General features: G+C 40.2%; 26 protein-coding genes, 4 long non-coding RNA genes and 7 pseudogenes across 32 annotated transcripts; 20 read left to right on the top strand and 17 right to left on the bottom strand.

The window, feature by feature from the left end:
• Positions 1 to 1,167: 1,167 nt before the first annotated feature.
• Positions 1,168 to 4,332, top strand: LOC110044569 (uncharacterized). Its single transcript, XM_020750139.2, has one exon. The coding sequence runs from the start codon at positions 1,306 to 1,308 to the stop codon at positions 2,926 to 2,928; it is 1,623 nt and encodes a 540-aa protein (XP_020605798.2). The 5' UTR covers positions 1,168 to 1,305; the 3' UTR covers positions 2,929 to 4,332.
• Positions 4,333 to 11,260: 6,928 nt separating this feature from the next.
• Positions 11,261 to 15,148, top strand: LOC149112130 (uncharacterized). Its single transcript, XM_089289294.1, has 2 exons — positions 11,261 to 14,785; positions 15,020 to 15,148. Exons 1-2 carry the CDS (start codon positions 11,261 to 11,263, stop codon positions 15,146 to 15,148), a joined length of 3,654 nt encoding a protein of 1,217 aa, XP_089145420.1.
• A 2,841-nt stretch (positions 15,149 to 17,989) lies between these two features.
• Positions 17,990 to 18,699, bottom strand: LOC149112129 (uncharacterized). Its single transcript, XM_089290110.1, has one exon. It carries the CDS (start codon positions 18,688 to 18,690, stop codon positions 18,106 to 18,108), a length of 585 nt encoding a protein of 194 aa, XP_089146236.1. The 5' UTR covers positions 18,691 to 18,699; the 3' UTR covers positions 17,990 to 18,105.
• Positions 18,700 to 19,321: 622 nt separating this feature from the next.
• Positions 19,322 to 20,767, bottom strand: LOC149112128 (uncharacterized; annotated as a pseudogene).
• A 1,464-nt stretch (positions 20,768 to 22,231) lies between these two features.
• On the bottom strand, positions 22,232 to 23,881 carry LOC149112127 (uncharacterized; annotated as a pseudogene).
• A 21,209-nt stretch (positions 23,882 to 45,090) lies between these two features.
• Positions 45,091 to 52,859, bottom strand: LOC149112125 (uncharacterized). Its single transcript, XR_016207283.1, has 3 exons — positions 52,244 to 52,859; positions 50,603 to 50,698; positions 45,091 to 45,314 (listed from the first exon to the last, which is right to left on the bottom strand). It is a non-coding gene; the product is annotated as an uncharacterized LOC149112125 (long non-coding RNA).
• Positions 46,329 to 48,142, top strand: LOC149112126 (uncharacterized). Its single transcript, XM_089288794.1, has 4 exons — positions 46,329 to 46,484; positions 46,904 to 47,128; positions 47,495 to 47,516; positions 47,772 to 48,142. The coding sequence occupies exons 1-4, from the start codon at positions 46,329 to 46,331 to the stop codon at positions 48,140 to 48,142; spliced, it is 774 nt and encodes a 257-aa protein (XP_089144920.1).
• Positions 52,860 to 55,476: 2,617 nt separating the features above from the next.
• LOC110063999 (uncharacterized) lies at positions 55,477 to 57,500 on the top strand. Its single transcript, XM_089289259.1, has one exon. The coding sequence runs from the start codon at positions 55,483 to 55,485 to the stop codon at positions 57,103 to 57,105; it is 1,623 nt and encodes a 540-aa protein (XP_089145385.1). The 5' UTR covers positions 55,477 to 55,482; the 3' UTR covers positions 57,106 to 57,500.
• A 9,266-nt stretch (positions 57,501 to 66,766) lies between these two features.
• Positions 66,767 to 86,542, bottom strand: LOC149112123 (uncharacterized). Its single transcript, XR_016207282.1, has 5 exons — positions 84,979 to 86,542; positions 84,383 to 84,454; positions 84,131 to 84,216; positions 82,115 to 82,227; positions 66,767 to 67,012 (listed from the first exon to the last, which is right to left on the bottom strand). It is a non-coding gene; the product is annotated as an uncharacterized LOC149112123 (long non-coding RNA).
• Positions 70,338 to 76,118, top strand: LOC110063848 (uncharacterized; annotated as a pseudogene).
• On the top strand, positions 78,332 to 82,116 carry LOC149112124 (uncharacterized). The gene has a single exon (XM_089289861.1). The coding sequence runs from the start codon at positions 79,042 to 79,044 to the stop codon at positions 80,662 to 80,664; it is 1,623 nt and encodes a 540-aa protein (XP_089145987.1). The 5' UTR covers positions 78,332 to 79,041; the 3' UTR covers positions 80,665 to 82,116.
• Positions 86,543 to 86,562: 20 nt separating the features above from the next.
• LOC149112122 (uncharacterized) lies at positions 86,563 to 88,493 on the top strand. Its single transcript, XR_016207284.1, has 2 exons — positions 86,563 to 86,605; positions 87,436 to 88,493. It is a non-coding gene; the product is annotated as an uncharacterized LOC149112122 (long non-coding RNA).
• A 2,283-nt stretch (positions 88,494 to 90,776) lies between these two features.
• On the bottom strand, positions 90,777 to 119,965 carry LOC110044591 (protein ecdysoneless homolog). The gene is made up of 17 exons (XM_089289858.1): positions 119,732 to 119,965; positions 118,750 to 118,867; positions 117,358 to 117,445; positions 116,944 to 117,119; positions 116,676 to 116,817; positions 115,645 to 115,695; positions 115,405 to 115,533; positions 114,401 to 114,457; positions 113,324 to 113,395; positions 113,071 to 113,156; positions 108,173 to 108,264; positions 98,681 to 98,796; positions 96,759 to 96,847; positions 96,189 to 96,256; positions 95,147 to 95,242; positions 92,578 to 92,687; positions 90,777 to 91,521 (listed from the first exon to the last, which is right to left on the bottom strand). The coding sequence occupies exons 1-17, from the start codon at positions 119,898 to 119,900 to the stop codon at positions 91,297 to 91,299; spliced, it is 1,884 nt and encodes a 627-aa protein (XP_089145984.1). The 5' UTR covers positions 119,901 to 119,965; the 3' UTR covers positions 90,777 to 91,296.
• On the top strand, positions 101,321 to 103,513 carry LOC149112121 (uncharacterized). The gene has a single exon (XM_089289860.1). It carries the CDS (start codon positions 101,440 to 101,442, stop codon positions 103,060 to 103,062), a length of 1,623 nt encoding a protein of 540 aa, XP_089145986.1. The 5' UTR covers positions 101,321 to 101,439; the 3' UTR covers positions 103,063 to 103,513.
• LOC149112120 (uncharacterized) lies at positions 105,033 to 106,708 on the top strand (annotated as a pseudogene).
• A 2,027-nt stretch (positions 119,966 to 121,992) lies between the features above and the next one.
• LOC110044398 (uncharacterized) lies at positions 121,993 to 130,982 on the bottom strand. The gene is made up of 2 exons (XM_020749944.2): positions 130,456 to 130,982; positions 121,993 to 122,732 (listed from the first exon to the last, which is right to left on the bottom strand). Exons 1-2 carry the CDS (start codon positions 130,523 to 130,525, stop codon positions 122,314 to 122,316), a joined length of 489 nt encoding a protein of 162 aa, XP_020605603.1. The 5' UTR covers positions 130,526 to 130,982; the 3' UTR covers positions 121,993 to 122,313.
• A 2,859-nt stretch (positions 130,983 to 133,841) lies between these two features.
• Positions 133,842 to 140,672, bottom strand: LOC110044600 (uncharacterized). The gene is made up of 2 exons (XM_089289856.1): positions 140,563 to 140,672; positions 133,842 to 138,087 (listed from the first exon to the last, which is right to left on the bottom strand). The coding sequence occupies exons 1-2, from the start codon at positions 140,630 to 140,632 to the stop codon at positions 134,321 to 134,323; spliced, it is 3,837 nt and encodes a 1,278-aa protein (XP_089145982.1). The 5' UTR covers positions 140,633 to 140,672; the 3' UTR covers positions 133,842 to 134,320.
• Positions 140,673 to 143,488: 2,816 nt separating this feature from the next.
• LOC149112119 (QRFP-like peptide receptor) lies at positions 143,489 to 145,002 on the top strand. The gene has a single exon (XM_089289865.1). It carries the CDS (start codon positions 143,816 to 143,818, stop codon positions 144,959 to 144,961), a length of 1,146 nt encoding a protein of 381 aa, XP_089145991.1. The 5' UTR covers positions 143,489 to 143,815; the 3' UTR covers positions 144,962 to 145,002.
• A 2,268-nt stretch (positions 145,003 to 147,270) lies between these two features.
• LOC149112118 (QRFP-like peptide receptor) lies at positions 147,271 to 149,121 on the top strand. The gene has a single exon (XM_089290018.1). It carries the CDS (start codon positions 147,271 to 147,273, stop codon positions 148,411 to 148,413), a length of 1,143 nt encoding a protein of 380 aa, XP_089146144.1. The 3' UTR covers positions 148,414 to 149,121.
• Positions 149,122 to 149,608: 487 nt separating this feature from the next.
• Positions 149,609 to 152,407, bottom strand: LOC149112117 (uncharacterized). The gene has a single exon (XM_089289292.1). It carries the CDS (start codon positions 152,405 to 152,407, stop codon positions 149,609 to 149,611), a length of 2,799 nt encoding a protein of 932 aa, XP_089145418.1.
• A 304-nt stretch (positions 152,408 to 152,711) lies between these two features.
• On the top strand, positions 152,712 to 153,104 carry LOC149112116 (protein CFDP2-like). Its single transcript, XM_089289291.1, has one exon. It carries the CDS (start codon positions 152,712 to 152,714, stop codon positions 153,102 to 153,104), a length of 393 nt encoding a protein of 130 aa, XP_089145417.1.
• Positions 153,105 to 154,128: 1,024 nt separating this feature from the next.
• LOC149112115 (QRFP-like peptide receptor) lies at positions 154,129 to 155,892 on the top strand (annotated as a pseudogene).
• Positions 155,893 to 157,620: 1,728 nt separating this feature from the next.
• On the top strand, positions 157,621 to 159,825 carry LOC149112114 (QRFP-like peptide receptor; annotated as a pseudogene).
• Positions 159,826 to 159,905: 80 nt separating this feature from the next.
• Positions 159,906 to 163,630, top strand: LOC149112113 (allatostatin-A receptor-like). Its single transcript, XM_089290152.1, has one exon. The coding sequence runs from the start codon at positions 160,716 to 160,718 to the stop codon at positions 161,883 to 161,885; it is 1,170 nt and encodes a 389-aa protein (XP_089146278.1). The 5' UTR covers positions 159,906 to 160,715; the 3' UTR covers positions 161,886 to 163,630.
• A 422-nt stretch (positions 163,631 to 164,052) lies between these two features.
• Positions 164,053 to 167,426, top strand: LOC149112112 (QRFP-like peptide receptor; annotated as a pseudogene).
• Positions 167,427 to 168,017: 591 nt separating this feature from the next.
• On the top strand, positions 168,018 to 170,936 carry LOC110044748 (allatostatin-A receptor-like). Its single transcript, XM_020750324.2, has one exon. It carries the CDS (start codon positions 168,124 to 168,126, stop codon positions 169,078 to 169,080), a length of 957 nt encoding a protein of 318 aa, XP_020605983.1. The 5' UTR covers positions 168,018 to 168,123; the 3' UTR covers positions 169,081 to 170,936.
• A 2,925-nt stretch (positions 170,937 to 173,861) lies between these two features.
• On the bottom strand, positions 173,862 to 176,123 carry LOC110044726 (uncharacterized). The gene has a single exon (XM_020750302.2). It carries the CDS (start codon positions 175,904 to 175,906, stop codon positions 174,944 to 174,946), a length of 963 nt encoding a protein of 320 aa, XP_020605961.1. The 5' UTR covers positions 175,907 to 176,123; the 3' UTR covers positions 173,862 to 174,943.
• A 208-nt stretch (positions 176,124 to 176,331) lies between these two features.
• On the bottom strand, positions 176,332 to 185,041 carry LOC110044738 (uncharacterized). The gene is made up of 2 exons (XM_020750312.2): positions 184,474 to 185,041; positions 176,332 to 181,271 (listed from the first exon to the last, which is right to left on the bottom strand). Exons 1-2 carry the CDS (start codon positions 184,829 to 184,831, stop codon positions 180,478 to 180,480), a joined length of 1,152 nt encoding a protein of 383 aa, XP_020605971.2. The 5' UTR covers positions 184,832 to 185,041; the 3' UTR covers positions 176,332 to 180,477.
• Positions 185,042 to 186,483: 1,442 nt separating this feature from the next.
• Positions 186,484 to 191,037, bottom strand: LOC149112111 (cytosolic beta-glucosidase-like). The gene is made up of 4 exons (XM_089289848.1): positions 190,323 to 191,037; positions 188,947 to 189,217; positions 188,298 to 188,473; positions 186,484 to 187,813 (listed from the first exon to the last, which is right to left on the bottom strand). Exons 1-4 carry the CDS (start codon positions 190,978 to 190,980, stop codon positions 187,389 to 187,391), a joined length of 1,530 nt encoding a protein of 509 aa, XP_089145974.1. The 5' UTR covers positions 190,981 to 191,037; the 3' UTR covers positions 186,484 to 187,388.
• A 61-nt stretch (positions 191,038 to 191,098) lies between these two features.
• Positions 191,099 to 193,450, top strand: LOC149112110 (uncharacterized). The gene is made up of 3 exons (XR_016207279.1): positions 191,099 to 191,556; positions 192,362 to 192,456; positions 192,983 to 193,450. It is a non-coding gene; the product is annotated as an uncharacterized LOC149112110 (long non-coding RNA).
• Positions 193,451 to 195,079: 1,629 nt separating this feature from the next.
• LOC110044611 (cytosolic beta-glucosidase-like) lies at positions 195,080 to 208,175 on the bottom strand. Its single transcript, XM_089289849.1, has 4 exons — positions 207,518 to 208,175; positions 198,703 to 198,973; positions 196,938 to 197,113; positions 195,080 to 196,452 (listed from the first exon to the last, which is right to left on the bottom strand). The coding sequence occupies exons 1-4, from the start codon at positions 208,173 to 208,175 to the stop codon at positions 196,028 to 196,030; spliced, it is 1,530 nt and encodes a 509-aa protein (XP_089145975.1). The 3' UTR covers positions 195,080 to 196,027.
• A 71-nt stretch (positions 208,176 to 208,246) lies between these two features.
• Positions 208,247 to 215,795, top strand: LOC110044682 (cytosolic beta-glucosidase-like). Its single transcript, XM_020750253.2, has 5 exons — positions 208,247 to 209,964; positions 210,160 to 210,769; positions 212,351 to 212,621; positions 213,124 to 213,305; positions 213,877 to 215,795. Exons 1-5 carry the CDS (start codon positions 209,884 to 209,886, stop codon positions 214,272 to 214,274), a joined length of 1,542 nt encoding a protein of 513 aa, XP_020605912.2. The 5' UTR covers positions 208,247 to 209,883; the 3' UTR covers positions 214,275 to 215,795.
• Positions 215,796 to 215,959: 164 nt separating this feature from the next.
• Positions 215,960 to 216,944, bottom strand: LOC110044689 (uncharacterized). Its single transcript, XM_089289850.1, has one exon. It carries the CDS (start codon positions 216,680 to 216,682, stop codon positions 216,095 to 216,097), a length of 588 nt encoding a protein of 195 aa, XP_089145976.1. The 5' UTR covers positions 216,683 to 216,944; the 3' UTR covers positions 215,960 to 216,094.
• A 986-nt stretch (positions 216,945 to 217,930) lies between these two features.
• On the bottom strand, positions 217,931 to 220,460 carry LOC110044117 (uncharacterized). The gene has a single exon (XM_089289851.1). The coding sequence runs from the start codon at positions 220,111 to 220,113 to the stop codon at positions 219,571 to 219,573; it is 543 nt and encodes a 180-aa protein (XP_089145977.1). The 5' UTR covers positions 220,114 to 220,460; the 3' UTR covers positions 217,931 to 219,570.
• Positions 220,461 to 221,845: 1,385 nt separating this feature from the next.
• Positions 221,846 to 226,133, bottom strand: LOC110044464 (uncharacterized). Its single transcript, XM_020750017.2, has 3 exons — positions 224,249 to 226,133; positions 222,969 to 223,604; positions 221,846 to 222,408 (listed from the first exon to the last, which is right to left on the bottom strand). The coding sequence occupies exons 1-2, from the start codon at positions 225,888 to 225,890 to the stop codon at positions 222,997 to 222,999; spliced, it is 2,250 nt and encodes a 749-aa protein (XP_020605676.1). The 5' UTR covers positions 225,891 to 226,133; the 3' UTR covers positions 221,846 to 222,408; positions 222,969 to 222,996.
• A 917-nt stretch (positions 226,134 to 227,050) lies between these two features.
• On the bottom strand, positions 227,051 to 228,951 carry LOC110044482 (uncharacterized). Of its 2 annotated transcripts, XM_020750039.2 has the most exons (3): positions 228,164 to 228,951; positions 227,738 to 227,940; positions 227,051 to 227,456 (listed from the first exon to the last, which is right to left on the bottom strand). In XM_020750039.2, the coding sequence occupies exons 1-3, from the start codon at positions 228,914 to 228,916 to the stop codon at positions 227,453 to 227,455; spliced, it is 960 nt and encodes a 319-aa protein (XP_020605698.2). In that variant the 5' UTR covers positions 228,917 to 228,951; the 3' UTR covers positions 227,051 to 227,452. The 2 variants fall into 2 exon arrangements, with proteins under 2 accessions (XP_020605698.2, XP_089145973.1); XM_089289847.1 differs by lacking the exon at positions 227,051 to 227,456 and having other exon boundaries at positions 227,734 to 227,940.
• A 74-nt stretch (positions 228,952 to 229,025) lies between these two features.
• LOC110044473 (uncharacterized) lies at positions 229,026 to 242,401 on the top strand. Of its 2 annotated transcripts, XM_020750029.2 has the most exons (10): positions 229,026 to 229,362; positions 230,460 to 230,521; positions 231,211 to 231,256; positions 232,409 to 233,613; positions 234,368 to 234,561; positions 235,114 to 235,191; positions 235,741 to 235,788; positions 236,135 to 236,216; positions 237,782 to 237,864; positions 238,471 to 242,401. In XM_020750029.2, the coding sequence occupies exons 1-10, from the start codon at positions 229,124 to 229,126 to the stop codon at positions 238,516 to 238,518; spliced, it is 2,085 nt and encodes a 694-aa protein (XP_020605688.2). In that variant the 5' UTR covers positions 229,026 to 229,123; the 3' UTR covers positions 238,519 to 242,401. The 2 variants fall into 2 exon arrangements, with proteins under 2 accessions (XP_020605688.2, XP_089145972.1); XM_089289846.1 differs by lacking the exon at positions 238,471 to 242,401 and having other exon boundaries at positions 237,782 to 237,933.
• The last annotated feature ends 6,258 nt before the right edge of the window (positions 242,402 to 248,659 follow it).

Below are 248,659 nucleotides of genomic sequence, written 5' to 3'. Positions count from 1 at the left end.
TTTTCCTTTCTGATAGCCATATATTTCTTGTAACATTATTTCTGAGAATTTAGTGATTATCGCAGTTGATGATTACTTGCCTGCTTGACAATATATTGACGTTGTCAGGGGAATTTAGATTATGATATATCTTGGAAAGTTAAAAGTTGTAGCAGTAAAAGACTGTTGGAAAGTGAAATTCTCCCACCTTTGCTTTCTTTCAAACGCGCGGACAGCGAGTTCCTTCACATGACCAATAACAGAGCTATACATGAACTATGATTGCTAGAACATTTGTTTGCACCTATAGAAAGTGAAAACGTAACAAATTAACAGATATTTAAACTTATTTAGCTATTCTGACATATTCAAATGATTTTTCAGCTTCCCCTTCACATCTTGAAACCAAGCAGAAACTTTAGTGTATGTACGTGACTGGAGAGTTGGTTTCAGAGATAGTCTACAGGTAGATGTTGAGCTAAACGTCACCAAAGGCTGTTGTAACATGATTTATCAACACAAATAAGTAGCTGTAACCTGAAAGAGGAAGTAAAAAGCATTATTACAGGGCTAGGTCCGCGAGCGCGTAAGAAAAACCAAATCCTGCGCTGTGATTGGCTAACCAAGTGGGCAGGATAAGGCCATTTTGACGGTTCGAGATTAACTGCTGCGATACCCAAGAAAAATGTGTTCTTTAAGCCACGCAATAAATCCATTATTGACAAAACTTGTACGGTCAAGATGGCTGGATATCAAACATGATCATTTTTAATGTGTTTAAGGACATCGACCGCGTCTTGCTCCTTAAACACGCATAAAAGAGCCTGGCCAATATCCAGCCATCTTGACGTCGCGCTTGGTCAAAAACCCACATTTATTGATCAGAAATTCCTCTCGAAACTATGTTATCGGCTCTAAGAAGAAATTGCGTTCTTGCTAAAAGTTAGTCTCTTTCGCAATCGTTGACCACTTAGTTCGTGCTTATTCCTAAAATAGCAAACGGCCTTAGCTAGCGTTTACAAGGCGCTATCGACTCAAGAAAAACCCTGCTCAAACGTTTCCTAGACAGTAAAGATATTTCTCACCTAGATTTCTAACGCAAGACTCATGTTTGGTTCGAAACAAAGTTGAAGTTAATATTTCAAGGTTCGTAAACAAGAAGATCTAAATTATCGTGTTACAATTGATGAAAAAGACCTTTTTGCAGCACGCAATACCATACAACACCACATGTTCTTAAACTCTGGAACTCATCGTTAATATCACAATTTAGTTTTTTTTTTTTTCAGGAAAGCCAAAACTATTTATTACAATCTCCACGCAATAATGAGTGGCAGTGCACTGATAGAGGTGTTTGGTCATATCGTGTTCAGTTTTACACGAGGAGTCACAGAGCACTACAACCCACAAGAACCTGAATACATGGCAGAATCTTTTGGCTACGATCCTCTACAAAGCACAGGTCGAGAATGGTATTATCATCCTGTTGATGAGCTTATTTATCAAGAATACAGCGACAGAGAAGCCACAAGCTTGGACTATCTAGCGTCTAACCACGCTGATATAAGGGTTATAAACGCGTGTTCGCCAGAGGAAAACGAAGAAACACAGGAAGATCAACAAGATGAAGATAGAGCAATGGCTTGGAAGCGACTCAGACCATGCGCTCTCCGAACGGTTTGTAAATCAATGTACATTGGAGCTTCAATTTCACTACTAACGGCCATCATCATCGGTTCAGTATACATGTTGATCTCATACTTATGTATTAAGACTGTAAACAACTGTGAATTTCATCCAAAGAAGTCCATACCATTAAATGTACAATGGATGAGATCAATTTCTCTTGTGATAAGTTACTCTATTTCACACTTTTCGTCCTTTGTGACCATGCTATTTCTTTTTCGTCCATATCAGTTAATGGGCGTGAAAAGGAAAGTCTTCTTGGTTTGCTACTTTGGATATTGTTTGGAAACATTTTATATCATAACTCTACAAAGCCTGGGAATATCTCATTCTAAGCCATCTTCTTTACAACTTATTCCAAACAACGTTATCATTGTCATTAGTCTATGTTTGCAAGTTTATTTTGTTACGAATCACTTCTGTATACGGCGGCCAAGGAGAAGTCACGTCAATTTTTTTTTTCAAATGACAGCTTCCCCCATTTCTCTTGTATTTCTTGCAGTTCTTGTGGCTCAAATTATTTACCCAGCGTATAACAAACATGGCAAAGATGGTAAACTTGTTATCGCTCTTTTCTCTCCTCTCATTGGAGTCCTTCTCAAAGTAATCTCGCGAATTTGTGGTCAGCGATTATGCTCGAAATGTATTCATCCGGGATATTGCTATGTCTTGCTCACACCGCTGTATTGTTGCTCAGCGGTTCTTTTTCGAGTTCTACAAGCGGATCTTGGCAGTTTACAATCTGTTGCTGTTCTTGGGATAATTCACGGCGCTGCAGAAGTCATAGAACGAAGTACCATGGTTGTCACTGATCACATTTGTCACGTGATTTGGAAAAGAACATCAGCTCCTTGGGGAAGTTTTCGTTCTCCTCGTCGCGAGAGACTAATGGCTGATATCGCTATCGCGAGCATGTTGTATGAATCAACTGCTATAGTGTCTGTTAACGGATTATTGTACTTGTATCAATATGTACACTTAAAAGACGATTCCCTTTCAGAGCTGCTACAGTCTTTTGCTATCACAACTTCAGTTCAACTGGTGATCGAGTGGTTTTTTACCAGCGTCTCTCTAGCGATCGAGACTCGCTATCAGAATATAGCTGTCATGGCTGTTTGGCGAACACGATGGAAAAGACACTTTTTAATAGTAACTATAAGTTCTGCTTTTCTAGCGATATGGAGTACCAAATACCTTCTACCAATTGTACATGATCGCTTTACCAAGTTCTCAAATCAGACTTGTAAAATGCCTTTTACTTGAAGTTAGCAAAACGCTCGAACAAAACCTCAGTACAGCGCTGCATAATACAATACAATACAATACAATACAATACAAAACAATACAATACAATACAATACAATACAATACAATACAATACAATACACTTGAGTTAATTCTTATCTGAAACACTTCAATTTCATCTGACCACTTAATTGATGCCGAAATTAATTTCGCGTCTTAAAAATTGCCTGCCTTAAATACGGGAAGGCCTTCCCCGTTGAAACATTTTATAAAAATAAAAAGGTGAAGAAAAAAATACTGAGGTCAGCCAGCATCAGATGAACATCAAGGCTCTAAAACAATGTAGTGACATCAAATACAAAACAACTACAACAGTCTGGGTTAGTTTAAAATCGCAATAAATGTTATTTTTCTTTACGACCAGATGTGGGAGGCGCGGTGGCCCAGTGGTGAGTGGGCTGGACTCTGAATCCAGCAGTCTGGGTTCTAGCCCTTACCGGGATCTTAATGTTATGTTCTTGGGCAAGACACTACTCTCACAGTGCCTTCCTCCACCCAGGTGTATAAATAGGTGCCGGCGAATTTAATGCTGGAGGGAGAGTGACCCTACGATGGACTAGTTTCCCGTCCAGAGGGGAGGGAGGGTACACAGATCTACTTCCAGTCGCTTAAAGCTAAATTGTTTGCACACAAGTAATACTTAAAAACACTTTATATAGCAACGTTATGTTTCTTCGTGACCAGGTCTGGAGTTTGACGCTCAGTGCCAAAACGTAAACGAAATCTCACAAACGTCGATAGAAATGTTTTAGAACAATAAAGTTCAAATGTGTCAACAAATACTTTCATCCTCCCTCGAGCAAAACTAAAGATTTTACACCTTATTAATTCAGTAAAAAGAGCACAGTCCAAGGGTTTGTTCAAGCTAATATCAGATTTTAGTCTTACCAAGGACGAGGCTAGCAAAGTGTTGACATCGAGAACATCAGTTGTTAGTGAAACATTTGCACAGTGATTGATGATATTCTGTGTTTGAATTCCCGATTAGCGCAAATAGGTGTGATTCAAAATGAGTTTTGCACGTTCTGTCAGGCCTCCCCTGTCATTGTGCTTATTCTTTATCTTTTTCATATTACTTAGAAAACTACTGGTTAAAAATAACTAAAAAACAGAGGACGCTTGAATATAAAACTATCATATTTGGAATATTAGATGAGAAATCTGATCTCCTCAACTATTGTATTATATTACATTATAACTTCCTCAATATAGAGTAATTCAGTAATTGTATTTTTTGCAAGTAATGTATTTAAATGTAAGGAGAGTATTGTATTGTTAGCAGTGTAAGTAAACCATATAGTAAGTAATGTAAGTACTGTTCTGTAAGGAGAGTCCATTCCATTAAATGTAGAAAGGATGAGATCAATTTCGACTGTCATCAGTTATTCTGTTACACTTTTAGTCCTTTGCGATTATGCTATTTCTTTTTCGTCCATATAAGTTAATGGGCGTGAAAACGAAAGTCTTCTTGGTCTCCTGCTTTGGATCTTGTTTGGAAGCGTTTTATATCATAGCTCTATAAACCTTACGAGCATCTCATTCCAAGCCATCTTCTTTACAATTGATTCCAGTCAACATTTTTGCTGTTACAAGTCTATGTTTGCAAGTTTATTTTGTAACGAATCACTTCTGTATACGACGGACAAGGAGAAGTCAGGTCAGGTGTTTCTTTCAAATGACAGCTTCCCCATTTTCTGTAATAGTTCTTGCAGTTTCCGTGGCTGAAATTATTTACTCAGCGTATAACAAACAAGGCAAGGATGGCAAACTTCTAATCGCACTTTTCTCTTCCCTCATTAGCGTCTTTCTCAAAGTACTCCAGCGAATTTGTGTTCAGCGGTTATACTCGAAATGTAGTTATCCGGTATATTTGTCTTACTAACACCGCTGTATTGTTGCTCATGTGTCGACTTTTACAAGCGGATCTTGGCACTTTACAATCTATTGCTGTTCTTGGAATAATTCACGGCGCTACAGAAGTCATAGAACGAAGCACCATGGTTGTCATGGATCACATTTGTCACGTGATTTGCAAAAGAACATCAGCTCCTTGGGGAAGTTTTCGTACTCCTCGCCTTGAGAAACTAATGGCTGATATCGCTATCATGAGCATGTTGTATGAATCAACTGCAATAGTGTCTGTTAACGGCTTTTTCTACTTGTATCAATTATGTACTTAAAAGACCATTCACTTTTAGAGCTGCTACAGTATTTTGACTCTCTTCTGCTATCACAACCTCAGTTCAACTGGTGATCGAGTGGTCTTTCACCAGCATCTCTCTAGCGATCGAGACTCGCTATCAGAATAATATAGCTGTCATGGCTGTTTGGCGAACAGGATGGAAAAGACACTTTTTAATAGCAACTATAACTTCTGCTTTAGTAGCGTTATGGAGTATCAAATACCTTTTACCAATTGAACACGATCGCTTTGACAAGTTCTCAAATCAGGCTTGTAAAATGCCTTTTACATGAAGTTAGTAAACCGTTCGAACAAAAACCTTAGTACGGTGCAGCACTTAACATTTCACTTAACTCATGCCTGGAAAACGTAAATTTCACCTGAATTTTACATATGGATGGGCCTTCTCGTCTGAAACATTTCATTTCAGTGGAAATGACAATATGGCTTGTTTAAACGCTCCATCATCAGATGAACGTCATCACTGATTGCAACATCGCGCAAACGTTACTGGCCAAAACACAATAAAACTTCAGGTATTCTGTTGATAAGGAGAAAGAAGTCGACTACTTAGCGAACGCTACATTAAAGGAGAAGGTCACTCCAAAAACTGTGTATTTTTTTCCATCACCAATAAAAAGTTCACATTGAGTTGAGTTACTCACCGTTGTTTTAGCTTCTGAAGTGGATGCGATCATAATGAAAAAGAAGTGAAAAGTTCGACACCGGGAGCCGCCATTTTGAAAGGGTCTTGAAGGCCAGGCCGCATATCCGTGACGTAATTCCGTCCGAATTGGCGCGAAGCTCAAAGACTAAAGCTCTCCTCTTCTGTTCTAAATTCGTTTATTCAGTTGTGAGCTAAAATGTTGGGCCCCGGGCTGTAAAACCCGAACCGAAAAGTATAGGGAAAGAGGAGTGACTTTCCTTAATTTGCCTGCAAAGAACAAAAAATTGCCAAAGAAGTGGTTCGAACAGCTACGTCGGGATGAGAGATTCATGCCAAACTCGAATTTCAAGAAAAAACCGTGGGGCCACCTGGCCCCTAAGTTTTCAGGTTTGGTCACCAGCACAAGTATTTTAGTCACCAAAAATTTTCAACCCTTCAGGCTTAATATATTTTCACGAAAAGATGCTAAAACGGCGTGAATCACGGGTTTTGCATGTATATATCAGTTTGCCGCTCTTTTTCTAAAATAACAGGGAAAATGGCTGAATGAAATTCTATTCTTCATTTACCAGTCTTATCAGTATTTATAAAAAAGCTCCCATGTTGCAAGCTTTGATTCATTGTTTTTCGTAGACTGGCGCAAGGTTTTTCTTGTATTCGTGTTCATTGATGCATAGCGACTATACGCATTTTTTTGGATGAATTTATTAAATTTCTTAGGTTACCGTGGGAACTTCAAATGCCCTGCAGATTTCTTTAAAATTACATGTCAGACTAACCCGCTTCGGTTTTCTTTTATCAAAAAAGCATTTTTTCGATTTATAAATCTTTTGTGTGAGCCGAAAACTCAGAGCGTGTTTAATAATCGGCCTGGACAGCCAGGGATGAGTTGAAATACTTACAAATTTTAAATGCTGTGTAATTTGATTTGAAATACATCGGAAGAGGTAGTTAATTGTACATCAGTCCTATCTATATATCGACAATTACCGATAACAAGTCCTGCTATAGGGAAATCCCATATCCGCATGTAAATAATAATTTGTCTGAAATGTGTTGCAATTTGTTTTCAATTTTATCAACACAATTCATCAGTAATTAAGGACGTTTTTTTTTTTTTTCATTCACATTATTTTTGGGAATTACAGTTGCTAATGAAAGCACTGCTACGGTAAAAAATGAAGCTGCAATCTTATTGCATGCTTTGTCAAGTAACGATGCCAGTAAACACGACACATGCATGCGATACGAAAAACACACTTGCAGAGTCAATTTTCCTTCCGCTAGTTTACGTATGTACAAGTTGTATGTAGACCCTTTTCATAAATGGCCGCCAATTTAAAATTCTTTTGTATGCATTTGAATTAACCTCACTAAACTCGTTTGGGAGTAAAAATTCTTTTGAATTAGCAACTCAAAAAGAATTTATAATTGGCAGCCATTTATGAAAAGGGTCTACACTTTTTTTTTCTTCTATCCAAAATTTATTACATATGCTTAGCTTTCCAACAATACAAATTACAATTCTCACAAAAAATCGTAGGTACTGATAAGGAATGTCGTCAATTTCACATTTCACGTCAAAGACGTCGATTTCACTTCGCATCTTACATGTAAAGTCACTGCGTATTCACAAGAGTCCACGTAGTCCATAAGTGTAAAGAAACCTAGGCAAACACGTACGAGCACGAGCAAAAAGTATCCAAATCTTATGAGTAAAAACACAGACTTGTGAGGTGGAAAGCATCCGCCCGATTTAAACACACCATTGAAAACTTGTCAGTTTCTGTGATACCAGAACTCCCTCCGCATTGGATGTTACTAAAACTGGAACGAGGAACGGGGAACGGGGAACGGGGAACCGGGAACGGGAGTCTGGGAACGAGTGTGCAGCGCTAACTCACATGAGAATTCAAAATGGCGGACAAAGGAAAAGAAAAGGGAACAATTTGGGGAAATGTGGGGAAGTGAAACGTGAGTTTCTACCGGCTATGCCCCAGATGACCAGTTCGTTCTTGTTAGAGCAGATTCCGATTGGTATTGGACAAACAAAGCATGAAATAGCGCTTTCAGAGAAAATCGAATCGGTATTATCATATGCTACCCCAATTGGTCACTACAAAATGCAGACTGTACACCGCAGACCGGGTACAAAATGCAGACTGCAGACTACAGACTAGGTACAAAACGCAAACTGAGAATAAAGTCGGTTTACTGTATTTTGCGAAACGAACGAAACGAAACGAAAGGAATAAATCTGTACTGAAATGAACATATCAAGTATCACAACAGTCAGATTCCTCCGTGCGATAACCTAAACAAGGAATAAAACAGCGGAAGTGTAAAATTTGTAAACTCGAAGATCTGTATTTTGTACAACGAGCTCTTCGAAGACTGACGATATGTAACTTATTTCTTCCGATTCTTTAACACTTTTCGTAGATACAACTCGATGCAGTGATGATGTTAAAACAGCAAATTAAAGCCGAAAGGTCAGAAGTGCCCCGTTTCGCAAATTTGCGAAATACGTGACTGACATTTGCATGACTACCTTACTTCTTTCGTTACCAAGGTGATAAGTAACCTCAGCAGTAACAAGAGTAACCTCAAACGGGTTGTATAGTAAACCAAACTCAAAGTCTTTGTTCAAAAATCATCACTGTATCGAGTTGTATCAACGAAAAGTGTTAAAGAATCGGAAGAAATAAGTTACATATCGTTACAGTCTTCGAAGAACTTGTTTCGCAAAACACAGATCTGTAATTTGCGAAACGGGGCACTTCTGACCTTTTGGCTCAAACTCTTTTGTTTAAAAATTATTACTGCATCGAGTTGTAGGATCGGAAGAAGTAAGTTACACATCGTCGCGGTCTTCGAAGAGCTCGTTTCGCAAAATACAGATCCTCGAATGTACAAATTCTACACTTCGCTGTTTTATTCCTTGTTTAGGTTATCGCACGGAGGAATGTGACTGTTGTGATACTTAATATGTACATTTCAGTACACGTTTATTCCTTTCGTTTCGATTTGTTTCTTAAAATACGGTAAGCCGTAAAGACTGACTGTTTCTCGTCTGACACGTGACAACATGTCGTCTAAAAACATACTTTTCCGCTATTCCGCGGTCATCTTTCACCAACATTAGCATTATTGTGGAATATTCCATGCTCGTTTCTTCATATATTTTGTCTTTAACAGGCCAGGCCACAGGTTATTAACCTGCTGCTTACCAGATTTGCCATCTGAATTACTGCTCTCTGAAGGGCCGCTATGCTGCCGAATGCGAACGGAGCAGACGACTCACGTTCAAAGATGGTCATGTGTTATGTCACTTGTCTTCGATATCATGTTGCTATTTTTAACGACTGTGGTCTGACCGATTGGGGTAGCATGTGATAAAACCGATTCGATTTTCTCCTCAGGCGCCATTCCATGCTTGTGTGTTATTTCTTATAAAGCTACGATGGCCAAAAAAAAAAAGAATATTTACGATATTGTTTATCCCAGTATTAGTCGGACTCTGCTCTAACAAGAACGTACTGGTCACATGATCTAGGGGCACAGCCGGTTGAAACTCACATTTACAACCTTAACACTTCTCCCAAATTGTCCCCCTTTTCTTTCCCTTTGTCCGCCAATTTGAATTCTCAGGTGGGTTACCGCTGTACACTCGTTCCCAGACTCCTGTTCCCGGTTCCCGGTTCCCCGTTCCTCGTTTCCCGTTCCTCGTTCCCCGTTACCACTTTTAGTAACATCCCACCGCATTGAACCGCCAGTAACAAAAATGAAGACAAATCAGATCAAAAGCACAAAACTGGGGATTTATTCAAGCCATCAGTTCAATTCTGAGAGCAATTTACAATTAAAAATAAACCTCCTCTTTCACTAACTGCGTCCATTGCAATTGTACTGCAAAATGTACCTTCCATCTCGGTGACCTAATCCGGCTGTTCTCGGCAACAAACACATTCTCTTTGCGTCGGTATGGTTGCACATCTCTCAAAAGTACACCACAGAGCATTTTCCAACCGATCATTTAATTCAACTTCATTATTATCTCCCGCGGAATCACTAGCACGTTCTGGCTTCAAGAGCAGCCACACTAAAGCTCAAAAGAACAAACACACTCTCGGACGGAATGACGTCACGGATATGCGGCCTGGCCTTCAAGATCCTTTCAAAATGGCGGCTCCCAATGTCGAACTTTTCACTTCTTTTTCACTGGGATCGCATCCACTTCAGAAGCTAAAAAACGGTGAGTAACTCAACTCAATGTGAACTTTTTGTTGGTGATGTAAAAAAATTCACGGTTTTTGGAGTGACCTTCTCCTAATTAATATCTATGATCAACGGTTTCTAATTTTTCTACAGGAAATGTATTGAACAAGTAAGGAAAGCTCCAATGAACGGTAATAGAAGTTCTATTTGAAATAATGATGAAACATGGTATTTCACGTGTTTGTTCATAAGTAACAAAGGATAGGAAGCCTAGCAACCTTTAAAGGAACAAACAAATTTACAATTTGCTCATTTGCATACGGAAGGAAACATGTCCGATATGAATTGACTCCAGGCAGCTAAAGCCGGAGCTAGTGAAACTCAACACATGATGAAATTTTTAGCTCTTTGGGTGTAACATTCAAGGAGATATTGGTTTTCAAAAACTGCAAATTTCTGGGTAACAAAAGCGCTAATGACTTCATACATTCTTTGTAAAATTTTGAGTTTGGAAACCCGTGTTGCACAAAAAGTGTCCAATACATCAGGCTCATATTCATTGGCAGAGTTGATCGTACTATGAGCTTTCAATATTCAGAAATGATTTATTTGTAGCTCCATCAGAAACTGAATTGCTTATGCTAGTGAGGCAAATATTGTAAACAAGGATTCCCCTATATAGTTTACATTTGTTTGTTTTGGAGGCAGCGTGGCCTTGTGGTTAGGGCGCTGGATTTGTAATCCGAAGGTCTCGGGTCCAAATCCTCCTCTCTGCCACTGAATGGATTTGAGTTTAATGGTCCCAGATTCAACTCTTCCACGCTTTGTAAATAGCCAACTGGTCAGCCTTCCGTCAGTTAAACACACATATATAATGAGGGTTCTGGCGCAGCACTCACGCACTCCTCATCTGAAGATTCGGAGTAGCGTTGCGCTTGCACTGTGTGCGTTCGCTTGCGCCCAGAACCCTCACTATATATGTGTGTGTAACAAGAACAGCAGTTGTCGAAAAAGCACTTTCGACAACTAATTTTCGACAAGGACACAGTGTTGCGTGAGTGCTGCGCCAGAATCGTGTGTGTGTAATGCAACAGCACAGCCGTAAAATTTGGCGAAATAGTGGGTCCAGCGAAGCTGCAACGTCCGTAATCAATATGCGCGGATGTGCCCTTCACTACTATATACAAAAGTGCGCCATAATTTTTTTCCTATTGGAGAGTTATATGCACAGTGTATACGCCGACATGGCTGCCGCAAGATATTCGTCCGATGTTCTGCAAATGTTCTACGGCCCAATACCGAGGGAGGAAAAAATAAACCTTCCCGAACCGTTAGAACAAGATTTTACCGCATTATACGACGGGTTCCAAATATCCCAAAACGATTTCCAAGAATGGCTTCGTGTGTGGAGAATGGATATATCCGAAAGGAACCCAAACAATAAAGATCTTTTGAAGTTCGCAAGAGAAAACAAAGAAAAGATCACCGATTTGGTTGGACAAGAAACCCAAAGGTTAAATAGCGTTAAAGTAAGTTTCGGGTTACAAGTAAAGTTCTCAATAGAAAGAAACGGTGAAACGCAATTCATGGAGCATTATTTCAAAGACGATGAACCGCACGTTTTCAAAAGGAATGATGAGGACCTGATAAAACAAAAATTTGATGAATTCATTGAAAACGCAAAAGGAGAAATAGAACACTGGTCTGAGAAGGGATCAGGATGGGTGGTTGAAAGGATACAAATCGCGTATGTGAATGTTGCACGCTATCAGCCACTTCGTGGAGGGACCTATTTGCCTCTTCCAGCCAAACTGGCGAAAAAGAAGGCAATAATCAACGTGAAAAACAGGGATAACGAATGTTTGAAATGGTCACTCAGCGCGGCTTTATTCCCTCCGAAAAACGGTAAAGACCCGCAAAGACCAAGCAAATATCCGGTCAATGACGGTATCAGCTACGTAGGCATCGATTTCCCAACACCGGTAAAACAGATAGAAAAGCTCGAGGCACAAAACCCAAAACTCGCAATAAACGTATTTGGCTGGGAAAACGATAGTGTGATCGTGCACCAGATAAGCAAAAAACAAGCGAATGCGCCGCGGATAAACCTGATGTTAATCGAGTCAGGGGAAATTCAGCACTACTGTTACGTAAAAAGAGAAAGCGCTGTACTGTTCGATCAGAGCAAGAACAGAAACGCAAAACACTATTGTATGCTGTGTTTGACCGGTTTCTCAAGTGCAGACTTGCTCGTGAGTCACAAAAAATATTGCAACGGTGTGAATGGCAGGCCGACAAGGATTGTGATGCCAGAAGAGGGGGAAAACATCCTTTCCTTCCGAAACTTCAAAAAACAGATGAAGATGCCTTTCATTATTTACGCAGACTTTGAGGCAATTATCAGAAAGATTCTGGGCTGTGAGCGTGAGAGAATGCAAACAAGCTACACAGAGAAGACCGAAAGGCACGAGGCATGCGGTTACTCTTACCTTGTTGTGAGAAGCGATGGTAAAGTGGTAGGTTCGAACACTTACAGAGGCGAAAACGCGGTGGGGAAGTTTTTAAGTGACGTTCTGCGGGAAGAGGAGAAAATAAGAGAGAGTTTGGCCACCCCGGAACCGATTGTTATGACGTGGAAGGACTGGGAAAATTTCAAAAAAGCAACTGATTGCCACATTTGCAACAAAACTCTGATAAAAGACGAATTCATGGATTCTTTGCCTGTCTGGAACGTTGAAGAAGCGGGTGAAGAAGATGAAGGTGAAAAATGGAGTTATTGGGGCCAAGGACACAAAAAATGTTTTTACGAAGCACAGAAAGAGAAGGAGAAATGGGGCGTTCAAAGGCTGAAAAGACTGGAAGACGAAAAGGACCAGTTGGAAGCGAAATCGCAGAAAAACTGTAAGTACTGTGGAGACCCTTTACTTCAGAAAAACTTCAGAGACACGGTAAAGGACCATTGCCACATAACTGGCAGGTTTTGCGGAGCCGCGCACAGCGAATGTAACAAGAAATTGCGAATTAACCCCAAGACGGACCCAATACCAGTCGTATTTCACAACCTGAGGGGCTACGACGCGCACCACTTGATGCAAGCGATGTCGCAGCTGGAGAAAGAGGTGAAATGCGTCACCAACAACATGGAGAAATACATCACATTTTCGGTCGGAGGTCTGCGTTTCATCGACAGCTTGAACTTTTTGCAAGGAAGCCTCGATTCACTTGTAAGCGCAACACCGAAAGAGGCATTGAAAATAACATCAAAGATTTCGAAAGGCAGCGACCTGCTTTTCAAGAAAGGGATCTACCCTTACGAGTACATGGACTCAAGGGAAAGATTTGGCGAGACGAGGCTTCCTGACAAAGAGAAGTTTTACAGCAAGCTGAACGACGAGCATATAACAGACGAAGAGTACGCACACGCGCAGGCTGTCTGGGAGTATTTTGAATGCAAAACGCTGGGAGATTACCACGATCTTTACGTGAAAACGGACATCGCGCTGCTGGCGGATGTTTTTGAGAACTTCCGAAACCTGTGCCTTGAGAAGTACGGATTGGATCCGGCGCATTATTACAGGTCGCCAGGCCTATCATGGGACGCGCTCTTGAAAAAGACGGGAGTCGAGCTTGAGCTATTCACAGACTACGAAATGCATCTATTCGTGGAAAGGGGAATGCGGGGTGGAATCTCCATGGTGAGCAACAGGTACGCTAAGGCAAACAACCCGCTAGTACCGGGATACGACCCCAGCAAGCCAAAAAAATTCATCATCTATCTCGACGCAAACAACCTTTATGGATGGGCAATGTGCAAGCCACTCCCGATAAGAGATTTTAAATGGAAGCGTGACATGCCCACATTGGAGGATATCTTGAATAAGAAAGAGAACGATAAACATGGGTGGATTCTCGAGGTCGATCTTGAATACCCGCAAGAACTTCACGAGGAGCACAACAGCTATCCCCTGGCGCCGGAGAAAAAAGCCGTAAAAAACGAGTGGATGTCGGACTACCAAAAGGCGTTGATGAAAGACCTGGATTTGAAACCCCCGGACAGCAAGAAGCTGCTGCTAACGCTTCAAGACAAAAAGAACTATGTCGTGCATTACAGAAACTTGCAGTTTTATCTGAAGCAGGGCATGAAACTGAAGCGTGTGCACAGGGTGCTGCAGTTCGAACAAGAACGCTGGATGGAGCCTTACGTCCGGATGAACACAGAATTCAGGAAGAAAGCGAAGAGCGACTTCGAAAAGAACTTTTACAAGCTCATGAACAACTCAGTTTTCGGTAAAACCATGGAAAACCTGCGTAACCGCGTTGACATAAAAATAGTGCGCAGCAACGAGACGGACAAAATAAGGAAATTGATCGCCAGCCCTTTGTACTCAAGGCATGTTTTATTTTCAAACGACATGGCAGGAATCGACATGCGAAAAAACAAGCTGCTTCTCAACAAGCCTGTCTACACGGGGATGACGATCCTTGACAATAGCAAGATCCTGATGTACGACTTCTTTTACAACGAGCTTACAAAGCAGTACGGCTCGAAGTGCGAGCTCTTGTACACGGACACCGACAGCCTTCTGATTCTGATCGAAACAGAAGACGTCTACGAAGACATGAAAAACAACATGGACCTTTACGACACGAGCGACTACCCGAAGGAGCATCCACTCCACTCAAACACAAACAAAAAGGTCTTGGGCAAGATGAAAGACGAATGTGCAGGAACCCCCATCGCAGAGTATGTTGGTCTGAGACCGAAAATGTACTCCATCTTGAAGGCGGACGAAAAAAATATCAAAAAAGCGAAGGGCGTGAAAAAGAGCGTTGTCAAGAAACAAATAACGCATGAACAGTACAAGGAAACGCTTTTCGGTTCGAAGCAGCAATGGCATGGAATGAACATTCTTCGAAGCGAGGGACATGAGATCTACGGCATGCATCTTAACAAAATTTCGCTTTCGCCATTTGATTCAAAGCGATGGATAGGTGACGATGGTATCCGTACAAAAGCTTACGGGTACACCAACATGGATATATTGTCAACATTAACAGATGATGAACTTAGAGGGTTGGAAGCCGAAGTTTCAAAGTTTCTCTGGGGGTAACTGTGTGTTCGGAGGAACAACCAGCAGCTCTTCACGCACGAGGCCGCGCTTGGGCCCGCCGGGCAGATAGTAGAGAACGGATTGATCCGGTTTGGAAAAAGATCTTTCAATGCCGAAAACTTTCAAAGACCAGATTGGGTCTGTGGCTCTTTTCACGCCCCCTTCAAGCTCGCCGGGCTGGTAGAGATAACGAACTTGGACAAGAGAGGGGAGGATTTTTTCGCTTTTTCCAACAGGCCTCGAATAAGGCGTCGATGGCCTCGCATAAACAGATTTTTCTTTGATGGCGACGGCGGGTTTCTTGCCGATAAGGCTTGTGACCTCGTTGTTCAAAGCCGAAACAACTTCTGGCAGTCTTTTCACCCAGGCGGTGGACCGCTTGCCCTCAGGGAGAAGCATTTCCACGGCGTACTGGTGCCCGAACAATCGCTCCGCCAGTGTGCGGTTGAAACGTTCGACAATGGCCTGGTCGCGGTGAATGTCAACGCGCCCGCGCCGGATGAAGGTTTTGTGCTTGTTCATCTCTTTTGTGACAGCGCCCATGAATTCGCGCCCGGGGTCAACCTGCAGCATTTCAGGCCATTTGAGAGGCCCGCGCTTGTAAATCTTCTGAAAGGCCTGGGCAACCTCATCAGAATTTTTAGAAGTCAGGGGTTCGGCCTCTTTGTAGCGGCTGGCCACGTCGGCAATGGTCAGCGCGTATTTGAAAACTTTGCGGCCGCGAGGGAGCTTGTCGTGCGGCAGAAAAACAAGGTCCGCCTGATGGACCTTGTTGGGCGTTGGAACGTCGAATTTCGGCCGAGGAATCCGCATCGGCGCGGGGAGGAATATCTGCCAGAGCGCTTGCCTGATCAGCCACTTTTTTGCGGTTTCTTCAGGTACCTTGGCGGCCTCGGCCAATTTTTTGATCGCGGCGATTCCTTTCCAATAGCCCCCGGGGCCGTAGTAAATCTTTGCGAGTTTGGCGTCCATATAAGTAAGGCGTAAAAAAGTTTAAAGGAACCGGAAAGCCGCGTAGCCCAGAGCGAGAGCCCCGACGCCCACGAACGCGAGTTCACCCTTTTTCTGCTGCTCGCTTGGCTGATAGAAATCTGAGAACTTGGGCTCTTTGGGGGGCACCATTTGTTCGTCGGGATGCGCCTGGTTGTAGAGTTTGAAGGCGTAGTCCGTGTTGGTGAAGTTCTGCTTGGCCTGCTCCTTTGTTTGCGCGTTGGTCGCGATCCAGTCGAGAAGTTGTGTTCGGTCGCGCGTATATTTGGCATAAGCCGCTTGATAATCTTCGAGAGCTTTGTCGTGGCGCTTTTTTTCTTCAAGCGCAGCCTTGTCGCCCCCGCCAAGCGCCCTCGCCAGATAATTACCACCGATAAAAGCCGTGGCGTTCAACACAGCCCCGCCAATCATGATCGCGATGCTCGCCATAGTTATATATTATCGGAAGCTTTTTTCAAATCATAACTCATTCCTGTTTTTCTTGAATAGTACAAAGTTGTTCGCAATACAGTTGAGAAGGCCATCGGGATTGTTCTTGAATTTTTCTTTGGCATTTTGATACGCCTCGGCGGCTCGCTGCTGACAATCTTTCAAAAGCTCCTCATCTTCTTTTTTATTCACGTTTGCCACGATCCAGGCTTGGTTGAGAACTGTATTCTCGAAAAGCTCAAGAAACTCCTTGAGTGCTTCGTAGTAGCTCTTTCCATCTTCTATCGCGGATCTCGAAACAGCCTCGTGAACGTCGACTCTTGCAATGCTTGCCATTGCGCAATATAATAGACTTCTATTTCTTCAAACGCTGTCGGGGAGAATTTTCTGGTCCTCGAGGTACTTTTTGAGCGCAATGCTGCCAGCCATGACGGCGGTGAACTTCACGTAGTTCATAAAACTGCTGCTGGGATTAGGAGTGAAATCCTCTTTCACAACCTTTTTTGCGGCCCAGCCGATGCCCGCGGCTAATCCCGTGAGAGTTCCGGCCTCAATGACGGTCTTGACAAGCTTGTTGTCGGACATGGTGCGTTCGATATAAGGAAAGAACGAAAGTTTAAAACAAAATTAATCTGTCCTCCCCGCGGCTTCAGCTATTCTTCTTCTTCTATTCTTTTATAAAATTCTTCTTCTTCTGCCATTTCTCTTCTTACTTCTTGTTCTATTTCTCTTCGTCTTTTTCTTTCTTCTGCCCCCTTATCAGCAAATATTTCTTTGGAAAGTTGCGCCACCTTGATGATAGCTTCTCTGGTAAATTCGAGCCATAATACCGTAATTCCGCCAATTGCGGCTGTAGAGATGAGAAGATGCGCAACGGATGGGTTCGACATCGTGATATACTTTACACGCAAATGTTCAAAGCATTTTTCTTAATCCTTTTCACTGTGTCGCGCGAGTAGGTTCTGGCTCGACACTAGCGGGCTCAGGCTTGGGCTCCGGCGTTTTGAATTTGTCGAACGCGGGCTTGGCCATTGCCTTGAGCTCTTCACGTTTGTAATAGATCCCGAGCAGTGAAACGCCTATGCCGCCAATAGCAATCCATTGGTTGGCGCTGAGGCCGCCGCTCTTTGGGATTTCGCTCTTTGGGCTTTCACCTTCTGTAGTCGGGGCTGGCTCAGGGGTCTCTGTGGCGGCTTTCGCCTTGTTTTCCGCGTGATAAGCCTCGGCCGCTTTCTTCTGTTCTTCCCGGGCCAGCCGCGTTCTTTCAGCAACCATTTTCCCAGCAGCCACGCGCTTTGGATTTTTTTACGCGCTGCGTGGTTGCAGTCGGAGTTGTCGCTTGCTGTGTGATATCGCCGGCAGGTGCTGCCCGGGTTTCGACCTGAGGCGCCGTGACGGCAGGCGGACTTTGTCCAGGTGCGCTCTCGGATTGTTCGGTTGACATTCCGAAGCGAACCGTATGCTAAGCAAATGAAAAAAGTTTAATTGTTAACACTTTGACAGCAAGCCCTCAGCAGTTGTTGATGATTGCTGCCCAGTTATTTTGCAGTTGCCGATCCGGGTACTTTATCAACGCCCTCAAGCGGATAGCCGTGTTCATCACGAGAAGGGTGGATCTTCTCCGGCAACTGTGGACTATAATCAACATGTTTAGTGGTGATGAACACCGCATTGGCCGCAGCAAGAAACCGGCCGCACTTCAAAGCAAGGTTGCCGGCCAGATTGGAGAGTTCTTTGTTCAAGATGTAGTCGTTTCTGAGCTCTTTCTGATAAGCGTCGATGTCTTTGATTTTGACGGTCATTCCGACCATTTTGGTTGCAAGAAAAATAAAGCTGTCGATCAGGCTTTCCGTTGTCTTTGAGCCCACGTACGTCTCGCAGCGTTTGGTGAATTTCTCGACCTCTTTGTCGCTCAGGCGCTTCACCTGCTCGTGGGTTAGCTGCACTCCGATGGCCTCTTTGGCTTTGCCTGTGGACACTAACACGGCCAGCTGCTCGCGAAGAGCAGGAATGTCAGGTCCGGGGGCGGTTGGAGCAAGGCCGCCTGCTGTACCACTCGACGGCTCGGGCTCCGTTTGAAGAAGGTTCATAACTTCTGCTAACGCGACATCTTCTCCAGCCATTTCTATATACAACTTTCATTTTTTTATTCAAATAACTTTACCCTGTAGGGGTGGCGAAGCGAGAACACAAGATAAGAGAACTTTCGCTCTTTCAGCTTTGAAACCAGACCTTTGGACCCATCCGGGGAGAGCTCGCCGGCATAATCATCGAAGATGGCTTTCGTGGTCCTGGCCGAGGGGGTGTAAAAGAGGACGATCGCCGCCACGTTCTCCCGGAAGGAAGATGTTATGCCGGTCAACTTCTGGGTCAGCACCCAAACGCTGATGCCCATATGCCGGGCAGAAAAGGCGAGATTCACCAGCTCGCCTGTACGCCCTTTCACGTCTTTGGAGGCTGCGCAGTCGTCGAGGATTATGAGCGTGTTGGTGCCCTCGGAAAGCCATCTCACGAGCTTCAACCACTTTTCCACGGCGTGCTGATCGCAGACTATCACATCCATTCTTGGATCGTTTTCACCAAGCCGGTGGTAGGTCTTGTTGAGCGTGAACGTCGGGCAGATGAGAACGATGTAGTCGAACTTTCCGCGGAACGGGCCGTACAGCTGGTCCACCACGAACCTCGATTTGCCAGAATTAGTCGGCCCCACAATGAGAGCGTTGAAGGGTATCTTGCCGGGGTCCATGTTCATATTCAATACTGCACATCTTCTAGCTGTCTGTCCATAAGGTTGAACTGGAAGTCGGCGATGACGAATACGTGGCATTTCACGTCGCCTGAGCCTTCGGTTTTCCGCTCAATTTCCAGCTGGACACCATCCGTACTGTTCACAATGCGCGTGCCGCTGCCGTGCATGTTTTGGTTAACAATGGTGCGCATATCAATCACAAGCCCGAACTTATCACCGGTGTAAAACTTTGTCATATCCATGTGCTCCGTTTTATTTTTTCTTTCACGAACAAGTTGCGGGCCTCTTCTTACATGTCCTTGCCTTCGATGCCGCCGTTGTAAAGCATGTTGGGCGAGCCGTTGACCGTGACGCTGACTTTCGTCAGATCGGGGAAGATGAATTTTTCTGAATCTCTGTTGCCCGCAGTATACGGCTCTACAACCAGGAGGAGGAGGGCTTTCAGTGACCTTCTTTGGGCGTTGACTTTGATGGTCAGCCTCGGGTCAACATCTTTTTTGAAGGCAACCTCTTTGTCATGCATCACGTGGTCGTAAAGTAACTCTTTGCCGCTGGAGTAAACGCACCGCGCCTCGTCTGCCGGAGTCTTGCTGCGGATCATTTTGTACTCGAGCTATATATTTTTTAGCTTGTATTTCAGCTGGGTTGTGTCGGAGCCTTTGACCACGTGTATAGCTTCGGCAAGTTTTACGTCGAACTTGAGGTCGTTGTAAAGGGCCTGGGGGTAGAAAACGCCGTGGTCGGTTAAGATCTGATGGTCCAGCGTGATCCGGTACTTTTTTCCGTAAACCTCGTTCAGCTTGTTTTCAGCGTCGACGCCCGAGGTTTTCTTGTCTCCCGCGTCTGAGTGGATTTTGCACAGATCCTCGCTCTGAATCCCTTCGAGAATCCTGTTGTCTCGCTCTTCCTGCGAAAGGAAAAGGTCTTCGAAAGTTTTGTAGATGTCGCACCCAACCGTGTCTTGCAGGGTTCTTTCCGCAAACGACACGACCAGCCTGTCAATGAGCGCCCGCGTGACGTTCTGGACGAGGAAGTTGTTGGCGTGCCCTCCAGAAAGGTGGATGTCAAAGACAAGCGTTAGCGAGCCCGGCACCAGAACCTCGTTCTCGTTCAGCTTGGACACGTAAACGTACAGTGTATTGCCGGGGTTGGCTTCAGAGGGGTTAAAGGTGATTCGTTTGACCGCGCGCTCGGCCTTCATGGCGTGTACGGTCTTTTCGCTGTACGTTGGGCGAACGTTCTCTGGCACCACTGACATTGTGTATAAAACACCGGCGATTATTTCTAATTTGAAAAATAACTTGCTTGAAATATATCGCTATGGCGGAAGGCGGTGGCGATTTTGCTTACAGACCCAGACCTTGACAAAAAGCTTGACCACGATGATGATGTCGGACAAGAGGTCAACACAACCGAACCTTTTGACCCAGACGCGGCGTCCACTCCCTACCAAGGGGGCGAACAAACGGAAATGCGTACTATGCTGCACGAGAAGTCCGGCCTGCCTGACACTTCCTATACCGAGACGTCATTTATGGGGGAAGAAACCCCTTTGTTAGGCGTGAAAGGTGAACAGCAAAGATCATGGGACAGTTTAACGAGAGTTTTTCCGAAAGAGAGCGCGATTGATCTTGAAACTAAATACGAAAAGGGCCAACTGTATGTCAAAAGGCAGGGCTTTGGAAAAAACTTTATAAACTCTTCACCAAAGAAAAGAGTACAGGCAAGCAACATCTAAACCCACAACTTTCAAAAGAGATCAAAGACTCTCTTGGCCCGATGGCACAAGAAGTTATTGATCAAGAAAATGAGGCCCTAAGAACCCTCCGGCAAAATTTGAAAGACGCTGAAAAACAATTAAAAGAGGCAGAAACGCTCGCCGCGGAAAGGGAAAAAGCCTCACAAGAGGCGCAGGAGCTTAGGCAACGAATAGAGAGAAACCAAACAAAGATTGATGCATATCATGATGAGTACGGTTCCAATGTTGAAAGTGAAGCAGAACTGCGCAGGCTGAAGCAACTGCAAAAGAATTTACGAACAGATTTAGAAAACGCAAAAAAAGAGATGGCCGCGCTTGAAAAACAAGCAAAAAACAAAGAAGAAGAACAAGCAAGGGTCGACAGACTTAGAGCCAGCCTCGCGGCAAAAGAAAGCGAAAGAAACAACGTCGAAGAAAGGCTAAACCAAACAAAACCGTTGGACGACCTGAAAGAGCAGAAAGCGAGCTGCAGCGCCAAAACGAGGAAGACCAGGCGATCATCCGAGATGAGAATGCCTCTCCCTCTGAAAAAGAAGCCGCAGAAGACAGAGTGGCAGAAAGAAATGAGGAGATCGCGCGTTTGCAAACTCAGATCGCGGAAAGGGAAAGGGGGCGGCCTCTCTTGGAAAGGGTAAAAGAGATCTTCAAAAAACATGGCGTGACCTTGACCGCTATTCTTATCGCCGCCGTTACCACAATCGGAGCTGTCATCGGGGTCCTCACCAGAGGTTTGAAAGCCACCGGTAAAGCTTTGGAAAATGGTCTCAAAGATATTGCCGCGAAACTTGGTTCTCTGCTGCCCGGGCTGATTGGCTCGATTGTGAGCTTCCTTTTCAAAGCTGCCGGCCAAGTCGTTGGGTTTCTGGCCGAGCACACCTGGCTGCTAATTCTTGCCGTGGTGGCCTTTTTGTTCGAAGAATATTTTAAGAAGCAGCGTTAACTTACCGCCATGCCATTAACAGCAAAGCCGATAAACCAACTACACCGACAATGACAGCCATTTTGGTAATTTCGTGTTGCGGTGTTTTATCTGGAGCCGTGGGCTCTATTTTTTGCGCCGGTGGCTGCGCTTGTTGAGTTTCGGACGAAGCTGGTTTCCTTGATTCGGCTGTTGCGGCTTTGTGTATCGGGTTGGACGGGTGGCTGTTGGGAGGGTTAATCTTTGACGGGCCGCCTGCCATTAGTTTGAGCCCAGCTTTTTTGTCCCCGGGTTTACCTCATTGTTCACCCCAAGTTTCATCCCGGAGACCGCCTGTTTCAGCTTGTTGTTGTAACCGATCGTGCTTGCGGTGTTTATTATCATCTGCGCGGGCATGAGCCAGGCCATGGGGGCAACAGCGAGATTGAGCCTGACCTTTGCTTGATCCACCGCGAGCTGGTACCTTTGCACGCTCTTGGCGAAGTCGGGCTGTCTGATCGCGTCTTCCATCAGCACCAGGAACTCGCTTTGGGCTTCTTTCGCCCGGCCACCAGAGCCGAGAATGCTGCTGCGGACGTTGACTTGCGCGCCTAGGACACACGAAAGCCTCGATTGACTGGTTGATTCTCGACAAGCCCGCCTGCGTCAAACCGTTCGCGGTGTTGGGTGCAAACCAGTCGAACTGCCGATCTCCAAAAACATCGGGCCGTATAAACTCAATAAGGTCCCCCTTAATCAGTTTTCCACCTTCGTCGCTAAACTTGTTCCAATCAGGATACTTATAATCTGTTTTTGTTGGCGATTGCCCCCAATGCTTAACATACAACACCCCCAAACCACTATTTGCACCCGAAGTAAACCTAAAGTCGCTTGATGAGTCTATTCCGAATTCGCCGCATATCCTTTTGTACGAAGCAACGTCATAATGATTATTCATTTGGTCGAACGTCGGGTCTCCGGGCAAAGCGCTTATGCTCTGAACACCTCCTAGCTGGAACAAAATGCGCCTGACCGTGAAATACACGTGGAATTTGTAGAAAGCTCTTATCTGCGGCGGGAGATTCATCCCGCTGTCAAAGATTTCGCGAGAAACTCCGCACCCCTGTGTCGCGCAGAAAACCGCGAAGTTGAGCTGTTGCGGCCAATATTTCATGTCAGGCCCTCCTAACCAGTGTTTTGATTCGGTTCCAGACGTGTGTTTGAGTTTGGTGTCTTGAAATATTTCTCGGAATTTTGTCGTGAAATATTGGTCAGGCGTGACGTAGATTTGGATTGCATCGTCGAATATTTTCTTCAAGCTTGGCGCTTTGCCGTCGAAAGGTACCGCAGGGATGGCCAAAGAAACTTTTGAACCAAGTGGCCCCAATTGGTAAGGAAACCCCCCGCTGTCTCCCAAACCAAGCGCTTCTTTCATTTCGGCGCTCCAATATTTCCTGTCTGAGCCGAAGACGCTTTGAAACGAGTCTTCGCTTTTTTTGAAAAACACCTCCACGGTCACGTTATTTTTCTCGTCGACGCTTCCTTGCGAAACGAACCGGCTTTTGTCCGCTTTGGGGAAGCGGTTTAAAAAGTTTGTCCACGCCTTTTTCTTCGCTGCCTCTGCTTTTTTTAACGCAGGATCATTCCACAAATTGGCCATATTATTTGAACACAATTTTATTTGTTGAATATAAAAATGGTTGTTCTCACTATTGTCACGCAACAGAACGGAGGGACAATATATTTTGAAAAACCGATACCGAAAGTGCATTTCATGAAACTCATATCTTGCAGTTTGTACAACAGCTGGGACACTTTGAAAAAGAAGGTTCGGCCTCCTTGGGAGATAAAAACAAAGATAAAGCTTTGTCAGTTAGTAAATTACCCCCAGGGCATTATAATTTAGAAAGAATGTCAAAACAAATAGACGGTCTGTTCGACAAATATCATTATAGACAGTTGGAAACAGAAACAAACCAACCTCTTGGCCAGCTTGTAATCAAAAATTTTGGGGCAAAACCGATTGAACTTGATCGCGATTTAGCCAATTTGCTTGGTATTGGGCGAAAGTTGGATCTTATAACTTTCGTAAAAAGGCTAACAGCTCCAACGACATATTTTATTCATTGTAATTTGATCGACACAGAAAGGAATCTGTTCAATGGCAAAAAGTCAGATGTATTAGCCCTGTTTGATGTGAAAGGGAATCCTTATGAAAAGGTGAGCTACCAGGCTTCTCCGCAACAGGTTTTGCGAGACTGCTCTACAGACGAGTTCATAAATAGCATCACCATTAGCGTGAAAGATGAAAATGGCGAACTCTTTGATTTCAAGGGCCTGCCGCTTCTTTTTGAATTAGAGTTAAATTAAATTTCTATATATACGCAATGTCTTCGGCAAATCTGTTGCCACCAAGTGCGCCGCCCGACGAGTGTCTCTATCCAGTGGTGGCGGAGCCTTCTCAAAATTTCCGCTTGCAGAAGGTAAACGAGATTTCCAACGCTTTGGGCGGTGAGGTCCACCAATATCGCCTCGTTGCCGAAAAATACAAACGCGCGAGAAAGTTCGTTAATTGGGGTGCTGCCAGCTCCAGCGTTCTCTCCGCAGCGTTTTCCAGCGCGAGTTTTGGCTCCGCTCTGTGTGTGGTTGGCCTACCGGCAGCGGTTCCTCTCGGCGGCGCTGGTGGATGCTTCGCTCTCGTTTCGTCGGGGCTGATAATCGCCAGCAAAAAACTCGACTCGAAAATAAAGAAGCATAAAGAGATCACCACGCTCTCAAACGCTTTGAACAACAACGAAGTGTCTTCCCACGAGTTTGACACCATCCTTTCCGAGTTTCAGCCATATAACTTTCTGAAAGATCAGGTCCGAGCAAGGATGCTTCGCCAGCCATCGAAGAGAGGGCTTACCGAGGTTGATGTCCAGAAACTGGAGAAAGGCATCCGCGACAGAGTTGAAGCGGAAATGATAAAAAAATAACGAACCCTCCCGCTTCGAACTGACTTTTAGAAACAGACGGTTTTGTTTGCATGTAATAAGAACATGATTGTCTGCTTCCACTTGGTCGCGTTTCTCGCCCACGAGTATTTCACTCCTGAGTGGCAAAAAGAGGCTCGTGATATTACGCGCGAGGTCGTTGCTGCGATGGTTGAGGCGGGTGAGGTATTTTAATAATAACGCTCCCCGCCAAAAAGGAACCACTCGTGCCAATCGTAACCGTTCCACGAACATATTTACAAAAAATTCCTGTAATTTGGGTCGGCTTCTATGAGAATATTTGGATCCGGCCTTATCGAGGTATTATGAACTGTTCCTTCATTTTCGAAACAGGGAAAACAACAACCCTCGAAATAACAGTTAGCATAATTAAAACAAATCACCATTCGCACAACTCGCTGATTGAATTCGCAGAACGGAAGTTTTAAGATACTCTCGTGAACCTTGCCCCACCCCATTTCCTTTTTTTCCTTAATTTTTATCGTGATGTACTCCTTCAGAATCATCTCGCGAAGCTCTGGAGGGAGGCTTTGAATTGCCTCGGAAAGTCCGCAGCTTTCTTTCCGGCCCCGCATCAGCCACCCGCACTTGTTTGGCGCTCGTGTCATCCCGGCTCGGGCGGTATAACAGCGGGCTCGCTTGTTTCTAATTGGTGTCACTCGTTGTTGTAAGTAGTAAATAGGGGATTAACCAAATACTGTTTCAAAGAGGGAGCTGAATTTCACCGTTTCGCAGCTCCCAGGTTAACCGGCCCGAGCTTGTGAGGGCCGGACTTGATGGTGGGGGCTGCGATAAGGTGAAATAAAGCTCCCTCTGCGAAACGGTATTTGGTTAATCCCCTTTATACTACTGTTAGGGTTTTTAACAAGTTTCTGTTTACTTTACAATATTTGTTAGCTTGTTTCAGTGTCTACGATTAATACAGCAGTGCTAAACACTTCGACTTTTGAACAAAGTGATTTATTTCATTTTCAGTTTTTGTTGCCCCATTAATCATAAAAAATTGAATATTAAATGGCAGGAGAGAAATAAAAATTTAAAAGTATAGTCAATGAAATTTTTCTTACCATCTTCATGGAGTAGTTTTTCGTCTTTCATCTTTTCCACATCTATTTTAGCATCTTTCAGCCACGTAGGGGCCAAACCACCCACCTAATGTTTCATGAAGGCTATATTTGCTTGGTTTATATATCTCTGAACCAAGTTTGGCAGATAACCTTTCTTTGTTCTCCAGTTTATTTTAATTTGGAAGTTGTGACAAAATGTCAGATTATGACGTCATAATTGATGACGTCACCGAAACGTGCTATAATTTTTTTTAAAATCTGATGTAAAGATTATGTCGCTGGAAAGGCCTTGACTTGAGGAGTAAAATGCCGGAAACCGTTTTTTGCTACGATGATTATGTTTTGAGATATGGTAAATTGAATATTTTTTTGTCGTCCCCCGCGGAATTTGCTTAACCATACTGTCCTTCTTAAGTCAATCTCTCTGGTTTATTTTTTTTCAGGTTTATTCTAGGAAGGCTAATAATCGAGAAAAATAGAAAGCTTGATGTTGTCAAAAATCGTATGGTTTTAGAAATTTGATTTTCGGCTTTGTTAGGGTGGTATTAACAGTAAAAAAAACGGGTGACGTCACAGGTCATGACGTAACAAAACTAATTTTAACGCAATAACACTAGAGGGATAATTTTTTATTCGATTTTCTTCTTTATTTTTGCTTCAGACATCTGGCACATCACATGTGCAACATAGCTTCATTTGCTGGAACGAAATTACGGCTCCAATCTGGGGATTTTTCTCAAGGGGGGGACCCCATATTTTGCAGAGTTATTTTTCATATTTAAAAATGCCATATTTCATTTCATTTTTGTGATATGGACAAAATTTTTTCAGGTTTCAACTCCCCTTGATGTGCTCTTTCGAACACATTGTAAAAAATATGCATATTAAAAAATTCAAAAGTGACAAAAAACTTGACGTCATCACTGTGACGTCACAACTTTGACATTTACTGATATTTTTCACGTAAATATAATTGGCAATAGGTCTCCTGCTCATCTGCCAAGTTTGGTGTAGAAAGAGTCAATACTTTTTAAGCAATGCGAAATAATGTGAAATACCCAAGAACTGACGAAATATTTGGGGGGTGGTTTGGCCCCTACGTGAGCATCGTCAAAATAATCAGTCCTGGATCAGACCTGAAGTTACATAAACAACAACTTGAAGCAAACAGAATTAAAACAGCGTTTCATGTTTTGTTTAAGCAAGCAAGTCCAGACAAAAGCACTGAAGCGTTAGGGTTGTTAATGTACAGTAGAACCTCCGGTTGCAACCACCTCTCCTCAGCGACCAGGTGTCCAAAATACCAAACGATTCCAAGTCAAATCACTATATTTGGAACCTCTTGTAAGCGACCACCTCTCGCAGGCGAGCGCGATCACTTTCAGAGCTAAAAGTTTGCAATTTTCTTTTGCTTTCTTAAAAGCAAAAGAAAATACAATAATGTTACAACACCTTATTATCCAATTTCCGCTCTATTATCTGCCAAGCGGTCGCTTACGGGAGGTTAACCTCCCGTAAGCGACCGCTTGGGAGGTAATAGAGCGGAAATTGGATAATAAGGTGTTGTAACATTATCGTATTCCTGGGTAGTACAAGAGACGGAAATTTCTCAATGGGAAGAACCGGATTTTTTTTTTCTCGAAATTGATCATGACTTTTCACATGAATAAAACATTGACACTGTTGGCCAAGAAGACACTGTGATAACATTCGATCTTGCGATTTACGTGAAAGCGAAGCAGCTGCAATGGAGGTTCCCCAATGAAATTTCAGATCTTGTCATTCGTATGGGCGATTTCCATATTGCGTTAAACTACCTGGAACTCCTTGGGAAGAAGTACGCAAGTTCTGGGCTTGACGATCTGCTTGTTGAGTCAGAAGTATACGCAGCTGACACAGCATCGGCTTTGATGAAAGGCAAGTCGTGTAATCGAGGTGTTGGGACTCACAAAATTGCAATGGGAGCGCTCTTCCGTTTGAAGTGGCGTGCATTTCTTCTCTAGTACCAGAGCAATTATGGCGGGCAGATAACCCTAGACGAAGAACATCTTGTGAAAAGGATTAAAGAGTGTGTTGCTGTCTTTGAGAAGAAGAAAGATGTGGGTAAGTGTGTCCATCAGCTTGGAGATGATCTCTCTGAGGACTTGGCCCAGTTAGAAGAGTAGAGGTAGCACACCCACGCGTTCACCAGGAATTTATATCCGGTGGGCATGCTGTTAGTCGCTCAAGTCAATCTTTTGCGCAAGTATGGACAGACATGGCATTACAACAATCTATAAATACTGACTCTAAGTCAAAGGGAGGCATCATTGGCACATCTCAGAGCCCGGCAGCCCTAAGCACATGGTTCCTGAGAGTTCACGAGCGTGCAAGCATCACCGCAGCGCTGAAGCAGATGTATGACCTACAAACCAGTGATCACAACACCCACAAGGGAGCGGCAACGAAGAGAGTGAAACGAGACGAGCACGACGTCCAGAGGCTCCTGACATGTTTCACGAGTGGTTTGATGGCAGATCCCTTCTCCTCGGATATGACAGATCCTCTTAACTTCGCTACTGTTGTCGTTTTGCCTAGTGACTTAACCGATGCTTCGGTTGCATCCACCACGAAAGGAAGAGGGCAAATGTAAACCTTTATCGAGAAACGTGTCAACAGCAATACAATCAGCTCCTGGGATCCTGTTACTAGTCTTAAAGTGAAGACCTTTGAGACAACATCCCGGAAAGTTCGCCTGAAAGCAGCCAATGAAAAGCTGATCACGGTGAAAGCTGACAGAGAGTTATTCGGGAGGTCTCTTATCGCAGCCAACGCACGGCAGATTAATCTTAGAGAAGTCCTATTCTATGAGTTATCTCCAGTTCCGTACTGACTATTCCATCAAGATGGTAGCCTAAGGAAGACTACGAAGAGTGTCATGACATTTATTGTGGAAGACGGAATCACTACTCCACCGAGACTTCCAGTTGAGCCAAAATACGTAGTGTATATCTTCGATGGCATAGCCGTAATCCAGATGCACAAGTCTAGCGGAGCAAGTACATTTGGCGAGCTATCCTCCAAGTACTTCATCATTATAACAGCGCCACTTAACACCACCAATTGCGTGGCTGTCCACCCCGTGTTCGATCAGTATTGGCCAACTTCAATTAAAGCTGGAAATCATTCAAGATGAGGAGCGTCCGCTGCTCTTGAAGTGCAGTTAACCCGCCCTTCCACGCCAATACCCAAGCAATGGACAAAGTACATCCAGAACCCCAAAAACAAAATCAACCTATGTGGTTTCTTGACGTCATCATTTTGCAAGCTTGGGTAAGAAAGGCTGCCACAGGGAAAGCAACTGATCATTAGAGGAGGATTTGTAAATGGCGAAAAGGCAGTCAGCATCACTCGGTCATGTCCCATTGAAGCTGTTGAGAATCTAAAGTCGAATCACGAGGAGGCGGATACACGGATGATCTTGCATGCTGCCCTTACTGTGCAACAGTCGCCTGCCGCAATAATAGTGGTACAGTCACCTGATACAGACGTCCTCATTCTCTGTATAGCCCACTTTACCAATATCGCTTGTGAAGAATCATGGTTCCGCAAAGGTGTCAGAGACCTTCAACGTTATATCCCAGTGCACACTATCCAACGAAGCCTAGGAGATAGAATCTGTCAGTCTCTGCCAGCATTCCATGCCCTCACTGGGTGTGACTCAACGAGCAGCATAGCCGGAATCGGAAAGAAAAAAGCTTGGAAGGTCCTTAAACAAAGCACTGCGCACCAGAAGACTCTTGGTTTGTTTGGTTGGCAGCAAGACTTGAATGAGATGACGGTAACTAGTACCGAAGCTTTCATTTGTCACCTATATCCTGTTACAAGAAGGAGCACCAGCACCACAGATGAGTTACGATACTTGATGTTCTGCCAGCGAAACACCAATAACGAAATGCTGCCACCAACGTCAGACTGCTTAAAGCTGCACCTGAATCGATCATGCCACGTGGTATACAGCTAGAGAAGCTAGCTCGTTGGAATGCAGGATTTGGAGAGTCCCGAAGAGCACGGGTGGGAACTAGAAGACGGATCCTTGAGAGTTGTGTACATGACGAAGGAGCTTGCGCCGAGGAGCCTTGTGGAGCTAACTACCTGCAAGTGCGAGAAATCTTACTGTCGAGGTAACTGCTCCTGTTCAAGTACAGGCCTCTCCTGCACTGAAGCATGCTCGTGCAAGGCGGACGAATCATGTTGCAACCCGTATGCTGCAGCTGTGCAACTCCCGAGTGACTCAGAGAATGACTCAGAAGATGACTTGGAAGGTGGTGATGTAGATTGAATAATGTTCACTTCACTAAGCAGGTCAGCGTAAAAGCAACGCAAATGTATCAAAGCATACTTAACTATATCAACTCTTCTATATCCTTCAGTGTATCAATGTATTATTGTTTTTCTTTCACTTTCTTAGTGCAACAGAAATGAACGGCAAAGATGAATTCTGTTTAAAGCTGTGTTACCGTACTGTCGCCGTGAAGAAAAACCGACAGGAAAGTTGTGATAATTGAAGGTCCTGCGCTCCCTTAGCGAGAAAGAGAACTTTTAAGTTAAAACAGTTATCCCTTACACATTTTGATTATCTTGTAAACATTCTTGTAATTTTGATCAGTGACTAATCCCATATAGCAAATGTTCCCAGCCAAAGTCATATCATATCTAACAAATATTTAGGAGCGTAAATCCGAAAATATCGAGAATCGGCCGACAGAAGCGAAATAACGAATTTTTTCTTATTTGGCCAAAAGAACCCTTTTGGCTAACTATTTTCGGAAATGACATCAAAAGGTTCGATTTCCTTTTCTTTTCTTCGAAATTTGCAAAACTTGAAAATTCGGCCACGGGGCCTTTAGCGGCGGCCATGAGGCTTGAAATTTGGCACATGTTCAACATGCTGGTATGGACGTACCAAACGTTGTCTTAACATGTCCTTTACACAGTTTGCGGGGCATCTCTTAAAATTTACTCCGGACTAAATTTTGTTTAAAAATGTTGTTTTTTACAAAATAGTTAACCCTCGGAAGCTGAACCATTTACGGACCTAAAGTGATAAGGCTAATATTAGCAAACTTTGAACTTGTCAAATGCTGTCTGTTATATTTCAGTCAAGTAAATAAATATAACCAAATAAAAGCAGGTTGTTTATTTTATTTGCCGGGAAAAAAATTACAGGTGGCCCGTAAAAACTGTTCCGTTGGGAGAGTTTTCCGTAAGACCACTTTGACGCATATCTCACTTTTAATTTTTTAAAGCGCAATTGCTATCATTTCCGACTTTTTTGATTTTATACATTCCCAGTAAATCCTTTAAGGTAAAGAATTGAAATAAATCCAAGATAAAAAGTTCAAACAAGTTTTTACAACTCAGCTTATCAATAGACCAATTCAATCTCTTTAATGGTTTTTCAATAGCACTGGTACTTTATCCTGAGTCACGCAATCTATTTCACACGGTAGCGAACGTGACCAGCTGCAGCTGGTTGAAAAAAAAAGGCAAAAATATATATGGCTAGATTGATCCTTTTTGTCACGGATTGCAGTGTGACTAAGGGGTCTGTCTTCTTTCCGTCTAGAAAATAACACTAGTGGCCCGTAAAAGTAGTTCCGTTCTGAGAATTTTTCCGTAAGGCTCCTTTACAGCGCATCGTTTCAGAGTTCACTTACTTAAATAAATCTCCCAGTTGCGATAATAAAACGGAATTAAAATAAAATTAAACATGGAAAGAACTTAGCTGAAAGGTTTCTGAGGGTGAGTTAGTATTTCCATCTATATTCTGCCTTTAAAGGTTTACTATTAAACGGTTACTGTTTCGCTCAAAGTTGTTTGCTTTACTTTACTTTACTTTATAAATATTTGTTTGTCTTTGATCATATTCCCGATCACATTGATCATATAATTGGCTAGTGTGATCTATGTTCTGGTAACACAACGTATTTATTTACGGCTTCACAGCTTTACACAGGACTTCGTTCTCACGACTTTCGACATGCATCGTTTTACAACTTTTGCAAAGAAGCACGAAGGAACAACGCGAGTCACGCGACGCTACAAATACTATTGCGGGGTACCCACGGGCTACCATCACAAGTCAAGTCTGTTTGGTTTCTTACTTAGTCTACCCGTGCGGGTGTAACGGGCTGTAACAATCTAATCTACCCACAATTCAGCAGATTGCTTATAGGATGTACTTATGTCGTTTCCAGCTTTCCCATATTAAATTGTCGGCGATACGGAATTACTTTAACATCGCATGGACCTGTACTGGAATGTAAGCATTCGTGTAGATGTTTACTTAGGTCTCTTTATTGACAGTCAGTAACGTTTAAGCGACAACCAAACTTTAACTCGATAAATATTTACTACTTTGAGTGGCGTACTCAGTTGTAAACTTGATGCGTTCAACCCTGATTTGCTTTTAGTGTGTGTAACACTTCCTTTGCGTACTGCTACTTTTCTACTGAAATTGATGAGCCTATTGTAGATCTAAAACCGACATAAACGACGATTCTCATTTGAAGACGGTTTAGCTTGCTAAGTAAAGTTCTGTATTCTACAAAGCTAATGCAAAAAGGTCAACCTGTATTGTGAACCGTTAAACAGTTTTGCCATTTCAGGGTTGTTGCGTGACAATAGACACGCACGTATACTCATCAACGACAGGAGACTGATAAAAGAAAAATTTGAAATTGAGAGGCACTAAAGCATCACTACCTAACTTATTTCCTTCGTCCTTTCTCCTAACAGATTTTTGAGGTCACGCAAAGCAAGAGTGCTCTGTAACACAGCACACTATTTTCTCAATACCGACGCCGTATCCTCACAAAAAACAAATATAGCGGAAAGCGGCAGACTGCCGGTTAAAGGAAGGATTGAAAGAATATAAAAAATTGGCATCTAATAGAACAGGCCTCGTAATATTTTAAGAGAGGCAATGACATCTCAGGCAAATCAATTGCTGATCACACTGTCACGCAACACAATTTAGGGGTGTGATTGAGGAACAAGTATTTTCACTGGCCTGAAAATCGTATCTTCATCAAGGTAAACTTTATGAAAAAAGTAGCAATGCGATGAAGATCCAAAGTGACCAGCGTATTGAGAATTCCAAAGCTAGGAATGAATCTGTTAATTTACGTTTTCAAGGATTTCCGTTTAATTTAATAATGTCTACTCAGTTTATTCCGAAGCTCGAGTGAAATATTTAATCATAAAGTAAGAAACATAAATAACGTCTTACTAATATACACTGATTCTGGAATATACCATATCTCAAACTTTTTCGTGAATTGAAATTTTGCATATGAAAATACTACAGCAGAGCAGGCAAGTGTTTACTAGTGGTAGTGATACTGTAAAGTTTAACGCGACGTTCCTCGTTTAATTACTCGGGCTTTCCGAAGGAAACGCCCGAGGTAAAAATTCCGCTCCTTTTTTTTTTTTCTTTTTTTTGCGTTCAGTCACAAAACGCAGTTCAACTACAGCGCATGCGTGAAGTGTACGCGCATGCGTAGAATGAACCCTAGAGACCATGGTCTAAAGCAACGGCCGCCTTCGTGGAACAACAACAATAACTTTATTAATGTGTCAAATACATTCTAGCCGAGGATAAAAAAAACCTTCAATTTACGAGCGATCCTTTACGAGTGAACCTTCTATCGAGAAATATCAAGCGAAACCGGCTATATCAAACGAGCTATCTCATATTATGTTTACATATAAACACAACCGTGTATTTAGACGTGATCGAGAACCCAGCAGAATACCAGAAGCTACTCTGAAACGTCTCCGTAGAAAGGGCAGGAGACTGTAGGAATTTGTTTATGAGCGTATTCGTCTAAGCATACCGAAGTCCTCTTGGCTACGTCGTTATGTGAAGGTTAGAAGAGTTACAAAGAATGTTTGTAAGCTTCATACGAAGAGGGTAAGATTAAATAAAGTTGCACAACATGAGAAGAAGTATTTGTTGAATTGTTCTGTGAGGGTATATCAAAGGATAGTTAAATTGAAGTATAGAGCAAGTCGGTATTTATCAATGTTTTCTTGTAATAGACCCATGTGTCTTTATAAGAGTCAGACACACGTATCAAACTATTGTAAATTTCAACTGAGTTCAGATATAGAGAAAAACCCTGGTCCTACTCCAATGTACATTGACACTCGCAAAACAATAACGGCACCATATAGCCAAGCTAATGAGTTGGTATTTGGACAAAGTTCGGGACAACAATGTGTTGCAATGAGTTTATGCTCTTTGATTTACAATAACAGACAAGGAATCAATTCTGCTAATGATCTGGTGTCAATAATGAATATTGGAAATCAGTTGTATTCAAGTTTGTCTCAGTTAACCAGACAATCATTTTTAATGCAGACCGAATTACCCACACTTTTAAATGTGTTTGAGACTGACTATGAACTTCAATACAGTGAAACCTACACTGGTACTATTCATCAAGAAGCTACAATAGAAGGATATCAGTACTGTACCTCCTTAAATAGAGCCTTCCAATCAGTTATATCCGAAAATTTCAACAATTTTGTCTTGACAATAGGCTGCACTGCAGTGGCTATCTATTGTAATGGCAATATGGGCTTGAAAATATTTGATTCTCGTGCAAGGGATATTTATGGTAGAAGCCATCCTCAAGGTACATGTGTGCTGCTTGAAGTATCATCAATGAATAGCTCAGTACATTATTTTAAGAGTATACATAACAATGATATATTTGAGTTGAAAGGGGTTAAAATTGATAAAGTTCAAAATAATACCCTTTTGACAACTTTGCTGTCGAATATGACGACAATTTCACAGTACTATCTGTCATCCTACAAAAGAACAAGATCGAATGAAGAGACAAATCACCGCCAACATGAACATTTCCCTTGGCGACAATGATAATATATACCAATATAGGTGTACTTTTGTTTTACGTGGGTTACATTCTGTAACTGCAAAAATGTTAATCAAAATATAAACAAGAACAGATCATCCAAGAAACTGAACAAAGAACATTGAACCTCATGTTATAACTTGTGAATTGTTCCTCCGTTAGACTTATTTGTTGCTGTTTCCGGTCAATACACAGGAAAACAACACAGCATTGATAACAAATATTGAGACATTTCCATCGTTTTGTTACAGTTTTGTTATATATAATTCCCAAAATTTATGCTCTGCCAAGAGCACTCACTCTAGCTATATAATGTTGCAGTGGTTTCAGGGATTTTTATATTAAAAACAATAATTATGAGCTATTGAACAGTACTATTGCTTTAATCTATTGATTTCTGACAACTCCCCTTGGGTCAACATTTAGCAACAAACTATGACTCAACACCAATAATAGATAAAAAAATTGCCTTCTCCTTGCAATTTAAGGCAAATATATTACCTACTCAGGGTTTGTAAAAGCCTTGAAAGTCCTTTAAGATGCTTGAATTTAAAAATAAAAAAATTCAAGGCCTTGAAAGTACTTGAATTTGAAGACTAGGGCTTGATTTTAGCAATGCTTTTCCTTAAGCAATTTTCAAGTTGAAAATTACAGTACTTTCATGGAAAAGCTGAGAAATAATATTAAATAATTATAAAATTGCTTATGCAAACCATTCCAAAAGCGGTCCTTCAATTTTCTAAAACTTGGCCTTCAAAGTAATTGAAAAGTCCTTGAATTACAACCTTTGGCATTTGTAGGAACCTACTCCTATATGGTAATATATTATTTTGATTCAGTTTTCTAGTACCATAACAACATTCATTACACTCAGCAGACAAAAATAAACACAAGAAAAATTATTCAGGAACTAGCAATAACGAAATTGCATGACAACAGTGACAATGGCAATATGGCAGTCCCCTAAAGATAACTCCAGATGTGCGATATTGAAAGCCCGAGTTCACGCAGCCATGCGTCTTGTTTAATTATAGTTGTTGTCTATGTTTTAAAGATATCCCTTTCACGTTTCACGAATTTTGTATTTCCATTGCTTGAGTGGCCATCTGTACTCGTTAAAACAAAAGTATTAGCTATATTACATAAGATCCATGTCAAAAAGGATCCATCGAAGCCATAGTCAAGTTCGCTACCGTGTGAAATGGTTTGCGTGGCTCTTGATAAAGTACTAGTGCTATTGAAAAAACAAACAGATTGGTCTATTGATAAGCTGAGATGTAACAACTTGTTTCAACTTCTTTACCTTAAAAGATTTAGTGGAAATGTATGATAAAATGAAAAAATAGCTGGAACAATAGCAATTGCGCAATAATTAACAATTGAATAATTAAGTCAGATATGCGTCAAAGTGACGTCACGGAAAATTCTCTCAACGGAACAGTTTTTACTGGCCACCTGAATTTTTTCCAGGCGAGAAGAATAAAGAACCTGCTTTTATTTGGTAATATTTATTTACTTGACTGTAATATAACAGATAGCATTTGACAAGTTCAAAGTTTGCTAATATTAGCCTTATCACTTTAGGTCCGTAAATGGTTCAGCTTCCGAGGGTTAACTTTTTTGTAAAAAACAACATTCTTAAACAAAATTTAGTCCCGAGTAAAGTTTAAGAGATGCCCCACAAACTGTGTAAAGGACATGTTAAGACAACGTTTGGTACGCCTCTACGAGCATGTTAAACATGTGCCAAATTTCAAGCCTCATGGTCGCTGCTGAAGGCCCTGTGGCCGAATTTTCAAGTTTTGCAAATTTCGAAGGAAAGAAAAGGAAATCAAACCTTTTGATGTCATTTCCGAAAATAGTTAGCCAAATGGGTTCGTTTGGTCAAATAAGAGAAAATTCGTTATTTCGCTTCTGTCGGCCGATTCTCGATATTTTCGGATTTACGCTCTTAAGTAGCTCAGAAAGTTAACGCCAAAACTGGGACGTAAATATGGTGTATTTGCTATTTCACGGAAGACCACCAATATATTGAGACGTGCGCAGAAGGCGTGTTACAAGTTTAACACATCACTCCAGTATTACATTTAATAAGTAAGAGCAAACATTTACAAGTATGGAATGTTTTCTGTGCTTTTGGCAGGTGACTAAAATATCGTCCATAAAGGAACATTTAAGAGATTATAATATCCTAACATATATCACTATACCACAATTTGGCTTTACTAAATACCAGGTATTATTCAAGGAATTCAGTATCAAACCCTTTCTAATCAGTAGGTTGAGCCAAACCAGCATCTGCTGCCAGACTAAGTAAATACTATTAATTAAATAGGACGGGAAGAGGTGTCACCACGGTGTATTTATCTCCTGAAGTAAGGAAATTTGGATAAAACATCTTCGTGAAAGAAAATATATAAAAAGGATGAAATTATATTTAGAAAGGAAAAAATTTAGAACTCACACAGAATATAAGATCGGGACGGGAAAGGGAAAGAGGACGGCGTATTCAAAACAGGAAATGTAAATCTTGGAATAAATCAGAATACTGAGTAATAATCCAAAGGTAGGGATGTGGAAACCAATTATATTCTCAGAATATAGCTCAATCCAATAGGTATTTGCTTTCTTTAACCTCTTTTCCCACACGAAGTTTCATTAGCATTGATACACTGGAACACTTTTAAATTTGTCGATGAAGTAGGCGCTCGAACCGACGAAAACGCTGCGTTACAAAATCCCGATGTAAACAAAATTATGCTAAAATATTTAGATCTATGTGTGTAACATTCCTTCGTGATCTATACATTTCGTCGACGCATATTTTAAATAATAATTCGATTTATCCGTGACTGACTTATTGACGACATTACTTGCGCGAAATTTTCAGCCCTTTTTCTCCTGAAAAACAATTACTATTTTCTCCAATAGAGTGTGTGCATTGTCACGCAGTAAAAAATAAAATCAAAAACCATTCAATGGATAAAGTCAAGGAATTGTGATATTATAGATGATCAATAAAGAAGACGTTCTCCAAGTTTAAGGCGTGTACGTTGTCCCAAAATTGAGATATTCGTCGAAATGTTCCGCGCAAAATTACAGAGCCTAGTCCTCCAATATGGCGGCCAAAAATAGTGTAAACATCTGGAACTCACTTTGGCTATCTAATCGATTGATTATCTAAACCGAACCAAAAAACATTTACACAGGCACTTTTCTTAAGAGTGACTTCCTGTAAATACTACGGATAGGTGTGCAAAATGCAAAAATCGAATTCCCTCAAACTTTTTCACAAGAAAGCCCTCTGAAAACTATTTAAGAAAATACAACTTGTAGATCATTTGGATTTATATTTTTTAAGTAAAGCGATTTTTTAATTTTCACCCTTGAAGAAGCCCTCGAACCACTGAGAAATGTGCTTCGTATTTGCGACTCGTGTAAGAAAACTAAAACAAATATCAAATCTATTTCGATATTACACAATTCAATGACCCTTCCTTTACAAAGTACCGTTATTAGAATTGGAAAAGATTCAAACCTGAATTTTTTTAAAAAATTCAAATTTACCCTCCTAAACAGCATTATCCAAAAGCTCGATTTTGGCAAATTTCAAAGGCAAAACTCCCTACCTGGTACATGGATTCCGCTGTAAAGTTGGTATTCTATAGAAAGAGTAAGGTTTCCTCTATAGTTCTGTGAAATAAAATTTTTGGGCAACTTAAACTACGAATTTAGACGACCGAAAATATTTACGGTACTCGCTTGAAGTTTATGACCTTTGAACTTACAGTTGTCTTCATGAATACAAGAGATAACCTAAACAACAGTTGAAATCTTAGCCTGAATACGACCCTTTCCCCCATTTAAATGATTTGTAGTTATTCTTTATCTTCTGTGGGCAATTGTTGCGCAAGTAATATTTTTTTTACGCTGAAAAGGAGTTCTAACTTGTTTATGAGTACGTGCGTAATTGTTTACTTAAGCGGAAATTTGTGGATATTAAATTTATTCCATCTAAGTTCTATTTCGTGTGCTGCAATGCGTTTCGTGTTCTCATTAAAACAAAATGGTATTGCCAAGTAGAAGGTTTTCTTCTCAGATTTTAAAACAACATATAGTTTTTGACTTACCGTCCACATGCATGGCTTGATTTACTCAGCAGCGTTACACCGGGTGTGATAGCGGTCAGATGGCGTGACGATAATTGACAAATCGCTTTTCGCAAAACGAATTCATCAAAATATATTTATTATATCTTTTAACATCATAATGCTTTGAGACTACTTGATAAAGACTCTTGTGAAATAAGTCTACAAAATTTTGAAACTCTCATTACGGTGAAATGAAGAACCTGGATCTACTATTTTTATGCCGCGGTCGTGTGATCCTCAAGTGTGGTATCATATGACAATAACAACTAAAAAATGGCCACCTGCAGTTATTCTCAAATCGTCGGTGGCATGTGCGTCATGTGCGGTCCGAGGGTTTCTAATCCCGCACATGTTCAATCTGTTAAAATTGGATAATGTGGCAAAGATATTCGAGGTGTGTTCAGAAACAGCAGAGGTCTGGGTATCTGTACTTGTTTTTAACGGATATTCCTCCTCGTTTGTACAGAAGATCACAAAGGCACGAACAACCCCAAGAAGAGAGCCCAACGCGGAATTTAAATCCAATGCCGTTTTACCTTACGTCCAAGGAGTTTCGGAGTCTCTCCGCCGCTGCCTAGAACAACAAGGCATTCGCACCGTCTTCAAGTCGGACACTTCGGTCACACTTAGTGCGACCAAAGGACACCGTCAACCCGGCTAAACAAGATGGTGTTGTCTACAGGATTCCCTGTGAGTGCGGCAAAGTGTACATCGGGGAAACAGGGAAATCCATGCAGGAGAGGATCTAAGAACACGACAGGGATATACGACTCACCCGTAACCAGACCTCCGCCGTTTCTGAACACACCCACGAGACTGGCCACTATCCTATCTGGAATGAGGTCAAGTTTATTGATCGAGATCCTCACTGGTACACACGTAGGGTCAAGGAAGCTATTCCCATAAGACTTCACCCTAATAATATCAACAGGGATAGTGGAATTGAAATTCCTGAAGCATGGATGCCCACGATCAAAAAACACAACAACAGGAGAACAGTACACCAGCGAACCACTGAGGGAACAGCTACTCGTCGGAACAATGGAACAACAGGAGGATCGAAATGCACCAATCACAGCCAACCTTTGTGATATAAATGATACCGTGCAATCAGTCGACCTTATCGCCTGAAGAAGACTAGCAGTAAGCAGTCGAAACGTCGCGATCTACATCTTAAGTGACTACATAGTGAGACAAACGATAATACACTTTATTATGAGAGCCTACAGGCAACAAAATTTGCGTCTGAGGGTGGAGTCTTCTCGACTGAACCAGATTTATCCCACGATCCCCCTTCTGGTTCGTCTCATGTTGTATCCATTGCTCTGGACAGGAACAGTGCTTTTTGTTGCTACGCCACCTTATCTCCCATAGGTCCCGATGACGAGGGCATACTGTTGGGTACAAAATACCTTCATCCAGGTCAAAACAACCTCGGAAACAAAATGTGTGATATGCGTTTACTGGAAGTTTAGTTTAACGGTAAGGGTTTCGAAAAACCATGCGACAGCAAGCTAACCCCGGGGATGTAAGCCCTTGGATAACATTGAGAAAGGCATCACAGAAAATGTCACGCAGTATTATAGGACTTCGCTTTCTTATGCAATTTAAATGATACGTGAGAATGTTTCGGTGACAGAAGGAAGCAGAGGAGCCATCCGCGTTTTTGTTCAGTGAATGGGATTCAATGCTGGTAGGTGCCTTTATAACTTATTTAACAAGCAAGAGGACAACAATACAATAAGTCATCAGATTCGTGGATTTTCATAACAACAAGCGGGGTCCACAAATTATTACTATTTTTTCAGTCATCTCTGTAATTCCCTTATATGTGACTACCTTAAAGTTTCTCTTGACTTATCTCTTGTAGTGAGGCAAGCCGACAAGTATTCCCCCCCTGCCCCACCTTTAATTTCTAGTCCCACTTCTCCACGTGGTTAGTATTGGGATCATTTTTGTGGGAGAAACTTGTAAATAGTCGGGCCGCAATATAACTCAAGAGACTATTACGCTTTTGCACGGTCAGCTACATTGAAAGAGTGCCATGAGATTTTTATTTCGCGTATCATGAAATCACACCTTAATTGGGCCTCATGGCGATTGTCTGTTACCGTAGCATTCAGTATTTTCTCGATCATCTTTTGCAATATTTTCGATCTAAAGAGAAAATTGAATTACGAATACACTGATCTGCTCTAGCCAACAATAGCCTTGCTTCGTCCAGAGAAGAATCGCTCACACCAATAGCCTTCAAATAACCTCGAATGTCTTTGTCACATTTTCGAATTAAAACACATTGAACATGTGCGGGATTCGTAACACTAGGACCGCACGTGCCCACAACGATTTGAGAATGACTGCAGGTGGCCATTTCTTAGTTGTTATTGTCATGTGATACCACACTCGAGGATCACACGACCGCGGCATAAAAATAGTAGATCCAGTTTTTTTATTTCACAGCAATGAGAGTTTCAAAATTTGCAGACTTTATTAAAGAAAGGTATTATATATACAAATTTTTTGATGAATTCGATTCGCGAAAAGCGATTTGTCAATTATCGTCCCGCCATCTCACCGCTATCACACCCGGTGTAACGCTGCTGAGTAAATCAAGCCATGCATGTAGACGGTAAGTCAAAAGTTATACGTTGTTTTAAAATCTGAGAAGAAAACCTTCTACCTTGCAGCACACGAAATAGAACTTAGATGGAATAAATTTAATATCCACAAATTTCCGCATCCGTAAACAAATACACACGTACTCATAAACAAGTTAGAACTCCTTTTCAGCGTAAAAAAAATATTACTTTCGATAAAATTGCCCACACAAGATAACAAAATAACTGTTAATCATAAAAATGGGAGAAAGGGTCGCATTCACGCTAAAATTTCAACTGTTGTTTAGGTTATCTCTTGTATTCATGAAGACAACTGTAAGTTCAAAGGTCATAAACTTCAAGCAAGTACCGTAAATATTTTCCGTCGTCTAAATTCGTAGTTTGAGTTGCCCCCAAATTTTATTTCACAGAACGATAGAGGAAACCTTACTCTTTTTATAGAATACCATCTTTACAGCGGAATCCATGTACCAGGTAAGGAGTTTTACTGTTGAAATTTGCCAAAATCGAGCTTCCTGATAATGCTGTTTAGGAGGGTAAATTTGAAATTTTTTTGAAAATTAAGGCTTGAATCTTTTCCAATTCTAATAACTGTACTTTGTAAAGGAAGGGTCATTGAATTGTGTAATATTGAAATAGTTTTGATAATTGTTTTAGTTTTCTTACACGAGTCGCAAATATGAAGCACATTTTTCAGTGGTTCGAGGGCTTCTCCAAGGGTGAAAATTAAAAAATCGCTTTACTTAAAAAATATAAATCCAAACGAACTAAAAGTTGTATTTTCCTAAATAGTTTCCAGAGGGCTTTCTTGTGAAAAAGTTTGAGGGAATTCGATTTTTGCATTTTGCACACCTATCCGTAGTATTTACAGGAAGTCACTCTTAATACGTTAACTCCTAAAACGGCTAAAAATCACGAGATAAGCGTATGTATTTCGACAAACGCGATCTCAGCTTTATGTCACGCACCGCCATAACTCAGAAATTCAAAATGCGCTGATTTCCAAACGAAGGACGCTATTGAACTGGAAAGTTGTAAACTGACATAAATTTAGTACCTCATGCCTGATGAGGGTAGAACCTTTAATGGCTCTTTAGTTTTGGATTTGAGAATTTGATGACGTCACGTGAACACACTCTATACCTTCCTGTTCTTTGTCACTCGAGGAAGAGCTTTGGAATTCTTTGTAAACAGTCCTTTCGCCGGCATGGAAAGAAGGGCCAAAAGTGCCCTTGATCCATACATCCCGCAAATTTGCATTCAGTTATTGTAGCGAAATGTATTGATCACGGGAGAGTGTTACACACAGATCTGAATATTTTAACATAACTTTCTTTGTATCGGGATTTTGTAACGCAACTTTTTCGTGGGTTCAAGCGCCTACTTCATCGACAAATTTAAAAGTGTTCCAGTGTATCAATGCTAATGAAACTTTGGAATAAAATTGGTAACATTATCAGGCATACATGGTTAACGTTTTAAAATAATCTATCGAGCCGTTTTTAAGATTTTAGAAAAAGCGCTTAAAATCGAAAATTGTTCTAAATTTATTATGGAAGTGACGTTGAGAAAAAGTCCCGTTCTCGAGATCAAGAAAACACAAACCAACAAAACTTTCATGGCTTCAAAAAAAAAAAAAACTTGCAGACACATTCTGTTGTCTTTTGGAGCAATTTCATTAAAATCACGTTCTTCTTTCAGTCCATTTAATTTCATTAAACAAAAAGCATGGTTTGAAATGTTTTCGCGATTTATTCGAAATCAAACATACAGAATTTTTTTATTCTTGCATATTCCCCTTGCCATACATCGTAATTTAAGAAATTGGCATCAGATTTTCTATAACAGATCAGGTTCGTACAAAATTCATGTTTTACCGATTTTCATATTTTTGGTTTATCATTTGCATGGAAATATCGATTACCCTAAAACACACATTTAAGCAAACTTTAATCTTTTTCCAAAAACTGGTGTAATTTCCACATCGATCAGAGTAAGGGAAGGATAGTAAAACGCCAACTGAAAATGTTAGGTATGGTCCAGAAAAAACTGTATCGAACCACCTTAACAATTTCAGCCTCAGCCTGACAAACAGACCTTCTTATTAATGAAAAAAAGCTGTATGGGAGAAGAACGCTTGTGAAAACGAGTTCTCCGCAAAATATGGAAATAGCGTAAGGAGTGAAAAACTTTTTCGCTACCTCGTTGAGCTATCACCAGGAAAACATTCACGTCATGAATGAATGTCATTTTTAATCGACTTCATTTTCGAATTTTAACGATGCTTTTTAAAAGTACAGTCTACACTACCAATGCAGCCCTGGTTTCACTGAAGAACGTAGCAACTTATGTCAAAACTGAGAGTGGACTTATTTTGTCGTCGTCTTCCATTTGCACTTGTATATCAAGTGAGTAGTTTGTGGTAACTGATGTGAGCAGTTTGTTTTTGGACGGATTTATTGATAATTCAAGCAAAAGTAAACAGAGTCAACAATATTCTGGCGATTACCGTTTGCCGTAGAACATGACCTTAATAAGTCGAATTATTCTCGCATTTTGATTGGTTCTTGCTAATGATCAATTGCAGGACAGACGTATAGATAATGTCATTAACTACATGCTGCCGTGCGTCTGTTCAGTAATTGACTACAGATGATGTCAAAATGTGGTAGGAACATCAGTGACACACTCGGACACCTCCTTGTGTGCCACTTTTTTGTTCTAACCACATTTTTGACGTCATCTGTGATCAATTACTGAACAGACGCACGGCAACATGGAATTTGCAATCCGTTGGAACATGGGTACTACAACGGTCATGTAAGACATCTCCTTTTATCCCAACTCGCCTAGAACTGGATCAACTGAGTGAGTGTCTCGATTTCCCGGGGTTTTTCGATTTTGTTCTTGTCACCCGCGTCACCTGGCTACATAGCCATACGAGTTATTATTGTTTCTGCTTTTCGATTTGAGCCCGCGTTCTCGTCTGCATTCAATAGCAAACCGAGAACATAATTTCGGTAAATCGATCCTAGCTGGGCCTGGCCTTTAGCTAAGTTGAATCCGTTAGGTCTGTGTTAGGCGGCAACCACACTCCCATAGAATTCAGGAAATTGGACGTGGGTCCCGCGAGTCACTGCTGTGTAGGGAACGATTCCAGGATATTTTTCAGGCGTGAAATATCCTCCAGGATATTGGAGGCGGCGTGGCCGAGTGGTTTAGGACGCTGGATTTGAAATCTGGAGGTCCCTGGTTCAAATCCTCCGCCCTACCGCTATCTGGATTTGTTCTCGGTAGCCCCGAGTTCAACTCCTCGGCCGAGTGTGTAAATAGCCAACTGGTCAGCCTCCCACCAGGTGGGATTCTTAATAGTTTATGTTATATTTGAAATATTTGTTTATTTATTTACAGTGTCCCCAATTAGCACACTAGTGCTAAATACATCGACACTTAAATAAAGTGATTATTATTTTTCACAAGATTGAAGTCTACATCAACTGGAGTATCCTCTGCAGAATCCTCTTGACATTCACTTGTCGGGTTGTTTTGGGTGTGGCCAGTTCGTTGAGGTATGTTCCCTCTCTAAAGTACAACAAAACAGGGCGATTAAGTAACTGGACCTTCAATAACAAGGGAAATGTTTTTACAGAATTTACCACAGGAATTTTTAATGATGCAGTACAGAAAGCAGTTTTGCAAGCCAATCCAGTTTATCGAAATCTTAAAGATGATTTCTAGTCCGTACTGCGCAGTCTCAGCACACTAATGTTTATAAACATTATAAGTCTCATGATAATAGATGTCCAACAGTAGCAATTAAATGAAAGAATGAAAGATGCGAATGCAGCCATAACACTACTGGAAAAATGACTTGAAAAAATTTCTGGCTCTGAACGGGATTCGAATCCACGACCTTTGCGTTACCGGTGCAATGCTCTATCAACTGAGCTATCAAAGCCACGCGAGAGCGGTTGTGTGTGAGTTCGGCCCTATATGTTCAGTGGACGTAATACTCGGCTCAAGCATATGAATTCCATGGTAATAGATGTCCAACAGTAGCAATTAAATGAAAGAATGAAAGATGCGAATGCAGCCATAACACTACTGGAAAAATGACCTGAAAAAATTTCAGGCTCTGAACGTTCAGAGCCTGAAATTTTTTCAGGTCATTTTTCCAGTAGTGTTATGGCTGCATTCGCATCTTTCATTCTTTCATTATAAGTCTCACTCGATGGAATGCGAATCGATGTTATTCGTTACGAACCACACACCGAGTATCTTTGAGGCCTTCCAAATTCTTTTTCCAACAGCTTCATTGTTTTTTACTGCTACGAAGTTGTTTCATCAAGTGATACGAGAAAGAAAGAAACATAAAGCTTCGACCGCTTCGCATCCATAATGGCGGTTGTTTTAAAACTTTGAATTTAATCAGTTCCTGTAAGTAGCTGCGAAATGTTTACATTTTGTGATGTCTTACATGAAGCATGTATGGATTGGATTATTGTGGGAGTGAGTCGTTGTCACCTGTGCGCTGGCCGAGCACTTCCATACACCTGTGCATGTGGTTGATGTCTTTTGCAGGTGTCAAAACTTGAGATGAGCTTGGAGGACATGAAGTCTGCAGCTTCAGAAATAAAGTTATTGCGGCCAGTTCAAGAAGCCGTTGTTCTGTTCTTTAAGGCAGAGACTTGGGAAGAGGTTGCAGATGAATTTGGATCTGAAGTCTTGCCAGAGAAGCTGTTGCGCTCCGCTGTAAGTATATAAGTCCTGGTTATATCAAGATACATTCTGTTGCCTTAGCAAAATAACATAATGGTTATTTAATTTGATAATAATGATTTCAACAACTTGATAAAAAGTGTAAGAATTTTACCATGGATAATTATGTGGCTAGCCTTATGTGGGATGAAACATACCTATGTAAGGCTAGCCACACAATTATCCATAATAATGATTTCTTCAAAAAAAATGTATACTATTAGCTTTCTTTTACACAAAGTCCAGTCAGTATGGAGATTATTTGAAAACTTGGGATGCAAATAATGGAAACAAAATATCTGTTTTACTGCTTCATAATTTTCATGCATGTGAAAAAGTCAGGAATAAAAACAGAGTAAGATGTGCATGTTCAATAACATTAACAAATGGCATACTGTATGTCTTACTTCCAGGTGAAGGATTTTGAACAATTACATGAATTTCAAAAATACTTAGAAAGACTGAGGAGACAGAGAGATGATGAGGGTGTCCAGGAAGTGGATGGTCTAGTGGATGGCAAAAATGGAGCAAAGGGAATCATTGTCTTTTCTCAGGATTTCAGCATGGTGGAACAGGCAGCTGTAGTAAAGTTACCTCATTTTCATTTGGCCATAGGGAATGCAGGCAATGATTGTGAAGTAAGTACACATATCTTGATTATGTTAAAAATAAAATCAAGGTGGCAACTTACTGTAAAATAGTTCTTGGGCATCTTTTACCAGTGGTTGAATAATAAACGGTATTATACAGAGTTTTACAAATGTGATGGCAAGGTACAGTGTTTGGAACATATTACTGTAAACTCACATTTTTACATGTCACAGTGAACAGACAAGGGCATTTGCCAGAACTGCAAAGACACATTTTTACCATATAGAGCCTCAGCTTTTGATGCTTATCAGATTCATTTTTGACAGCACATGTAACTGACATTGTTTTTATCACCATGGTCACTTACTTTAAAGTCAATGGAATTTGATCCTTGTCTCTGTCTGTGTCCACAGAATGTTTTGGATGTGATGAGCCGTATATCCAGGCTAAATTTCACAAACATGTAGCCTCTGGTTTACTCTTAAAAACCACAATGTTTGTGAACCATTTTATTCAGTTCTGCTTGATGAACATGCTGTCTGCGGGTTTCTTCTGTTTTGAGACTGTTCATCAATTAAAATCTAATTTGGAGCAGATTGTCCAAGTGTTAAATTTCAATATCACCACTACAAACTGAAATAAATAAAAGGAGCTTGTTATGTTTATGTTTTCCATTTTCATTTGTTTCAGGCCCTCATTTGAGAGAAGTAGTGAAGACCTTTGACATGGGCCACTGGTCAGTGTCACGACAAGTCACCACCAGACATTTGTCCGTCTCTACAAGCCCAGAAAATTTAATCACTGTGGGCTATGCCCCAAACCAGCCATTGCCAGATGATGCCTTTTCCTGGCTGGTGGAGCATCTCTCTAGAGAAGGAGATACAGTTGTTGATGTTAATAGTAAAAGTGGGGGTGCCTTTGTTGCGGCCCTCAAAGGAGGCAGAAATGCTGTGTGGATTAGCTCTGCCTCCTCTGAAATGCAAAGTGAGATGAAAGCAACAGTTGACAGTATTTTTGCCAGTGACTCTGATGAATGTGACAGAACCATCTCTGCAGATTAGGATTACAGTGATCATAATATTTCAAATGTAATTTAAGCATTCATATGCTTATCACTTACCACTGTTTTTCTATAATAGTTTTTAAATGATCTTTTGAAGTAGTGGAGCACAATTATTTTTAATAGTTTCAAGTTCTTGTATATTATTCTAAGTTTGAAACTGAATACATTAAATTATTTTCATTTGTTAGCTCTGTGCAGTATTTCTGTGGTCTGTGTTCTGATCACAGGTTGCAGAGTTTCTGCAGCCTGTGCTCTGATTCCAAGGTGCAGAATTCAAAATGTGTGCAGTTTGCAATGCCTTAGTAAAATGGTTGCCTGTGCTCTGATCCCAGAGTGCAGTATTTCTGAAACCTGTGTTCTGATCAGAGGGTGCAGAATTTCTGCGGCCTGTGTTCTGATCCCAGGGTGCAGAATTTCTGTGGCCTGTGTTCTGATCACAAGGTGCAGAATTTCTGTGGTCTGTGTTCTCTTCACAGGGTGCAGAATTTCTGCGGCCTGTGCTCTAATCACAGGGTGCAGAATTTCTGCAGCCTGTGCTCTGATCACAGGGTGCAGAATTTCTGCAGCCTGTGCTCTGATCACAGGGTGCAGAATTTCTGCAGCCTGTGCTCTGATCCCAGGGTTCAGCAGTTCTGCAGCCTGTGCTCTGATCACAGGGTGCAGAATTTCTGTGGTCTGTGTTTTGATTCCAGGGTGCAGAATTTCTGCAGTCTGTGCTCTGATCCCAGGCTGCAGTATTTCTGCACCCTGTGCTCTGATCCCAGAGTGCAGAATTTCTGCAGCCTGTGCTCTGACCACAGGGTGCAGAATTTCTGTGGTCTGTGTTCTGATTCCAGGGTGCAGAATTTCTGCGGCGTGTGTTCTGATGGATGCATGGTTAATATTTAAAATTCACCGAAAAAAAGCATTTTCTGTATGCACAACAGTTTTAGGGCTAATTTTTTCAGAATAGCTTTTGTAGCACAGTGAGAATTTATATGCAGTAACCATAATGTACGATGTTTCAACAGATTTAGATCACCAGCATTATTGTTTTTTTAGAACTCTGCAAGGATTTAATCTTTGTAGTGGTCAGTCCAACAGGTGCAATAAAAAATTGTGTCATATGGCATTACTTTTTATGACAAAAACGGTGTCACTTAGCACTGCAAGAGAATATTCGTGTTTTACATATTGCTGAAAGGAATCGTTTCCCCGAACCATTAATTTTCACCCAAAACATGATTTTCAATATCTTCAGAAAATGCACTGTCTTGAGGTCTAAAATATAGATTATCTCTGCTTATTTCCAGCATAGAGCATAAAAAGGGCATTTTTGCCGAATTTTGCGTAGAAGTGAGGAAAAAAGAGCGCAATTTAGCGGAAATTGCCACTTTGGAAAAAGACAAAATAGATTAGAAGGCGTTACACGCAAACAAACTCTCGAGAGTGCGCAGTACGGACGGGAAATCATCTTTAATCTGTGTATGATGAACTAAAAAATATATATAATTTCTTCAGTTATAAGAAGTTCTGAATTGAAAATGTTCTTCACAGTCTAAGGTAACTTAGTTATTGGATTCAAACCCACGCGGGATTCAAAAGGGATTTAAACGCGATTCAAACTCACGCGAACTTTTCAATACTGGTGCGATTATCACTCCTCTTTGCCTTCCTTTCATTGACAATTTCCAACCACTCCCAGTGGCCAAAGGAAACCCTTTGACCAGCTGAACACATACTGGTCTTGATGGAATTTACTTGTTCAATTCTTATTCGGATTTATTATTCTTTTTCTTTTTCATCAGGAGCTAAAAATGTACTGTTTTACTCATCTCATGCAGCGTCCACACTACGCCGGAGAAATTTGAAAAGGCAGCTTTATTTGAATGGTTAGGCCTACTGTCCACACCAATCCGTCACGAAAAGGGAGCTTGTCCAAAACGCTTTACGGATCGGAGGAATTTGAAAACTCCGGGGTAGGAAAAAGAAACATCAAAACAAACTGACAAACAAACAAAAACTGTTCTGAATGTACAGGAGAGTTGTTGTTATTCGCATTAAATGTTCAAGACACATTTCAACTATAGGTACGTTCAGAAACAGGCCGTACTTGTTCCTGGTCGCGTTAATGTTTAGACCTTGTCCAAATCTTCCGCGTTTGTAGGTATTTCCGGCGCGAAGGAATGAATTAATCTGATGAATTGCGCGTAAGCACAAACTCTCTACTTTAATCATTACAGCCACTAGCTCTCAATTCATGCGGGTTCTGCTTTCGGATAGCATGCGCGTTTATCTATCTAACTATAATAATTTCCTAACTTATGTACGTTTGTGTCATGGCAAATGCCAGCGCAGACCACGAGATTGAGAAAGCTCACGGTCTCAGTCTCTCAGATTAAAATAATGATAAATCACCAAATTCTTCTTAGGAAAAACCTAAAATTGTAGAGAAATCAGTAATGCTCATGATCCTAACCTTGTTGGTTTTCATTCTCCTCTTCTGAGGAAGTCTCCATATCTTCATCGTCACTGTCAGACTCGCTGGCATCGTCACGGGAGCGAATTCCATGTCCTGAGAGTGAAAGATTTGAACAGTTGTCTTTAACAAAATTGCTTATACAAACATGTAGACTTCAAACAACTGTATTTTGTTTTCCACTAGATTTTCGAGCAGTGGTCGCACTCAATAGAATTCGATTTACGGTAGCATAAGTTAGGTTTCTGTAGTGTGAAGCGAGTCAGAGCTTTGCAGCAGGGTCAAAGAGATTTAAAGACCTGGGTGGAGTGAGGCACTGACGGAGTAACACAGCGGCCAGGGTTTGAACCTGGACTTCTCGTTCCGGAGTCCAGTCCATCAAAGAAGCTGAGTCGATTTCTGAATTATTTTGGCCACGTGCAAAATTATCCTTAAATTGAAGGAAACCAGAAAATATGTAGTTTACTAAGATAGAAAAACACCAAGGAGGACATAATAAACCATTAAGGAACAAGGATAGTTAAAGATGGAGAAGATTGACACGGATAACAAACGATGAACTTGAAAAATTTAAGCTAAACTTTGCAAGATGCGCAAACCGTGAAGTAGCTCCTTTAATCACTACATCATGGCGACTACCAGATGTTAGAAACGGGAACCTTTGTAACTTACAAACACAGTGCGGCATCGACTTACTCAGCTGCATCGAACAAAGAGTAAAATTTATCGTGAGTTCACCCTGAATGCTCACACACTTCTTACTCTAGATGTCTAGAAGGACAACCTTGTAAATAACTGAGGGACAATTTCACTTCTCTTTTAACAGTGATTGTAAGTACGATTGGTTTTAAAAGGTGCCATGAAGCGCGTAATGGAAATTCTAAATAAGAGAAATTCGAAAATTCTTGAATCGAATACTGTTTCGTCTCAACTCCGTGACTTACTGCTCGGTAAAGAAACGACGTCAGCCTCTGTTCCTGGCCAATCAGCTTTTAGCTGTTTTCTGGTGGCCAAAACTTTTCGTGCGCTTTTGACGGGTGGCATTTTGTGGCTTCATATTTCCGCCTTTTTGTTCGCCTTCTTATAATCTCCCCTTTCAGGCATAAACTTTTGAAAGCACTGTCGCTCTATCTCGTAAATTAAGCCCAAACCCAAATAATGGATTTGAATAACGGGTAACTGTACAGAGTACAGAACATCGACTTGGAAATATTTAATAAGAGATACCCTAGATCCTCTTCTAATAAACAACCCTCCTCCTATGACTCTTTTATGCGACCTCAAATTAAACACGGTACTTTGGTGGTAGCCTGCGAACGCAGACGTATTTCCGGCTGTCACTTGGTTCCGCCGAAAAATAACGTCTGCGAACCCGAGCCAGGAAACGATTTCTGTGACGTAATGACTTTTGTTTCTCCTTGGCCAATCAGATTCCATGATAGAATGAAACTCGAGTGCTCCTCACAGCGAATACCTCGCGCAGTAGTTCTGGGGTTATTTAAGCTAAACTGTGATTGGCTTAGAATTCCTACGTCACAGAAATCGTTTTCTGGCTCGGGTTCGCAGACGTTATTTTTCGGCGGAACCAAGTGACAGCCGGAAATACGTCTGCGTTCGCAGGCTACTTTGGTGGTAGCTTACAGCTGCCTTAGATGCGCAGTCATGATTGTTGATTGTTTATCGGCTTGTATGTGATGTGACAATATGCTTCACCTAACAAGCTTTCCACTGTGTCCATAAACGACTCGGCATCAAAATGAACCTCTTCATATTCACAATTCCTGAAATAAAACACCCAATAATATTAGGCAGGCGCTCATGTCATGCTCGAGCGTAACGGTGACATGAGCGTGACATGAGCACATGCCACGTTTCCGAACTTAGAATATCTCTACTACCCCCGATAGAGATGCTAATCCTTCAAAGCAATTCGCCGCTTTCCATTCATAATCCTGGGATGTAGAGCGCCACTGTGAGAGTATATGTCTTGTCCAAGAACACAACACAATGTCCCCGGCCAGGGCTCGAACCCAGACCACGCGAACCAAAGTCCAGCGCACTAACCATGAGGCACCGCGTGACCAGTACACGTCACTCACTGATTTTCTTCAAAGTAGAAGATTTCGTAAATTAGCGACGAATACTTGTATTTGGTAGCAGCAGTTTTGAAAGAGCTACACAAGCACCTTTGCTTGAGCGCTGCGAGATCAATGACATACTGAATTCGAACATTGCTACAATGGTATTCAAATGCCCCTACCCCCGGGATATCCATGACAAAAATGAGTAATGGAAAGTAATGGACTCTGGTAAAGGAAAATAAGAAGAGAATCAGCCTCAAACATGCGTTTTCAACTTCCACTAAGTCGCTGGTATTGGTTCTATGTTATTAAAATATAAAAGCGATTAGATTCTCACTAGCAAAATTTTATATTCAAACGTTATACAAAGCTTTTGAGGATCTTTCATTACGAGCGACAACGTTATAAAGGACGGTAGATAAATAAATAAATAAATAAACTTTGTTTAACGAGGGTAACACATAACAGTCTTACGACTGATAAACACGGTGTGGAGTCTTGATGATTCTTAACTTCAGCGACTTTTTCAAATTCCCCCTAACCCCTCCATATAGTGTAAAATTCCCCTCTAATAACAACCACCGACGTCAAATTCCTAACCTCAAAACACATCAACTAGTCAAATGCCCGCCGGGGAAGAGGGGGGGGGGGGGGGGGAGGTGTTGAAAACCAAAGGAAGTGACATATCGGGAACACTAATTTTACTCTCGAACCGATGAGGCTCGATTTCCGCCACTCTCACAAGTCCGCTCTATGTTCCTCCCCGAACCTAGAACCAACAGGCATAAATGTGTCAGGCGGGAGATGGGGGATAAGGTAAAAAGAATTCTACTGTATAACGTGCACTTTTGCAAGCAATTACACTGCTTTTCGCTGTATTTTCAACCGCGAGCTCGCCAGTTTCTCTCGAGTTCGGATCGCTGTATTTCGATAGCATGTCCTCTAAATCCTGGTCGGTCAAGTTTATCCAGCTATCGTCTGCAGTCATAAGACAATAACAATAAATAATTTTTTAATACTTTCGGCTATCGCTTTAGCCAGAACACGTTTTTACTTCTTTAAAAATATGTCTTCTCCTGGTTATAGCTCTTTTTTTTACTAAAAGTAAATAAGTTTAGTTCCGAATGGAAATTTATCCCAGTCTCCTTCATGAAAAGCCCTTTAAGCTGTCACGTGATCAGGTCTGTCACAATGATGACGCTAAGAAACATGAACATAACAAGCAAATGAAAAGACATTTTGCAATACTAAAAGACGCCACTGAATACTGTCTTGAATTTTAAACTTTCCGTCAAAACGGCTCAAAATAACAATTTTTGAAATGATATTCATTTCTCCGTAATATTCTGTCACTGTTTACGCAGAAGTACACAACCTCTAGCGACAGCTTGCGAACAATGCCTCTAGGTACGATCCTGTTTCAGTCCTATTTCCTGTTTCACTTGCGGTGCTCGAGGCTCCACTGCTTGCAGTTCGTTTCTCTCTCCATAAACAGGAACTCTAATAAGTACGGATCGAAAGTTTCCTCGTCCGTACAGCCATTTTCAAGTATGCGTTGGACAGGCCCGTTCGCCAGGATAAACGACCGGAAAGGCCGTCTGCTAGCAGTCTAGTTGTTTCGGTTACGAGCCTAATAATCTAGCTCAATATCAAAATAACAATTCTCCCTATTGATCGTCATACATTTCTTGTAACAGTTGTGAGAATTTAGTGATTAATCAAGACTTTATTGTAGTTGACGATTTTCCTTATTGTTATTACTTGTCAGGCCGGTTGACAATGTACTAATGATGTTAGGAGAATTTACATCATGATTAACAATAAGACGTTAAAGTTGTAGCAGTAAAAGACTGTTGGAAAGTTAAATTATTTATTGTGGCATAATTAAGTCATTCTTCTATTTTCCTTTCACATCTAGAAACCGAACGGAAACGTGAAAGTACGAACATGATTAAAAATATTGGTATCAGCGTTGGTCCCAACGTTTCTAGATCTCTATTCTGGGTTTTAGCTGCATGTTTAGGCTGAAAGTGAACATAAGCCATTGTCAGGCTAATCAACATTTTTCGCTGGTTTTCGCAGAAACGAAGTAGCATTACCCTGATAGAGATAATAATCGTCATTATTACTGATATGGTAAGCTTCGCGAATGGCCAATATGGCTTTATCTTGCCCGTACATTTTATGCCAGGCATTTATCCCCTATTAACTAAGCCGGTTCGGTCAAGTTGACTGGATATTGTTCTAGTTCTTTATTTCTGTCTTTATGGGCCCAAACAGCGTCGGTACAACGTCTTGGCCAATATCCAGACATATTGGTCTCACGCTTAATAAAGAATCCTTACACAATGATTCCGAATTCTTCTGGAAACTTAATTATCAGCTTATTTGCTTAGTCTCTTCCGTGGTCTTTATTTGGGTCGTCCAGACCCCACCCTGACCCTGCACCCTAACCCTAACCTAACCCTAACATAGGACATGGCCTTAGTTGGCGTTGACAAGGCGCTGTCGAGGCACAAGGAACTGCTCAAAAGTTTGCTGGGTTGTAAAAAAAGTTCTGCCTGCATTTCTAGCGAAACAATCACGTTTGGTAGGAAACGAAGCGGAAATTAATATTTCAAGGTTCGTAAGTAAGAAGATAAAAACTTTCGTGCTACAATTGATTTAAAAGAAGCCTTTGCAGCGCACAATGCAAAGCAACTATCACACGTTCTTAAAATCCGGAACTCATCGTTCATATCACAGTACAGCTTTTCTTGAGCAAAGCTTAACATTATTTGTTTAGGCCTCAAAGAAATAATGAGTAGCAGTACACTGATAGAAGTGTTTGGTCATATCGTGTTCCGTTTTACACGAGGAGTCACAGAGCACTACAACCCACAAGAACCTGAATACACGGCACAGTCTTTTGGCTACGATCCTCTACAAAGCACAGGTCGAGAATGGTATTATCATCCTGTTGATGAGCTTATTTATCAAGAATACAGCGACAGAGAAGCCACAAGCTTGGACTATCTAGCGTCTAACCATGTTGATATAAGGGTTATAAACGCGTGTTCGCCAGAGGAAAACGAAGAAACACAGGAAGATCAACAAGATGAAGATAGAGCAATGGCTTGGAAGCGACTCAGACCATCCGCTCTCCGTACAGTTTGCAAGTCAATGTACATTGGAGCTTTGATTTCACTATTAACGGCGATCATCATAGGTTCAGTATACATGTTGATCTCATACTTATGTAGTAAAACTATAAGTAACTGTGAATTTCATCCAAACACGTCCATTCCATTAAATGTACAATGGATGAGATCAATTTCGCTTGTGATAAGTTACTCTATTTTACACTTCTCGACCTTTGTGAGTATGCTATTTCTTTTTCGTCCATATCAGTTAATGGGCGTGAAAAGGAAAGTCTTCTTAGTTCTCTGCTTTGGATATTGTTTGGACGCATTTTATATCATAGCTCTACAAGCCCTGGGAATATCTCATTCTAAGCCATCTTCTTTACAACTGATTCCAAGCGACGTTATTGGTGTTATAAGTCTATGTTTACAAGTTTATTTTGTAACGAATCACTTTTGTATACGACGAACAAGGAAAAGTCACGTCAAGTTTTTCTTTCAAATGACAGTTGCCTATATTTCTTATTTAATTCTTGCCATTGCTGTGGGTATAATGATTTATCCAGCGTATAACAAACAAGGCAAGGATGGTAAACTTGTAATCGCACTTTTCTCTCCTCTCATTGGAGTCCTTCTCAAAGTAATCCCGCGAGTTTGTGTTCAGCGGTTATACTCGAAATGTATTCACCCGGGATATTCCTATGTCTTACTAACACCACTGTACTGTTGCTCAGCCGTTATGTTTCGAATTTTACAAGCGGATCTTGGCAGTTTACAATCTATTGCTGTTCTTGGAATAATTCACGGCGCTGCAGAAGTCGTAGAACGAAGTACTATGGTTGTCATTGATCACATTTGTCACGTGATTTGCAAAAGAACATCAGCTCCTTGGGGAAGTTTTCGTAATCCTCGCCGTGAGAGACTAATGGCTGATATCGCTATCATGAGCATGTTGCATGAATCAACTGCTATAGTGTCTGTTAACGGATTCTTGTACTTGTATCAATATATCTACTTAAAAGACGATTCTCTTTTAGAGCTCCTACAGTCTTTTGCTATCACAACTTCAGTTCAACTAGTGATCGAGTGGTTTTTCACCAGCATCTCTCTAGCGATCGAGACTCGCTATCAGAATATAGCTGTTATGGCTGTTTGGCGAACACGATGGAAAAGACACTTTTTAGTAGCAACTATAATGTCTTCTATATTTGCGTTATGGAGTACCAAATACCTTTTACCAATTGTACACGATCGCTTTAACAAGTTCTCAAATCAGACTTGTAAAATGCCCTTTACTTGAAGTTAGTAAAACGCTCGGAAAAAAAAACCCTCAGTAGTGCGTAGCGCAATAAATACAATACATTTGAGTTTCTTATCTGAAACACTTGAATTTCATCTGACCACTTTATTGATGGCGAAATTAATTTTGTGTTTTAAAAAGGTGAAGAAAAAAATTACCAAGTTGTGCCATCATCAGATGAACATCAAGGCTCCAAAACAATGTAATGTACGAAAGCCGAGGAGGGACTTCCGACTTCTGAATTCCGACTTCCGACTTCCGACTTCCGACTTCAAAATTCAAAGGACCGATTTTCGACGTAGAACTTATTTACCTGGAGATCGAGTCCATTTAAATCAAATCAGAATCGTATAGACTCTTGTTCTTAGGCATTGTAGTTTGATTAAGAATGAGTTTGAATACAATGTTTATCACAATTTTTATCACCGCTGTTTGTGTTATATTGTTAGCCAAATCAGACGTCAGGTTTCGGGTCAGATTTCATTATTTGTATTATTATGTCTCGGTAAGTTAGTGTTAAGTTAGTGTTAAGTTAGTTCGTATTTGGGGTCAAATTATTGTCTTAAACCAAACATTTCCAGCTGAAGTGAACACCAAATATCCGAAATTTATGCCCTTGAGCGAGATGATGAGCATCCCCGCCTCTTTCAAAAGGGAGTTCCTCTCCACCCCGAACACTATTTCTGAGGTAATGTAACGCAATACGCAGTTAAAAATTCACATTTCTGTTGTTTAAAAGAGTTCGGTCACGCGGTGAGACTATTCTCTAAGCAATCACTATTCACGAGAATAGACTATTCACAGGACTATTCACTTTGCAATCATATCTGTCAAAATTAATTTGTTTTTCAATGCCACCCAATGAGAAACAGATCACACAACGAGATATGTTGTTATTATTTACGACATAAGCCGACGGACCATTATTCTCTTCTAAGGGGGAGGTGGGGGTTGGGAATTTTCTGGGGTATGAATGTTTTTTCACTCATTTCGGGTGCCCATAATTTTTTTGGTGGGCAATACCTTGTGCAAGAATTTTTTGGACATAAAAAAAATCAAAGTAATGATAGTAGAAGCACTTGCACGATTTTTTTTTTTCAGTTTTTGCTGTGCGGGATTTTTTTCTTTTTGGAAATTGTCCAGCTCCCCCACCCCCCTAAGAAAAAAATAATGATCCATTCCTAAAAAACACTCGAGGAAACATACACTGCTCTAGTTGTTTGGAATCAGGCTCAACAAATGACCACATCAAGACCAAAAAAGGGCATAAGATAATTTTAATTTCCACTAGGGGTTAAAACGTCAGAACTGAAGTCTCTTCATCTGAGTTGATAGTGAACGAAAAAAATTCTCAGAAAAGCAACAAGATAAAGTAATGTTTTATTTAATAACGCACGGTATGAAGAGCTAGTAAAGTGGCACAAAACGACCAGAGAAAAGCGATTCCAAACGCTAATGATTGCACTCGCTAATACACAAAAAAAGGTTGGCAGGCTACATCCGACCAAACTGTGTATAAATAATGTAAGTGTCTATATGTAATGGCACAACAAAATTTGTTAGTATCAGTTCATTGCGATCTTTGTTTGGCGACGTCTTCGACTCGATACCGTTGCGTTTCCAACATGATTTTGCAAAACAAAAGCATCTGTTTCTAGTTTGTCAGTGAAATTACATTTACATAACAAGTACAATGCAGCTTAAAAACATCAACTTACCGAAACATAACAATAAAAATGTTAAAACCTGGCCCGCTTTCCAGGGAAATAAGTCGCACGTCGGAGATCGATCATTTAATTTTGAAGTCAGAAGTCAGAAGTCAGAAGTCGAAGTCGGAAGTCGGAAGTCGGAAGTCGGAAGCCGGACGTCGGAAGTCGGAAGTCGGACTTCGAACGTCGTAAGTCGGAACTCGGAAGTCGGAGGTCGGAAGTCAGAAGTCGGAAGTCGGAAGTCGGAACTCAGAAGTCGGAATTCAGAAGTCCGAAGTCGGAACTCAGAAGTCCCAAGACGGAACTCAGAAGTCCCAAGACGGAACTCAGGAGTTGGAAGTCAGAAGTCAGAAGTCAGAAGTCGGAAGTCGGAAGTCCCTCCTCGGCTTTCGTAGTAATGACATCAAATACAAAACAACCCCAACAGTCTGGGTTAGCTTAGAATCGCAATAAATGTTATTTTTCTTTAAGAGCAAATGTGGGAGGCGCCGTGGCCCAGTGGTGAGTGTGCTGGACTCTGAATCCAGCAGTCTGGGTTCTAGCCCTTGCCAGGGTCTTAATGTTATGTTCTTGGGCAAGACACTACTCTCACAGTGCCTTTCTCCACCCAGGTGTATAAATAGGTACCGGCGAATTTCATGCTGGAGGGTGAACCAACGATGGACTAGTTTCCCATCCAGAGGTAGGGGGGAGGGGGAACAGAAATACTTCCAGTCGCTTGAAGCTAAATTTCCTTTTCTGCCAACAAATAATGCTTCAAAAACACTTAAAATAGCAATGTAATGTTTTTTCATAACCAGGTCTGGAGTTTGATGCTCAGTGCCAAAACGTAAACGAAATCTCACAAATGTCGATAGCAATGTTTTAGAACAATAAAGTTCAAATTTGTGAACAAATACTTTGATCCTCCCTTCAGCGAAAATAAAGATTTTACACCTTATTAATTCAGTAAAAAGAACACAGTCTAGGGTTTGTCCAAACTAATATCAGATTTTAGTCTACCGAGGACGATGCTAGCAAAGTGTTTACATCGAGAACATCAGTTGTTAGTGAAACATTTGCACAGTGATTGATGATATTCTGTGTTTGAATTCCCGATTAGCGCAAATAGGTGTGATTCAAAATGGGTTTTGCACGTTTTGTCAGGTCTCCCCTGTCAGTGTGCTTATTCTTTACCTTTTTGAAGTTACTTAGAAAATTACTGGTTAAGAATAACTTAAAACCAAAGGACACTTGAATATTAAACTATCATATATGGAATACTAGATGAGAAATTATATTGCATTAGAACTTCCTCAATATAGAGTAATTCAGTAATTGTATTTTTTGCAAGTAATGTAAATATTGAAAGTAAGTAGAGAATTTTATTGTTAGCAGTGCAAGTAACCCATATATTAAGTAAGTAATGTAAGTATTGTTCTGGAAGTAGAGTACTGTAATGTCAGTGGAGTAAGAGACCTGTATTCTAAGTAATGTAAGTAATTATGCGGATCGCAAATAAAAAACAATCGAAATAAAAAAGTGTTTCTATGTATCGTTTTAACTTCGTGCTTTTGTTTTCGTTACCTTTTTCGCCGTTACTTATTTCTGCGTAATATCCTTTCACTTTTTACACAAGCACATCAAACCTAGCGTGCCAACTACACCTTTAGGCATGATTCTTTTTTGCTTGTTATGTGCCAAGCAAAACTCGCGTTATTTCGTTTTGTTCTTCTCTAGAAATTCAGGAAGTGAGTACGGGGTTCGCGACGAGAAACAATCCTAGTTGGTTTATCGACAGAAATAAGAAACAATACCCTGATGGAGGCAAAAAGAGCCATTATTACATGGCTGGCTCCATGAGCACCGAGGTAAAAAGAACCAAATCCGGCGCAGGGATTGGCTAACCAAGCAGACAGATGACACCATCTTGTGCGCACTGAATTACCCGCTGTGTCACGCAGGAAAATGCTGTTCTTTACGCTATCTAAGAATATCTTTTATTAAGGAAGTGTGTCCCTTCATGGCAGCTCGATATCATTTAATAACGTCGAAGACGTCTCGATCCATAAACAAGAAAAAAGATCTTGGCTGTTAACCAGCGATCTCGGCCTCACGATTGGTCAGCAACCCATAATTATTGAGTCCAAATTCCTTTCGAAACTATGTTACCATCTTATGCCGTTAGTCTCCTTCACAGTCGTCATTTGTGTCGTGCAGACTCCTAACATAGCACACGGCTTTTTTTTGAGTTTACAAGGCGCTATCCACGTACAAGAAACTGCTCGAACGTTTGCTGGATTGTTAAAATATTTCTCCCCACATATCTATCGCAAGACTCATGTTTGGTTAGAAACGAAGCGGAAATTAACATTTCAAGGTTCGTAAGCAGGATCTACATTTTCGGGTTTGAACCAAATAAAAACACCTTTTTGTAGCAGGTAATGCCATACAACACAAGACGTTGTTAAATGCTGGATTTCACCGTTAATATATCACAGTTTGATATTTCTTGGGGAAACCCAAAACTATTCGTTTAATAATGGCTGACTGTTAGGATCGAGACACGTCGGTCAACGGCCCATTTGGCAACTCGCTCATATTTTGCCCAAAGATACCCTTAGGTGACCTAATTCTAAAAATCATATTTAAAGGTTCCAGCGAATTTTTATTTTTCAGAAATTCGCAAAAATTTGAAAGCGCGGTCAAAGTGCGGTTTTTGGTGTAATAAAATGACCGAAATAAGGTGCGAGGACGAAGCGCTGCTTAAGTCTTAAAATAATTTCAATTGACTTCAAACTTCACACAAATGTGGAACAACCACTCTAATTTATTCCTCGTTTTAAACTAATCTCAGAGATGTCGATATAGTGGTTTTCTGAATCATTTTAAAAACACCTATGAAGCGTGTGAAAAATAACGGCAAAATATAGGTCATGTTTAACAGCATCAAAATGCATCTGGTACCTCACGTTCCGATTACTTTACTTTACAGCCTTAAAATATCATTATTAAACATATACCATGCCAAGTTTCATGCTTGAACTCGCAGTATTTCCCTTTGAGAAAAACGAAAATCTATGTCAATGTGTTGGGCGCAAATAACACAATAATTATACACGAACAAGAGACAAATCAATTTCAACGGCGAAAGTAAAAGGCTGTCATTGATTAAAATCCCGTCAATTCACTGCTATCAGTAGAAACATAATGTCCACTACATAAAAACTGTTTTTAGACGCTTTCGGAACATTGCGCGTTAACTTTGTTTGATTTCCTGTCCGCCGTCATGTCTAGTTTGCCATCGCGTGTATTTCCTTAATGTTAACAACACTGTGAATGTTTGTCATAACAAACGCAAGAGATTTTCTGGGACCTTAATGTTTTCGATTCACCAAAACGCTTTAGTTCGTTAAGACACAATAATGGTTCAACTTGGAATGCTGTTTAGCCTTAAGGACGTTAAAGGATTGTAAATTAATCGAGTTGAAATATCTTGAAGCAAATTAAAATCGCGCCCTTATTCTAATTTGGTAAACAGCCGATCTCCGTTCAAGTTCAAGAAGTCGAGAGGTTAATCCGGCAATGTATCACCGGTGCAACAACAAAATCAAACCGAGGTCATCAAAAGCGTAAGTTTAAAAGTGTAGTGGCAAGTTTCAAATAAATTTCGCCTATATAAATTGGAAACAAGAAGTGAAACGGTCTGACCCGAAACAAATAAACAAAATATTAATACGACTCATTTAATCCGAAAATGTTACAGAAAACATACCTAAAAGCCGTCGATTCCCCTCAATACCACTCCCAGATGAAGCTATTTGCCGCAAAAAGGTCGCTGGGGAGACAATGGCTTAAAGGATTATGACACCTTGTCGGTTTATTAACTCTTATTAAAAAATCTCTTTTTCTCAATAGCTCGCGCGCGTTTTAAGAGCCAGTTCCTGTAAATACCGAGAATGAGATGACAGTCGCGAAATCTTCGATTTCTTCATATTTTACCCAAATAACCTCTATAGTGAGTTGTTTTCGAAAATACCATTCAGAGGTCCTGAAGCGCTTTAGTTTTTTCGAAATCGAGGAAAGTTGGAAAATCGCCATTTTAGCTGCCTGACGCCGCCGAAAATGGCCGAAAATTGTGCATTTTCTTTTCGCTCGTACAGATCAACGCGATGATATCTACCAATATACTTTCGGTAGCTCATAGAGCATGTCTTGCTGCTTCTAAAGCATTAATTTGATTAGTAAAAGCTCCAAGTTTAATAATATTTTAGGCCGATAAAAGTACCTTCATCGAAGCTCGTGAGCGAAATGGCTAATTTTAGCTAATTTCAACACCATCAAAAGCCCACTGGTACATTGAATTTGAAGTCGAAACTAAAATTTTCTGAAAGCCCATACTCTATATTATGTTGCGTGAAAGTCTCTTCCGCGGCCCGAAAAAACTAACCCGTCGAGAGACATAAACGTGTGGTACATTTTTGTAAATTCGTCATTCGCGAAACCAACATGGAACTTGGCCAGCTACCTTCATCAAGAACAAAAATAAGCGAATGGAAACCTTTTTCGTCAATAAGGATACTTGTAATCTGTTTTTTTTTTTCCTTTTAGATTGACCACATGATTAACTTTTGCAAACATTTGCAGTTAAATCAAAGTAGACGCTGCTTTTGGTACATTTTAATGTCATGCAAATATATTTCGATTTATATTTCGATCGCCGGCACGTGCATATCGCGCGAACCTGATTTTCCTTCCGCCTTCTGTATGTTTTTTTTTTTAAGGTTACAACTGTAGCACACATTATTCGTTCAACATCGGCAGTTTTAACTTTTGTGGAAAACCCATGGCCACAACCAAACTTGACTTCAAGTAAAAAAAAACATTTTGAAACGTGAAGTTTGAGTAAACAATCGATTACAGTTGCATCCGTCATGTTTGGCGTAAATATTCGAACACAACCATTTCATGTAAACAGGTACACTCTACTTTAAAAACAACCGTCTCATCGCAGCATTTCTTGAAATCCTGGTCTGAGACCAGGTAATGCCGATAAAAAAGCACGAGCAGTTGACGAAACTTCATGATCAACTGTCGAAACGTTGTACTTGTGGAATAAGTACGATGATTCAAGCTTCGTATTTCTTACCCGTGTGCTTGCAATTCTTACGGATACAGTTCCCCTGTCTTTTACCACCAGATTTATAGATGAATCGTTCGTTTCCTATCACTTAATATGGCACATACCTCTGAATAAAACACATACTGTGACATCATTTTTCTTGGAGCGTTCCAACAGGCATCCGCCAATTGCAAAATGTAAGCAGCAAGACAGAAAACTACAAAGGCTTCTTCGTCAATCGCACTACGCTGTCCAGATTTCTTTCTTACAAAGTTTCCAGACTTCGGTTTTTTTTAAAAATTGCAAGACTTCGCCGTTCTGTTGGCCAGTCCGAATAACTGTTCTGGCCTTAGTTGAGTAAGTACTTGACTTTGTTTGGTGGTCCCAGTTTGGACAATTAGGCAAATGTGGATTGCGTGACAATCGGCCCCTGTACCAAACAAGTCGATATCTGACGTTTTGAAAAGTGAGTGAAGGTGGCGACGTGGACCTCGAGGGGAGGGAGACACCCATATAAGAAGGACGGGGGTGCTCCTAAAAAATTTTGATCCCCTAAGATGCCCTAAGAGGTACCAAGATCCTGTTTTTTCTCCTCTAAAAGATACCATTTCTTACATAACACATTATCTCCCTGCGTCATATTTTTTTCGGCTCAATACCCTAAAAGGCATCGCAAAAGTTCCCGCTTTGGACCTTTTGAGGCTGAACACCCTGAGGGCTACCAAAACCTCACTTTTTAAGCCCTAAAAAGTACGACGAGCTCCCCCGCCCCGGGGGGGGGGGGGGCGTGGACAGGGAATCCAAACTGCGCCTTGCTCGCCTCGTGTAGGCAGGGTGTTTTCTCTCTGTCTGGTTGAAAAAATGGAAACTACAGTCGATCCTGCACAACCATCTCTCCACAAAGGACCACCTCTCTGCAACGGCCACTTTTTTTCATTCCGGCGGACCGTCACTCTTATTTTAATCTCTCTAGAACGGCCACCTCTCGACAACAGCAACAGCCACTAAAACACGTCCCAACTGCCAAAAAAACCTCTTCACAACGGCCAGTTAATCAACAACTGACGAACGCTGTCTATAAAACCCCATTTTTTATTGGACATGGTCACGAAACTTGATCCATGCCGCAGGTCTTTGGTCTCTATTTCTCTTTGGTTTCTGTCTTATTGATCATATATTTTGATAGTGTTAGGAATTCACAGTTTACACTAAGCCTTTTTTAAGATAAAAATGTTGAAACCCAAGAGAATATCGGTTTCATATTTCACCCCTACTGATACCGCTCCATAACGGCGACTTTCCTCTGTCCCCAAAGTGGCCGTTGTAGAAAGTTTCGACTTTATTACCATTAATAAAAAAACACACCCTTCCTATTGAACTTTAAAATACAGGTATATTGCGCCAGGTTTTTGGTGTAGAAATGCACCAGGGACATGACTGGGATGGAAAAAGAAGGCCTAGGAGGCACTAGTCTTAAATGGGTACGTGTTGAGAATTTACGTACATATTCACTCCTGTTACCGGTTCTTTTTTAAACCTATATAAACTATACAGTCGAACGTCCACTAACGGTCACCTCTCCACAGTGAACTCATCTCTCTACAACAGACACAGTATTTTTTGTCCCGGTAGACAGTCCATACATTCGCTCTTATTTTTGCCTCTGAAATGCGCAAAATAAGGCTACAATACATAATGCCTAACTATTTTATACCGCCTAATTATTGATGGGAAGTTCGCTAGGTCAATAATTGTGAATTCTCAAGGTAAAATATAGGAAAATTTTAGCTCTTCTGAGTGTCCGATTTTTGGAAAGCGCCCATATTATTGTCTATATAATTTAGCAGAGAGCAACAGGAGTGAATACGTATGTAAACTCACACCGCGTATCTCAGATCTGATGCCCTCTAGGCCTCCTTTGTCCTTTTTGTATTCCAGCCCTATCACCGGTGCATTTCTATTCAAAAAGTACGAGCGACAAACATGTATTTTAAAGGTAAAGAGGAAAGGTGTTTGCACAACTTTTGTGAACGCGGTAATACTTTCTATTACTCTACGTAGACATGCCATGATAGCAGGACCCGCGCACGGCTCTGTCAGTTCGTCGAGTTCTGTCCTCTTGCAGAATTAAACAACACCCCCTTCCCCCTACATCCTTCAGTTTCGTTCAAAAGTGTTTATTTAGGCTGACAGTGCGAACCACGTTATTTGCACGAGCAAACGGTTTCACTCGCCGCCATCTTCATCCACTTTGGACACTTTGCAAGTGGCCGTTTGTCACGCAATCCACATTTGCCATATGGTCTGAACTGGAACCACCAAACAAAGTCAAGAACTTACTCAGCTAACACCATGACAATTACTCGGACTGGCCAACAGAACGGCGAAGTCTTGGAATTTAAAAAAAAAAACCGAAGTCTGGAAACTTTGTAAGAAAGAAATCTGGACAGCGTAGTGCGATTGACGAAGAAGCCTCTGTGGTTTTATCAGTAGGGGTGGCGAATGGTAAAATCCGAGACTTACCGAGACGCCGAGACCGTTGTTTAAAAATTCGAGACCGAGACCTAAACGTTCTCGGAAAATCCGAGCCCGAGACCTTAATTATGCAAAACTCTGAGCCCGAGACGTGAGATTCGTGGGCTCTTGGTCGCTTGAAACTGCATCTCATTTAGGGAACTGGTCAAAACCATTATACAATCAATAACTCGTAGTTTACCTTATTACATGAAACTTTCGCGACACGCTAATTTCGCGAATTTCGCGATTTAAAAAAAATCGCGAAATTTAAGTGACACGAAAATTAAATGTCGCGAAATTAACATGACGCGAAAATTAAGTGACTCACATTAAATCAATAATTAAATTGCGACTTTATTACCACTACACACGTTTATAACAATCATTTTGAACTATTCTGTGGTAATGTTCTGGTCCTCTTCATCACTACTTCTTTCCACCTCCACTCCAGGTAGCACCTCTTTTGTACAATCCTCAAACTGTCCATTTACTGGCTCCTTGTAGTGCTGTTCCACTAGTTGCTTAAACCTTTCAATTGCTTCAACGTTCTTGTTAGAGGCCTCCATTCTTACTGTCGCCCCTGGAAAAGAAGTGCTACCGCCTGTTGATCCGTTTCAAGACATTTACGCAAACAGTTAAACAGCATTAGTCGTGAAACTAAACGGCAACATTTTCTCTTTGGAGTCTGCAGAAAGGAATTTTTAATGTACATGGATAATGAGGTCAACTGACCACTAAAAACGTGACTTGAATATTCAAGTATGAACTACAAACCGTGCCTTGTAGACACTGTGAGAACATCTTTCTTTTTACTGTTTACTTAATCAGTTGCGTTTTTGTTTATTTGGACATTGTTGATTAAGTTGTTTGATCAAATTCAGGGACATGTTAAATAACATTGACAAAGAAATAAGTGTCTCACTCAACGCGAAATTAAAGTGAGTCAAAATGAAAAATTTTCGCAAAATCGCGAAATTAAGGTGTCGCGAAATATGCGAACCTCAAAATCGCGAAATTAACGTGTCGCGAAAATTTACCAAAATAGCAGTCACAGATAAACGTCAACTATTTAGTTATGTATTAACATTTCGACCTTTTTACGGCCTATCACGACCCGACTTTCAGCTACTTTCGAGGTCATGCGGTGTCATCAACTTCCGGTCAGCTAGCTTCAAACATCTCATAGCTTCTCATCGGCGATCATCCGTTAGTCTCTCGAGCTTACTACGCAATCTAACTTCAGCTACTAAATATTGTTTGACCTTCCGTACTGGTTGATATAACACGTTATGGACGAGGAGAGAGTGGAGGAAAAGAAACGGCGAAAACGCAAATGTAAGTAAATCGTTAACTTTGTAATTATTCATACATGATTATTCATGAAGACGCCCGGGCTTATTATTCTCGTGTCTCCAGAAAAAAAGATGTATCTTGACTAGCTCTTGCTATTTGTAAGCATCGATTAAGGAGGTCTACATATGCATTTGCTTGTGTGTTTGAAAGGCTTTTACTCTAAAACTGTATTAGCTTGTATTTTAACCGCGCAATGAAAGACTAATGAAGCATCATAGTGACCGGCTGTCATGGCATGAACAAATTCGCCGACAAATTATTTTCTAGCACAGGCCACCTGTGTGAGTAACCTAGTAAAACGATAATTTCGACCGCGAAATGGATAAAAACCTAGGCTCAATACTGGAACAAGTTTGACTAGTGTTTGTAAGCTCTTGTAGACGAGCAGGCAGCACCACTGAAAATAAGCAGATGGCTGCGAAAAAACTGCATCGTTTGTTCAACCGACAGGTCTATGTGCTGAGGGAAGCTCGCCGTATGTAAAATGTGGTATAAAAGTAAAGTACTTCACGTGTCAAGTGGCTGAACATGTAAGGACGAGGAGTTCGACGCATGTTAACCCCTACTGAGCATTTTGTAAAGTTCTGGCAGGCACCCATTTATACTCCTGGGTAGACAGAGGCACTGGGAAAGGGGCGATCTGCACCGTTTACAAGGTTCTTTATAATTGGCCAAACGAAACAATACAAAAATTGACAACAGGTTAACAACACAAACAATACCCCTAGCCCAAAGAACAAAAGAGTTGCAGATTAACAAGAATGAATCAAAATAGAGGTTCTAAAGAGGTGCAGGTCAACTGCTGTGAAAGTAAAGTGTTTAGCTTGCTCTAGAAGGCGACACGGCGCACGACTCACGAATGTGAAGAAACTTACCACAAAGGACGAGGAGAACAAAACGTTGGATTACCAAACACATCGTGAGAACACTACGTAAGGTAAGTAAAGTAAATTAAAGTAAGCATGCAGTTCGTCGTTTTCTTTAAGACGTCTTATTTAGAGGTTATATCTACATTTGTATTTTCTGCGACCTCCAGAAGTTCTCCAGGTGACATAGTGCTCCTTTATTGCAAAGACCATTACAGTAAAATATTGTGTTTGTTTTGCGAAACGGTATTCTAAAATAGCTAAGAATACACCGTCTGAGACACGCCGGTATATTCCAGACTACAATCGCACGTCCTTATGCTAACCACTTATAGAATCTAAATCGAGTTACTTGAATTCTTTGACTTAACTGGCTAAAAACACAGTCCACCGACCATGTTTTCGTGCGATTTCAACATCAAAGCGTGCTCATGGTTATTGTCAGCGAAAACCTGATCAAATGAGTATGCGCGCGGGCTGAGTGAGTAAAATAAGAGAAGCAAAGGTAAAGAAAAGTAAAAGTTCCGTATTTGCCGCCGTTTGTGTAAACGCCATGCTTAATCTCAGCAACACTGACTCTGCTCGCCCAACGCGATACCTCCCCGGAGAACCTCTGCTAAAAAAGCAAATCCGAGACTCCGAGACCCTGCGAAAAAAATTCGAGACTGCGAGACCGAAAGAAACACATGAAAAACGAGACTTTGTGACTCGTCAGAAAAGCTTCCGAGATTTCGAGATCAGGTCAAAAATTTCCGAGATCCACGATTTTCTGTGTACCATTCGCCACCCCTATCAGTCTTGCTGCTTACGTTTTGTAAGTGGCCGCGGACGACTGTTGGAACACCCCAAGAAAAGTGATGTCACAGTATGTGTTTTATTCAGAGGTATGTACTATATTAGCTAAAGAAACAAACGATTCATTTATAAATCTGGTGGTAACAGACAGGTGCAATTGTATCCATAAGAATTGCAAGCACACGGGTAAGAAATACAAAGCTTGAATCATCTTGCTTATTCCACAAGTACAACGTTTCGACAGTTGATCATGACGTTTCGTCAACTGCTCGCGCTTTGTTATCGGCATTACCTGGTCTCAGACCAGGATTTCAAGAAATGCTGCGATGAGACGGTTGTTTTTAAAGTAAAGTGTACCTGTTTACATGAAATTTTCGAATATTTACGCCAAACATGATGGATGCAACTGTAACCGATTGTTTACTCAAACTTCACGTTTCAAAATTTTTATTTTTACTTAAAGACAAGCTCGGCTGTGGCCATGGGTGTTCCACAAAAGTTAAAACTGCCGATGTTGAACGAATAATGTGTGCTACAGTTGTAACCTTCAAAAAGAAACATACAGTAGGCGGAGGGAAAATCAGTTTCGGGCGATATGCACGTGCCGGTGATCGAAATAAATTTGCATAACATTAAAATGTACCAAAAGCAGCGTCTATTTTGATTTAACTGCAAATGTTTGCAAAAATTAATCATGTGGTCAATCTAAAAGGAAAAAAGAAACAGATTACAAGTATCCTTATTGACGAAAAAGGTTTCCATTCGCTTATTTTTGTTCTTGATGAAGGTAGCTGGCCAAGTTCTATGTTGGTTTCGCGAATGACAAATTTACAAAAATGTACCACACGTTTATGTCTCACCTAAGGGTATCTTTGGGCAAAATATGAGCGAGTTGCCAAATGGGTCGTTGACCGGCGTTTCTCGATCCTTACAGTCAGCCATTCTTACGTCTCCAAGCAATGACGAGTAACAGTACACTGATAGAGGTGTTTGGTCATATCGTGTTCAGTTTTACACGAGGAGTCACAGAGCACTACAACCCACAAGAACCTGAATACACGGCACAGTCTTTTGGCTACGATCTTCTACAAAGCACAGGTCGAGAATGGTATTATCATCCTGTTGATGAGCTTATTTATCAGGAGTACAGCGATAGAGAAGCCACAAGCTCGGACTATCTAGCGACCAATCACCCAGATATAACGGTTATAAACGCGTGTTCAACAGAGGAAAACGAAGAAACACAGGAAGATCAGCAAGATGAAGATAGAGCAATGGCTTGGAAGCGACTCAGACCATCCGCTCTCCGAACGGTTTGTAAATCAATGTACATTGGAGCTTTGATTTCACTACTAACGGCCATCACCATAGGCTCAGTAGATATGTTGATCTTATATTTGTGCAATAAAACTATAAACAACTGTGAATTTCATCCAAAGAAGTCCAGTCCATTAAATGTACAATGGATGAGATCAATTTCGACTGTGATCAGTTATTCTATTTTACACTTTTCGTCCGTTGTCATTGTGCTATTTCTTTTTCGTCCATATCAGTTCATGGGCGTGAAAAGGAAAGTCATCACCAACATGGCGGCTCCATACTGGTCTCTGTAAATTTGTGCAAAATATTTCGACGAATATCTGAGCTTGGGAAAACGCACAGATTTAAAAATTAGAGGAGTGTCGTCTTTATTTATCTCCTATAACATCACAATTTCTTGATTTTATCCACTAACTGGTTTTTGAATAATTTTTTTATTGTGTCAGGATTGCGTGAGAGTGCAAGCAAAGAACTGTTTTGCTAGGGTCAACATACATTAGTTTCATTCAGCTTCAATTCACTCTTGTAAAGACACATAACGCTGTTACAAGAAAATAACGAGAGAATATCGTTTAGTTCGAGATTTATCTTTATTATAATTTACGAAGTTTCTCAGAGCGTTTTACTTAGTTGTACTCGAAGAGATGCATTCGTAAACAAATCCTCTAACCTTTCTGCTCTTGTTGCTCACACGTTCTTGAGTTCGTGCTGGGATTCTGCTTGGTTCACGATCACGTCTAAAAATACGATGACGCCTCTGAAGATGCTTTTTATCAAGTTGAAGAGTTGAGAGCCCTGGTTGATGGCTCCTTTAGTATAACATGATTCTTGATAAATTCACTCAAAATGTTCGCTCGTAAATTGATCTCTCGTAAGGCTTGCAGACCGACCCGTTCCGAAAACGCTTAACGTCCTTTAGTGTTCGTCTACCTCGAACGGTGTGTTCGTTTGTATGTGATTTCATCGCCCTAGAAATCAAGGAATCCGTGCTAACTTTTCACGACGACAACTTCTGTAGATTCCATGAGCTTTACGCATGCGCAGGTGACGCATGCGCTTTAACGCCCAGACGGCGATTTGTGACTGAAAGTGGAAAAAACAGGCGAAAAAAACGGAGCCGAAATTTAAACCCAGGCCACACTGTCTGGGTAATAATCTGTTTTCAAGTTAAAATTAATTAAATGTATTTAAACAAAAGTTTCTCCATATTATTGCTTTTCTTTCCTTACTTTTTCCCCTTTATTCATTTATGCGTAATACTCTTTCACTTTTAACACATAAGTACACAACCTCTAGCGTGCCAACTATGCCTTTTAGTTCGATCCTGTTTAACTTGCTATGTGCAAAGCAGGGTTCCAGTGAATACGGGGCTCGAGAGGGTAAACAATCCTAAGAAAAAAAGCCCGAGTGTTCTGCGGCATTTTGTAATAACTACGCATTTTGTAATACCTTACGCATTTTGTAATAAAAGTTGCAGCATTTTGTAATTACCTGCAGTATTTTGTATTAAATGCAAACGACGCATTTTGTAATAAGAGCTGCAGCATTTTGTAATAAACGTCAGTCTACGCAATTTGTAATAACGTGGTGATGCAAATTGTAATAAGTCTCTTCACACGATAATTTCACCAAGCATACAGATTGGCTGGATTCCCTTCAACACCAAACCTGATGGAAAATCAGTTATTATATTATTGCAGGATTTTTTAAACTGAATATGAGTACAGTATCTGCATGGGTATTTGTACAGTAGATGCACGCGATTTTTTAGATAAGTTCTTTTTTCTCACTTTTGTCCGAGTCTTGGAATCAAGTTAGGTTCACGAAAAAGAAAGTAATAAAACGTCAACATTTGCGTGACAATGGGTGGAACTATTTCACCTGGTGGTATTCCATTCTCCATTATGAAGATTTAGGAAATTTTTAAGGAATTGAGAATTTTATTTTCCAAAATTTATACACCTCTCAGACTAAAATTATACCACATGCTTATTGAAAATATAGATTTACATAGAAGTATGTGGGTTGTTTAGCTCCCAATATCTGCTAAAAAAGAGCACTTGACAAACTATATTAAACCAGTGTTGAAGGGAATCCAGCCAATCTGTATGCTTGGTGAAATTATCGTGTGAAGAGACTTATTACAATTTGCGTCACCACGTTATTACAAATTGCGTAGACTAACGTTCATTACAAAATGCTGCAACACTTATTACAAAATGCGTCGTTTGCATTTAATAAAAAATACTGCAGGCAATTACAAAATGCTGCAACTTTTATTACAAAATGCGTAAGGTATTACAAAATGCGTAGTTATTACAAAATGCCGCAGAACACCCGAGTGGCAGCAGTTTCGTTGATTCAGTTTAGAGCCCATTAACCTGCCCAATATCAAAACATCGATTTTCCTTACTGATAGCCATATATTTCTTGTAACATTATTTCTGAGAATTAAGTGATTAATCAAGACGTTATCGCAGCTTATGATTACGTGCCCGCTTGACAATATATTGATGTTGTCAGGAGAATTTAGATTATGATAAATCTTGGAAAGTTAAAACTTGTAGCAGTAAAAGACTGTTGGAAAGTGAAATTCTCCCACCTTTGCTTTCTTTCAAACGCGCTGACAGCGAGTCCCTATCACATGACCAATAACAGAGCTATACATGAACTACGATTGCTAGAACATTTCTTTGCACCTGTAGAAAGTGAAAACGTAACAAATTAACGGATAATTAAGCTTATTTAGTTATTCTGACATCATCAAATGATTTTTCGGCTTCCCTTTCACATCTTGAGACAGAGCAGAAACGTTAGTGTACGCACGTGACTGGATAATTGGTTTCGGAGATGGTCTACAGGTAGATGGTGAGCTAAACGTGAGCAAAGACTGTATTCATGATTTATCAACACAAATAAGTAGCAGCACTCTGAGAGAGGAAATAAAAAGCATTATTACATGGCTAGGTCCGAGAGCGCGTAGGAAAAACCAAAGCCTGCGCTGTGATTGGCTAACCAAGTGGGTAAGATAAGGCTATCTTGACGGCTCGAGATTAGCTGCTGCGATACCCAAGAAATATGTGTTCTTTAAGCCAAGCAATAAAGCAATAAATGCATTATTGACAAAACTTTTACGGTCAAGATGGCTGGATATTAACCATGATCATTTTTAACGTGTTTAAGGACATCAACTGCGTCTTGCTCCTTAAACACGAAAAAAAGAGCCTGACCAATATCCAGCCATCTTGACGTCGCGCTTGGTCAAAAACCCACATTTATTGATTACAAATTCCCCTCGAAACTATGTTATCAGTTTTAAGAAGAAATTGCGTTCTTGCTAAAAGTTAGTCTCTTTCGCAGTCGTTGATCACTTAGCTCGTGCAGACTCCTAAAATAACAGACGGCCTTAGCTAGCGTTTACAAGTCGCTATCGCCTCAAAAAAAACCGTGCTCAAACGTTTCCTGGATAGTGCAATATTTCTCACCTAGATTTCTAACGCAAGACTCATGTTTGGTTCGAAACAAAGTTGAAGTTAATATTCCAAGGTTCGTAAACAAGAAGATCTAAATTCTCGTGTTACAATTGATGAAAAAGACCTTTTTGCAGCACCCAATACCAAACACCACACGTTCATAAACTCTGGAACTCATCGTTAACATCACAGTTTAGTTTTTTTTTTTTTCAGGAAACCCAAAACTATTTGTTTCAATCTCCAAGCAATAATGAGTAGAAGTAGAGGTGATAGAGGTGTTTGGTCATATCGTGTTCAGTTTTACACGAGGAGTCACAGAGCACTACAACCCACAAGAACCTGAATACACGACAGAGTCTTTTGGCTACGATCCTCTACAAAGCACAGCTCGAGAATGGTATTATCATCCTGTTGACGAACTTATTTATCAAGAATACAGCGACAGAGAAGCCACAAGCTTGGACTATCTAGCGTCTAACCACCCAGATATAAGGGTTCTAAACGCGTGCTCACCAGAGGAAAACGAAGAAACACAGGAAGATCAACAAGATGAAAATAGAGCAATGGCTTGGAAGCGACTCAGACCATCCGCTCTCCGAACGGTTTGTAAATCAATGTACATTGGAGCTTTGATTTCACTACTAACGGCCATCATCATCGGTTCAGTATACCTGTTGATCTCATACTTATGTAATAAGACTATCAACAACTGTGAATTTCATCCAAAGAAGTCCATTCCATTAATTGTACAATGGATGAAATCAATTTCTCTTGTGATAAGTTACTCTATTTTACACTTTTCGTCCTTTGTGACCATGCTATTTCTTTTTCGTCCATATCAGTTAATGGGGGTGAAAAGGAAAGTCTTCTTGGTTTGCTGCTTTGGATATTGTTTGGAAACATTTTATATCATAACTCTACAAGCCCTGCGAATATCTCACTCTAAGCCATCTTCTTTACAACTTATTCCAGACAACGTTATCATTGTCATTAGTCTATGTTTGCAAGTTTATTTTGTTACGAATCACTTCTGTATATGGCGGCCAAGGAGAACTCACGTCAAGTTTTTTTTTCAAATGACAGCTTCCCCCATTTCTCTTGTAATTCTTGCAGTTTCTGTGGCTCAAATTATTTACCCAGCGTATAAAAAACATGGCAAAGATGGTAAACTTCTTATCGCTCTCTTCTCTCCTCTCATTGGAGTCCTTCTCAAAGTAATATCGCGAGTTTGTGTTCAGTGGTTATGCTCGAAATGTATTCATCCGGGATATTCCTACGTCTTACTAACACCGCTGTATAGTTGCTCGGCGGTTCTTTTTCGAGTTTTACAAGCGGATCTTGGCAGTTTACAATCTATTGCTGTTCTTGGAATAATTCACGGTGCGGCAGAAGTCATAGAACGAAGTACCATGGTTTTCATTGATCACATTTGTGTCGTGATTTGCAAAAGAACAACAGCTCCTTGGGGAGGTTTTCGTACTCCTCGCCGTGAGAGACTAATGGCTGACATCGCTATCATGAGCATGCTGTATGAATCAACTGCTATAGTGTCTGTTAACGGATTATTGTACCTGTATCAATATATACACTTAAAAGACGATTCCCTTTTAGAACTGCTACAGTCTTTTGCTATCACAACATTACTTCAGTTCAACTAGTGATCGAGTGGTTTTTCACCAGCGTCTCTCTGGCAATCGAGACTCGCTATCAGAATATAGCTGTCATGGCTGTTTGGCGAACACGATGGAAAAGACACTTTTTAATAGCAACAACAACTGCTGCTATAGTAGCGTTATGGAGTACCAAATACCTTCTACCAATTGTACACGATCGCTTTACCAAGTTCTCAAATCAGACTTGTAAAATGCCTTTTACTTGAAGTTAGCAAAACGCTCGAACAAACCTCAGTACAGCGCAGCATAATACAATACAATACAATACAATACAATACAATACATTTGAGTTAATTCTTATCTGAAACATGTGAATTTCATCTGACCACTTGAATGATGCCCAAATTAATTTTACGTTTTAAAAATTGCCTGCCTTAAATACGGGGAGCCCTTCCCCGATGAAACGTTTTATAGACATAACAAGGCAAAGAAAGAAATACTAAATTCCGCCATCATCAACTGAACATCAAGGCTCTAAAACAATGTAATGACAAATACAAAACAACCACAACAGTGTGGGTTAGTTTAAAATCGCAATAAATGTTATTTTTCTTTTCCGAGCAAATCTGGGACGCGCGGTGACCCAGTGGTGAGTGCGCTGGACTCTGAATCCAGCGGTCTGGGTTCTAGCCCTTGCCGGGGTCTTAATGTTGTGTTCTTGGGCAAGACACTACTGTTAAAGTGCCTTTCTCCACTCAGGTGTTTAAATAGGTACCGGCGAATTTCATGCTGGAGGGTGATCGAACGATGGACTAGTTTCCCATCCAGAGGTAGGGGGAGGGGGAACAGAAATACTTCCAGTCGCTTGAAGCTAAATTTCCTTTTTCGCATACAAAAATGCTTCAAAAACACTTAAAATAGCAAGGTAATGTTTCTTCATAACCAGGTCTGGAGTTTGATGCTCAGTGCCAAAACGTAAACGAAATCTCACAAATGTCGATAAAAATGTTTCAGAACAATAAAGTTCAAATTTGTCAACAAATACTTTGATCCTCCCTCCAGCAAAAATAAAGATTTTACACCTTATTAATCCAGTAAAAAGAACACAGTCCAGGGTTTGTCCAAACTAATATCAGATTTTAGTCTACCTAGGACGATGCTAGCAAAGTGTTCACATCGAGAACATCAGTTGGTAGTGAAACATTTGCAAAGTGATTGATGGTATCCTGTGTTTGAATTCCCGATTAGCGCTAATAGGTGTGATTCAAAATGAGTTTTGCAGGTTCTGTCAGGTCTCCCCTGTCACTGTGCTTATTCTTTATCTTTTTGATATTACTTAGAAAACTACTGGTTAAGAATAAATAAAAAACAAAGGACGCTTGAATATAAAACTATCATACTTGGAATATTAGATAAGAAATCTGACCCTATTATATTACGTTATAACTTCCTCAATATAGAGTAATTCAGTAATTGTATTTTTTGCAAGTAATAGAAGTATTTAAATGTAAGGAGAGTATTGTATTGTTAGCAGTGTAAGTAGCCCATATAGTAAGTAAGTATTCGTCTGTAAGTAGAGTATTGTACTGAATGCCAGTGGAGTAAGAGACCTGCATTCTAAGTAATGTAAGTAATTATGCGGAGCGCAATTAAAAAAAAATACAAATCAAAGAAGTGTTTAAATATATCGTTTAATCATAAAAATTACAATTTCCTCGATTTTGATGGTTAAAAAACTCCTATTTTCCACTAATTCACTAGCCAAGTTGTTATCGATTAGTTTGTTATTGGACAGTTTGTTATCGGACAGTTCAATGAGCCAATCACATTCAAAGTTGTACTTAAAATCAACCAATCACATTCAAAGTTGTAGTTACGTGCGTACGTGCGCGCGCGCTTGCTTTTGTGGTTTTGACGCCTAATTGCCAGTAGGAGGCGCGGTGGTCTTAGAATGTTTACTTCTCCTTTGTAGGTATTTTGATGCAAATTTTCCCTTTCTTTCATAACTTGGCTATTCTTCTTTTCTCGGAAATTGTAATTTTTGTGATTAATTGGTAATGAGACTTCGTGTCGTCCAATTCGGTCTGTAATCATACTCGTGATGAACAAATCGGACTCCCGCTGCGCGGTCATCTGATTTTGTTATCACTCTTATGATACCAGACCGAGTTGAACTCTACTCAGTCGTATTACCATTATTTAACTTCCGGCTTTTTTTTCCATTAGCTTTTCGCCGTTACTTATTTCTGCGTAATATCCTTTCACTTTTTACACAAAACCTATAAAGCCAATTACACCTTTAGGCATGATTCTTTTTTGCTTGATATGTGCAAAGCAAAGCTCCCGTTGTTTCGTTTTGTTCTTCCCTAGAACTTTAGGAAGTGAGTACGGGGTTCGCGAAGAGAAACAATCCTAGTTGGTTTATCGACAGAAGTAAGAAGCAATACCCTGATGGAGGTAAAAAAAACATTTTTAAATGGCTGGCTCCACGAGCACCGAGGTAAAAAGAACCAAATCCGGCGCAGTGATTGGCTAACCAAGCAGACAGATGACACCATCTTGTGCGCACTGAATTACCCGCTGTGTACCGCAAGAAAATGCTGTTCTTCATGCTATCTAATAAATCTTTTATTAAGGAAGTGTGTCCCTTCATGGCAGCTCGATATTCAGTATTTAATAACGTCGAAGGCGTCTCGATCCATAAACAAGAAAAAAACAGATCTTGGCCGTTATCCAGCCATCTCGGCCCCACGATTGGTCAGCAACCCATAATTATTGAGTCCAAATTCCTTTCGAAACTATGTTACCATCTTATGCCTTAGTCTCCTTCGCAGTCGTTTTTTGTGTCGTGCAGACTCCTAACATAGTACACCGCTTTAGTTTCCGTTCATAAGGCGATATTCAGGAACAAAAAACCGCTCAAACGTTTGCTGGATTGTAAAAAAATATTTCTCGCCTACATATGTATCGCAAGACTAGGGCTTGGTTAGAAACAAAGCGGAAATCAACATTTCAAGGTTCGTAAGCAGGATCTTTATTTCCGTGTTAAAACCAATTAAAAACACCTTTCTGGAGCAGATAATGCCATACAACACAAGACGTTGTTAAAAGCTGGAACTCATCGTTAATATCACAGTTTGATATTTCTTGAGGAAACCTCAAACTATTCGTTTAGGTCTCCAAGCAATAATGAGTAGCAGTACACTGATGGAGGTGTTTGGTCATATCGTGTTCAGTTTTACACGAGGAGTCACAGAGCACTACAACCCACAAGAACCTGAATACACGGCACAGTCTTTTGGCTACGATCCTCTACAAAGCACAGCTCGAGAATGGTATTATCATCCTGTTGACGAGCTTATCTATCAGGAGTACAGCGACAGAGAAGCCACAAGCTCGGACTATCTAGGGACAAACCACCCAGATATAAGGGTTATAAACGCGTGTTCAACAGAGGAAAACGAAGAAACACAGGAAGATCAACAAGATGAAAATAGAGCAATGGCTTGGAAGCGACTCAGACCATCCGCTCTCCGTACAGTTTGTAAATCAATGTACATTGGAGCTTTGATTTCACTACTAACGGCCATCATCATAGGCTCAGTAGATATGTTGATCTTATATTTGTGCAATAAAACTATAAACAACTGTGAATTTCATCCAACGAAGTCCATTCCATTAAATGTACAATGGATGAGATCAGTTTCGACTGTGATCAGTTATTCTATTTTACACTTTTCGTCCATTATCATTGTGCTATTTCTTTTTCGTCCATATCAGTTCATGGGCGTGAAAAGGAAATTAATGTCGGTTTCCTGTTTTGGATCTTCTTTGCAAGCATTTTATATCATAGCTCTACAAGCCTTAGGAATATCTCATTCCAAGCCATCTTCTCTACAACTGATTCCAAGCAACGTTATTGCTGTTGCAAGTCTATGTTTACAAGTTTATTTTGTAACGAATCACTTTTGTATACGACGAACAACAAGAAGTCACGTCAAGTTTTTCTTTCAAATGACAGTTGCCCTCATTTCTTGTTTAATTCTTGCCATTGCTGTGGGTAAAATGATTTACCCAGTGTATAACAAACAAGGCAAGGATGGTAAACTTCTAATCGCACTTTTCTCTCCTCTCATTGGAGTCCTTCTCAAAGTAATATCGCGAGTTTGTGTTCAGCAGTTATGCTCGAAATGTATTCATCCGGGATATTCCTATGTCTTACTAACACCGCTGTATTGTTGCTCAGCGGTTATGTTTCGAGTTTTACAAGCGGATCTTGGTAGTTTGCAATCTATTGCTGTTCTTGGAATAATTCACGGCGCTGCAGAAGTCTTAGAACGAAGTACTATGGTTGTGATTGATCACATTTGTCATGTGATCTGCAAAAGAACAACAGCTCCTTGGGGAGGTTTTCGTACTCCTCGCCGTGAGAGACTAATGGCTGATATCGTTATCATGAGCATGTTGTATGAATCAACTGCTATAGTGTCTGTTAACGGATTATTGTACTTGTATCAGTTTATTTACTCAAAAGACGATTCTGTTTTAGAACTGCTACAGTCTTTTGCTATCACAACTTCAGTTCAACTAGTGATCGAGTGGTTTTTCACCAGCGTCTCTCTAGCGATCGAGACTCGCTATCAGAATATAGCTGTCATGGCTGTTTGGCGAATACGATGGAAAAGACACATTTTAGGAGCAACAATAACTGCTGCTTTAGTAGCGTTATGGAGTACCAAATACCTTTTACCGATTGTACACGATCGCCTTAACAAATTCTCAAATCAGACTTGTAAAATGCCTTTTACTTGAAGTTAGAAAAACAGTCGAACAAAACCTTAGTACAGTGCAGCAGAAAACATTTTACTTAATTGATGTCTGAAAAACGTGAATTTCACCTGGATAGGCCTTCTCGTCTGAAACATTTCATTCAAGTGTAAATGACAATATGGCTTGTTTAAACTTCTAAACATAACAAGGTGAAGAAAACTTGAAAACTGAGTTCCGCCATCATCAGATGAACGTCAACACTGGATTGCAACGTCGCGAAAACGTTACTGGCCAAAACACAATAAAACTTCAGGTATTCTGTTCATAAGAAGAAGGAAACCGATGACTAAGCGAACGCTACCTTAATATGTATGTTCAGTGGTTTCTAATTTTTCTACAGGAAATGTATGGAGAAAATTAAGGGGAGCTCTAATGAACGGTAATAGAAGTTCAATTTGAAATAATGATAAAACATGGTATTTCACGTGTTTGTTCATAAGTAACAAAGGATAGGAAGCCTAGCAAACTTCAAAGGAGCAAAGTTTCCAAGATTTTTGTCGCAAGGTACACGACTGAGCACAATCTTTTGTTTTCTGCAAATACACTACGCATTCATATCGTCACCGAAACCTTTTTATTATTGTGCTTTATGCTTGGTTAAAACCAGAGAAGCGAACAAAATTATGTAACAAAGAACTCTGTTGGGCTTCATAACCATTCCCCTGTTTTAACCATGGTTTGTTATGTTACTTATAAAAGTTGTTTGGTGCTTCTACTTGGCAGCGCGGCCGAGTGGTTAAGGGCGCTGGTGTTGTAATCAGGAGGTCCCGGCTTCCAGGCCTCCGTCCTGCCACAAGCGGGACTTGTTTCTCGGTAGTCCCGAGTTCAATCCTCGGTCACGCTTTGTAGATAGCCAACTGGTCTGCCTCCTCTCAGTTGGCGGGATTTTTAACTATGTTACGTTTATTTGAAATATTTGTTTCCTTCGGTTTCAGTGGCATGCCTGTAAACTAGCTAAGCTTAGTGATTGTATAGCTAAGTGCATGACCACTTTAAATAAGATTTACATTACATTACATTGGTTTTTTTAAATACTTTACGTTTGTAATTGTTTGTTTTGGAATCAGCGCGGCCTTGTGGTTAGGGCGCTGGGTTTGTAATCAGGATGGTCCCAGGTTCAAATCCTCCTCCCTGCCCCTGGATAGGTTTGTGGTTGGTGGTCCCAGATTCAACTCTTCCACGCTTTGTAAATAGCCAACTGGTCAGCTTCCCGCCAGTTAGGTTTTTAAACAAGTTTCTGTTTAATTTACAATATTTGTTTGCTTGTTTCGGTGTCTTCAATTAGTACAGTAGTGCTTGACACTTCGACACTTAAATAACGTGACTTATTTTATTTTTAGTTTTTGTTTCCCTATTAATCACATAAAATTGTACATTAAATGTAAGGAGAAAAATAAAAATTTAAGAGTATACTAAACGAAATTTTTCTTACCATCTTCAGGGAGTAGTTTTTCTTCTTTCATCTTTTCCACATCTATTTTAGCATCTTTCAGCATCGTCAAAATAATCAGTCCTGGGTCAGACTTGAAGTTACATAAACAACAACTTGAAGCAAACAGAATTATGTTTTATTTAAGCAAGAAAGCCCAGACTAAAGCACTGAAGCGTTAATAATTAATAATTGCTGCGGAGCGAGCGGAGCGAGCAAGCAGCAACATAATCAGGATTTAAGAAGAATATATAGAAGGGAGCACGAATTCTCGAATTCATCACTTTTTACCAGAATGCATTGCATTTAACCAGAGTGCACTGCGCCAATTTTTACCAGAGTGCGTTGCGCCACGAACACCACGAGGACGTCGTGCCGTCGTCCTTTTCGCGTGTATTCGAGTGAGAAAGGTTAGTGGTTATGTTTTGCTCTGATTTACCTGTAAAACGATGTGAAGGAGATTGTGCCTGACTTTCACAACTCTTGCTTTTGTTCTTAATGCATGCAGTACGTGAAAGTTTGTAAATCTGGGCGATACATTTTTAAACTTAGCAGTTTCGCCTCCTTGGCCGTGTAGAATAATTAAAACAAACGAAAACCGTAGAACACGCTAATTTCATATATGCTGTAATCTATTCCTTTTCATCCAAAAATGAATTTAAGCTAAAGCTTTAGCATTTTCACACATCGCGATGGACGCGTCCTCGACACAGTCTGTCAACATCTTAGAGACATTTAATGCGTATCAGTACAGAAATTGTAAGTTAAATTTCTGGTCCTACAATTTACACATCTTTCGATTTTCGCGATCTGGTAAAGGGGAGGTTGATGTGTATCGTTTTATGTCCAAACATAGTTCAGATCAGCATGTGCTTTTTCAGTTGTCACGATCCCTTGTCACACCTCGCCATCGATACGTCATCATGCATGAAGTTGTAGATGAATCACTGCCTAAAATATGTCACTACCAAAAGAATGTGCCGCAGCATTTTCATGTTTTAGATACCTTAGTAATAATAATAAACGAATTTTTAAACAGGATTAACCCATGAGTACTTGAAAGTACTGTTATCATAGGGTCCTGCAAGATTTTAAAAATTAAAAAGGTAAAAATACAGACATTTTTAAAATTTTAAAGAGGCAAAAGTATAAGGGAAAAACATATAAAAGCTTACGAATAAGAATTGCAAATAAAAATGTTCGTGGGCCTTTTGCCTAAATAAAAGCCTAGAGTTCAGATTTCTTATGTCCGACGATAAACTGTTAAAAACCGAGGCTCCTAAGGTTAGGGTTGGTCATAAACAGACGAACTTCAGTTGCAACCACCTCTTCTCAGTGACCACTTTTCCAATATACCAAAAGTTTCCAAGTCAAATCACTATATTTGGAACCTCTTGTAAGCGACCACCTCTCGTAAGTGACCGCAACCACTTTTAGAGCTAAAAGCGGTTTGAAATTTTCATTTGTTTTTAACCTACCGTAAGCGACCACTTGACAGATAATAGAGGGGAAATTGGATAATAAGGTGTTGTAACATTATCGTATTCCTAGGTAATACAAGAGACAGAAATTTCTCAGTGGGTAGAACTGGATTTTTTTTTCTCGAAATTGACTTTTCACGTGAATAAAACATTGCAACGGCATTGATGTATGGGGTCTCGGCAGTTTCAATGTTCTAAGGAGGCAAAATTTTGATTCAATATGGTCTAAACTCTCGTAAGCGACCACACCTAGGCTTGACATTTTGGGTGGACGCTCACGGGAGGTTCGACTGTATTTGCGTTTACCTATGAGGTCTTGTCTTCAAGACGTGGAAGGAAAAAAGTTATCTTCTTGACAACACCCTATTTTCTTTTGTACAAAGATTTGCCAAAAACAATTCACCATAAGTATTTAGAGTGATTCCATAAAGTGCTCCGTACTGCAAAATTCGGAACACTCAGGGAATAATCAGAACTGCTACATAACACTTAACAGCCTGTAAAGAGTGGCTTAGCGATATGAAAGTTGTTCACCAACCTGTTTTCACCTGCAAAAGTTTCGCTGAATTGATGCTTTGCCTTCTTAAGAAGATCTTGGTGCAGTCTTGAGCCTTCAACTTCATTCTGAAAGAGAAGAACAGAAACAAAACGAGGTCACATACAAACCAAACATGAATCCGCTAAAAGAAAAAGAGCGAAAACCAGGGAAAGTTCGAAAATAAATCTGGTCACATTCAGTGAAAAGCTTACAAGAAAAGCGAAGAAGTATTAACGAGGGTTAAACGTTTACCTTGAAATAACCTTGCTCGGTCAGACAAGCTAAGAATTTCTCCCACCTTGGTCCCTTAGGATCACTTTCTACCTATATTGTACATGTAATTAGTAAATAGAAAGTTCAGTTATTAGATATCTAACTATGAACTGCAGAAGGAAGGCAAACTGACTCCCACCCTGTAAATCACATGCAAGCGCTTTGCTTGAACATTGTCACACAATGTGCAATGTTTTACGTAACAAGTATATCCTTGCGTACTGGTCCATAGAAGTTACACAATATTTTTTCTAAACGAAAGAACCTGAAAAACTCAGCGAGCAAACAGTAGAGAACGAAGAACCCTAAGAGTGATAGCAGAAATCGTTCTTGCCACAAATTTGGATAGGTTTGACATGTTAGATGCCAAGTATGAGCCAGGCAACTTGTACCATACCTACATGTATACTAAACAGTGCCTTTGTATCCTTGAGTCTGTGATAATTGAACTTGTTTTGGCACAGATTTACCATGTAACAGCTAAGCTAAGGTCTCTTGGTTTCTGTCACTCTAAGAGGTACTCATTAAACAGTAGGTCCGCAATGCATATTTGCATAATTTTTCAGAAAACTGACCTCAACGCTTCTGTGCACTATAATCAGGTGCGCAGAGGCCACAAGCTGTCTAAAATAAATAGCCGTCACTGCCTAAGTAGTAAAAGTAAGTAAAAGCTTTATTAATGTACATGTGTCAATGTATTTAGCTTTCATAACTAACTGGGGACACAACAAAAAAAAAATTAAAATTATTTACAAATAAGGAATAATAGTAAAAATGTATATACAATTAAAATACGTAGCATGTATAAATTGGACAATAAAACAATGGGTACGAATTGCAAAGGTTACAGCAGCTATTGTTGTTGTTTAAGAGTGCCGTTGGGTCTTTTTTTCCTATTGTTCTTTTTGGCTGAACAGAGGCAGGGTGTGCTCATAGGAACTAGCCTTGTCGTCTTTTGGCAGGAAGAAGTTGAACTGATGTGCCATGTGCTGTTTTATTGTTCATGTACATGTAGACTGTGCATGGAGCACTAAAACAGCACACTAAGATCTATTTCTAATTCGCAGTTGCCTTTAAGGGAGATCTGATCATGACGGAACACTCCTGACCACTCACACCACAACATTTATTTAGATACCTTTAACTATACTTCTTTGTTCCATTTCGACTACACAAGATCTAAAATTCACAAGTCTTCAAGCGAAATGAAAATGTATTAAAACTTCATTTGTGATGAGAATAATTATTTAAATCTTCACCAATTACTTGGTAGTTATCATTACTGCGTCTCTCAATAACACACAGTCAAACAGCAGTTCACTTTTTCTTGATATCAATCGTTTTAGTGGACCTCTCAAGAAAGAGAAACTATTTAACGGTTTCAAAGGCCACATCTGGGCCACATCTGTTGGTTGTGATTGATTGGATTACATTAAACCCGATTAAAAGATTTTAAACACAGTGGCGGATCCAGACTTTGAGCTAAGGGAAGAGCCCGGTTTAGTTTTACTTGCTCTGCCGGCTTTTCTTCCTTCAGTCATTTCCTCTTTTTTCACCCAAAATAAGGGTCCGGGCCCCTCCCCTAGATCCGCCACTGAAACATGCATCGATCTTTTGTCCAGATCCAGCATAATATCAATATTTCTAGAAGAGAGATAAAGCTTACCTTACTTTTCATCCTGTGCTTTATAAACTTTCATTCAGATACAGGACAACAGCAATTGCAGCAAACCATAAAACACGCAACGCTGGGACATTCACCAGAGCTGAACTCTCGATTTTCTTATCGTAACTAAAGCAACCAGAGCCACTCGTGTCTGGAAAACGTCTTCGCTTGACAAAACTCTTTTCCAGATTTGAACAGCCCTTTGATCTTCATTCCCTTGAATTCTGTTAGTTTTGCGTCATCGCAGGCGGCGAACCATTTGTCACAAAAAGCCTCGCACACGGTCAATCTCTCGTCATTGTAGAATAAATTCTGGTCTGCTGCACAGACGCAACACGATACACGAATGAAGAAATTTGTGTATTGTAAACATTTGTCGCTCGCTCCAAGCGATGGACTGGAAGAACTTGCGGAAATATAGGGTCTAGTTCGGTTTGAAGACAGCAAGCGTTTTCTCTGTACCAGGTACAGTTTTTGAGTTATTTTTTTGTAAAAAAAATACCTCTTAGTCGGCGCGTCGGGTATGTTATGGACGGGTCAATGGGTGAGTGAGTGAGTGAGTGAGTGAGTGAGAGATGTATGTATGTCACACCAATCAGATTGGATCTACTATGAACAGCCAATCAAATTTCTTGTTGTAAAGGTAAATGGTATGTGAGAAACACAAGGTATCTGTAAACACAAGGACTTTGGTGGTTGAAAAATAAAGAGTGACGTGTATGTTGCCGGTTTGTGATTTTTAGTCCGGTTTGGAGGAGAGTGTGACAGTTACATACGTACATTGGGTTGTTTTAGAGTGCATAATTTTCAGTGTAATGGTTGCTAGTTATGAACGAGATGAGTCTTGAGTTTTGAAACAGTTCATGAGTTAGAAGTAGGTAAATGGCACGAGATATTTTTAATTACAAAGGGTAACTTGATACTTTTGTTTTTCACAAGGAGTTAATTCAATTAGAGGTCACGAATCGTCGGTTCTAGTTCTTAGGACATGTTTTAGAGGAGACAAGACTATTTAGATTTGAAGCATTTCTAACGTTTACAATAGTAAGTGCAGGTAACGATTGTTTTGTTCTTATTGCATGCAAATATAACGAGACATTTTTATTTTTTACTCACAATGGGTAATTTGACACTTGTTTTTCACAAGGTAGTAAATTCAATTAGAGCTGGCGAATCGTCACCACTTGTTCCCACGAGATGTTTGCTATTTTTAGTTACAAATGGTAACTCTACACTTTTGTTTTTCATATGGGAGTAAATTCAATTAGAGCTTACAAGTTATCGGCTATTGTTCCCAGGATATTAAACAAAAAAGAAGCTTTCATTTCTAGAGTGTTTTTACGTCTCTGCAGTAGCAGTTTAATAGGTCAATGGGTGAGTGAGTGAGTGAGTGAGTGAGTGAGTGAGTGAGTGAGAGATGTATGTATGTCACACCAATCAGATTGGATCTACTATAAACAGCCAATCAAATTTCTTGTTGTAAAGGTAAATGGTATGTGAGAAGATCTGATTCCGATAAAGTTCAGAACAGCCGTATTCATTCTTCTATAAAAGAGGAGGAAGTATTCATATATTGGGTTTACTTCGACATTTTCTGTGGGTTAGGCTGAGGATTTTAGTTAAATGAACGAGATGAGCCTTGAGGTTTGAAACAGTTCGTGAGTTCGTAGTATGCAAATGCAACGAGATATTTTTATTTTTAGTTAAAGGTAACTTGATACTTTTGTTTTTCACGAGGAGCAAATTCAATTAGCGGTCACGAATCGTCGCTTCTAGTTCTTAGGACATGTTTTAGAGGGGACGAGACTTTAGATTTGAAACAGTTCTAACGTTTACATTAGTAAGTGCGGGTAACGATTGTTTTGTTTTTGTTGCATGCAAATATAACAAGATATTTTTGTTTTTTAGTTACTAAGTGTAATGTGACACTCTTGTTTTTCACAAGGGAGTAAATTCAATTAGAGCGGACGAATCGTCACCACTCTTTCCCACGAGATGTTTGCTATCTTTAGTAACAAATGGTAACTTAACACTTTTGTTTTTTATATGCGAGTAAATTCAATTAGAGCTGACAAGTTATCGGCTATTGTTTCCAGGATATTAAACAAAAAAGCTTTCATTTCTGGACGGTTTATACGTCTCTGCAGTAGCAGTTTAATAGTTTTATTTGATGACATTCATTTCAGTCCGATATTTTTTAAGGTAAAAAGTATGAAAACTGTTCAAATGTTCTTTGAAGACTGCGCGGCACCAAGTTAAAGTGCAATTTAATTAAATCAGACTTTCAACGTGTCAGAGGTTTTTTCTCTTTCTTTCTATTTTCGGTGAAGTTGTGTTGTGTTGTGTTGTGTGAAAAGGTAAACTTACGTCTCGTATAAAATGCGAAAAAGTCCCTAAATTAACTTGAGTATTTTTGAGCAAAAATTCCTTTTGGGGTTTGGAAGGGTTGTGTGATCGGTGAGTGAGGGAGTTATGCATGTGCGCGTGTCACACCGGGTTGTATCAAAGAACGAATCAAATTGCCTGTTAGAAAATAAGATGGTATCTACATTAATCTGGAGACATGTCAGATTACTGTAGTTTGTTCAGTCAAACATTTTATGGCTTACTATTTAGCTATCTTACCATGACCGATGTAACATCGCAACCAAAGAAAAAATGTCAAATTAACCAAATCATTACTGTGCCATGAATGCTCCTATCTCCGACACTTCACACAAAAAAATAACTCTTGTACGCCTTGCGTGCCTATGTTTGAGGACTGGTCGAGGTGCCGGAGCTCGATTTTTGAAATAAGGACAGTAGTTTTCAGTCGTGGTAATCTCCGTTACCTCACCGCCATTGGCGATTGTAACAATAAAGAGGGGGGTGAATAGGGGTATGCAAATCCGCCAATCCGTACCTTTTTTTTGGCCAAATGCATCGATCCGCCAATATTTTTGTTCAAATCCGAAGCCACAACCACATCCGGAAACCGAAATGTAAAAGTTCAAAGGTAAACTGGTAAATGTGAATGCTACTGTTAATTTCGCACAAATAGTAAAGAATAAATAATTTGGATGAACTCATTAACATACCCACCAAGGCTGAAGAAAGATCTATGATCCAAATTTCGTTTAGAACCCAAGATCCGAACATTAAGACGGGCACAATCCGGAATCTGAGCCAAAATTCACAGCTAATCCACGATCCACTGTGTTTTCAAAATCCACGAAACCGCTCGATTTACCGCAAAACTCCGCAATCCGTACGCTTTTTCAGGCAAAATCCGTCGATCCGAAAACCAATTCACCCACTCTAATAAAGAGCACGAAAATCACGGACATTCTTGAAAATTTGTCCATATTTTCGAACGTTACGGATATTTTGTAAAGGTCACATCCGAGGCTAATTTTATGGAATACAATACTCCTTGTCGTAAAATATAAATTTATGTTTTCTTTTTTTTTTCAATATTCAACCTCATCGGCAAAAGTAAACAGATAAAAGATGTAAATACTGTTAACTAAATAGGACGGGAAGAGGTATCACCACGGTATGATTATCACCCGAAGTCAGGAAATTTGGATAAAACATCATCCTAAAAGAAAATCTATAAAAAGGATGAAATTATATTTAGAAAGGAAAAAATTTAGAACTCACACAGGATATAAGATCGAGACATGGGAGAGGGAAAGTGACGGGTGTATCGAAAACAGGAAATGTAATGCTTGGAATAAATCAGAATACTGAGTAATAATCCAGAGATCGGGATGTGGAAACCAATTATATTCTCAGAATATAGCTCAACGTAATAGGTATTTACTTTCTTTAACCTCTTTTCCCAAATGAAGAGATTGAAAAAAAAAATTTTACCATCATAAGAACCTCCGAAAGGCTGAAATTAGACAAAACTCTGTTTTCTGCATTTGTTCATTTGTCACGTTTGTCAGGTACCTCAAAATGACCGAGAGTTGGCTGGTTGGAGATCTCGTTGCACCAGCATTCGTCTGAATCCAAACTCCTGAGGGTGACCTAAAATAAGTACAAGAACAATTTGGATGTGTTTCGGAGAAATTTACCGCAATATGGAAAAAAGTGAATACGTATTTGAGGAACATTTTCAACCTCATATCTGTAAAACTTGACAATTTCAGCCTCAACCTGCCAAACAGACCTTCTTATTAATGAAAAAGCTGTATGGGATAACGGGTTCTCCGCAAAATATGGAAAGAGCGTGCGGTAGTGAAAAACTTTCTCGCTGCCTCTTTGAGCTATCACCGGGAAAACATTCACGTCATGAATGAATATCATTGTTAATCGACTTCATTTTCGAATTTTAACGATGCTTTTTTAAAAGTAGTCTACACTACCAGTGCAGGCGTGGTTTGACTGAAAAACGTCCCAACTAGTGTCAAAATTCAGAAAAAAAAAAGAAATTATTTGTCGACTTCCATTTGCACTTGTACATCAGGTGAGTAGTTTGAAGTAACTCATGTAAGCAGTTTCTTTTTTGGATGGATTTATTGATAATTCAAGCAAAAGTAAACAGAGTCCAGTGGCAGATCTAGGGGAGGGGTAAGAAAAGAAGAAATCACAGAAGTATGAAAAGCCGGCAGGGCAAGCAAAACAAAATGGGGACCCCCCTAGCTCAAGGTCTGGATCCGCCACTGGAGTCAACAACAACCTGGCGTTTACCGTTTGCCGTAGAACATGACGCTTAATAAGTCGCATTATTCTCGCATTTTTAATGGTTCTTGCTCATGATCAATTGCAGGACAGAGGTATAGATAACGTCATTAACAACAACATGCTGCCGTGTGTCTGTTCAGTAATTGATTACAGATGATCTCAAAATGTGGTAGGAACATTAGTGACACACTCGGACACCGCCTTGAGCGCCACTTTCTTGTTCTAACCACATTTTTGACGTCATTTGTGATCAGATACTGAACAGACGCACGGCAACATGGAATGTGCAATCCGTTGGAACATGGGTACCACAACGGTCATGTAAGAAATCTCCTTTTATCCCAACTCGAATAGAACTGGATCAACTGAAAGTGTATCGCATGTGTCGATTTCCCGGGGCTTTCCAAATTTGTTCTTCTTACCCGCCTCACCTGGCTACATAGCCATACGAGTTTTAATTGTTTTTGCTCTTCGCTTTGAGCCCGTGTCCTCGTCCGCATTCAATAGCAAACCGAGAACGTAATTTCGGTGAATCAATCCTGGCCCTGGCCTTTAGCTAAGTTGAATCCGTTAGGTCTGTGTTAGGCGGCAACCACACTCCCATAGAATTCAGGATATTTGACGCGGGTCCCGCGAGTCCTTGCTGTGTAGAGAATGATTCCAGGATATTTTTCACAAGATTGAAGTCTACATCAACTGGAGTATCCTCTGCAGAATCCTCTTGACATTCACTTGTCAGGTTGTTTTGGTTGTGGCCAGTTCCTTGAGGTAGGTTCCCTCTCTAAAGTACAACAAAACAGAGCAAATACTTAACTGGGCCAACTATAGCAGGAGAAATGTTTTACAGAATTTGCAACAGGAATTTTCATTGAGGCAGTAATGAAAGCGGTTTTGCTAGCCAATCCAGTCTAATGACATCTTAATCTGTGTACGGTGAACTAAAAAAGTATATTTTCATCAGCTATAAGAACGCTCTGAAATGAAAATGTTCTTCACAGTTTAAGGAAACTTAGTTACGTGATTCAAACCTACGCGGGATTCAAACGGGATTCAAACCCACGCGGCCAACAAACTGAGCTACATGAAGCCGCTAGGGCCTCTAACAAACATTTGCCAACCACTTCCAGTGGCCAAACCCTTCACCCAGCGGAACACATAATGACCCTGATGGAATTCGCTTGTTCAATTCTTATTCGGATTTATTATTCTTTTTCTCTTTCACTGACTTTCATCAGGAGCTAAAAATGTACTGTTTTGCTCATCTCATGCAGCGTCCACACTACGCCGGAGAAATTTGAAAACGCAGCTTTCTTTGTATGGTTAGGCCTACTGTCCACACCAATCCGTCACCAATAAGGAGCTTTTCGAAAATGCTCCACGAATCGGAGGAATTTGAAAACTCCAGCGTTTCGTTTTCGTGCGGACGGAAAACATATCGAAAACAGAGCTTTTCGAAAACGATGGCGTCACGATAATCGTGTGATTTCCCTGACCGAGTTTTCCTCGAACACAAATCCAAAATAACCGGTGATTGTTACGTTTTCAAATTCCTCCGGCGTAGTATATGGTTGACGGGGTCTCAACAACAGGTCCAAAATGTTCACCAATCACAGTAAAGCATTGAAAACTCAGCCAATCAAATGCAAACCAATTCTAACCAAGTTCTGGCGAGCGCATTTCCGGCGCTTTCCAGTGGCTACAGCTCCGGCTACACGTTCTTGCCTCGAGTTTGATTGGTTTGTGCACAATTTGGCTCCTTGAGGACTGGCTGTAGTTTCAGCTTTACGAGTCCACAAGACAGAAGAACAGCAATACTTGAGATTAAAAACATATTTACCTTTTCAAAACTCTCTCCTATAGATGTCTGCGCTAATTCCTCATCCATTTGATCCATGTACGACTTCATTTCCTTGTCGTTGGCGGTTGACAAATTACTTGCTTTAACTCCTAACGACAGTGAAACATCACTTTTCAACTTAGCGTTAGCTGAAAACCTGCTTGCAAAAACCGCTATTTAAGTCAGAAAAGGCAGGTATATGAATAAGAAGTACTTTATTTACATCTGAGATGTTATTTGATCGCACATATTTATACAGTAATTAAAAGCTAGGTTGGGTAGGGAAAAGAAACAAAAACAAACTGACAAACAAGGTGCAGGAGACACATTTTAAGTAAAGGTACGTTCAGAAACAGGCCGTACTTGTTCCTGGTCCCGTTAATGTGTACACCTTGTCAAAATCGTCCGCGTTTGTAGGTTTTCCGGCGCGAAGAAATGAATTAATCTGATGAATTGCGCGTAAGCACAAACTCTCCACTTTAATCATTACAGCCACTAGCTCTCAATTCATGTGGGCTCTGCTTTCGGATTGCGTCCGCGTTTATCTGTCTAACTATAACTAGTAGTAGTAATCAGAGATAAGTGAAGTGCATTCGATACCCGGGGGAGGAAGGGGGTACTCTAGGAATTTGTCCATAGGATGTGTTGCTAGGAACATGAAATTTTTGGGTTATAGTACAGGATAGTCAGTTAGTATTTGGACACCTGATTGTAGGTTGGGTACCAGAAATACCTTCCCTAATAACATTCCATAGTATATTTAACTAGTGAGACAATCTCAGATAGTGCAGAGCGCAATTGATAGCTCTGGTACAGTAGTCCCATAAGTACTCACCCCTACTCGGTTCACTTCCGGTTTGTGTCTATCTTGGTAGTCTGCTACGGCCTTTCCCCTTTGCAGTGTGTATGTTTCAAGGTTGTATTTTCATTCAAGGTCCAAACATTACGCACAAATTAATTACTACTGGTGCTTTAAGTTGATTTTCGTTCATTTTAAATTCAACAATACGCTGAAGCAGCAAACGTGACAATTTAGCTCTTCACGCCAACTTTGTAACTTGATACTTTTGTTTTCCTCGCAAAGCCATGTAATATGAAACCCCTGTTTTCTCCAAAACATACGGAAGATGTCCTTGTTTTTTGGAGATAAATGAAAGAAAGTTAAATATCTGATGTAGTGATGAAGAAACGGAACAGAGACGATGTTTTACTAAAAATGCAAATTTTTACCGATGAACAAGAACTAATTTAATTATCAGATAGTCACGAAATACCACTTTCTTTTTCTGTTGCCACCTTTGTTGTTAACAATAAAACAATTCAAAATTACAACACAACGATATTGATGGCTGAGAAGCTTTTCAACGAAAAGTATTGAAGATAAACAGCGCTACTTGGCCGATATGAATGAGTCTCCTCACAGACTGATTAAATTAATTTGCGCTTTCATTAGGTGCCACGGCGTCTGCAGCAATATTTGAGCATTTTTCTGGTTTCTTTTGTTACAAATTCACAATTTGCGGAGTATTAACGCCACTAACTTGAGAACTTTTTGGTCTCTCTTACAGGCACAATTAAGGCAAGAAATAAACAAGTCGCTAAGGAGAAGCAATATATTTGAACTCTGACAAGCACACTATTGTAGATTGAAAACAGCAGATGATATCTGTTGAACCGACCTGTTTGTAATTCTAAAAGCTACGCAGCCACAGTAACGTTTCACTTTTGCAATAAAAAGGGACAACTGGCGCTACCTGAAAAATAACTGCCGTCCTTGGTCACATGACACGATATATAAAATACTGCGTGTAAAGATAGTGTATAACACTAACAATGCTAGAACGCATGCGTCTTACATGTTGAGCTCTACCATAAGGAAAACCACTCAACATTTGTGCGTGATTCCGTATGCAATGTATCCTTCACCTAATATAGAGGCCACGAACCCTAACTAATCTACGCATGCGTTTAGGGCAAATTAGTTTTGTTCTAAGGAGAATGGTACCACAAGGAGAGCAAGGGGTTACCTGAAACAAATATATAGCTTTGCGATGTTCAAAGTTAAGCGACGGCGATGGAATGTGTTTTACGTAGAGTACACATGTACCTTTCCCACCCTACTCCCACTACTTCCCTGCCTCTAGACTAATTAATTAATTGAAATTAATTAATTAAACAAACATTAAAGTTTACACCTTAGCGCCATAGGGCCATAGCGCCATAGCGCCTTAGTTCCTTAGCGGCAGGCAACCCCCATAACCATCCCAATAGTGCACTCTGCACTAATAAAAAATCAGAAACTCAATTCTTTTTATATCAAGATCCCCGATTGTTTACCAAATCCTGATTCTTATATCCACAGTAGACTGCTGGAAAAGCATACCCTTGACAGCACCGTATACTGAAGCCCATTTACGTCAGTTCCCCTCCAGGGTTTGCCGAGTTGTGTATTTTAAGGCGTATTGTTTAACTTTTGTTATTGTTTTTTTTTTTTTCTAAATTCTTGTTAGGAAAAACCAAATATTGTAGAGAAATCAGTAAGGAATATTTTGATGTTCATGATCCTAACCTTGCTGATTTTCATTCTCCTCTTCTGAGGAGGTCTTCATATCTTCATCATCACTGTCAGACTCGCTGGCATCATCACACGAGTGAATTCCATGTCCTGGGAGTGAAAGATTTGAACACTTGTCTTTAACAAAATTGCTTATATAAACATCTAGACTTCAAGTAACTGTACTTTTCCCTAGATTCTCGAGCAAGATCAAGAAGCCAAAAAAAAGTGTAACGACGTTCCAATCATTTCTCATAGGGAGAAATAACAGACAGTGGTCACAATCAATAACATCCGATTTGCGGTGGCATAATTTAGGTTTCCGTAGTGTGAAGCGAGTCAGAGCTCTACAACCACCTCTCAAAGAGATCCTAGTCAATCAACTCCCTCTGCTTCCCCACACAGCGGCCAGGGTTTGAACCTGGACTTCTCGTTCCGGAGTCCAATCTATTAAAAAAGCTAAGTCACGGTAGTTTGAATAATTTTGGCCCCGAGCAAAATTACCTTTAAGGTGGCTCAAAACATTTTACAGCAGTTGGATTTTGATGGGTCGTTATAACCACTCTTTATCACTTGATGCTACAATCGTGGTATCAAAAAACTGCCCAGTCATTGGTGAACATGTTGCTATCATTTTCGTGACACAGTAGGCTACCATAGCAACAGTATGACCTGCTAAAAACACCCTTAATTCTAGCTTTAGGGCCTATAATTCAAAAACTGCACGGTGAAATATTTTTATGTTATCAAATTTTGATAACTGGCACGATTAGACGAAACTTTTGGCAAAGCTTAAAAAATGCTGTACATAGGGTTCAAAGCCACCTTAAATTTTCAAAACTTTAAGCAATATTTCTCATTTAAGTACAGAACATCGACCTGGAAATATTTAATCAGAGATACCCTTGCTCCTCTTCTAATAAACAACCCTCCTCCTCTGTCTCTTTCACGTAACCTCAAATTAAACACGGTGCCTTGGTGGTAGCTTTACAGCTGCCTTAGATATGCAATCATGATTGTCTTATCGGCTTGTATGTGGTGTAAGAATGTGCCTCACCTAACAGGCTTCCCACTGAGTCCATAAACGACTCGGCATCAAACTGAACCTCTTCATCTTCACAATCCCTAAAAAATACACCCAATAATATATATGGCAGGCGCTCATGTCACGCTCGAACGGGAGGGTGACATGAGCGTGACATGAGCACATGTCACGTTTTCGAACTAAGAGTATCTCTACTCCCCCGAATGAGACGCTAGTCCTTCAAACAATTCGCCGCTATCCATTCATATTTCTGGGGTGGAGAGAGGCACTGTGAGAGTAAAGTGCCTTGCCTAAGAACACAACACAATGTCCCCGGTCAGGGATTGAACCCAGACCACGCGAACCAAAGTCCAGCGCACTAACCATGAGGCACCGCGTGACCAGTGCATGTCACCTAATGATTTTCTTCAAAGTGGGAGATTTCCTAAATTGGCGACAAATATTTGTGTTTGGTTGCAGCAGTTTTGAAAGAGCTACACAAGCACCTTTATTTGAGCGCTGCGAAATCAATGACCTACTAAACATTGCTGAAGGAGAGGAAGGCAACAGGTATTAAAGAAAATGATAAAACAAACCCTTTACCCTGGGAATTCTGCTCCCTCGTAACTGGAAACTTTGTCCACGAATGATTTCAAACTGCGTGTCACCGAATCCAGGTCTACCGAGGTTTCCTGATCAAAAAGAAAGACGTCAATTCGAGAACACGAAATGACAGACACTTTAAAGCAACATTCTTTAGTTAGAAGTACACTCGGGGTTCGACATTAGCACTCGCCCGCTCGCCCAGGCGAGTGTCTAAAGTGTCGGGCGAGCAACCTTGGGCTAATATGGCTTCCTATTAGTGATAATTACATAACGCATGAACTGGTCTCTTGACTTGAACAAAGTGATACTGCTGGTCACTATCGAGCCATCGGCGATCAGGTAAAAAATGGCGCCCAAGGAACCGCGCCTGAGAAGAACAGATACGTCTACTCGCAAACCGCAGGGATCTCGCGAAGATTTATCAATAACAAAACTATTTGAAAGATAAAGAACCTCAATTGTGTTTTCTTGGGGTTTAAGGTTTCATCGAAGTAATAATCCTTAGTCTGCCACGTGCTCGACGACTTTGCGAGCGAATTGTTTTCCCGTACTTTCCCAGCACTCTGATCGATGCGTGTTCTCCCGTAAACTGATCGTAACCAAAATGTGGAAGTATATTTCCGGAGTCTCTAAAGTTGTCGATGAGAAAAAGAACGAAAAAGACCCAAAAGCTGCCCGTGATACGAGGGAGTACGAGGAAGAGGGTGAACTTTTGGGCGAGTGAAAACTGGTCCGGGCGAGTGTATTACGAGGCTCACTCGCCCGAATGGCGAGTGCTGTCAAAATTAAGTGTCCGACCCTTTACACTACAACGTGAACAACTTGATTCATTGTAAAAAGTACTGCTCAAGAGGCCACTTTCGATGGATTAAAATTCAGCTTGATAGTGAAGCCTACAGGACACAAACAAAAGAAATCAATAAACATGGTCATTCAGGTTCCTTTGTTTTGTCCTCTAAGCCTAGCTGCCAAGCTGAATTTTGATATATCGAAAGTGGTCTATTCGAGACTTAAATATTCTCTTTCTTCCCGCAGGATTTGATATTTTGAATTTTTGGTTGGTCCCATCCGCAGGGCTACAGTGGTAGTCAAATGCCCCTACCCCCAGGATATCCATGACAAAAATGAGTAATGGAGAGTAATGGACTCTGGTAAGGGAAAATAAAAAGGAAATCACCCTCAAACACGCGTTTTCAACAGGTATTGGTTCTATATTATTAAAATATAAAAGTGATTAGAGTCCCACTAGCAAAATTTTATATTCAAACGTCATACAAAGCTTTTGAGGATCTGTCTTTACGAACCACAACGTTATAAAGGATGGTGTGGTCTCTTGATGTTTCCTAACTTCAACAACTTTTTCAAATTTCACGTAACCCCTCCATACAGTGTCAAACTCCCCCCCCCCCCATCCAATAACAAACATTGACGTCAAATTCCCAAACCTCAAGATACATCAACTAGTTATAACTGCCCGCGGGAGGAGGGTGGGGGGGGGGGGGGGGTGTTGATGTGTAAAGCGATAACCAAAGGGAGGGGCTTACATCGAGAACGCTAATTTTACTCTCGAACCGATGAAGCTCGATTTCTGCCGCTCTCTCGAGTCCGGTCTATGTCTCCCCACTCCACTTCGAGCCTAGAGCCGATAGGCATATATCAGTCAGTGGCAGATCCAGTCCTTGAGCTAAGTGGCGAGGGGGGGGGGGGGGGGGGAGGGAGGCAGTTTTGTTTTGATTATCCTGCCGGCTTTTCTTTCCTGTGTGCCTTTTTTTTCTTTTACCCAAAAATAGCGGGGGGGGGGGGGTCCGGGCCCCCAGGGTCCCTCCCCTAGATCCGCCACTGAATATGTCGTCGACGGGAGATGGGGGATAAGGTGAAAGGAATTTTACTGTATACCGTGCACTTTTGCAAGCACTTACACTGCTTTTCGCTGTATTTCCACCCGCGAGCTCGCCAGTTTCTCTTGAGTTCGGATCGCTGTATTTCGATAGCATGTCTTCTAAATCCTGGTCGGTCAAGTTTAACCAGCTATCGTCTGCAGTCATAAGACAACCACAATAAATATATTTTTTAAAACTTTCGGCTATCAGTCCACAGCCTTTCATGAATAAAAAAGTGTCATTTTTTATTGGTAAAACACTATGGACTAATCGCTTATGTTTACAAATCGTTTTAGCCAGAACACGTTTCTACTTCTTTAAAAATATGTCTTCGCCTGGTTATAGCTATTTTTTTTACTAAAAGTAAATAAGTTCAGTTCCGAATGGAAATTCATCCCAGTCTTCTTCATGAAAAGCCCTTTAAGCTGTCACGTGATCAGGTCCGTCACAATGATGACGCTAAGAAATATGATATGTCACCCGAACATAACAAGCAAATGAAAAGACATTTTGCAATACTAAAAGACGCCACTGAATACTGTCTTGAATTTTAAACTTCCCGTCAAAACGGCTCAAAATAACAATTTTTGAAATGATATTCATTTCTCCGTAATATCCTGTCACTGTTTACGCAGAAGTACACAACCTCTAGCGACAGCTTGCGAACAATGCCTCTAGGTACGATCCTGTTTCAGTCCTATTTCCTGTTTCACTTGCGGTGCTCGAGGCTTCACTGCTTGCAGTTCGTTTCTCTCTCCATAAACAGGAACTCCAGTGAGTACGGATCGAAAGTTTCCTCGTCGTTACAGCCATTTTCAAGTATGCGTTGGACAGGCCCGTTCGACAGGATAAACGACCGAAAAGGCCGTCTGCTAGCAGTCTAGTTGTTTCGGTTACGGGCCTAATATCCAGCTCAATATCAAAATATCAATTCTCCCTATTGATCTTCATACATTTCTTGTAACAGTCGTGAGAATTAGGTGATTAGTCAAGACGTTATTGTAGTTGATGATTTTCCTTATTCTTATTACTTGTCAGCTTATCAATGTACTAATGTTGTCAGGAGAATTCACATTTTGATTAACAATAAGACGTTAAAGTTGTACAGTAAAAGACTGTTGGAAAGTTAAATTATTAATTATGGCATAGTTAAGTCATTCTTCTATTTTCCTTTCACATCTAGAAACCGAACGGAAACGTGAACGGACGAACATGATTAAAAATTTTGGTTTCAGCATAAGGGTTTTTAGCTGTTTAGGTTGAAAGTAAACATAAGCCATTGTCAGGCTAGTTTTCAGTTCAGTTTTTATTATCGCACACAATTTACAGAAAAACAACTTAGCGAAAGATGGTTTACAATGATATAGGAAAAATAAATACAGATAGAAATTAACTAGAAGTAACAATATTTAATTGTGTACAGTGACCAAAGTAGCTAATGAGCTTTCGAGCTGGTCACTGTCGTGTAGATATAACATTTTTCGCTGGTTTATCAACAGAAACAAAATAGCATAACCCTGACAGAGATAATAAGCGCCATTGTTATATGGCTAGCTTCGACAATGGGCAGTATGGCTCTACCTTGCCCGTATTTTTTATGCCAGGTAATGAATCCCTTTTTAACTAAGCCGGTTTGGTCAAGTTGACTGGATTTTGTTCTAGTTCTTGTTGTTCTATTTCTGTCTTTATGGGCCTGAACAGCGTCGGGGCAGCGTCTTAGCCAATATCCAAACATTTTCGTACAATGATTCCGAATTCTTCTGGAAACCTTATTATCAGCTTACTTTCTTACTCTCTTTAGGGCATGGTCGTTATTTGGGTCGTCCAGATCCTAACCTAACCCTAACCCGTTTACAAGGTGCTATTAGCGCAGAAGGACCTGCTCAAAAGTTTGCTGGCTTGTAAAAAAGTTCTGCTTGCATTTCTAGCGAAAGAATCACGTTTGGTTAGAAACGAAGTGCAAATTAAGGTCATTCCTCACATTTGCATCGCGCATCCTTACTGCGCATAATTTATGGCGTCATTAGTGCGCGCTTGTGCACGCGCATATTGAAAACATGACGGATTTGCCTTGATATTGAGCTCTGTCAGTTGAAAAATGGCTCTAGCTCACCAACGAGCATGGGCACCCCAATTTTTTTTCCAGTCATTGTAATCAACTAATCATAAGCTTTGCGTGAGAAAAGACTGATCTTATTTCTATTGCTGAAATTGAATAAATAAGAAAAATAGCAAATACAGTGTGGTCTTTTCTATTTTGCAGTCGGTAACCACGTCAAGAAATTTGGTTCAAATTTTTAATCAAGGATTTAGCTTTCTGTCTGAATCAAACTTAAACGGTTATTTGTGGTCCGACACAATGTATTGACTGTAGTTTAATGCGTGTTCTTATGAGTCCGGGCTTACAAAGATGTTACAATTACTGGGAATGCGTTCTTATAATAAGCATTAAATGATGCAAAAATGGCGCATTTTCAATGCCTCACTGCTCCTTAATGAGCATGGGCACCCCCTTTTTTATTTCAAAATTGAAGTTATCATATGACAAATATTCAGTGGACAAAGTTTGAACAGAAATCTATCGTCACTTTTATTTCGGAGGAATTACCTTAATATTTCAAGGTTCGTAAACAAGAAAATGAAAACTTTCGTGGTACAATTGATTTAAAAGACGCCTTAGCAGCACACAATGCAAAACAACGACAAACGTTCTTAGAATCTGGAACTCATCGTTAATATCACAGTTTGATATTTCTTGAGCAAAGCTTAAAATTATTTGTTTAGGCCTCACAGAAATAATGAGTAGCAGTACACTGATAGAGGTGTTTGGTCATATCGTGTTGAGTTTTACACGAGGAGTCACAGAGCACTACAACCCACAAGAACCTGAATACACGGCAGAGTCTTTTGGCTACGATCCTCTACAAAGCACAGGTCGAGAATGGTATTATCATCCTGTTGATGAGCTTATTTATCAAGAATACAGCGACAGAGAAGCCACAAGCTTGGACTATCTAGCGTCTAACCACGCTGATATAAGGGTTATAAACGCGTGTTCGCCAGAGGAAAACGACGAAACACAGGAAGATCAACAAGATGAAGATAGAGCAATGGCTTGGAAGCGACTCAGACCATCCGCTCTCCGTACAGTTTGTAAATCAATGTACATTGGAGCTTTGATTTCACTACTAACTGCCATCATCATAGGTTCAGTATACATCTTGATCTCATATTTATGCAATAAAACTATAAACAACTGTGAATTTCATCCAAAGAAGTCCATTCCATTAAATGTACAATGGATAAGATCAATTTCGACTGTGATCAGTTATGCTATTTTACACTTTTCGTCCATTGTCATTGTGCTATTTGTTTTTCGTCCATATCAGTTCATGGGCGTGAAAAGGAAAATCATCTTAGTTTCCTGTTTTGGATCTTGTTTGCAAGCATTTTATATTATAGCTCTACAAGCCTTAGGAATATCTCATTCCAAGCCATCTTCTTTACAACTGATTCCAAACAACGTTATTGCTGTTACAAGTCTATGTTTACAAGTTTATTTTGTAACGAATCACTTTTGTATACGACGAACAAGAAGCAGTCACGTCAAGTTTTTCTTTCAAATGACAGTTGCCCTCGTTTCTGTTTTAATTCTTGCCATTGCTGTGGGTAAAATGATTTACCCAGCGTATAACAAACAAGGCAAGGATGGTAAACTTCTAATCGCACTTTTCTCTCCTCTCATTGGAGTCCTTCTCAAAGTAATCTCGCGAGTTTGTGTTCAGCGGTTATACTCGAAATGTATTCATCCGGGACATTCCTACGTCTTACTAACAGCGCTGTATTGTTGCTCAGCGGTTATGTTTCGAGTTTTACAAGCAGATCTTGGCAGTTTACAATCTATCGCTGTTCTTGGAATAATTCACGGTGCTGCAGAAGTCATAGAACGAAGTGCTATGGTTGTGATTGATCACATTTGTCATGTGATTTGCAAAAGAACATCAGCTCCTTGGGGAAGTTTTCGTACTCCTCGCCGTGAGAGACTAATGGCTGATATCGCTATCATGAGCATGTTGTTTGAGTCAACTGCTATAGTGTCTGTTAACGGATCATTGTACTTGTATCAATTTATTTACTTAAAAGACGATTCCGTTCTAGAACTGCTACAGTCTTTTGCTATCACAACTTCAGTTCAACTGGTGATCGAGTGGTTTTTCACCAGCGTGTCTCTAGCGATCACAACTCGTTATCAGAATATAGCTGTCATGGCTGTTTGGCAAAGAAGGTGGAAAAGACACATTTCAGCAGCAACAATAACTGCTGTTTTAGTAGCGTTATGGAGTACCAAATACCTTTTACCAATTGCACACGATCGCCTTAACAAGTTCTCAAATCAGACTTGTAAAATGCCTTTTACTTAAAGTTAGCAAAACGCTCGAACAAAACGTTGGTACAGCGAAGCGCTGCACAGCACAGCACAGCACAGCACAGCACAATACAATAAAATACGTTACAGTTGATTCTTATCTGCAACATGTGAATTTCACCTGACCACTTTATTAATGCAGAAATGAGTTTAGCGTTTTAAGAACAGCCTGACTTAAATACGGAAGGCCTTCCCCTCTGAAACATTTCATTAACGTTAAAATCAAAATATGGCATGTTTAACCTTTAGAAACATAACAAGGTGAAGGAAAAAATACTGACGCGCCATCATCAGATAAACATCAAGGCTCTAAAGCAATGGTAATGACATCAAGTACAAAACAACCAAAATTGTCGGGGTTTTGACGATAGCAAGAATAACAGCAATGTAAGTAATTATTTGTTGTGTAATGAAAAGAAATAATAATAATAAAAAATGTTTCTCCATCTTGGTTTCGTGTTTTTCTTTCGTAACTCTTTCCCGTTTATTCTTCGTAATATTCTTTAACTTCTTACACACAAGTACACAACCCCTAGCGTGCCAACTATGCCTTTAAGTACGATCCTGTTTAACTTGCTATGTGCAAAGCAGGATTCCAGTGACTACGGAGCTCGAGAGGATAAACAATCTAAGAAAAAAGCCCGAGTGCCAGCAGTTTCGTGGTTTCAGCATTAACCTGCCCCATATCAAAACATCAATTCTCCTTACTGATAGCCATATATTTCTTGAAAAATTAGTTCTGAGAATTTACTGCTTAATCAAGACGTTATCGCAGTTGATGATTACTTGCCTGCTCAACAATATATTGATGTTGTCAGGAGAATTTAGATTATGATAAATCTTTGAAAGTTAAAACTTGTGGCAGTAAAAGACTGTTGGAAAGTGAAATTCTGCCTCCTTTGCTTTCTTTCAAACGCGCGGACAGCGAGTCCCTCAGATCACATGACCAATAACAGAGCTATACATGAACTATGACTGCTAGAACATTTCTTTGCACCTATAGAAAGTGAAAACGTAACATATTAACAGATATTTAAGCTTATTTAGTCATTCTGACATAATCAAATGATCGTTCGGCTTCCCCTTCACATCTTGAAACCGAGCAGAAACGTTAGTGTACGGTGCACGTAATTAGAGAATTGGTTTCAGAGATGGTCTACAGGTAGATGTTCAGCTAAACGTGAGCAAAGGCTGTTGTAACATGATTTAGCAACACAAATAAGTCGCAGTACCCTGAAAGAAGAAGTAAAAAGTATAATTACTTGGCTACTAGCCATGTAATAATGCTTTTTCAAAAACCAAATCCTGATTGGCTAACCAAGTGGGCAAGATGAGGCTATCCTGAAGTTTCGAGATTAGCTGCTGCGATACCCAAGAAAGATGTGTTCTTTAAGCCACGCAATAAAACAATAAATCCATTATTGACCAAGCCTTAGGTCAACATGGCTGGATATTAGCCTGCATGATAATTTTTAATGTGTTTAAGGACATCGACTGCGTCTTGCTCCTTAAACACACAAAAAAGAGCCCGGGCTGGCCAATATCGATATCCAGCCATCTTGACCTCACGCTTGGTCAAAAACCCACATTTATTGATTACAAATTCCCCTCGAAACTATGTTATCAGCTCTAAGAAGAAATTGCGCCCTTACTAAAATTTAGTCTTTTTCGCCATCGTTGATCACTTAGCTCGGGCAGACTCCTAAAATAGCAAACGGCCTTAGTTAGCGTTCACAAGGCGCTATCGACTCCAAAAAAAATGCTCAAACGTTTGCTAAATAGTAAAGATATTTCTCACCTAGATTTCTAACGCAAGACTCATGTTTGGTTCGAAACAAAGTGGAAGTTAACATTTCAAGGTACGTAAGCAGGATCTACATTTCCGTGTTAAAGCCAGTTACAAAAACCTTTTTGTACCAGCCAATGCCATACAACACAAGACGTTGTGAAAAGCTGGAACTCATCGTTAATTTTTCTTGAGGAAACCTAAACCTATTCGTTTTGGTCTCCAAGCAATAATGAGTAGCAGTACACTGATAGAGGTGTTTGGTCATATCGTGTTGAGTTTTACACGAGGAGTCACAGAGCACTACAACCCACAAGAACCTGAATACACGGCAGAGTCTTTTGGCTACGATCCTCTACAAAGCACAGGTCGAGAATGGTATTATCATCCTGTTGATGAGCTTATTTATCAAGAATACAGCGACAGAGAAGCCACAAGCTTGGACTATCTAGCGTCTAACCACGCTGATATAAGGGTTATAAACGCGTGTTCGCCAGAGGAAAACGACGAAACACAGGAAGATCAACAAGATGAAGATAGAGCAATGGCTTGGAAGCGACTCAGACCATCCGCTCTCCGTACAGTTTGTAAATCAATGTACATTGGAGCTTTGATTTCACTACTAACTGCCATCATCATAGGTTCAGTATACATCTTGATCTCATATTTATGCAATAAAACTATAAACAACTGTGAATTTCATCCAAAGAAGTCCATTCCATTAAATGTACAATGGATAAGATCAATTTCGACTGTGATCAGTTATGCTATTTTACACTTTTCGTCCATTGTCATTGTGCTATTTGTTTTTCGTCCATATCAGTTCATGGGCGTGAAAAGGAAAATCATCTTAGTTTCCTGTTTTGGATCTTGTTTGCAAGCATTTTATATTATAGCTCTACAAGCCTTAGGAATATCTCATTCCAAGCCATCTTCTTTACAACTGATTCCAAACAACGTTATTGCTGTTACAAGTCTATGTTTACAAGTTTATTTTGTAACGAATCACTTTTGTATACGACGAACAAGAAGCAGTCACGTCAAGTTTTTCTTTCAAATGACAGTTGCCCTCGTTTCTGTTTTAATTCTTGCCATTGCTGTGGGTAAAATGATTTACCCAGCGTATAACAAACAAGGCAAGGATGGTAAACTTCTAATCGCACTTTTCTCTCCTCTCATTGGAGTCCTTCTCAAAGTAATCTCGCGAGTTTGTGTTCAGCGGTTATACTCGAAATGTATTCATCCGGGACATTCCTACGTCTTACTAACAGCGCTGTATTGTTGCTCAGCGGTTATGTTTCGAGTTTTACAAGCAGATCTTGGCAGTTTACAATCTATTGCTGTTCTTGGAATAATTCACGGTGCTGCAGAAGTCGTAGAACGAAGTACTATGGTTGTCATTGATCACATTTGTCACGTGATTTGCAAAAGAACATCAGCTCCTTGGGGAAGTTTTCGTACTCCTCGCCGTGAGAGACTAATGGCCGATATCGCTATAATGAGCATGTTGTATGAATCAACTGCTATAGTGTCTGTTAACGGATTATTGTACTTGTATCAATTTATTTACTTAAAAGACGATTCCGTTTTAGAGCTGCTACAGTCTTTTGCTATGACAACTTCAGTTTAACGGGTGATCGAGTGGTTTTTCACCAGCGTCTCTCTAGCGATCGAGACTCGCTATCAAAATATAGCTGTCATGGCTGTTTGGCAAAGAAGGTGGAAAAGACACATTTCAGCAGCAACAATAACTGCTGCTTTAGTAGCGTTATGGAGTACCAAATACCTTTTACCGATTGTACACGATCGCCTTAACAAGTTCTCAAATCAGACTTGTAAAATGCCTTTTACTTGAAGTTAGAAAAACACTCGAACAAAACCTTAGTACAGTGCAGCAGAAAACATTTCACTAAATTGATGTCTGAAAAACATGAATTTCACCTAAATTTAACATATGGATAGGCCTTCTCGTCTGAAACATTTCATTGAAGTATAAATGACAATATGGCTTGTTTAGGCTTCTAAACATAACAAGGTGAAGAAAACTTGAAAACTGAGTTCCGCCATCATCAAATGAACGTCAACACTGGATTGCAACGTCGCGAAAACGTTACTGGCTAAAACACAATAAAACTTCAGGTATTCTGTTCATAAGAAGAAGGAAACCGATTACCAGGCGAAGGCTACCTTAATATGTATGTTCAATGGTTTCCAATTTTTCTACAGGAAATGTATGTAGAAAAGTAAGGAGAGCTCTAATGAACGGTAATAGAAGTTCTATCTGAAATAATGATGAAACATGGTATTTCACGTGTTTGTTCATATGCAACAAAGGATAGGAAGCCTCGCAAACTTCAGAGGAACAAACAAAGTTCCCACGATTTTTGTTGCAAGGTCCACGACTGAGCACAATCTTTTGTTTTCTGATTATACACTATGCAGTCATATCGTCAACGAAACCTTTTTAGTATTGTGCTTTATGCTTGGTTAAGACCAGAGAAGCGAACAAAATTATGTAACAAAGAACTCTGTTGGGCTTCATAACCATTCCCCTGTTTTAACCATGGTTTGTTATATTACTTATTAAAGTTGTTTTGTGCTTCTACTTGGCAGCGTGGCCGAGTGGTTTAGGGCGCTGGTGTTGTAAACCGGAGGTCCCGGACTCAAGGCCTCCACCCTGCCATTAGCAGGACTTGTTTCTCGGTAGTCCAGAGTTCAATCCTCGGTCACGCTTTGTAAATAGCTAACTGGTCTGCCTCCTGCCAGTTGGGATTAGTAACTATGTTACGTTTACTTGAAATATTTGTTTCCTTTGTTTCAGTGGTATGCCTGTGAACTAGCTAAGCTTAGTGCTTGTATAGCTAAGTACATGACCACTATAAATAAGTAATTACATTACATTACATTACATTGTTTATTTTTTACATAGTTTACGTTTGTTTGTTTTGGAAGCAGCGTGACCTTGTGGCTAGGGCGCTGGCTTTGTAATCCGGAGGTCCCATGTTCAAATCCTCCTCCCTGCCCCCAGATGGATTTGTGTTTGGTGGTCGCAGATTCAACTCCTCCACGCTTTGTAAATAGCCAACTGGTCAGCCTCCCGCCAGTTAGGTTTTTTAACAAGTTTCTGTTTAATTTACGATATTTGTTTGCTTGTTTCGCTGTCTTCGATTAGTACAGTAGTGCTTGACACTTCGACACTTTAATAACGTGACTTAGTTTATTTTTAGTTTTTGTTTCCCTATTAATCACATAAAATTGTACATTAAATGTAAGGAGAAAAATAAAAATTTGAGAGTATATTAAATGAAATTTTTCTTACCATCTTCAGGGAGTAGTTTTTCTTCTTTCATCTTTTCCACATCTATTTTAGCATCTTTCAGCATCGTCAAAATAATCAGTCCTGGGTCAGACCTGAAGTTACATAAACAACAACTTGAAGCAAACAGAATTTAAGAGCCAGTGCCCATAACTATGGACCAAACAACGGCACAAGGCGAAAAATCGATTTCGCTCATTTTTTGCCCATAGATTGGCCCTAGCTAGTAAACAAACGGACCATAGTTCGTTTCTGCTAATGCAGCCTTTTGGGGGAGAAATTTGCGAAAAACGATTTTTTTCCGATTGGGCTCAAAATCTACTTCCGGTTTTGCCGAATTTTCCGAATATTTGATTGCTTCGCGCTCCGCAGAACAGCTACTTGAGAATTTTTCAATGGTTTTTACATTCAGCTCAGGTCTTCATGGTATGACTGAGCGAAAAATAAAATAAATCCAGGTTTCGTTTGAGCCCGAAACGAGATCGAACAGAAACGCAAAATATTACGATGTGTTGCAAACGAATTATAGCACTAAAATATCGCCATATTTTTCTATGGGCTATAACTTTAAATGCCATAAAAACACTTTCTACGGGTTAATTGTACACCCACCTGTTTGAAAATCAAAAAATATCTCTGGGCAAATTGTTTTAAGTCGCCCGCCTTGGCCTGTGCTTCTCATAAATTTTCCCCTGAACCGCCGTGAGAATGTAAACAATTGCGTGACGCTGGCGGTCATCCCGAATACATAATTCGTTTCCAACAAACCGCGGATGGCTATCTTAGAACATTTGGGTGAAAAAAGAAAAACATAATGGACCACTTTTAACTTTAATATTTTGAAAGTCATCGCTTTGGAAATTTCGTTAATTAAAAACGCCAATTAAAAGCAATTTACTTGGAGTTCGGGTGTTACTGCTATGTCGTTTTAGGCTGTCGTTCTTTCTTTGATCATTTTAATTACAAGAACGAGTTCTAGAAAGAAAATCGTTCTAAGTTCATTTGTTAAGCGTAATGACAAGTTGATATTGTTGGTTTGTAGCCTTACGTGATCTGAAGGAACGCTACAGTGATTAAATTTGTATTTGTTGATTACGACGGATCGATTTTCGGTTAAACCTTTTTATTTGTACCAGCACATTTAGTGCCTTTCCTCCTGCTAAAGAGTCGGATAAAGTAAAGTAAACAAATCCTAAAAGTTTAAATCATATATAAGAGGCATCGACAGTGCGAGTGTCTCGGTAAGCTGTTAATTTGAACAATTACTGTGCTGGACGGATTGCTTTCCAGGTTACGCACGTACTATAGATATAGTTCACTGTGCGCGAATGTTTCTGTTTCAAACAACTGAAATGCTCAATGCTTTTTTTCTTTTTTTCTTCAGTCTTAAAACTTAAGGTTAGAGTTAGGCTAAACCCTAAACTGTTTTGGCGGCCAACCTATTTTTGGCTAATTGCTTAATCAAATTATATATATGATTTCATTGAAATTCGCTCTTCTGTGACCGACTTCCGCGAACAAAACAAGATGGATGTTCGCTCTTCATTTAAGACTACAATCCTGGTCAAAAGTGTTGGGACAGTTACGGCAGATGACTCCACAGGCAGCCTCTCTTAAGACCAAAACCGCGCAAGCCTGCCTACCCCTCTCCCCCCTGTCAATGTTGATAAAAATCTTGAAGAAAAAAAAATCCTTGATAATAGCTTCAGAACAGCCACGTTTCAAGAATTGTTCGCCTCCTAGAACAGTATTGTCGAACTAAAGAGACGATAAGATAGAGATATTCACGTCTTATTCCAATAATAGCGATTTTTAAGCAATCGCGTTTGGTTCCAACACAACTATCTAACCACTTTCTATTGTTCCTTTTTCCTTTTTTCCCACATCCGATCTAGTCTTCAGAATAGCTTCATTTTCATGCAACATTGCTAGGGGGGGGGGGGGGGGAGTCAATTGTACTTGCTTCTATTCATCTTTTGTTCTAAAACGTTAAGGACGTAGTTGAAATCGTGGATTTTAGCGCGCAAAAAGGGGAGGTGTCCCAACAACTTATGGCCAGGATTGAAGGTTTACACTAGAGGAAATTGTTCCGGATTCGTGATGAATCCGGAACGTTTTAGTGCCGGATTGATTTTGCCGTTTACACAAAAGTGGACGAATCCGAAATAAAAACTCCTCGGTTTGGTCGTGACTCCGGAGATTTTGAATCCGGAATTTAAAGTGGGAACTTTGGATCCGAAAACTTTTGAATCCGGAGAGTTTTGTCGTATAAACGATTTTCTCTCGAATCCGGATATTTTTTCGCCTGTGATCTTTTGAGTTTGCGGTGGAACGAAAATGGCGGATTACATGATCCAGCCGTAGTCGAGTCGTAGTCACATTGATGGCCATTTGATGGCGGTCGCTGGGTGATTACCTCGTGCTGTTTCAGGTGTAGATAATCACTTTTATAATGGGTAATGCCATACTCCTCAGAAATCCAATTTATACTTTACTGCGCAAATGACGACGATGGCACGATCAAAAACCTCGACGGTTCTAGATATTAAGTAAAGACCAGAATAAATACCTGGAGGGACCTGACATGATGGATAACAGTACCGTGGTCAGCGAGTTGAAAGAAAGCTTCAGACTGTCTCAACCTACCCCTAGCCTTATTTTCGGAGGCATTTTGTTTCTCGTCGTCGAGGCAACAAACTGCTTGTTAACCATTCCATCATGAATGTTCCCGGAGTTATCGTCGTGTATAAACGGTTAAGAATCCGAATATCCTTTCACTGTAAACCTCTACTAATCCGAATACTCTAAAATTGATGAATCCAGGAACTTTCACGAATCCAAAAAAACTCCTTTAGTGTAAACCTAGTCCTAAATCGACCACTGTAATCTTCACATGATTTGTCTACCAGTGATATGATCTGCAAATTTCAATGAGGTAATTGATCAAACAACCAAAGTAGAAAAGATGGATTTTTTTTCCCAGTATGATTGAAACTTAAACGCAATTTCTTCCTCGGCTAATTCAACTCAAGAAATTCCAGGTTTTCTAGCTGAGTTTGAGCATATTGTGTAGGTACAAATTTTCTACACAGCTAGAAGAGCTGAGATGCCGTCACGCAGTTAGTAATTTATAGAAATTATGGTATTTCCACTTGACTTTATTTGTCATTTTCTCTTGTCTGTCAGTCAATGATTCAATTGGCATAAACCATAGAGGACTGGTTAAGTGTATCTCTAAAACTGCCACTGTATTATAAGTTATCAGTGAAATCTATGAAACAAACAAGTGTTAAAATCATTTCCCGAAGTACTGTAGTAACGTTCTTTATCAGGGATGTCGTGGGTGTTGCAATGCAAATGAAAAAACATATATATTTATACTACCTTAAACAAAAAAAAAAAACCATTTTCCATTATTTTATTCACACAACTTTTCAAAAACTGCTTTCATCGGATTGCTGGAAACGAATATTTTACTCGAGAGTGGCTCTCCGAGTCACGCAATTGTTTACATCCCAACGGCGGAGTTTGGGCAAAATCTACGAGAAACACAGGCCAAGGTGGGCGACTTGAAACCATTTGCCCAGAGATATTTTTTGATATCCTAACAGGTGGGTGTATATTTAACCCGTAGAAAGTGTTTTTATGGTATTTAAAGTTATAGCCCATAGAAAAATATGGCGATGTTATAATGCAATAATTCTCCTACGGCATACTGTAAAATTTTGCGTGTCAGTTTTATCTCTTTTCGGGCCCAAAACTAACTTTGATTTATTTTATTTTTCGCTCAGACATACGACGAAGACCTGAACTGAATATAAAATCTATTGAAAGATTCTCAAGTAGCTGTTCTGCGGAGCGCGAAGCAATCAAATATTCGGAAAATTCAGCAAAACCGGAAGTAGATTTTGAGCCCAGTCGGGTCGAAATCGTTTTTGGCGTATTTCTACCAAAGAAAGCTGTATTAGCAGAAACTAACTATGGTCCGTTTCTATTCTTACTAGGACCTATCTCTGAACAAAATACAAGCGAAATCAATTTTTCGACTTGTGCCATTGATAGGCGATTTAGGTCCATTTTTATAGGCATTCACTCTTAAACAGTGTTCCACGATTTATTTAAGCAAGGAAGCCCAGACAAAAGCACTGAACCGTTAGGGTTGTTCATATACAGTCGAACCTCCGGTTGCAACCACCTCTCCTCAGCGACCAGTTTTCCAAAATACCAATGTTTCCAAGTCAAATCACTATGTTTGGAACCTCTTGTAAGCGACCACCTCTCGTAAGTGACCTCGACTACTTTCAGAGCTAAATGTTTGCAATTTTCTTTTTCTTTAACCTCCCGTAAGGGACCACTTGACAGATAATAGAGCGAAAATTGGATAATATGGTGTTGTAACATTATCGTATTCCTGGGTAGTACAAGAGACAGAAATTTTCAATGGGAAGAACCGGATATTTTTTTCTCTAAATTGACTTTTTACAGGAATAAAATATTGCATCAGCATTGGCGTATGGGGTACATTGTAAGTCTCGTCAGTTACCATGTTCCAATGAGGCAAAATTTTGATTCAATATGGTCTAAACTCTCGTAAGCGACCATATAGGCTTGACATTTTGGCCGGTGGTCGCTTACGAGAGGTTTGACTGTATTTGCGTTTAACTAGGAGATTTTGTCTTCAAGAGGTGGAGGGGAAAAGTTATCTTCTTGACAACACACTATTTTCTTTTCTACTAAGATTTGCCAAAACAATTCACCGTAAGTATTTGGAGTGGTTTCACAAAGCGCTCCGTATTGCAAAATTCGGAACACTCAGGGAATAATCAGAATTGCTACATAAAACTTAACAGCCTTTAAAGAGGATATTCAATGGCTTAGCGATATGAAAGTTGTTCACCAACCTGTTTTCACCTGCAAAAGTTTCACTGAATTGATGCTTTGCCTTCTTAAGAAGATCCTGGTGCAGTCTTGAGCCTTCAACTTCACCCTGGAAGAGAAGGACAGAAACAAAACGAGGTCACATACAAACCAAACACGAATGCGCTGAAAGGAAAAGAGCGAAAACCAGGGAAAGTTCGATAAATAAATCTGGTCACATTCAATGAAAAGATTGCAAGAAAAGCGAAGAAGTATTAACGAGGGTTAAACGTTTACCTTGAAATAACCTTGCTCGGTCAGACAAGCTAAGAATTTCTCCCACCTTGGTCCTTTAGGATCATTTTCTTCCTATATTGTACATGTAAATGGAAAGTTCAGTTATTAGACATCTAACTATGAATTGCAGAAGGAAGGCAAACTGACTCCGTCCCTGTAAATCACATGCAAGCGCTTTGCTTGAACATTGTTACACAATGTTTTATGTCACAAGTATATCCTTAAGTACTGTTCCATAGAACTTGCGCAATATTTTTTTCTAAACGCAAGTAACCGAAAAACTCAGCGAACAAACAGTGTAGAAAGAAGAACCTGAAGGTGTACTTCACACAGTGATGGCAGAAATCGTTCCTGCCACAAATTTGGACAGGTTTGACATATTCGATGCAAAGTATAAGCCAGGCAACTTATACCACACCTACATGTATGCTAAACAGTGCCTTTGTATCCTTGAGTCTGTGACAATTGAACTTGTTTTGCTACAGTTTTACCACGCAACAGTTAAGCTAAGGTCGCTTGGTTTCTGTTACTCTCGGAGGAACTCATCAAACAGTAGGTCCGCAATGCATATTTGCGTAATCTTTCAGAAAACTGACCTCAACGCTTCTGTGCACTATAATCAGATGTTCAGTGGCAATCTGATTGTCTAATTTGCCGTTGTCAGTAAGAGTCCAGACAACAATGCTCGCGTCAATATGTCACGCTCTTGATCACGCTCTAAAAAAAACATTTTCTTTGACGTTGATATTGTGGTAAAGAACAAATCGCATGTGGTTTAGCGTCGTCTGTACTCTTATCAACAACGATATGCGTCATCACATTGGTCAAAATTTGTTGAGGACTCACTCGGTTGCGCCTCATGAGTCTACAACATTTTGACCACCGTGATGACGCATATCGTTGTCGATAAGAGTACCGACAACGCTGAACCACATTCGATTTGTTAAGTAGACTGTCTGTGCAGCACTAAAACAGCAAACTAAGATCCATTTCTAATTCTCGGTTACTTTTAAGGGAGATCTGATCATGATGAAACGCTCCTCCTGACCACTCACACCACAACATTTATTTAGATACCTTTAACTCAACTTCTTTTGTTCCATTTCTTCTACACAAGATCTGAAATCCACAGGCCTTCAAGCGAAATGAAAATCTATTAAAACTTCATCTGTGATGAGAATAATTATTTAAATCTTCACCAATTACTTGGTAGTTATCATTACTGCGTCTTTTAATAACACACAGTCAAGCAACTTTTTGCTGATATTAATGGTTTTAGTGGATCTCTCAAGAAACAGAAACCATTCAATGGTTTCAAAGGGCCACATCTGTTGGTTGTGATTGGTAGAATTTGGTCCATTTTGTATGCCTCTTTTTAATGTTTGTTGATTGTTGTTGTAACTATGATTGATAATTGTCCAAGTGTTATTGCAAGGTTCATTCTAGAACTACAAAAGTTAAGCAGGAAAAAATCTTGAGACATCACACCAACTGTAAACCTTGAGAGTAAAATTCTTAAAACACTAAATGAATAAAAAAGATTTACTTAAAAATGTTGACAGATTGGAATACTAACATTAATCTTCCCAAATGTACTCCTCAAGGCCTGAAACCGCTTGCCATTCAGACCATCAATAACATCTAATTAATACAAGATTTCTCCATCTCCATCTCCTTAATCTTTTCGACCACTAGACTAGCATGCCTAGCATGAGGGTGGTAAAGGGTTTATGTGTGACATGTGATGAGAGCAAAAATTAATGTGTGATGCATAAAGAAAGAAAAGACATGCATGATTCATGAATTTATGGAAAAAAAATTGTTGTTAAAAGTAGCTACATTACAAAAGTATGTTACGCATGAATTCCTGTTAAAATTTGAATGCGAAGCAGGATCACAAACTTGGCTGCCCTGACCCCTCAAGTATAGTATCTGGGAAAGGTGGAAGGGGGTGTCACTTTGATATGCCATTTATTACCATTAATTTAAAAGCTATCATAGGGAATAACTAACACTAAGCTTAACAAATACAGCACCATTTTTTCTTTTCAATTCCATAATTTATTATAATAAGTTATTACCAATTTCAGACCCATCTCATGTGCTTTATACTGAGGATTTGAAACAGGAGGCAAAGTCCAGTCTGATCGTCTGTCTGGCTTGAACGGTTGTTGGGATAACTGGGCATATAGGCATCGTGTAAAACATATCTGAAATCGATGGAAAAATTAATCTTATTAATCAAAGCAGTATGTGATAATGACTACACATGATAGTATAGAACAATACCAATAACAGAATGTTATAATAACATTACATACCCTGGACATTAGCCTAGTTTTCAGTGTAAATTGTTCCATTGTCCTACAAGCCTGAAATGTAGAAAGAGATGTCAACAGTACAGTACAAAGTGCAGAATTATACAGCTGTAAACAGGTAACTGTAAGAGCCAGAAATGATATTGAGCAGACAGAGAAGAGATGAAGTCAACAAAAACAAGTTTGTATAGATGAGCAGGGTGGAGATGCAGTGGCAGGGACTCCCCCTGTAAGAGGACACTTGGACACAAAGTCACATGGGATCAGCAGCAGCCTAATGGTTAGTGCTTTGGACTCTGGCTGAAACAGTCTGGGTTCCAGCACTAACTTAGGGGTAACCTGACCACATGTAGTTAGCATCGGGCTGAGAAGTACTACCAATACATCTAACTGCTTCAAGCTACAGAACTTGAATATTACAATACTGTTGCGTACATATACAGTTAGGATGACCTCCTGCACCAAACAGTGCAAAGTGGTAAGTAGACCAAGTAACAAAAAACCTCTCACAAAGGAACATGTCTAAGGGAGTACTTCTCACATGGCGACACTAAAACATGGTCAGGACCAACCACAGAAAAACACTTCATTTGCAAGGTCCTCCAGTAAGGAAAAAGTGGGCACCTTCCATGTAAGGGTAACTCATCATCCTGAAGGCTAAAGGAAAGTTCTTCGCATTAAACACCGGGTCTTGGTCACAGCAATTTTAATGCTGGGGGTACCCCTGTGATGGACTAGCATCCCATCCAGAGGGGAGTGAAAATATTCCTAGTCACTTGGTGCTACAGAAACCGGGATAAACTCCAGCCTAATGGGCCATTTGGCTTTGTATGCAGACTTTACCTAATTTACCTTGGTCAGACCACACTCAATTCAGTTAACATCTATGTGAGAAAGCAATATTTATTGATCACGATTCCAGTCATACACAAAGAACACATTATTTTGTAACTCTCTGTAGCAAAATAGATCAAGGTACATATACTTTCCCTAAGAAGACACTGTGGACTACAGAATACTGCAGTATAACAAACCTTCATATCAGTAGGAACCCTCTCATAAAATGCCTGGACAATTGGACTGATCAAAGATGGCTTCTGATCAAGAACATATTTCACCTCTGCAGGCACATAGCAGTGAGCATGATGGAAACTGTTCTGAGATTGCTCTGAAAGTCTGAAGTGACAAAGACAAGTAAATACCCTGACAAGAATGTAGCTGGTACATGTATCCAGTATATAACAAAGTAGACAAAGCATCAAATCTTGCTGTATTAGACTAAAAGAAAATGAAGGTTCTTACATCTCAATCCTTTGATTGATTGTCTTTTGGATCTTTGCTGCTGCTTCAGTATTGTGAGGGCCAAACACTAACTGTAGTGCCTGATCTATTATGGGAGTACCGGTTGGGTATATTGTCACTTCTCCAGGGTTGGAGGGAATGGGAATAATATGAACTTTTCCATCATGAACAAAAACCTGAAAACAATAATAACTTAAAGAAAAAACCAAGCAAGGTTTGAAGGTGACTATATGCGACACTAAACTGGAAAGTCAAGAGCAAAAATCACACAAACAAACAGTATCCATGTATAAGGTTCTGTGACATCATAACACAGCAGAATACATGAACACCACTTTTTGAGCATTTTTAAAGTCTGACATGTTTTGCCTAGAGAAAGAAACAATGCAGTGTATGAAGTAACAGCTGGCTTACTCTGTTCTTGCTGTTGTCTGGATTAAGCCATCTTGGTAGGAAATGAGCTGCTTCGATCAAAAGGAATTCACCATCATTGTCTGATATACTGAGATTTGGAAGTAAATCAAAACAAAAATTTATTGACTATGAAAAATATATGGTCAAATATTTAACACTACAAAACCTTTACAGTACATAAAGTGGAACAACTCATGTCCACTGTAGGGATTTGAGTCTGCCTCCTCCACAGGCTTTTCTCATTTTTTTTTTTAGCGCTAAGGGCGATTGAGAGACTGGGAGTGAGCAAGACGGCATGATCAGGAGCTGGTAGCAAGTGAGGAGCACAAGTGCAGGAAGGATTCCCTGTGCCCCTCCTCACTAGTTAATTATCATATTTTTTACTATTGCACGGGTGACTGGGGGACATCAAGGCAGGATTTGAGTCACTACATTGTTTAATTGTCTAAGGAACATTGCTTAAAGTAGTGCTTATGTTGCGTACAAGGTTTTTGAAATTTTGGTATCTCTATCAGGGTTGTAAGAAGTAACTGGCCGCAGGGGAAAATGAAAATCACCATCTACTTCATGATCTCAGCCACTATTTATCTGCCGGCTATTTATCTGTAGGCTATTTATCTGCAGCCTATTTATCTGCAGCCTATTTACCTGATCCTTGAGAAAGAAAAATTGCAAATTCAGCTACCTACTAAATGACAATTGGCTCCCAGTTCATTATCGTATAGTTTTTAGAGTCTTGTTGTTAGTGTTTAAGCGTGCAAATGGTATGTCTCCAGCCTATATAACTTATTTGTTACATTATCGTACTCCCTTAAGATCAATATGCTCTGTTAACAAATATGCTTCAAGATCAGTCAAGCTCATTTACGAAGACTTACGGGGATAGAGCATTCTCTGTATTTGCTCTGAGACTTTGGAATAATTATATTTATCCTTAGCTTTGTGCAGATTGAATTTGACTGATAGTTTTAAGAGGGCCCTCAAGACCTATCTTTTTACAGAATTACTATTACTATTACTATTATTACTATTATAAATAAAAATTTTAAGGGGGTGTCAGTTGGATAATTTTTCTACAGTCAATCAAAGAGTATATGCTACATATACTTGGAGATTGAAATGTCTTCAGTCTCAGTTCTAAATTACTTTTCAAACAAGGACTTTTAAAGTGCATATGATGCAGAAATGTTATGTGTAATTATAAAATTTGCCATTTGAAATACACGTTTCCAAAGTTGGAAACTTTTAGGGGGAAAATTCCCGATTATACAAGCCGCCAAATTTGTGCTATTTTGCCCTCCAAAATGGCATTTGAATTGCACGGTAAAAATACCACGTGACAAGAACATAAGCACTTAAAGTTCGCGAAGGCAGTTTTGTCCATTACCTTACCTAATACATATTTCAGGGAAAGCCTTGGAAAGTTTGAAGAGAAGAGAAACTATGAACCATTCATCATCAACATTGTCACCAAACTTTGTTTTCCCATACAGATGAGCAGGGACATCTCCTGTAAACAAAAAGTCAATTAAGTATGGCATGACATTTGGTGCAAGTCAACTCAAGTCAAGCCAAATATTTGACCTTAAAACTGTGCATGACGTACACCACATAACTAACCACACCTCTACTAACTGTGGGACCGAAATGCTACTAAGAGATGCCAGCCTAAAAATATAGAAATCTGGATATGAAGGAAAATGTTTAAAGTGCATGTTTACACACTTATTTTGACCGATTTTGGGAAATGTTAGGGGATTTTTTGACACATTTCCATGGTTGAAACAGTGGAACTCAATTAAGTTCTAAGTTTTTTGGATGTTGAGAAGAGGAAAATATCAGCAAAATCCCAAACTTTGTTTTTTTTTGTAAGTTGGCACCTGAATTATGGTGAGATGCACATAGGACATGCACTGGACCCAGTCTGTAGAGTATGGAAGTAATGTCTGACAAGACCTTGCACAGGCACAAACATTTTTCCAAGCATGCAGAGCAACAAATGTTGGTAAAAGGACAGTTTCAACTTTGCCACTTTTCTTGACTTCAGAGTACCTAAAGTAGACTTCAGATGGCACACAGCTGAGACCGGTCCATAAGCTACTAAGCTTTAATTTTTAATCGTATCTGTCTGGTTGTCTGTCTGTCTCTTTGTCTGCACACAAACAAATTTACGCGTCTATTAACTCGCGCGTTCAATTGTCATCTCTTCGGATATTTGGCCATGGAAGTGGGCAACCATGAACGATTTTGCAACGTTGCAATCAGCCACAGTCATTGGAAAAAAGTAGCTCATAGTTCTATTAAGTGTAAAGCAATTTTCCAAACAAAGTTGCAAGAAACATCACTGATTTAACAATGTCTTTTAGCTACAAACCTTTACTGTCCTTGGTGGCGATACAGAGGGGCTCATGTTGCCAAATGAAATCATCAATAAGTGGACTTAAAAAAGCCAGGTAATTAGTTAACAGTGCTTCCAAGGTGCGTTCAGTGGCAAATAAATTTGCATCCTTCACAAAAATTCTGTATTTTACGGCGTTTTCCATCACATGCACCCTGACGCAGCGTAAACACCATTTTCATCTGCCATCTGTATTTTTCAGCGGTAAGACATCGTGGGCTCTTTTATCATCCAGCCCTCCCTCGACCCCTCACGTTCCCCATCACGCTCTCCATAGATTAGAAGAGCTCCGCGTTCCAATCTTCCAGTAGCTCCGCGCAACATTGACAAGCAACTATCCTGAAACTGTCCAGTTATTTCGGTTAGAGGAGCGTCAATAACAACGAAAACGAAGACGAGAGTTTGTCGGTGGAAGGTGGAAGACAGTCTTTTTCGAAACTCGCCCAAAGCCCTCACCTACCGTCTTCGCGCTAATCCCTCGCAAAGCTTGCCCTCGCGCTCGTGTACCGCGCTCCGCGCTCCACCCCCTCGAATACCTGGTCTGCAGGCTAGTCTTTCTTAAAGCCCTCTCCAGAAGTATTTCTGGCCTTTTCAATAATCCTCAACTAACAGAACGCCTGGAAAAGGCGTCACCAACGAGTAAGCAGTCAGATATTATCAAAGCAAAGTGCGAAATATCGCCTGGATTTCGGTCCCTAATAGCAAGGTTAGTACCTGCACCGAGAAGAGGCAGAGATATAAACATCAATAATTATTGAGCTAACATGTGAAGTTGGAAGCTCAACTGGCAGATCCTTTGTTGAAGCAAAAACATAAGTACCAGGTACTGTATTACATCTGTCGGTCTGAAATTCAGCGTGCAGATTCCCTAGGGGACGCTGCTAAGTAACTACTCATGCTGATGGCAAAAACATGACGTTACATCTTCTGGAGAGCTTTTCTGTTACATTAAAGCAATAGGGTACTTTTTCCGTGTTTACATCGCCTCTCCTAAACACAAGGGAGGCTGGGAGAATTCGAGACAGTTATGCAAACCCGAGATGCAGTCGAAGGTTTGCATAACTTTCGAGAATTCTCCCAGCCACGTCCCCAAGTGTTTAGATGAGGCTATAACACGGAAAATATACTCTTTAGACCCTTTTCATAAATGGCTGCCAATTTTAAGCTCTTTTGTATACATTTAAATTAGCCTCACTAAACTCGTTTGAGAGTAAAAATTCTTTTGAATTATCTACTCGAAAACGAGGTTAGTCAGGCCAATTTTAAAACTCACAAAAGAATTTATAATTGGCAGCCATTTATGAAAAGGGTCTATTGCTTTTATGAAATGTTTCTCAAAAATACGCGCGAATCTAAACGTCACAACCGTGTTGACATACTCTCATTCAAACTCCCCTATCGACCAATGAGAGCGCGCATAGTATCAGATAATTTATAAAAACAATTAGAAACTTTCCAGACGTGCGGGCATTGAAAGCATGGAAACAAAAAAATATTCTCAGATTTTATTCTCAGATTTTATTCCTTTCAGTTGCTAGAGGATGAAGTCCTCCTTTGTTTTTCATTTTCATCCCTTAAAACATTTCAGTTGCGCATTAATAATGTAGAATCTGTTTCATTTTCTTGGATTATTGATCATAGCCGAACAACTTTGACGAGTAAGACAAGCCGTCATTTTGATCGTCTTTTACTTTGTCTTTTTTTGATATGAAAATTTCTGGGCAAACACCAATCTTTAAGAGTCGTTTTAAATAATTACAATAACTTTGAGATTTCTGGAGATTTTTTTGACGGCCGTTGCCTTACAACCAGCAGATTGAAAATAATACAATAAAAAATAAAAGCACATGTCATTTGAAGTCTAAAATAATAATAAAAACTCGATTTAATCAAATAACTTAATTAGATGCCTTATTATTAGTTGTCATCTTCTATATATTAGCCAGTGACATTTGTTGTCGTACGTGTTGCGTGACACTTCTGCGTAACATCATTGACATGTTCGCGTACAAATGTTGATCCCTTGTCACGCAACGTCTCCATTTGTACATCTTTGTGTTACTAAATTTCCACGGTCTCTCTTGTTTCAGTGCTCTGATAATTGCTTATCCGTAACCATCTCGACTGGAACTGAACGTGAAAAAACGGATCCTGAACGATGAGAGATAGAGGGAGGGCGGGGGGGGGGGGCGGGGGGGCGGGGGGGGAGCGAACAAGATGAGAGGTAACTTCCGCTCACGATCACTGAGTCTTCACTTTAATTCCGTGACCAAAAGGACCGTCAAGCGCACGAGAGATGGACTTGATTTCGTTTGTGTTTCAGTTAGATCCTTCATTAGTGACAGGTAAAAAGAGGCCATCAAAGCACACTGTAGTATTTCCATCTGCCGTATCGCCTCTCTTTAACGTCAAATTCTTTTTGAAGAAAATTTCTATTCCAGCTTAAACAAACCTATTATCACTCCTCTCGAGTTAACGCTGAACGCTAGAATGTGCATAAAACGTAACCTATATGTCAACATTAACACAACGCAACTTTCCCGTCCTTTCCTTTCGCATTAGGATCCTTCATCGCCCTCCACTTTCAGCTCCTCGTTTTCTGGGACCTTGGGAAGTGACGTTCTCCACGCGTGACTCAAAGTAAAGCGTATTTCGGGACACGACACGGAACGCGGACGCATTTGAGGTTTCTCCACTCGCCTGACTTCGGGTGATCCGGGAGGCTTTGGTTTTCCGTCAACATTTACTTTTTGTAAATGCGCTGCATAAGTATGCATACTGTCCTGTACCGCCGCGAAAGGATAGCTTTTCCTCTTCGGTCTCGGCGATCTGATGCCATTTGTAGCCTTCATAGAGTTTTTATGCTCTTTGAGCTTTCTTCTTAGTTCTATCACATTTTCTAGCAATTCATCTCTCCTCTTTTCGTGGCTTATCTGAAGTGATTCCTGCGCGAGATCGCAGAGAAATGTCTCCACGTCTGGGTACAAAAAGCAAATAAAGCAATTTAGAAATACGACTGAGAAAATAAGCAATAATTGTAGTCTTCTCCTTGTCCATGTCTTGTCTATAAAAAATGTATGGAAATGCTCCCAAGACACATGTTCATATGATTATAACATATCCTGGATTCTGTGCGCGCTCTTATGGCCTAAAAAATTACACACACGACCATTTTTGTAAAAGTCAAACCAAACCTGCTGGCTTTTTCGTGCTATTCATGGTGAAATTTACAGCCTCATTTGCATAGCAAATCACCTGTACAAAAAATCCCGGGACGCTACCGCCAGCGGAAAACTAGAGTTGTATACGTTTCCCTTTAGTCTCCCAACCACGGACAACACGCTCATGATTAGGTCACGCGCGCGAGTGTCGAAGCCGCGAATCCTCGCGCGTGTGACCAAATCGTATAAGCCTGCCGGCAAGGACGACGTTCAAAAATCCCCAATGTTCTTATGTTTTTCGGTAAATACCGATGTAATGCAACAACTACCTCTTACCATTTACAAGATTTGCAATATGTGCCCACAGTTCCAATACAGCCGTAAAGCGCCTCAGACATGGACATTTTGGTTTGTAGTTTGGGCAAGTAGTGAAATATAAAGAAAAAATATCGTCCCGTCCCCGAAAATGCTTCCTTTCTTGAGAACTAAATCGAATCATTTTTACATTAAAGAAAATCTCTTTTCCAAACTATCAACCCTTTTAAGAACGGCTGACTGTTAGGATCGAGAAACGCCGGTCAACGTCCCATTTGACAAATCGCTCATATTTTGCCCAAAGATACCCTTAGGTGACCTAATTCTAAAAATCATTTAAAGGTTCCAGCGAATTTTTATTTTTCAGAAATTCGCGAAAATTTGAAAGCGCGGTCAAAGTGCGGTTTTTCGTGTAATAAAATGACCGAAATAAGGTGCGAGGACGAAGCGCTGCTAAAGTCTTAAAATAAACTCAATTGACTTCAAACTTCACACAAATTTGGAACAACCACTCTAATTTATTCCTCGCTTTAAACTAATCTCAGATATGTTGTTATAGTGGTTTTCCGAACCATTTTAAAAACAGCTATGAAGCGTGTGAAAAATAACGGCAAAATATAGGTCATGTTTAACAGCATAAAAATGCATCTGGTACCTCACTTTCCGATTATTTTACTTTACAGCCTTAAAATATCATTATTAAAGATATACCATGCCAAGTTTCATGCTCGAACTCGCAGTATTTCCCTTTGTGAAAAACGAAAATCTATGTCAATGTGTTGGGCGTAAATAACACAATAATTATGCACGAACCAGAGACAAATCAATTTCAATGGCGAAAGTAAAAGGCTATCATTAATTAGAATCCCGTCAATTCACTGCTATCAGTAGAAACATAATGTCCACTGCATAAAAACTGTTTTTAGACGTTTTCGAACCATTGCGCGTTAACTTTGTTTAATTTCGTGTCCGCCGTCATGTCTAGTTTGTCATCGCGTGTATTTCCTTAATGTCAACAACACGTGAATGGTTGTCATAACAAACGCAAGAGATTTCCTGGAACCTTAATGTTTTCGATTCACCAAAACGCTTTAAGTTCGTTAAGACACAATAATGTGTCAACTTGGTATGCTTTTTAGCATCAAGGACGTTAAAGGACTGTAAATTAATCGAGTTGAAATATCTTGAAGCAAATCCGGCAAAATCGCGCCCTTATTCTAATTTGGTAAACAGCCGATCTCCGCTCAAGTTCAAGAAGTCGAGAGGTTAATCCGGCAATGTATTACCGGTACAACAACAAAATCAAACCGAGGTCATAAAAAGTGTAAGTTTAAAAGTGTAGTGGCAAGTTCCAAATAAATTTCGCCTATATAAATTGGAAACAAGATGTGAAACTGTCTGACCCGAAACAAATAAACAAAATATTAATACGACTAATTTAACCCGAAAATGTTACAGAAAACATACCTAAAAGCCGTCGATTCCCCTCGATACCACTCCGCATTGCCTTAAAGAGCCCAAGCTTTCTGCTGTAAGAATCAGGGGCCACATGAATCTGTATTTATTATATCGGCAACCATGCTGCGTGGCTGATATTCGAGACTCAGTAAAAGTTGTCACACAACCGTACGAGCAGCCCAGTCACGCTTTCACTGCTCTTGCACAAATGTTCAACATTTCGCAATTTACATAAACCGACTACAAGTTTAAAGTAGTGACAGTAGATTGAAATGCGTCTTTTAAAGCTGTCCTATCGAGGAACAATTATTTCTTGTTTTTGAATGGTTCTTAGTTGTAGCTACAGTCGGGGAAGGGGGGGGGGGGGGGGGAGAGGGTATTCCCGGAAATTTCGGATATCTGTATGCCGTGGAAGATTAAGTGGTCTCCAGCTCTTAACGCCAACACTGAAACACTAGATACTTCTCGAAGTATCACAGGGGTCACTAAGCTAAATAATTTTGAGTGTAGCACCGCTGAGTCAATTAACCGTTGACGCGCATATTGCATTGACCGTAGACAGGTGGAAAAACAGTTAAACCGGAAAAGCCTGTTGCACATTGTAATTTAGCGTTGTCCAACACGCAGTCGGTCTGGTTGTAATGTTAATCGTATTTGAGAGAATCTCAAGTTTTCTTTCGACACATACTGGGGTGACATACTACTAGATGGGCGTGGCCGGGAGCCACGAGTCAAGTCAGTCAACTCGCCGTGCTTAATCGAGAGGAGTGACTGCGACCTTAACATCAGTGCCATTATCAACGGGTGTGACCGAGGAAGCGTCTGCTGAGGTTTCCATAGATAGTAACCATGCACGGTAGGGGTGTACTGATGTCTTCAAGGCCGCTGCATTCGTGTCTTTTATAGGCTGTCTACTTTAGAGAGGCGCTTGTCGCTGGAGAAATGTACTCAGTCCCTGGAAAGCTATTCCCTTATGGACTTAGCCAAAATGTGCTACAAACCTTGCTTGGAGCAGGCGTTGGCGCTTAACTCAAAGCCACAATAGGTCACCAGGAAGCCCTCGTTGTTTTAAAAAAGGTTTGGGTTCTCAGGGCAGTCAGTGACAAGCAGCAATCGTATCTTATGGCAAAATTGCGCGTTGGTCAAACGACAGGCCGAAAGGTTGACGCCGAACTGGTGGCGCGGGAATGCGCAGTGCCAGGGATCCTTATAATTTTCGTCTTTTTCAGGTGCTATTTTTTCTCTCATCTAAGTGCCGCAATGCGCCAAAGTGATCCTGATGAGATCCATGTTCAGGCATCTGAAGAGGAGAGAAATTTTAGTCAGGCAAAGGAAGTTGTAGAAATACTCCAGCTCCAGCATCCTTTGGTACACGACCAGCAAGACTCCTATGCCTTGGCGATGGAGGGTGACCTAAAGAACCTAAAACTGTGTATGCTACCGTGCGGGTGCGAAGACATGGGACTAGATATACCTCTCCCACTCGTGCGCGGAAAAGCTCCAAACTCGGCGCTTCTGAAATATTTTACTAACAACTGCACTTGGCGGAAGTATTCTTAGGAACTGCCAGTGTTTGGCAAAACACCGGCAACTCTAGCGGGAGGGGGGGAGGATCGCTAAATTTTTGTAGAGAAGGGGAGGGAGTAGAGGAGGAAGACACTTAAGAGGAAAAACTAACGGCCGAATCGTCTCAACCTCGTTCCCAGGGTCTCTCATCTCACCACCCCCCTGGAGCGAGCTCAGCATCAGTTCATTAGAATAACACAGAGGCCTATTAGGGTAAAGCGTAGGGACAATCTGCAGTCCTTCCACTAGTGGCTCACTATCACTCTTCTCGGTTAAGCATGGCAAATTGACTGACTTGACTCGTGGCTCCCGGCCACGCCCATCTAGTAGTATGTCACCCCAGTATGTGTCGAAAGAAAACTTGAGATTCTCTCAAATACGATTAACATTACAACCAGACCGACTGCATGTTGGACAACGCTAAATTACAATGTGCAACAGGCTTTTCCGGTTTAACTGTTTTTCCACCTGTCTACGGTCAATGCAATATGCGCGCCAACGGCTAATTGACTCAGCGGTGCTACACTCAAAATTATTTAGCTTAGTGACCCCTGTGATACTTCGAGAAGTATCTAGTGTTTCAGTGTTGGCGTTAAGAGCTGGAGACCACTTAATCTTCCACGGCATACAGATATCCGAAATTTCCGGGAATACCCTCTCCCCCCCCCCCCCCCTTCCCCGACTGTAGCTACAACTAAGAACCATTCAAAAACAAGAAATAATTGTTCCTCGATAGGACAGCTTTAAAAGACGCATTTCAATCTACTGTCACTACTTTAAACTTGTAGTCGGTTTATGTAAATTGCGAAATGTTGAACATTTGTGCAAGAGCAGTGAAAGCGTGACTGGGCTGCTCGTACGGTTGTGTGACAACTTTTACTGAGTCTCGAATATCAGCCACGCAGCATGGTTGCCGATATAATAAATACAGATTCATGTGGCCCCTGATTCTTACAGCAGAAAGCTTGGGCTCTTTAAGGCAATGCGGAGTGGTATCGAGGGGAATCGACGGCTTTTAGGTATGTTTTCTGTAACATTTTCGGGTTAAATTAGTCGTATTAATATTTTGTTTATTTGTTTCGGGTCAGACAGTTTCACATCTTGTTTCCAATTTATATAGGCGAAATTTATTTGGAACTTGCCACTACACTTTTAAACTTACACTTTTTATGACCTCGGTTTGATTTTGTTGTTGTACCGGTAATACATTGCCGGATTAACCTCTCGACTTCTTGAACTTGAGCGGAGATCGGCTGTTTACCAAATTAGAATAAGGGCGCGATTTTGCCGGATTTGCTTCAAGATATTTCAACTCGATTAATTTACAGTCCTTTAACGTCCTTGATGCTAAAAAGCATACCAAGTTGACACATTATTGTGTCTTAACGAACTTAAAGCGTTTTGGTGAATCGAAAACATTAAGGTTCCAGGAAATCTCTTGCGTTTGTTATGACAACCATTCACGTGTTGTTGACATTAAGGAAATACACGCGATGACAAACTAGACATGACGGCGGACACGAAATTAAACAAAGTTAACGCGCAATGGTTCGAAAACGTCTAAAAACAGTTTTTATGCAGTGGACATTATGTTTCTACTGATAGCAGTGAATTGACGGGATTCTAATTAATGATAGCCTTTTACTTTCGCCATTGAAATTGATTTGTCTCTGGTTCGTGCATAATTATTGTGTTATTTACGCCCAACACATTGACATAGATTTTCGTTTTTCACAAAGGGAAATACTGCGAGTTCGAGCATGAAACTTGGCATGGTATATCTTTAATAATGATATTTTAAGGCTGTAAAGTAAAATAATCGGAAAGTGAGGTACCAGATGCATTTTTATGCTGTTAAACATGACCTATATTTTGCCGTTATTTTTCACACGCTTCATAGCTGTTTTTAAAATGGTTCGGAAAACCACTATATCAACATATCTGAGATTAGTTTAAAGCGAGGAATAAATTAGAGTGGTTATTCCAAATTTGTGTGAAGTTTGAAGTCAATTGAGTTTATTTTAAGACTTTAGCAGCGCTTCGTCCTCGCACCTTATTTCGGTCATTTTATTACACGAAAAACCGCACTTTGACCGCGCTTTCAAATTTTCGCGAATTTCTGAAAAATAAAAATTCGCTGGAACCTTTAAATGATTTTTAGAATTAGGTCACCTAAGGGTATCTTTGGGCAAAATATGAGCGATTTGTCAAATGGGACGTTGACCGGCGTTTCTCGATCCTAACAGTCAGCCATTCTTAAGTTCATTTCCTGTGATAAATCCTACAGGAATATCATACTGAGAAATATCTGAAAAATCCGTTTTTAAAATAACTCTTAACATTATGAACTCAATCGATATCTTCCCCGATATTTTCCATGAACGTTAAATATAGATATACGGTATACACAGTTTACAATAACATAAACATCAAGAGAAGTTGACGGAGTAGGTTAACCAAATAACTTTCTTTTGCCGTTTATTTTTATCTCAATCACAGACATTTCAGGTCATTTTGGTAACGGATTAATCCAAAATCCCAAAACAACTAGTCATCGAGGTCCCCAAAACCGTTGACCCCGTCATGTAACGATCAGATAATGGTCACTGCTATCTCACGTGCAGAAAAACATGCATTATAAACCTGGAGGGAAGTTGATATCGTTTTCTATAGACTTGGAATCTATCCGGAAAGGTTCTTAGTTTCTATTATTAATTTCGGTATTATTTCAGTTTCTAACACTTGCTTTTTACCGAAAACAAAACTTAGCAGGGTTTCGGCAAAGCAAACAAAAAGGACAAGGTGAATTTGAATGAACATAGACTAAAAATGCAATTGCCTTTCTGTTGACTCTCAGAACAAAGTTTGCCGTATCATTCGGTTAATTTTTTGTGCAAACGTTCTTGAGTCCCTTCAAATCATCTTCGCAATCACCTTAAAAATATGATAAGTGTTATTTTTAATCATTTCTGTCGTTGTAAACTGAAAGAAGCCACATGACCCCTCGCCAAGATTTCCGCGAAACCAGAGACCACGCATGCAAAACAAACCCTATATCGGTCTTGCCACCGGAAAAAAGAGAAACATTTTAGATGCATGCTTTTATTTCACCTGATAACTCAGAATTGAATTTGCATACAAAAATTCAAACATCCGTCATCTGTCTGAGAGAAAGGCGAACGTTTTCCTTTTACAGTATTCTGGCTTCCGTTAGCGAACAATAACAACTCTCGTGGTACGCATAGACATTTCGACACATATCACCATTAAGCGCGGAAAACGGAAATTTTTTCCTTATACCAAATACACTAAGAATAGAGTTTTAGACATCATTTATAAATAACAGTGTGCTAGATTAAAAAATATCTGACCAATTTTTTTAATTGTTATGATAATATCCTCGTATTACCTTTTGGAGGAATATTACTTTGTTGTTTTATCAAGAAAGAACCGTAGATCCTTTCCCAAAGGAGCAGTATTCGGATTATGGCGAATTCGTAAACATTTACCAGGCTGTACAAAACCGAGACTTCTTATTATTTCATTCATACTTCCTATTTACGTTTTGCAGTTTCCCTCGTTCCCAATTGTATCTTGATTAGAGAAGAAAAGGAAAATCAATATAACTATTAACTAATTTTCCGTCGCCTGTTGCTTTCATTGTGTCACCGATGATTTTAAACATCAGGGAATAACGCAAAATAATTTTTCGAATAATAATAAAGAATTCGGCTTTTTACATAACCTAATAACCGATCAACACCATTCAGAATATTCACCGAAGAGTAGAAGGGGAAATAAACAGAAAGATTGACCTATGAATAAATTTTCAACTTTACCGAACAAACATTTATTCCCATATCTGTTTGATTCTGTAGTATTCGTGCAAGTTATCCTAAATTTTTTATCAAAGCTAAGTGACAAAAAAAGTGTTAAAATTCCGCTTTCAGTTGCTTTAATTCTTGACTCCCTTATCTAGAGCAAAGAAAAACATTTAATCCTGAATGAAATACTTTTATTTGCCATGAACAACACGTTTGTTTACTAAAGTTTGGCGCACGCAATAAAATTGGAAATTCTGTTCGCTGGCACGACAAAACAAACTATAAATCCATTACTTTCCTTGATAGAAATGATCGTGCTTCGTCTAACTGACCATCAATATACATGTATTTAGCAGGATTTCAAACGGTCACGTACCTTGAAGAGTTGAGAAGATTTCATCATGGAAATGGTGATATTCGTTGTCATCTCCAAACGGGTGATTCATGCTCAATAAGTCAAAATTTCCCTGAGAAATGAAGTCCTCTATGCAGACAGTTTCGTCCGTGGCATACTCCTCTTGTAGATCTGCTTAATTCTAGGCAATCACTCGTTCAATGAATAGTAGTAGCTTTGTGAGTCTAATTTCCGTTCGCCTCTCGTCTTGATTTCAAGTTCAAATGTTTAACAGCTCAACATTTATCGCACACTGTAAGGTTGCGGTTGATTAGTTGGTCACGGTGTAACAAAATGATGGCCGTATAGTTACGAAGTCTTTTCGATTCGACAAGAAAGCGAAATTTTAACGTAAACGTCTCCAATTGCATCACAGACGAAGGGAAATGACAAAACTCCGCTGTCGCAGTGACATGATGCTTCACTTTGCCTGTCAAAAATTGAAACGGAAGAGTAATTTAAATTGCAAAATACTTCGCCGCTTTGTCACGGCTGATGACTTCCACGTCACCTTGAACGTACTTACGGAGTCGCCCAGGAGGAAATTTGATCTTCTAGTAACTCAGTCTAAACAGATCAAGCACAATGCCCTTTCCTTCCCAAAAAGAACCACCGGTGAATTCATTTACAAGAAGAGCAGAAAGAGCGATGACAAAAAGCTACGGATCACCTGTGCTAGTCATATTCTCCAGGAAAATAAATTAAGTGCAAGCAAATTGATGTTTATAAATAATTCAACTCGGGATGTTTTGGCCACAATTCAGTTTAACATCTTCAAATTCACCTAAATTGAGCCGGATATTACAAAGACGCTTGATGCTTAATTGCAGTTGTCGACAATATTTTCAAAACAATGCCATCCTTTGTGAAAAAGATTTCTGCGAAGTCTGCAAAGAGGAAAACCATTTTATAATATTTGAGTTTTATATTGGGTCGGGAAAATCGATCGGCCGTTGTTGTCGGGAAAACGACGTCACGAGAGACGTAAAGGTGACAGAAAAAGTAATTAATCATAACAATAATCATGAAAATAAAGAGAAGACAATTTGTGTGGGAGTATAATACCCGGCATACGCAGCCTTGACCATTACAAAAAAACCTTTCAATGGTTTCGCAATTCTAAATATTGAGGTGTCTGTACTCCTAATGATATGTATATCAAAATAACGTAAACAGTTTCTTGCACGGCGGAGATGATTAAAGTCTTAATCGAGGATAGGAAGCGATTTGACAATGTTTCATATCAGTCGGGTATCAGTAAAATTCAGTGCCGTGAAATTTTTCACCTCTTTCCCAGACTAAACGATAAACACACCGTCGATGTTGTAACCTCGTTCCCAATATCTTTCTTTTTGCTGCTTCTTGGATTTCTTGGTCAGCGGGGCCTTAGCACGAGGAACAAGTTGCTCTCGAGACACATCATTTTATTGGCCAGATTCTTTGAGGCCCTATTTATATGGTCTTGGGTACCCAAAAGAACCCTTCTCCCGGGGCAACTTTATTGAGCGTTTATATGAGAAAAAGTTGTCCCTCCCTGCTGGCCGAGAAGTTGACCCTGCACGATTATTTATAGCCCTTAGTACATATTCATATGCGTAGTTATCCCTGTTTCTTTGAGTTTCCTTTGGTTAGTCGATCACCTTGGGCTCCGTTGAACTAATATATAAAAGTGAACTCATCCAGGGTAACTCGGTGGGAGGGTTGTCTCGGGTACCCGGGACCATATAAATGCGGCCTTAGATTTACGGCTGAAAAACCTCACTGGTTGATCTCTTACAAAAACGGCATTACAGCACACACAGTCCTCAAAAGATGTTTCAAAGAGAATTCAAAACAGCGCGGCAGAATATGTTTACCTATCGAGAACTTCACCGAAAATTCTCCCTGCAAGCCGTTTTAAACTTCCTAAAGTTCTGCAGGTACTGTGATTAAACAGTTTTAGTTAAAGTGCCTATGAAGTAAAAAATAATTGCTGCTGATTTGAAAGGCTTTTCAAAGTAAAGAAGAATGGCATTTTCCTTTTTGGAATATCTTTTTTCGTTTTAGAGATATTCACGTTTTTGTATTATAAGTGATGACGTCATAGGTGGTTCCACTAAAACAGTTCAACACTTAATCAAGAATATCTCTAGAAATATTAAAGCAGTGTTCTTTAAACTTGGCACCTGAAATGTAAATCACAAAAGAATCAAAATGACACCTGTTGTGCCGTCACCACGACAACAGTTATGCCGCTGGTCCTGTTTTAATTAAAAGTAACATTACCAGATTTTATCTTAAACAAGGATCATCCACTCCCAACAATCTAATGGGGAGAGTTAAGACAATATGGGAATCACGTGTGTTCCGAGCAAGACCCTCTGTCCCTTTTCGAAGGGTTGCAAATTGGCATATTTGGTTTTTCACAGAAAGAGACTGGAGCCAAAAGTGTTGCCATGGCAACAACACAGAAGGTGTCATTCTGTTTCTTTTGTGATGCACATTTGTGGTGCCAAGTTTGAAGAACACTGCTCCAATATTTCTAGAGATATTCTTGATTCAGTGTTTTACTGTTCAAATGGAACCACCTATGACGTCATCACTTTCCTCATTTGCATAATACAAAAACGTAAATATCTCTAGAACGAAAAAAGATATTCCAAAAAGGGAAACGCCATTCTTCTTTACTTTGAAAAGCCTGTCAAATAAGCAGCAATTATTTTTTACTTCATATGCACTTTAAGGATAAACCGGGAAGGAAACAAGCGTTGAATTAGTGAAAGTCTTAGGAGAATCTAGCCAGTCATATCATTTGGCTATGGAGCCACCCACTCCCCCAAGGCCCTGCCGGGTAAGACAGACAAGTGCCTCTGGAGCCAGGGGGATTACTCCGTTATATGAGCTATATAGGTATGTGCAGCCCAAAAGGTATGGGTTTTCAGCCGTTTCGGTCATAAATAGGGTATCGATTTGGCCATTTTGGTCTTAAATAGGGTATGGCTTTTGTACTCTAGTCTTGAATTGGGTATATTTTTTAGAAGAAGCTACTCTTTGCTCATTATCGATAAGACCATAAACAAAAGCTCTTCAAAAATTATTTTGAGGGCAACTGTGTCAGCCTTAACGGTCATAGATAGGGTATAGAATTTTTGGTCTGGTCATAAATAGGGTAGGGAAAATCTCAGATTTTGGTCATAAATATGGTAAGGGTTTTGGGAAGCAGGTCGCACATCACCACCAAATTTTTTTTGGGAGTACCCTTTCGGGCTCTGGAGATGAAAATTGGGACGTGAGGTAGGCCCATTGTACAGTTTCTTGTGACGCCAAACCCCTCTTCTTTGCTTCCCTCCTTGATAAGCTACTGTGTCATTATGATTACGGAGGATATACACTCATTAGTTTTAATTGAGAGCCTTGTCTAAGCTGAGAATAATATGTGTTCTTACTGATTTAGTTTCACTAATCTTCTCAAAACTCAGGTGAGTTGGGGACGGTAATCAACGTGAGTTGCAACTGGTCGAATTACATGGTATTGTCAACAAAATTTGAGTGAAATGAAGGAATATTAGATAATAACCAGGAAAAGAAAAAATGACAATGATCTACAATACATATCTATTTTGAAACGAGATTAGGGTTCAGGCGTACACCATAGGCGTTAAGTGTGTGACTAAGTACGACCCTCATTTTCTCTTGGTACGACGGGTCTTTGAAGGTCGTGGAACATTTCCCGCCAACATGCACATTAACTACCATTCCCCAATCAATCCTTACTCAATAGGATTTTGTATGGCAATGAGACATTTGCCCGTGAAACTACATTTTTCTTCCAAAAAAATGTTTACATGATAAGCATGATATTAACACTTTATATTACACTATGCAATTCTTCAGGATCCCCCCAGTCAATAAGAACCAGTTGCCTGGACCTTGATGAAGAACCAAGAGGCATTGCACGTGTTACGCATTCGTGCATAGCAGCTGACAAGATTCTGATGCAGTGGTACAAGACTCGGGTAACTTGAGATAAAACAGCAAACACCACAAGGAGACAAGCAACAGAAGGTAGCAGGCCGAGCAAGACAACCTCGATCCACAGAAAAGCGTGAAGAAGGCTGTTACTTGGTCCCGTGGGCTCTATTCCCTCGGAAATATACGTGGCTTCCGCTAAATTGACAGTGCAGATAGCAACCAAGCTAATAAGAGAAAGGCTCTCCCAGATATTAGCTTTACGCTCGCGGAATGGCCTTGCTGTAAGATGATGCAGGAGAATTAGAAAACATGCAAAATCCAGGCAGACGAAACGTATCATTGGATCTGTGGAGAAAGCATGGATGGTCAGCAAGATCAACCTTCGGCCAGTCAGTACACTTTCCCAGTATAATGTGCCATGCTTGCCATCAGAGGAAGGTCGGAATGGATCATGAAGAACCTTTTTGATTTCTTCTGCATCGTCGCGTGAATTTACCCAGGACGGGTAAGGTTGGTTTCTATTTGGTCTCTTCTTGCAGTATCGAAAGAGCCAGATAAGAAGAAAAGGCAAAGGGAATCCACAAGATATCAAGAATTCCTTAGCCGACACTCTGTCTTTGGAAAGCATCAGCGATCCCCAGAAAAGGACTAAAACCAGGGGAATGACAAACGCCACTATGAAGACAATCAACAGATATTGCCACCACTGCCAACACTGAATGTTCCCATCCATAAACAGACGCCACTCCTGGCCAATAGGAACACAGTGAATGAGCTTGAGAGTTGTGTCTGCAAGTGTTTCGTATCCAAGTAACAATGTTTCCAGCGCCACGGCCAGATACAATGGCAGTGATGGGGCTGCCAAGTGAAACGATTTGCTAATGAATCGATGAATGGCGTGGATGAAACCGACGGAAATCAATGTTGCCAAAAACTTTAAACACATGAATAGTTCTTTGGTGACGGCATCAAGACCAGGAAATGGACAGCCAATGCTACCATTCATAGTTTTTACTTGAAAATTAAAAAGTGCAATCACTGGTGGAATGAAGGGAACCATATGTAGAGTATTCTCGGGGGACTTAACCATCACCAACTCTGCAACTTGATAAAAATAGAAGACGATCTTCAGGTACCCAGCATCGTGCTTATCACTGTTGTCTTCGTTTGATGACGACTGTTGGCGAACATTTTCGGCTTTTTTCGTAAACCACAAGCTCTGCTGATATAACAGTGAGAAGATAGGAGGCCTAAAGACGACGTAAAGTGCAAAGAACATGACGTAGATAAACGATGCCACCCAAAACCAGTGATCATTGCATTTCTCTATTTTTCTGCATGACGTGGAATACAGGACTTCACTGTACCCAGCAGAACATTGGCCACACAGCACGCCTGACCTGTTACCATGACAAACATTGTAAGCTTGACGAGAGGAATGGGTTGGAGTTCTGCAGTATTCCACTGGACATGAAATGAATTGCAGACTTGGTGGTCTTGTTGAAATGCTGAAGCCCCAAAAGTTCTCTTTGGCTATAATGTTTCCATTTTCACATTTTGCTCCGTAGGGACATTTCAGGCACTCAGTGTCCTTGTTTATATCTAAACCACTGGTTGAACCTCGCTGTAAAGTATAGAAACCATCGGGACACTCATCACAGAATAATTTGATGTAACTGACGTTCGCCCAACATGTCTCGTCACCATCCCAGACAAGTTTCTCATTACCATCCTTGACAAGTTCAAAACCGGTTATAATTTTTTCTTGTTTCATTTGCCGTCCGTTCCGGCATCGAAGAGTAGAAGAGTTATCAATGTTTATTGAGCTGCACTTTGTAACTTCGAGCAGAGGGTTATAAAATTCCCTGTCGACGTTAGCTGTAAAAGAAGAACTTTCAATTGTGACGGGACCGACACTCTCAGAGCGGAGAAAACAGCCATAGCTAGAGACTGATTGTTTTACGTTAGATAATCGTTTCAAAGCTGTTTGAAAAAATGAACTGTTCACAATGTTAAGTCTGCCATAGCCTGTTTTCATGAACACGTGACCACCCGGTGTTAATCCCTCGTTATCTTTAAAATGACAGTTTTTGATGGTGACGTTGCCGTTCATGAGGTCTAAAGCTCCAGAGACACCCACGTTGCCTTCAAATATGCTATCCTCAAATATGACAGGGAGCGTAAAGTTCTTCTTCCACATGAATTCATTAGTGTTGCTCCGTTCTTGTTCGCGACATTTAGGCGGATCTTCGTCTTTAATTTCGATATGTACGGTTGCTCGATCGACCAAACGATGCATTAACTGAGAGTTGTTAAGAAACTTGCAGTTTTTAATGGAAATCAGCCCACGGACATTCTTATCGGCTTGAACGGACAGGGCATAGCCGTGTAATTCGCGAAAAGTAACGTTTTCAAGAAGTAACTTTGCTTCAAAGTCTGAAGACAAATATAACTGTTGATCTGGTTGCATCGTCTCCACATCATGAGAAAGTTGTGTTTGTGGTTTCGGACTCGGTTCCTGCGTGGGACGTATTATTGCAAATCTGATTGCATCTCCAGAGCCGCGTGTTTTGTGACCTAGAAATAGGCTGTTTCTTACAACAAGTGTTTGGTCGCTTGTTGAGCAAATGTAATCATTACCTAAACAAGAAGTGGTTGACATCCGAATGCCAAACCTGTTGTTTGCCAAAAGACACTGGTCGAGGAGAACTTTTATCCCCGGTGTTGTAGGTGTTGTTTTGGGGGGACCACTGGCCGTGATGGCATACCCATACGTGGAGTTTATAGTCACTTTGGTTAATCTTAAGCCAAATCCACCATGGACAAAAACAGCATTCTCGTTATTTATAAACGAAGAGTTTGAAAATATCAAATTTCCATAGCTGAAATCGTGCCGAATTCTCACCGAGAAAGCGAAGCCATTGTCCTCGTGACCGAGCTCTCTGAAAATGGAATCGGTGATGGACGCAGCTACATACATCTTCGGAAGCTCCCTCAAAACTGTCGAATGGACGTATACGGCAGCTGTTGTTTTTCTGTCCCACGATGTTACATTAAACTGTCCCTTTCTGCCCTGGAAAAGGCATCTTGATATCGTCAGATTGAAGAATTCGTTAAATAAGTGGACTATTATAGAGTTTTTATTGTACCAGAATTCACTGTCGCTGACTGCAAGCGTCGACTTCTGGCAGCTAGGTGAAAATGATTCTTCTTGTCGCATGCCAACTCCATAGGAGCAGTTTATAAACTTGCATTTAGTTATTGCAACATCAAAGGAGCACACTTTATAAAAAATGGCATTAGTAGCGTTGAATACAAGGTTAGAGAGGGTAACTTTAAGAATGCCAGCTGTAGCATGTGTGCCAAAAATTAGACCAACGGGATTTTCACAGGAAATGTGGGCCTCAGAGAAGTGACCTTGTATTGTAACACTTTTGAGTATTATTATCCTTTCTTCCCCATCAGAATTGTTATCAATTCTTAAACAGCCGTATGGATGTAATTCACTTTTCCTTCCGTCAAGACAAATCTTGCCGCCATCACGAACAAGTTGTAGTGCTTGTGATAAACGCCGGCATGGTGTCAGAGAAGAACCGCAGTGAGGAAAATCCTCGCCAGTAAGGTGGGAAACAAAGAGGCAATCATTCGCTTCTTCGTCAGCACCTGAAGAAAATCAAATTGTCAAAACCTTGTAATATACAAGCTATACTGCCAATTCCCTGAAGACCTTATGAAAACGTGTTCTCATTGCAGACACTAATTTGCCCTGGTGAAACTTACAGTAACGTCCTGGAAAACGAAACATCTTACGTTTACAGAGAGCCACACAACTGAAACAGCCATCCTCTCAAGTCATTATAACTGTGCTGTCCGAATCCTCTTTACCGCCCCCCCCCCCTCCCCTCCCCCTTCCAGCCCACGCCGAATGTCATGGATCAATGTTATAGTTCGCGTATCTTTGAAAAAATTGCCTACATTTTTCAAGTTCGTCGTTTGTAATCGGTCTGCGTTAATCTTCTCCATCCTTAACCATCCTTGTTCCTGTATAGTTATTATTACAGCTTTGATATTTATCTTTTTGAGCTATTATTTTCAGGTTTCCTTCAATTTAAAGGTAATTTTGTACATGGCCAAAATACCATGACTGACCTCATTCAAGAGATTATCGAGGTAAGAGAGTGAATCCCCCATATAGGCGTTATATCCAAGGTAATCCCTCTTAAGTTATTTTTAGACATTGTACCCAGTTCTTCCGCCGATATTACTGGCGCGTTGCGTGGATGTTTTCGAGGAGGATCTGTTTATGTCGTTTCGTTTCGTTTCGTTTCGAAGCAAAGGAAAACCTCCAACGCTGTGGGGATGCCTTCTTTGATATTTTGATTACAAGCAGGGGAGCTTGGGCTCTCGGTATGTTTTAATATATTTCGAAACTTTAATAGGAGTTTGAATAAGAGACGGATGTCCCCTGCACAAACAACAACAACTGAATGAACGGCAGAGAAATGTTTGGACAAACGAGTGCACAGCAAACAAACGCTCAAACACAATCTAGGCAACCGAATAAACAGATGGTCGAAAGTAAAAGCAGGCGTTCGCTGACCAAGTAGCAACAATCAGTTTAAGCAGCAACGGCAACAACACCAAAGACAAGGTCGACTAAAAAACGACTTAATATTCAACCCACGAATCTCGCGTTAATTTAGATTTATTCATTTTGTCTATATACTGTCAGAAATATCCCAAACAGAATATGTAAGACTGCGTCAAAATTCGAAAAAGAATTTTAATAATTGGCCCTCATATAGTTCACGTTCTCTCGAATATGCAGAATGTGGCTATTTCACGTTGTTGTTTGTGACCTTTTGTAAGCAATTGCAAAGAACTGAACAAATAATTATAACGCACGCTTACACAGCCATTGTACTAGTTGCCGTTGCCGTCAAAGTTTGCTTAATTAAACTCCCTAAAACCGAACAAACGGCCAAATAATGAACAGCCAAACGAGCACAAAACAAACGAAAGCCCGGCCGAACAAAAAGACGGCTGAGAGTGCAGAAAACATCTCTGCTATATAACGAAATCAAAGCATATACAATGAAGTTCCCGCCATTTCATTTAGTTTCGAGAAAGTCGCTTCGGCTGTCCACGCATCGCGCGAGTAACATCCTCGGAAGAACTGGGTACCATGTCTAAAAGTAACTTAAGATGGATTACCTTAGGTAGAGGACCTATATGGGAGATTCACTCTCTTACCTTATAATCGTTTGCCTCATTTAGTCCAAAAATGCTGAATTTCTCAAGCAACGATATAAAGGGCGGTAGATCAGTTAGGTCAGGTCAGTTAATTTCCGTACAAGTAAGAAAATTATATTATTCTGTATAAATCTTTCCTGCATAAATCTTGGCCAATGTATTGATACTCGTTGATACTCGTTGATGCTCGTGCATAAACTTTATTGTATTGTGTATTGTATCGGGATACACTTTACAGTTTTTGAAGGATTTTTTTTAGTTTTGATCTCTGTAGCCGTTTCAGAGACTAGAACGAAAACGAAAAGTTAGTAGAAGAAATATGCATGCCGGCGTGCACGTTAACTTTCTACCTATCCCAGAAGATCATCGTTATCCAATTTCTCCGCAAGGTATAAGGAGGCTGCTATTAAGAATTCAAGAAAAGATCACAAATCAGATGTGCTGTGAGATGCTTTCAAAATACCGCAAAGTTACTAAGAGATTTGTAAGAACCTGTGAAAAGAAAGTCTATTTCTGTTACCAGAAGCAAACCAACATTTCGTGACGTTGAATTCTGCGGAGAATAATTCCGTATGGAATATATATGGCGACTGTCCTTATTCAAAATTAACGACTTAATTAGTGTAGGAAATCGGTCTCTTTGAGAAACAATGAGAGATTAACAGAAACTGTACGCGTGAACAGATCCGACTTTTCACGATCAGTAATTTCCACGAGTGGCTGCTGCAGGAAGGTACCAAAAAGTTGGTTTTGTTCACGCGTACAGTTAATCCCTAATTGTTTCTCAAACAGACCGATTTCGTATACTAACTCCAAAACAAAGAAATGTTTGTATCGGAAGATGATAAGCCACGACACACACACACACACACTACTATTACTCACCAGTTTGCTTTATAAGAAGAAGAAACAAAGAAAGGGATTTTATCAAAGGGACGCCCAGCAGCGAATTCATCTTGGTAAATATGACGTTATTGCATCATACGCTTGTTGCTCTTAAGCATTAACCAGTTTATATTACATTACTGTCTAGGTAAACACGGGAGCCAAAATTTTAATACGTTATATTGAAACAGGGATAAGAAATACGTAATTACAAATATTTATCTCTTACTTTCAGGGTATATACACTCGTTAATTTGGTTTTTCTGCCGAACTTGTACCATGATTGTCGAGAGCAAGGAACGATCGAGCTAAGGTCGCTAAGAAACGGCTCCACCTCTTTCTTCTTGCAAAGTAAAAAATAATTGGAAGAATCGTGAGCAAAAGGTTTTCAAATGATATTCCTTGCGCGGAGTTGTGGGGTGACAAAGTGGTCCAATACAAATGAGAATGGATGTCTGCAGGCAGAATACAATTAGTCTCAGGCAATGAGTACTGATATTTTTTTTCACTCGAACAGTCTCGGGTAACCGAAACAAGACTGAGCAATATCGAAACATTTGCTTCGGTATTCAGATTTGCTTATGGACGAGTATTTGAAGGGTTGTAGATAAAGGTTTTGTCACGAAAATACAGTAAATGCTGAGCGTTAAACAACATTAACTGATGCCTCTTGCGCTTGACTTAGGAGCTGCTCAATGATAGTGACAGAAGCCCAGGAAAACGGTTTCATCTTGTAGTCGGTATACCGTTTTAGTAAGCGGCACTTTGTTTCGGAGCTTTTAAAAGGCTATTTAGGTCATTAAAGGTTAAAGCCGACTTTTATCTATTTTCTTAAATTTCTAAGAAGATAGTGAAATCCAAGATGGCAGATCAAATGCCGTCATTTGACGTCTATGACGTCAAAATTAACAAAAATGGTATCACCTTGTAGAGCAAGCTCAGGGCTATCTAATCTATGTAAATTTTTTTCTTTGTGCCTTAAGGTGGGACACACCATGTCTCAAACATTTTTTCGTGGCTAAGAGTTAACTCCAAACCATGGCAAAGTATACATTCTTAAAAAGCTCAAAGAGCAAAGATTATGAAAAAAATATTTGTGTACCCTATAACTGTATTGTAACCTGACACCGGCTGATTAAATCTGCCACCCGCTGGGGAATGCCAGGGCTTACTTGAGAAAAGATAACTCCTACTAGAACTGATCAAAAGGAATAATTTTTACATTTTACAAAAGAAGACAAACAGCTTGCTGGGATAAGCATAGAGATTTTTGAAAAGTTAAAAGCACGTGAAATGATGACCAGTTAAATCTGATACAGAAAATCTAGCATACGTTTCAATACATAACTTTGACAGTATGCACTGGATGGAAAAGTTCTATGCTTATCCCACGTACTAAAAACAACAAATCCTGAAAATTTTAGCTCAATTGAATAAATCCTTCTCAAGATATCTTTTCTAGAAGGCGAAAATAACTCGTTTTGAGAAAACGAGCTTTAAACTTACAGTAACAGTACTCGTCAAAATAAAACTTCAATACCTTAAGATTCGAGTTCCGTAAAAAACAAAACTTCGAATTTCTTTCAGAATTTTAGGTTAAGTCCCGCCTTAACAGAACGAAAACCCAGGGGAAGGGTTCCATCAGCCCCCCCCCCCCCTCCACCCCCCTTGTGAATTGAGTTATTTCCCTCTTAAGACGGTTTCAATAAACGCTCCCAAGAGATTGAAGCTTTCTGTACGACATTGTAAGCTGCTGAACTATCTGAACTGAAACTTGGGAAGTGCTTAGATTGACGACGAGGACGCCATCTGAGATCTATGAGCTCAGTCAGCTCACTGCCGGGCCAGTCCAAGAAACATCACATCGGTAACAGATGTTTTAGAAATAGAATAAGTAAAAAGGAGTAAATTAAGGACGTTCGCGCTAATTGTTTCTGCACATCCTTACGAGCGTACACAAATTTACACGCACGTCATGCATCGAGCGCGCGCTAAGTAATAAAATGAACAATGACAAGGCAGATGGCAGTTGCGACAGCTTTGCCTGGATTTAATGATCTTGGACGTTCGGTGACGCTATTTTTTCTTTTGATGGATCATTTTCTCTACCAATTTTCAACGTTTAACGAAAAATAAAGAAAATCTATAGATTAGAAGTTTGAATTTTTCACACAATGCATTATCCAATTCCGTTCTTTTTAGCTCCCCGTCTGTGCAGCGGTTTCAAATACCTCTTGAAAGGTTAAGTTTTGCGAAAACGTTGGCAACATTTGGAAATATTTGTACAACATACCCACTTCTACACAATATTGTTTACCTTCGTTGACTCACCTTCGATATTTCGATGGACATGCTGAATTACGTGCGCCAATTTTTCAAAATCAGGGTAGTTTCCACACGCTTTATCTCTGAAACGAAGTCCCTGACCCCCAATTTCTTTTGCATTTCTGACACAAGTAGCTCATTATCTGACTGCAGTAAAAATGTAAAAAAAAAAGATATCGACTGGAACATTTTCGCGCGAACGTAGTTAAGTCATTTCGTGCAGGTCAGAACTCAGGAAAGCCAGATTATGCTAGCAGTGTTAAACATAGATAAAAGTTAAAATTTACGCTCGATTTCCTAAATTATACCAAAACTTATGCTGGCGCAATCGACAAAAGCCTAAACGGCCATGAATGTACAACAATTTCTGCTGCATGAACAGTGCCTTCAAATATGCTCTATCTTTTCATTGTATGATATAAAGCCAAGCACCTGCGCATTTTCAATTGCGCTTTTAAAACTTACACACTATGACAGTAGAAAGATTACGCGCCCCCAAAAAAATTAACACAAAAATATTTCTTCCTCTGTTTTCTGCTTTTTTGTTTTCTTTTGCTGGCAGCTTCAGTCAACTGCAGGGTTTCTCAAATAAAAACCAATCAACCTTAAGTCAGGAAATTATAATTAAAACTCAAGAAATGCTTTTTATAGATTATGGCAACAACTTTTCGAACACTTTGGTGATGGTGATCGGCAACGCAAACCAGTGTTTTCCGAGTCATGACACTAAATTTCTCTTGTCTTGTACCCAATTAACAGAAAGTGTGGCTACTTTGCGTGGACGAGATTCTGGGAAATAGTAAGTAGTATAGACAACACAGCGAAATGTTTTGCTTTCTAATAAGAAAAAAGAAGTATACATTTTTACTACTTATAGTAGCTACCAGTTAATTTCTTAAAGTTTCATCATATTCATCTGTAGGTTAATATGATGTTTACCGTGGTGTTATCAGTCTTTGTACTTATGTCCCTGGTCGGCAACACGCTCGTTATTTTAACGGTCCTTATCAACAAGCCCATGCAAACGACGCTCAATTATCTACTCGTCAACCTTGCTGTCGCCGACATGGTCTTCGCCTTGAGCATTCTTATAAGCTACTTAATAATGCCATTCATAACTCTACCCGAAGGACAGACCGGGCGGTTTCTTTGTACATTTATAGCGGGCGAAGGTATAGGGTGGATTGGTGCTGCTGAATCCATTCTGTGTTTGATTTATATCTCTGTTGAACGCTACTTTGCCATTATTCATCCGCTTCGTCAACGCGGCAGATTTACTCGGCGTCGCTTAAAAGTTTTCGTCGTTGTTGGTTGGATTTTCGCCTTACTGATTAACATTCCCGACTTTCTTCGTGTTAAGAGCTACCAAGCCGTGGTACGTTTGTGTAAAAGCGACAGCAGCTCGGAGTATGCCTACACATCCCTCAAAGTAAACAGCCTGGTTTGGTTGATTCTAGCAGGCATAGTCCCTGTGAGCATCATGGTATACCTGTACTCCAGAGTAGTGCATCACCTGTGGTTCAAATCAGTCCAGAACTTAGAAGCTTCCCAGAGGGCCGCGCTACGTTATCGCAAGCAAGTTACCATAACACTGATTACGGTCAGTGCCATCTACACAGTCTGTTGGGCTCCAAACTTGACAGATTACCTCATGGAGCACTGGAGTAAGGCGAAACCGTGGATGAACAAGACTGGCGCAGTATTGCTGACCTTCAACTGTTCTGTCAATCCTGTGTTGTACAGCATGCGGATGAAGCGCTTCCGAGAGCATCTCCGTGACATGTTGTTTTGCAAGAAAAGGGGACAAGCCAGAGCACAGACGGCTAACGCGAATGCACGTTCCGCAACAGAGCGACCTGAGAAATTAACGTGTAACACAGTGGTACCAACGCCATTACCATTTTCATCTGCATTCAAGCAAGAGATGATTACGTCAAACGGTTTACTTAACGTCACGTCTGGGGTCACAGCAAATAGAGGAAGTGTACATGTAGATATAAACACATGCACAAAAATAAGGGAAGACGAAGAGGCAACTGGAGATGTAAGCACTGATTTTTCGAGTTGTCTGTAGGAAAATAAAAAAATTGAGGAAACATAGGGTACGTTAGTAACTATCGGAGGTTTGGAAGCTAAAGTAGACCGAGAAGCATTTCTGTAAATACCGTCACTAAAAAAATGTAGATTGTAGAAACGTTATTCAGGCCTCCAGTTACAATTAGGAACAGCACGAACAGTGAAATTTTACTACGTGAAAGACAGGTTCTGAAAATCATGTCGGAAGCCACTGCCAAAAGCGTAAGACAATCGAAAAACCTTGAAATGTCATACACAATCAACCGTTAAAAAGAGCCTATGGCTTCTGGACATTTTGACATCGCCAAGGTTGTGAGATAAACATGGTTCCAGTGTACTAAAATACGTGTGGGTACATACATCAGAAGGCTCAGGCTACGGAATCCTCAGACAAATGTTAGGGTCTTCAGGGTTTCAAGAACCCCAAGCTTTGAGCCTGCAGGTAATGCGACGATTCAATTAAGTCGCGAATATGTGTTGTGGGTGGAGATTGAGAGATCAAGGCCCACATTAGAGCTACGAAGTGGACGGAGCCTTCATTCAGCACAACAGTAACATCTTCAAGTAGAGATAATTAAAATCACGTTTGCTAAGATAATGTGCTTTCGTCGAGGATATCATAGTAGAACAAAGCAAAAGCTTCAATCAAAACTTTTCCCCTAGCTAGTGCAGTATATTACTCTAAATTCAATCTCTTTTTTTTCTCTCTAGTTTTTTATTTCCAACTTTTAAAGTGGAACCTCCTTGTCACCGCTGTCAACATCTGGCAGGGCTTGGCAGTGTCGTCTACATGTACAATTGTAATTAGATTTGAAGTTAAGTATCACCCTCTTGATTTGAAAATTTAAAAAGTGGAAACATCGACATATAAACACTTCAACGTATAAAGGGTGTAAAAAAATAAGAAATTTTGTGTCTAAAAATGAGTCCAGGAATAGATCGGTTCTCAGGATCCGGTTGAGTTATTATTTGGAACACTTTCTTAATTACATTTAGTATGACAGAAAATCTTATTTAATACCAGCTTGATTAATTGTCGTTGTCGGCTCGCTGATATCTCAAATACGGCCCTTGACTGCTGTCTTTACAGTCACAGAATGATTTCAAGCATGTCAACTCAAGTAGGGTGAATTAATTCTAACAGTAGGACTGATTATGTTAAGGTGTATTCAAGGACGCCTATTATTGTAAAAGGAATTTTAGAATAGTAATTTGTCTGGTTTTGAACACGCAAGGTAGTAAAGCTACTCTGGTGATACAGAGAGCAGTAGAAAACTATGTATTAATCTTGGAATTAATTAAGTTACCTGTCAAAAGTGAAGTAGGAGGTGGCAATAAAATATCAATACTGCATTTAAAGCAGTTGTTTATTTGCAATATCTTTGATAATCACATCCTTATATTTGACTTCAATTTTTCAAACTTTCGGAGAAATCGTTTTATATATAGAAGACTGCTCTCATTTCTTAGCTTCCCGCGTTTCGAAATAAAATTCCAGCCATACGTTATTTGTCCCCTCGGTAGTTTTTTTTCGGTATATGTGGAACAGAAAGTATGCGAAGAAGCTTCTTTGTCATGTTAAAATGATAATTCCAATTATCTAACCTCCGTATGCTTCCGAAGTAATAAAAAATGCTTAATTATAACGGAAACAAAAGACAGAGAAAGCACACTTTATACTTTAGAGGTTTATGAAGCATTCTTAACGAAGAAGAAGTGGTGATGTATGTTTAAGTTTGCTTGGACGTTTATCCTTCTTTTTTCACAAGCAAAAACGCCTGTTATAGCAACAACTCAAGTTTTGGTAATTAACGTAGCTCCCAAAAGACAATGTCTTCAAGACAGGTCCATATAAAGATCTCTTCATGTTGTAATCAATTCAAAGCAGTGCACCTGTCAGGATATGTAGGGTATTTTCCTTCGCCTCTTTAGAAAAAGATGTTTAATCAGCATAACACAGAAGACGATTTCCAAAAAGGATCCCAAAAGTAATAATGAATCTCACATTATACCAACAGTTTTTGCAAACATTTCAGCAGTGAATCTACTACTCACACGACCAAGGCAAACATCACTGAAAAGTTCAGTTTATACCACCAACACATTAATTTCCGGCTCAGGAAGAGTAAGTAGCAAACATCAGGAATTTTTTACTTTAAAATAACCCAACATGTGTATTTTGTACTGATCATAGCAGCTTTTGTGCTGATTGACTACAGTTGGAAGAATTAAGCCAGGCTATACATATTAACTTTTTGCTATTTTTTTAGTCGTTGACGAAAGTGTTGTTTCTTAACTGTCATTGAGATGATCTTCATTGTGGTGTTATCAATCCTTGTACTTACATCCCTGGTCGGTAACACGCTGGTTATTTTAACGGTCCTTACCAACAAGCTTATGCAGACTACGCTCAATTATTTACTGGTGAACTTAGCTGTCGCCGACATGATATCTGCCTTGTGCATAGGCATCGGGTACGTTATGACGCCATTTATAACCTACCCAGAAGGAGAAATAAGTCGGTATCTTTGCATGTTTCTTATAGACGGCGACCTAGCCTGGGTTGGTGCTGCTGAATCTATTTTGTGCCTCGTGTACATAGCTGTTGAACGCTACTTTGCCATTGTTCGTCCGCTTCGTCAACGCGGAAGATTTACAAGGAGACGTCTGAAAGTTTTCATCGTTCTCGGATGGAGCTTCGCTATTTTTATGAGAGTGCCTACTTCTTTGGAGGCCAGATATTATCATTCCGACCTAGGTGTGTGCAAAAGTAACGATAACATGGCGGGTAACATGGTGATCAAAGTGCACAGCCTGGCTTGGATGATTCTAGCAGGCATAGTCCCTATCAGCATCATGGTATACCTGTACTCCAGATTAGTGCGTCACCTGTGGTTCAAACCAGTCCAGCACTTAGAAGCTTCCCAGAGGGCTGCGCAATGCTATCGCAAGCAAGTTACCATAACACTAATTACGGTCAGCGTCATCTACGCGGTCTGTTGGATTCCGATATTGGTAGGCTACCTAGAGGAGTCCTGGAGTGAAGAGATCCTGTGGATGGAAAAGACTGGTAAAGTATTGCTTACCTTCAACTCTAGTGTCAATCCAGTCCTATACAGCATGCGGATGAAACAATTCCGGAAACAGCTTCGCGATATGCTTTTGTGCGAGAAACGGCGAAGACGCGGAGGACAGTCAGCTCAAGTGTGTGTGGGTCCTAAAATAAGGCAATCAATCAATGGATCTGAGGAATGCGCGCGGAATCCACCAGCAGCAACATCACTCTCATTGCTACCAGCGTTTAAACAAGAGGTGTCCAAGACGGGAAATTTACTTGACCTTACGAAATATCGGAGAAAATCTTCGATAATAACGAGGGATGCAGTTGACAGAGGGGATTTAGAGACAGCCACTTGCACAACAGAAAAGTCACAGAGGACGAAGAAGTAAAAAGGGACACAGGTACTGATTTATTCGAAAGTCCCCAGGAAAGCATGAAAACCAAGAAAAGCTCAATTGCGTTGAATACTTTGGTAAGCCCAGAAGGAAGCTCTCCATGATTTGTTGTTTTAAAGAAAAGAGGAAGAGCCAGAGTAAAGACAGCTGAAATGAGTGCATGTCCACCGACACGTCAACCTGAGGAATTAACGTGTAACACAGTGGCACTAATACCATTCCCATTTATATCTGCATTCAAGCAAGAGATGGTCACGACGAAAGCTTGACATTACGTCACGTTCTAGATCACAGTAAACAGAGGAAGTGTAGATATAAAAACATGCGCAAAATTAAGGAGATGCAAAGAAGCAACTGGAGATGCAGGCCTTATTTTTCGAGTTGTCTACAGGAAAATATGAAAATTTAGGAAACGTAGGGTACATAAGTAACTATCGGAGGTTTAGACGCTAAAGTAGGCCCAGAAGCATTTCTGTTAATACCGTCACCTATTCAGCCCTCCATTTACAATTTTGGGAAGAGAAAGAACGGTGAAAGTGTCACTACGCAAGACGATCAAAACCCTTGAAATGCCATACACAATCAACCGTCAAAAAGAGCTCAAAGCTCCTGAAACAAGCCCGTCTGGAGATATCGACATTGCCAAAGTTGTAAAATAAACATGGTTCCAATATACCAAAATACGTGTGGGTACAAACAGCAGAAGGCTTAGGCTACGGAATCCTCAGAAAAGTGATAGGGTCTTCAATGTTCTGATAACTCCGTAACATTAAGCCTGCACAACCAGACGCAAGGGCTGCTGGGTAACCGTGTGGCCTTAGTTCCAATGCGATGATTCAAGTTTCTCCTGTCAAGGCGTATACGGGTTGTACTTGGAGACTGAGAGGTCAAGGCCTGCATCAAAGATAAGAACTAGAGCTTTCATTTAGTACAGCAATAACTTATTTTAGCAGAGATAATTAAAATCACGTCTGCAAAAGGATGTTGTGCAGTTCGTCGAGGATATCATAGTAGAAGAAAGGAGAAGTCCTAATCAAAACGTTGTCCCAGCTAATGCAGTGTATTATACTTTCAATTTAATCTCTCTTTTTTTCCCCTAAAAGTGGAACCTGTTGTATTGCGAAACGTCTTAGATTTGTAAAACAAATTAGGCAACTTATCCAGGGGGTGCAGAAAGAAATAGCTTAGCTTAGTTCCTTGCCCCCGAGTGGGGGATAGGGCCGGAGATCAATGTTCGCCATCTGTCCCTATTCTTGGCCACAGCTGCTGCTGCGGTCCACGATGTAAGTCCCAGCTCAGCGCGTTCCTTCTCCACAGTTCTCCGCCATGTTTCCCTTGGCCGTCCTCTACTTCTTTTTCCACTTGGTGCCCAGGATAATGCCACGTGTGGGTTTCGGTTTGGTGCCATACGCAGAACATGACCTATCCACTTCCATCGCCTGCGTCGCACTTGTGTACTGATCTTTTCGATTCCCGCTCTTCTCCGAATTTCATCACTGGGCACACGCATGGGCCAATGGACTTTCAAGATTCTCCTTAGGCATTTATGAAGAAAGGTGTCAAGCCTTTTTTCATCCGCTTTTGTCATTCTCCAAGTCTCGCATCCATACAACAGGACAGCAATGATGTTTGACTTGAAGATCCTCATCTTAGTTTCTCGGCGGAATTCACCTGTTCTCCACACCTTTGAAAGTCGATGAAAAACACTTCTAGCTTTACCTAACCTACTCCGAATGTCCTGTTCGGCACCACCCAAGTTGTTAACAGTGGCCCCTAGATAGACAAAGCTGTCTGTATCCTCTACATCAGTGCCGTTTATCTTTATAGGATCTTGTCTCCTAGCATTGAGTCTGAGCACCTTCGTTTTGTTGACGTTTATCTTCAAACCCGTACCTTCACTGTTGCTCCCCAGTCTTTCTAACTTCGTTTGTGCTTGCGTCCATGTGCTGGAAATGAGCGCAATGTCATCGGCATAGTCTAGGTCTTCAAGCTGTCTCATCATCTTCCATCGAATCCCTGTGTTACCTTGCTCTGTAGTCCTACACATAATCCAATCTATTATCAGCAGGAAGAGAAACCCTGACATTACACAACCTTGTTTCACTCCTGATTTCACGGTAAGCCAATCCGATTTGCCTGCTCCATCGATCACTGCACACTTGGTGTTACTGTAAAACAATTTGACAATTCTTATGAATTTTGATGGTATTCCATAAGACTGCATTATCCTCCACAGTGTTCCACGGTGGACACTATCAAATGCTTTCTCGTAATCTACAAAACAGGTATACAGACTTGCATTCCATTCCAGCGATTGTTCGATGACATTTCGCAGCACAAAGATGTGCTCAGTCGTGCTTCGCCCAGTTCTGAAACCTGCCTGTTCTTCCCTTAGCATCCCATCCACTGCATCATGCAGTCTAGTAATAATTACTCTTCCCATAACTTTCGCTGGTACTGATAACAACGTTATTCCACGCCAGTTACCACAGTCAGTAAGGTTCCCCTTCTTGGGAAGCTTAACGATCAGACCACAATTCCAGTCCTCCGGGATTTCGTCTGTCTCCCACACCGTGCGAAATAGGTCTTCTAGCAGGCACGCAGTTGTCTCTATGTCAGCCTTCAGTAGCTCTGTTGTGATTGAATCCATTCCAGCTGCTTTGCCATTCTTCATGTTCTTCAGAGCCTGCTTTATTTCCTGTCGGGTGATACATTCGTCGCTGACATCTATTTCGTTTTGCTGCCTATCGTCAACAACTGCGGGGGCTACTGGATCAGGCCGGTTTAGGACATTGTCGAAATGTTCTTGCCATCTATGTCTGATCTCTTCTTCTGTTGTTAATAGCTTTCCATCCTGGTCTTTCACCATGTTCATGCTTCGTGGCCGGTCATTGCATAACGTCTTCGTTACCTCATACACCTCTTTTAGGTTGCCATTCCTTGCAGCGTCCTCGGCTTCCCTTGCAAGCGCATTTGCCCATTTTCTCTTGTCTGCTCTCAAGCTTCCCTTTACTTCCTTGTTTTTCTCATTGTATTCTATTCTCCTTCTTTCTCTTATCCTTTCTGATCTTGTCTCTTCCATCTTCTTCTTCAATTTCCTTCTTTCGTCAATTTTTCTCCAACTTGTTGCACTTATCCAAGTCTTGCTCTTCCTTTGTCTATGACCAAGAACTGACTTTGCCGTTTCGCAGTAGGCCTTCTTGATGTTCGACCATTTCTCCTCGACGCTTTCGGCGTTCTGGGTGTCATCATTTCCTGTTTCATCAGACTCAGTTTCTGTCAAGCAGCTAAATCTGTTCTTAAGCTCTAAGACAAACCTTTGTTTAATCTCAGGCACCTTTAGCTTGCTCAGCTCATATTTCCGTGCACTCGTTTCGCCTTGCTTTCTAACCACCCCACTTAGCTTCAATCGAATATTTCCAACAACCAGGTTGTGATCACTTCCAACGTCGGCACCCCTGAAAGCCCTGGCGTCCTGTACCGATCTCTTAAATATTCCATTAACAGCTATGTGGTCGATTTGATTCCTTGTTCTTCCATCTGGAGAGGTCCAGGTGTACTTATGGATGTCTTTGTGGGGGAACATGGTCGTTATAATGGCCATGTTGTTGGCCGCACAGAACTCTATGAACCTTTCACCATTATCAGATCTGTCGCTTCCTAAACCATGCCTACCAACCACTCCGTTTTCGCCCTCCATTTGGTGCCCTAACTTTGCATTCCAGTCGCCCATAGTTATTATGATGTCATGTCGAGGTGTCCTGTCATACACCTGTTGCAGTAGTTCATAGAACCCGTCTTTTTCATTCGTGTCAGCGTCATTGGTCGGTGCATAGACTTGAATAATGGTTGTTTTTATGTGCTTGGATTTGAACCTGGGGTCAAAGGCTGGTAAAAGGTCCCGGTGAGAGCTACTGTTGCCACTAGGTACCTCTCGTAAGTGCCGAGAAATGCCTACCGTCTCAAAAAGGCTCTGCCAGCAAGTCATATGTCACACCTCCACGTTTGGTGACCCTGGTAATACGATGTAGCTGAGTGACAATGGCGAAAGGCGAGCTTCCAGCGCCTTTAAATATCTGGTAGTCGTGGCTAGGGGAAGGACACCCCGACAGAAAACCCCTGGTCCTCCAGGTTGGGGGTTGGGCATGGGGCCAATCACCCAATCCCGTAAAAGCAAGGTGATTACGGAAACCGGAAATTGATGTCAAGGCCACTCTTTTGAGTGTACCGATAACTACCAAGGAGCGAGATCAGCGGCCTGCTGTCTTACAGGGGACGACTCCGTCATCCTGATGGACAGCAGTATGAGGAATGCAGGTGAAAGCCGAAAGGAAACTTGCATGCGGATAAGGGCGTTGACTCGCCCTAAGAAGACAATGAGAGTGGGATGTTGGAACGTGCGTACCATGTTCAGCACCGGAAAGACTGCTCAGGTTTGTAGAGAGATGGCAAAGTACAAGGTGGAGATCCTAGGGATCAGCGAGTGTCGATGGACAGGGTCTGGGCAGGTTAGGACACAAACAGGAGTGAATATAATATTCGCTGGCAGAAACGATAACCAACACCAAAGCGGTGTGGCCATTATGATGAGCAAGGAGGCATCTAGGGCTCTGAAGAGCTGGAACCCTGTGAGCGACAGAATAATAACAGCCAGGTTCAAATGCAAGCGCAGAAAGAAATACTGAGAAAAAAATATATAATGAAGGTAGGTGGTGGGAATGATGGTGAAAAAAAAATAATACGCAGCCTTTTCTTGACAATTATTTTTGATGTCACAACAGAAGGTCAAGGAACTTTTTTTTCAACAGTTCAAACTGTGTTTCCGGAGTTGGAGACTAAAAGACTTTTTTTTTCGAACATAACTGAGAAGAGTGTAAATAAGGAAACCTCCTCATTATTAAGAAGCTCTTCATATGTTAATAGATGGGCGAGATTTTTTGGGACGAAAGGACTCAACCGTTTTAAGCTTGGATGGTTTATCGTTGTTTTACAAATACTACAGAGGCCTGGGTTATCACAAACAGAAAAAAAAAACGTTTCAACAGTGCCTTCAAATATGTTCCATCTTTACATGGTATGATGTAAAGCCAAGCACTTGCTCATTTTCACTTACGCTGTTATAAAGTACACAGTATGACAGTAGAAAGATAATGGCTCCTTATAAAAAAAAAATAATAGAAAAATATTTCTTCTTCTCTCTTCTGCATTTTTGTTTACTTTTGTTAGCAGCTTCAGTCAACTGTGGGGTTTTACAAATGAAAATCCATCAACCTTACGTCAAGTTATCATAATAGGAATTAAAATTTAATAAATGCTTTTTACTATAATTAAAGATAGAGATCGTACGGACAGTTACTCGAGTTTCACGCACGAAGCGATCGTCAGACTGCTAATGCCTTTTATAGATTACGGCAACAACTTTTCGAACACTTCGTTGATGGTGATGCAACCCAAACTAGAGTTTTCCGAGACTCCCCTTTTCTTGTACCCAATTAACAGAAAGTGTGGCTACTTTGCGTGCACGAGTTTCTGGGAAAGAGTAAGTAGTATAGGCAACACAGAACGAAATATTTTGCTTTACAATAAAAGAAAAGAGGTGTACTTTTTTACTACTTATAGTAACTACCAGTTAATTTCTTAGAGAACCGAACAAAACATAAGCTAAATTTAACATTAAAGTTTCATCATATTCATCTGTAGGTTGATACGATGTTTACCGCGGTCTTATCAGTCTTTGTACTTATGTCCCTGGTCGGCAACACGCTCGTTATTTTAACGGTCCTTATCAACAAGCCCATGCAAACGACGCTCAATTATCTACTCGTCAACCTTGCTGTCGCCGACATGGTCTTCGCCTTGAGCATTCTTATAAGCTACTTAATAATGCCATTCATAACTCTACCCGAAGGACAGACCGGGCGGTTTCTTTGTACATTTATAGCGGGCGAAGGTATAGGGTGGATTGGTGCTGCTGAATCCATTCTGTGTTTGATTTATATCTCTGTTGAACGCTACTTTGCCATTATTCATCCGCTTCGTCAACGCGGCAGATTTACTCGGCGTCGCTTAAAAGTTTTCGTCGTTGTTGGTTGGATTTTCGCCTTACTGATTAACATTCCCGACTTTCTTCATGTCAAGAGCTACCAAGCCGGAGCACGTTTGTGTAAAAGCGACAGCAACTCGGAGTATGCCTACACATCCCTCAAAGTAAACAGCCTGGTTTGGTTGATTCTAGCAGGCATAGTCCCTGTGAGCATCATGGTATACCTGTACTCCAGAGTAGTGCATCACCTGTGGTTCAAATCAGTCCAGAACTTAGAAGCTTCCCAGAGGGCCGCGCTACGCTATCGCAAGCAAGTGACCATGACACTGATTACGGTCAGTGCCATCTACACAGTCTGTTGGGCTCCAAACTTGACAGATTACCTCATGGAGCACTGGAGTAAGGCGAAACCGTGGATGAACAAGACTGGCGCAGTATTGCTGACCTTCAACTGTTCTGTCAATCCTGTGTTGTACAGCATGCGGATGAAGCGCTTCCGAGAACATCTCCGTGACATGTTGTTTTGCAAGAAAAGGGGACAAGCCAGAGCACAGACGGCTAACGCGAATGCACGTTCCGCAACAGAGCGACCTGAGGAATTAACGTGTAACACAGTGGTATCAACGCCATTACCATTTTCATCTGCATTCAAGCAAGAGATGATTACGTCAAACGGTTTACTTAACGTCACGTCTGGGGTCACAGCAAATAGAGGAAGTGTACATGTAGATATAAACACATGCACAAAAATAAGGGAGGACGAAGAGGCAACTGGAGATGTAAGCACTGATTTTTCGAGTTGTCTGTAGGAAAATATAAAAATTGAGGAAACATAGGGTACGTTAGTAACTATCGGAGGTTTGGACGCTAAAGTAGACCGAGAAGCATTTCTGTAAATACCGTCACTAAAAAAATGTAGATTGTAGAAACGTTATTCAGGCCTCCAGTTACAATTAGGAACAGCACGAACAGTGAAATTTTACTCTGTGGAAGACAGGTTCTGAAAACCTTGTCGGAAGCCACTGCCAAAAGCGTAAGACAATCGAAAAACCTTGAAATGTCATACACAATCAACCGTTAAAAAGAGCCTATGGCTTCTGGACATTTTGACATCGCCAAGGTTGTGAGATAAACATGGTTCCAGTGTACTAAAATACGTGTGGGTACATATATCAGAAGGCTCAGGCTACGGAATCCTCAGACAAATGTTAGGGTCTTCAGGGTTTCAAGAACCCGAAGCTTTGAGCCTGCAGGTAATGCGACGATTCAATTAAGTTACTGCTGTCATCGCGAATATGTGTTGTGGGTGGAGACTGAGAGATCAAGGCCCACATTAGAGCTACGAAGTGGACGGAGCCTTCATTCAGCACAACAATAACATCTTTAAGTAGAGATAATTAAAATCACGTTTGCTAAGATAATGTGCTTTCGTCGAGGATATCATGGTAGAAGAAACGAAAAGCTTCAATCAAAACTTTTCCCCTAGCTAGTGCAGTATATTACTCTAAATTCAATCTTTTTTTTTTCTCTCTAGTTTTTTATTTCCAACTTTTAAAGTGGAACCTCCTTGTCACTGTCAACATCTGGCAGGGCTTGGCAGTGTCGTCTACATGTACAATTCTAATACGATTTGAAATAAAGTAATACCCCCTTGATTTGAAAATTTAAAAAGTGGAAACATCGACATATAAACACTTCAACGTACAACGGTGTAAAAAAATAAGAAATTTTGTGTCTTAAAATGAGTCCAGGAATAGATCGGTTCTCAGGATCCGGTTGAGTTACTACATAGTTAGTAGACTAACTATGGTTACTATTTGGAACACTTTCTTAATTACATTTAGTATGACAGAAAATCTTATTTAATGCCAGCTTGATTAATTGTCGTTGTCGGCTCGCTGATATCTCAAATACGGCCCTTGACTGCTGTCTTTACAGTCACAGAATGATTTTAAGTATGTCAACTCAAGTAGGGTGAATTAATTCTAACACTAGGACTGGTTATGTTAAGTTGTATTCAAGGACGCCTATTATTGTAAAAGGAATTTTAGAATAGTAATTTGTCTGGTTTTGAACACGCAAGGTAGTAAAGCTACTCTGGTGATACAGAGAGCAGTAGAAAACTGTGAATTAATCTTGGAATTAATTAAGTTACCTGTCAAAAGTGAAGTAGGAGGTGGCAATAAAATATTAATACTGAATTTAAAGCAGTTGTTTATTCGCAATATCTTTGATAATCACATCCTTATATTTAACTTCAATTTTTCAAACTTTCGGAGAAATCGTTTTATATATAGAAGACTGCTCTCATTTCTTAGCTTCCCGGGTTTCGAAATAAAATTCCAGCCATACGTTATTTGTCCCCTCCGTAGTTTTTTTTTTCGGTATATGTGAAACAGAAAGTATGCGGAGAAGCTTCTTTGTCATGTTAAAATGACAATTCCAATTATCTAACCTCCGTATGCTTCTGAAGTAATAAAAAAATGCTTAATTATAACGGAAACAAAAGACAGAGAAAGCACACTTTATACTTTAGAGGTTTATGAAGCATTCTTAACGAAGAAGAAGTGGTGATGTATGTTTAAGTTTGCTTGGACGTTTATCCTTCTTTTTTCACAAGCAGAAACGCCTGTTATAGCAACAACTCAAGTTTTGGTAATTAACGTAGCTCCCAAAAGACAATGTCTTCAAGACAGGTCCATATAAGGATCTCTTCATGTTGTAATCAATTCAAAGCAGTGCACCTGTCAGGATATGTAGGGTATTTTCCTTCGCCTCTTTAGAAAAAGATGTTTAATTAACATAACACAGAAGACGATTTCCAAAAAGGATCCCAAAAGTAATAATGAATCTCACATTATACCAACAGTTTTTGCAAACATTTCAGCAGTGAATCTACTACTCACACGACCAAGGCAAACATCACTGAAAAGTTCAGTTTATACCACCAACACATTAATTTCCGGCTCAGGAAGAGTAAGTAGCAAACATCAGAAATTTTTTACTTTAAAATAAATCAACATGTGTATTTTGTACTGATCATAGCAGCTTTTGGGCTGATTGACTACAGTTGGAAGAATTAAGCCAGGCTAAACATATTAACTTTTTGCTATTTTTTTAGTCGTTGACGAAAGTGTTGTTTCTTAACTGTCATTGAGATGATCTTCATTGTGGTGTTATCAATCCTTGTACTTACATCCCTGGTCGGTAACACGCTGGTTATTTTAACGGTCCTTATCAACAAGCTTATGCAGACTACGCTCAATTATCTACTGGTGAACTTAGCTGTCGCCGACATGATATCTGCCTTGTGCATAGGCATCAGGTACGTTGTGACGCCATTTATAACCTACCCAGAAGGAGAGATAGATCGGTATCTTTGCATGTTTCTTATAGACGGCGACCTAGCCTGGGTTGGTGCTGCTGAATCTATTTTGTGCCTCGTGTACATAGCTGTTGAACGCTACTTTGCCATTGTTCGTCCGCTTCGTCAACGCGGAAGATTTACAAGGAGACGTCTGAAAGTTTTCATCGTTCTCGGATGGAGCTTCGCTATTTTTATGAGAGTGCCTACTTCTTTGGAGGCCAGATATTATCATTCCGACCTAGGTGTGTGCAAAAGTAACGATAACATGGCGGGTAACATGGTGATCAAAGTGCACAGCCTGGCTTGGATGATTCTAGCAGGCATAGTCCCTATCAGCATCATGGCATACCTGTACTCCAGATTAGTCCATCACCTGTGGTTCAAACCAGTCCAGAACTTAGAAGCTTCCCAGAGGGCTGCGCAACGCTATCGCAAACAAGTTACCATAACACTAATTACGGTCAGCGTCATCTACGCGGTCTGTTGGATTCCGATATTGGTAGGCTACCTAGAGGAGTCCTGGAGTGAAGAGATCCTGTGGATGGAGAAGACTGGTAAAGTATTGCTTACCTTCAACTCTAGTGTCAATCCAGTCCTATACAGCATGCGGATGAAACAATTCCGGAAACATCTTCGCGATATGCTTTTGTGCAAGAAACGGCGAAGACGCGGAGGACAGTCAACTCAAGTGTGTGGGTCCTAACATAAAGCAACCAATCAATGGATCTGAGGAATGCGCGCGGAATCCACAAGCCGCAACATCACTCTCATTGCTACCAGCGTTTAAACAAGAGGTGTCCAAGACGGGAAATTTACTTGACCTCACGAAATATCGGAGAAAATCTTCGATAATAACGAGGGATGCAGTCGACAGAGGGGATTGAGAGACTGCCACTTGCACAACAGAAAAGTCAAAGAGGACGAAGAAGTAAAAGGGGACACAGGTATTGATTTATTTGAAAGTTCCCAGGAAAGCATGAAAACCAAGAAAAGCTCAATTGCGCTGAATACTTTGGTAAGCCCAGAAGGAAGCTCTCCATGATTTGTTGTTTTGCAAGAAAAGAGGAAGAGCCAGAGTAAAGACAACTGAAATGAGTGCATGTCCACCGACACGTCAACCTGAGGAATTAACGTGTAACACAGTGGCACTAATACCATTCCCAGATGCAGGCCTTATTTTTCGAGTTGTCTACAGGAAAATATGAAAATTTAGGAAACGTAGGGTACATAAGTAACTATCGGAGGTTTAGACGCTAAAGTAGGCCCAGAAGCATTTCTGTTAATACCGTCACTAATTTAGCCCTCCATTTACAATTTTGGGAAGAGAAAGAACGGTGAAAGTGTCACTACGCAAGACGATCAAAACCCTTGAAATGCCATACACAATCAACCGTCAAAAAGAGCCCAAAGCTTCTGAAACAAGCCCGTCTGGAGATATCGACATTGCCAAGGTTGTAAGATAAACATGGTTCCAATATACCAAAATACGTGTGGGTACAAACAGCAGAAGGCTTAGGCTACGGACTCCTCCGAAAAGTGATAGGGTCGTCAATGTTCTGATAACCCCGTAACATTAAGCCTGCACAACCAGACGCAAGGGCTACTGGGTAACCGCGTGGCCTTAGTTCCCATGCGATGATTCAAGTTTCTCCTGTCAAGGCGTATACGGGTTGTACTTGGAGACTGAGAGGTCAAGGCCTGCATCAAAGATAAGAACTGGAGCTTTCATTTAGTACAGCAATAATTTATTTTAGCAGAGATGATTAAAATCACGTCTGCAAAAGGATGTTGTGCAGTTCGTCGAGGATAATGCAGTGTATTATACTTTCAATTTAATCTCTCTTTTTTTCCCCTAAAAGTGGAACCTGTTGTATTGGGAAACGTCTTAGATTTGTAAAACAAATTAGCCAAATCATCCAAGGGGTGCAGAAAGAAATACTGAGAAAAAAATATATAACGAAGGTAGGTGGTGGGAATGATGGTGAAAAAAAAATAATACGCAGCCTTTTCTTGACAATTATTTTTGATGTCACAACAGAAGGTCAAGGAACTTTTTTTCACCAGTTCAAACTGTGTTTCCCGAGTTGGAGACTGAAAGACTTTTTTTTTTCGAACATAACTGAGAAGAGTGTAAATAAGGAAACCTCCTCATTGTTAAAAAGCTCTTCATATGTTAATAGATGGGCGAGATTTTTTGGGACGAAAGGACTCAACCGTTTTAAGCTTGGAGGATGGTTTATCGTTGTTTTACAAATACTACAGAGGCCTGGGTTATCACAAACAGAAAAAAAAAACGTTTCAACAGTGCCTTCAAATATGTTCCATCTTTTCATGGTATGATGTAAAGCCAAGCACTTGCTCATTTTCACTTACGTTGTTATAAATTACAAAGTATGACAGTAGAAAGATAATGGCCCCTTAAAAAAAAATAATAGAAAAATATTTCTTCTTCTCTTTTCTGCTTTTTTATTTACTTTTGTTAGCAGCTTCAGTCAACTGTGGGGTTTTACAAATGAAAATCCATCAACCTTACGTCAAGTTATCATAATAATAATTAAAATTTAGTAAATGCTTTTTATAGATTACGGCAACAACTTTTCGAACACTTCGTTGATGGTGATACAAACCCAAACTAGAGTTTTCCGAGACTCCTCTTGTCTTGTACCCAATTAACAGAAAGTGTGGCTACTTTGCGTGCACGAGATTCTGGGAAATAGTAAGTAGTATGGGCAACACCGAGCGAAATATTTTGCTTTACAATAAAAGAAAAGAGGTGTACTTTTTTACTACCTACAGTAGCTACCAGTGAATTTCTTAGAGAACCGGACAAAAGATAAGCTAAAGTTAACATTAAAGTTTCATCATATTCATCTGTAGGTTGATACGATGTTTACCGCGGTCTTATCAGTCTTTGTACTTATGTCCCTGGTCGGCAACACGCTCGTTATTTTAACGGTCCTTATCAACAAGCCCTTGAAGACGACGCTCAATTATCTACTCGTCAACCTTGCTGTCGCCGACATGGTCTTCGCCTTGAGCATCCTTATAAGGTACCTACTAATCCCATTTATAACTCTACCCGAAGGACAGACAGGGCGTTCTCTTTGTACAGTTGTCACAAGCGCAGCGTTAGGGTGGATTGGTGCTGCTGAATCCATTCTGTGTTTGGTGTACATTGCTGTTGAACGCTACTTTGCCATTATTCATCCACTTCGTCAACGTGGCAGATTTAGTCGGCGTCGTTTAAAAATTTTCGTCGTTGTTGGTTGGATTTTCGCCTTACTGTTTAGCATCCCGGACTTTCTTCGTGTTAAGAATTGCCACGCCGACCTACGTTTGTGTATTAGTGACGGCAACTTGGACTATGCTTACATATCCATCAAAGTAAACAGCCTGGTTTGGTTGATTCTAGCAGGCATAGTCCCTGTGAGCATCATGGTATACCTGTACTCCAGAGTAGTACATCACCTGTGGTTCAAATCAGTCCAGAACTTAGAAGCTTCCCAGAAGGCCACGTTACGCTATCGCAAGCAAGTGACCATAACACTGATTGCGGTCAGTGTCATCTACACAGTCTGTTGGACTCCAAACTTGACAGGTTACCTTATGGAGTACTGGAGGGAAAAGATCACTTGGATTGACAAGACTGGTACAGTATTGCTCACCTTCAACTCTTGTGTCAATCCTGTGTTGTACAGCATGCGCATGAAGAGCTTCCGTGAACATCTCCGTGACATGTTGTGTTGCAAGAAAAGGGGAGAAGCCACAGTACAGGCAGCTGAAATGCGTACACGTCCCACAACAGGGCAACCCGAGGAATTAACCCGGAACACAGTGATACCAACGCCATTCCCATTTTCATCTGCATTCAAGCAAGAGATGGTCACGACAACAACTTCACCTTACGTCACGTCTGTGGTAACAGCAAACAGAGGAAGTGTAGATATAAAAACATGTGCAAAAATAACGAAAGGCAGAGAAGTACATGTGACTGGAGATGTAGGAACTGATTTTTCGAGTTGTCTACAGGAAAATGTGAAAATTGAGGAAACGTAGGGTACGCAAGTAAGTATCAGCGGTTTAGACGCTAAAGTAGGTCAAGAAGCAAATAACATCACTTTCAAAAGATGGAATGTGTACAAACGTTCTTCAGCCCTCCATTAACAATTCTAAGAAGAGCAAGAACGGTGAAAATTTCACCGCGCTAAACACAGGTTCAAGAAACCTCGTCAGCGGCAGGTGCCGCCATCAACTACGTAAGACAATCGAAAAACCTTGAAATTCCATTTATTATCAACGGTTAAAAAAAGCCTAAGGCGTCTGAAAAAAACCTCTCTGGAGATTTTGTTAGAGGTTGTAAAATAAATTTGTTTCCAGTGTATTAAAATACTTGTGAGTACACAAAACGGAAGGCCAAGGCTACGGACTCCACAGAAATTAATTTTGGTCTTCAGAGTTTGAAGAACCTCGAATCTTTAAGCTTGCACCACCAGACGCCAGTGCTGCAGGGTAACTGTCCGGCCTTAGTTCCGATGTAACCATTTTACTTGCTGCTGTCAACGCGAATGAGTGTTATGGCTGGAGACTGAGAGATCAAGGCACACATCAAAACTAAGAACTTGAGCTTTCAATTGGTACAAAAATAACATATCTTTTAGTAGGAATGATTAAAATCACGTCTGCAAAAGGATGATATTCTTTCTGTCATGGTTTAAGAAAGTTTAAGAAAAGAAAAGGTTTCAGTCAAAACGTTGCGCCTAGTTAGTGCAGTGTACTTCTCTCAATTCAATTTCTCTGTTTTCCCTTGTGTCATATTTTTAAATTTTAAAGTGGAAGCAACACTTTCAACATCTGGTAGAGCTTCACAGTGTCGTCTACATGTACAATTCCAATTAGATTTGAAGTACATTATCACGCTCTTGATTTGAAATTTTAAAAATTGGAACATCTACATAACATTTCAATTAAAAAAACTTTATTGACAATTACCTGCCAGGATCCGGTTAAGTTATTAGGTCTTATTATTGGAACCTTTTCTTAATTACATTTAGTATGAGCGAAAATGTAATTTGTTGGCTTATCGATATATGCTGGCTCGTCGAACCTTGACTGATGTCTCCACAGTCAGAAAGTGATTTTAAGTGTCTCAACTCAAGTAGGGTGAATCAATTCTAACACTAGGACTGATATTGGCAAAGTCAGTGGCTTCAAGGACGCGTACCATTGTAACTGGGATTTTAGTTGGGTACCTTCTTATACGTACTTGTCTGCTGTTTTTTATCACAGATACAGAGAGCATCAAAAAAGCATATGTATTAAACTTGGAATTAATTAGGTTATCAGTCCAAAGCGAAGTAGGAGGTGACAATAGTACATTAAAACTGAATTTACAGCAATTGTCTGTTGGCAATATTCTTGATAATCACATCTGTATATTCGTCTCAAGCTTCAGGGTAATCGTTTTAGATATCAGAAGAGCAAGACTATGAGCTCTCTGACTATAACTGTTACGCTTGCTTTCCGTGTTTCCCGAGTTTCAGACTAAAATAAAAGCTATGTGTTACTCGCTATATTCGGTATACAAAATGTGGCGTATAGAGTAACCGGACGAAATTTTATCAAAGCCTCTTTGTCATGTAAAAATGATAAGTCAATAATCATAACTCCATATGCCTCTGAAGTAATAAAAAAATGCTTTCTCATAACGGAAATTAGAGAGAAAGAAAACACAGTTTATACTTAAAAGGTTTGCGAAGAGTTTATGACGACGAAAAAGTGGTGATCCAAATTGCTTGGACATTTATCGTTCTTTTTTGATAATCGAAACGCCTGCTAAAGCAAAAACGCAATTTTCAGAAAACCAGCTGCCCATAGACAATGCCTTCAAAACAGGTCCATCACTTCGTGTTATAATTAATGTAAAGCAATGCACCTGTCAAGATATGTAGGGCATTTTCGTTTCCCTTTTTATAAAAAGACGCTTCATTAGCACAAAAACATAAAAGAAGATTTCCAAAAAAGGTTGCAAACTTTTAAAATAATGAATCTCATATGATTACAATAACATTCTGCTGCGAACGTTTTAACAGTGAATCTCCTGCTCAAAGGCAACTATGATTGAAAGTTAAGATTACACCACCAACACATTAATTTCCAGCTCAGGAATATTAAGTAGGAAACATCAGAAATTTTTTACTTTAGAATAAATCAATATTTGTATTTTGTACTAATCATAGCAGCTTTTGCGCTGATTGACTACAGTTGGAACAGCTAAGCTAGGCTAAACATATTAAGTTTTTGCTTCTGTCACTGAGATGACCTTCACTGTGGTGTTATCAATCCTTGTACTTATGTCCCTGGTCGGTAACACGCTGGTTATTTTGACGGTCCTTATCAACAAGCCTATGCAGACTACGCTCAATTATCTACTGGTGAACTTAGCTGTCGCCGACATGATATCCGCCTTGTGCATACGCATCAGGTACGTTGTGACGCCATTTATAACCTACCCAGAAGGAGAGATAGATCGGTATCTTTGCATGTTTCTTATAGACGGCGACCTAGCCTGGGTTGGTGCTGCTGACTCTATTTTGTGCCTCGTGTACATTGCTGTTGAACGCTACTTTGCCATTGTTCGTCCGCTTCGTCAACGCGGAAGATTTACAAGGGGACGTCTGAAAGTTTTCATCGTTCTCGGATGGAGTTTCGCTATTTTTATGAGAGTGCCTACTTCTTTGAAGGCCAGATATTATCAGTCCGACTTTGGTCCGACGATGACATGGCGGGTAACATGGTGATCAAAGTACACAGCCTGGCTTGGATGATTCTAGCAGGCATAGTCCCTATCAGCATCATGGCATACCTGTACTCCAGATTAGTCCATCACCTGTGGTTCAAACCAGTCCAGAACTTAGAAGCTTCCCAGAGGGCTGCGCAACGCTATCGCAAACAAGTTACCATAACACTAATTACGGTCAGCGTCATCTACGCGGTCTGTTGGATTCCGATATTGGTAGGCTACCTAGAGGAGTCCTGGAGTGAAGAGATCCTGTGGATGGAGAAGACTGGTAAAGTATTGCTTACCTTCAACTCTAGTGTCAATCCAGTCCTATACAGCATGCGGATGAAACAATTCCGGAAACAGCTTCGCGATATGCTTTTGTGCAAGAAACGGCGAAGACGCGGAGGACAGTCAGCTCAAGTGTGTGTGGGTCCTAAAATAAGGCAATCAATCAATGAATCTGAGAAATGCGAGCGGAATCCACCAGCAACAACATCACTCTCATTGCTACCAGCGTTTAAACAAGAGGTGTCCAAGACGGGAAATTTACTTGACCTTACGAAATATCGGAGAAAATCTTCGATAATAACGAGGGATACAGTCGACAAAGGGGATCTAGAGACAGCCACTTGCACAACAGAACAGTCACCGAGGACGAAGAAGTAAAAAGGGACACAGGTACTGATTTATTTAAAAGTCCACAGGAAAGTATAAAAACCAAGAAAAGCTCTATTACGTGAACAGCTGTCGAAGCATTGAAGACTTTGGTATTAAATCCCAGAAAGGAGGAACACTACCCCAGAAACAGAGGTAACTGCTGTAAACACAATGCTGTGAAAAACGATGTAAGCTGTTGAAGCAGAACTCAGAACTCTGTTCTCTTAATCAACAGCAACTGAAACGGTAAAAACTTTGCATGGAATAAGAACAAGTTCCGGAAATCGTCTCATAAATAGCCTCTGCGAACTAAAAAAATTTCAAGGAACTTGAAAGATCATATGTGACCAATTGAAATGCTAAAATCAACCCGGAACGACAAGGAAAAAGTTGATGAATCAAATACTTGTCATTTCCTATTAGGGGCCAGTGAAGGATCGCCACTGCACAAAAACACTTTAGATGTCAGGGCCTTTTTTTGACATTACAGAAGAGCACATGGTAACAGAGAGAAAGAGAGATTCTGCGGACTACCAAAGCTTTGTCAGTGAAACAGTTGCTTTTTAATTACTTACACCAAATTACTTACTCACACAAATATTACAACTCTGGCGACGACGACACTACAACGGTTTTAGTTTAAAAAATATTTGCAAGGCTGACTGAATAACGTGGTGAGTGGATGCGAGTGGTGCTGGTGCCTAAGAAAGACGTTTTCTACGAGTCCATGGTGCGGGCTACAGGACCACAGTAAACTTGTGTGCTGTTGTTGATCAATATCCTGTCGGAGAATTATCTAAACGGAAACACCCACATGGGGTTCTACCACTACAATCGGTTGCCAGTTGGATTATCTAGTTCTCCATCAACGTTTCAGCACATTCTGGATGGCTCTTGGATCAACTGCTTCAAGAAGTAAAGTTTTCAGTTAGTCGGTCGGAGGACACCCTATCTCAGGCCACTAATCTAAGGTACAATTTGAAAACATGCTGGGGAAAGTATTGAAGGGCTTACAAGAACATGGCGTCCGATTGAATCGTGCCTTTACCGGAGCTAGATTCCGAAGATATCAGAAAGACACTTTAGGTTGCTATCTTTATTCGTACAACGCCTAGGATGCAATATTATTCAAATCTGATATATTCGTTTTTCGTGGTCACTTCAATTCTTTTGGTTTTCTACCAACAGGACATACAAAGTTAGGCTAAGAACGTGTCCTTGTTGCGTGGCCCAGCCTAGTTCTTATCGTCTAAAATTAAGAATGTTCAGCGGGCTTGAATCAAGATTTAGATGTTAGTAATATGGGAGTGTGTTGCCACATTTGATCCGTGGGACAAAGCTGTAATTTGAAACTTCTTGTTATCTACACTTAGAAAGTGATAATTTAATGTATCGGCAACTTGGTTCCCTTTCTTAGCTTGTAAGCTAGCCCGATATGCCACTCTAACCCGAACTGATATTTTGAGAGTAACAAAAAGCTAGCTTACATGAACAGAATTCAGGGGCGTACGTAATTCAGCATGGTCTACAGGGGTTTACAGTTAAAAAAATCGAAGGTCAATCAACGGTGGCAAGCGATGTTAGTCATATTTTTGTAGAAGTGGGTTTGTTGCGTAAATAATGTCAAATGTTACCAACGTTTTCACAAAACGTAACCCTTCAAGAGGCATTTGGAATCGTCGCACTGATAAACGAAGAGCTAAACAGAACGAAATTCACATCTTGTCAAGCTTTAGTGATCCTCATTATTCCACATAATTCTTTATTGCCAGAGAAGATGACTTCCCAAACAGGAAATTAAATATGAAATTATTCAAGTTATAAAAAACCTTGCAAAATAACATACAATATTAATAATCTTTAACAAAGTATCTATCAATAAAAGACTTTTTGAATAGCTCATTTTCGACCCCATGGGATTGTGAAATTATGGTCACGTTTCTCGAGTGCTTTCCCTCTTTTGTGAGGATGTATGAAGCTTGTCCATGGTCTTGCGGTGTATTTTTCTCACTAACATATAGCGGGAGTGTGTACATAGAGAACGTCTTATCAAAGGCTGTTTGTCTTGTGAAAATGAAAAATCCATTAATAACACCGTAAGACGTCAATGTAATTAAAAACTTATTGTACTTCTGCAGAAATAAAGACAAGGAAAACCACTATTTGTATTTACAGGTTTCTGAACAGTGTTCCGCGGTATGTTTTCATGCCTGGTCGAAAATTCTTGCTGTCTTATAAGATCCGGAAACGTCCAAGGACTATGTATGCTCTTAATGATATTCCATCCAGGCTTCATGTTGTAACGTAAAGCCATGCACCTGGACAACATAGTAGGGCTTTTTCGTTTGTCGTGATATAAATTACAATGTCTAGTTGTTAGCATTATTACAGAAGATAAATAACCACCGCAGTGGTTCTGAAGGTTGGTTGTAAAGTCATTGCAAACCTATCACCTTCAAGTTAATTTGGATTAGCAGGTGAACTAAGTTTCGAATAGTTAAGCAAGGTATCAGCTCAAGACAAAGCGTTGCTGCGCCTTTTTACCGACGACACAGTGAATCCAAGTTATACCGCAACATCCGGCGCCAGTCGCAAACGCAGTTAAGACAGGGGCATTTTTTCTGTCATATAATGCCCTAACAGTGCCAGCTTAACCACAGGATTTAGCAACCTTTTTCTACCGCTACTTTTCAGAACCTAACGGTAAATGAAAATAAATAAGCGTTTTGTTTTATTCCTTGAGGTAGCTAGGACTGATGCCTTCCAGTTGTATTGGTGCATTTAAGCTAAGTTAAACATTAAAATTTTGTTTCATGTTTCAGTTACAAGTAAAATTGTTCCTGGGTTGTCGATGAGATGATTTCCATTGTGGTGTTATCAATCCTTGTTGTTATGTCTCTGATCGGCAACACGCTCGTTATTTTAACGGTCCTTATCAACAAGCCTATGCGGACAACGCTCAATTATCTCCTGGTGAACTTAGCTGTCGCCGACATCGTCTTCGCTTTGTCCACTGGAATAACTCATGTTATGATGCCACATCTAGCCCACCCCGAAGGACATACAGACCGTTTTCTGTGTGCATTTTTCGCAGGTGGAGGTGTAGGGTGGATTGGTGGTACTGTATCCAGTCTGTGTTTGGTGTACATTGCTGTTGAACGCTCCTTTGCCATTATTCATCCGCTTCGTCAACGCGGCAGATTTACTCAGCGACGTCTAAAACTTTTCGTCGTTATTAGTTGGATTGTAGCCATTCTTATCTGCATTCCAGTATCTTTTCTGACTTGTTATCATCCTGATTCACAATTTTATAAAACAGGCGGTATTAGCTTCATAACCAACAAAGTAAACAGCGTAGTGTGGATGGTTGTAGCAGGCATAGTCCCTGTGAGCATCATGGTATACCTGTACTCCGGAGTAGTGCATCACCTGTGGTTCAAATCGGTCCAGAACTTAGCAGCTTCCCAGAGGGCCACGCTACGCTATCGCAAGCGAGTTACCGTAACGCTGATTACGGTCAGTGTCATCTACGCAGTCTGTTGGATTGCAAACTTGACAGCTTACCTTATGGAGCACTGGAGTGAACTGATCCCGTGGTTTGACAAGACTGGTACAGTATTGCTCACCTTCAACTGTTGTGTCAATCCCGTGTTGTACAGCATGCGCATGAAGAGCTTCCGTGAACATCTGCGTGATGTGTTGTTTTGCAAGAAGAGGGGAAGAGCCAGAGGGAAAGCAGCTTTACCGCATGTGGGGCCTCCAGAGGAGCAACCAATCAACCGTTCAGCCGGTAGTAGAACACGAAAACTCTAGCACCATTCCGGCTTATTTTTATTAGCACCCGAACCAGAATTTTTCACCATACAAAAGCTTCCCTTAAAGTTGCAAAACGCCGGAGAAAATCTAGGATCTCTGATGATCACTGAGGCTGCAGCAAAAATAGGCAATATAGAAAGGGAACCACATGCACAGCAATGACATCAAATCAAACGGCAACAGAAGATAATAATATAAGGGGACTGTTTTTCTGTAGCGGCGATTGCGACGCACAATACTATAACCAAGGCTACAACGACGATTTCAGTTCATGTCTCTTGTGAGTTTATGCTTTTTGCAACTGTTATGCTAAGCGGCGTTTCGAGGACTATGAAAGTACCTTGGCACTAGTAACTGCATGGGGACTCAAATCAACTATTAAACTCAACCTTCAGCTTTTGTTTAACTATTTTCTTTATTTGTATGTTTGTCTATTTTTTCAATTCTGGTTGTGTTTGAATCCGATGGCTAACCAGTTTCTGTAGTAGACAAGTGATCATAATTTGTGAGATGTGCATTTGTTGGGACTGATGCGATGTTCATTTTCACTGAACAACGGATTTCCTCGTATTAATCGCTATTGTTAATGAGCCAGTGACAGCATTTCAAATATCTTATGTTTCCCACCTTAAGTTTGAGTAAAAATATCAGGATCGAAACCTTACAGAATTACTGGTTTGAAATCGGATTTCGAACCTTATTTGTGCACAATGAAGATAAGAACAAAAAATGATACATGTTTATAACGTCTGTATATAGATAAGCCAAAATACTAATCTATGACGTAACACACTACCAACTCCAATGGCATTAGAGCGGTTTTCATTTGAGTATCGAAAAGTAATTGCTTTCGCATCAACTACGCTACACGATTGGTTTAAAAAATTCGCGCCACTTTTTCATCCAATCAGAAGCAAAACCAAAAACCAATCATGACTCGTTCGCACGCGCTTTCCCGCGCTTTGCGTCAGCTACATGTAATAACTTCGAGTTTTGATTGTTTCACTGCATTGTCTGCGTCCTTTTTGATTGAATAGAGTAATTACTTTGGTTTTGGTTTTACGACACTCAATTGAAAACCGCTCTATATTATTCACTAGTGGATTACAACGCATAATAACAATAATAATAATAATAATAATAATAGTAATAGTAGTAATAGTAATAATAGTAATCAAAACTATGACAAAATTCTCGAATGTGATTGGCTATCAGCAGCCCGATTTGAGCATTAATTGGACAGTGTAGCGCCATGAAGTGAAGTGAAGTGAAAGACTTTATTTAATGAGGGTGACCCGTGACAGTAACTTAAGTTACTGATAAACTTGGGGCCCTCAGCTTAAAATAATTAGAATGCTAAAAATATATTATTTACAATAAAATGCTAAAATACGATATTATTTACAATAAAATACTTAATTAAGTTACTATTAAAAATGGTTACAAATAATAAACTGGACTTACAATTTCGAACATACTACGAATAATAAGAGTTAAAAAATTCCATTAGTTTTCTGAGAGTTAAGAATAGTATTACATAATTTAGCCTTAAACGATTAACGGACTTCTCTGTTTTTAAAGACCGGGGTAAACTGTTCCAATCTTTAATAGTTCTGACGGCGAAAGTGCGTCCTCCCTCAGAGGCGTTTCTGTGAGAGGGGCATAATAAATTTAAATTACAATTTCTAGTACTTCTCGAATGGACGTCAGAGTTTTTCCTTAAAGATGTGTTCATGTATTCAGGTAAAGTTCTGTTTATCCTTTTGTAGGCCAGTGCACATCGATTTATATAAGCTTCTTTGTAAAAGGGGATCCAGTTTAGCTTATTAAATAAAGTGACAGTTCGACTAGTACGTTGTGCTGCAAGAATAATACGCGCAGCCCGTTTTTGCATACGGAGAACTCTCTCGAGTGCCTCTTTGTTACACGATGTCCATACTGTGCTTGCATACATGAAGAGTGGTTTGATTACTGCGTTATAGTAGATCAATTTTTGATTCTTTTTCAAGTAGCAGCTTATATGGCGTAGAAGACCAATTCGTTTTGAAAGTTTGTTACATAGTTCGTCAACATGTGCTTCGTAAGTTAGGTTCTCGTCGATTATCACTCCAAGAAGTTTATGGCTACCAACTTGTTCAATTTCTGCATTTTGCATCCTAGCTTCAAATTTTCCTGCGTCATGGGTTATACGTCTGCGCAGACGCTTTCCCGTAGCCAACAACGCTTTGGTTTTCTTGGTATTTATAAACATTTTGTTTTCACTAGCCCATTTCTCAACTTCTGTCAAGTCCTTTGTTAATGATTTGTTTAGTGCAGGAATAGCTTTCCAGTCTGAGCTTAAAGACAAGGTGGTATCGTCTGCATAGATATCCATAGTTGACTTGTGAACGTTTAGAGGCATGTCATTGACAAACAGGAGGAAGAGCACCGGTCCCAATATTGATCCTTGGGGAACGCCCTGTCTGATAGTCAGCTGTTCAGATGTAGTTTTCCCTAATGTAATAAATTGCTTTCTCTGAGACAGGTACGATTGAAACCAGGCAACAGACGGAGGGCTTGCACCATAAATAGACAGCTTTTTTAGAAGAAGTTCGTGATTTATAACATCAAAAGCTTTACGAAAATCTATAAATACCAGACCGGTCACTTCGTCATTGTCCATGTTTTTCAGGATGTGATCCGTAAGTCTGATTAGAGCTGTTTCTGTAGAGTGACCTGATCTGAAGGCTGATTGATACTCATAAAACATGTTGTTGTCATGTAAAAACTTAAGAAGACAGCTGGCTACGTGTTTTTCGATAATCTTCGAAAAGACAGGTAAAACTGATATCGGGCGGTAATTGTTGATATCGTTTCGTGCGCCACCCTTGTGCAATGGTGTAACTTTTGCTACTTTCCAACGGTCTGGAAAACTGTTTGTCGATATTGAAAGGTTCAGCAATTTGCATAATGGACTTGCAAACACTGGTGCAATAATTTTGAGTACACGAATACTTATGCCATCGTGCCCAGAGGCCTTGTTACAAGCGATTTTCCCTATGGTGTCAATGATCTGCTTAGGCGTTATTGGAGGGATGTTGAAAGCCACATTATCATTCAATCGCGAAGAGACAAAATTTTTCAGCTTGGTGTCATCAAACTCTACGCCAGCGTCGTTTTCCTTGCCAATTTGATCTAGGATGTTTACGAACTACTGATTTAGCTCATTTGCAATGGAAGCTTCGTCACTAATGATGTTGTTTCCTGTGTTTAATTCATCGATGCGAACTCGAGGTTTACTAGTCCCACTTAATGTTTTGAGTGCTTGCCAAACTCCTTTTGGATTTCCTTTGTTTTCGTCGATTTTCTTGCGGAAGAAACTTCTCTTTGTTTTTTTGATGAGACTTGTAGTTTTACCCTTTGCATGCGTATAGCGTTCCCAGTCTGCGGGCAGACTGCCTGTAATTGGACAATGCTTGTAATTGGACAGTGCGCGTCATTTTGCGCGCGCTGTGGCGGTGCACTTTGTTGAGTAAACTGCTGTGTTTTTCAGCATTCATAACGAATGCGCTCAATCGATGGTTTGTTCGTTTCTCGAGTTTTGATTGATTGGTAACAGGGCTTCGCGTCGTCCAATTCAGTCTGTAATCATACTCGTGATTAACAAATCGGACTCCCGCTTTGCGGTCGTCTGATTTTGTTAATCACTCGTATGATTACAGACCGAATTGGACTCCACTCAGTCCTGTTACCATTGTTAATAGTAGTAACAGTAATAATAATTAATAGCAAGATTTATTATAACATAACTAAAGCAAAGCGCGCGCTCTGATTGGTTAATTTAGCGTCTACTATTTGCCCATGGGTGTACGCTGCTGACGTGTGTGCTAATGTTTACAAAGCAAATCTTTTGACAGACATTGCTTCCAAAGTAATGGCCGACGTTCTTCTGCCAGAAATGCGAAACTGTCTTCACAGTTGTCTGAAGATGAAACTTTATCGAGTTACTGGTGTGCAGTCGGTTGTCATGAATGAATTTTCGCGCGCTTGTTTTCTCTTGTCATGTAAGACTACACGAACATTTTTTTGTGATGTAGCTCAACAAAAGGACTTCTGTTGTTCCAATGTCTCAATGTTATGTTATAAAACAAATGGTAAACGCCATAGCGTGCACTATTGAGTTATGGATGCACTTGGGAGGTTTGCTAAGCACTCAAGAAGCTAGAGTCGCACTCGGCTATCCCCTCGTGCGACTCTTACGCTTCTTTCGTGCTTAGCAACCTCCCGCGTGTATCCATAACTCAATAGTGCACGCTATGGCGTTTACCATTTGTTAATTAGGTGTCGATTCCTGTCGGGGACTCAGAATTTTTCTTTGTCCCACGCTCGTGTTGTGTTGATTAATTCACCTTCACAGTAATAATGATGATGATGATGATGGCGATGATGATAATGGTGATGATCATGATCATGATCATGATAATAAAAAAATAATAATAACGACTTTATTTCGGCATTTCCACAAAAGAAACGCATACTGATTGAATGTTCTGAATCGATAGCCATTTTATCATAGCGGACGAGAAATTTAATTTCCATTGTAAGGGATTTCTTGAGCTCCTGAAACTCTTTTTAGCAGCCATGTAATCAGTTCGAAATATTTTAATCAAGAAATCGAAACCGCTTTGAATTAATGAAACAAATAATCATTTTCTAAACGAAATTCATTAACTTTATGACCAAAAATGTTTTTAATTAAAATGAGTGTGCACTATCTATAAACAAGATGATTTTACAAATTGTGATCACTCAAGCGTTTATGTCGTTTATTCTCCGTCCCACTAGAAAATGGCGCTCTTTATGGCATTAAATAAATCTTTTATTGACCAAGATTTTTCGTTGAAGATCGCTGTATATTGGGTTTCGTTCCTTCTATGTGTCATGAACCTTGATTGCATACGCAACAACTGTGAGGAACGTGGGCAATGAGCCAGGTCAGCCATGTCTATTTGCATTAACAAAGTAAGTAAATGCTAACACACTAACAATTCGTTTACGTTTATAAGATGTAACAAACTGCAAATATATGAACACAACTGAACTACAGAGAATACACAGGTGTGTCTAAATAGATAAAAAAATTGTCTAGCAGTCAAATGATCTCGCGGTGCCTCGAAGTGGAACGAAAACTAGACAATGACTCTGCAATTTTGTTCCCTGCAACGTTTTGTTTTGCTGCTCAAACTATTCCGGCAACTGAGTTACGAACCTTTTGATGACACTAGTATAAGAGCGGCAATTTGGTGAGCAATGAATCTTTGAGGTTTGGCGATTTTTGAAATGCCTTTGGATTGCATTTCATAGTTAAATTACGCCTGAGGTAGCTCACACTACGCATGTATCTATAAATGCCTCGACTGTCATCGTTTAAACCGTTCCATTAACAGCTGAATGTAAGACATTTAGCACTAGTCCATTGTTCAATATCAAACGATTTTTGTTTGCCATAAGTTACGTAATCAAAATCAATTTATTCTTGTGTGGAGGGCCACTCAATACTCTGTTATGATGATAATGCAAACTACTCTGACTAGTTTGACAATCTCCGACTGTATAGTGACCTTCAGTACTTTTTCATTCTTCTCCTTCTACCACTATTATTATTCCCGCGAGGTCGCTCTTTAGAGCGTAACGAACGGGCATAAGAAGGTGCGAGAAAGAGGCTGTTTGTTTTCGAGATACTCAGCATTTTGCATAAACAAGGCGGTTTCGCGTGACCTCGTTCACTTAAAGATCTAATAAATTTGCAATTCATGCTGACATTACCACATTACTTCTGATCCATCCACTGAAGATGTGTTGTTCGATCACCACAAAGAAACTATTCCCATAGCTCTAATTCGACTAAAGTTTCACAGTATGTTTTTGCTTGGGAAAAGTTTGATCGGCTCCCATCTGTATCTGCCTTTTTCTGTCCCCCTGATATTTCATCGTCGGTCAGGCTTTTCAAACAGACTGGTAACATCGCAGTCACTGCGGCCCAAGAAACCTCCATAACGTAAAACACCGAGTTAAGTAATTCAATCTCGACGAACGACACATTATTCGGGAAAAAGTGTTCTCCAGTGACGAAGCGAATTCCTCGCACTGGCAGAATGAACGTGATGAAAAGACATGATGCCAACGTAACAATGTTTATTTTCTTCAAATCACAACGAGGTTTGCAACAATTCTCGCTTACTGCTCGGCTTTCTTCCAAGTGTTTTGCAAGGCCTCTTAGAACGGCGGTCGAGAGAATTATCGCTGGAACAACGAATTGCAGCAAGATTACCATATAGCCATAAAGCCATACATCGAAATTGGCCTCCCAGCTCACTCCCGGCGACGGGCAGTAACAGCCGTTACATTTAAGAACGGGCATTTCATGATACAAGTAGTTAAGCGCAGGTGATAGAAGAAGTGCAGTGGACACCATGATTCCCAAAAAAGTGAGTACGATTTTGACGACTGAAAATGTCCATCGGCGCTCATTTCTCAAATAGCGTACCACAACAATTGCAGTGAGGTTAAACACGGACAATGACATGAAACAAGCTGTGATATTCGGTAGGATGTCGCAGATCGTGTGATCTTCAATTCGCGTGATGTCGTTAACAGGATTTAACTCATCGCGAAGCAGCAAAATCAGATGTGTGAAGAGATTGCCTGTGTTAACAAAGGTTTGGAACACGATGAAGTATTTCAGGTTGTTCGAAGACCGCCATCTTGAACACTGTAAGCAGTAGAATGCAACGTAAAGGTTGAACAGTACTCCGCAGAAAAAGATTAGCGGCGACACTATCATGCTTATTTTCGGCTGGCGTTCTCTGTTTTGCAGAAACAACAGTCGTTAATAGTCACGGGATAAATGGGCTACACTATAAAACAAAAACCTCCCAACTTCCTCAACCACAAATGGCTGTTTTGGATTCATAATATAAATTGAAACGCGTGACTAACATATGCGTAGATAATCTAGGCTACATTAGCATAACAATATCCAAAATGTCCGACGCCCAGGGGGGAGGTACTCCCCTATATGGGGTATATAGGTGTGTGTGCGGCGGCCCCAGAGGGTATGATTTTTCAGCCGTTTTGGTCATAAATGGGGTATCGATGTTATCCATTTTGATCATTAATAGGGTCTGGTTTTTGCACTCTAGTCTTGAATTGGGCATGTTTGGCTTTGTTTTTGTTTCTTGTTTGTTTTTTTGTTTGTTTTTTTTAAAGAAGAAGCTACTTTTTCATCATAATCGACAACACTGATCAACAAAAGCCCTCCACGATGCCTTTAACGTCGGTCTGAACTAGGGAACTAAGTGTAATGTAGGTCTGAAACAGGGGGTATTGAAAATCGCAGATTTTGGTCATATATAAGGTAAGGGTTTTGGGAAGCGGGCCGCACACCCCCACCAATTTTTTCTCGGAGTAACCCCCGGGGTACGGCGATATCACTCGACAGATCAGATCACATGACATGTCAACTGGAAGAAATAGCGCGAAAGCGAAAGAGGAAGTTATGTGATCAACGTCTACGGAAACACTTTTGACATTTGCTGTCAACGATGTTAAAAACACTGACAGAAAAACTGCCACAACTTGCTTTCTTCAATAGCACTTTCGATCCAGCAGCCTTTTTGTTTTAGTTTCGAAATTTTGCTGGATAAATGAAATCGTTCAAATGCAGCCTTCACCTGCTATACCTGTAGTTTGCACAGGCGAATACTCTATACATTCCCCGCCAAGTGTTCTCGAAATTGCCAGACTCTGTAATATAGACGATGGTTTCATAGCTTAACTGGCTTTTTTCCTTCGCTTTCTATGTTTTACATGGCAAAGAGAACAGAGAATCAAATGAAGATAAACTAAATTATGATGGATGACCTAAACCACTCAAATTACAATATTTTGCACGAGGGAATATTCTGTACATTTCCCAGGTGTTCTCAAATTATCAGATTATAATACATGACCATATACGATGGTTTAGGTGGCTTTTTTTACCCTTTAAAAGCCTTTCTATGTTTTACTTACCAAAGAGGATTAAGAGAAAAAGGCGGAATAGAGAGGGCACGCAACCGATCTAGTCTGTTCCTTTAAGTATGAGTCAATATCTGTTCCCGCGCGCAGTTGACTTCCTGTTGACTAAGCATTTGATTTCTCTTGGCCAATAGGGACGTCACTATTTTAACTCGTTATCTTTTAGGGTTGCACTTGAAGAAATGATTAAAAAACGCTGTCTGTCCGTTTCAAAGTGGTGTCTTTTAGGGCCAAGTAGAGCTCGAAGCACGCCCACTCTGCATCTGGTCTCCTTTAGGAGTTTAATTAAAACTTTCCGACGAAAATTCCCGACTTATTCACGTGGGAGTTCCCCCGGGGTATTTCCCGTGCCGCTATTGTGCTTGCTAGTTGGTCAAATATATTATGATATTTCCCCTTTCACTGAGGGTGTTAATATGGCCCCGGAACTGCGCACAAGTCATCTGCGACTGTCTATTCTTCTCGCCCCCTTCGCCCAGGGGATGGAAAGAAGAGAGAACTCTGGTAACGCTGGCAACAGTTTGGTATGAAGTAGAAGACGTGCCACATCTGCTGGGGAAAGGAAACAGATAAACAGATTTCCTAACAACAACCCCCCAAGAAAAACGCTTTTCTGTTGGTTACTACGTGACCGTGATTGTCGCAAACAAGAGATTCACGGGGAGCGCAACGACGACGGCGACGCCGACGACGACGCCTAGTCAAAAATAAATTTATATTTTACAAGCGAAATTCGCGAATCGCAATTGCCTAGATCTGTTCGGTACGCCCATGTCTCTAAAAACGTGCTCAGGCTAAATATGCAATGACAGTGTTCAATTCCAAACGGAAATTGTAAAAATCAGCTGTCGTTCGCGTTCTTCAGACTAAGTAGAACTTGGCTATTTCACGTTGTTGTTTATAATTAGTAGAGAACCGCAAAGAAATTAACAAAGGTTTATAACGCACGTGCACCTATACAGCCATAGTTTTGCCCATTAAGCCTTTTGTTTTGTGCCCAGGTGCCCTATGATGATCTTTTTCAGTCTATTTTAAACCATACCTTCTTGTCCCAAATAAATTCTGAGAAGTTAGCTGTAACAGTCAGCCTTAACAAATGAGGTCTAGAAAAGCTGCCAGGATGCTCCACTGTTATGCGAGTGCGGCACCGAGACGTCCTTCTCTGAACATATATTCCGTTCTTCAAGAACGTTTTCCGGCATCAGTCACGACCCGGACACCGATGTAAAAACAGTCTAAATTACATCATTTATCGTATGACTGACAAACATTTCTTCATTGAGATTGGCTGAGAGCTGGGCAGTTTACCGTTTGTTTTTAGTGTTCGCAATTTACTCAGTCATGTAATAAATGAGTAACGCATAAATACTCCAGCAGTTAAGGATCTACACTACTCGTTATATTTGAAAATTCTCTCAAAATTGCAAGAGCCTTTAGGCGAATGCAATGTGAAAGAATTTTCAAAATATCACTAATAATCGATAGGTTGGCTACCATTTGTCCGAATAAATCGGTTAGGATGGCCGTTGAATAACTGTAAGATCTCGTGAGGTTTTTCCAAATTAGCAAATCAACCTAACAAGATGGCGCTTACCGTTTAGAATTCGACTTTCCGTATTTGTTTTAGGCTGATGAGAGACTGGAAACCGGAAAAGTTAGCAAATGGTAAGGAAATTTCCGCCGTTCCGCTCCGAACGGAAAAAGAGGACTACCTCTGGAGGTGGTCTATAATTTCCGAACGAATTTTCCGGAAAATTGTTGTTCCATTGAAATTTCAACCGAAATTTCCGGATTCTTTAGCTAATGGTAAGCATCCATACTGTCATACTGGATTACACATACTAATTGCCTAAAAACACTCCTGCCCCTTTTTTTTCTAAGTTACTAACGTCAGTCGCTTGAACGACGGAAAAGACAAAAATCCGACAGAGACAGTCCGGGTCATACGACAAGCTTTCAAATTCCCAAGGGAGACGTTCAATTGTCTTTTGACAGGCCCTCTATGATCAATTACCGGGCTATTTGTAACGTAGCCTGTCAACAGGCTCTCTAGTCGAGGGTGGGGCGAAGAGGAGGCGGAAGGAAAGAAGACCCCCTGTTCACAGGCTATTTTTAACGGTATATACGGGGCTGTCATAGCAAATAATCCATTTTGAATTTCTCGTTTCTTTGGGCGTGTACTAGCTTTTCATACTGACGGCAAAGAAATCATACATAAGTAATTCTCTACTTAAAACAAGAGGTACTCGATATATTCAAAAAGGTTCTCTGATCTATTTGTATAGGTAATCGTATGACTGCAAGTGTAATTAAGGATTACCACTGATATTTGAGAATTATCTCAAAATTGCTAGAGCCTAGAGTGCAATTTGAAAGAATTTTGAAATGTCACGAGTAGTGTAAATTCTTAATTGCTCGAGCTTTCATTCGATAACTAATTTATTATATGACTGAGAAAATTACGAACGCACGGGCATTAGTTTGCACCACAGTGCAAATTAACAATAAATTGGCCTGCCCTCATCACAATGAAGACATTTCCTCCGCCCTAAATATGCTCAGCTCATTCGTTGTTGACATCGTAAACGCCATCTTGTATCAGGAATGGTAACGCAGCCGTTGGGGGGTGGGGAGAGGGGTTCCACTAACACCATCGGACACACATTATCATTATTGCGTCAAGGGTGCAGACCAGTGTGATGCTCGATTTCAATATATCCTACAAGATCGAGCTGAAGCAGTGCTTAGGAAGGACTTTTTTAATTCTCACCTTAAAATTTATACAGGGAGAGAAAGCCATTTTGTGAACACCGGTGACACAACTATGAACCTTGTTAAGAACGCATCCACCTCGTTGCCAACGGTCTTTAAGGACAGCGAATAAAACTCAGCGAAGGTTGGCGCTCAATCTGATAGGCGCTCCACCTTCACCCAAGGGGAGACAAGGTTTATCAACTGAAACTTCTGAAAGGTACCTGCCCACTGAGTACAACCCCAGTAATGAACTCCTAGTAAAGTTGAAGAAACATTGAATGGAAGATTTCACGTGAATAACGATCTAGGATTACACTAAACACCCGAGGTTCATTCTGCGCGCGCGAGTTGTGGTCGGCTGAAAGAGCCACGGGGACCGAAAGAGACTTGACCAAGACCGGACACCGCGCAAGAGAAGCCCCCGGAAATCCTGTGCACGATTTCCGGTCTTTGTTAGTTCCAGCTTGGTAAATGATATCGGTACCAATTGAAATTCAATGGAACGCCTGAAATGCTCTCTTGATTTCCTGCCGAGGTTCTCAGATTATCCAGTGTATACTCAGTTTGAGATTTATCGTTTGTTCACCCTAGCAAGGGGGGAACCTGGTTTCCATGAACGCAAAATTCCCGCATGGTATTTTTCGAGGACACGAAAATGTAGAGTAGATTTTCCATGCATTCTGAAGATAGACAATTACGCGAAACATCCAACTCCATGAGCTGTGACGCATGTTTTGAACGAGCGATTGCCTCGATGCCAGCATTGCCTATTCTACATTTCGCTAATCTTAGGCAGTTCAATGGTTTTCTAACACTGTTCAAAACAATCCCAACGCTGCTGCCTACATAATTCCCACTAAGATCTAGCGATACAAGACAGGGAAGTTCTTGCAAAATTTCGGAAAGACTCCTCAAGTGACTTTCTCCAAAATCGCTGTATGACAAGCATAAGGAGCGTAATTTTGTAAACTTCTTCATTTCTTGGAAAATTGTTGACAGCTCAACATTCACGTTATCATAGAAAGCTAATCCATTGTAAGAAAAATCCAACTTCAATAAATGATCAGGATTTAGAAGTTTCAGGAACCTGCATAGTCTGTCATCTCCAAGCTGAACAACGGTTAAGGATGAAACGAAAAGCCGCACGGGCCCGTTATTTGATTCCAGTGCTTTAAACACTGTATCAGGGTTGCTATGGTTCACACTGATATCCAAGTGGATGGTAAGAAAGCTTGTCGGGTTCACGTTGCTGTTCAATTTGGCACCAGTGAGGTTATCAGCACGGTTTGGAGAGGTTCCGCTTGAAACATCTGTTAAGTTAATTGGTTTATTTGCTGCAATGACTGCCCTGCACAGTGCAGTAGTACCATCAAACCCTGAAAGATCAAAAAGTTTAGGGTTTAGGGTTAGGGTTGGAAGTTAAGCTTTTTTTTCGTTTAGCTGGGCATTTACGCCGTGGAAATTTAGCTGATACAATTTAGGTCCCCTGTCTAAGAATCACAACGGGAACACAACAACAACAGAAGCAAAAATGATACCCTATTTGAGGATCAGGAACCTCAGAAATCATACCATATCCCGCGGCACATACCTATATAGCCGATGTATGGGAGTAACCTCCACCCCCCTCTCCCCTCACTCTGGGAGTAGTATCATGTAAATAAGGCTGGCTTGGATAATTTGACATTTGAATTTTCAATCATGTATGGTTTCAAGTTTGCAATAGCTGCTGTAGCTTGGTTTAACCTAATATATACTGTGTATTTATCAGTACCTCCCTGAAACATAATGATTCCCTAAAAATAGTGACAGTGAAAGTCAGCTTAGCTACGTGGTATGATGTTGAAATGAAAAGGCACCACACGAATGTAGTAAATAAGTGATGCCTGTGCAGTGAAATATTTTGACTCCCTAGCTCCAATGCAGCTGTCATGAAATCAGCCAATGAATTTAGGCCAATCAAAATAGTGATACTCTGTAAATTACTCTGTAATTTACTCTGTAAATTCGAGGTTAAATAAAGTATATGTATGTAGGTAGGTAGGTAGGTAGGTAGGTAGGTAGGTAGGTAGGTAGGTAGGTAGGTAGGTAGGTAGGTAGGTAGGTAGGTAGGTAGGTAGGTATGTATGTATGTGATAGCAGATCACACATGAACAGCAGACTATAATATTTATGTACAGCAGATGCATGACATTTCACCACCAGGGTAACAAATTTTCCAGGAAAAAAGAATGCATCACAATGCCTCTTCCAAAAAATGAGATTATTTGGGTGATGAAAACTCATGATTCAAAGAAGTGTATAATGTACCTTTTGTCTGGTAATTGTTTATTTTTCTCCTATAGCTTTCAGGCTGCTCAACAACATTTTTAAAAGGGGGAAAAAAGGTCTTACATTATATATAAAGTGGTCACAAATGAGGGGTGGAGCATGGTCCTTCAAAAACTCTGGGTCTTGCAAAATTTTAGTTGAATTTCACGGGTCTTGCAATCTCGTTTTTTAGTGGTTATGTGCGTCTCACAGTCTCGATTTTTATACGAAGCTGTCTCAGATTCTAAATTTTTCACACGATTCATTTATCCGTTTTTATAAATGAGGTCTTCTTGTCACTCGATATTGAATTTCAATGAAGAAACTTTCAAATTTCAGAGAAAAAGTTAATCCTAACTTCTCCTAAATTGTCTGAATTCCACAAAAAGCCACAAAAAGCTATGTCTGTTTTGGCACCATAAAAACACTTATTTCGTTCTAGGAGATCATAACATAGTGTGTTATAATCAAATTTCCAGTTCCTGCCAGTTCAAAGAAGCTGGCTAAAAGGCTGTACAAACTCATTCTAGCTCTCAACTAAATCTGGGGCTCAAATTCTAAGATGGTCTGAACGTCTCGCGCTCAAACTCAAAACACTTTGAAGTCTCAGTCTCGCAATCTAAAAAGTCAAAATGTCTCGGCTCACAGAAAAATGTTTGTCTCACCGTCTCACAAAGTCTCACATTTACCATTTGCCACCCCTCAAATGGGATGGGTTGAGAATAGAGATCTTGGGTCTGAAAATTCAATGTGGTTAGAATTGGTTGTTCTGGAATAGTTTCCAGAATGTTTGGTCATAAAATTTCATTATTTACAGGGATGGCTGAACATATTTTGAATTGGGGGCCTTAAGAGCGGGCACCAGAAGTGCTAACTTGTTGGGGGTCTGGAGATATTTGTAAAATTATTATTTTATATATTTTTTGCTTGAATTTGAGGGGGGGGGGGGGCTTTAGCATCATGAACATCTGTATGCATCTGGACGCAGCAATGCATCATGTTGCTATGTCTTAGACAGAGTAAATCATAGCATCTACATGATCTGCATCATTCTATGTACGTAATTTGCAAAGGATTTACCCATCACTGCAGATGTAGAAGAGAAAAAAAGGGAACTAAAGGTAACTAAATCAGTATTAAGATAAAAAAAGAGATCAGACTGGCCCTAAATGCCTCAATACTCTGTTGGTCTATTACTTTAGCAGGAAGTAATTGACACTTAACTATACTGTCAATCTTGGCTTCAAGCTTAATTTATACCTGAAAACAACAAAGCAAAGTGAAAACACAGTTACACCTTTTCTCCTTTAGTTAGATATCTGCTTATGCTCTTTAACACGGACACATATGCACTCAGAGTCACTTTGAGCAAGCGTCTATTACATAAAATGCCCCCTCCCACCATCCCCACTACTAACCAACCATGCTATGTTGCTGTCAGTATGGAACAATAATTATTATTAATAACACTGAGAACACAGTGTAGAGTGCCCCCCTCCTGACTAAGACAATCCAATTTAGTTCATAGTCCCATTGGAGCATCACCATTCAATCACATATGTAAGAAACTTTGAATAAACAGTAACACTTGAACTGTTTCAGGTTTCCTGGTCCATAAAAAAGAGAGAAGCACAGTTGATTTCGCTTAAGGTATTCCACTTAAAAAGAACAAGTATTTCTCAAACTTCATCTAATTGGTAATCATGTTATGAATATTAGAAAAGTGCAATAAAAAATAGGGGTTATTCTGCTTGTTTCTGCACAACATAGATGGCCTTTATAGCAACTTTGCGCCTGACGAGGATGTCATTACTTATCTTCAGTTAGTAGAAAGGGGCACTAGAAATTCTAAGACAAGCACTTATTGGATTAATTTGTTAGAGAAGTTAAACAAAATAGACCCTGAGGCTCTCCAAGGGGTTATGGGGAACAAGGGAACGTAGTCAATCTCAACTGGAGACAGAGAATAGCTGTTGCTACGGTGGTTTATCTCAATGGTGGGCCGGAAAGCAGCAATGCGTTTGTCTTTTGCAATTGGAATCGATAGTGACAGTGACAAGAAGTAATTTGATTTCACAAAAAAGAGAAGGATTTGAAATTGCTGATTGTCCCCCACCCCTCTGGAAATTCCAAATAAGCCTCATACATTTCTCAAAATTGTTTGGTCTTACGGAACCCTCCAACCTCCAGAAAATTTCAACGGAAGGGAGCAAGAACACCCCCCGCCCCTGTCTGGAAGACCCTCAAGTGTCATGTAACCCCACTCACCAAGATCTCTTTCTCTTATGTCAATTACTTGAACCGTATCAGTTTCGTCTCTTTCAGGGATATACTCAGCGACAGCTTTTCCAACAAACTGGCCTTCTTCCTCCAAGTAGGAATTTCCTCGCAACACAACTACTCGCATAGGCCAAAACTTTAAGACGTGTTTAAACGTAGTCAGGTTGTAACTACGAATAGAAGAATGAACAATAGCTTGTGTGATCTCTAAGGGAAGGTCCTCAAATCCATTTTCAATCAAATCCGGATAGCGAAGCAAGTTCTGTAGACATAAATTTCGAAGCGATTCACTTGCTATGGCCATGTTGTCACTGGTGTGGTGGACGATGTAGTGCCCAGTGCCCATTGGTTCTTTCTGGAGCCTCAGTCACGCAACGCTTTGCATTGCGTAGCGTGACATAGCTAACCTGTCGCGTGTTGGAATATTGGTGTGGATCACAGATTAGATGGAAGAATTATTACGTCACGATGTGTTTGAGCTTCTCAATCACGCCCCTTTTGGCGAGGAAGGGCAACTCAGTTGGTTGGCAATTGGAGTGTTGATACTCCCAAACGTTTTTGGGCAGGGGTGCGCGGCCGAAACCTCGAAACCCTTACCTTATTTCAAACCGAAATCTGTTATTTCCGCTATTTTTGCCGCATCAACATTCGCAGATTTGTAGCCCTTCTCAGGCGTTTACGCAAATGAAAGCTATTTTTGGTTAGCTGAGCTCATATATTAGAGACGTTCACTAATCTCTGAGATCTGAAAGAAGGTATTTATTTTTTTTGAGGGGAGGGCTCAGGTCTGAAATACGTTACGGAAATAACAGATTTTGATTTGAAATAAGGTAAGGGTTTCGAGGTTTGGGCCGCACACTCCTGCCTAAAACTTAAATACCCTCTTTCAGATCTCTCAAAATAGTAAACGTCTCTAATATATGACCGCAGCTAACCAAAGATAGCTTTTATTTGCGTAAAACGCCTGAGAAGGACTACAAATTTGCCAATGTTGATGCGGAAAAATTAGCTCCTTGTAAACAAAATACCCAGTAGCATGTCAGAGTGAAAAACATACCCTATTTCAGACCAAAATGGTCAAAATCTACACCCATTTTCAGACCAAAACAGTTAAAACAAACCATACCCTTTGGGGCCGCACATACCTATAAAGCCAGTTTTAGGAAGAACCGTCGGGAGTTTCCTTAAGGTCGGCTCGCACTATGCTAGAGACCTTTAGATTGGACTACGAGTGCGACATTGAGTACGAGTACAATTTTCGATTTTCACACCAGTGACGTTTCTAGAACCCTCGCTCTTCATATTGGTTTGAGGTAGAGAGGCTAGCGCATGGGATGAAATGGGTATGTGACGTGATAATGTGAAGCCTGAAAACTAGAATTGAAAAGTTGTTCTCGTACTCGATCGCGTACTCGAACTCAAATCTAAAGTCCCCTACTAGGAGACATGTGGGGACGTTCGACGTCAAGCGTGGACAAGCCCCTTCGAGCGTACGCATATGACTTATATTGCAGGGACCGGTACGTATAAGCTGGTGCACACGAAGCGGATATTGGTTCATTTTAATGTTGTAGCGGACACAGTTTGGACGAGCCGGTGCACACCATCCGACATTGAAAATTGAAGTCATTTAGTCCCTGCGAATTCAAACCAGCTAAATTATGTGAAACGGTGACAGGGACAAAATTTTCTCTCCGCAACAGAGCGTTTCCTTAAAAACCGTCTACACGAGAAAAACTGTCGCTGTAACATGCGCCTAATGGCTCTTTTGCCACTTTTTTTGTTCTTACGACGTTTTGACGGCATCTGTGATCTATTACTAAACAGAAGCACTGCAGCATGGAATCTGTTTTTTAATTGAACCTCTAACAATGGTTTCCCACTCATTCAGAGGATCGTGACAGCGTGCTTTTTTCCAGACAGAGAATTTTTGTTCCCAGGAGAAATCCGATGTAAAAAGAAAGGAGATACTCGGAAAAATCGAATTAAACTCCAAAATGAGATCAATCTGAGCATGGCCCAAGTTTATTTGGTCCCTTAATTATTGGATACCAATCTAAAACTTAAAATTGAATGAGGGCTAAGTCAGTATATGCAGATGTCATCGAATACCATTATCTATGCAAAAATATTTTATGCCAGATCTATCCTAACTATCAACAAAGTATGACGGCGAACTGTTATCTCTTGTGTGTGATCTTAAAAGATTCGAAAAGATACTATACTTGGATGCATCAAACCATTTTGCGTTCTGTCTTGAAACCCCTAAGTGAACAAAACCTGCAATTTATAACGAGCATTCCCGACCCTTTCACACGCAATTCCCCGCCCCCCTGCATTGGTAAGTTCTAGCATTTTGATACGCAATGCAGTCAATCGATCGTTTTAACGAACCCCACTGCTGAACTAAAACCTTGAACTTAATCCGCTGAATTCATCTCAACGGTTCTTATAAGAAATAACGAGATGGCTCTTTTTCCATATTAATTAGCATATGTAAATCTGATCCACAGGTTTCGCGCCAGATTTCAAGAAAGAAATTGCTGTTTTGATAGAAATCGGTTTAAAACTTACAGAGCAGAAAAGTTTAGGAAGGTCTTAATATTCGTTTATCATCAGCACACACAACTCTCAGTGGAATGTTATGTCAAAAAATGTAAATAAGGAGAAATTCTCAATAGTTGAAAGTTTAACAAAGATATTATAAAAAATATGTAGGTATTATTTAAGCTTTTAAAATACAAATCTAGATAAGACAATTTTGAAAGTAAAAATTAACTGACGCACCTGTTCTAGACGATCTACAGGATTTCTAAACCAAAACCAATTCAGGTTAAACAAGTCTTTCATGGTTTGGGAATTAACAAAAGACTAAAGCATGCAATTTGACCTTTTTGTGCCTATCACAACTCCGATTTTTCCTTTAAATTCTTTGGAAATCCATTGTTGCGAATAATCTCTTTGTACGCCTCTGCGGACCTTTTTGGGGTGCGTGGTCGATTAGGATCGCTAAAATCGACCCGGTGAATCCCAAATCTGGGGCGATATCCTTCCATCCACTCGAAATTATCCAGAAAACACCAAAGAAAGTAGCCTTTAACTCGAACACCATCCAAATGGATGGCTTTCAATGCCTCGTTCACATACGAGGTCAGGTACTCCACTCGTTGAGTGTCGTTCAACGCCTCTTCGCCAGTGAGATCGCTTTCGCCGTCAATAGCAAAGCCATTCTCCGTTATTATGATGTCGGGATCATTATAATGTTCTTTCACCCAATTTAGAAGCTTGCGCAAGGCCCAGGGAGTATGGAAAAGCCACACAGTACCACCTGGAGGAGGGAAAAATCAACGGGAGGTGGGTGTTACAAACTCTCTTGCCAATAATAAATTTATGGGTTTAATTTTGTTCAAATGGCTTTCTTAGAAAGCTAATCATTTGGAAAAGAGGCAAGAGGGAATGGGGAGAAGAGGCGTATTATTGGAACTAATTTTGCTTGCGAGACTTTTGTTCTATTGCAACCGACAACAGCCGCAGATAACAAAATAAAAATTTTCTCTGTTATTAATTCCAACCGAAAATAATGCAGTTTCGTTTACAACTTTACAAAGAAATCAAACTGCATCTTTCGGCAGCTTTCTCGTTCAGGTTACCCTAAACGAAGTGATAACAGACGCATTATTGGCATTCAATCACTACAGTTTATAACCATTCAAAAGCGTTGTTCGTTGGGCCGAGGGGCACATACTCCCTGTTTGGTCTTTTATCGCGGCTGTAATAATTATATACTTTGTAAGCAGGGACCATTGAAATACCTCGACGCCAGGACGGGTGAGAAGTGGTCTTCATTTGTTGATCGCTCAGGTAATTCCACTCCACATCAGCTGGGAATTCCTTATGTTCAACGAGAAAGGCGGTGTACATGTTTAGAGCGAAAAAATCTGCTGTTCCTTGAATGAGTTGCTTTTCTGCCTCACTTATTTCTGGAAGTCTGACAGGATACAAAATTGCATTAAAGTAAGTATGGAGAAAAACGGCAACAGTTTGTCCGAAAGAAATCGAAAGGGAGCTTAACCGTGCGGCAAAACTCCATTTTTATTGCGGATGGCGAGCAGGGATGGTGCACTGGTGAGAGCGCTCGCCTCCCACCAATGTGGCTTGCGGGTTCGATTCCGGCCCGGTGTCATATGTGGGTTGAGTTTGTTGTTGGTTCTCGCCCTGCTCTGAGGGTTTTTCTGCGGGTTCTCTGGTTTTCCTCCCTCCACAAAAACCAATAAGTCCAAATTCCTATTCGACCATGATGGAGGACCCGCATAAAAACCAGTTGAGGCTGATAAGACTTCCTCTCTAAATATTGTAATTTATTTATTATTTATTTCGCTGTTTGTTCTTATTACGTTTTTTTTAGACTCAGGACTGCGGAAAGCGCATCATGATGTCTTTAAGTTTCAATATTCTTCCTACCTATTTGGAATTCCTTTTGCGTCGCTTTTCTCCTTCACAATTTTCTTCATGACGTCAGGCCAGTCTCCATTGACAAACACTGGATGAGCGAACCACCCGAGCCACCATTCTATGCTGCGGTCAGCGGCGTCTTTGTCAGCTTGCTTGTCTGACTTGGGTTCCCCCCATTGCGCGTTGAGGATTATAGATACTTTACCTTGCTGTGTGGCGCGGAAAACTTGATCATAAGTATGCCACGCCTTGGCATGAGCAAGAAGCATTACATGTGCAACTATCGAAAAAAAAAGTCAATTTTGCTTTTATGTTTTAGGTCTTTGGACAGAGTAACTCTTATTTATTTCTCAGTACATCTTGGTTTTCTTAGTTATTTCTCAGAACATCCTTAATCCCCCCTATGGGGACTGGTGATGAATCTAGCGCCTGATCGAGTAGATCTGGACGTGAGTTCTCCATTTGATTAATGGTACTAAATGTAGACGCGTACCATTCTTGATGTAAGCAAAATAATGAAACTACAAAAAAAAAAAATAATAATAAACGTCCAATAATTTCAGGTTTTTGTGATTATCTTTCGAGATTAAAATTTAAACTGGCGGAAGCGTAATTTGAATTGACGGGGGGGGGGGTTCTTACAAGCAGGCAACGGAGGCGCTAACTTGTAGGGGGTCTGGAAATATTTGTAAAATTATTATTTTTTGTATTTTTTCCTCGAAATTGGGGGAGCCCCCGGCTCCGCCGTTCCTGATACAATAAGCCAAATTATTCTTGAATTTTGATTGGTTCTTTCTTATGACCATTAATTGAGAACAGACGTATAGATGACGTCATTAACATTTGGTTTTGTTTCTTTATTATCGTGTAGGTAAAACAAATAGATTCCATGTTGCCGTGAGTCTGTTTAGTAATCGATCACAGAAGACGTCAAAATGTGGTAAGAACATCAGTGACACACTCGCCTAATGGCTCGTGTGGCACATTTTTATTTTTAACACATCTGTGATCTATTATATTGTTGATGAACAGACGCACGACAAAATGCAACCTATTTGTTAATCAGACAGTTTTCATATGCAAGTCCACCTTTCCGTTTCCATGTTATCTGCCTGTAGTTCAGGACAATAAACGAATTTGATATAATCGCTTTGATAATAACGTAGAAGTCTTTCACCCTAAAAACAGTCGAAGCAAAATTTCCCGTATGGTCTTCAAGCTCAGACTTCCCCCCCCCCAACCCCCTCCCCCCAGTCACCCCTGCATCTTCCTAAATCAAACATCTAAACTCCCCAAAGCTAAATGAAAAAATCATTCCACGTTTCTGATGTTTTAAAACTCCCAATTATTATTAAGGAGATACGTCTTACTGACAATTTCTATACCTTTATAGGTGGCTGTGCTAAGGTTTTTCTTGCCTGGCGCTGTAACACCGAGTCCGTGGCCTAAGAAAGCTGCTTCCCACGGTTCGTTTATTGTAATCCACCACTTGACTCGATCACCAAACGTTTCAAAGCAAAACTTGGCGTAGTCGTTGAAAACGTCGGCTATTTCTGGGTTCAACCAGCCATCGTACCTGTCTTGCAGAGCCTGGGGTAAATCGAAGTGGTACAAAGCGACCATTGGAGTAATTCCGCTTTCAAGAAGCGAGTTGATCAAGTCGTTGTAATACCTCACTCCCGCGGAATTCACCTTCTCTAGCGTTCCCTCCGGTAAAATTCTAGACCACGAGATTGAAAACCTGTAATATCCAACCCCGAGGTTGTTCAGAAGCTTCACGTCTTCGTCCGTTTTGTGGTAGCTATCGCAAGCTATGTCGCCTGTTTGGTTCAAGAAAGAATTGCCACCTGCGTGAGTGAATTTATCCCAGCTGCCAAGTCCCTTACCGTCCGCATTCCATCCACCTTCCACTTGGTAAGCTGAGGTCGACGTTCCCCACATGAAATCTTCGGGAAATTCGCCATAGAAAAACTCATCCTTCCGTTCTGCCATGCCCTCCGAAATTAAAACGAAGAAAAAACTAACCAGAAATGATATTATCATATCGCGTGACTTGTTCCGGTTTCTCAGCTTCTGAATAATTCTCACGTAAGCGTTATGCTTGAGCGTTAGGCTTGATTACAAGCCGCTGTTCGGGAAAGGAGCCCGCGCTCCTCCCCACAGAGGACGTGCTTGATAGGGTGTGAGACGCGAATTTATGACTATTAAACAGTTGCTGTTGTTGTAGAAAAATTTGATATGTAGACCATTAGCAAGTGTAACTCTTACCCCATTTTTTTCGCATATATGTGGAGGTTGCGTGACTCGCAACAAAACAGGAAGCAGTATCGTCACCAGACCAAACGAATAAGCTGCCGGCAAGGTCCACCATGAACTTGCAGAAAAAAAGAAATGGTACCCTGTGTCGTAGACCAACAGCTTCTATCTCTGTTGTAAGCTACCTAGTGATTTGTATTTGTTTGTAAAATACTTCTTATAGGGCTGACTGCAGCTACTACCGTTTATGGCAAGTGTATCCATATTGAGGCCTTTGAAAAGTTAATGGAAGGCTTTGACATGTGGAACAACTTCACCCCTTCACTTGCACGAGGCACAAATTCTCATGATCACACTTACTAAGTAAGATGAATGCAATATTAACTTATAAATGCAGAGTACATAAACATTGTATACATTCATTTTTCATAGTCCATCCTAATGATTAATTGGTTGGCGGCAAAGTGTAGTGAAATTGTATAGCATAATTTTCTAAATCAAATAGCTTGTAGACTAGTATATTATTTTTATATGATCATGGTACATGTACATTTTACTGTATTCTTTGGGAAATCAGGATACAGTATTTTTTGTCAATTGCTTCAAATGTGATTATTCATCATGTACTTACTGACTGCTTAGCTAAGTTCACCTCTTTGTTTGCATTTCCACATACAGTTGATTACTGATTTTCTATAATTTCTTCTCTTGCACTATGTATTATCATGTAACATCCTGTTTTCTTCATGATTTGCTATTTCAGGATGAAAGTCATGAATTTTTGCCTTTAAATGGCACTAATTTTACCATGTTTGTACGTGGAAATAGAAAGCATGGTGTGGTTGGCCTCCAGGGTGCCTTGATCACTTGCTTTACCTGTGATCATCAGGTACATGCCTGTGAACATGGCACAAAAATTTTGGAATCTGAGGAAGTATTGGAACACGAAATGCCTGATTTCCTAGTGGATTTTTTTTGCTGAGAAAAATTATCAGGAATCCACTGTAGTTTCAGAAAACACCTCCCATAAAGAATGGAAATTAAGACCAGTGTCTTCGAATAAAATTCCATTTCAACTATCTACAGCCCAGAAAGAAATATTCTCCTCGTTGGAAAATGTGCTACAAATAAAAATGTCCTCTACTGATCTTGTGCTGCTTACCCCCAGCTTACCTCCCTGCTGCCCAAAGTGTTCATCTCAGTGCATTGGTCAGCCAAGGAAAGTTTTGTGCTTTTTGAAAAAGCAAATGTTGCATTGTGAAGGTAGGAAATTCCTTGCATTTTCATGTTGAGAATTTTGCAAAAATGCCTTTAACTCACCAATGAATTGGATAGAAGTGACTGTTTACAATGAGGGTTTGTGCCGTGGATGATGGAGGAAGGTTTAAATTAGCTCCTCATCTCAAAAAGTCAAATGCCTGTTCTGATTAATTAAGAGTCCAATTCTCGAATGAATTCACTGAACCAAGTTGCTCACAGAAGCTGGCATGTTTGATGAAGGTTGCCACTGCATATGATTGATTTGTAACTTACTGGCTAGAGCCAAACAAACCCAGTTTGTTCTAGGTAGAAAGTGCTGAAAACCTTTAAGGCTAGGACTGACACCTAAATCTTTGATCAACTTATTGTTTATTACCCTAGCAATCTTTAGTCACATTCATAATGCAAACTGAATGGATTCCAATCCACAATTTAAGTTCATTTCTATTCATAAATGTCCTTCCTATTATTTTTTTAATAACAATTCAATAATGGTTTGTGATATTCTCAAATGTATGTTTTGTTCTAGTATTATACTATACTTGTGTTGACGAAGCCTGTGATGCAACTGTGGAGTTGGATGGTTTAGAGCTCACACTGTTGAACATGGGCTCGTACATTATTTCTTAGGAGGTCTTGAGGGATTTCATGTTTCATTTTCTAAAGGGAAGGTACATGAAGTTATTATTATTTTACTCTTTATCACAATTTGCATCGCAGATTAATTGCAGCTTCACGTGTACTACACATTTCTTTCATGTCATACTTAAAATGGCATTATGTTAACTGTACTTTCAGTAATTACAACCACCTAAAATGGGTCCACATTTGATATTAGAGCTGAGACTGGGATGTGATTATCGAGTCATAAAGTAAACTCCGTTAATGGAAAATTGTTGTTAATGGAGACATACTAATTGAACACATCTAATTACAGTTTTAAGTAAAGATGTGCAGTACCCATGCAGATATTATTAAATTTAGACAAGTATGCTAACCAACAGAGACTCATTTTGTTACAAGTAATGTTGGAATGTAATGAGCCAAATAATCAGGCAAATGATTAACTGAAGGTTGTAAGGTGTTGTGCCATCTCCCAATTTAAACCAGAAACATGATGATTGTGTTGTACACTTTAACTTCAGCAGTATCCTTAACAATACTCATTAGTGCTTACTGAAGCCTCTGTCATGCAATGCTTTGCATTGCGTTGCGTGACATAGCTAACGTGTAGCGTGTTGGAATTGGTGTGGATCACACACTGGATTGAAGAATTATTACGTCACGATGTGTGAGCTTCTCAATCACGCCCCTTTTGGCGAGGAAAGGCAACTCAGTTGGTTGGCAATTGGAGTGTTGATACTCCCAAACGTTTTTTGGCAGGGGTGCGCGACCCAAACCTCGAACTGCCCTTACCTTATTTCAGTCCGAAAGCTGTTATTTCCGCTATTTTTTCCGCATCAACATTTGCAAATTTGTAGCGCTTTTCAGGCGTTTACGCCAATAAAAGCTATTTTTGGTTAGCTGGGCTCATATATTAGAGACATTCACTAATCTCTGAGATCTGAAAGAGGGTATTGATTTTTTATTTTTTTGGGTGGGGGGGGGGGGTTCAGGTCTGAAATAGGTTACGGAAATAACAGATTTTGATCTGAAGTAAGGTAAGGGTTTTGAGGTTTGGGCCGCACACTCCTGCTTGAAACTTCAATACCCTCTTTCAGATCTTTCAAAGTAGTAAACGTCTCTAATATATGACCGCAGCTAACCAAAGATAGCTTTTATTTGCGTAAACGCCTGAGAAGGGCTACAAATTTGCCAATATTGATGCGGAAAAATTAGCTCCTTGTAAACAAAATACCCAGTAGCATGTCAGAGTGAAAAACACACCTTATTTCAGACCAAAATGGTCAAAATCTATACCCATTTTCAGACCAAAACATTTAAAAAAACTATACCCTTTGGGGCCGCAAATACCTATAAAGCCCGTATTAGGGAGAACCGTCGGTAGTTTCACTAAAGTCGGCACGAACTATACTGGGACCGGAGTCAGGAGCCCATCACCTGAGTTCCTGATTAGGAGACATGTGGAGACGTGCGACGTCAAGCCTGGACAAGCCCCTTCGAGCGTACGCATATGACTTATATTGCAGGGACCGGTACGTATAAGCTGGTGCACACGAAGCGGATATTGGTTCATTTTAATGTTGTAGCGGACACAGTTTGGACGAGCCGGTGCACACCATCCGACATTGAAAATTGAAGTCATTTTGTCCCTGCGAATTCAAACCAGCTAAATTATGTGAGACGTGTTACAGGGACAAAATTTTGTCCCCGCAACAGAGCATTTCCTTAAAAACCGTCTACACGAGAAAAACTGTCGCTGTATCATGCGCCTAAGGGCTCTTTTGCCACTTTTTTTGTTCTTACAACGTTTTGACGACATCTGTGATCTATCACTGAACAGACGCACTGCGGCATGGAATCTGTTTTTTAATTGAACCTCTAACGATGATTTCCCACTCATTCAAAGGATCGTGACAGCGTGCTTTATTTCCAGACAGCGCATTTTTTCCTCAGGTGAAAATAAAGGAGATGCTCCTCGGAGAAATTGAATTAAACTCCAAAATGAGATCAGTCTGAGCGTGGCTCAAATTTATTTTCCCCCTAATTATTGGATACCAATCTAAAACTGAAAAACGAATGAGGGCTAAGTCAGTATATGCAGATGTCATCGAATACCATTATCTATGCAAATATATTTTATGCCAGATCTATCCTAACCATCAACAAAGTACGACAGCGTACTGTTATCTCTTGCGTTTGATCTTAAAGATTCGAAAAGATACTTGGATGCATCAAACCATTTTGCGTTCTGTCTTGAAACCCCTAAGTGAACAAAACCTGCAATTTATAACGAGCATTCCCGACCCTTTCACACGCAATTCTCCGCCCCCCTGGATTGGTAAGTTCTAGCATTTTGATACGCAATGCAGTTAATCGATCGTTTTAACGGACCCCGCTGCTGAACTAAAACCTTGAACTTAATCCGCTGAATTCATCTCAACGGTTCTTATTAGGAATAACGAGATGGCTCTTTATTCATATTAATTAGCGTATCTAAATCTGATCTACAAGTTTCGCGCCAGATTTCAAGAAAGAAATTGCTGTTTTGATAGAAATCAGTTCAAAACATACCGAGCAGAAAAGTTTAGGAAGGTCTTAATATTCGTTTATCATCAGCACACACAACTCTCAGTGGAATGTTATGTCAAAAAATGTAAATAAGGAGAAATTCTCAATAGTTGAAAGTTTAACAAAGATATTATAAACAATATGTACGTATTATTTACGCTATCAAAATTAAAATCTCCTTAAGGCAAGTTTGAAAGTAATAATACTTTCCAAGTTTAAAAATTAAATGAACTGATCACATCGTGACCAATTATGGTATAACGTACCTGTACTAGATGGTCTACAGGGTTTTTAGACCAAAACCAATTCAGGTTAAACAAGTCTTTCATGGTTTGGGAATTAACAAAAGACTAAAGCATGCAATTCGACCTTTTTGTGCCTATCACAACTCCGATTTTTCCTTTAAATTCTTTGGAAATCCATTGTTGCGAATAATCTCTTTGTACGCCTTTGCGGACCTTTTTGGGGTGCGTGGTCGATTAGGATCGCTAAAATCGACCCGGTAAATCCCAAATCTGGGGCGATATCCTTCCATCCACTCGAAATTATCCAGAAAACACCAAAGAAAGTAGCCTTTAACTCGAACACCATCCAAATGGATGGCTTTCAATGCCTCGTTCACATACGAGGTTAGGTACTCCACTCGTTGAGTGTCGTTCAACGCCTCTTCGCCAGTGAGATCGCTTTCGCCGTCAATAGCAAAGCCATTCTCCGTTATTATGATGTCGGGATCATTATAATGTTCTTTCACCCAGTTCAGAAGCTTGCGCAAGGCCCAGGGAGTATGGAAAAGCCATACAGTAGCACCTGGAGGAGGGAAAAATCAACGGGAGGTAGGTGTTACAAACTCTCTTGCCAATAATAAATTTATGGGTTTAATTTTGTTCAAATGGCTTTCTTAGAAAGTTTATCATTTGGAAAGGAGGCAAGAGGGAATGGGGAGAAGAGGCGTATTATTGGAACTAATTTTGCTTGCGAGACTGTTGTTCTATTGCAACCGACAACAGCCGCAGATAACAAAATAAAAATCTTCTCTGTAATTGATTCCAACCGAAAATAATGCAGTTTCGTTTACAACTTTACAAAGAAATCGGGCTGCATCTTTCGGCAGCTTTCTCGTTCAGGTTACCCTAAACGAAGTGATAACAGACGCATTATTGGCATTCAATCACTACAGTTTATAACCAATCAAAAGCGTTGTTCATTGGGCATGGGGGGCACATACTCCCTGTTTGGTCTTTTATCGCGGCTGTAATAATTATATACTTTGTAAGCAGGGACCATTGAAATACCTCGACGCCAGGACGGGTGAGAAGTGGTCTTCATTTGTTGATCGCTCAGGTAATTCCACTCCACATCAGCTGGGAATTCCTTATGTTCAACGAGAAAGGCGGCGTACACGTTCAGAGCGAAAAAATCTGCTGTTCCTTGAATGAGTTGCTTTTCTGCCTCACTTATTTCTGGAAGTCTGACAGGATACAAAATTGCATTAAAGTAAGTATGGAGAAAAACGGCGACAGTTTGTCCGAAAGAAATCGAAAGAGAGCTTAACCGTGCGGCAAAACTCCATTTTTATTGCGGATGGCGAGCAGGGATGGCGCACTGGTGAGAGCGCTCGCCTCCCACCAATGTGGCTTGCGGGTTCGATTCCGGCCCGTTGTCATATGTGGGTTGAGTTTGTTGTTGGTTCTCGCCTTGCTCTGAGGGTTTTAATTTTCTGCGGGTTCTCTGGTTTTCCTCCCTCCACAAAAACCAATAAGTCCAAATTCCTATTCGACCATGATGGAGGACCCGCATAAAACACAGTAGAGGCGAGCCTGCAGTACGGGCGGATTAGCGGGTTCTAGCGCGATACACGAGCGTGCGCGCGTAGCGTGAGACCGAGCGCGAAGCGCGAGGAGAGAAAAATCCGCCTGTAGTCACACCATTGTTCATGCTCTACCGCCCCTTGAAATGATTGGCATGAAAGAATGAGGGAGAACAAAACAATTCAATATACTGGCGGGATAAAATGTCTCAAATAACCAATAATTTACAAATGTGTACAGACGCAAAGCAGTTAACAGACGTGAACATCTAAATTTACCTAAATTTAAATCATGTGGTGCCAAACTCGGCGAGCAAAGGAGGTACATGTATAAACCTAAACATCGAGCTCAGGAGACGAAAAGCTCGAACAAATTCTGGATGCAAGAAACATGACGACACGGAAAGGATCTCTAAGATTCTCGAAGTAACACTACAGCAGTCTCTGGCGACGCCGGACAAAGCTAAATAGTCTAAATATGATCCGTGGTGAAAAGCCATATAACTTAATACAGTTTTAATTTAACAACCGGGCTCGGCGTCATAATATAGAATGCAAATAATCAATGTTGGTGATCACCGACTTTGTCCCTCCAGAGCGAACAATTAAAGAGATACAACATATCTTTCTGCACTAGAAATGAGGCGAGACAAACAACACTTAACTCGGCACATGGCAAATTATAGAGGTGTCAAACTCTGCAAACAGCTGAAACTATGCAGAGCTCTGACCTCTAACAGTCCAACGGCTCTACTCTACTTTTAAAAACGTCATCCTGATAACACAACATTAAGTGCCCTTCAGAAACAAGTGAAGAGCAAAATAAAAGGTTGAGAGGCTGGAATTTATAAGAGAACGGCAAACGTAGAAATGTTACGAGCCTTAGGAGTTCGTATAGGCCTGTCACCCGAATCAAACATATCTTGTTTTTTCTCGCGTCTGACGTCACGCAGCTTAAAGCAACCAATCAGCAAAAACCGTTCGCCAGGCGAACGGTTGGAAGAGCATAAACAATGGTGTGACTACAGGCGGAGTTTTCTCGCCTCGCGCTTCGCGCGCGCGCTCGTGTATCACGCTAGAGCCCGCTAATCCGCCTGTTCTCCAGGCTAAGTTGAGGCCGATAGGGCTTCCCTTCTAAATATTGTAATTTATTTATTATTTATTTCGCTGTTTGTTCTTGTTTAGTTTTTTTAGACTCAGGACTGCGGGAAGCGCATCATGATGTCTTTAAGTTTCAATATTCTTCCTACCTATTTGGAATTCCTTTTGCTTCGCTTTTCTCCTTCACAATTTTCTTCATGACGTCAGGCCAGTCTCCATTGACAAACACTGGATGAGCGAACCACCCGAGCCACCATTCTATGCTGCGGTCAGCGGCGTCTTTGTCAGCTTGCTTGTCTGACTTGGGTTCCCCCCAATGCGCGTTGAGGATTATGGATACTTTACCTTGCTGTGTGGCACGGAAAACTTGATCATAAGTATGCCACGCCTTGGCATGAGCAAGAAGCATTACATGTGCAACTATCGAAAAAAAGGTCAATTTTGCTTTTATGTTTTAGGTCTTTGGACAGAGTAACTCTTATTTATTTCTCAGTACATCTTGGTTTTCTTAGTTATTTCTCAGAACATCCTTAATCCCCCCTATGGGGACTGGTGATGAATCTAGCGCCTGATCGAGTAGATCTGGACCTGAGTTCTCCATTTGATTAATGGTACTAAATTTACACGCGTAATGGCATTAAATGGCATTCTTGACGTAAGCAAAATTATGAAACTGAAAAAAATCAAAAACGTCCAATGATTTCAGGTTTTTGTGATTATCTTTCAAGATCAAAATTTAAACTGGCGGAAGCGTAATTTGAATTAGGGGGGCTTACAAGTAAGCGACGGAGGCGCTAACTTGTAGGGGGTCTGGAGATATTTGTAAAATTATTATTTTTGTATTTTTTGCCCCCCCCCCCCGGCTCCGCCGTTCCTGATATAATAAGCCAAATTATTCTTGAATTTTGATTGGTTTTTACTTATGATCATTAATTGAGAACAGACGTATAGATGACGTCATTCAACCTTGTTCCCAGGCTCTCTCATCTTCCTGGGAACGAGGTTGGACGTCATTAACTTTTGGTTTTGTTTCTTTATTATCATGTACGTAAAACAAATAGATTCCATGTTGCCGTGAGTCTGTTTAGTAATAGATCACAGAAGAGGTGAAAATGTGGTAAGAACATCAGTGACACCCTCGCCTAACGGCTCGTGTGACACATTTTTATTTTTAACACATCTGTGATCTACATCTATGATGCAATCTATTTGTTAATCAGACAGTTTTCATATGCACTTCCACCTTTCCGTTTCCATGTTACCTGCCTGTAGTTCAGGACAATAAACGAATTTGATATAATCCCTTTGATAACAACGTAGAAGTCTTTCACCCTAAAAACAGTCGAAGCAAAATTTCCCGTATGGTCTTCAAGCTCACACTCCCCCCCCCCCCCCACCTCACCCCCTCACCCCATGGCACGAAAAATTGGATTTACTCTAAATTTGATCCTGATCAAAGTCGAGGTCAAATATGATCATAGCTTTGATACAAACTTTGACGCGCGTCAAATGTGTGTCAAAAATGTCATGGCTTTGCCGATACATTTGATCCTTGACAAAGAAGAGGGCAAAAGTGGTCTTAACTTTGACTCCACCTTTGACCCACGTTAAAGGAGGAATCAAATATCCCATGGATTTGCCATACATTTGATTCCTGCCAAAGGCGAGGTCAAACATGTCAATAACTTTGACTACAGTTTTGACGCGCGTTAAAGGCGTTCAAAGACACCACGGCTTTGCATACCTTTGCCCTCTTATGTCAAAGGCGTTCAAAAGCGCAATGGCTTTGTACAAGTTTGATCCTATGTCATGTCATGTCAAAGGCGAGGTCAAATATGGCCATATCCTGCAACTCCTCTTTTAACGCCCTAATAACCTGCGTTTTCGTATTTTTTTCTGTTTCAACGATTAAATGAAAGCTTGCTTTCTTGCCAATGTGTATTTTTTTAATAATAAAAAAAATTTTCACTTGACCTGGAGGTGGCAGAAGAAAACAGCTCGAAAACAGCGGGAAAACGCGGCTGCCAGCTTCCCGCATTTCTCTGGCCAGTCAGAGAGGAGACTAAAGGTCAACGAAGGGGTGTCTGGAAAACCCGAATGGCGAATAGTCGCGAATAGCGAACAGCGAATAGTCCCAACTAGCGAATAGCGAATTGTACGAATAGTGCGAATAGTGGCAAATAGTGGTAAATAGTGGCAAATAGTAACAAATAGGGTACCCAGTATCTCGCAGTCAGCCTCGTAGCAACTTAGGATGTTTATCAGGACAAAAGGTGTTTCTAAACGTAATTTCTTCTGTTTTAACCGCTGCAAAAGCGTAAATACGTCTTTATTAGGTTATCCTTGTGTTTTCTGTTTTCTTAATGTCGGCGATGAACAGCCTACTAGCCTGAGTCCGGAGAAGAAAAGGTAATAAATTCACTGAAATTCTAAAAATACTGTAGTTGTAGTCAGACATAGTAATAAAATCTTAAAAGTTGTTGTCACTGACTTAAAAATCTTAAAATAGACGTTTCGGCTAAAATACTATAACCTTCTTCAGTGATGAAATGAATGTTAATGGCGTCTAAATATAAATGAGATGTTTATAAGAATCTGAGGAACTCGCTAGGGATTAATTTAGCATTTTGTAAATGTCTGGAATATGCGCGTGGTCATTAATTGAGTTCGGTTCGCGAATGGAATGCCACGCTTCCAAGGACAATCTACGCGACCACAAGGGACAGCGGTCTATGACCTTGACATTATTAAAATCAAATTCGTGGTTGTTTTTCATACAGTGTTGCGCCAAAAGAGAGTTCTTGTCACATGTGAGGACAGCTTTTTTATGTTCTTTTGTTCTGAATCTCAGTGCTCTGGATGTTTGACCGATGTAAAGTTTTTCACAGTTTTTACAATTGATTTTATACACGACACCAGTTGACAGGTCTTGATCGAATTTATCCTTCGGTTTCTTCAGGATCGAACCAACCGTCTTGACGGGTTTATGAGCAACATTTACGTCGAATTGTCCCAAAGTTCTTGCAATTTTTTCAGAGATTCCTTGAAAATATGGCAAAGTAACAAAGCCTCTGTAGCTTTGAAGCTGATTATTTTGGGGCTGATTTAATGCTTTAGGTGGTTTGGTTCTTTGGCAGCTTTTTAAGAATTGGTCCGTGTAACCATTGGTTTTGAGTGCGTCCACCACGGATTTTTGAGTTATTTTTTTGTAAAAAAAATACCTCTTAGTCGGCGCGTCGGGTATGTTATGGACGGGTCAATGGGTGAGTGAGTGAGCGAGTGAGTGAGTGAGTGAGAGATGTATGTATGTCACACCAATCAGATTGGATCTATTATGAACAGCCAATCAAATTGCTTGTTGTAAAGGTATGTATAAACACAAGAACTTTGGTAATTGAAAAATAAAGAGTGACGTGTATGTTGCCGGTTTGTGATTTTTAGTCCGGTTTGGAGGGGAGTGTGACAGTTACATACGTAAATTGGGTTGTTTTAGAGTGGATAATTTTCAGTGTAATGGTGGTTAGTTATAAACGAGATGAGTCTTGAGTTTTGAAGCAGTTCATGAGTTAGTAGTAGGCAAATGGCACGAGATATTTTTATTTTTAATTACAAAGGGTGACTTGATACTTTTGTTTTTCACAAGGAGTAAATTCAATTAGACGTCACGAATCGTCAGTTCTAGTTCTTAGGACATGTGTTAGAGGAGACGAGACTGTTTAGATTTGAAGCAGTTCTAACGTTTACAATAGTAAGTGCGGTAACGATTGTTTTGTTCTTATTACACGCAAATATAACGAGATATTTTTATTTTTTAGTTACAATGGATAATTTGACACTCTTGCTTTTCACAAGGTAGTAAATTCAATTAGAGCTGACGAATCGTCACCACTTGTTCCCACGAGATGTTTGCTATTTTTAGTTACAAATGGTAACTCGACACTTTTGTTTTTCATATGGGAGTAAATTCAATTAGAGCTTACAAGTTATCGGCTATTGTTCCCAGGATATTAAACAAAAAAGAAGCTTTCATTTCTAGAGTGTTTTTACGTCTCTGCAGTAGCAGTTTAATAGTTTTATTTAATGACATTCATTTTAGTCCGATATTTTTAAGGGTAAAAAGTATGAAAACTGTTCAAATGTTCTTTGAAGACTGCGTGGCGTCAAGTTAAAGTGCATTTAATTAAATCAGACTTTCAACGTGTCAGAGAGGTTTCTTTCTTTCTATTTTTGGTGAAGTTGTGTTATGTTGCGTTGTGTTGTGTAAAAGGGTAAACTTACGACTCGTATAAAATGCGAAAAAGTCTCTAAATTAACTTGAGTATTTTTGAGCAAAAATTCCTCTTGGAAGGGTTATGTGATCGGTGAGTGAGGGAGTTATGCATGTGCGCGTGTCACACCAATCACAGTGCGGGTTGTATCAAAGGACGAATCAAATTTCCTGTTAGAAAATAAGATGGCAAATACATTAATCAGGAGACGTGTCAGGTTACTGTCGTTTGTTCAGTCAAACATTTTATGGCTTGCTATTAAGCTATCTTACCATGACCGATGTAACATCGCAACCATAAAAACTTGCCAAATTAACCAAATCATCACTGTACCATGAATGCTTCTATCTCCGACACTTCACACAAAAAAATAACTCTTGCACGCCTTGCGTGCCTATGTTTTGTCTTCGTCAGTCGACGGAATATTCTTTGCTCTGTCAAGAAGGGTTCTGGGATCATTTGGGGACCCTACAGGACCACCCGCCGTGTCCCGCAAGAAAAATTTCCTCAAAAGCCATATAATAAATCTTTTATTGACCGAGCTTGTTCGGTCAAGATGGTTCAATATTGGCCTCGTTCCTTTCTTTTTTGCGTGTTTATAGACCTCGACTCCGTCTCGGTCCATAAACTCGCAAAAAAAGAACTTGGCCAATATCCAGCCATCTTGACCTCACACTTGGTCAATAATCCATACATACAAGCACTTATAAAAGTTCCACTTTGCATCTTATGTAAGCCGCGGCTTGTGTAAACCGCGCCTTATTTTCTCCTATGAATGGCCCTATTGATTCGATTGAATTTGGTATGACTTCCAATGCAAAACATTTAGCTCAATTCCAATATAGTGCTTCTCAATATAACGACTGCCTGGGTACACGCAGTAATGCGTCTAGTTGGCTTTAAAATGATATTTATTGAGCTTTTAAATCAATTTTGTGGTGATCTGCATTGGACATGGCATAAATTGATATTTTGCCAACACGAAATGGAGAACTGGGTCTTAAGCAAAGTTGCAGGATTAGCATTTTTGTAGAAAGAAGGGGTTGAGAAATTTGTGACATTCTACAGACAGCCTTGCCATTTGCAATGTCCAATAAGGTTAATTTGTTCCATACTGTTGTACAAATAGTGTTCTCTAATTTATAAGTTATTTCAATCTGTTGTTTAAATGATTGCCATATAACCCCATATCTGGCTTTGGTGCATGTAGGATATTGATGTATTGTTTACCATTTTGCTGTAAATTGTCTTAATTGATGTGTCAATCAAAACATATCTTGGATATGCTGGGCTCTTCTGACAAATGTACCTATGCCTGATAACCTTTGAGTGCATTTGGTTGTGTAGTGCAGTCAAAATACATGTACATAATATAACTTACTCTTAGCTTACTTATAATTCTTGGTATAATTTAATCATAGCAAAATTAATTAATGGAACCCAATAACAGCTCCTGTAGTCCACAATCTAAGTCGAGAAAAAGAACAAATCACATTGAAATTGAATAATAAAATTATTATTATAAGCCTATGCAAGTATTCATGATCAGCAAAAAAAATATCATAACTACTGTTCATGCCAGAGTGATTTTGCTTATTGCAAACCCTTCCAGCAGGAGGAGACTCCATACAATAGTGAAGATGGCTAAATGTATCTTTGGGGACAAGTTAGAAAACAAAACTTTCCAACTTTTCAGATATGTATACTGTTTTGGTATTTTTGCAAGATTTCATTTGGTAGAGATTTAGGGACTGAGTATATTGTAACCACTGCATTTCAGTTAGTCCCCACAACAAAAAATGTGTAAACTGCTTTTGTGTGGGAGTCCCCATGTTAACTAAGGAAGAATATAATGATTAGTAACAATGCGTTGCCTTTCTTAATAAGGTAGGAAAGAACAAGAAATGCCACCAAAAAGCACAGAAGACAGTTCTGTTATATGTGATCAAGATTTTTGGTGGCTTCCCAGAAATCCTTGAAATCATAGCTCTATATTTCATAATCACACCATCTTACACCTCGATCTGCTGATGTAATCCTAGTTCCGGCTGAAACTATTTAATCATTCGCAATTTACGTAACATACATGTTGGATTATTTTCATTAGTAACAACATTCCGAAAAATAACTGAGTAGCTCCCCTTTTAGGCTGGCCTAAATCTATATATTACTCATATTTTGCCCAGTTTTACCTGGGGCAATTATTCAGTCACGTGATGCGTTTAGCCAACCACGTGAGCGAAAATACGTTGATGGACTATAGACAAGACTATTTTCACCATTCTTAAACTTTAAAGAATAGAATGCCAAGATTCACCCTTAATATTCATTTCCAACGTTTTTGTCTGTTTGCCTCTGTTTAGACAAATGCGGACAAGCATGGTTGACAGGATGGACTTATCCAGTGAAGATGCATTGATTAATTTCGTCAACGCCTTAGACTGTCAAAATGTGTCTTCCCTGGAAAGCATGGGGATTCAGTTGGCATTGACCCCCATCAAGGCAGTTTAACTACTTTGATGAGAAAGAAGAGGAAAACACTGTATTCCATTCCACTTATATTGCAAGAATGAGCAAGTACAACCAGCAGAAAAGGAGAACTGCCAAAACATTAGGAGTTCCATGCAACGGACTGTGCCATCTGGAAAGGACGCTTATACACCAGTTGACTTTTGTGCGAAGTTTGCCATATCTTTCCCGAAATTTTGCAGTTATCCTCCCTATTGTCTAGTTTGGTCTAGAAAACTAAGGAACTGAGAATTTAGCCATGGTACTTAAATGTTAGATAAATGCACATTGTGCCATGGAAGATATGTTGACTGTTGTTTTCACGATAGAACAATGTTTTTCTTATGATCAGTCTCATTACGTGTAGTTTGAAACCAAGCCTGTAACCTGGCTTTTTGAAACCTGAAGCCTAAAACATTTATGTAAGGTACTTGAAGGTATTTACTCCTGATAAAAACGGGGGAAAAATTAAAACTGTGTTTTCAAATGCTGCTACCGCAGTCCCACAGTCGTCGGATAATTAACGTAATAGCTGTATATAAAAACCACGAAAATACCTCGTTCTTTCGTCTATTGCGGGACTGCGGACCGCGGTAGCACCCCGGGGGGGGGGGAGCACTGCCATATATGGGCTATATAGGTATGTGCCGCTGTGAAGGGTATGGTTTTCAAGCAGTTTACTCTAGGATAGGGTATGTAAATCAGAGCGTTTGGGTCTAGAATAGGGTATCATTTTTCACAAAACTGACTGGTTGGTTGAAGGTTTTATCTGGAGTAAGGAAACCAGAAATTACCACTCAAAAATATAAAAAAATCAAATCGGCAAGTTTAAATTTACGCAAATCAGCCTCAACAGTGTCAACAGATGGGGGGATTTGGGGAGTTTACTCTAGTATAGGTTAGCAAAATTCAGCTGAACTAGCTCTGGTATAGGCTAAGGAGTCCAGGGTCACAGCGGCACATCCCCACCCAGAAATTCCCAAAGTACCCCCCCCCCCGGGGGTAGCACTCCAGTTATGACACCTAGTTCACTTCTTATTCATCGACTACGACACTGCGGACTGCGGTAGCACTCCAATTTTTTCACTTGGTTCATTTCTTATTCGTTTCATCGACTACGGGACTGCGGACTGCGGTAGCAATTCAGTTCAACACTTAATTTATTTCTTATTCATCGACTACGGGACTGCGGACTGCGGTAGCACTTCAGTTCAACACTTAACTATGATTTCTTATTCGTTTCATCGACTACGGGACTGCGGACTGCGGTAGCACTTCAGTTCAACACTTAATTAATTTCCCGCTCATCGACTACGGGACTGCGGAGCACGGACCACGGAAGCAGTAGATTTAAGGCAGGCGTGTGTGGCCGGGTATTCTGAAGTTGCTCCCCGAGATGAAGTTGGGCACATTTATTTTCTTAAAATCAGATGCAATGATCTTTCCGGGCCGCTTTTCCGTGAACATTTGTCAATAGTTTTGGCACAAAAGAACCATATTAAAGCTGATATATTCTTCAAAACTTGTCAGACATAAAACAAGAGTACGGATATGATTGCATCTTTCGTATGCGGAGCTACAAAGCTAGTGTAGCAAGCAGAAAAAGGGGTATAAGATGTGGATCTCGCGAAACGCGACAAACGGTCGCGAAGCGCGAAAGAGGTGCGCGAGCGAGAAGTTCGGGCGAGACGCGCCATCGCGGAACGCGCAGGGTACCTTTGGCAAACCTTTGGCCTGCGTCACAGGCATCTTCGACCACGTCTTTGGCAAACCTTTGACTTGAATCGCAGACAAATTTGATTACATTTTTGACCCACCTTTGACAGTGCGCAAAGGTGTATCAAAGGATCACCTTTAACCCTAAAACAAAGGCGTTCACAGGTGAGTAAAAACGGCCTTTCACGCCTTTGATTTTGGTGGCAAAGGTTTATTCAAACATGATCTTTGATTCGCCTCAAAGATCGTCAAAAGCGTGCAAATGTGGCCTTTACAAACCTTTAACCACACATTTGACGCGCCGTAAAGGCGATTTTTCGTGCAGTGCATCTTCCGAAATCAAACATCTAAACTCCCCAAAGCTAAATAAAAATATCATTCCATGTTTCTGATGTTTTAAAACTCCCAATTATTTCTCTTGATTAAGAGAATTAATTATTAAGGAGATACGTCTTACTGACAATTACTATACCTTTATAGGTGGCTGTGCTAAGGTTTTTCTTGCCTGGCGCTGTAACACCGAGTCCGTGGCCTAAGAAAGCTGCCTCCCACGGTTGGTTTATTGTAATCCACCACTTGACTCGATCACCAAACGTTTCAAAGCAAAACTTGGCGTAGTCGTTGAAAACGTCGGCTATTTCTGGGTTCAACCAGCCATTGTACCTGTCTTGCAGAGCCTGGGGTAAATCGAAGTGGTACAAAGCGACCATTGGAGTAATTCCGCTTTCAAGAAGCGAGTTGATCAAGTCGTTGTAATACTTCACTCCCGCGGAATTCACCTTCTCTAGCGTTCCCTCCGGTAAAATTCTAGACCACGAGATTGAAAACCTGTAATATCCAACCCCGAGGTTGTTCAGAAGCTTCACGTCTTCGTCCGTTTTGTGGTAGCTATCGCAAGCTATGTCGCCTGTTTGGCTCAAGAAAGAATTGCCACCCGCGTGAGTGAATTTATCCCAGCTGCCAAGTCCCTTACCGTCCGCATCCCATCCACCTTCCACTTGGTAAGCTGAGGTCGACGTTCCCCACATGAAATCTTCGGGAAATTCGCCATAGAAAAACTCATCCTTCCGTTCTGCCATGCCCTCCGAAATTAAAACGAAGAAAAAACTAACCAGAAATGATATTATCATATCGCGTGACTTGTTCCAGTTTCTCAGCTTCTGAATTCTCACGTAAGCGTTATGCTTGAGCGTTAGGCTCGATTACAAGCCGCTGTTCAGGAAAGGAGCCCGCGCTCCTCCCCACAGAGGACGGGCTTGATAGGACGTGAGACGCGAATTTATGAATGTAAAGGACGGTGCCTACTTAATACAAAGGTTTTTGCGCCAGGTTACGACCACGCGGAAAACGTAGATCTTTGTAAGGGCTATTGGCATCCACAAGGAAAAATTGGGGTAGCCATGCATTTTTTTCGAGATAATTAGCCTTGAATCTCATCAAAAATGCTGACATCAGCATTTTTCTGAAAAAAGAAGGAAAGGATATTTCTTCACAGATTTCCTTAGAATTCGCCTTTATATACAGAAAAGCAAACACATTTATAAAGATCTTAAAACTACGTGGTAAATGGTAACATAAAAACCATTTTTGGTATGTTTTTAATAACAAACTCGTTGCCACAGCGTTTTTAGCGTCTCTGACAGCCTTCCCCTGGTTCAGCTAAAATACGGTCTAAATACCTTTTGCTCACAACCAGAAACTAATCACGTGTTGAATAGGCTTGCCACTTCCATTTCATAACATAAAATGTAGGGGTAACCACGCGTTTTTCAAAGTTATTGATCTCTTTTGAAAACTTTTACGGTGCCCGTAACATTTTTTCCTGTCACCTCCCTAGTAAGTAAAACAATTGCGTATCTCATACTTGTTTCGCGCGCGCACTACGTACACGCCATGTGCAGGTACATGTTTACAATTGGATTTCATTATAATTTTCGACAGATAACGGCTAGTTTTTCAGCTGGAAGACATTAACAGTTAGTGGTTAGCGATACGCTGCTAGTCTGGTATGCCTGGTTTAAGTACAGGTTCATTAAACTTGATTTGGTCACAGTAAGAAAACTTTGCTTTCACACAGTTGCTGTTGTCGTAGAAAAATTTGATATGTAGACCATCAAGTGTAACTCTTACCCCATTTTTTTTCGCATATATATGGAGGTTGCGTGACTCGCAACAAAACAGGAAGCAGTATCGTCACCAGACCATACGAATAAGCTGCCGGCAAGGTCCACCATGAACTTGCAGAAAAAAAGAACGAAACCAGTTAGCCTGCGTAGCAAGCGTTTCCGTGGGGTTTGGAAGCAAAGAAAGACCGAGGAACGGGATTTTCGGTGTTTTGTCTGCGCGGAATATGGGGCGAGAACCAAAAAAAAGAAGGAGAGGGGTGGGAGAGGGTTACTCACTCCATTTTTCGCGCTGTGATATTCTTTGCTCCCAGAAACGCTTGCTACGCAGGCTAGAAACCAGTGTGCGGACATTCTCGTCCCCATAGCCCTTTTCGTTTCTCTTAGCCCGCGGGGCCTTGGCACCAGAATCGTTTTTTTCGTGCCAAGGCCTCGCCGGCTAAGAGGAGCGAAAAGGGCTATGGGGACGAGAATGGTGTGCTGACCGAGCACGCTACGTAGTCTAATGAAGTATTTATAATAATGGCTCTTTTTGCTATGAAAGGGAACCAATCAGATTTTTCAGTTAATTGAAATAAATATCTGCTAATTTGGAAAAACATATAAACAATAACTTCACGCTAACTTCGCATCAGGGCGCGAAATCTGCCATTCGTCCCCATTCCTTTACTCGCTCTTCTAATGACTATTGTTCTCCGTCGCTGGGAAAGATCGAATGATTTCCATCACAATCATCAAATTTTCATTTTTATTACAACTACACGCAGTATTTCCTAAAACTGGGACCAAAATGTCGGTAAGTAACCACTTAACGTTTTCTGCTCTTCCGATTTTTCTTCTCAATTGTGCAAGACAATTGAATTCTTAATGAATTTTACGCTACGACCTTACCAGTAATCTCAATAAATCTGTCACCAGTAATTAAAGTTAATTACCCTAGTTTTTTAAAAAATCACTGTAAAATGACCTTTTCTTTGTATTGTCTTCTTAGACAACGACTGCTGAAACAGAAAAAGGTTTTATTCAAGGAAAATTCCCTGAGGATTTTATTTGGGGAGCAGCTACTGCAGCATATCAAATTGAGGGTGCCTGGGACGAAGATGGAAAAGGTCCAAGCGTTTGGGACACGTTCTGCCATGTCGGAGGGAAAATACACAACAATGATACGGGCGATGTAGCTTGCGACAGCTACCACAAAACGGAGGAGGATGTTTCACTCCTAAAAGACCTTGGTGTTGGTTATTATCGATTTTCCATTTCATGGTCCAGAGTATTACCCCAGGGAACAATAGATAAAGTGAACCCCCTGGGAGTCGATTATTACAACAAATTGATTGACACACTGCTAGCCAATGGGATCAAGCCTGCTGTGACGCTGTATCATTTTGACTTGCCACAGGCTTTGCAAGATGTGGGTGGTTGGCACAATCCTAAAATATCCGACATTTTCAATGACTATGCACAGTTCTGTTTTAAAGAGTTTGGAGATAGGGTCAGAATCTGGTTGACAATAAATGAACCTCATGAGGAGGCACTAGATGCATATGGTCTTGGTTCTTTTGCTCCTGGACTGAAAAACATGGCAACAGGTCCATACCTGGGTATGCATTTCTTTCTTTCTTTAACTTTATTTATACACGTGTAAAACATCAGGACTTAAAGTAAATACTAAAATTGCATTAGTTACATTGTTAAGATACTAATCTACTACTAATTAAATCTAATAAGATTTTAATTTCAGATTTCACAATTGAAATAAGAAAATAATAAATTTCAACAACATAGCCTGCAGCAGGTATAAAGTGGGGCTTAAGAGTGAGAGATAGGTGATGCGGGGTGAGGGGTTCCATTACCATGATCGAGTGGTGCAAACCTGAACATTATTCAGACAAACAGGACTGCTTTTCTTTTTAGCCAGAGTACTCTTCAGGTTCATCTCCTACTTCTCATCTCTCACCCCCATTTTAGACCTGCCCATCTGGTCTTTTCAATGCAACGCAATTTTTCATATCTGGCACAACTAAAAAGATGTATGTACAAATTAGTATGGAGAATTTTAGTATCTTTCCAGCTTGGCACCCAAGTGGTTAGGTGCTTAGTAGTGGAGCTCCTGGAAGCCGAATGCATGCAAGCAGAACCCCATACCCTTGAAAATTTGGTAACCCATCAATCTAAAATCATGTGACTGTCCATATGTATGTCCATGTGCCACCTGCACTGTGCATGCATGAGGTCAGTCCGATACCTTGAGAAATAAGAGAGTAGCACAATTACCATAGGTACATCTTTGATATTGAACATCCATGTGAGGTCAATTAACAGCTGTCAAAGCAAGGTATCTGCTGACCAGTATCACATGACCGTATCATGGGCTTAGGTTTAGAACTCATCGATGTTGGGTGCCTTTTTAAAGTTGACTGCCGCCCAGATGCTGGTTTTCGATTGGATCGTGGGCTCAAGCTAGGTTATAGGGGTATAGAGAGGGCTGCAATGACTTGAAGGCTTGTACAGTAACTCATTTTCCTTTTAATTACTGCAGATATCAACAACTTGTAGTGCACTGTAGCTCATTGTGCTACTTGAGTTTTGGATACTCTTTTTTTGTATGTTATTTATATGCGGGTGTAGCGGGGAGGGTGTGAGAGGGGGCAATGACAGAGACTTCTTTATATTCTTCAATAAAGTTATACCTTGGATGAAATAATACTTGTTAAGCTTTTATTCATGAGAAATCATACTCTCAGTGAGATGTCTGGATAGAGCTGAAATAAGAAGGACATCTGATTGGTGTACTGCTAGTCATAACTTTGACTGACCAGCAGGGACTCAGATTTTAAAGTTACATTTCCCTCAAGATTTTTTGACTTCGTGAAAACATGAACCAATGGCCTTTCAGAGAAAATTAAAGTAGTCTTGATTACCAGCACCGTTCTGTAGTTTGTCCTTCAATGTGAACTCTTTCAATCCTTTATGCTTCTGGTCCTGCCCATGCAAATTTTTTGCCAAGATCTTGCCAAAAATTTTGCACAGGTGGACATTAACAAGATGATGGTTTAATTGCATGACCGTGAAATTATGACAAAAATTCTTGATTTTTTTTTTAACAGATTATCCTACCTTGTCTTGAAGGAAATAATTCCTATGTTAAACTGATTTACATAAATTTCTATGTTTTAATGCAGCTGGTCACAACATGTTGTTGGCTCATGCAAAAGCATGGCACACTTATGACAAGGAATTCAGAAGAAACCAGCAGGGTAGGGTGAGTATTGTGGTTAATGCACAGTGGTTTGAGCCCAAGACTGACAGAGAAGAAGATATCAAAGCAGCTGATCGTGGCATGCAGTGGTTCTTGGGGTGGATGGCACATCCTGTGTTTGTCAATGGTGACTATCCTCAGGTCATGAAAACACGTATCATGGAGAAAAGCAAAGCACAAGGACTGCCTTCCAGGTTTGATATTATATAATTCAGTAAAGTAAAGAAATACAGACCACTCAATCAAGGGTCCAGTGCATTAACCCCCTCCTCCAAATACCAAGCATGAAAAAAATATTGATTGTTAATGTAGCCCCCAAAATTCTTCTTAAAGCAAAATTTTACACTATTAGAGACAGATAACATGAGCCAGGCTGTTTCATTTTAATAACCTGGCTTGATTTTTCAAGATTACTTTTATCAGTTTACGCCCTAAAATTGATCACCTTTTGCACCTCTCATTCACTTTTCCCTTCACATATGGCACTCTGATTTTCATCCTACTACATGACAATAAGGTAGTAAATGCAGGATATAAAATTGAAAAATTTCTAGCCATTTAAGTCCAGTACGATTAACAGTAAGAGTTGTCAGTCTGTGCTCATTGGGATTGATAATACAAATGAACAAAGTGAGTGTCACATACTCCTGAATTATTTTTACCATCATTAACCAAATTTCTGTATATTGATTGCAGGCTTCCATCTTTCAGTGAAGAACAAAAAAAATTGCTCAAAGGCACTGCTGACTTTTTAGCTCTCAATTTCTATTCAGTGTCATTTGCTGAACACCATGATTTGTCATATGAGGAAAATGTGACATGGGGCTACTTTACAGATCAGGAGATGAAGGCATCTAGAGATCCCAGCTGGCTGAAAGGTTAGTATAGTGCATAACAGGAAGTAACCAACCCAGTTTTTTGTCCCCAGTAGAAAAGTGAAAGCGTGCTTTCCATTCGTTGAAAAATTCTGGTTTAAATTTCTAGAAGTTTCAGTGATGAATGGAACAGTGTTTTCCAGAATTTCTGGAAAAGCAGACAACCTTGTGAGGTATACTGAAATTTTTTGGAATTTCTTATCCATTTGACTTTCTTCCCACAATTTCTGGAATTTTCTGTTGATTGAGGTTTGCTTATTCCGAAATTCAACATTTTCCAAATTTTCTGGAAACTTTACTAGGAAATTTCTGTACCATTTGTCCCCATTTCAAAACTTTTGGAATATTTTGTTAATGGAAATTGCCCAATGTGAGGGGACAGGTTATTGGCATTATTTAGCACAATTTACAGTTAGACTTTTAGGAGTGTTAGAACTAGTGTAAAAACAACTATCAAAGAAGAAATGTCTCCTTACATTGTCAAGAAATGGACTGCACTTGAATAAGAATATCCTCAATAAATAGCTCCAATTGTTTGAACTTATTTGAATCACCTTGCATTTTGTAACACCAGGTGATCCCTCTTGGTTATACTGTGTTCCATGGGGCATGCGCAAAATGCTAGTCTGGCTGAAACAGCAGTATAATGATCCAGAAATAATTGTGACTGAGAATGGATTTAGTGTTCATGGTGAACATGATCGCAAATTACCTGCTGCTCTCCAGGATACAGACCGCGTCACATACATCAAGGGATACCTCAATGAAGCTTTGAAGGCAGTCAAACTTGATGGTGTTAAACTAAAGGGTTATTTTGTCTGGTCATTGCTGGATAATTTTGAGTGGGATGATGGCTATCGGTTTAGATTTGGCATTCATCATGTAAACTTTGATGACCCCAAGCGGCCACGCACCCCTAAACTTTCAGCAGAGGTCTACAAGGAGATTGTAGCAAACAATGGCTTTCCTTAATGTGCTGCTCCAGAAAATACCATTACCTCCCTACCCATGGAGGGGTTTTTGCTCTGAACTACCCACCCTCTGGTAATTCTAGTTTGTCCCATCTTTCTTTAAAAGATTTGGCCTTTTGTTATTTAACTTTCTAATGACACTCAGTTGGGTGGGTAATGATATTTTTTGGAATCGTACTATGAAAGATAATAATTTGAAGAAACAGTATTTCTTCTAGTTTGATAACAGTAGTATATTAATCAAATAAAACAACTTATTCAATTTGTTTTTCAAAACCAAAAAAATTATGCAAAACATCAAACAATTAAATTAATTAAAGATGATTTTCGGCCCATACTGCGCACTCTCAAGAGTTTGTTTACGTTTTTTGTTTTGTTTCATGTAAGACATCACAAAATGTAAACATTTCACAACTACTTACAAGAAGTAAATTCAAAGTTTTATGTCAACCGCCATTGTGGATGTGTAGCTTTATGTTTCGTTCTTTCTTATATCACCTGATGAAACAACTTGGCAGCTTTAAAAATCAGTGAAGCTGTTGGAAAAAGAATTTGAAAGGCCTCAAAGATAAGGTATGTGGTTCATAACAAACAAGATTGATTCGCATTCCATCGAGTGAGACTTATAATGTTTATAAACATTAGGGTGCTGAGACTGCGCAGTACAGACTGGAAATTATCTTTAAACAGATTGGCTCTAATGATCGTTAATAATAATCATTGTGTTTACTCTCATATTGTATATAATATTATGCCTGTCCTGATCATTGTCTTTTTTTTCTGCTAAGGCTTGTGACAAAAGTATTTAATATTTTTCGTAAACAACTTTGTGTCCTATAATTTACAGCAACTTCTCAGTGGTACACAGGAAGTTGTTCCATTTGTCTTCTTTACTATTTTTACTTGTCTATTCCAATTATAGGCATCAAAGGATGACTATTAAGAGGATCCTACATATACCTTTTTTCTTGTTTCTCAAGTTTAGAAGTTTGGCCTACAATGTTCTCTAAAATGCACACCTAAAGGTCTCCAAGCAGTTAGTTTAATCATGAAAATTTAATCAATTTGTAATAGTAATTGGACCAAGTAGAGTACAATTCAGGATGAGTTATTTCAAAATCTGATAAGCATACAGTGTGAGGCCTATTTGAAATTACGAGCATGATTGCCCCCTAAATTGTATGACACAAGGTCAAATTTCTAATGAATTGTATGAACAAAAAATTTTGAAAATTTATAAAAAAAAAGAAGACTTTTGAGAACTTCTTTTGAGCAGAAAAGTGAATAGTGCTTTCAATAAGTTTCAAAAACTGTAGGAAATATTAAGAAGGAAGCCATCAAAGCATGTGTAATTGATGTGCAAATGGCAAAGATATCCAATTACAAATATCCAATTACAAGTTGAATACCTGTAATTTGACACACCAATTATGTGACAAATAGGGCCGTGGGGAACCAATCACAATCAAAAATTTTGTTATGGATATGATTAACATCATGATATTACATTAGAAAATATAAATTGAGTGATGAGTCAGTGAAACAGCCAATGCAGCTCGATTTCCTAAAGGGATGTATTTTTAGGCTACATTTAGCCGAAGTTAAGCAAGTTACTGCCCCCCCCCCCCCCCCTCCTCCTGCCAGGGTACCCTACAACATGAAGATCAAGATATTTCTCCCTTTACATTTTTGCTGATGTGCAACAGAAGGAACTCTGCAACTAATCTTTACCAGGGTAGTAGTCCAGGTCATTGCACCCTGAGAATCCCCCGGAGGAGGGGGATTTTACTCTCCCCTCTTCCCACTTAGGCATGACCTTGATTAGGTGTCCTTTTTATGATATATTATCCTGAATCCTGTAACAACAACTCGAAAGTTTCTTACGATAAGTTCATGACCGCCTCCACCACCAACATATCTCATAAACCTGTAAAAATCACCTGGTCTGGCTTTAGAGACGACAGGATGATCAGAGATCACAGTGTGTTCACGTTTCCAGTAATGTTCTGCGATGTCAAACAATCGCCGACGCTCTGCTATCTCAATAATTTGTTCGTCTTCAAGTGATGGCGTTGTTGGAGAGCAGCCTGCTTCCGGTCTCATTAATTTCACGAAGATTTCGCCCTTTTTATTTCCATAGCCCTGGTCTTTCCAAAGAACTGACATGACTAGTTTCTTGACAGAACCAGAAAGAACTGGTCCGTCAAAATACAACTCGTTGGGGCAAATATAAGGACCAGAGACGAAAAAGTCCTTGCCTTTCCACTCCTCGGTGGTAGGAATAATTCGAGGCATAAGTGAGTGAATTCGTCGGCATGTCAAACCTAAACGCACTATATCCTCTGGGTCGAGAAAGCGAGTTATATGTATCAGCGCTAAATCGTCAAGTTCCTCTAAGGAATACACCATAGCGGGGTTTTCACGTTTTAAACGCTCAGATTGTAGTTTACTCCAGCAGGTCGAAACGGAAAATACTATCTTTATCCCCGAGATTGCGTGACATCGTCGAAACTGTCTATTTATAGTACTAAAATCGTGAAGTCTCCGATCTTTAGTTACCCCAGAGAATGGCGTTTTCACAATTCGAAAGCCCAGTCAATTCCTTACAGTAACACTTAGTTAGCTTGTCCACATCAGAAGGAACCACCGGCTTCGAAAGTAGTCACGCAATGAATCGGCAGGAAGTCCGAAGGAAACGAAAGGCTGCGAAAGGTAATGTGCACAAAACGACGGAACCGGAAGTCTAAGCAAGAATAGATAGGCTAAAGCGAGATTAAATCTGTAAACCGTACAGAGAGAAGGTTTCTCAGGTTTTACCTGTGCCACTGCTTCCATCTTACACGATCTAAAAGAAATGACCTGGAAAGATTATTTTTTTTAGTTTGACGGCCTGGAGAGGTACTTGCCACTGAATGAAAGGAAGGGGGTGACTGAAAATGGTGAGTAAAACCTACAATCATGGACAAATTGTGTTGAAAAATGCCAAAAACATGAAATCATAATCGTAATGCCTACAGAATAAGTGTCAACACCCCCATTACCCCTTCCAATGTTGGAAAATGGTAAAATGTGAACTTGTGTCAGATGAAAGTGTTTTTGTCAACATTGCACAGGGGTGGGGAGGGGCAAAATGTGTATAAAATGATTTTTTTTCCAACCCTTGTGACCAAGATTGTAGATGCAGGATGTGAAACCACCCTGTGAGCAGCAGGTTCTCCTACACTTTCCAGTCAAAGAGAAACTTCGTCTGGAAGTTTATGAAACTACTTCTTGTAGGTATATGTTGATCTATTGTTGTATATCTCTCCCAATCCACAAGTCAGTGTATAAAATATTATTAGCCACTGGTATAATGTCAGTGGTTTCTCTTACACTTCCCATTGAAAGAGAAACCTTGTCAGGAGTCACAGGAATGCCTCTCCTCAACCATGATTTGTTAGAGCAACATTGTTAAATGCCAGAGGGGTTGGGGAAGTGGGGCATTAGTGAAAATTCACCATACCATCCAGGGGCAGAAGTCATATAAATTTTGAAAACATCACAATAAAAATATTATGCAGACTTAGGCTACTCCTTTACATCCTGTGCATGAAGATAAAAATATGATGGCATGGCATTTAAGCTCTGAGTGCAAGGAATCATACTTCACAAATAGCATATTATAAGATGGAACATTTTATTAAAAACAAATTATTAAAATTATTTTTTATTGATTTTCTAGCAATGTACCATTATCATGATCATGTTTCATGGCTTACTGATATAATAGATGTCTTTAGCCTTGCAAATCACCAAAATAAAGACTATTTGTTGAATGCAATACTGCAGGTACCTTCTTCTAACTGGTTACATTTCACTGCACATGTTTCAGTGCCATCACTGACTGCAACTCTACATACATGCAGGAAGTAGCCTATGATTGCAGCCTAACTTCCTAACTCCAGTGCAATTCATGCTGGGATGGCTTGTCATTTAAAACTACCAGTACCCCCCCCCCCCCCCCCCCACCCAGAGGGACTCCCATGTAAAAAGGACAGGGTTGCTTATCAGAAATTTGGAAAAAAAAACCCTAAGAGGTACCAAGATCCTACTCTGCAGGTGTGACTTGAATTTTGTTTTCACCCACAAGAAGTAATAATATTCTAAGACAACACATTATTCTGGCATATTTTGTTCAGCTCAATACCCTTAAAGGTACCCAAAAAGCTTCTGCTGTGGACCTTTTGAGGCCAAACTTCCTAAAAGGTAACAAAACTGCTTTGTTAACCCCTAAAAGGTCTGACAAACACCCTGTCCTCTTAAATGGCAGTTGTCCCCGCCCCCAGTTGAAAGAATGTTCAGTTCTGGTTCAATCTAGTCGCAGCCTAACTTCTGTGCTGGTTTTCAGGGCCAGCATTTTTCTGAGAGAACGTGGCAAGGTATCCTTCTCTCCGTCACCTACTCTAAGAGCTATCTGTTAATGCTATTTAGAAAACAGTGCTAAAAATATATGCACACTGATTGGTTAAAAATGTTGTTTCTATAACTCTTTAGTATAAATCTACTAGCATTCTATGTATCATGAATGCCATTCTCTGATTGGCTACGCTACTCACTACCTATTCTGTGATAGATGGTGAGTAGCGTAGCAGCGTGCACCTTTTAACAAAATCATGGCCACTTCTTTGCGTTTTCAAGGGGTCTGTGAAGAGGATTTAGATAAAGTTTTGAGCAACTAGTAGATTTATACTAAAACAATTAGATTATTCGCTCGCGATTTCTAACCGTGATAGTTGACGAGGGCGATAGAAATCTCGAGCTCATAATCTAATATTGCTTAATAGAAACACAGAACTAGCACGAGCTGTTGACGTAATGATGGCGTGAGCAAAGACAATTTACATTTTGATAATCAAAGTTAGCAAGTTGTTTTCCTTTTTTTCGTTGTGGTGTTTTCTAAAAGAAACAGAAAACATGTTCTCCATGTTTCTATCGAGTTATAAAAACACTCACCTGCGGCTCGTGTTTCCACAACATTTCTTGCTCTCCCAAACTTCCACTTGTGTTTCTATAACTTGATAGCAACACGGTACATGTTTTTTATTTCTCAATTATTAATAATAATTGTTAATAATGATAATAGTCACACTTGGACTGTTTTTTTTACCATAATGAAGTTGTGTTCACCATGACAATTTTTAGTGTGACTGACAATTCAAGTGTGGCATGCAGGGTTGAACATCAACCAACGATGCACAAAATACATTATTGTACTCTAGAATTTTTTCTAAAGCTGTTATTTTGTCTGTTAGTCTCATTTAATGCACTATCGCACATACAGTAGCCTTGACTCGAAAGTTCTTTCCCTCCAGTTCATGACCTCCTCCACCGCCAGCATTCTTCATAAACCGGTAAAAATCTCCCGCTTTAGCCTTGGCTACGACCGGATGATCTCCACGAATCACATTTTGTGCCTCTTTCTCGAAGTGCTCTGCAATACCGAACAATCTGCGGTACTCTGCAATCTTCACGGGCTCTCCTCTCTCTGCAGCCGGTCGCATCAACATCATGAAGATTTCGCCCTTCCTGTTGCCCCATCCCTGGTCTTTCCACACGACGGACACTTCCAGTTCGATCACCATGCTAGGAAGTATTGGTCCGTCGAAGTACAATTCAGGAGCCCAATGTCCTCGTCTGGGGCCAAAAATGTGAAAGTCCGGCCCCTTCCACAATTCGGTGGTTCGAACAACTTCGGGCATCATTGCATGCATATGTCGTGATGTTCTGCCCAAACGGACTACATCTTCTGGATCGAGAAATTTGATGATGTTTCGCAACACAACGTTGTCGAGTCGCTCCATGTAACGGCTGAACTGTCCACAGTTTATGTTCACGCTTATTGAAAGCTTCGCACTCGACTACAGACTAACAAGTTCGAAATTTTTGCCGAGCTGGTTTCTTTGAAAATTTTCCCCCCGAAGTCGTGTCACCTCATAAACGAAATCGAAATGCATACAATGTCTATATATAGAGTCGCTGTGCGAACTCAGAGAACGTATATATATACTCCTCTAAAAGGACAAAAGCAAAGTTTTTTATATCATTCCATCAAATAAAGTATTTTTAAGGCGATATTTGCGTGACTATTTGCGCTATGTCTACCAGGTTTTCGCTCGGGTTTTCGCAATCTGTCGCAGCTGCTGACCGCTGATGTACGCGGGTAAAAACTACACTCCACTCTTCGTCTGCAAATCTGACTGGTTGGCAACAGAAAACCGCCAGCACATCACTTCGGCGAGTATCAGGTGCCAAAAATTCAGTAAATTATCGAAATATCAACTTTCACACACATTTATGGTATTCTGATGCGAGCTCGTGATTATGGCTGATTCTGCCTGTGCTATGACAGAATAAACCCCAAACTCCTTCCCAAAAGTGCTGCTGAAAGGAACAATTAAAAGTGAGATGAATAGGTCCAAGGAGTTTACTGCACAAAAATCACAGAACAGACCCTTTAACAGATGCGCAACCTTTTTACTTATTTACTGACTATTTCTTTATAGCCTGTGGTCCCTGTGGACAGGCTCTGGCTGGAATGGCCAAAAAGGAACTGAATGAGAGTGAAGTGGCCGAGGGGAGAACGGGTTAGGGGTTGTGGCATCCCCTCCTCCTCTCTCTGCCATTCTTTCTCTTCCTGCTTTCTCTTCACCCCATCCTCGACAAGAGAGCCTGTTCACAGGCTATTTCTTTAACTTGGGGAGTGCATGTGTTTGAGAAATTGTGAATTGGAGGCTAACAGTGTTTTATAATTGAGTCACACAATATCACATAATACACATTTCTTGTGGTACTCAAAATATTAATGCAACTACCTGACATACTCAAATAACAATAATTTTACACCAAGTCGTGTGTTTTACACAGGCACATGAAAGTGCATATCTTTTTAATAGAGCTCAAACAATGGTATGTTTGACTGAGTTTTGTTTTTAGTTATTTAGTTCAAGATGAAAGTAGTCAAATGTTTCAGAGAATTTATAAACAAATTCATTTGCTGTGAAACACTAAGAAAGTTACAAAAAAGGAATTAAAACATGATAAAGTGCATGCCCTCAATTACACATTCCTTATTTTAAAACAGAATGCGGAAAGAGAGTGTCCTACTTCCGTTTTACAAATGACTGGATGTCTCTCCCAGTATTTTTAAGAAAGTCAATGCCATGTACAATTTTTAAGAATAACCTTATAAGGTTCTTAATGGATAAACATTTTTAGAAAAAATGACAGTAGGTAGTTTTGGTAGTTTTAGTAGTTTTAATTATAATTTTGTATATTTTATATTTTAGATCTGTGATACTTGTATTTCTTACTTTAGATTTTAATACTTTTTATTTTATAGAGGACCTCCCTGAAAACCACGTATTTACGTGACGGGCGCTTCCTCTTTAAAGATTGTTTTTATTATTATATTATTATTATATAAAAGATTCAGATGACAACCCATTTACAAAGATCTTACAACATAGTTTTGATCAGCCATATAATCACCCAACTCGATTAAAATTATTGCAGAAGATTAAGTTCAATAACCAATTTAGTTTGTTTCTTTTATTTCTTTAACAATGTTTGCTATGAAGAGTTACATCCCCAAACTTACTGGGCAGGGAACTATTACCAGAAATTTGATGCTTCTGCTTCATTGAAAAGCAGCGTACATTCACATAACAATCATTGGCAACAATAAAATTACAGTCCTCAGCTCTGTCATAATAGAACTTACATTAGCTTGAAAAAATAGGTACCAACATTACCATATAACTGATCAAGTAACATCAAAAGGACTAATTTAATGGTCTGCACTGTAATAAAAAAAACTACAGACAGCATCAAACCTGTACATTTATTCATGACAACACGGTAATAACATAAGGTGGCAGACTTACTTCTGCCTGCACTTACAAACAATATAGTGTTTATGGAGAATACAGTGTCAAGTTCAATACCCTGTAACATTGTACACGTTTTTATCTCTTAGGCAAGGTCTCCAAAAATTCCCAGAGTTATTGTGTGCTTCACCGTGCAAAAAGCATCCTTTCATCTTACACCGGTAACCTTCAACGCAGACCTTGGCTCACTGTGATGTCTTCAACACCAGTCTAAGATATAAAATAAATGCATTTGCAAAGATTTTGGCAAATACAACTTACTTGAAAAAAGTACTAGATGGGCAGTGCATAGATACAAGCAAAATCTCTAATTTACTGTAGTTTGTGTAATAACATTTTGTTTTTGAGCTGACAAATAGAGGATATTACATGGCTTGGCAGAGATTTTCTCCTTGAGTGTTCAAAAATATTGCGTGGAAATACTTTTCAAGACAAGAAGAGAAATTCTGTATCTCCAAAAAGGTATGTAATGTCCTATTTATTATTATAAACACTGATGAAATACCACAGCATTTCACTTTCAATGCTAAAGGAACAAAGGCCAATGCTTGTCATGGCCAGTTACGGCCAGCACAGGTGTCAATGGGTTAAAAAGTTTTTTTACGTACTTGTCTCCAATCAGTTATAAAAACTTATGTGAGAATCCCCCCACACTGTGATAACAGTCAGTTGATAGGAGAACAAGTACACTATTTTGAACAACATGGCCAAGCAGGTGTCCTAAGGACAGCCTTTATCACTCATTACAGCTTTTTCCTTGCATCTCTCACCTTTAGCAATGTGACAGATTCAAGTGGCTCAAGACTCCATTGCACCATCTTCATCAGCATCATCAAACTGCCCAGTATCTGCCGGGCTTGGTGGCTGTACTTTGCATGGAGGTGGCAAGGAAGAAGAATATATAGCTGATTCATAGTTTGCAGTCTTGGTGAAAGCTTGAGAAGCAGGGGGATAACAGTACAGCAAGTTTTGCAGCTGGTTTTGAAAGTACACTTTGTTATAGCTCCTTTCTTTAAATGTTTCCAGCACAAGATTATAGGCCAAGGAATCTTGTATTTCCTTATCCCAATCTTCAGTCGTGTCCATGTTGTTTGATGGAGGGTCATCTGAGAGAGAACTTTCCATCTTCAGCCCTTTTGACTGAGGTCCTTCTGAGTCAACACTGTTGGATGGAATCTCATTTGCCATGTTTCTAATGGCATCTGCTTGATCTTTCAGCTCATTCAAAATCTCAATGTGAGATTCATTGTCAGGGAAAGCATCAGCATCTTCAAATATGTTACTGTAGAGGTTTTTGGAATGTTCAAGAAGGATGTCTCCTTCTTGAGGTTGGGACACTGAAGACGAATTTGGGATGAATTCTCTCATAGCTTGTTCTTTGACTTTAGCCTCCCTCTCGTCTGGGCCTAGCAAGACAGGTTTACATTAATGCTATTGTCATTTGTACTATTTTAGGATTGGGTAGCTGCACTGCAGAGCAGTGCTACAGTGTTTGCAGAGCTTCAAAAAACTTGAATTCCAGCTCACCCTTGGGACAAGTAGCTCTCAAATTTTGCTTGTTCTGGACAAGTCTTAGTTGCTCTTTTAATAACTTAGTTGGCGGATGACTTGCTTGATCCCTTGCCCGTTGGGCAAGTGAGAATGAAAAGTTACTTGTCCAGAAAGAAAATGTACTTGTCCAGGACACAGGGATGGCACTCTTGTCGAGACCTGGTTTGTACATGAAGAACGAGTAAATTGATTTGATTTTTGTCACACAGCATATCAGCACATATTTGAAACAGAAATAGATTTTATTGCCTTTATAATGCATGCTTCCGCATCCTATTAGTTGCCTTTCTCATTCCAGGTCCACTTAATTAGTATCTATGCAACTTAGGCAGACAACGGTTTACATAGAGGATATTACATGGTGGTGCATGTGAAAAAATGAACTCTATTACTGAGTGGTAAAATATTATTAGGGAAAATAAAATCCATCTCTTCAAGCCACCACATTCAAATAATTGATGTGTTTCCTACATTTTGTGCGAAACTCTTTATGACTAACCTTTGTGTGACTTCCATATGGACAAGCTCCTTTTCATGGCATATTCCAATGCTGCTTCACTAAAATTTGTCTCCTCCCCATCCTCACCTGTGTCAGTTTCATCTTCACTAGCTCCGTCATCTACCTCATTTAATATCTCAATTGTCGTCACCTTGTCTGGCTCAATATAATCTTCCCTCAACTTTCCACGCCAATTGTCTTTAAGATTAAGATCTTTCTCTGGATATTTGACCTGCTTTGTCAACTTAGGAACTTTTTCCGCTCTCAGTTTAAACTTGTTCTTATCCAAGTCAAGTCTCAGAAGTTTTTTGAGATTTAGGAGTTCCTTTGGAATCTTTGTGAGTTCATTGTGGAACAAATCCAGGGTTTGAAGGTTGATCAAATTTGCAAATGAACTGGGAAGTTCTTTGAGATAGTTGTTGTTCAACCTCAACTCAATGAGACTGGTGAGGTTGCCAAAGTTTTCAGGAAGTGTTTGCAAGTAGTTTTGTGACAACTGAAGGTACCAGAGCTTGGTAAGTAAACAAAATGAGGGAGGTAGACTTTGTAAACGATTTTGCCCAAAATCAACCCATTCCAAATTAATCAGTGAGCCAAAGTTTTCTGGCAATTCAACTAGCTGATTCTCGTCTAAATGCAGTTTTTGTAGGTTAACCATCCAGCCAAAACTACTTGGCAAAGTAAAAAGCCTGTTTCCATTCTGGAAAGCCCTCCTTTCAAGTTCACAAATAGTGCTTCCAAGTTGCAACTTCTCTAGCTTTTTCAGTTCTCCCATAGTTTCTGGCAAGTTTGAAATGTTATTTGCTGAGAGATCAAGTGTCTTCAATGACTTACCAGACACAGTTCCAAAGGAATCTGGCAGGGGACTCCCTAACAACTCATTATCAGCAATCCCCAGATTCTCAATGCTTAACAAATTTCCAAACCAGGATGGCAATATCTTAAGATAATTTTTGTCAACAAAGAGACTTTCAATAACTTCTGCAGACTGAAACTTTTCTGGTAAATTTTCAATGCTGTTACCACTCAAGTCAAATGTCTTCAAACAAGGGAGATTCCCTAGTGATTCAGGCAAGTCTGACAGTTCGTTGTGGCTCAAGTTGAAAATCTCCAGTTTGCTCAACGCTCCAGTATCATCTGGAAGGCTTGTAAGATTATTGTCTCCCAACTCGAGCACCTTTAAATTCTTCATGCAACTGAAAGAATGGGGCAGGTTCCTTAAGTTGTTCTCGTCCAACCGCAGTTCCAGCAGGCATTCCCCGAATCCTTCCTTCCAGGATTCGATTCCATTGCCAATGGCGTCCAGAATTTTCAAATGCTGGAGCTTTGACAAAAACACAGGCAATTCGTGAAGGCAGTTCTCGTTTAAGTGAAGTGACTCCAAATTTTCCAGTTCTTTCATCGTATCTGGAAGCTCTTGCAGCTGGTTTCCTGTAGCAGATAACACTTTCAATGACGATAAATAGGAGATTTCCTTCGGCAAGAACTTCAAGTCGTTGTAGTCGAGATTTAGAATGGTGACATATTGAAAAGTTTTTGAGAGAATTTCACAAGGAAACGTGTCGAGATCTAAAGAAGACAGCTCTAAACTGGTTCCTTCATTCAAAGCAGCCGTTTGTACGATTTTCTTCGCCTCTTCCATCGTTATATTTGGCAGCCAAACTTGACAGAACACACGTGTTTTGAATGAACCAAGGAGCCTCGTTTTGGTAAACGCGCCTTGTTGTTGATGGGGAAGGAGCGGGGAGAGGGAAGGGAGGTATCAAGCTTTTGTCCCTCTGAGGCCTGCGTTTTTCTGTTAAACTTACAATGTCTGGGAATAAACTATCACAAAAAAGTACACCTTTTGAAATTCACTTTGAAAACCAGTTCAGTGCTCAGAAATCATGTGTTAAAATAATGCTCTTCTATAAAGCTGAATCACATAAGGAAGTCTTAAAAAGACTTGAAAGGTCTTTAAAGGGGAAGGCAGAGACGGATTTGGCCAGCGTGTTTACATCCTTGGTGCCACCAAATTCAGACCATGTGATAATTCATTTGGGAGCCAGGTTACAATAGTGTAATTTATCACACGCAACCGATTTGCATGCGTGTATAGTACAAACGGAACAATTATTGTAACCTGCCAAATGAATCATGACATGATCTGAATTGGGCGATAAGGATGTGAACATGCTAGCCGAATCTGTATATTGACAGGTAACAACAGATCACATAAATTTTGGTGATCAAATCAGACAAATCATTATTGTGTAGTTTCAGAAATTTCCATACCTCCCCTACAGAAGAGATTTTTTCTTAGACCCTCTCCCCACCCCTCTGAAAATTCTAAATAAGCTTCATACATTTCTCTAAATTTTTTGGTCTTAGAGAGCTCTACACCCCAGGAAAAATTCCAATCACTTCTGTGAAGGGAGTATGGATATTTTCGTCTTGGAACTCTACCTCTATATAATTTTTGAGCAACACATCTGTTGGGGAAGTATCAGCAGCATGGATGCTACTGTAAGCTTATGAGAATGAAGACAGCTGGAAGGGCGTGTTTAAAACACAAAATGACACTATGGTTATACTAAATAGCACTTTGGTTAGCTTAAATATCACTGACTTGGCAGTGGTTACCTCTCAGTAATCATAAGCGTTAACCCTTAGAGACATCTGTATATTTCCACATTGACTCTTACCCGTAATAGCATTTTATCATTTTGCCCTCTCATGTTTTAAGCACAGCAGGACATGCCACATGTATGAAGAGTCATCAAAAATACATCTAAATGATGAAGCAATAAAATTCTTCACAGATTATTTTAGCTGAAAAAAATTTTATTTCTTTATATTCTTGATAAAAAATTTCTTTATCAATAAATTTTAATGTACCAGTAGCTATTTTTGAGTCAATAGGCCCTCTATTTGCATGACACTGGTTATCAAGCTTTCTGAGTATCAATATTTTACAGTGGCTGGAAACTTGATTTTAGAAAATTAAGCAAACTTCTTGTTCCTTGGTGACCAAAGGATGATTCATTGTGTCATCATGTAATTAACACTTTCTCCGTCATAAATTGTCAAGCAATATCAGTCATCACTGCCATGCATTTTCTATCTTCATCAATTTCACCATCATCATCAGCGCTGCCATTTTCATAGTTGTTGTCTTCATCACCATCATCAAAATAACCGCTTCGCCCAAACCAAAACCCAGCATTACCTATGAAAATAAAATTCAAAATCAACCATCTTCAAATATTTATTTAAACCTCAAATTTATGTCTTTCTCTTTCCTTACAAACCAAACAATATTGGCAATAAACAATTCAAAAAGGTGTTGGCCGCCTTTGTCTGGCCTGAGGAACATGGAATGGTATATCAGGTGACGCAGCATGACCTTAGCTAGCAAGCTTTTTTCATGAGAAGGCAAATGACCACTCAGAGAAAATCTCCAAGACTAATTTCTGCATTGGTTCTAGCAACACCAAAATCATCACTCACATTCTATATTCAGTAGAATGTTTCCAAGCAGAGGCATTTCCCTCACACAGAGCTTTAACAGCTCTTCTGTACGCTTCATCTGGTGTAAATCCCACCAGCTTAGTTCCATAAAGTTTGACACCTTCCTTTGCTACCAATTCTCCCACTCTAGTTTCTATGACTTCTGGACTTGTGTACCGAAAATGTCCCTCACTAGAAAGTTCCTGCAACCATAGTACAATTAACACCATTAACAAATAGACACTTAAACTGTTTGCATTTCTAACATCTGCGTATTTAAGCAGGTTAATGTAAGGGAAAAAGTAGCCTTGTAGCCCAATGGAAACAGACAGATTTCTGACTTTTGTTTCATGCTGCTGATTGGCTCCCAAGCCAGAAATCCGTCTGTGTTTGCAAGCTACATTCTCATGGTTATGTAAGAACTACCTTTGAAGCTTCAACATTACAAGCAATTTCAACTCTTCCCTCATGCTTGAACGCCATTGACTGCACCCCAGCTAGACCACCAGGAGATGATGCACGAATCGCACTGGCAATTTCCCTTCCAAGCCCCAGATCTTGACTGTCTATAGTGACATTGCAATTAGTTACGTATGGAATAGCACCAACCCCTGTACAACCATACCTCTGGGAGGGAGGGGTCCCAAGATCCCACCCTACCCTACTGAAATCCATACCATGTTGACCATTGTACCAGTTGACTGCTTTGCGTCGCTCAACCAGTCCCCTTACTAAAGGCTGATCAGCGTGACCAAACAAGAACACAGAGGTGCCTTTAATGTTGCTAACAAGGCGTCTTCCAAGGTTTAAGGCTATGTTCCCACAATCTGCAAGAGACACACTGGTGGTTATGGTATGGATAGGGATGAGATCCACAGATCCCAGCCTGGGATGCCCACCAGTATGCTTTCCCAAGTCTATTTCTCTGTAAGCAACTTGACAGGCTCGGAAGACACTTTCCTCTATGTTTTCCACTGGTGCTGCTATAGTGATCACAGATCTGTTGTAGTCATAGTCTGAGAAAATGTTCAAAACTGTTGACGAGCATTTGAGGCTTTTCGACTTGGAAGGGAAATTGATTGCTGCATTAGCCACAGATTCCACTATGCCCTTGTTTCGTGCTTCGGAAATGTTCAATAAACAAGCCACAAGACGGAAAGATGGGACACTGTTGGTCATCTCTGGTACAAAAGGGAAACGAAGACAAGCAGATACGGTGATTCCAAGGACTGATACTATTGGCTGTTTTATTTTCGCGGGTAAAATAAGCCAATCACGAGGCTCGGAATAAAATCTGCAATGATTGTGGTCAGCAGTAGACGATATAAAAACAATGGCGGTCGAAGCTGCGAAAAAACCTTGAAAACTTTGTAGCGGTTTGTGAAGATGTCTTTCATTCGAATACGTCTTACTTTTCAGCGTCCTCTGCCTCTAAAAGAGGTCAAGAACTGTTGGTTCCTTGTGGATACCTCCACTTGTAGCACGATCGCCGATTTAGAGTATTTGATAAAGAAGAGATTCATAGCGCTTTCCAAGAGCTGGAGCTCAGTGGACCTGTTTCTGGAGGACTACCTCCTCCCTTCACAAGAGAAGATAGAGATTATTCAAAATAATGACAACATACGGTGAGTATTCTCCTGGCCTTACTTTTTTAAGTAATGCGACTCAAAATTTTGCTCAAATGTTCTTTGTTTGGATCAGACAGTAATAACTTTAATAAAGTCTTGTTCTACTTTATTTGCAATGAAATGTACAGTAGGCTTACGATTTAGTTACCTACAATCCCGAGTTGCATGATTTAGCTGATTGGTGTTCAGTCAGTGATGAATACGAAAAATGTAGAAATGGGGAGCTGAAGTAGGAAGCACTGGTAGTAATCAAAGATTAGAGCAGTGCGTTCACGCGCGTACTTTGCATGTTTGGTCCACTTCTGTCGCGTTCAAATGGCTCGATAGAAATAACGTTTGATCGAAATAACGATCTGCACGTGAAGTTGAAGCCTGCAGTGCACTTGTACTGGACAAAATAATTTCCAGGAATTTGAACTGTTGGTGACACTTAGAATTCAATTTCAGATCGCCAACACTTGTAACAAACATTTCTTGAGAAAATAAAGTTTTGACCAACGACCCTGCAAGACAGCACGTTGCCAAATGTTTTTAAATTTTGTGTTTGTATTTGTTTACATTTCTCAAATTTACATATTGTTTTCACAAATGAAAAAGGTGAATTAACCATTCTGACCACAAAACATGGCCTTTTGGCTAGTTACACAACACGGAAAGTTTGTTTCCTGACAACCAATTATGGCCACAATGGATTTGCTGAGCTACAAATCAGAAAAATTATTTTCTGACCACTGATCTGAGGGTAATCATTGCCATTTGCCGAACTACACGGAAGATTTGTTTTCTTACCACAACTCATGGCCATTTGCTGTCGCCGAGCTACAAGACATTCTTTCCTGACGACTCAGGCTTTAGTTACTTGTTGTTGAAGACTAGCAGGTCAAAATACATGCAACTTTGCAAAAATCATACACACTTTGAATCTATACAGCGGGGATTGTTGATTATACCCCCTCGACTCCCCAGAAAAATTAAAATCTTAGGCTCTCTAAGATGTTATTTTCACAACTCAAAACAGAACTTGCACAATGGTGATTATCTTTATCAGTGAACTAATTTAATTGATAGATTCAGTTGCTACTATTTATTTGTAGAGTGGAGGTTAGACAAATGATAATCAAGCAGGCAGGCAGAGAGGAGGACTGTGACGACCAAGGTGAGAGGAACTGACTGCTAAGTGTGCTTTCTGTTCTTTTAACTATAAGAACAATAAATACCATGAATTCTATTTGTGCCAAAACTTTTATTTTATATTTTAGAAAAAATAGGCAAAAACTGATTGGGATACAGGCACCTTTGGACTTGGGGGAGTGGTTACCTTCTTGCCTGAGAATATTGTATTATGCAATGCCAATTAAAAATATTTCAGAGCATTGTGTAACACCGAGATTGGTGAGTGTTAAATTGGAAACATACAAATGACCTCAAATTGCGGTAAAAACAGAAATGCTCATGATTACTATGATGTCTAATGGTTCTGTTATAATTCCAAATAATAATAGCTGTTTTGAAACCTTGCATACTCTATGACCTCGATCAATAGCCTAGTTGATTAAGTAAAATCAGAAACTTATATAAGAAAAAGTTATTTCTTCCTGATACAAGCACTACAATAAGAATTTAAAATTTAAAACGACTATTTGTGGGGCCATTCAAAATGGCTCTTTTCAGAAGTGGCACAAAAATAAGAATCCATGTCCCTTCCACCCCCTCCCCAGCCCATATGCCTATGCAAAAATTATGATTAAAGATTGGGTTTCATATCAGTTTTTAAAAATAAAGTGTTACTTACAGTCTGATAGTTTAAATTAAATTGAAGTTGTTTTGTTTTATTTCTAATGACAGAGAGAGTGAAAAGGAGGAAACAGAACAAACGCTTGCCAGATGCAAGGTACTGGTATTTAAGTTTTGTTGTCCCTGTTTTAAATTTCAGTTTGAGTCCCTGTTGGCAATTAACTTGTGTTGCAGATTAATAAGATATTGTGTAGAATAATGAGGAAAAATGTGTACCTTATAAAGTTGCTAATTCAAAGGCCTTCAGCCAACCCAGATCAAACATACTCCTTCAGTACTCCTTGTGAGCAAAGAGTGACATATTTATAAGCAAAATAATTTAATTTTGTTCGCATTTTAACTTCCCTTTCATTCAAAATGAGACAGAATTTTGGTTGATTACTGCAGCAGTGATATTTTAAGAATGTGATTTCCTTAACTTTCCAAAGTGATGATCCCAAGAAATTGTTAATGACTTTTTTTGGCCTTTTCTATTTTTTATTCATGCATTTTGTAACTGCCTCAGAAATTACCAAAATACCTTACCCCTTTTTGGTATTAAGAAAATCTTGAAAGATAAGTGACAAAGACGACAGGATAGCTCTGTCCAATCGTCAACACATTCAGATTCTCCCATGCTTATTGCATGAAGTTCCAGTTAAAAGTAATTCTTCTTGTGCCTTGCCAAAATCCGTGGAGGAACATTTCCACAAGACATTTAACTTCTTTAATTTGTCATAAGTGTTTCTATTAGAAATCTAAGATATGAAGACAATCAATCAATATCAGTCAATCATTCATTTATTTTAACATGTTTTGTTGAGGAGCTAAGAACTGGTTCAAAATATAAACGTGTATAAATGAGAACTATAGTAATTACAGCTAATAATATTATTCTATTCTAACTAATAATGTTATTCTATTTTAAAACAACTTAACAGATATAGAAAAAGTAGCGATAAATGCATATAATACATAATTTGCTGATCCCTGCAAAAAAAAAGATAGCTTAAAAACGTGACAGAGAAGCTATAAGACATGTTTCAGACATGATCGATCATTGTAGTTATACACACAACTTGAGCAGTTGTGAAATTAAAGCCTGACAAAAATTCAAGGCTGAATGCGATTCAAACCCATGACCTCTGCGATACCAGTGCAGTTCTCTACCAACTGAGCTATCAAGCTAACTGGGAGCTGGTCACTCAGATATATGATCTTTCATATATTCACTGTTATAGAAATCTAAGATGTTATATTTGTCTTCCAGTAATAAATCAAAAAGGAAACAGGTTGATAACAGTGAAGAAGCTTTGAATGAAAGAAAGAAGAAAAGGATTAAGCCACCGGAAAATGGAGTACAAGATGTTAATAATACAGAACGGAATAACAAAGCCAAGAAGAAGAAAAAATCTACTAAAGATAGGAAAAACCCAATTAAGGAACCAAAGATGGCAAAACAAGTGCAGAAAAAACACAAACCAAATTTATCCACACATACAGTAACAAAAAACAACAATGTATCGTCATTGGCACAAGAGGAGAGAAAATACACAAAGGCACTGGCATTAACAGGTGTTGTTAACTCTCAGCTGAGCAAATCAAGTAGACCTTCAAAAGAAAAATCCAACATGGAAGAGAAATCTGGTAATCCATCTCAGAGAGTTTCATCTAAATCAAATGTTGGTAAAGGTAAAAGTAATTTAGAGCCTTTGAAAACAAATTCAAAGAAAAGCAAGACCAGTGCCAATGGCAAGGGAAAAGACCTTATCACTGGCAAAAAGACCGTAAATGGCATTGTCACTGGCAAAAGAGCTGTAGATAGTGACACTTCTTCCTCTGAGAGTTCAATAGAATCATCATCATCATCATCTAGCCCAACAGAATCATCCTCGGAGTCAACAGATGAATCAGGGCCATCAACTTCACACTCAAAAGTAAATGGTACAGTATCTCGAATAGCCAGTGCTGAGCTAATTAACAATGATAAATTGCCCATGCATGAAATTCAGCATAAAATTGCAAAAGATTCATCTGTTAGAAAAACAGGAAAGGATGAGACTGGGGTATCTTTGAAATTACACACTAATAGCAAAGGAAATGGTGCAATTGGAGAATCTTCCTCATCATCAGAGTCATCCACTGATACTGACAAGTCTGCAGATGCAGTAAGAAAGGATACCAGGTCTTTGTCATCATCATCGTCATCGTCAAGTTCTTCTAGTGAAAGTGAGGAAGAGAAAGCAAAACTTGACGGCAACAAGGAAACTTCATCATCATTATTACATCCTTTGTTGTCATCACCATCATCACAATCATTTCCGTCACCTTCATTACTTCGGGGGATACAGATGCAGGAGACAAATGAGACATCTGCTAATCAGTCTCCCATCCACAGTATTACAGAAAAGATCAGTCTCTTTGGACAAAAGCAAGCTCAACAGAGCACAAGTAGAAGACAAAATAAAAAGCCAGGTAAAACAGTTTATCGACAGAAAATGTACTCAAAACACACTAGACTTTCTGGCTTGGATATTCTCGGATAACACATTTTACTCTTACATTGTTCACTTAAGAGAATAGAATGGGTACTGTCAAATTGTTGGGGAACCTTAGAGTGGATTAGAATCCCAAAAACGTTAGTCATACTGTCGTATCAAACTACCAGCCCCTTGCGGTTTTTCAAGTGACTTTCCTTGACTAATTAAAACCAAAGTAACAATGGTATCCACTACCCTAGGCACCAAACGTGTTTCTTGTGCTTTGTGAATTGATCAGCAAAGACACTTACTCTCACAGTGATTCTTTCCACCCAGGAATATGAGTGGGTATCAGTAAATTGTTAGGGAAACCTCACAGAATGTTGGGCAGTAACCTGTAATGGACTAGCATCCTATCCAGGGAGGAGTAGCAATACTCCTCAGGGGGGATTCAGGATTTTTCTTACGAGGGTTGCACCACTAAGGAATGGCACATTTGACTGGTGAGCTAAACAAATTTTAATAGCAAATATGTCATCTCAGAGGGGGGTGTGCATCCCCTGCACCCTCCCCCTGGATCCACCCCTGCTCCTAGCCACTTCATACTACAGAAACAGGAGGTAAACACCTAGAGATATGAGCCAGTTGGTCTTAACAGGCTTTACATCCTGTATTTCCAAAGTCTCAAGCAAGCCCACCTAAGTCATAATGGGATTGTCTGCTCACTTTCACCTTGTTTTGCCTTCTAGGTTCTAGAAATTCAACAAGCCACATCAGATTTGATTCAGAAGAGTCTGACGAAGAAACTGTTGAGGAGCAGCAAGAAGTTTGTTCCACGAAGGATATCACTGATGACTTAAATAGCACTCCACCATCTTCAAATATTTCAGCAAGTGAGCAAAACCATCAGGCAAGCTCGGAGAAAGCTGCAAGTGAATGTAAGGTAATGCAAAACCTTTGTGATGACTGTGATAACATCTCGATGTCGAACCATTTTTACGATCATAAAGTATGTGTGTATGGAAGTAATAAAGGGTCCTTCAGGGAATCTTGTAAGATCCTTGAAGATCTTTGAAGACACAGATGAAGAACCTAAATGATTGTTAAGAAAAACGTATGAGATAAACATCAATTTTGAACGTCCTGAACTGGGAACAGGACACCATTTCGACGTACGTGAAGTCCTACAAGCAATGCGATGGTCTAACAATTAGCAGAGGTCACAGCGAAGGCGTTACACTCTTCCTTTGTTACGGTATCTCCAGACGCTGCATGTTGGTCTGCACAGGGTTTCTAACCCAGCGCTCACCTCTCTCTCCCAGACAGGCATACTAAAAGCGAGTGCTTCCAGCATAGTACTTGCAGTTGACTATTCCCAACGACCACACCCTAACTGCTGCCTCCAAACTACTGACTGTTATATCCTTGATATTCTGAGAGGCGAAAAATGTCAGCAGTGTAAAACATGCAATGAATTTTCGTTATTTATTTGCAGGAACCACTCCAGCGTGATTACAGTCTTTGTACGCCACTTCATGGCCCGCCCAGAAGTAAGGATAAAATAGCCTACAAGGTCAGTAATATAGGCGTCGTAAATCTCTTCCCGCGAAACAAGCACCTTTCATGGTTGAAATTCCGTCTCTGATAATGTAATTTGTGATAACCTCAAATAAGCTTAAATTACTATTGCCGGCATGGAGCAGAGGGCTGTGGGCGGGTTCGAGGTACGCAGTGTTCCGCGGGATTAGAGATTGAAATTAGTCACCGTTAGCAGGGTGAGACATTCTACTACACTTAGTTTTCGAATCTTTGTAACATCTGTTGACATTTAATAAATGGCACAGAGGCTTGACTGTCCAACGCGCCCAATTCAATTACGATGTGTGTCCGAATGAGTAGTGGAGGTAAGATTTAACCTTTTCGACCTCCATGGTGCGATCTGTTGGTGCTTTTAAAGTCATCTTTAGGAATGAGTTTTTGAAGTTTCGTCTTTCATGCGCTATTGAAATAATTGTCTAGGTAAAGTAAACATTCAGTGAAGTATTTAAAGCTGTTGCTATGCACGTTTATCCTTGTTTGTTTATTATGTTGTTCATTGCTATGCTTACATTACTTTTCACAGGTTCTAGAATTATCAGCTTCCTACACACCGGAAGTCTCAAGTTACAAGGTGCGTTTGATCTGAAAGGTTTTGTTTTTGTTTTCCCTTTCCGTTTTCTGTTTTTAAAATCAGTTTAACCTGCTCTAACCAATCAGAGCAAACGTACTGTGCTTTCTAACCAAGCAGGAGCCAAACAACTTGACTTGCGCGCCGTTTTCCCGCGCGTGACGCCGATTGCATGTGTCTCTTGAGATTTCATTGGTTCGCTACCTTGGCTTTTGTGTGTTGTGATTAGTCAGTGTTTTCTTCTCGATTTGATAGCATTCATTAAAAGACCACTCCATCCCTCCAGCACTCCATATGCAGTAAATGCCCCCCTGCTTATTCTCCTTGTTTGTTTGTTTTTGCTTCACAGGAGGGTACTGTTGTCGATTTTGACGCAAGCAGTGGAGCTATAACGATAGAACTTTCAAAGGAGTCGCTGAAAAAGACGCGAGGTACACTTGCTGTTGTTATTGTATCATGCCGGTTTCGAAACAAAGTTTGTTTTCCACTGTGCCCGGACTGTAGCCTTCGCTCTGCTTTTGGTAGCCTATAATAGTAGGTCACGAAAAAATGGCAGCTTTCGACTTCGCCTCGTAATCATTATCATCCTCAAAAAACCTGCGGACAGTTAGCTGGGGTGGTGCTAAGAAGGAAACCGCCAAAAGTGCTCAAACAAAGAAACCTTTTACACATGTCTAAATTCTTCTTCCTTCGTAGAGGTATCTTTGTAGCACGCCATGTCGAGCGATTTGGCTCTTCTGTGTTCCTCTGTTCTTTGCCTTCTTCCACTAGACATTTATTTAGCGAATTTTTTTTTTTCCGTTAAGGTATTTTCATTGATTTTCTTTGTCAGGAACTATTTTTTCTGGGGTTAATTTTCTTTGTTTTGATTGATTTTTCCTTCCATTTGCGTCACTTTAACGTCGCGTTTTTGCAAAAAACGACGTTCAGTAGAGCAGTTTTCAATCGGAGTGTCGTAAAACCAAATCATAGTAATAAACTCTGGCCAATCACAAATTACACAAACAGTCCAATGAGCCTTGGACAAAGTAAATACAGATTGTTTACCAGTTACCCAAAAAAATCCGGAAATTTCGGGTGGAATGTAAATGAATTGTGCCTCCCCGAACGGAAATTTTCTCGGGGAAACAGGATTTCTTGAAAGGTTGACCAAAATTCCCAAACGGAATTTCCGAATGGAAAATGTGCGTTCCATTTGCCAGTTTTTACTAGTCCTAGGCCTTTTGGCTTGGATCGCCTTATCTTCCGGGAAAAAGCCGTAGAAATGGAACGAGCACATCCCCGTGGAAATGTCCATTCGGGATTTGACGCGTCCTATTTACTACAACTGTCGACCAACCGGTTTTTCCGAGTAAATGGTATACAACCGTAGCTTTACGCCAAGCGCGGGAAAACGTGTGCGCGCCAGTGACGATTGGTTCTGATCTTTCTTTTAATTTGATAACAAAGTAGCGCGAGTTTTCTTGTTTAAACCAAAGAAGACGCGAATTACTTTTGACTCGCAAGTCAGTGAAAACCCCTCTAGTCTGATAAATCAAATTGCATCAGTCTAAGCAAAAACTGGCGACTGGCGCCAAGTGAGATAACACGCTTAATTGACTAAACCAAGTCACCATTGGTTTTGTTTTTTCTCCTGGCCCGGGGGTTGTTCGAAAGCCGGTTAAGTTATAAACCGAAGTGTTAATTTTTCTTGTATAGAAATGCGTTTCGCTGCTTATTTGTTGTGTAGTTTGAGAATACACAAGCTTAAAACTGAAGGACAGACAATATAATCAGAAAACCTCATCAAAAAGTTACAAAACTGAAATCAAAATTCTTGCTTATCCTGGGTTAGCTTAATCGGACTTTGAACAACCTGGTGCTAGTGGTACTGGATACGGCAGCGCCTTCGCTCTCTGATAGAACCCTTTGCACGTGTTTCAGTTTGAGGTCAGCGTGTAGGGAAACCAACTTAAACTCGTCCATAAAAGTTTATATTTTCCTTCACCCTTTGTAGGTGATGGAAATATTACAGGAAAGTTTGAGTTGGTTTATGACGAAAGTGAAGAAAACGTGGACAATTTGGAAGAAGACCCTGAGGTAGGAGGTATTCTTGTGTATTGTCGACGTATATGTTGCAGGCCTTACAAGTAAGAATTTATTTCATATTGTGATTCCAAAGTTCGATGTTTTTTTGTTTCTTCTGTTGACTTTAAGAGCTTGACTTTGTTTATCAAGAAACGCCATTTAAAAAGAGCTCGCTCTTCTGGATTGCTGCCAGACACTGGCTTACAGTACGGAATCACCATATGTCTTCTTGGTATATCTAATAAACTTCAAATCTTCAAAGTCTTATGTACCACAAAGATCATATTAGTTTCTAAAGAAACTATGATATTCGTTGCAAGCAGCAGCCCGTTTAATCCGATACATTCATACATACATACCTTTTATTAACGTGTCTGGTCGCGCTAGCGCCAACGGCACTAACTGGGGACAATTTTGTTATTAACTTCAAAACTCTACTCCAGATCTTAAGAAATGGTCAGAGCCACAAAATTGGCTCGTTATAGTCGACTTCATTAAACCGGGATTGCACTTGTTTTGTCTCGTCCCCAGTATTAATAAAAAGATCGCGGTCTTTGGGAGCGAGATTGCTGCGATGGTTAAATTGACAGTAATAGTTTTCATCTGATTTCCTTGCAGGTTGTCGTGTCGTGGAACGCAATGATAGATCCTGTTTTAATCGAGTAGGATAATTAGAAAATTTTCTCTTCACATGACTATGGCGCCTAACAGAATTCAACCACTGATGTGGCATTTCTTCACGGCCGAGCTAGAGAGCGATAACTAGTACAGGAAGGTACTAGCGAGGGAGAAAACTCTGTTACAGAAAACATCAGTTTATATATTGTTCTACTTGAAAGTCAGATGGAAACTTCGAGACATTTATCACTAAGGTTTCCGTGTTAACGGTAAACCACATTATTCTGACATCGGTACGTGGAATAAACAGAAATTTAGGATAAAAAGCTTTCTTGTAAATCACTTACGGGAAAGCCTACTTCTTGGCGTTGAAAACTCGTGTTGAGAACTCCGAAAGTGACCGTGGAGATTAGTCACATGACTTCTAGCGATTTGCCGTTTGGGATTTCCGCTGAAAACCTTGGTGCCAAATGTCACTAATAATGAAGACCCTCAAACTATGAACACTTGGCTTTTTTCTGCGTTTGTTTGATGACTACACAATTAGGGCTCATGACATCAGACCAAAAGATAAGAATGAGGACCAGGCCAAACGGCGAACTTAACATGAGACGAACTAAACTGAGCGAATTAAGTTTATCAGTGATAAGTTCGATGTTTGATCTCTTTTTATGTAAAGATCTCTCATCGGATAATCTTAATGCTCTGAAAATGTTAAGTGTTCATGGTTCGTGCTTCCTCTTTGTAAACGCTGGGAAAATGTTGAATAGCCTAAACTGTTAGTGAAGATTTTAATAAGCGATTTTATTCTCTTAAACTCAAGGAAACAGTTACTATTTCCCAAAATGTGATTAGGACCGCAAAAATAGTTATTAAGAGGCTGTCCGCGTAAGAACCGACCACTCGATTTTCGGCCGAAGACAGAATTTCATGTCCATATGATAAACAAAAATAGTAATAATTTGGCTTGTAATGCTATTTTTCAATATTTCTGGTGATGATTTTCGAGGACGGTCCAAAACCGTTTTATAAATCGTTCTTTTTCGAGTCAAATTTTGGTGTTGCGCTGAAGGCGCTGAAAAATTACGCTTTTACTCAATTACAATAAAACTTACGGATGATTTTATTTCATGTTTCGTGTTTTGATTAACGTTAAAATATTTGAAATCAGGCTTAAGAAAAATTAATTATGAATTTTTGAAAATGCACCACAAAGAGCTTTCGCAAAATTTAAGCGGACATGATGCTGGTTGAAGGAGTGTTTCTCAAATCTCAAAAGTATATCGTTATCTGGAGCCCTGACCAATATCCATGTTTAGTGCTAGGGCTAGTGTACCGGGAACAGGAAAAAAGACTTTGGACACTACTCTAGTAACCTTTTTGAACTACAGGGGTTCGACCAACACAGCTAATACTCAGCCGCGAAAGCGTGCGTGACACAATTTTGCACCGCTTATTGTTTCTAAGTTTCCCACTTAAATTTTTAAGTTTCCCGCATAAAATAATATTACCTTGAAGGAAATATTCTCAAAACGTGCTCTTTGCTCGGGATAAGGCGTGATAGCCTTAAATTCACCAAAGGTTCCTCCAAAAGTGGAAATAAAAAGCTAAAACGAACGGCTGGCGCGTGAGTTGGGTCTGTTGCGTAAATAATTCCAAATGTTAGCAACGTTTTCAAAAAACTTAACCCTTCAAGAGGCATTTGAAACCGTTGCACGGATAAACGAAGAGCCAAAAAGAACGGAATTCGAAGGTGCATTTTGCAAAAAAATTCAAACTGCTGGTCGATAGATTTTCATTTTTTCGCTAAACGTAGAAACAATTAGCGCGAACGTGCCAGTACTTATCCAGGGTAAAACGATGAGCTGGACAAACCGTCAAATTCTTAACCTGTTCTTCTAAGAGCTCTACGAAACTCGCTCCTGCCAGGATTAGATACTTTTCACAAACATTTTCTGTTGACAAGTGCACGTGGTGATTTTGAATTTGCGAACTGATATCGCTTTTGCAGCTGTTTCGGGCTACACAATCTGTAAAAATCCACGACTACTTCCGCACTTACCACCTGTAACTGCAGAGAAGGAACACAATACTACCATTGCAAACACCAAAAATAACGCAAAGCGCAAAAACTAAATTCTTTATCTCTAGCGTAAACTGAGTGACGGCTGTCTACAATCTGCCTATAAAGTTAAATTTAGCACAAAGGGCTACGCTAAAATAGCAATTCGAAAAGAATATTGAACCAAAAAAGACAAAGCTTGAAAGCAATGTCTAAAATCGCAAAATACGTTGTAGTACCCGGGATTTGGTCTCGCTTTTTAACGTGCAATGCAAAATAAACGAAAAGTGGATAAGCTTTAAGGAGAGCTGCCAAAAAAACTTTTCCGCGTCTTGGCCGACTGAAATCTACATCCTCCTATCTGTACAACTGAGGTATATTCGCGGTACATCATTATTATTTTTGGCACTTAATCATATAACTTAAGCTTTTACTTGTTAAATATATTAAATATGGTGTTTTTTCATAGTCCAAACCTTATGTTGACCCAATTTCAGCGACTGTTTTTACGCGGAACTCACCCGCCAGTCGCTCGTTTTAACCTTTTTTCCAATTTTGGAGGAATGTTTGGTGAATATGCCTTGTCCCGAGCAAAGAGCACGTTTTGAAAATGTTTGCTTCAAGGTAATAATATTTTATGCCGGAAACTTAAAAATTAAGTGGAAAGCTTAGGAACAATAAGCATTAAAAGCCAAATTATTGCTATTTTTGTTTATCATATGGACTTCTTGTCTGGCACAAAAAATTTGAAGAAATTCTGTTTTCGGCCGAAAATCGAGTGTTAGGTTCTTACACGGACAGCCTCTTAAACGATTAAGCGTCAGAGAAAAGGTATAATGGATCTCAAGGCTTAAAACTTCATCACTCCTTTCAAAGAGTTTTATCCTTGTCATGGATAGCCATCCTCACTTTAGTTTCGTGTAATATAGCTATATCTTGCTGAGCTTCTTGAAGTCGCATTGAACATCGACACATGTTCAACTAAGGCTTGCTAAGACTTACTCGCATAACGGTTAAAAGTTTGGAGTTTTTTTTTCTTTTCTTTTTCAAGCTATCGTAAATTTAGATGTTGGTTACTTTTGTACTCTGGTGAGCGAGTACCGTTTTCGGCAAATCTATGGAATAGTTCCCGACTCCTACTAGCTAATCAGATTTGCGTAAGCACTACCGAGCCTGCTGAAAATACACATCGTTCCAAGGGTCATCGACGGAGAAGGAGACCGAAAGGGTACTTCTTCCCCTAATTTAATATAGATTTGATATAGATTTAATGATAAATAGGTTTCTCTTCTACTATGCTTACATCTCTTCCCCAGACCCTGCAATCGCGGGGCCTTGGCCCAAGGAAAAAGGTGGTTCGGCCACACATGGTTTGATAGGTTAGACTTTTGGACTCAGATTTTGACTAATTCGTTTGAGAAAATGTCCACTGGTTGATATCAAACTAAAACTCTTCGATTACAGCACCTTCAAACCTTAACAAATTTTAACAAGAGATCTAGAGTTTGAAACAGAAGTAAACCTCTGGTCCTGAAAGTCTGTCTGTAGGTGATTTGATGGAAAGGTTGTCGTTGGAGATCAGCTAATGGATAATTCCGGGAAGACAAATCAGCGTTGGATGGCTGAAAGTCTTAGTACAAGAATCCAGCCAATCAAATGTGTCTCCAGGGCCAACTTTTTCTCGTGCCAAGACCCCTTCGGCTAAGATGGACAGGTGGCTTTGGGTACGAGAATGAAATGAAAATAATTTTCAGTCCTTGTTGCCCCCATACAAGGATACTAAATGATCCCTTCACAGTTACGTTAAATGAAAGTGTTGTACGCTGGAAAACAGTTTGTATGGCATTCATATTAAACCTGATTTCTTTATGATGCTGTCATCAATCACTTCATTGTTTGCTGAAGAGAGTTCCCTTCGAGACTGTAATAAAATCAACACCAAAGTGATCATAGTGAGTTATCTGGGAACAGTATGACTACAGCTCCTACTGCGGGCGCTGCTGCCAAAATACTAACTATGGCTCGTTTTGACCTAACCTCCTACTCATATGATCTTTAGGCTTGTCACCCAAAACGATTACGTGCCGACAGAAGTGGTGTCAGAAGTAGAAGGCTATAGTCGATTTCTAGTCCTCCCTCTGTCACGCAACACTACGGTCTCGGGTGAGAGGGTAGCGTTGCGTGACAGAGTGAGGGCCAGAACTGGCCTAAGGAGGCTTATTTTGACCTGAACAAAAGTCAGGTCATTCAGTCTTCTATTAATACGACCACCTTCAAAGGTCTGTTTTTTTGTGACCCGTGGTCAGATTAATGGGGTTCTACTGAGGCCCCGTCCACACGACTCCGGAGAAATTTTAAAACACAGCTTTATTTCTACGGCTAGACCTACCGTCCACACTAATCCGGAGAAATTGTCCACCGATAACGGAACTTTTCGAAACTGCTCTTCAAACCGGAGGAGTTTGAAAACGCCGTCTTAACGCTTTAGAGTGGACGTCACGAAAAACGTTTTGAAAACGGAGCTTTTAGAAAAAGATGACGTCACGGCATAATTTTTCTGGCTAAGTCTTCCTCGGACACAAATCCGAAATGGCAACCGAAATAATACTGATTGCCATGTTATCTCGTTCTCAGAATCTGACGCTGAATGATTGTTTAGAGTGCTTGGAAGTTTTCAAGTATGCTTTGATATTTGTTTTGGAACGATATCAATTGATTTGTAGCGTAGTATTTAACAATAATTCAACCTAGTTGTCAGAAAACACAAAAAGTAGTATTTTTGTACTTTTCCTCTGATTTCTCATTCGTTCGACCGGACTGCCACGTTTTTCGTTCAAGGCCATTCAAACAGATGTTAAAAAAGGCGGGAACAACGCACACAATGTGGTAAGATCCTTTTAAAAAATACATGGCTGAGATACTACTCGCGCTCTCATTGGTCGGGTGTGTTAAGACGAGAGTATATAAACACGGTTGTGACGTTTTAGATTCTCGCGTATTTCTCGAAAGTTATGCCAACCCGAGACGTAGACCTCTTCCAACCCTCTTCGTGTTTAGATGAGGCTATGTAAACACGGAAAAAGTGTTCTATTGCTTAAATTATGCGCATGCTCGAGGGTGTACTCAAGTGTTTCCGCTGCCACTCGTTGTTGCTTTTTCAAATTTTTTCGGCGTGCTGTGGATGGGGCCCTTGTCCTTCAAAGACATGAAAGGTTTTTGTTTTGCAATGATAAAATAGCACGTGCGCAAAAGCGCGATCAGGATAATTTCGTCTACAGGGTGTTTCAGATGCCAAGCCCGAGAGACCCTGGGAACGAAATTGTGTTGTGATAGCGCTTTTGTGCACGTGGCATTTTATCATTGCATAACGATTCAAGGTTGGAGCGGGGGTGGGATTTGTTTTGTTTTCCAGCTGCATTCCGCGGATTCAGACAATTTTCCGAGTTGGGATTTGTTTTTTTTTTTGTTCACCCAGCTGCAATACTGTGGAGAAAGAAAGTTGAAGTGCCGAAGTGTCCCAAAATCATAGCAGGATATCAGATATGAACGGAAACTTGGGGGCTTCAATTGTCACGGTGCTTAAATTAAGCGGTTTAGAAACTTTTATATTTAGTCAGCAAATTGGTAACAGTGTCAGTTTCTGAAACATCAGCCACCAAGAAACAACACACTTCGAACAGCGCTCAACAAAAATATTGGAAAGGTAAGAAAGATAAGTCGATAGTTTTTAATATTCCCTTATTAACGAAAACCTCCCGAATAGTTTACAAAAGCCGAGGGACATCAGACAGGGATCCATTCTTCTTTGCAGCACAGTTTTCACTGCAGGGAAACAGAACCATTTAAGAACAGAATTTCAAATTTCCGCAGTCTCGTTTTGGTTACTTCTGCTTTCCTTACTTTTTCCTTTGCTCCCAGTCACTCTAAATGATTACCCTAAAGAAACCTCTAAATTAAACAAAAGCTTAGGGAAAATATTTAGCAGAGATTCCAAAGATAACAGATGGCGCAGTTCAGCTCCCTACACGAAACAAAAGTACTACGAGTCAACGACGGAACCAATTTAACAAATCGCTCCAGTGAGCAGATCGTTTCTTCGCTCGCACTAAGCAAGAGAAATACTTCTTAATTTCCAATACGCGATAGTGAAAGCAGTCTTTCAATGGGATTTTCTTGCCCCCAAAAAAGCAGTGGGGGGAGTTTTGTGTATCAATCTGTAATAGACGTAACACATTAAAGATAATTTCGAGTTCATCATCCCAAATCAAAGTTGTTTATCTTTTTTTTTCTTCATCTCTATCGCTATGTTATAAAGGGGGTAAGTTTCTAAAGAAACTGCTATGTTATAAGACTTGTTTTATGCTTTTAGCTGTGGTTGTTCTGATCAAGTTTAAATGCACTTGAGAAAATTCGAAGAGAAAAAAAATTATGTAGTCTGAACCATTTAAAGATCGATTCAAAGCAATTATGGAGTATCAATATATTAAAAGAGTTATGGATGAAAAGAGAAACAAGAGATGCTTTGGACTACACCTCGAAATACTGTCACGTTAATGTTTGAGTTAACTGGTTTTCCTCATTTCTCCGCCTGCTGTTCTTCATATCGCTTCTAATAAATGGTTGAGGTCGATGCCATGAGTCTCTATAGTTGACATTTTCTTATTTGGTTCTTTGCGTCTATCAGACCAAAAAATATTGAAACTTTTTATTTCTTAGCTTTTTATAGTAAGATAACTTTTCCCTTTTCACTATGAGCAGCTCAGCAACTTATTATTTATTTATGCATTTATTCATTTTCTTTCATATATTCATTTCATATTGGTATTTTTTTCTCATCAGTAGATCGTTTTATATGTACTAGCTTATACCGTCTTTACCATGATTGTTCGCATTTTAAAGTTATTAACTAGTTTGCTTTTTAAGTGAGCCTATTTTGGGGGAAAACCATCAACGTTCTCGTGAAATGTTTTGGGACCATTGTAAGTGTAGATCTCGTCTTTTGTGGCATGTTTCCTGTTTATTTCAAAACACGAATATGTTATCGCAGCTGCGTCTCAGATGTCTAGCCTCCTTATTTAAGAACTAAAAATAACGTTTTCAGTGTTTCTATGGAGGTTTAGTATAAATCTACTAGCATTCTATCACGAATGCCATTCTCTGATCACCCTGCGAGCAGAGCCTCTTTTATCGCTTTTTTGAGTGGACGGAAGACGGAAAGCATATGTACAAAGCATATGTACCGTAAGAAAAGGCACTGCTTGCAGGGTGTTCTCTGATTGGCTACGCTACTAACTACCTATGTAAACAATAGCCTCCATTTGGCGCGAATATATGCTAAGATATTTGTCCGCGGACATTATTTGTTCCGAGAAGTGAACAGCTATAGTGCCAATTACAATTTGCGCAATTTTGACTTTGTTCCACCCAATTTAAATACCGTACCTTTTGGCAAACACTCACTTAGTATGTTAACATGTCTGAAGCTCTTAAGACTCTGATTGGTTTAGGAAACTTGTTCCTACAGACTGAAAGGCACCTCTTCCTTGTTGCTTTCAAGCCACTGGCTTAATGATGATATTCTCGAGCGAGAAGTGCGAAGAAGACGGAACCACGTGAACCCCGAAATGAAATGTACAAAGGGAGGCGGCCGGATCAGCGGTTATCATGGCTTGGCGAGAAATTTCTTTAGAACGAGACGTCATTGCCTTGCCAACAGGTACTCGAAGAAACTGAATTTTAGTGTCATAATCAAATAAACTGGCATATAATCAGACGGCTGGCACTTCAGACTAACAGCTAGGCAATGAACGCACGTTGCAAACGGCACTTGAAATCATGAAAACCGCGCAGTGACATAAACTTTGAGTGTGCCAATCAAAAAGGCCATATTCGTATTCCCGGTAGTGGACTGGACCTAGCTTGTAACTGAGGCTAATGTGTGGAGTGTTTTCAAATGTAAATAACATTCTTCTCTTTTTAATGATATTCCCCCCGCATGAGCCTTCATTGCAAGCTAGTTCCAGTCCAATACCGAGAATACGAATATGGCCTATTGTGCACACTGTTTTCACACGTGTGGCAAGCGCAGTCTGACGTCATCCAGATTCTTGCTGCTGGTGCAATGGTTACCGTGCTGGATTTTTTTTTTTTTTTGCGATTTTTGCGTTTTTCATCACGATGCGCAAAAATAAATTCTCGCGAAGAAAATTAAAGAGCGCGCAAAAATGTTCTACGCAAAAATTTACTCCACTGGCGAAATTATATATACAAACATCACACGTAGAATCTTGGTGGCATTTATTTCCTGCGCCTTTTAATAACATGCGGACTCTAAAATTCAAAGCTTAATCGACAAATGCGTTTTTCGCTAACGCAAATGTTCGGTGGCTCCTCCCAGCTTCCGACTACTGCCGAGCACTGTTTCGTTGTCTGAACTGTGCTCAGCGATTTGATTACCGCTCGCTCGGCAGTAGTCGGAAGCTGGGAGAAGCCGCCGAACATTTGATTGACGGTAGCGAAAAACGCATTTGTCGGTTGAGCTTTGAATTGTAAAGTCCGCATGTTATTGAAAGGCGCAGTAAAACTTCTCTTTCGTTCAGAAACAAAACTCAAGGGATATTCATCAAGTGGTAGTGCTGAGCCATTGCCGGAGCAATTAGCCAAACTGGGGCAAGATGTAAATGTTTTGGTAGTCGTACTGAGTACAGTGTTCTACATCTCTTCATGTTGTTTCTCTTGTCGATTGCATGTAAATGTAGTTAAATAAGAAAAATGTTTTAATTCCAATTAAACGCGACTTCGTAAAAGTTAATGCCCAGCAAGAAAAAACAGTTTTTCTCTTATCGCCGCAAAAATCTTGATCCTCTTTTATAGGCCATTTTACAGTTGTGTGCTTAGTCTACTTAGTTACCTGGGTCGGGTTGTTCAAAGGCCGGTTAACGCTAACCCAGGATTAAAAGTTAACCGAAGAATTAATTTTTCTAGTACATGTATAAAAATGACTTTCACTGCTCACGTTTTGGGTAGTTTGAGCTTACTCAAACTCAAAACTGAAGGACAAACATAATAAACAGAAAACCTCACCGAAAAATTAGATGTCAATATTTTCGTCAGCTGTACACAGTATGACGACATACTAAAAGACCTGAAGACACGATAGGCTCGATTTCCGCCGCTTTCTCCAGTCCGGTCTACGTTCGCGGGAGGAGCGCGGGCTCCGATCCTTTCCCGAACAGCGGCTGGTAATCGAGCCTAAAGACACGATTGATCATCGCAGTTTATATGCACAACTTAAGCAGTTGTGAAATTAAAGCCTGAAAAAAATTTAGGCTTGAACATTTTCAGTTTTTCAAGCTTTAATAATTTCGCAACTGTTCAAGTTGTCTATAGAAACTGCGAAGATCAATCGTGTCTTCAGGTCTTTTAGTATGTCGTGTCTAGTTGACGAAAATATTGACGTCTGAAGGCCACGTTTTCGATCAGGAACTAACATTTCGCTCCTGACTTGAGTACCTTTCCCAATATTCTAACCTCATTAGTCCTCCGTCCTACGGACTTAAAACAACAAATTTATATTTTAACCTCGAATTTCGCAATTGGGTACATCTGTTCATTGTGCCCATCTGTCTCAGGAATAGCTCAAGCTAACTGAAAATATGGCAAACATCTGGCTAAGTTGTGGTCTCATACTGTCGTAAGACAGTTTTTATTCTTTTGTCCACTTCATCTTTTCAAATTTTGTTTAGAGAGAGATCTTCTCCCTTTTACTTCCTCTGGGAGGGGGGCGGTTGATATTTTAAAGGCTGTATGTCATAGTTTTGTTTGTTTCTGAGCACGATTTCCAGAATCTGATAGAAACTAGGAAAGCACATTTTTTGCCATGTTTCTGTCGTGAATGCCGGTTTCCTCTTTGTCACAGAAACAGCAGAAAAAAAGAGTTGCCAGGCCAGAAAAATAAATAAATAAGTAAAAACTAAAACACGGCTACCGGAAATAGTTGGTTTTCGAAACTCCTTTTACCCATAAGTCTCACGCAAATTCTACGCCCATTTCCCAGCGTGGGACGTTATATTTTGAGGTGCATGGACGGTGAGTAGTCGATCGAGGACTATTACATCGAGTTTTCTT

This window comes from Orbicella faveolata, unplaced genomic scaffold (genome assembly GCF_042242905.1).
Source record: "Orbicella faveolata isolate gen_17 unplaced genomic scaffold, um_ofav_v1 contig_2, whole genome shotgun sequence".
In the NCBI taxonomy this organism is placed as follows: domain Eukaryota; kingdom Metazoa; phylum Cnidaria; class Anthozoa; order Scleractinia; family Merulinidae; genus Orbicella; species Orbicella faveolata.
This window is presented reverse-complemented; position numbering and strand designations above follow the sequence as displayed.

Bases quoted from the DNA above. Each gene is read 5' to 3' on its own strand.
- LOC110044569 (XM_020750139.2), top strand. From the start codon at position 1,306: ATGAGTGGCAGTGCACTGATAGAGGTGTTTGGTCATATCGTGTTCAGT.
- LOC149112130 (XM_089289294.1), top strand. From the start codon at position 11,261: ATGCACAGTGTATACGCCGACATGGCTGCCGCAAGATATTCGTCCGAT. The intron at 14,786-15,019 runs GTTGGTCTGAGA...TTTGATTCAAAG, and splicing joins GAACCCCCATCGCAGAGTAT to CGATGGATAGGTGACGATGG.
- LOC149112129 (XM_089290110.1), bottom strand. From the start codon at position 18,690: ATGGCTGGAGAAGATGTCGCGTTAGCAGAAGTTATGAACCTTCTTCAA.
- LOC149112126 (XM_089288794.1), top strand. From the start codon at position 46,329: ATGAGCTTGGAGGACATGAAGTCTGCAGCTTCAGAAATAAAGTTATTG. The intron at 46,485-46,903 runs GTAAGTATATAA...TCTTACTTCCAG, and splicing joins AGAAGCTGTTGCGCTCCGCT to GTGAAGGATTTTGAACAATT. The intron at 47,129-47,494 runs GTAAGTACACAT...CTGTGTCCACAG, and splicing joins ATGCAGGCAATGATTGTGAA to AATGTTTTGGATGTGATGAG.
- LOC110063999 (XM_089289259.1), top strand. From the start codon at position 55,483: ATGAGTAGCAGTACACTGATAGAAGTGTTTGGTCATATCGTGTTCCGT.
- LOC149112124 (XM_089289861.1), top strand. From the start codon at position 79,042: ATGAGTAGCAGTACACTGATGGAGGTGTTTGGTCATATCGTGTTCAGT.
- LOC149112121 (XM_089289860.1), top strand. From the start codon at position 101,440: ATGAGTAGCAGTACACTGATAGAGGTGTTTGGTCATATCGTGTTGAGT.
- LOC110044591 (XM_089289858.1), bottom strand. From the start codon at position 119,900: ATGGAAAACGCCGTAAAATACAGAATTTTTGTGAAGGATGCAAATTTA. The intron at 117,446-118,749 runs GTAAGGTAATGG...TCCAAATCTCAG, and splicing joins TTCCCTGAAATATGTATTAG to TATATCAGACAATGATGGTG. The intron at 115,534-115,644 runs GTATGTAATGTT...CATCGATTTCAG, and splicing joins AAACTAGGCTAATGTCCAGG to ATATGTTTTACACGATGCCT.
- LOC110044398 (XM_020749944.2), bottom strand. From the start codon at position 130,525: ATGAATCACCCGTTTGGAGATGACAACGAATATCACCATTTCCATGAT. The intron at 122,733-130,455 runs GTACGTGACCGT...TTTTGTACCCAG, and splicing joins AATCTTCTCAACTCTTCAAG to ACGTGGAGACATTTCTCTGC.
- LOC110044600 (XM_089289856.1), bottom strand. From the start codon at position 140,632: ATGAATTCGCTGCTGGGCGTCCCTTTGATAAAATCCCTTTCTTTGTTT. The intron at 138,088-140,562 runs GTGAGTAATAGT...GATTTTCTTCAG, and splicing joins TCTTCTTATAAAGCAAACTG to GTGCTGACGAAGAAGCGAAT.
- LOC149112119 (XM_089289865.1), top strand. From the start codon at position 143,816: ATGATGTTTACCGTGGTGTTATCAGTCTTTGTACTTATGTCCCTGGTC.
- LOC149112118 (XM_089290018.1), top strand. From the start codon at position 147,271: ATGATCTTCATTGTGGTGTTATCAATCCTTGTACTTACATCCCTGGTC.
- LOC149112117 (XM_089289292.1), bottom strand. From the start codon at position 152,407: ATGACTTGCTGGCAGAGCCTTTTTGAGACGGTAGGCATTTCTCGGCAC.
- LOC149112116 (XM_089289291.1), top strand. From the start codon at position 152,712: ATGGACAGCAGTATGAGGAATGCAGGTGAAAGCCGAAAGGAAACTTGC.
- LOC149112113 (XM_089290152.1), top strand. From the start codon at position 160,716: ATGTTTACCGCGGTCTTATCAGTCTTTGTACTTATGTCCCTGGTCGGC.
- LOC110044748 (XM_020750324.2), top strand. From the start codon at position 168,124: ATGATTTCCATTGTGGTGTTATCAATCCTTGTTGTTATGTCTCTGATC.
- LOC110044726 (XM_020750302.2), bottom strand. From the start codon at position 175,906: ATGATAGTGTCGCCGCTAATCTTTTTCTGCGGAGTACTGTTCAACCTT.
- LOC110044738 (XM_020750312.2), bottom strand. From the start codon at position 184,831: ATGGGCACTGGGCACTACATCGTCCACCACACCAGTGACAACATGGCC. The intron at 181,272-184,473 runs GTGAGTGGGGTT...TTGATCTTTCAG, and splicing joins CATAAGAGAAAGAGATCTTG to GGTTTGATGGTACTACTGCA.
- LOC149112111 (XM_089289848.1), bottom strand. From the start codon at position 190,980: ATGATAATATCATTTCTGGTTAGTTTTTTCTTCGTTTTAATTTCGGAG. The intron at 188,474-188,946 runs GTAGGAAGAATA...GTATCCTGTCAG, and splicing joins GCAAAAGGAATTCCAAATAG to ACTTCCAGAAATAAGTGAGG. The intron at 187,814-188,297 runs GTATTTCAATGG...TCCCTCCTCCAG, and splicing joins TCACCCGTCCTGGCGTCGAG to GTGGTACTGTGTGGCTTTTC.
- LOC110044611 (XM_089289849.1), bottom strand. From the start codon at position 208,175: ATGATAATATCATTTCTGGTTAGTTTTTTCTTCGTTTTAATTTCGGAG. The intron at 197,114-198,702 runs GTAGGAAGAATA...GTATCCTGTCAG, and splicing joins GCAAAAGGAATTCCAAATAG to ACTTCCAGAAATAAGTGAGG. The intron at 196,453-196,937 runs GTATTTCAATGG...TCCCTCCTCCAG, and splicing joins TCACCCGTCCTGGCGTCGAG to GTGCTACTGTATGGCTTTTC.
- LOC110044682 (XM_020750253.2), top strand. From the start codon at position 209,884: ATGATTTCCATCACAATCATCAAATTTTCATTTTTATTACAACTACAC. The intron at 210,770-212,350 runs GTATGCATTTCT...GTTTTAATGCAG, and splicing joins GGCAACAGGTCCATACCTGG to CTGGTCACAACATGTTGTTG. The intron at 212,622-213,123 runs GTTTGATATTAT...TATTGATTGCAG, and splicing joins GCACAAGGACTGCCTTCCAG to GCTTCCATCTTTCAGTGAAG.
- LOC110044689 (XM_089289850.1), bottom strand. From the start codon at position 216,682: ATGGTGTATTCCTTAGAGGAACTTGACGATTTAGCGCTGATACATATA.
- LOC110044117 (XM_089289851.1), bottom strand. From the start codon at position 220,113: ATGGAGCGACTCGACAACGTTGTGTTGCGAAACATCATCAAATTTCTC.
- LOC110044464 (XM_020750017.2), bottom strand. From the start codon at position 225,890: ATGGAAGAGGCGAAGAAAATCGTACAAACGGCTGCTTTGAATGAAGGA. The intron at 223,605-224,248 runs GTTAGTCATAAA...CTGTCTTGCTAG, and splicing joins CATATGGAAGTCACACAAAG to GCCCAGACGAGAGGGAGGCT.
- LOC110044482 (XM_020750039.2), bottom strand. From the start codon at position 228,916: ATGACCAACAGTGTCCCATCTTTCCGTCTTGTGGCTTGTTTATTGAAC. The intron at 227,941-228,163 runs GTAGTTCTTACA...CTATGGTTGCAG, and splicing joins GTAATGTTGAAGCTTCAAAG to GAACTTTCTAGTGAGGGACA.
- LOC110044473 (XM_089289846.1), top strand. From the start codon at position 229,124: ATGTCTTTCATTCGAATACGTCTTACTTTTCAGCGTCCTCTGCCTCTA. The intron at 231,257-232,408 runs GTACTGGTATTT...TTTGTCTTCCAG, and splicing joins AAACGCTTGCCAGATGCAAG to TAATAAATCAAAAAGGAAAC. The intron at 235,789-236,134 runs GTGCGTTTGATC...TTTGCTTCACAG, and splicing joins CGGAAGTCTCAAGTTACAAG to GAGGGTACTGTTGTCGATTT.